This window comes from Colletotrichum tamarilloi, assembly GCF_030869305.1.
Source record: "Colletotrichum tamarilloi strain Tom-12 chromosome Unknown Scaffold_42.1, whole genome shotgun sequence".
Lineage (NCBI taxonomy): Eukaryota > Fungi > Ascomycota > Sordariomycetes > Glomerellales > Glomerellaceae > Colletotrichum > Colletotrichum tamarilloi.
The window spans coordinates 1-268,607 of record NW_026849425.1 but is presented as its reverse complement, the minus strand read 5'-3'; the positions used below and the strand labels follow the sequence as shown (position 1 = coordinate 268,607).

The 268,607-nt window shown below is 51.9% G+C and overlaps 89 protein-coding genes across 89 annotated transcripts in view; 44 read left to right on the top strand and 45 right to left on the bottom strand.

Moving 5' to 3' along the window:
- The window catches only part of CTAM01_09952 (fatty acid hydroxylase), a gene marked incomplete at both ends in the record, with an annotated part of 748 nt that extends 614 nt beyond the window's left edge, over positions 1 to 134 (bottom strand). Inside the window, one exon of the mRNA XM_060525968.1 lies at positions 1 to 134. This exon is cut by the window's left edge and continues 496 nt beyond it. Within this exon, the coding sequence (XP_060379477.1) occupies positions 1 to 134 (134 nt within the window).
- A 978-nt stretch (positions 135 to 1,112) lies between these two features.
- On the bottom strand, positions 1,113 to 2,015 carry CTAM01_09951 (coagulation factor 5/8 type domain-containing protein; the record flags this gene model as incomplete). Its single annotated transcript, XM_060525967.1, has 1 exon — positions 1,113 to 2,015. The coding sequence occupies one exon, from the start codon at positions 2,013 to 2,015 to the stop codon at positions 1,113 to 1,115; it is 903 nt and encodes a 300-aa protein (XP_060379476.1).
- A 1,154-nt stretch (positions 2,016 to 3,169) lies between these two features.
- Positions 3,170 to 4,147, bottom strand: CTAM01_09950 (uncharacterized protein; the record flags this gene model as incomplete). Its single annotated transcript, XM_060525966.1, has 1 exon — positions 3,170 to 4,147. The coding sequence occupies one exon, from the start codon at positions 4,145 to 4,147 to the stop codon at positions 3,170 to 3,172; it is 978 nt and encodes a 325-aa protein (XP_060379475.1).
- Positions 4,148 to 5,338: 1,191 nt separating this feature from the next.
- On the bottom strand, positions 5,339 to 6,173 carry CTAM01_09949 (uncharacterized protein; the record flags this gene model as incomplete). The annotated part of the gene is made up of 2 exons (XM_060525965.1): positions 5,339 to 5,931; positions 6,026 to 6,173. The coding sequence occupies 2 exons, from the start codon at positions 6,171 to 6,173 to the stop codon at positions 5,339 to 5,341; spliced, it is 741 nt and encodes a 246-aa protein (XP_060379474.1).
- Positions 6,174 to 6,612: 439 nt separating this feature from the next.
- Positions 6,613 to 7,737, bottom strand: CTAM01_09948 (uncharacterized protein; the record flags this gene model as incomplete). The annotated part of the gene is made up of 3 exons (XM_060525964.1): positions 6,613 to 7,253; positions 7,320 to 7,328; positions 7,395 to 7,737. 3 exons carry the CDS (start codon positions 7,735 to 7,737, stop codon positions 6,613 to 6,615), a joined length of 993 nt encoding a protein of 330 aa, XP_060379473.1.
- Positions 7,738 to 10,129: 2,392 nt separating this feature from the next.
- Positions 10,130 to 10,372, bottom strand: CTAM01_09947 (uncharacterized protein; the record flags this gene model as incomplete). Its single annotated transcript, XM_060525963.1, has 1 exon — positions 10,130 to 10,372. A coding segment is annotated over one exon (243 nt), but the record flags the coding sequence as incomplete, so codon positions are not given.
- Positions 10,373 to 10,497: 125 nt separating this feature from the next.
- CTAM01_09946 (uncharacterized protein) lies at positions 10,498 to 10,731 on the top strand (the record flags this gene model as incomplete). Its single annotated transcript, XM_060525962.1, has 1 exon — positions 10,498 to 10,731. One exon carries the CDS (start codon positions 10,498 to 10,500, stop codon positions 10,729 to 10,731), a length of 234 nt encoding a protein of 77 aa, XP_060379471.1.
- A 2,786-nt stretch (positions 10,732 to 13,517) lies between these two features.
- CTAM01_09945 (linker histone H1 and H5 family protein) lies at positions 13,518 to 14,616 on the top strand (the record flags this gene model as incomplete). The annotated part of the gene is made up of 5 exons (XM_060525961.1): positions 13,518 to 13,586; positions 13,646 to 13,672; positions 13,855 to 14,008; positions 14,067 to 14,344; positions 14,398 to 14,616. The coding sequence occupies 5 exons, from the start codon at positions 13,518 to 13,520 to the stop codon at positions 14,614 to 14,616; spliced, it is 747 nt and encodes a 248-aa protein (XP_060379470.1).
- A 2,261-nt stretch (positions 14,617 to 16,877) lies between these two features.
- CTAM01_09944 (uncharacterized protein) lies at positions 16,878 to 17,833 on the bottom strand (the record flags this gene model as incomplete). The annotated part of the gene is made up of 4 exons (XM_060525960.1): positions 16,878 to 17,185; positions 17,229 to 17,447; positions 17,570 to 17,725; positions 17,761 to 17,833. 4 exons carry the CDS (start codon positions 17,831 to 17,833, stop codon positions 16,878 to 16,880), a joined length of 756 nt encoding a protein of 251 aa, XP_060379469.1.
- Positions 17,834 to 18,043: 210 nt separating this feature from the next.
- Positions 18,044 to 21,326, top strand: CTAM01_09943 (uncharacterized protein; the record flags this gene model as incomplete). Its single annotated transcript, XM_060525959.1, has 4 exons — positions 18,044 to 18,085; positions 18,379 to 18,509; positions 19,002 to 19,206; positions 19,665 to 21,326. 4 exons carry the CDS (start codon positions 18,044 to 18,046, stop codon positions 21,324 to 21,326), a joined length of 2,040 nt encoding a protein of 679 aa, XP_060379468.1.
- Positions 21,327 to 23,143: 1,817 nt separating this feature from the next.
- Positions 23,144 to 24,303, top strand: CTAM01_09942 (uncharacterized protein; the record flags this gene model as incomplete). The annotated part of the gene is made up of 3 exons (XM_060525958.1): positions 23,144 to 23,626; positions 23,694 to 23,781; positions 23,840 to 24,303. The coding sequence occupies 3 exons, from the start codon at positions 23,144 to 23,146 to the stop codon at positions 24,301 to 24,303; spliced, it is 1,035 nt and encodes a 344-aa protein (XP_060379467.1).
- Positions 24,304 to 25,609: 1,306 nt separating this feature from the next.
- On the bottom strand, positions 25,610 to 26,018 carry CTAM01_09941 (uncharacterized protein; the record flags this gene model as incomplete). The annotated part of the gene is made up of 2 exons (XM_060525957.1): positions 25,610 to 25,908; positions 25,961 to 26,018. The coding sequence occupies 2 exons, from the start codon at positions 26,016 to 26,018 to the stop codon at positions 25,610 to 25,612; spliced, it is 357 nt and encodes a 118-aa protein (XP_060379466.1).
- Positions 26,019 to 26,851: 833 nt separating this feature from the next.
- CTAM01_09940 (POT family protein) lies at positions 26,852 to 28,842 on the bottom strand (the record flags this gene model as incomplete). Its single annotated transcript, XM_060525956.1, has 4 exons — positions 26,852 to 27,561; positions 27,634 to 28,299; positions 28,368 to 28,741; positions 28,811 to 28,842. The coding sequence occupies 4 exons, from the start codon at positions 28,840 to 28,842 to the stop codon at positions 26,852 to 26,854; spliced, it is 1,782 nt and encodes a 593-aa protein (XP_060379465.1).
- Positions 28,843 to 29,753: 911 nt separating this feature from the next.
- On the top strand, positions 29,754 to 30,237 carry CTAM01_09939 (uncharacterized protein; the record flags this gene model as incomplete). The annotated part of the gene is made up of 2 exons (XM_060525955.1): positions 29,754 to 29,846; positions 29,914 to 30,237. 2 exons carry the CDS (start codon positions 29,754 to 29,756, stop codon positions 30,235 to 30,237), a joined length of 417 nt encoding a protein of 138 aa, XP_060379464.1.
- Positions 30,238 to 33,831: 3,594 nt separating this feature from the next.
- On the bottom strand, positions 33,832 to 34,791 carry CTAM01_09938 (short chain dehydrogenase; the record flags this gene model as incomplete). Its single annotated transcript, XM_060525954.1, has 2 exons — positions 33,832 to 34,628; positions 34,734 to 34,791. The coding sequence occupies 2 exons, from the start codon at positions 34,789 to 34,791 to the stop codon at positions 33,832 to 33,834; spliced, it is 855 nt and encodes a 284-aa protein (XP_060379463.1).
- Positions 34,792 to 36,397: 1,606 nt separating this feature from the next.
- On the top strand, positions 36,398 to 37,744 carry CTAM01_09937 (uncharacterized protein; the record flags this gene model as incomplete). The annotated part of the gene is made up of 5 exons (XM_060525953.1): positions 36,398 to 36,541; positions 36,606 to 36,710; positions 36,776 to 36,966; positions 37,022 to 37,216; positions 37,267 to 37,744. The coding sequence occupies 5 exons, from the start codon at positions 36,398 to 36,400 to the stop codon at positions 37,742 to 37,744; spliced, it is 1,113 nt and encodes a 370-aa protein (XP_060379462.1).
- Positions 37,745 to 39,652: 1,908 nt separating this feature from the next.
- CTAM01_09936 (O-methyltransferase) lies at positions 39,653 to 40,324 on the top strand (the record flags this gene model as incomplete). Its single annotated transcript, XM_060525952.1, has 1 exon — positions 39,653 to 40,324. One exon carries the CDS (start codon positions 39,653 to 39,655, stop codon positions 40,322 to 40,324), a length of 672 nt encoding a protein of 223 aa, XP_060379461.1.
- A 193-nt stretch (positions 40,325 to 40,517) lies between these two features.
- CTAM01_09935 (uncharacterized protein) lies at positions 40,518 to 41,267 on the bottom strand (the record flags this gene model as incomplete). Its single annotated transcript, XM_060525951.1, has 1 exon — positions 40,518 to 41,267. The coding sequence occupies one exon, from the start codon at positions 41,265 to 41,267 to the stop codon at positions 40,518 to 40,520; it is 750 nt and encodes a 249-aa protein (XP_060379460.1).
- Positions 41,268 to 42,887: 1,620 nt separating this feature from the next.
- CTAM01_09934 (uncharacterized protein) lies at positions 42,888 to 46,584 on the top strand (the record flags this gene model as incomplete). The annotated part of the gene is made up of 5 exons (XM_060525950.1): positions 42,888 to 43,880; positions 44,481 to 44,593; positions 44,667 to 45,719; positions 45,782 to 46,310; positions 46,378 to 46,584. 5 exons carry the CDS (start codon positions 42,888 to 42,890, stop codon positions 46,582 to 46,584), a joined length of 2,895 nt encoding a protein of 964 aa, XP_060379459.1.
- Positions 46,585 to 46,997: 413 nt separating this feature from the next.
- On the bottom strand, positions 46,998 to 47,771 carry CTAM01_09933 (uncharacterized protein; the record flags this gene model as incomplete). Its single annotated transcript, XM_060525949.1, has 2 exons — positions 46,998 to 47,203; positions 47,294 to 47,771. The coding sequence occupies 2 exons, from the start codon at positions 47,769 to 47,771 to the stop codon at positions 46,998 to 47,000; spliced, it is 684 nt and encodes a 227-aa protein (XP_060379458.1).
- A 1,974-nt stretch (positions 47,772 to 49,745) lies between these two features.
- CTAM01_09932 (uncharacterized protein) lies at positions 49,746 to 50,474 on the top strand (the record flags this gene model as incomplete). The annotated part of the gene is made up of 1 exon (XM_060525948.1): positions 49,746 to 50,474. One exon carries the CDS (start codon positions 49,746 to 49,748, stop codon positions 50,472 to 50,474), a length of 729 nt encoding a protein of 242 aa, XP_060379457.1.
- A 233-nt stretch (positions 50,475 to 50,707) lies between these two features.
- Positions 50,708 to 52,608, bottom strand: CTAM01_09931 (uncharacterized protein; the record flags this gene model as incomplete). The annotated part of the gene is made up of 6 exons (XM_060525947.1): positions 50,708 to 50,854; positions 50,918 to 51,187; positions 51,252 to 51,520; positions 51,575 to 51,956; positions 52,025 to 52,378; positions 52,477 to 52,608. 6 exons carry the CDS (start codon positions 52,606 to 52,608, stop codon positions 50,708 to 50,710), a joined length of 1,554 nt encoding a protein of 517 aa, XP_060379456.1.
- Positions 52,609 to 53,243: 635 nt separating this feature from the next.
- CTAM01_09930 (uncharacterized protein) lies at positions 53,244 to 54,703 on the top strand (the record flags this gene model as incomplete). The annotated part of the gene is made up of 4 exons (XM_060525946.1): positions 53,244 to 53,720; positions 53,797 to 53,909; positions 53,970 to 54,452; positions 54,514 to 54,703. 4 exons carry the CDS (start codon positions 53,244 to 53,246, stop codon positions 54,701 to 54,703), a joined length of 1,263 nt encoding a protein of 420 aa, XP_060379455.1.
- Positions 54,704 to 56,068: 1,365 nt separating this feature from the next.
- CTAM01_09929 (archaeal flagellin N-terminal-like domain-containing protein) lies at positions 56,069 to 57,271 on the top strand (the record flags this gene model as incomplete). The annotated part of the gene is made up of 5 exons (XM_060525945.1): positions 56,069 to 56,098; positions 56,189 to 56,717; positions 56,773 to 56,928; positions 56,991 to 57,051; positions 57,151 to 57,271. 5 exons carry the CDS (start codon positions 56,069 to 56,071, stop codon positions 57,269 to 57,271), a joined length of 897 nt encoding a protein of 298 aa, XP_060379454.1.
- Positions 57,272 to 58,007: 736 nt separating this feature from the next.
- CTAM01_09928 (uncharacterized protein) lies at positions 58,008 to 59,113 on the top strand (the record flags this gene model as incomplete). Its single annotated transcript, XM_060525944.1, has 5 exons — positions 58,008 to 58,040; positions 58,112 to 58,321; positions 58,375 to 58,672; positions 58,760 to 58,912; positions 58,971 to 59,113. The coding sequence occupies 5 exons, from the start codon at positions 58,008 to 58,010 to the stop codon at positions 59,111 to 59,113; spliced, it is 837 nt and encodes a 278-aa protein (XP_060379453.1).
- Positions 59,114 to 60,208: 1,095 nt separating this feature from the next.
- CTAM01_09927 (uncharacterized protein) lies at positions 60,209 to 60,421 on the bottom strand (the record flags this gene model as incomplete). The annotated part of the gene is made up of 1 exon (XM_060525943.1): positions 60,209 to 60,421. The coding sequence occupies one exon, from the start codon at positions 60,419 to 60,421 to the stop codon at positions 60,209 to 60,211; it is 213 nt and encodes a 70-aa protein (XP_060379452.1).
- A 459-nt stretch (positions 60,422 to 60,880) lies between these two features.
- CTAM01_09926 (polysaccharide lyase family 3) lies at positions 60,881 to 61,767 on the top strand (the record flags this gene model as incomplete). The annotated part of the gene is made up of 4 exons (XM_060525942.1): positions 60,881 to 61,242; positions 61,313 to 61,412; positions 61,474 to 61,527; positions 61,591 to 61,767. The coding sequence occupies 4 exons, from the start codon at positions 60,881 to 60,883 to the stop codon at positions 61,765 to 61,767; spliced, it is 693 nt and encodes a 230-aa protein (XP_060379451.1).
- Positions 61,768 to 62,246: 479 nt separating this feature from the next.
- Positions 62,247 to 64,079, bottom strand: CTAM01_09925 (glycoside hydrolase family 79 protein; the record flags this gene model as incomplete). The annotated part of the gene is made up of 1 exon (XM_060525941.1): positions 62,247 to 64,079. One exon carries the CDS (start codon positions 64,077 to 64,079, stop codon positions 62,247 to 62,249), a length of 1,833 nt encoding a protein of 610 aa, XP_060379450.1.
- A 1,071-nt stretch (positions 64,080 to 65,150) lies between these two features.
- CTAM01_09924 (uncharacterized protein) lies at positions 65,151 to 65,330 on the top strand (the record flags this gene model as incomplete). Its single annotated transcript, XM_060525940.1, has 1 exon — positions 65,151 to 65,330. The coding sequence occupies one exon, from the start codon at positions 65,151 to 65,153 to the stop codon at positions 65,328 to 65,330; it is 180 nt and encodes a 59-aa protein (XP_060379449.1).
- A 712-nt stretch (positions 65,331 to 66,042) lies between these two features.
- CTAM01_09923 (cutinase) lies at positions 66,043 to 67,866 on the bottom strand (the record flags this gene model as incomplete). Its single annotated transcript, XM_060525939.1, has 3 exons — positions 66,043 to 66,372; positions 66,964 to 67,397; positions 67,458 to 67,866. The coding sequence occupies 3 exons, from the start codon at positions 67,864 to 67,866 to the stop codon at positions 66,043 to 66,045; spliced, it is 1,173 nt and encodes a 390-aa protein (XP_060379448.1).
- Positions 67,867 to 69,164: 1,298 nt separating this feature from the next.
- On the bottom strand, positions 69,165 to 70,384 carry CTAM01_09922 (PAP2 superfamily protein; the record flags this gene model as incomplete). The annotated part of the gene is made up of 2 exons (XM_060525938.1): positions 69,165 to 70,154; positions 70,211 to 70,384. The coding sequence occupies 2 exons, from the start codon at positions 70,382 to 70,384 to the stop codon at positions 69,165 to 69,167; spliced, it is 1,164 nt and encodes a 387-aa protein (XP_060379447.1).
- Positions 70,385 to 71,606: 1,222 nt separating this feature from the next.
- Positions 71,607 to 73,142, bottom strand: CTAM01_09921 (uncharacterized protein; the record flags this gene model as incomplete). The annotated part of the gene is made up of 6 exons (XM_060525937.1): positions 71,607 to 71,999; positions 72,078 to 72,273; positions 72,329 to 72,383; positions 72,437 to 72,573; positions 72,636 to 72,807; positions 72,989 to 73,142. 6 exons carry the CDS (start codon positions 73,140 to 73,142, stop codon positions 71,607 to 71,609), a joined length of 1,107 nt encoding a protein of 368 aa, XP_060379446.1.
- Positions 73,143 to 75,724: 2,582 nt separating this feature from the next.
- Positions 75,725 to 77,806, top strand: CTAM01_09920 (GMC oxidoreductase; the record flags this gene model as incomplete). The annotated part of the gene is made up of 6 exons (XM_060525936.1): positions 75,725 to 75,771; positions 75,838 to 75,957; positions 76,019 to 76,235; positions 76,347 to 76,880; positions 76,937 to 77,540; positions 77,598 to 77,806. 6 exons carry the CDS (start codon positions 75,725 to 75,727, stop codon positions 77,804 to 77,806), a joined length of 1,731 nt encoding a protein of 576 aa, XP_060379445.1.
- Positions 77,807 to 77,898: 92 nt separating this feature from the next.
- CTAM01_09919 (glycosyl hydrolase family 31) lies at positions 77,899 to 79,896 on the bottom strand (the record flags this gene model as incomplete). The annotated part of the gene is made up of 1 exon (XM_060525935.1): positions 77,899 to 79,896. The coding sequence occupies one exon, from the start codon at positions 79,894 to 79,896 to the stop codon at positions 77,899 to 77,901; it is 1,998 nt and encodes a 665-aa protein (XP_060379444.1).
- A 684-nt stretch (positions 79,897 to 80,580) lies between these two features.
- Positions 80,581 to 82,386, bottom strand: CTAM01_09918 (major facilitator superfamily transporter; the record flags this gene model as incomplete). The annotated part of the gene is made up of 1 exon (XM_060525934.1): positions 80,581 to 82,386. One exon carries the CDS (start codon positions 82,384 to 82,386, stop codon positions 80,581 to 80,583), a length of 1,806 nt encoding a protein of 601 aa, XP_060379443.1.
- Positions 82,387 to 84,264: 1,878 nt separating this feature from the next.
- Positions 84,265 to 85,074, bottom strand: CTAM01_09917 (uncharacterized protein; the record flags this gene model as incomplete). The annotated part of the gene is made up of 1 exon (XM_060525933.1): positions 84,265 to 85,074. The coding sequence occupies one exon, from the start codon at positions 85,072 to 85,074 to the stop codon at positions 84,265 to 84,267; it is 810 nt and encodes a 269-aa protein (XP_060379442.1).
- A 1,067-nt stretch (positions 85,075 to 86,141) lies between these two features.
- CTAM01_09916 (uncharacterized protein) lies at positions 86,142 to 87,842 on the bottom strand (the record flags this gene model as incomplete). Its single annotated transcript, XM_060525932.1, has 1 exon — positions 86,142 to 87,842. The coding sequence occupies one exon, from the start codon at positions 87,840 to 87,842 to the stop codon at positions 86,142 to 86,144; it is 1,701 nt and encodes a 566-aa protein (XP_060379441.1).
- Positions 87,843 to 88,726: 884 nt separating this feature from the next.
- CTAM01_09915 (amino acid permease) lies at positions 88,727 to 90,433 on the bottom strand (the record flags this gene model as incomplete). The annotated part of the gene is made up of 1 exon (XM_060525931.1): positions 88,727 to 90,433. One exon carries the CDS (start codon positions 90,431 to 90,433, stop codon positions 88,727 to 88,729), a length of 1,707 nt encoding a protein of 568 aa, XP_060379440.1.
- A 791-nt stretch (positions 90,434 to 91,224) lies between these two features.
- CTAM01_09914 (uncharacterized protein) lies at positions 91,225 to 93,528 on the top strand (the record flags this gene model as incomplete). The annotated part of the gene is made up of 2 exons (XM_060525930.1): positions 91,225 to 91,308; positions 91,393 to 93,528. 2 exons carry the CDS (start codon positions 91,225 to 91,227, stop codon positions 93,526 to 93,528), a joined length of 2,220 nt encoding a protein of 739 aa, XP_060379439.1.
- A 427-nt stretch (positions 93,529 to 93,955) lies between these two features.
- CTAM01_09913 (uncharacterized protein) lies at positions 93,956 to 94,961 on the top strand (the record flags this gene model as incomplete). Its single annotated transcript, XM_060525929.1, has 4 exons — positions 93,956 to 93,979; positions 94,038 to 94,418; positions 94,527 to 94,665; positions 94,774 to 94,961. The coding sequence occupies 4 exons, from the start codon at positions 93,956 to 93,958 to the stop codon at positions 94,959 to 94,961; spliced, it is 732 nt and encodes a 243-aa protein (XP_060379438.1).
- Positions 94,962 to 97,570: 2,609 nt separating this feature from the next.
- CTAM01_09912 (cutinase) lies at positions 97,571 to 98,453 on the top strand (the record flags this gene model as incomplete). The annotated part of the gene is made up of 4 exons (XM_060525928.1): positions 97,571 to 97,768; positions 97,843 to 98,060; positions 98,129 to 98,307; positions 98,365 to 98,453. The coding sequence occupies 4 exons, from the start codon at positions 97,571 to 97,573 to the stop codon at positions 98,451 to 98,453; spliced, it is 684 nt and encodes a 227-aa protein (XP_060379437.1).
- Positions 98,454 to 98,838: 385 nt separating this feature from the next.
- CTAM01_09911 (uncharacterized protein) lies at positions 98,839 to 101,281 on the bottom strand (the record flags this gene model as incomplete). Its single annotated transcript, XM_060525927.1, has 4 exons — positions 98,839 to 99,544; positions 99,596 to 99,640; positions 100,350 to 100,903; positions 100,961 to 101,281. 4 exons carry the CDS (start codon positions 101,279 to 101,281, stop codon positions 98,839 to 98,841), a joined length of 1,626 nt encoding a protein of 541 aa, XP_060379436.1.
- A 590-nt stretch (positions 101,282 to 101,871) lies between these two features.
- On the top strand, positions 101,872 to 103,303 carry CTAM01_09910 (hexaprenyl pyrophosphate synthase; the record flags this gene model as incomplete). The annotated part of the gene is made up of 2 exons (XM_060525926.1): positions 101,872 to 103,074; positions 103,142 to 103,303. The coding sequence occupies 2 exons, from the start codon at positions 101,872 to 101,874 to the stop codon at positions 103,301 to 103,303; spliced, it is 1,365 nt and encodes a 454-aa protein (XP_060379435.1).
- A 2,647-nt stretch (positions 103,304 to 105,950) lies between these two features.
- CTAM01_09909 (allantoinase) lies at positions 105,951 to 107,684 on the top strand (the record flags this gene model as incomplete). Its single annotated transcript, XM_060525925.1, has 2 exons — positions 105,951 to 106,469; positions 106,551 to 107,684. The coding sequence occupies 2 exons, from the start codon at positions 105,951 to 105,953 to the stop codon at positions 107,682 to 107,684; spliced, it is 1,653 nt and encodes a 550-aa protein (XP_060379434.1).
- Positions 107,685 to 108,609: 925 nt separating this feature from the next.
- On the top strand, positions 108,610 to 112,215 carry CTAM01_09908 (myb-like DNA-binding domain-containing protein; the record flags this gene model as incomplete). Its single annotated transcript, XM_060525924.1, has 1 exon — positions 108,610 to 112,215. The coding sequence occupies one exon, from the start codon at positions 108,610 to 108,612 to the stop codon at positions 112,213 to 112,215; it is 3,606 nt and encodes a 1,201-aa protein (XP_060379433.1).
- A 2,292-nt stretch (positions 112,216 to 114,507) lies between these two features.
- On the bottom strand, positions 114,508 to 115,171 carry CTAM01_09907 (uncharacterized protein; the record flags this gene model as incomplete). The annotated part of the gene is made up of 2 exons (XM_060525923.1): positions 114,508 to 114,642; positions 114,812 to 115,171. The coding sequence occupies 2 exons, from the start codon at positions 115,169 to 115,171 to the stop codon at positions 114,508 to 114,510; spliced, it is 495 nt and encodes a 164-aa protein (XP_060379432.1).
- Positions 115,172 to 118,717: 3,546 nt separating this feature from the next.
- CTAM01_09906 (uncharacterized protein) lies at positions 118,718 to 120,491 on the top strand (the record flags this gene model as incomplete). Its single annotated transcript, XM_060525922.1, has 3 exons — positions 118,718 to 118,890; positions 119,010 to 120,179; positions 120,233 to 120,491. 3 exons carry the CDS (start codon positions 118,718 to 118,720, stop codon positions 120,489 to 120,491), a joined length of 1,602 nt encoding a protein of 533 aa, XP_060379431.1.
- A 703-nt stretch (positions 120,492 to 121,194) lies between these two features.
- Positions 121,195 to 122,475, bottom strand: CTAM01_09905 (glycosyl hydrolase family 10; the record flags this gene model as incomplete). The annotated part of the gene is made up of 3 exons (XM_060525921.1): positions 121,195 to 121,493; positions 121,639 to 121,873; positions 121,963 to 122,475. 3 exons carry the CDS (start codon positions 122,473 to 122,475, stop codon positions 121,195 to 121,197), a joined length of 1,047 nt encoding a protein of 348 aa, XP_060379430.1.
- A 1,901-nt stretch (positions 122,476 to 124,376) lies between these two features.
- Positions 124,377 to 128,260, bottom strand: CTAM01_09904 (uncharacterized protein; the record flags this gene model as incomplete). Its single annotated transcript, XM_060525920.1, has 2 exons — positions 124,377 to 124,690; positions 124,744 to 128,260. 2 exons carry the CDS (start codon positions 128,258 to 128,260, stop codon positions 124,377 to 124,379), a joined length of 3,831 nt encoding a protein of 1,276 aa, XP_060379429.1.
- A 1,644-nt stretch (positions 128,261 to 129,904) lies between these two features.
- CTAM01_09903 (uncharacterized protein) lies at positions 129,905 to 132,526 on the top strand (the record flags this gene model as incomplete). Its single annotated transcript, XM_060525919.1, has 4 exons — positions 129,905 to 129,972; positions 130,266 to 130,487; positions 130,985 to 132,032; positions 132,116 to 132,526. 4 exons carry the CDS (start codon positions 129,905 to 129,907, stop codon positions 132,524 to 132,526), a joined length of 1,749 nt encoding a protein of 582 aa, XP_060379428.1.
- A 1,427-nt stretch (positions 132,527 to 133,953) lies between these two features.
- Positions 133,954 to 134,196, top strand: CTAM01_09902 (uncharacterized protein; the record flags this gene model as incomplete). The annotated part of the gene is made up of 1 exon (XM_060525918.1): positions 133,954 to 134,196. One exon carries the CDS (start codon positions 133,954 to 133,956, stop codon positions 134,194 to 134,196), a length of 243 nt encoding a protein of 80 aa, XP_060379427.1.
- Positions 134,197 to 136,399: 2,203 nt separating this feature from the next.
- On the bottom strand, positions 136,400 to 138,736 carry CTAM01_09901 (uncharacterized protein; the record flags this gene model as incomplete). Its single annotated transcript, XM_060525917.1, has 3 exons — positions 136,400 to 137,937; positions 137,993 to 138,079; positions 138,139 to 138,736. 3 exons carry the CDS (start codon positions 138,734 to 138,736, stop codon positions 136,400 to 136,402), a joined length of 2,223 nt encoding a protein of 740 aa, XP_060379426.1.
- Positions 138,737 to 141,226: 2,490 nt separating this feature from the next.
- CTAM01_09900 (uncharacterized protein) lies at positions 141,227 to 141,583 on the bottom strand (the record flags this gene model as incomplete). Its single annotated transcript, XM_060525916.1, has 1 exon — positions 141,227 to 141,583. The coding sequence occupies one exon, from the start codon at positions 141,581 to 141,583 to the stop codon at positions 141,227 to 141,229; it is 357 nt and encodes a 118-aa protein (XP_060379425.1).
- Positions 141,584 to 147,015: 5,432 nt separating this feature from the next.
- On the top strand, positions 147,016 to 147,147 carry CTAM01_09899 (uncharacterized protein; the record flags this gene model as incomplete). Its single annotated transcript, XM_060525915.1, has 1 exon — positions 147,016 to 147,147. One exon carries the CDS (start codon positions 147,016 to 147,018, stop codon positions 147,145 to 147,147), a length of 132 nt encoding a protein of 43 aa, XP_060379424.1.
- Positions 147,148 to 151,532: 4,385 nt separating this feature from the next.
- Positions 151,533 to 153,269, bottom strand: CTAM01_09898 (peptidase family M20/M25/M40; the record flags this gene model as incomplete). The annotated part of the gene is made up of 1 exon (XM_060525914.1): positions 151,533 to 153,269. One exon carries the CDS (start codon positions 153,267 to 153,269, stop codon positions 151,533 to 151,535), a length of 1,737 nt encoding a protein of 578 aa, XP_060379423.1.
- An 855-nt stretch (positions 153,270 to 154,124) lies between these two features.
- Positions 154,125 to 158,221, bottom strand: CTAM01_09897 (ABC transporter; the record flags this gene model as incomplete). The annotated part of the gene is made up of 2 exons (XM_060525913.1): positions 154,125 to 156,380; positions 156,431 to 158,221. The coding sequence occupies 2 exons, from the start codon at positions 158,219 to 158,221 to the stop codon at positions 154,125 to 154,127; spliced, it is 4,047 nt and encodes a 1,348-aa protein (XP_060379422.1).
- A 2,384-nt stretch (positions 158,222 to 160,605) lies between these two features.
- On the bottom strand, positions 160,606 to 161,562 carry CTAM01_09896 (glycosyl hydrolase family 43; the record flags this gene model as incomplete). Its single annotated transcript, XM_060525912.1, has 1 exon — positions 160,606 to 161,562. One exon carries the CDS (start codon positions 161,560 to 161,562, stop codon positions 160,606 to 160,608), a length of 957 nt encoding a protein of 318 aa, XP_060379421.1.
- Positions 161,563 to 164,446: 2,884 nt separating this feature from the next.
- CTAM01_09895 (uncharacterized protein) lies at positions 164,447 to 165,225 on the bottom strand (the record flags this gene model as incomplete). The annotated part of the gene is made up of 2 exons (XM_060525911.1): positions 164,447 to 164,877; positions 165,138 to 165,225. The coding sequence occupies 2 exons, from the start codon at positions 165,223 to 165,225 to the stop codon at positions 164,447 to 164,449; spliced, it is 519 nt and encodes a 172-aa protein (XP_060379420.1).
- Positions 165,226 to 165,586: 361 nt separating this feature from the next.
- On the top strand, positions 165,587 to 169,011 carry CTAM01_09894 (potassium/sodium efflux P-type ATPase; the record flags this gene model as incomplete). The annotated part of the gene is made up of 4 exons (XM_060525910.1): positions 165,587 to 165,841; positions 165,897 to 166,162; positions 166,222 to 167,905; positions 167,959 to 169,011. 4 exons carry the CDS (start codon positions 165,587 to 165,589, stop codon positions 169,009 to 169,011), a joined length of 3,258 nt encoding a protein of 1,085 aa, XP_060379419.1.
- Positions 169,012 to 169,580: 569 nt separating this feature from the next.
- Positions 169,581 to 171,131, top strand: CTAM01_09893 (endonuclease/exonuclease/phosphatase family; the record flags this gene model as incomplete). Its single annotated transcript, XM_060525909.1, has 1 exon — positions 169,581 to 171,131. One exon carries the CDS (start codon positions 169,581 to 169,583, stop codon positions 171,129 to 171,131), a length of 1,551 nt encoding a protein of 516 aa, XP_060379418.1.
- A 793-nt stretch (positions 171,132 to 171,924) lies between these two features.
- Positions 171,925 to 172,194, top strand: CTAM01_09892 (uncharacterized protein; the record flags this gene model as incomplete). The annotated part of the gene is made up of 1 exon (XM_060525908.1): positions 171,925 to 172,194. One exon carries the CDS (start codon positions 171,925 to 171,927, stop codon positions 172,192 to 172,194), a length of 270 nt encoding a protein of 89 aa, XP_060379417.1.
- A 309-nt stretch (positions 172,195 to 172,503) lies between these two features.
- CTAM01_09891 (zinc-binding dehydrogenase) lies at positions 172,504 to 173,670 on the bottom strand (the record flags this gene model as incomplete). The annotated part of the gene is made up of 2 exons (XM_060525907.1): positions 172,504 to 173,394; positions 173,497 to 173,670. 2 exons carry the CDS (start codon positions 173,668 to 173,670, stop codon positions 172,504 to 172,506), a joined length of 1,065 nt encoding a protein of 354 aa, XP_060379416.1.
- A 1,810-nt stretch (positions 173,671 to 175,480) lies between these two features.
- CTAM01_09890 (xyloglucan-specific endo-beta-1,4-glucanase A) lies at positions 175,481 to 176,331 on the top strand (the record flags this gene model as incomplete). The annotated part of the gene is made up of 2 exons (XM_060525906.1): positions 175,481 to 175,850; positions 175,922 to 176,331. 2 exons carry the CDS (start codon positions 175,481 to 175,483, stop codon positions 176,329 to 176,331), a joined length of 780 nt encoding a protein of 259 aa, XP_060379415.1.
- A 120-nt stretch (positions 176,332 to 176,451) lies between these two features.
- On the bottom strand, positions 176,452 to 177,372 carry CTAM01_09889 (phenazine biosynthesis-like protein; the record flags this gene model as incomplete). Its single annotated transcript, XM_060525905.1, has 1 exon — positions 176,452 to 177,372. The coding sequence occupies one exon, from the start codon at positions 177,370 to 177,372 to the stop codon at positions 176,452 to 176,454; it is 921 nt and encodes a 306-aa protein (XP_060379414.1).
- Positions 177,373 to 177,886: 514 nt separating this feature from the next.
- Positions 177,887 to 180,160, top strand: CTAM01_09888 (diaminopropionate ammonia-lyase; the record flags this gene model as incomplete). The annotated part of the gene is made up of 1 exon (XM_060525904.1): positions 177,887 to 180,160. The coding sequence occupies one exon, from the start codon at positions 177,887 to 177,889 to the stop codon at positions 180,158 to 180,160; it is 2,274 nt and encodes a 757-aa protein (XP_060379413.1).
- Positions 180,161 to 180,294: 134 nt separating this feature from the next.
- CTAM01_09887 (uncharacterized protein) lies at positions 180,295 to 181,620 on the bottom strand (the record flags this gene model as incomplete). The annotated part of the gene is made up of 4 exons (XM_060525903.1): positions 180,295 to 180,689; positions 180,746 to 180,931; positions 180,992 to 181,346; positions 181,405 to 181,620. The coding sequence occupies 4 exons, from the start codon at positions 181,618 to 181,620 to the stop codon at positions 180,295 to 180,297; spliced, it is 1,152 nt and encodes a 383-aa protein (XP_060379412.1).
- A 1,805-nt stretch (positions 181,621 to 183,425) lies between these two features.
- Positions 183,426 to 185,377, top strand: CTAM01_09886 (uncharacterized protein; the record flags this gene model as incomplete). Its single annotated transcript, XM_060525902.1, has 2 exons — positions 183,426 to 183,708; positions 183,774 to 185,377. 2 exons carry the CDS (start codon positions 183,426 to 183,428, stop codon positions 185,375 to 185,377), a joined length of 1,887 nt encoding a protein of 628 aa, XP_060379411.1.
- Positions 185,378 to 189,537: 4,160 nt separating this feature from the next.
- Positions 189,538 to 191,639, top strand: CTAM01_09885 (capsular associated protein; the record flags this gene model as incomplete). The annotated part of the gene is made up of 2 exons (XM_060525901.1): positions 189,538 to 190,447; positions 190,537 to 191,639. The coding sequence occupies 2 exons, from the start codon at positions 189,538 to 189,540 to the stop codon at positions 191,637 to 191,639; spliced, it is 2,013 nt and encodes a 670-aa protein (XP_060379410.1).
- A 1,586-nt stretch (positions 191,640 to 193,225) lies between these two features.
- Positions 193,226 to 193,387, top strand: CTAM01_09884 (uncharacterized protein; the record flags this gene model as incomplete). The annotated part of the gene is made up of 1 exon (XM_060525900.1): positions 193,226 to 193,387. The coding sequence occupies one exon, from the start codon at positions 193,226 to 193,228 to the stop codon at positions 193,385 to 193,387; it is 162 nt and encodes a 53-aa protein (XP_060379409.1).
- A 1,089-nt stretch (positions 193,388 to 194,476) lies between these two features.
- Positions 194,477 to 195,614, top strand: CTAM01_09883 (arginase; the record flags this gene model as incomplete). Its single annotated transcript, XM_060525899.1, has 3 exons — positions 194,477 to 194,566; positions 194,632 to 195,215; positions 195,302 to 195,614. The coding sequence occupies 3 exons, from the start codon at positions 194,477 to 194,479 to the stop codon at positions 195,612 to 195,614; spliced, it is 987 nt and encodes a 328-aa protein (XP_060379408.1).
- Positions 195,615 to 196,664: 1,050 nt separating this feature from the next.
- On the bottom strand, positions 196,665 to 196,790 carry CTAM01_09882 (uncharacterized protein; the record flags this gene model as incomplete). Its single annotated transcript, XM_060525898.1, has 1 exon — positions 196,665 to 196,790. One exon carries the CDS (start codon positions 196,788 to 196,790, stop codon positions 196,665 to 196,667), a length of 126 nt encoding a protein of 41 aa, XP_060379407.1.
- Positions 196,791 to 197,067: 277 nt separating this feature from the next.
- Positions 197,068 to 197,937, top strand: CTAM01_09881 (uncharacterized protein; the record flags this gene model as incomplete). Its single annotated transcript, XM_060525897.1, has 3 exons — positions 197,068 to 197,258; positions 197,443 to 197,717; positions 197,840 to 197,937. The coding sequence occupies 3 exons, from the start codon at positions 197,068 to 197,070 to the stop codon at positions 197,935 to 197,937; spliced, it is 564 nt and encodes a 187-aa protein (XP_060379406.1).
- A 1,856-nt stretch (positions 197,938 to 199,793) lies between these two features.
- On the top strand, positions 199,794 to 200,070 carry CTAM01_09880 (uncharacterized protein; the record flags this gene model as incomplete). The annotated part of the gene is made up of 2 exons (XM_060525896.1): positions 199,794 to 199,881; positions 199,940 to 200,070. The coding sequence occupies 2 exons, from the start codon at positions 199,794 to 199,796 to the stop codon at positions 200,068 to 200,070; spliced, it is 219 nt and encodes a 72-aa protein (XP_060379405.1).
- Positions 200,071 to 201,594: 1,524 nt separating this feature from the next.
- CTAM01_09879 (microtubule associated protein) lies at positions 201,595 to 206,162 on the top strand (the record flags this gene model as incomplete). The annotated part of the gene is made up of 2 exons (XM_060525895.1): positions 201,595 to 204,939; positions 204,990 to 206,162. 2 exons carry the CDS (start codon positions 201,595 to 201,597, stop codon positions 206,160 to 206,162), a joined length of 4,518 nt encoding a protein of 1,505 aa, XP_060379404.1.
- Positions 206,163 to 207,252: 1,090 nt separating this feature from the next.
- Positions 207,253 to 208,838, top strand: CTAM01_09878 (uncharacterized protein; the record flags this gene model as incomplete). The annotated part of the gene is made up of 2 exons (XM_060525894.1): positions 207,253 to 207,712; positions 207,784 to 208,838. The coding sequence occupies 2 exons, from the start codon at positions 207,253 to 207,255 to the stop codon at positions 208,836 to 208,838; spliced, it is 1,515 nt and encodes a 504-aa protein (XP_060379403.1).
- A 145-nt stretch (positions 208,839 to 208,983) lies between these two features.
- CTAM01_09877 (uncharacterized protein) lies at positions 208,984 to 209,811 on the bottom strand (the record flags this gene model as incomplete). Its single annotated transcript, XM_060525893.1, has 2 exons — positions 208,984 to 209,442; positions 209,611 to 209,811. The coding sequence occupies 2 exons, from the start codon at positions 209,809 to 209,811 to the stop codon at positions 208,984 to 208,986; spliced, it is 660 nt and encodes a 219-aa protein (XP_060379402.1).
- Positions 209,812 to 210,708: 897 nt separating this feature from the next.
- On the bottom strand, positions 210,709 to 211,245 carry CTAM01_09876 (uncharacterized protein; the record flags this gene model as incomplete). The annotated part of the gene is made up of 1 exon (XM_060525892.1): positions 210,709 to 211,245. The coding sequence occupies one exon, from the start codon at positions 211,243 to 211,245 to the stop codon at positions 210,709 to 210,711; it is 537 nt and encodes a 178-aa protein (XP_060379401.1).
- A 1,857-nt stretch (positions 211,246 to 213,102) lies between these two features.
- CTAM01_09875 (uncharacterized protein) lies at positions 213,103 to 215,161 on the bottom strand (the record flags this gene model as incomplete). The annotated part of the gene is made up of 3 exons (XM_060525891.1): positions 213,103 to 214,805; positions 214,865 to 214,879; positions 214,942 to 215,161. The coding sequence occupies 3 exons, from the start codon at positions 215,159 to 215,161 to the stop codon at positions 213,103 to 213,105; spliced, it is 1,938 nt and encodes a 645-aa protein (XP_060379400.1).
- A 1,921-nt stretch (positions 215,162 to 217,082) lies between these two features.
- CTAM01_09874 (linoleate diol synthase) lies at positions 217,083 to 225,408 on the top strand (the record flags this gene model as incomplete). The annotated part of the gene is made up of 7 exons (XM_060525890.1): positions 217,083 to 217,350; positions 217,410 to 217,648; positions 217,704 to 217,896; positions 217,954 to 220,019; positions 220,072 to 220,317; positions 220,379 to 220,666; positions 223,009 to 225,408. 7 exons carry the CDS (start codon positions 217,083 to 217,085, stop codon positions 225,406 to 225,408), a joined length of 5,700 nt encoding a protein of 1,899 aa, XP_060379399.1.
- A 2,587-nt stretch (positions 225,409 to 227,995) lies between these two features.
- On the top strand, positions 227,996 to 228,407 carry CTAM01_09873 (uncharacterized protein; the record flags this gene model as incomplete). Its single annotated transcript, XM_060525889.1, has 3 exons — positions 227,996 to 228,125; positions 228,179 to 228,248; positions 228,305 to 228,407. 3 exons carry the CDS (start codon positions 227,996 to 227,998, stop codon positions 228,405 to 228,407), a joined length of 303 nt encoding a protein of 100 aa, XP_060379398.1.
- Positions 228,408 to 229,517: 1,110 nt separating this feature from the next.
- Positions 229,518 to 230,528, bottom strand: CTAM01_09872 (uncharacterized protein; the record flags this gene model as incomplete). The annotated part of the gene is made up of 1 exon (XM_060525888.1): positions 229,518 to 230,528. The coding sequence occupies one exon, from the start codon at positions 230,526 to 230,528 to the stop codon at positions 229,518 to 229,520; it is 1,011 nt and encodes a 336-aa protein (XP_060379397.1).
- Positions 230,529 to 230,803: 275 nt separating this feature from the next.
- CTAM01_09871 (uncharacterized protein) lies at positions 230,804 to 232,540 on the top strand (the record flags this gene model as incomplete). The annotated part of the gene is made up of 5 exons (XM_060525887.1): positions 230,804 to 231,454; positions 231,537 to 232,012; positions 232,080 to 232,113; positions 232,190 to 232,311; positions 232,405 to 232,540. 5 exons carry the CDS (start codon positions 230,804 to 230,806, stop codon positions 232,538 to 232,540), a joined length of 1,419 nt encoding a protein of 472 aa, XP_060379396.1.
- Positions 232,541 to 233,088: 548 nt separating this feature from the next.
- On the bottom strand, positions 233,089 to 239,763 carry CTAM01_09870 (tyrocidine synthetase 1; the record flags this gene model as incomplete). The annotated part of the gene is made up of 1 exon (XM_060525886.1): positions 233,089 to 239,763. The coding sequence occupies one exon, from the start codon at positions 239,761 to 239,763 to the stop codon at positions 233,089 to 233,091; it is 6,675 nt and encodes a 2,224-aa protein (XP_060379395.1).
- Positions 239,764 to 241,024: 1,261 nt separating this feature from the next.
- Positions 241,025 to 242,827, top strand: CTAM01_09869 (p450 monooxygenase; the record flags this gene model as incomplete). The annotated part of the gene is made up of 5 exons (XM_060525885.1): positions 241,025 to 241,270; positions 241,336 to 241,452; positions 241,507 to 241,678; positions 241,738 to 242,340; positions 242,409 to 242,827. The coding sequence occupies 5 exons, from the start codon at positions 241,025 to 241,027 to the stop codon at positions 242,825 to 242,827; spliced, it is 1,557 nt and encodes a 518-aa protein (XP_060379394.1).
- Positions 242,828 to 245,392: 2,565 nt separating this feature from the next.
- On the top strand, positions 245,393 to 246,846 carry CTAM01_09868 (trichodiene synthase; the record flags this gene model as incomplete). Its single annotated transcript, XM_060525884.1, has 2 exons — positions 245,393 to 246,158; positions 246,356 to 246,846. 2 exons carry the CDS (start codon positions 245,393 to 245,395, stop codon positions 246,844 to 246,846), a joined length of 1,257 nt encoding a protein of 418 aa, XP_060379393.1.
- Positions 246,847 to 247,404: 558 nt separating this feature from the next.
- On the bottom strand, positions 247,405 to 249,352 carry CTAM01_09867 (trichodiene oxygenase; the record flags this gene model as incomplete). Its single annotated transcript, XM_060525883.1, has 4 exons — positions 247,405 to 247,597; positions 247,662 to 247,828; positions 247,887 to 247,997; positions 248,069 to 249,352. 4 exons carry the CDS (start codon positions 249,350 to 249,352, stop codon positions 247,405 to 247,407), a joined length of 1,755 nt encoding a protein of 584 aa, XP_060379392.1.
- Positions 249,353 to 251,414: 2,062 nt separating this feature from the next.
- CTAM01_09866 (multidrug resistance protein 3) lies at positions 251,415 to 255,532 on the top strand (the record flags this gene model as incomplete). The annotated part of the gene is made up of 3 exons (XM_060525882.1): positions 251,415 to 252,150; positions 252,208 to 254,553; positions 254,640 to 255,532. The coding sequence occupies 3 exons, from the start codon at positions 251,415 to 251,417 to the stop codon at positions 255,530 to 255,532; spliced, it is 3,975 nt and encodes a 1,324-aa protein (XP_060379391.1).
- Positions 255,533 to 255,777: 245 nt separating this feature from the next.
- CTAM01_09865 (uncharacterized protein) lies at positions 255,778 to 257,145 on the bottom strand (the record flags this gene model as incomplete). Its single annotated transcript, XM_060525881.1, has 1 exon — positions 255,778 to 257,145. The coding sequence occupies one exon, from the start codon at positions 257,143 to 257,145 to the stop codon at positions 255,778 to 255,780; it is 1,368 nt and encodes a 455-aa protein (XP_060379390.1).
- Positions 257,146 to 259,457: 2,312 nt separating this feature from the next.
- Positions 259,458 to 261,004, bottom strand: CTAM01_09864 (oxidoreductase; the record flags this gene model as incomplete). The annotated part of the gene is made up of 7 exons (XM_060525880.1): positions 259,458 to 259,539; positions 259,594 to 259,667; positions 259,741 to 260,149; positions 260,205 to 260,674; positions 260,732 to 260,779; positions 260,840 to 260,884; positions 260,951 to 261,004. The coding sequence occupies 7 exons, from the start codon at positions 261,002 to 261,004 to the stop codon at positions 259,458 to 259,460; spliced, it is 1,182 nt and encodes a 393-aa protein (XP_060379389.1).
- Between the last annotated feature and the right edge of the window lie 7,603 nt (positions 261,005 to 268,607).

The window sequence follows — 268,607 nt, the reverse complement described above, 5'->3', positions numbered from 1 at the left end:
CGAGATGTAGCGGTGACGTAGGCAGGCCGCGTCTTTTCCATGATCATCCCACAAGCGAAATATCCCGCTTGAACGCCGAGGCTGCCGAGAACCTCAACGTAACCAGGTGGACACCAGTCCAGAAAGTCGTTCATTGTCGCAGTGCAGTGGGTATATAGTTTCGAGTCGAGAAGGGTCGGGATTTCAGGAGCAAAGATATTCCACTAGCATAATTAATTAAAAAGTTTAGGAGGCAGGGCGACTTGAGCTTAAATATTTCTGGCTGGACAGGGTTCGATAGTCGAGCTCCCTCGACGAAGAACTTCGCTCCGCTTTTACCCCTCCAGACTAGCCCTATCATACCCAAAAGCTGGAATTGGTGTCCATCTCGTGGTGTTGACGTCTACAACGTCTCCCGTCCGCACTAACCCGATATGAGTGACAAGTCCGGTCTCCCGCGCACTAGTAACTTCGTGCGTTAATTTGTCAACGATGGTGTTTGCCGGAACAACGTAATCCATCTCATGGATCAAAGTCGTGGTGGTTGCCATATTTCCCCAATTCAACAACACCACTGGCTCAATATACGAGGTTGACTTGGTACGTCGTCCACTGTGAGCTTTTGAGTGGAATTCGAATTCGCCCTGGTCATGTTTGCTAGAGTGGCGTCGATGTTTGCCCAGTTTCGGGAATCCAACGAATCACCAGAGACGTGGCGCACTATAACAATTATCAATCAGTCAGATAGTTCATCATAGTGAAAGTCTTATCTCCTTTTGAGAACTGGTTGGTAGATGATTTTCTTGCGTTGAAACTGGGAGGTGGCGGGGAATCGTGAGGGGTAATCGGGTTGACTTACACTTCTGAACTTACAGTACTGGCATCAACCGACGGATCTACATCTCGAGCAGTTTGCTAATAACGATGTTTGCTTCCACCGTTCTTCAACCGAACTTCGTTTCAAGGCAACAAGAATCAGGGTGCAAACTTGTCAGGGTTTCTAGATGGCAAATGCCGAGACCAAAGCAACGACTAATTCTTGGCAACATGGGAGATTCGAATAACTCCTGCTGAGGGGAAATGACAAAGATATGATACCCGAAGAGATAAAAAGAGAAATTGCGCACTCTGCATTAGAAGACACTAGTAAGTGCAGCTCCGTAATCCGTGTAAGACGAGCCCATCTTCTCAATATCGTAATCGTTCCAGTACCCACCGCCCGCCACCACGTATTGCGAGAACCAGCTTGCAAATCGTTGCTGGGCTTGAGTCGCAGTCGTTCCTTGAGACGGCTTTGCGTCATTGACTACCCACACAAGAGGGATCACCTTCATGCCGAGGGTCGTCTGCCACGTTCCAGGATTGTTGCCAGCTCCGCCGTCGTAGACTTGGAGGTACACCCTATCGAACAGACCAGGGTTCGCGGATTCAACTTGTGTTCTGACGTTCGCCCAGAAGCCACTGTTGGTGTACGGCGCAATAGAATACTGGTAACCCATCTTTCCAAGCATCTGAGCAAAACTGACTGTGCTCGCCACGTCATAGACGCCCTCATCGTCGTTGTTGAATGCGTCAAGATCCCACTCGGCCTTCAGAACCTCAAAGTTCTTGTACAACTTTGTGTCAGATCCTGTCCCGTCTGCGTTGATCAAATCGCGGATGATCTGAAATGTCGTGTCATGTGACACCAGCGATATCTCCACCCTGTTGATGTTGGTTGTGCCCGTCTTGAAGGATTTAACCTTTTCCGCCAACGCGGTTCCACCAACATATGAGCCATTCGTCACCACGGGCGCGTCGACTGCCTCGCCCGCGTCTCCTGTTGAGTAGTAGACGAGATCGCCATTGCCGAGGAGACCGATACGGAAGATGAGGAGGGTGTCGAAGCCGGAGGTCTTGAGAGCTGTGGTGTTCGACTGGAGAACATCCTTGAAGAGGAAAATGCTCTTCACGCCGGCGGCTGCTGCGGCATTGGCAAAGAGTGACAATAGCACCCAAGTCAGAGTGAAAAGATCGGTTCTCTTGGAGACTCCCATCGTTGCGCGCAGGATGACCTCGTTTTCCTGAAGAAGCTATGCAAATGTCAGCTTCAAACCAGCCGCCCAGTTCTGAGACGACAGGCTGCAGTCTTTATGGACAGCGTCAGTCCATAGCAAGAACGCAAGCAATAGCTTCTTGAGTTGCGGACGTAACGTAACAAATGCAATGACAGACCGAACCAGGGCCAAAAGAGTTTATTGCGACTCTATGGATCGCCTTGATTGGCCAATGCCCCGCTGCCCATGCATATCACTTCGCTCGGACTTGCTGAGGTTATCGCGCCGAGGGGTTGTGATCCGGCCGAGATAACCTGATATTGATAATCCCAAGTCTCCTTTTAGGCTTTCTGCAACCCCGAATGCGACCTGATCCTTCGAAATGCTACGATCTGTAAGCGCTATTTGAATGCCTTTGGTAAATTGCTGTGAAATGAGGCAGATCGTCTTGGCTTCCCCGCTTAACATCTGCCACCTGCCTAGAACAGTTCCCGGTGCCGAAAGTCGGAATGGCTACCCCTCTCTGATGCGAGGTCTTATTTAGATCAAAACTGATCAATTAGTGGAAATATCGGAAATGCTGTAAATAATAGAGAAAGACACGCTCCTGAGCCTGTAATGGCACCAAGCTCGTGAAAAATTATAATGTCCCGTTTGGCCACGATATCGTCTGTATATTAACTACTATTTGAGATTTCTCGTTTTCTTTCTGCCAGGTCTACCACCCTTTCATACCCTCAACTCTTAGCACTGTAATCCGGTAGCGCGAAGTACGGAAGGGAGGCTATTCGAGAGATCACATGGTAGGCTAGTATTTCTATGCAGGGGAGAATCCTTGTGACAGATAGTAAGGCTCTTAATTCCCTTGAAAAGTAGAGGCTTTCTAGTTACGGTAGAGTTCTTTGGTGATATCAGTGCCTAGATGTCTTACAGAGGGACCTACCACTTTCTTACAGTTTGAACGTTGAGCAGTCCGTTGTTCCATCGTATCATTTTACATCTGGTGGTTTTTTCCCGGCTTTACAGGCGCAAAAGATCGGCCTTAATGGGATGAGGCTTTCGGGGAAATCACACGATACGATATTGTTATTTTACATACACCTAGACAAAAATCAGCAACAATGCATTTAGTAGGACACAGAGGACGCTTACTCTCATCTCCTTCCCTCACCGCCTGATTCTTCGGCCTGAGTTCTTCTCTCGGATCGGAGCACCGCAACCTTGGCTATGGAAGACGAGTAATGAACAAACGGCCGCGAAGTCAATAGATCATCAGGCGCCCACATCGGTAGGAAAAAGGGCCAGTACTTCAAACCTAGGATGGAGAGGTCGATAGTAAAATATCTCGCGGCACATATATCAGGCGCCGCAGTCGGTGTGGGCGTCCACTCGATTTCGCTGAGATCGTAACCTCCAGCGGAGAAGAGCACCGGCGACCCGACCTCGGCCCCCTTCGAGCCGTAATCCATGAGGTATAACTTGGCCGAAAGAAGCCCACACATAGTCCGTTCCAAGAGGCGGATAAAGCAAGCCCGGGGACCTGGTTGATTAATCATGGACTTGATGTCTTCGGTGGGCTGGATGCCCCAGTCGTCGGTGAATTCGAACGCGATGTGCAATAGTTGGGTTCCGTCGTTTTGGAAGAAGGGGCGGAGGGCGGATAATGCGTCTCCGACGGGGACGTATGCGTCGGGTGCAACTTGGAAGATGATGAGATCTTTGCCTGGAAGGATGCTTGATCCGGAAGCGCTTTGTACAGGTTGATTATGTCGTGTAGAAGAGCTGTGGCCGCTAGAAGGGTTCACCAGCGTTGCGTAATGCTTTTGAATCACGTCTCTGGACTCCTTACAGGCGGACCAAAGGCCGGCATCGACGCGGTATGTCGAAGGATCTGACTCGGACCACGGACACCGCTTTTTTGGTGTGTATGTAGGATTGGAAAGAATATAAGTCTCGTATTGGTGAACTTGCGTTGGTGTTTTGTGTGTAAGATCGGTTGACATAGTAGTCGTAGCTCGGCCTTTGATAGAGAAGACGTGAAAAGCTGGGTCTGCAGACCGAAGATTGCATTCCCACACTTGTAGTCGCACCTCGACAGGGAGTAAGCCAAATTGGTGGAATGTTGTAGCCATGATTAATCAAGAGTCGGGTTGGACGTTGGTGGTGTTTCCGGATTTCTGATGCAGGACTTTTCTCAGTATAAGATGCAAGAGACGAAATCAATCGAAGAATGGTCTTTGATATATCTTAGGTGTTGCCAGATGCTGGATATGTGCTGGAGAAAAGAAACTTGACAGCGATGCGGGAAATATTGCCACAGATTCCGTATACCTTTTGGTTCCATGGCTTCTGTGTGTCGGCCATCCATCACCTTGAAGTCCAAATGACTGAACCGCAGAATCCATGAACTTTGTTCTGAAAATAAACGGATGCCGTTGTTTGCTACAACTTGAATACTCAGGCTACCGTATGTAGGTATGCTGAAGTTGGAGTGCTCATTACTTGGAGCTGGTGTTGCGGGATCTTCACTCGAGGAGAGTCTCGTCTACGATTTAAGTCACCTCAACGGCTGATTAAGGCACAGCTCGAGGACCATAATGTTATCAGGGGAAGAATCTCCCCTTGATCCCTATGTTAAATAAACACAGCAAGCATAAGTGGTGCATCATCTTCGAGATTGAGCCTTTCAGCCATCGAAGAATGGAGTAAAACCTCGTATTGAAATGAGCGCCAGACAATCACCTTAGATGCCAGAGCCCAGCATTTGTCCGAAGCCTCTTTTTCTCAGGTGCGCAACTGATTCATCTGAACTGCCCATACGCCACGCTCCTAGGTTCGTGCGTTTCTAGGACCTCGCATCTGGACCTGATTGGCGAAACTCTCAACTTCAGCTGGCGTGAAACTCTTCCCCAAAAGACATGGATGCACCAGAACGGACTTGTTCGGAGCCGCCCTATCATGGATGTGTGTTAATGCTCACATGCAGATTTCACTTCTTAGTTTCTCTACCTCAACTCGTAGATATGGGTTTGGGGCATTCATGCAAGCTCAGTAGACGTCGGTTGTCAGCTGTTTTTAAAATATATACTGCCACCTAGTTTCTAAACTTAACTTCCTCTAAAGGGCAGCGGAAAGAGTCGAGACGAAGAATGAGAAAACAATCCATGAATTTGAACGTGCAATCTCTAGGGAATCTCCTCTAACCACAATGCTGCTCTTTCTACCCAACCGTGGCAATCTAGTCTCTAGAAACTCTCTAGGAGAATGACAGCCTAGACACCTCATTCTCATCTTCCTATTAAGATCACGAAAAGGCCACACAATCACCGACTCTCGAGCACATCCCAGACAACCTCCTCATGAACAACATGCGTCCCAACACTCAACGCCGCACCCGTCATCAACAACACCTCGCAAGGCAAAGCCCGATCCCCAATCCTCACAGTCCGCCTCCACCCCTCCCCTTCCTTCCACTCCCACCTCTCCGCCGCAACCTCCTCCCCGACCCTCGAAATCCCCTGACAGAACCGCCCCAACCACACAACCATACCCCGCGCCCCGCTCGTCTCGTCCTCGTGCTTGAGCACAACACACTCAACACCCTTCGGAGCCTCACCGCCCTCGGCCACGGCACCGACCGGAGGAACCGTAACGGGCTCGACGTCCCTCCACAGCTCTTCGTAATCCGTCTCCGCGCCGGTGGCAGGGTTCACCATCCGTCCCTTTTCGAGCGTCAGCCCGTCGGGCTGCTCGTACATGTCGCCCTCGTCGGCCGCGTTCTCGGGCTCCGTCGTGCGCGAGTCGATCCAGTGCTCCCAGCGCGAGTGGCGCACCTCGGCGCCCTGGTCGTCGGTGCGGGTGGACGACGACGAGGTTCCTGCGATGCCCCATTCCAGGCGCTCGATGGCGTGCGTATCTTTGTGGGTGTTAGCTCTGGAGTTGTCTGGTAGTCGCGGTGGCTTTTGGGGGTCCTGGGCCAGGTCGCGTGTGAAAAGGACGTTGGAATTTACCTTGCACGCCATCGACGGTTGGCGTTTGCTTCAGAATGCGGAGGTCCACGAAACGGCGCTGCGGGGACGTGAGCACTATGGTCGAGGTCGGCTCGCTCGCCTCATCGGGGATCCAGCGGATATGCTCGCGGAACGAGATACTACCCATGATGATGAACGAAACTTTAAAGGATCTAGAAATTGTGTCTATGCTGCAAATGACAACGGTTCACACTTGAGGTTGCGCGATATGCAACATTAAAAGGCAAGGCTATGTGGTGGTGGTGGTGATGGTGGGGGAACAAACAAGGTCACACGGGCAAGGCGTTGATTGAATCGTCGATGTCGCGCAGATCTCCACTTTCAGCCGATGAAAAGCCTCACGCCGTCATCGCCCGTCGATCCGGAGCCTCCCTCAGATCTGGGCGCTTCCAACGGCTTTTCAGCCCGTGAAAATACGTTACTTGGAAACCTTGATTCTCTATGTGAGGTCTATGATCTAAGTCTATGTATAATGTCTTGTGTTTTTACAATCGTCCCTTCTCTCACACACAATCGCGCTTCTTGCGGCGAAAAAGCAGTGACGCGCCATCCCCGATCATCACGCCTTACGCGGCCTTCTCGAGACGCTCGACAATGTCGACGAGACCCTTTACTTTTTCCTCGCAGCCAATCTTGCTCTGCTCTTGCGCCTCGTATGTCTCCCGTAGCCGGTCGACCATGAAGGGCTTCAGCGGCGCCCTCTTGGCGGTCTTGTAGTCGTAGACCACGATATCCTCGAAGCAGCGGGCGGCAGGGCGACGGTGGCCCTCGGAGATGAGAAGAGCTTCAAGTAGGATGAAATCTGATTCGTATGTCGGCTTGGAAACAAGCTTATGGAGGACCGTCACGTGGTCTGGGTAGGCCATTGGCTTCACATTGGTTGTCAGTGTGAGCGATTCAGGTGTTTTAGGCTCAACCGCCGCGGCGCCAAAAAATACAACGACTTTCGGTTCCTGGTGGTTCCTGTTGATGAGAGCGTCACTCACAAACTTGTAGTCCGTTTTGATGCTTCTCATGATGAGGCCAATGTCCTTTGGGCTCATGAGCTGGTCCCACTCATCCTTGTGCTCAGGATCCACCGTCGTCGCAAAGTTACGAAGCCAGTTGACCCGCGCCGACTCGGCGTACTTGTTGTAGACGACATTGTTTACATGACCTACAGATGTGAGATTGAGACTCATGGTGTATTCGGGGTGCGAGCCATACCCTGTAGTACCTTATGTCAGTTTATTGTCTCCCTTCCTTTGGGGAGTCAGGCTCCGGTTCAACTCACCATTGCATCCTGATTTCCATCACAATCAGCACCGAATTCATCTCATCCCTTGAAAACTCATGGTGTAACAGGAACTCACCTGGTCTCCCCAAGTCACTGTATGTCTGTCAAGGCCCCTCCACCCGGGACCGGTGAGGAACCCCTCCCGTCCGGCGAGCAACTCCAACCACTGCCCATCGACAGCCTTCCGCAGAGCCGTCAACTCCTCCTTCTGCTGCCCGCTGAGGTCGAGCCCGGCGCACCGCTTGATGCGCGACTGCAGCTCAGAAAGCCATCGTGGGTTCAGCGGTGGCGCAGACGCTGGAGATGAAGTAGCGGCGGCGACACTCTTTGCAGCGGTGGTCACGAACGATCGACGGGTTGTATGAAATGTCGAGGGGCGGGCCAGGCCGGGGCTGAGGACAATTGAGTTGCGCATTTTTGAGTTGCTTACTGCGGGTATCTATTGAAACGTAAAGCGAAGAAACGGAAAAGAGAATGCTAGCGAAGCACGAGATGAAGAATCTGATTACAAGTCCGGCGAAAGGTGGATGGCGGGAAAGTGAGGAAATTCGGCTTCCGTCGGCTACGCGTTGCGAGTCGGTGCAGAATAAGGGAAAGTATCCCGTAAGATAAGGTAGTCTGAGTGCACGCCGGGTGGAAGTGGATGTTGGAAGTTGAATTTGGCCTGAAGGCTGGCCCTTTCCAGCGGGTTCTTGTTGCAATTCCCGGCCTGCGTTATTGCCGCCCGTTGGCTTGGGTCGGTAGTTGGAGCGCGCCCTTTGTGCTGGTAAAGAGCCATAGGGCGTGGGGGGTTCCGGCTCGGACTTTCGGTACGAGGTATCTCGACGTAATCAAGCACCTTATTCAGGTAACTTGGAGGGTGTTCCCGTAGGGAAAGAAGATGCCTACGTATCTATTTGCATAAAGCAGGTGCAGAATCGCAACTTCTACGATGAAGTCAACATGAGAGTTCCATCAGATGCGGTATCTCTAGTAAGGTAGGGTGGCCTTGCGTTCTTACATTCTCGCTGTGCCTCTATTCGATACCGGGTCCATCTGGCAGGGTCAATGATTCACACCTCCAGGGCCCGGAGCCCAGGCTTAGTAGTGAAGTTTCTCCCCTAGTAGCACCGTGCGTCTGCCGCTTGATGAGAAGGGAACGATCATTCTTTTGCGGTCTTTAGCTCTTAATCTACTCATTTCGAATTACCCAGATCGAGATGATGGAATGGATGCGCCCAATAAGCCACATATCATCTTGTAGCAAGCTCTTGAGTTTCGCCAAGTGAGGTTGGAGTTTACCTTGGGTTTGTGGCGGTGCATGCGATGCAACATTGGCAAAACCCCTCCATCTCTCATGGAATCAACAATAATCATGTCAAGTATTCTCTGGTATCTCGTAGTGTTTGTATCGCAAACGCAGTCCTCGCTGAAGATTTGTCTTTGTTGAACCAAGGCAGTGATGAAAGCAGCTACTAAGAACCCCCCCGGCTGCATCCGTGAGACGCGCTGAAGGGTTTTGGCAAGGGGTCGAGTGCATGCCCATCTCTAGGACCCTGAGAACAGCTGAGGTAAGCACGCGTGCATTATATAATTAAAATATGGAGCTTCCTTGCTTACCTAAGTGAGTATCTTGGTGAAGTAAGGTAAGCTACATGAGGAAGCAGGAACCAACCAAGCTGCCTCCTACTGGCAGTTGCGTCCTGTGCGGCGGGGGGAACCTGGGCGGAAGGCAGCTCCGAGCTGCAACGGGAACGGTGGTCATAGCTTCCTCCTCCTCCTGCCTTGCCTGCCCCACCTTCCAGATCAGGGAGGACGCCGGACCGACCAACGACACTGCAGTTTGCCAGCGCGCAAAAAAGTGTCCAGTGCGTCTTCCTGGGCGGCGCATCCGGTTGACGCGTCTGTCCGGCTTGAACTCTTTGCAATGGTCTCGTCAGCATAGACGGCATGCAATTTGTAGACGGTTCATACTTTTGTTTTAGATCTACTCTACTCGGTTATTGGTGTTCTTATGACTCTTTCGACGTGATGATCATTCTGTAGGCGGCTGTGAAGAGGGAAAGGGGGACCCTTTGTGGTACACGCGTCAAAAGTCAAAACAATGAAGTCGCAGCCTCGTACGAGTATCTGGACCAACTGCAATGCAGTCAAACAGACGGTAGAATGCAAAGCTCCTGATCAAGAGTACTCGATTTGGGACCTTTGAAAGCAAGAGTCTCACCGCACCCCCTGTCATATCTTGTGAGTGAATCGCGCGCGAGAAGGCAGGAAGGCGATCGTTCAGCGAGGCTACCCGCCTGCCTCGCCCGCGAACATCCGGTCCCTGTCTATCAGACCGAGCGCCTACCAAGAAGAGTACAAAGTCGGTAGTTTCGCAGAAATACTCGAAAGGACTTCCTGCAGATTGAAATACTCACGGATTAATACCATTGACGATGTGTTTCGCGACGCAAGGTGCTTGCTGCTAGAAAGCAGCACCACGTGACACATGCTTTCCTCCCCCCTTTCTTTACTGCTAGGAAGGTCGCAAGACTTGCTATAGCTGCGTTGCCAATATTATCTCTAGATTGACATCGATATCTCTTTGACTCATTCTCTTAATCAGGCTCGACAACTGTTCGTAAGTTTCAGCCAAGTTGACGATGTGTTGGTCATGGTAGTTTATGAGGCGGTGACGGACACACGTGTTCTGCTCCTCCACCTTGGGCAGACATGCGTCAATCTGGAAGCGCCAGCCCGGACAAGAGCAATTTCGATGGAAAGAGAAAGAAAACAAAGTGACCAGATAAAAAATTAAATCTCAGAAGTTCACGGCGGAAATTTCATCATCTTTCACTAGTGTGCAGCGATGGTATCCCGCTTTTGGCTGGAAGCGCTGGCAAAATGCGAATAGCTTCCACCGCGTCTCTTGCACTGGATTGAATTATTGGCGCTGGTGGCACGAAACCAGCTCCAAATTGCCCATAACCCCATGCATCAATGGGAGTAGTCACTGTGATACCATAGAAGACGTGATTGACGAGTTTAGGCAACGGGATGGCCGTAGGCACGCGGATGAGGCGATGCACCTCATTTCACCGGTCGCGTGGCCCCATCACGATGGCATGAAACGATATACTCGGTGTAAGTCAAATCGGGCTAGGAAAATGATAGAAATTCAACAAAAATATCGCCGAGCAGAAGGTCGACCAAGATGATGGATTCCGGTGTTTCCTTGATAAATTTCGGGGTGCTGCTGATGATTGTAACGATGGTGGTGCAAGATGTGCGGATAGCTTCAATTTGGACGAAGCGCGACCGAATCACAACAGTCGGGGTCGGGGGTTGGGAATGTGCGCGCAATATCAGAGCCGCAACACGCGATAAACAGAGGGAAAAGTGCATCAAACGATGGAGAAAAATTCGAGCAACAAAACGAAACAGTTAGCGCGAGATGAAACCGAAAGACAGAGGCATCAGAGCGGATGCGACGGATGGCATTGACGGTCGGGGGTAAAAACGAAGATGGGCGATGATGCAAAATCGGGCTTCTCGGCGGGGGAAAGGCGTGAGAATGGGAGGGAAATTGGGGCCGGGTCGGAGGACGGTGGATCGGCGGACGCAAGACTTAAAACGTGACAACGGCGAGCCATGAGTCATTTTTTGTAATGGAGGGTGAGTAAATGGGAAGAAGAGGGAATCAAGAGGGAAGAGAAAGAGGAGAAGGGCGAGGAGAGCAGAGGGTGGTTGAGGTGGGCGATGAGAATGAGTTTGGTGGGAGAAGGGAGACCCGCGAACGTGTGCGGCATCAGAGAGCAGCAGGGACGACGGAGCATCAGGGGACTGAGTGAGCACTCGGGACGGGGAGGGGAAGGACCAACGGTCCACGGTCCACGGGGGAAGCAGGCACGCTGGCGGCAGGACCTCACGGCGAGGAATATTTGGACCAATCAGAAAAAAGGAAAGTAGACGAATTTTGGAAAATAAAAAGGTGACAGAAGGGAAAATGGAGGATGAGGTACAAGGGCGATGTACCTTTTTGTTTGCCTCTCCGTCCCGTCTGGTGCTTTCTGAATTCTGAGGCAATTGAGCGTGGCAGAAAACATGGCAGTTTGGATGGGAAAGAACGGGCGGGTGGTGCATGTGGCAGGTGCAGGTGCAGGAGCCAGGAGCCAGGCGGGGACCCGGAGGAAGGAGGGAAAGAACCATGCACCTCCTTCTTAAGATTCTGGGACCGGCTGGTCTTGGACTGCCCGGCGGGAGGAAGGCGCAGAGAAGGTGGATGATCGTACACCTTCCTCTGCCCTGTGTCCACCATCGAGGGCAGGAACTCGGGGCGTTGGGCTAATGGAAGGTAGGCACTGCGGCTATGGCTCTGTCCTACGTACCCTGCTTAGTAGGCATCTCACTCCATCGTTCTTAGGCAGTTCTCGTGAGGTGAGTCTCATCTCATAGACTCACACACCTCAAACTCACTAGGAACGGCAGTAGAAAAACACCAGAAGACTACCCCGGTCCTCTTAGGGCAGATGACTGGAGCACCCGTTGAGGGGTGCAGCGTGGCACCTGGCGAGGGGAGATGTGCTGGAACCTCCCACTATCCACACGACAGCACTCACTATCCGCAAGGAGGAGTGCGGCGTGCCTTACATGGACCCTGGGGCGGACAGGGAAGACCAGGGGCCCGTCCAGGGTATGACGGCGGAGACGACAGAAGCCTCAGAAGCTTCATGCATAGCCTGGAGCTTGGGGCTTGGGGAGCTCGAGTGCTTCCGGCGACGGAGGTGAACTGGGCTGATTGATCTGAGCTGAGCTTCCTTGGTTGAGATGAGAGGTGAGGGGCGCTGCTTGGCCGCCGTCCGCGTCTTCCACCAACTCAAAGGGCAGCCCGTTCGACTCGACTAACCGTTACCGTTTGTTTATCAGAACAATAAGAGATGGCACTTGACAATCTAAACGTCAAAATGGATACCAGAGAAAAAAGGACTGGTCCATTATCAAAGGGGCAGAAGAAAGAGGCCGTGGACCGAGGCGAGCGAGGCCGTGCTGGAATCTGTCACCGGCCGAGGATTTCTTAGAACACCCACCATACCATCGCGGCGGCTGTAGTCCTGGACACGTCCAAAATAGACACGCACGTCTCTCCCGCTCCCGCACTAATCGGCGATTTGAGTCGAACAAGATACTCCGCCGACGGATGAGGGCAATGAGGTTGATTTGGGAGTGACGCGGGAAGAGACGAGAGACACAATAAGATGTGGAAAGTCGAGACAAGCAGACGTCAAAGGGCATCATCTCAAAGCTGGGGCGCTATGGCATGCTGTTGTCTATCCGGACACATCACAACCAACTCGACGTACGCGTAGAGCTGTCAGGCTGTGGGAATACGCCGTTCATAGTCGTGGAGAGAAGCACCCTTGCGACTTGCCCGGGCCCTTGCCAGATCCAACGGGAGACAGCTTTTAAGTTTATTCTAGGCTACCGTGGTCATTTGATGGTATCATTGGCGTGTGAAGCAGATAAGTGAGTGAGATGCGAGGAGAAGAAAAGGGAACGAGGAAAAAAAAGGGTGCCATCTTCAAGGGGGGGGGGGGGGGAGGGGGGGGGGGGGGGGGGGGGAAGGGAGGGAAGGAGAAGAAAGAAGAAAAGAAAAAGGAAAAAAAAAAAAGGGGGGGGGGGGGGGGGGGGGGGGGGGGGGGGGACTCTGGAGTGAGTGAGACGCGAAGTGAGAGAGAGAGAAAGAAAGTGACTGAAGGTTGAGAGGGGGAAGGCCCAAGGCCCCCCAGTCCGCGTGATTTAGCGACCATCCCCCCCAAAATGGACGGGGGATTTGGAGGGCCCAAAAGGCACCCGCACCAAGCCAAGAGGGAGGAGAGGGGATTAAAAAAAAGAAGGCACCTCAAGGCTCACTCTCAAAAAAATCCAACGCCCGCGCCCGCGCCCTCAGGTCGTCTCCCCAAAAGTTACTGATTGCGCACCGCGCCCAACGGCCCCCGCCCATTTATAAAAACAAGCCCCATCCCCTCCACGCACGCGCTCCCCTCCACCCTCTCGTTCCGGACCTCTTCATCTCTCGCCTCTCTCAATCACCACAACGCGTCGATTTTAATTCTTGCAACTTTTCTCAAAGTACACCCGTCTTCAAACCGACTTCAATCGACATTTCGATTGAATCCTGCTTCTAAGCAACCCTTTACGCTTTACGCATCCACACAACCCCCCAAAACAGTCACAATGCCTCCCAAGAAGACCGAGGGCGCCGCTGCTGCCCCCAGCAAGAAGTCCACCCACGCCAGCTACCAGGTTTGTACCTCAACCAGTCCGGCTTTTTGCATGACGCGTTGGTTGCTAACTCTCTACAGGACATGATCACTGATGCTATCGTTGCTGTATGTTTTACCGCTCCTCCGTCTCCGGCGCAAAGGGTTACGCGATCGGAGGACCCACGAGATGGGTCAGCTGCCATTCGCGCCTAGCGCCCGTGACCTTCGATCGCGCTACCCTCCACCGCCTCGACGATGGTCCACCTATTCTTGTGTTGCCTTTAATTGACTCACCTTCCCTCCTACAGCTCAAGGACCGTAACGGATCTTCCCGCCAGTCCCTGAAGAAGTACGTCAAGGCCAACAACCAGATCAACACCGTCAGCGACAACATGTTCGACTCTCTCTTCAACAAGGCCCTCCGCGCCGGTGTTGAGAAGGGTGTCTTCGAGCAGCCCAAGGGTATGTCACCACATGTCTGCCTCTTTAAGTCTCTGAAACAATACTAACATCCCTCAAGGTCCCTCCGGTGGCACCAAGCTCGCCAAGAAGGCGTTCAAGCCCGCTGAGAAGAAGGCCCCCGCAAAGAAGGAGGCCAAGGAGCCTAAGGAGAAGAAGGCTGCTGCGAAGAAGGAGACCAAGGAGCCCAAGGAGAAGAAGGCTGCCGCTCCCAAGAAGGCCGCCGCCAAGAAGGAGACCAAGGAGGCGAAGGAGCCCAAGGAGAAGAAGGCCGCTGCCCCCAAGAAGGCTGCTGCCGAGAAGAAGGAGAAGAAGCCCGCCGCCAAGAAGGCTGCTGCCGTATGTTGATCCCTTACCTCTTTCTCGCTTGCCCAGCACTGACATATCTCAAGGCCAAGGAGGAGAAGCCCGCCGTCCTCAGCAAGACCAAGACTGGTCGCGTCACCAAGACTGAGAAGAAGGCACCGGCCGCCAAGAAGGAGGCCAAGGAGCCCAAGGAGAAGAAGGCCGCCGCTCCCAAGAAGGCTGCCGCTCCGAAGAAGGCAGCGCCCAAGAAGGCCGCCGCCGACAAGAAGGAGGCCAAGGCTGAGGCTCCCGCTGCCACGGCATAAGGGGTCACTCTTACCTTATTTCTCTTACCTTGAACGATGATGCAATGTCGAGTAACTCTACTCGGCTCTCCGCACAACTGTTTTTGTGTCACGAAATCTTGTCGAAAGGCGTTTACGGGAGTTGTTATTTAACTAACTGGGAAAGGGCAATGGGCCGGGAAGCGTTGGTGGGAAACCAACCTGGGGGGGAAAACGCAACTGCGTTGTCTTGTTGTCTTTGTTTTTGTCTTGATGGTCTTTTCTATATGTTGCGGTTGCTTTTGATCGAGCGCGACGCGTGGTTGGGGGGCTTGGGATTGTGTTGAATGCTTTGAGAGAGAAGATTCCCGCTTTGGCGACACGAGAACGGATTCCCCCTTCCGACTACTGTAACTATAGCTCGCGCGATATACCAACGATGGGAGCCTTTCACTGTTCATGCGATGTTCTCCTGATTTGTGCAATTCTCGTAATGTGAGCTGGCGCGTCTTCTTCGACGACCTGGAAAGACGGCAAGACCGAGTAAAGGTAGAAAGTTCGCTCAGGGGCACGGCAAATGCGGCGATTCGCTTGCAATTACCGGGTGGCACTGGAAGGAAATGACATTACAGGATACAAATTGTTTACCATCTTGTTTGATGCTCGCCTGGGTCTTGGCTGAGCTTCCGGGTACGGGAACGACAATCTCTGACCAAGTCGCGATAAGAACGGGCAGCAGCATGGAAAAGGGAGAAATTGGAACAGAACGAGCTGAGCTGCCGCCGCGCCGCTGTACTCTGAGGAGGACGAATGTCTGAGAAAACGAGGACGCGCCGTGAGAACCGGAGACTGGGACCCTGGGCAGGGTACCGTCACCGTGTTTCTCCCCCATGGCAGTTTCGGAGTGGAGCCGACGCGGTTCATCCTTCCCAGGGTCTTTTTTTTTTTCTTGTTTACATTTATGGACTTTTTTCAAGCCCGTCCCGTCCTCTGACCTTTTCTCTTCCTCCGGTTCCGTGTGTTGATGTAACCGCCGGACGGGCCACCGCGTCGCTGGAGAGGAAAGAAGTAGGAATAGATAAGGCTGCGAGGGAAGGCTAGCTTGGCTTGGATACGGGGGAACGTGAGAGGCTTGAGAGCTGAACAGAGTCCGTGCCGTTGGTGAAGTTGTCACGTGCGCGCTCTCTCATCTCTTATGGGCTGGCAGCGCGGAGGAAGATGCTTCTTCGTCTTTTCTGGATGGTTTGCTGTGGATTACAGATTTACAGATCGATCTATAGCTGGGTAAACATGTTTGGATATGTGGTATTATTCCAGCTGTAGCGATTTTGGGCGGCATTGTGGTTCCTGACTGATGTTCCGAGTTGACCCTGTACCTTACCCCTTCTCTGGCTTATAGTCACAATACAGTGGGTGAGACGTTTTCTTAGTGGTCTGACTCTGGGACCGGACGTGACTTGGTCTGAGACGAGGCGCGCCCGTCGCCGGTGATGGTCCTACAGTCTGGCATAGAATAGTCCCGTCGAGCTATGCGGTTCTCTACGAAAGGCATTCCAAGGAGATTTGTCTTGTATCGCTATCTGCGATTCTGAAGTGCGAAAGAGGTAAGAAGATGAGAAAGTATGAGTGACCGTAGTCCTCGGAGAAGAGATGTTTCGCCGCTGAGCTTTTCCCTCATGTAGATTGTCCATGGTTTGAGTCGTGAGTAAGGATTTGTTTGACCAGCTTTTCGGATTTGGGCCAGCCTACGTGCCCGTCTTACGTACCATGTAGGCGTGTCGGGCGGTCATTCAGCGTATTTTGAGTTAGGAGAGGATACGGGGATGGACGGCCTAGACGGGTTGACACGTGCGATGAGGAGGAGATGGTGCCACAGTATGTGCTGGTTGTTGATCCTGAGGTGAGGAGTGGTGCTCACTAAGGTAGGTATGCTGTGTAGGAGAGCACAGCTGGTCTTGGTGTTCGTTACTTGCTCTTCTTTGCAGATAGCTAGCCAAATAGTGAGTCCCATCGACGGTCAGTGATTCGTATAATCGAGTGTATAGCAGGACACTGTGGATAGATAAGTGAGTCCTGTGAAAAGGAGGCCCGGACGTGCTGGGTAGAGATTATCACGCGGGCAACGGTGAAGAGTGCCGGTGGAGTGTTTGACAGCGTCGTTCCCAGTGTCTACGCAGGAGTAGGATAGGCCAGAGGGATGGAGGAGTCTGAGAGGTGGCGGTGCGGGGAAACGCCTGGGGGAGAGAGGAGACTGAGAAGAAGAAGAGGTGGAAGGGACAGCGTCACGGGCAGTTGTAACGGCGTCAAATGTCGAGCTCGGAGCTTCCTCTGGGACGGCGAACAGAGGCGGAGAAGTTGGCCGCGGCTCTTCCGCTGGCCCCTCTCTGTGTCCATCTCCCGCTGTCTCTTCTGCTGTCTCTGTGTCTAGGAGTTGTCACCTTGCCGATGTTGGTGCAGGTACGAACACATGTTGCGTATCGTGCGGTGCAGTGAGGTGTGAGGGAAAGAACCTTGAGACAGGTGTACCGGAGATGTCGCTCGGCATGAGGTCCGGGCTGCCAGCGCGTGAGCAAGTGGTGCAGAGCAGTGCGGTGCGGTGCGGTGCGGTGCGGTGCACGTTGCAGGTGTCCAGTCATCAGTGGACCTACGGTGACTTCCCAGGTTGGATGGCAAGGAGTGACGTGGATAGCTAGCCCCGAGCTTGCTTTCCCATTGGTGTTCCTGAAACAAACCTAGATGTTTTGAGGGGGGAACGTTGGGCAACTTGGTGCTCAGCACGCAGTGAAGGTGTACGTACACCGTGGATGCGCATCGCGGTGAGGTAAGCAGGGAGGGGAGGGGCAGAGGCGAGGAGACAAGAGACAACCTGGGAGCTGTAAGTATGAGATTCGGACTATCCGTATAAGCATCTGGCTAAGCACTGCTAGAGTATCTCAGACAACTTGGGTGCCGGTGTGGTATATGCCCTCACCTGTTGATCCGTACACTTACACTCCGTGACTCTGTACTCCGCACACAGCAGTCTTGATCCATGTCCCAGGATCCCTGTTGTCAATCCGGAACGGCTTGAGCGACAGGTGCAGGGGGCAACCGTACAGTTGGGGGCGACGCGGCGACGCCCCGGCATGTCGAGGATTGAAGGGAATGTGATCTGAGCGTTGAAGGGTCCCGTCACGGCCGTCGTACGAGTGCAGTCACGTACGGGGACTATGGAGGAGGGTTGATGGTTGTCCTTGCCATGAAGAGTGAGGCGGCACATTCAGGTCTTTGCAAAGAGTGACCCTTGATACTGAGGGAAGGGTCTGAAGAACGGGGAGTGAGATGCGAACACAACCCAAGAAACACAGGTCACCGTGAGGCATAAGATCATGCGTCTGTGAGCTATGAAATGTGAGTGGTAAGTAAGCCTCTGTATGAGTGAGAGAGCATTGGTGAAGGAATGAGTGAGTTAGTGAAAGAGAGAGAGAGCATGATCTGGCTCGTGCGCATCCATCCTCCCGTCCGTTTCGGGGTATGTGGGGGAGAGTGTAAGGTGCTGAGGCCAGCTACCTACGGTGCCGGGTACGGAGTACTTGGCAGCATACATGTTGCTTGTACCTTTCTTTAACGATACCTTCCCTTGGGTACTAGTTGATGGCAGATGCTCTTTCCTCGATGGTGCTGACAGGAAGGAAGGGCAAGATATGAGGAGGAACATCGAACATCGCCTTCTCTCTTTCTGCCTGCCTCCTACTGCGAAGTACTTGCGTCAGCCTCAGTCATTCTCCTGATCCACCAGGCTCGACTCTCGAGGCAACACCTTAGGGGACAGAGCTTGCATCTGCAGTTGCCTTGGCTGGAACAGCAGAGCTGCACGTCTGGAACTTGTTCTCCCCCTCACCCTCTGCCTATGAGCAAGTACCTGTCACTCCCTATCAGCTTAGGTACCTGCACCTGTCATTACTGTGTAACAGAGGTACCGGGCTGAGGTGGAAACAACCAACCGGCCTTACCTGGACTCGGGCGATCTAAACGGGACAGGACGACACCAAACGGGCTCCTCTTCTTCATCATTTCCCCTGCCATTTGCGAATACTTATGTACAGTCTTATGGAGTACATACGTAGGCAATTAGGTACTTACCGCCCGCCGCCAGGTTCCATCGGCCTCCATCAAAAGTGTCGTCAATTACCACACACTGAACACAACCCACCTCACTCTTCGATAACTTCCATCGATAGCAAGGTACCTTACCTACTTTGCGATCATCGATAAGCAGATAAAGCCCCCCTGGCGCTTGTCTTATCCGCTCCCGCATTCTATCGAATCGCACCGTACCGTCCCCTCGGACTGACGTCTTGTTTCTGTCCAATCTCATCTCATCATCCACCAACTCCTCCGTTCCCCGACACGTCCAGTCCAGTTCAAACCCAACATCTATCCGCCAGCACCAGCACCAGCACTGCCACTACGGACAGACACCACTTCTCTCCCCACGCCGTGCCGTACTGCTACGTCTACCAATATTACCCTCGTACTTTAGCTTGTCTACTCTCATCGTATCTACCAGCACTTATCAGCACATCCTCATCCATAACTGCTGCTCATTCTCAACCCAACAGCATCCCTCGGCGACTTGGTAAGCACCAGAACGTGGACCCCTCGTTTTCCCCATTGGGCTGTCCGTCATCCCGAACCCGAACCCAATCAGTCCGCCCTTCCACCGTCCCTTGCGACTCAAGTGCTTGCCAACCGATTCTTCCGGTCAACGAAACTGACGCTCGCCCGCAGTACCCGTGGCCGCACCCCGTACCCCGTACCAGTAACAGTACCAACCAGTACCTGACCACCAATAACCCCTACCCCTCGATCTGCCCAGCGATCCATCCGAGACCCTCCGCCTGCCCAGCCTGTCTATCCTCAGTCGAAACTCAACGAATTCGAACCGCCTATCGAAACTTCGTCGTAGTTGTAGAGGTCGTCGTCGTCGTCGTCTTCTTCTTCGCCACACCACTATACATCGACAGCTTCCACCCGGCGATTACGACATTGTCCGCGTCTCGCTCTGCCGGGACCTGGCCATGGCGGCTGCCTAAACCCTCCCTCGACAGGATTGCACGTTACAAGATAAACCCGCCTATTCCGAGCCTTTGCCCGTCGCAAACATGGCCTCCGAACACAATCCCTTTCGAAGGAAGTCTGCTTCCACCTCGCTCTCCATCTCTACGCCCCAGCCAGTCTCTACATCGGCCTTTCTCGAGTCCATCACTTCCGGCATCTCGAGGCAGAATGGCCCCCCACCCCCCGAGGCCCGGCCGGCCAAGCCAAAGGTCGTGAAAAAGGTTAGGGTCCTTTCGCCGCCACCGTCGTCTCCCTCGTCCCCAGAATCCGTACACAGCAGGGGCTTCGGACGCCAGAACGACAGCAGCGACGAAGACTCCCACGACGAAGACGACCAATTCTCAAAGCGGTTTCCCGAGCTTCCCGGTGGCCTCCCCGAGGCTGCGCCGCTTCGCATTGCCAACGCGAGTAATACCCCCGACAATCCCTTTGGCAAGACGCTACAAGATCTGGAAGGCTTGACGGACGTGAAGCCTTCATCTGGCGGATCGACCAAAGCCATGGATGTCAACGCCTTCAAGATGCTGTTGCTCACTGGCCAGGCTGGTGCTGGAACACCGCCCCCGCAGACATCAGTGTCACAGGGAGACAAGGCGCCCGGTGCATCACACGCCGCACCTGAGCCTGAAATACCGCGGACGTCACAAGATATGGCGGATCGCGGCGTTGACGACCAACGTTCTCTTCTGGCACATTCTCCATCCGTGAAGAAGAAGCCTCCGCCGCCTAGCTCAAGGCATGGTAGGAAGATTAGCGTGCAGACTTCAGGTCGTCCGCACATCTCCTCCGAGACCGCGTCGCCCATCTCTCCGTCTGACGTGAACAAGCCCCTTCCGCCCGCCCCAAGCAGTCACGGCGGGGATGACACGGAAGATGTTTTTGCCCGTGAAGCTGCTGGCAAAGTCCCGGAGCAGGACTCCCCCACACCCAGCTCAATACCTACCCCGGCTCTTCCGGCGACAGGCAAGAGACCGACACCTGCCCCTCCACCACGGCGGGGTCACGCACGGAGCCAGTCCTTGACAGCCAATGCTGGGGTCAACGCTCCGAGTGTACCAAGTTACGAGGCCGACACGCCGCCTCGCTCTTCGTTGGAATCGCAGCGCTCCAGATCAGAAAGTTTCCGAAGCATCAATGCTCCGGCTCCGCCTCCACCTCGGCGCCCGCATGCATCCCATCGACAATCATTCCAACTAGCGTCGCCGTCAAGTGGTTCATTTTACGGTGCCAGCCCAGCACCATCTGATATCGACACTTCTATTCATGCTACGGAGCATACTCCTCCCAAAACTTCACCTCCGCCACCACCACCGGCACGGAATACTTCCATACGCCGGCCTCCCAGCGTAAGGAGCATTGAAGCCCCCAGCAGGAAGATCAGTGGAGGCAAGGAGAATGCTCCCCCCCCACCACCACCACCACCACGCCAGAGGGGCAGTAGTCGCGGAAGCATGGACGGATATGGTATGAGGAGGACGAGCATCGATAGCACTAGGGCCATGGGCAGCAACGTTCCAGAAGAGCCCACCGCCGAGGATGATGCACAGCAAGAGTACGACGCAGCTAAGTCAGGCAAGGGTGCGGATATTCTCGCCGACCTGGATGCTCTACAACGAGAAGTGGACGCCCTGAGGGCAGCACAGGGCAAATAGGGGCACGACCAAGGCGCTCTATAGATGATGGGAGTTGAAATAGACAGCAGTCCTGGACGGACTGACACGCCCTGGTGGGGCGGCTGAGTTATATCTTAAATGAGCATTGTACATTTACGCACGTACTGGGATACGATATGAAGTAATGGAATGTTTATGAGTTGACATTTGTGGTTCACTATGCAACGGGCCGTTCGACCTGCGTTCCAGTTGGCTGGATCCGCGAGAGTTTGGCCACAGCCCCTGAGCAACCAGTGGTCCTTGATTTCGAGTTTGATGAGAAGGATCCGGCGTAGGCCACACGAGTACGAGGAATTGAGTTAATGGAGATCCGAGAAGTCAAAGATGATAACAGAGCACAGGACACCACGTACGCCAGAATGGGACGGCATGCTATTTTCGGCGGCCGCGGCCGGTCCTCTAACACCCCGTCGGCGACCTAGGAGAAAACTCCGTCGGAGCCTGAGGCGGACTCTGAGCCGCCGTTGAGGCTGGTGGCATGCATGAGGGGCGGAGGAGAGCTACGGAGGTTCGTTTGAGAGACAACATGGACGAGGCTATCTGACGTGTTAAGGTGACATGAAGATTGTGGTGTCGTCGTGGAATCTCGTGTAGGTGTGTAGGATGTGGGATGTTGGGGGTTCGTGGTGGTGGTGTGTACGTGATTTTGCGTTTTACGTGGGCCTTTTTGTGGTTGCTTTGTCCGCTGCCCGCGGGACGGTATGGATATATAGAGTTCTTGGAGAGGTGCGGTCTAAGAGTTCTGAGAAAGCTTGGGTCTCTTGACTGGTGAGTTCTTGGGGGCTCCCGAGGTAAGTTGATGTTGAAGGTTTGGGTAGCTCTGTTGTAGAAGTATTGGGTTGTCAAGGTGGGGTGAAGTATTGGATGAGAAGACCAGTGATTTCCTTCTCTCGCCTGCTCTTGTGAGTTATTGGATTGCGATAGTAGGTCTATCGTTCCGTGTCGCTGTCGGTAGGTATAGTACGGTAGAAAAGAGATAAGTCGGTGTGATGGAGGCCAGTGAAACAGCACCTTTCAAACCGAGGAATATGCAGCGATGAGCCCAACCTACTAATACTCATCGATAGGATTAAACACCTATAAAGGAGGTGCATGAGTGGTGGTGTAGAGTATTCCCCAAGAGAGAGAGAAAACATGAAGCATCCGAGCGGTCGGTATAAACCTTGAAAGTGGCTGGCAACCACAAGCCTCTGAAGCTTTTCTTCAGAACTCGCCTAACAAAGAAACGTGACTCCCCTTTGTGCGTCTTTTTGACTTGATCTCAATACCGCCGCTTCCCCCTTCACACCTTTCTCGAACCTTGGCTGAGGGAGAGTTTTGATGACATCGCCGGCTGGACTGCACACCGCCCTAACCTACCGTTCGGCATGGGTATCCGGCACGGGATGTTACCAGGCGCCTCGCGGTGTTTGACTACCTTACCTTGTTTCCAGGAGGGCAATTTCAAGAATAGGATCGAAATTTAGGATTCCCCCAATTTGTTAGAATAGAGGGTTGTCTGTCAACTGAGCCTATCGCATGCTTCGGCATTTGCAGCAGGGGCCCCGAAGGAGTTGGTTCCGAAGCTCGAGGAGCTTAGCTTGAGAGCGGATAATTTTGTATAAAGAGCTGTGCGGTCTTCTTCTCTCGCTATTTACTGGGTAAGCTTGTTCCAAAATAAAAAGGCATAAAGACTTCCGTCTAGATCGCCGGACAGACCAGATACCTCCTAGCACGCGCATTCCCCCAACGTCACTCATCATCCAGCCTACCCTTCGCCAGCTCGAACTATTCTCGAGACAGTCAACAGAGCCAAGATGTCATCTCTCATCAGCAACCCGGCTCCCCTGCACCTGAGCCCCGAACTCACCAAGAAAAAGCCCATCATTGCCGGCCCAGGCACAACCGCCGCCGCCGCGTCCTCAAAGTCCCTAAACGACTCAGGCGACAAAGCCAACCTCGTCGAATTCTGGCGCAACCCAGAGGCCGGCAATATCTACCGCCACGCGGAGCACCTCACCTCCCCCGTGACCCCCTGCCTCGTCGACCACTCGCAGCTATGCCAGACCGTGTCCTCGGCGTCGGCCTGCACGAAGACGATCCAGGTCATGGATATGTGCTGCGGTACCGGGGTCGTGTCGTCGCATATACAAAAGATGATGCGGGAGTTGCCTGGGCAGCAGAGGGAGAGGGTGCGGTTAACGAGCGCGGACTCGAGTGAGGCGCAGTTGGGGGTTGTGAAGGAGAAGATTGGGAGGGAGGGGTGGGTTGGGTGTGAGGTTAGGCAGGTTGATATCATGGTAGGCGATGATTCTTGTCCCTGTCACCGGTGTGATGGTACGGGAAGAATGTGGCTGACGGGAGCAGAATATGTCGTTCCCCCCTGACCAGTTCGACGTCGTTATCGTCGCCATGGCGCTGATGCTCGTGGCCGATCCATACACCTCTCTCAATGGTAAACTCTCCCCGATCACGCGAACCGGCTCTAGTCGGCAGGCTAACGCGTCAAACAGAATGCTACCGCGTCACCAAACCCGGCGGCACACTCGCGACCTCAACCTGGGTAACAGAAGGCTGGATCTCCGACACCCGCGACGCAGTACGCAACCTCGCCCTGCCAGGCCAACCCCCCGTATCCTGGCCCCAATCCTCCATCGAGCTGACCTCGCTCTGGGGCCCCGGCGCGTGGGAGTCCCCCTCGTTTGTCAAGAGCATGTTCACCGCGGCCGGATTCGTGGACGTGGAGGTGGACGTCGTGACTAGATGGGTACCGTTCTCCGGGGTTGATGAGTGGTGTACGGTTTTCCAGGCGTTTATGCACGGGGTCATGGAGAGGTTCTGGACGAAGGCGCAGAGGGAGGGGTTGAAGGGGCGGTTGATGCCGACGTTGAGGGCGTTCATGGAGGAGAAGTATCAGGGGCGGCCGTTTGAGGTTGAGAGGACTGTTTTGTTGGCTAGGGGGAGGAAGCCCGAGTGAAGATGGGGGTTCGTTGTGTGGTGCGGTGTTGGCAGCTGAACATGGGCTCTGTTTTGTACATATGGGCATGATGGGTAGACATTGAATTCAGGTTGGAACAATTTTGAATGAGGACCATGTTGATTCCCCTGGGGTCCATCTAGCACAGCTTGGACTTGACCAACCTTTAAAGGTCAAAGAAGCTGGTGGTACATATTGTACGGTCTACCGTGGTCTTATTCTCTGATACGTACTCGGTATTCGTCCTTCTCATCAGGCATGATGCCGCTACGGGAGCGGGTGACAGAGGGCTCGATGGAAGCCCATGTCTCGGTAGAAGAAGAAGAATCCTACATACGAACGACTTTTTGGCACACCTTTCACGCCAAATAGTCAGCATAATAACAACTCGGTCTGAGCTGTCCTTCAAACTCAGAATGGTAGAGCCTGCAGATTCTACGAGGCCAAAAAGTGCCACCGTATCAGGTAATTGGTAATCGTCCAAAGCAAGGGAGCCGAATTGTAGCCTAAGCATGATAGGCCGATGGCACGGAACCACGCACTTATTTAGTCGTTAAGCCTTACCGAATTACAAGTCGTTCTGTATTTGAGAAGTGCGTCATGATCACCCGTACTCTCTCCACGTGGTTATTGTTGATATCAACCAATACAAGTACACAGAATTGCAGGCATATGATCGTAAGTGCATGTGTCTACTCTCGTAATGGATCTTGCTAGTCCAAACGTCTGATTTTAAAGCCGATCGACACTTGCTATTACTATGACCATGCATCTCAAACCCCCGCTGTCATGAATATGGCATGCCCGATGAAGCACTTATGTGCGGTCCATCATCAGCCCCACTACGGCGGGTGTCTCGAATCTGCAGACCCAATCTCCGAAGCCCTAACTCGTCAACCTCCATATTCCTAATTTCCTCAATCCTTCACATTCACCAAATCACGGAAGGGTGGCCGAGTTGGTTATGGCGCCAGGTTAAGGTCAGCTTAACATCTGTTTCCTGGTGGGGCAACCCGCGCGAGTTCGAGTCTCGTCCCTTTCATTTTGCCGTTTTGTAGTTGTTGGACAGCTCCGGATTTGCATCTTGGTAACGGAAGAGTGGGATTGTTTACTTTAGGTCTGTCCAAGATGGTTATATCCCGACACAACCGTGTCGTTGAGTCTAGTTCATCTTACCTACCTTACATATAGATAGTCTGTACTTGGTTGCGGGTGACCACCTGGAAGTAAGGCACAATGTATTGCGTCTTAATGTACTCGCCGGGTTCATCTACACAATGTGACAAATCGAAGACTCCTTGTTCCTTTACTCATCATCCTTCGACCGGCCCCCCTTTGTGTAAAACGCACCCGTTGCAGCCCTGACATCCTCAGAGCTTTGCGTCCCCCCTCGGCCTCCAGGCTTGCCCGTCACCGACTGAGGAATCTCGTGACCGGTAGCACTGATTCCCTCGCCCACTCCGGACGCTCTTCCCTCGTTGGTGTTCAATGCGTTGTCTGCGGCGCCGTGCAAAGTTGTAGACCCAAGCCCACCAGCAGCTGATTCCTGCTGGTGCGGGTTGGGAACAGACTTTATGATGTTTTGCTTGCCAGCATCTCCAGGAACTGCGACCAACAATTAGCGAGATTCCATGGCACTACATAAGATGCTGAAAACCTCTGGTTCCGTCCTTAGCCATATCGTAAAGATCGCCTCCTTGCTTTGCGTCTGCCATGATATAGAATGTGTCAGGGAGAATTTTTATGGTTTTAAATATGCTAGGAGTACGTGTGAGCGTGAATGTTTCCTGACAGAAGTAAAAACATACGAGGAACCAATATGTATTAGAATCGAGAGGCCATCCGAGACCTTTAAGATGGTGCTGGGCAAGCCACAGTTGAGGTAGTGAGGTGATTGATGTCATGATGTCATCAAAGTCAATTCATCACCATCATCTCCCTAACGTGACGTCAAACAAGACAGACGGTCAAAGGACCATTTCTTCAGATGATGAAACCTATCGAATTACCTAGCCATATTCGAGTAATGCTAGGACCGCGGAGATAGGCAGATTCTTCTGTTCAATGTATCCAACTTCTCACAGGACTCAGGTTGAGATAGGCATCCAACTAGTAAGTACTTAGCTTTTTTGTTGTAACAGCGTGAGGCTTCTATACTTTCATGTAATTTGCTTATTACATGACCTCGAACTCGCAGTCGGCTAAGCCCAACTCAGTCAGAGCTTCATGATTCCCAAAGGTAATTTTCGCAAGCCGAAGGCCCGAAGCCGAGCGACCCATTCCCTTCTCTTTGGTGCACAAAGCTTCAAGACATCGATCAGGTCTCCAAGTCTAATGCTTTGGACATAGGTACTCTGTAGGTATTGGGGTATTCTATTAAGCTTATATACTGTTCATGGTTGCTCAAACCATGCTCACCCATCATCATACATCTTGATTTTTCATAATATCAATACATGAGCAATCCACATGACCGTCTCTCACTGCTGAAAGAGTGACAACGTCACGCTTGTAACAATTACCGCCCGTTCTTCTTTGTATATAGACATTAATCGTCATGTTCGGCTTCCTTGACTCCCTGGTTGTTCAGAACCGGCTGATCGCGGTCCAACTCATACATCTTGTCCTCCTCAGCATCGTAGTGGCGGAAGGTGAAGTAGAAGATGCATCCCACCACGGCAGATGAGCATGCAGCACCGGTGTACATCCACAAGAACTTGGGGTCGACTGCGACGGACACTAGGGCCTCGGAGATGGCAGAGCCGAAGGCGTTGGTGAAGAGGTAGATACTCTGGACAAAGGACTTCATGTTGGGCGGGGCCTTGGTGTAAGCGTACTCGAGACCGGTGACGGAGATGAAGATCTCGGACAAGCCGATGAAGATATAGGCAGGCGTCTGAACAGCAATGTGGACGTGGTTAGGGAGCGATGAGCCTCCGCTCATTCCTTCGGGGCACTCGCCGGGAGACTCGTAGCAGGGGCCGGCGCTGTAGATGAGGTGTTGCACGATTGCTGCGTAGGCCAGGCAGATGGCGCCGAGCCAGAAACCGATGGTGATACGCATGATGGGCTTAAGCTCTATGCCAGCCTTGCGGAGGAGCGGGTAGACGATCTTCTCGAGGATCGGGGTGAAGATGAGAATCGAAATGGGGTCGAAGTTTTGCATGAAATCGTTCGGCATACCATGTCCCTCCATCTGTCCAGCTTGAGTGACGAAGTTGGTCGAGAACTGGCCATAACAAACCCAGAAGATAGGGTCTAGTAATCATGTCAGCGCGGCCTTAAATCATCTGGCTTGTACCAGACATGGCCAGGAATATATGGACTTACAGAAGACAAAGACCTTGCAGGCTCTCAGAGCACGCTTGAGCTCCTCGACGAAGTGGTCGTTCCAGGGGACAGGCTTCTCCTTGCCGTGCTCCGCACGCCATGATGGCTTCGCGGCATCCATGTTGCGGGCTGCAATCATCATGCCAAGGGCCTTGAACGCATCGGTAATGACGGATCCCTGCGGCGGGCGGTTGACGAAAGTCTTGCGACGAAGCACCAATGTTGCGATACCAATGTTGAAGACGCAGAAACACATCAGGTAGGCGGTCCAAAAACCCTTGTACTTCTCCATGAAGGGAGTTGCCATGAGAGACAGAGAACCCAGGTTGATGCACCAATAAAAGATCATGTAGATGCGCTGGTATGTGATGGCAGGATCGATGATGACTCTCTCGCCGTTTGACTCCGTCTTGATAGCCATAACGCGACGCTGGTACTGATCGGCGATCAAGGGAGCGATGTTACTCTTGATACCTCCCGTTCCGAGACCAATAACGATAATGGCAACAATGTAACCGGGGATGCCAGCGCCATTGGCCATGGCCGCTGGCAAGGAAGTCGTCCAAAGGATGACAAGACCAACCCCGTAGAAGGCACAGAAGACCAAGATGGTCTTGTACTTGCCCAAGTACTGGTCAGCAATGATGGCACCAAGAATTGGAGTCACTGAGCACTTGTGTTAGTGAAACCATACTGATCGATAGTAGAGAGTGAAGCGGATAGTGATGTCATACCATAGCAGAACCATTGGAAGAACAAGTTCAGACCAGTTGCGGCCTGGTGACCCATCCCAAGACCCTTGGGGCCGTCGGCTCCATTGGGGTCATTGTTGATGTAGTTTTGGAAGAGACCCTGGGCACCATAGTAGGTGAATCGCTCCGTGAGCTCGACAACAGCAATGAGGAAGGCTGAAGCGGGGAGGTTCTCTCCAACACGACGCAGGGATCCCTTCTCAAACTCATTGGGTTCAGCACCATCAGGCGTAGGTCCCGATTCTGAGTCGGCGGTGCTTGAGAACTTCTTCTCGGGGTCGGCTGGCGTGATGTAGCCTCCCGCAAGATCAGTCGTCTCCTTGTTGGGCAAGCGCTCACCCAACGTCTCATGGAGCCTGCGAATACGAGTTGTCAGTGCCAGATCCTCTTGATGTTAGACCGACGATATGCGCATTGTTACGTACTCTGCGGCCGTGTCCTCGTGGTTCTGGGCCATTTTTACGCAATCGATATCTCAAGACAGGCCCGATAGAGTAGCTGAACCAAGGGAAAAGGAAAAGAGAGGGAGAAGAGGAAGAAATTTTCGAGAAAAGTTCCAAAAGCCAGGCCTGGTGGGGAGCAATGGAGACACATTAGTATCACCACTAGATGCATGCCCTTACCCTCGGTGTCGGACGACTCCGAGGTGTTCGCCGCCCGCGGCCCATGTTTCGATGTCTTCTGTTTCCACTAGAAAAGTCTTGCCCGAGTCGGGAACGTCGCCCCAGGAACTTTTGCAACCACACGCCACAAGCCGATGGCCGAACCACCTGCCGGACTCCACTCGGCCGAGTGAGCCGATCTTTTTGATTGATAATAACGGACACATCGGTCGACATACGAGAAAATAAGTGGCCCTCTTGGCAAAAGGCCCGAACGGGTGGCGCCAAGCGAGGTTAAGGGGAATAAAGCGGTCATAAATATGGCTTTCCTATTGGCCTTTGACCTTATTGATGATATTAGTTCATGCTGCCCATACCGAGGTCCATCAACAAAAGGGCCTTGAATCTGGGGTTTGGGGGTTCTACAACGTTACTCCGCAAACGATAGTCTACGGATAAGACTGAATCATGCAGCTGCTGAGGAAGCTACCGCTAGCTGCAGGAACCGGATCGTTTGTCAACGGACATCTTCTGTAACCTTCCCTCGTTGGAAATGATTTGCAGCTGTGCGTTGTCTGTCTTGCTTTCTTGCCGTTGAGCCGGGCGTTAGTTCGACCGCATTTGGTAGATTGAGCCAACATGAGCATACACCAGTATCACCTTCCCACTATCTCTGCTGACATCACGCATACTTATCAGGCAACATTCGGGTGTGTCAAATGCACGGCTCTTTTGTGACACTCTGCGACGGGATGCGCATTCTTATATGCGAGGGACTTTCGAAGCTCTCACTCTCGCTTGCTTTGGCAGTTTCTGTCTTGTTTACCAGACCTTGCAAAATTTTCTCCAGTCTCCACGAGTGGGTCGAGGTTCAAATCTCATTGCATTGAGGCTCGAAGGCAACCTAATCAGAAACACGTGTCTAGTGGACCTTAGGAAAGCAAAGCCACGCGCGAAGAATGATAGGAAAATTGTGCTCCGTACTGAGCCAGACAGTTCAAAGCGAATTTAAGGTCTGGATGCTTGAGGAAATCTGCCCAGGCGGAAACGTCTTTGGGGCTAAGGAGGATCGCCCCTGGATCGCACGTGCGATGGGTCTGCTCACCTCTCAGGCCTATTTTGTGGCTTGCTTTCTCCGATTTCCGGCCATTTTTGTGGGAATTGAGTTATTCTTCGCTGTTGCTACATATCGCGATGAATCAGAAGTGTATAACGTTGCAAGAAGCGGCTCCCAAGTACAGTTCATCTAGGATTACTAACAAAATTCCGGAATTCTTGGAGACTCAAAGACCTCTTCGGCACCCTGGTCTCTCTGTCGGGTTTGCCGAAATTGTCTAGCTTTTATGGGAAGAGTTTACCATGTTTGACAATTATTTGATCGCAATGAACGTTACTTGAAGATCGGCTAGAACAATCTGCGCTTTACCAACTACCCAGATTGCTGATCCTCTATCAGCCGGAATATTCCCCGAGCCAAGAGATTGAGGCTGAGAGCGGGCGGCATGGGCCGCAGCCTCCGATGCGGGAGCAGGGAAGCGACTGGCGGGGCCTTGGCAGCACGCCATAGGAATCCGGCCGAATGCACGCCTAACCGAGTCACCGGACGTTTATGATCTCCCTCCACTTCAGAAAAGTTAAACTTGATACGGAGACAATCCGGGGAAGGTGCCGATCAGGGCGGCTTAAGAGCTCAATGTTCGTGAGAATGGTGGGTGGATACACCGTTTGTGGCCTTGAGCGAACTCGAGACCATTGCTACTGGACTTATTTGGCTTATAGGTCGTGAACGTTAAACTTGAGCCGCTAGCGAGCATGGGCCTGTACCTGGAACGGTTTCGAATTCTTTTACCCCTTTCGAGTAAGTTTAAGAAGTACTAGTTCTCTGACCGCCTGACTTCCGAGGCATAGAGTTGCTTCAATGCTTGCAGGAAAATACCCTACGACACTTGAAAAGTAGGAAGACCACCTTCTTCTAAACTATCAATCAGGAAAGAAATAGCAGATTCAGATTAAACGTCAAATATTACATATTACTAAAGCGAAACTGAGAGTAATTTGGAATTGGTTGTGATTCATGAATTGATTGTTGGGTACGATGGCTACTCAGTTGACTACCACGGCTGCGATTATATGCATACTTGAAGTATCAGGTATTTCATCAGTATCTGAGTTATTAGGCTAACATATGCACCAGGAATTCGTGCAATGTAATATCTTTATAGAGCCTGCTACCTTTCCGAAACATTAGATACGCCGTTACAAGAATCACTAGTATGAAGGTAATTTTCTCAAAGAGCTCCAACTCAGGATGAATCATACTCAGCACTTCAAATTTCACACATGTAATAATACTCCTCCTAGATTGGTCAATTAAATAAGTTCTCAGCATGTGGGCCAGATGTGAGGGATTCATTTTCTGAGTCCAAACGTGCTCCATAAGAGAGGCTATTACTTATGTGAACGTAGCAAACCTCAAGGACACAACATATGATTCAAAACCGAAACTGACTGCCTCAGGAAATCATCCATACAATGCAATATATCTACCATGTGCTTGTGCTATTGATCTTCCGAATCCCTGTTGATAAGCATTTGGGCACAGGTGTTTGGCAGTCCACTCTTTCGCTTCAGAGAATTGGAACAGACGCTGGCGTCGCTGTGCAAGGGCAAACTCAGCGCTTCATTTCACTCGTGGCGTTCAAATAAATTTGAGCCTTCATTTGGTTTTAAGAGTGATATAACTGTTGCATCAAGTTGTCGCGGTCACTTGACTGCCTTGGAATCTCTCGTTGCGTTAATATAATCGTTGTGCAGAGCAGTATGAGTACTTTCAAATCATCGCGTGAGATAGGTAGGTAAAACATTCAATTGAGCACCGTGTATGATAAAAACGACAGAAATAGTCTATATTCTATTTCAATGTGACATCATCAACACTAGAACCCCATCGCGGCATCGACCTTGCAACTAGTCAGACGTCTCATAAGCCTTGTACTAAAGGTGAACACCCTGCTGTAATTCATGTTTGACAAGACCTTTCTCAATTTGACCAAACGCTAGATACTCCCCTCGGCAATCCATACGCGTCGAGGAATTTGGCCATGATGCAATGAATCTCAACTTTTGGGCGGAGGCCTCCGAGCCTTCGGCGTCGGTAGGATTCAGAGGTTCTTTGCAATCGTGGCATGCATAATACTCATTCTCTGCCCACGCACTGTGAAAACAGTTGAAATCGGGTCACGAATGAGGCTCAATTGCATTCGAACCTATTGGAAAATGTGAGTTATCACAATGGTGAGATAAGTATCGGCGAAGAACGTGTTGATTGGGAGACTACTAAGTACCAAAAAGCCCTTCTTTTGACCTCTCAGATTCATGTTAGATCAATCTCATGATCTCGATCATGGCTTCGCAAATAATCAAGACTGATTGATGGTTGAAATACCCCTTGCATCTGGGAATGTGACTCTCCGAGTGTACTGTGATTGAGCTTCATGGGTATGGGCGGGGAATGACAACGCAACCCATAATACTGCTCAGCTGAGAGTTACTTCACAGACCTTATGCTCTGCCCGTACTACTCCCGAGCTCTAGCTTACTCTGGAAGCATTTTGTCGCGAAAACAAATTCGTAACGGTGACTATGAACGTCAAATTGTAACAAACTTTGCCATTTCACGCCTAGCCCCAAAGATATACTCATGACTCTAGCACGTAATGATGCGTAGATCAAGCAGTGGACCATGGGGAGTTCTATTCGGAAACATGTTGCGTTGACATTGAACTCCCAGAAAGAAAGAGGCCACCGAATGATCAAGACTCGCTGCCAGCTTTGGTTGCCTTCGTTTCCATTCCCTTCACGAGAGCCAAGTCCTTAAAAGGGACCATCAGACCTCGGGCTCCCGTGCTAGAGAGTAAGTAAGTTGCCTGGCGGTAATAACATCAACTCTATGTCATCGAGTCACACCATAAGCATATTTGTTAATTCACCATGTCGAGAAAATCATTGCCTTTCCAAAAATCCTTTTGTCTGTTGCAGGCCTTTTGAGCAGAAACAAGGGCTACCACAGCTGCCTAGACACAACTTGAGACATATTTAAAAGCCAGGGGGGCATGTACATACACGCAACCAGGGTCCATGAGGTCGTCGTGAGAAGCAGTGCTTTGCTGAAGCACATTTGTCCGCCTTTTTAGCGATCAAGTTGCGACAGCTATGCCTTCTCTATACCAAAGAAAAACGTTCCGACCCCCTATTGATTGCAAAGCTTCGAGGAGATATCCGTACTTCTGCTGCTTCATCCGGACATGCAAGATGATTATCAGACTGGGGGCCAAATCCTCCAATGGGGCTCCTGTAGGGTTCACGGACTCGCCTGATGATCCCCTGTCAACTTAAACATGACGGGTGGCGCCGAGACCGTAGCATCGTTGGTAGTTACTAGTGCACCCCCTGAGATCTTAGCAGGTGCCTGAAATGAGTTTCGATAACCCTGCGCTGCTATCTAAGCGATGTGTGAGGGAACCAAACGAAAGGACGGAATCCATCCGTCTAAGTCGGCGATCCAACAAACCAATACCATGCCCTTGATTGAACAAGCATAGCTTGCACCTGATCCGAAAACGACAGTTTCTCCGACAATTGTCTCCATTGCAACTCCACGCACTGTCGCATTGCCAACGTTATTCCCTCGTTCGTTGGCGCGCTTTTATATGAGGGATCTGCCGCTTCATCTGCGCCCATGTAATTGTTGATCTTCATCCATTCACCTGCCTGAGCTAAAACGAGAACATCATCGCTCCAAACACCAGTAATGCTTATCCGACATGCAAGGTAATTGGCATCGCTTAACGAACAAAAGCACCTCCTCCGCTGGCCCCCACAAGGTTACCAGTCATCCACCCACTCTCGGGCAAACAAACGACTCCCACAACTCCAGCAACTTCCTCCAAGTAACCGGGGCGACCTCCAATGCTTGCCGCCAAGTCGAGAACCTCCTGGCTATCAACACCAGGTCTAGCCTTGGCAAGAGGCGTCAGGTTGTTTAACGGGCGAAGAGCCTCACGGGGCTCGTCAGGCAGGCCAGAGTACAGTCCAGTGTCCATAGGTCCAGGAGCAACGGCGTTGACGGTCGCTCTTTCGGCCAACTCACGTGCCCAGACACGGGTCATCGCCTCGATAGCGCCCTTGGTGCCAGCGTATGATGTTTGCCACCAGACACCCCATGTGGTGGTTGCACTGGAGATATTGACGATACGACCAGAGCGGTCGGTAGGCAAGTAAGGGAAAGCGGCCTTGACGAGGAGGGCGGGTGCCTTGCAGTTCAAATTGAATGTTTCATCGAAAAGATCGAGGTCCAGCTGGTCAATGCCTTGAGCGTTTACCGTGGCAGCGTTATTGACAATGATGTCGATCTGGAAACGGCCGTTGGCATCGATGAAGTGAGCCTTGGCGGCGTCAACAAGCTGCTGAGGCGCCTCGGGCTTGCTCAAGTCAGCCCGGACGGGGAGAGCCTTGACGTTGTACTTGGATTCAAAGTCCTTGGCCAAGGCCTCAGCCTTTGACGTTGAGCCCTCGGTGGCATAGTTGATGACAACGTTGGCACCTCTGCTGGCAAAGTGCTCAGCAAGAACGGCGCCAAAGCCTTGATAAATAGTCAGTCCACTGTGATTTCAAGCCAAATGTTGAATCCTTGCTATGGAAAAGGATCCTATTTGAAGAGACCCGGAAAGTTTAAAAAACCACGTACTTCGCGATGCACCAGTGACAATGGCAAGCTTGCCCTCGAAAACCCTGAAAGGAGCCATTTTTCTCAGATGTCAGAAGAGCAGAATAAACAATGTGACGTGGAGGCGGGGAGAATATTATGCCTCTCTCCACGTGATAATTGTGTGCTTTATATATTGTGTCCTGTTGCTGCTGCTTCATCCCGATGCTTGCATGTCCACTTCGTGAACTAGCCAACTGGTCAGTGCCGCCGGGCCGCATGGTGGGTGGGATCCGAAGAGGAGTCTCGACTAGGGGCTGAGCAGGATCATGAATCTTGGCTCTCCACGCAGACACGTCAACTACCAAAGGCTTCTGCCGATCTCAATATGCATAAACCAGTCGTGAAACTCGGAAGTATGAACACCTTGGGGGAAAGTCCAGGGCCAGTTAAAAATTCCCTCAATTCCCAAAGTATGTTGGTTTAATCATTGATATTACTTGATCCTGTGTAACCAGGAGACAGTCTTCTGCTTCAACATCCACAACGACCAATGTAGCGCTCATCGCTTTCATGATGGCTTGCCAATCTAGCATTTCTTTACCTAGCCGACCAGGTCTTGCATTGATGCTGGCCATTGTATGCGCACTGTAGAGGGGCATTTATGGAAACTATGGACACTCCTGAGATTCCTGTCTCCACGAGTATGCATAGCGTGTTGAAGAAAATAATCCACTATTATGGGTCAGGCCAAGATTCTTCGCAGCTTGACACCGCCGGAAACTCTTGAAGAACTCCCCGATGCTCGGAAGGGATCTGCCGAATTTGGCATCGATCTACTTCAAGATGGGGGCCATACGTTTCGGGACAGTGGCATGAGTGCGACGATGCATGGATGGTGTATATTCGTTGTCGTTGGAAACCACCGATCTCGCGAAGCATCGACTGTAACGCTGGATAGAATGCCGGCCAATACTATCCACGTTTTTGACTTTGGCCGAGCGTCGATAGCTTCAAACGATAGCAGTGATCACATGTCACATAAAGAATCCTTGAAAGCTAGGAAGCTGGGAAGGCACGCCTAAACTTTGCGTACTGGGCAAACTTCAGGAGGAAGAACGCCAAAGAGACCGAACATAACCTCTCCATCATTCTCGATGGGAAGATATTCTGCTGAACCCATGGTACAATTGAGGGAATTCACAAGTAGAGTCCAATAACCATCTCGGAACCAACTCCGCCTCTGTTGTGTTCCTACATCTATTGTCAGGGCGAGGCAACTGACAAGCACATCATCGTTCCTGATTAGTGGACAGGAAACACGAGCATTTTGCCGACGGAATCATTTCGAAATTGGACAGTCTGAGCTTCGCAAGGGGGTTGAATTCACTTACCATGCTCATCCCAGCGCCCCTTTGTGGCAAGGAGGACCACAGTGCCGCAACGGCAGTGATCCCGGGGCTGGGTTCGGTGGATCCTATGCGAGCTTTGGTTGCCAGAAGAAGTTGGGCCGCTATTAAGTAATTGTCAGATCCGTGCTTGCTTTTTCTATGTTCTTTGCATTCCCTTATAAGTTTTCTGGGTCGTTCGAGTCTTTACTGTTCTTTTCGCTGTTCGATTTGTGGCACTCTTTCTCTCACCTCGAAACGAACCCGTGGAGCACGAAGCAGGTTCTTCAGTGATCACGAACCCGCAACTTCGACAAGATGGGCGCGGCTACGTCGAAGGATATGGCCGCTGCCGTCCTGGTGCCGCTGCCTTTCGACATCATCACCATGATCTTGCGGTTTTGGATTCGTGCGCAGAGGAAAGCATGGGGACCGGATGACTGGGCCATGGTTGCTACTATTGTACGTTCTGATTATGCGCGCAGTGCGGAGTGATTTTGAGTCGTTTTAGACTAACATATCGAAGCCGGTTTGGGCAGTGTCGCAAATCGGTTTAATAGGTATGGCCTGGAGCGGAGTTGGGCAACTGGATAGCACCCTTTCTGCAGAACAAGTTGCCAACTCATACTTCGTAAGTTATGCTCCACCTGAAGGGTGACACCATCCGATGTATGCAGTCAACTGACGGATCTATAGTGGTTTTATGTTTTCCAGGAGTTCTGGTGTTTTACCTTGGTTACCCTCAAGTGGTCCCTTGGTTTCACTCTGCTACGCATCGGTAATGGCCAACGTTGGGTCCAAATCGTCATCTACACCTGCCTCGCACTAGTCACAGTCTGCACAGGAGGTACTGGCATGTATTTGTTCTTCCAATGCTCGCCGGTTGAGTGAGTCTTTAGCCTGTCTAGGTGTGGTTCTGCACGGGCTGACAAGACGTACTAGGAAAAACTGGCATCAAAGCATGCCAGGCGAATGTAGACCTCGAGAAATTCAGACCGCCCTGTCCTTCTTGGTTGCCGCAGTATCAATCTCAACTGACTGGATATTCGCAATCATGCCTTTTGCTCTCATCTGGAGACTGCAGATGGCGAATAAGGTCAAGGCGTCTGTTATCGGTCTTCTAGGCTTGGGTTTCTTGTAAGTTTTGCTCGGCGCTTAAACGTCTTGTCCTCGCTAAAAGCTCCCAGTGCATCCGTGGCTCCGATTGTTCGACTCAACTACCTCCTCCTACTTAACGATGCCGAAAAGTTTCTGCAAGGCCTCAGCATTATCCTCGCTTGGGCACAGGCAGAAGTTGGCATCGGGATGCTTGTCGCCAACCTCCCCGCATGTCGACCCTTACTCGAACGCGCCCTCGCCCGCCTCACGTCCTTCACCGGCTCGAAAAACAAGTCATCTAAAGACCCAGCCGCCTCAGCCGCTGTCAAGAACAGTTATCTCGAGCTTGGGGAGAGGGACCCCACGAGAAAGAACATCAGCCAAGCTAGTCGATCTGGGGTTGAAACAAGGGTTTACGGCAGAGATCTGGGCGATATCAGCAGCGACAGCTTGCCAGACGATCACAGCCAAAAAAGGATCGTGACAAAGAGTGGGTTCGGGGCGATCAGAGTGCAGAAAGAGTTTGGAATGGAGGTTGAGACGAAGCGCGGGGACAATGTGGTCTAGGCAACGCGACCGGCACAGTAATTGTTGATGAGTGAATGAGAGGCAACGAGAGGCAATACAGGACCCGTACCTACATGTGGTAATCCACTGGTAATTTAATGGATTCAAAACGTCCGTCGAACTCGACCGAATTGTTAGCGAGTTTGGACAGACTGTCAATTGGCCCAGGCCATACCCATAACTTCTGGCGCAAATTTCCCTTCGGCCAGTGACATCGCCTAAGTAAATCATCGGCCCAAATGGAACAAAGCTAAGAATAGGTCGCACAACCACGCTCAGGGCTTTGAGAAGCTGAGAGGAGTAGTGTTGACCAAATCCAGCGAGGTGATTGGTGGCACTGCACGAATTTTGTGCCTGGTTTGCGATGAGGTTTCTGGTGGAGATAGATGCATTGAGTGACCCCCTTATTCTCATACGAAGTGGACCTTATGACTTCTAGCGCCGGACGCAATCCGCGGGCACCAAATGCGGCCCGCTAGCCTCATCGCTACATCTAAGATCTCTCGCAATTTTTTGCGAAATTATCCCCGTGTTGACATTAAGGCATAGTCTCTTTGTTGCTAGCTGAAGGTTGTTGACCATAACCCCAAAGGATCGAAGATGTCGCACTCGCGATCATCGACACGGATTCTACTAGGTCTCGGCACTACATGTGTTACTGGAGGCCTCTAGGACAAGATGTTTACACGATTGTATCGCAGAATCGATCTTGCCCACCTTTAGAAATACCTCATTGGACACCCCCGTAGGATGGAAGACCTTTGATATTGAGCCTTGAGAAAACTTTATCGTACCATGTGACAATATTGCTGACCCTACTCCGGGAAAAGGAATTCCAGTATCGTACCCAGTTTGGCCTCTGGGCAAAACGATTCTGTCTTTTCTCTTCTCCCCTTCAACTGATACTCTGGCGTAGTTGCGTGACAGCTCAACCTGTGTTTGGTGGTATACCTTGAAGCCAATAGACCCTTCTTCTACTCAGACTTTTTCAGTTGCAATCTAGCTAACTCTCTGAGACATCGAAGAAATTGTATAGATCTTGTTTCCCATCTATTTCGTGTGCGAAAGTACTGTGTAAAGACGGTAGGAGGTAACGACATGGAGGCATGAGCCGGGCCGGGCACGTGCATGTTGTCACCAGTCTTCAGCTCGTGCTGAGTTGGACAGACTCACCGAGAGCGAGGTAATATTTCAAAGACCGTCTTACATTGAGGTATTTGAGCATGAACTAGTTCCTTGTTCCATCGCTCCAGAAAGTCATCACCACACTTGTGTGCGATGCGGTGTTGCATCTTCAGGAAACCTTGGCTTGCCTAGCAAAACTCCTCCCCCACACCGTCTCGGCCCCGCTCGTCGCGTTTCGGTCTGAGCTACTTCTGCGGCCCCACGGTGGACGGACCGGAACCGGCTTTTATACTTGGTCCGGGCCGCTGTGTAATACTTGATAATTCCTTGCATCAGATGCATGAAATGTCCAATTGCGGTCTGTGATAAACTTCCTGATTCTTCGCAAGTCGGTGGCATATCTCGGCGGTTTCGCATGCATCGTTGAACGCGAGAGGGGGTTCTTCGTAGATTCGTATAGATCTCGGCGGCCGATCGGACCGAACCCGTTGGAAGCTGTGTTGTAGGTATGTACTCCAAACTCGATAGCGTGTGATGTAAGAGCAAAAGTTCCCAAGCAGTGCAATTCGCCGAAGCAATCCTGCTCGGTTTCCGAGCTCCAACTACAATACTTGACGTATCTTTAGTAAAGTGCTTCGTCTACCCCATCTGCTAGTAAAGGTAGGTCAAGCGTACCAACGTGGGCAAGTATTTAAGTCCGGTCCCGCCAGCGACGGTGATGGGGAGTCATTTTGGAGACACAACAAACAGTCATAACTGAAAACCATCACCTGAAACGCCACCATGATGTCCAATGAGGAGCAAAACACCGTCGCGGCTGTGGATGCCATCGAAAGCGTCGCTCGAACAAATCTTCTCCCACCAAACGGGAAATTGGACAGCGCGATCGCGAACTCTCAGAGGCACAACTTACCAGAGATCACTGTTGCCCCGCTCCAAGGCCAATTTCTCGCCATCCAGTGTAAGCTCATAGGCGCCAAGGAAGTTCTCGAGATTGGTACCCTCGGCGGGTATTCGACCATCTGGCTCGCCGAAGCGGGAGCGAAAGTCACTAGCATTGAGATCAACCCAAAGCATCGCGATGTAGCCCTTGATAATGTCTCGGGGCTCGACGTCGAGATCATACTCGGATCCGCTCTGGACGTCCTACCCAAGCTGGCCGCAGAGGGCCGCAAGTTTGACATGGTGTTTTGCGATGCATCATGGGGCGAGCAGGAGAAGTACTTTGACTGGGCAGTGAAATTGACCAGACCGAAGGGATGCATCTACGTCGATAATGTGGTGTGGAACATCTTGGGTCAAGATAAGGCGAAGGAGGGGAAAGAGTCCTTGTTGACCCACGTCGGAAAGGATAAGAGAGTCACGGCGACGGTTGTTCCCATGATATCAACCGCGCATACGGTCCATGAGGGTCACACGGTTTTGGACGGCTTCTTGTTAGCAGTAGTCGATTAGGAACATCTAGTACGACAGCTGGGAATGAGGAGAACGCAACGAGTCAGCGAATGGCCCTGTACAGGACTGGTTGAGTGTCGCTCTTGTGTACGTTGAGTGATATCTTATCAAGTCTCTTTCTACAGCTAAATCTAGTGCAGTGATTGAAGGATCGAATTGTTGTTAAACAATTATGTGGTATGTAGCTGGCGCATTATACGCTCTCGGCGTAGCCCGCCTCCTTGGCAGGCACTTCCTTAGCTTTCTTCTTCTCAAATAACTTCTGACCAATTTTGTCGGTCATTGCGTCCGTCTTGTCTCCCAAAAATGTCTTGATGCAGCCGTAAACACCAGAAACGAACCAAAAGATTGCATTGACCAAGTCGATCCAGACTGCAACCTTCATCAAGCTCGTCTTGCTGCCTTTGTATGAGTTGTCGCTCTCCCTGTGAAGGAAAATTGCTGCAAAAATGCCAAACACCACGATCCAAGAAACGAAAAGGACAAAGTCCCAAGCGAAAGCACGGTAGGTCTTGAAGATCTTGATTCTGCTGCCAACATAGGGAATAGCGCCGAGCGGTGTGGCAGCGACGAAGAGAACAGCCGTGATAGCTGAAGCTCCTGCCACGGTAATGGCAAAGATCCATTCCGGCGAGAAGCCATCGTTTGCCTTGCGGTCAGCGTCGACACGGTTGCCGTAGAAGCCGCAGGCGATGAGAGCGAAGAGAAATTGGAGACCGCGGCAGACTAGGCGGGGTACGACTTCGAATGTCTTGAGCCATGATTTCCCCATGGTCTTGCCCGTTGCAGCGCCCTCGTTGAAGACACCGCGTCCGGCTTGGCGACCCATTTCTGCCTTATCCGCGTTACGGAACTCGGAGGCGGCGCCGGCGAGGCCCTGCACGTTGCGGCCGAGCTCAACGGCACTCTGGCCGGCCTTAATAGCGTTTCCGAACTTTCCCATTGTCGTTGTGAGGTGAAAGAACGTGTATGTCGGAAATAGTTTGGAAGTATGCGATCGCGAAAAGCACACAAAAATGGAGAGGAAGACGCAAAGTTGGAAGATGGCCACGGGAAGCCTATCGAACGATGCTGTAACGAGAAAATAATGCAAAAAAGGCGAGACCGACCGGCAGTGCAAAGTACTTAAAAAACTCCGAGGAAACACAGGCGCCAAGTAGTGGAGAGAAGAATGAAATGTCGTAGTAAAGATGATTCAAGACAGCATCGAGGACACCAGGAAACCCATCTTTATAAGATGAAAATGGACAAAGGCCATTGCTCTTGAGCGGAAACAACATCCAATGAGTCCAACCTCACAATGTTGTTCAACGCAAATAGTAACACCAGTCCTTTGAGCTTTGGCGCTATTACTGTTGCAGCGCTGAACAGTCACATCCAATCATTCATTCTCCAAACCCTGGCGCGCATCTGGTAGGCTGTCCAACACTGGAGCCGACAGGCTTGGCTGTCTGAGTCGTAGCGAGTCAACCCCAACTGCCTTTGCTTTGTCCCCCCAGACAGGGCGCTTAGCGAAACGCGTCGCTTTGTAGGCGCCAATGGAGGCAGCTATCCTTTGACTGAATGAACAGCTGGACCTGTGAGACACGTGCTCGGTCTTGAGAGATGGCGACTCACCTTGCGGAGGACAACAAAAGACGAAGCGTCTATTAGCCGCGACGTGAATCTGCAGGCCCTCGAGTCACTGTATGATTGTGGTATGATTGTGGCGGTCCCGGGCTCCCAGCGAGGCCGACCCGGGCTCCTACAGTTGGAAGTGAGTAGGGGCAGCGCGCTCAATAACAGGCGTCAATGTTCTGGCCAGGTCAAGCGTAAGGACGCTGACACGAGACGCGCCGTGAGCGGGGTTTTAACGAATAACCCAATGAGTGCATGTCAGTCTATCATGCTCTGGTAGTTTCAATCAAAATATGAGACTTTCGATTGAGAGAACTTGACAACATCTGGCAAGTATCAAGACTGTTAAGGATAGAGGTGAGCGGAGAGCATAAAGGACTGTCCGATCTCAAAGACTTAAGTGGATGTCGCACTGGGAATGCCAAAGGATGTTATTGAAGCCCATAGCTGCGCCATCTCAGCATGAAACCTCCGCTAATAAGGCATACTGGGTCGGGGCGCCTTCAATTTTTCAAGCCTTCAGGTCTACCGTTGTTTCTGGACTTTGTCCATAATTGAGCAACCTTCGTGATTGAACATGGCAGCTCCCAGCGTGCCGATTGAAACCTAGAGCATCAGTATTGGAAGCTCCCAGTTGTTCTTGTGGTCGTCCGAAGGGCTGGAGCATCGGCGCTTGTGTGCCACTCTTGGTAGCATCAGCCTCGGTTCTTGTGAAACACAGATCCGAGCGACCGCGAACCTTCAGTAACTGAGCATTACCGACCATGCCGATGATGATCTATCGCTCACGTTGGACATGACCAGTCCCGATATTGAAAAATCCCCGGTGAGCCAAATTTATCCCCAGACTTAGCAGACCGTCATATTTGACTGCTTGACATAACATGGAAGCCAACAATCGCCAAATTTCATGCCCGCAATTTAGGCTTGATCGATTAGTAACAAGATGTCCACCAAAGCGACAAGCCTCTCAGCAGAGGAAATTCTTCGCCATCCCGCATACAAGACGACGCAATGGGGTCTTAAACCTAGGCTATCGGGATTCGCGACGGTGGCTGAGTCCCGTCCAGGTGGGCCATTCCCTATGTGGTACGAAATTCACGGCCGAGGACCAAAGAAAATTGTCTGGATCATGGGCCTCGGTGGTAGCCGGAACCTGTGGAAGCGTCAGAATCGACACTTTGGGCATCTGCGTGGCGAGGACTACAGCTCCCTTGTCTTTGATAATCGCGGGGTGAGCAAGTCGGCCAAGCCAAATTGCAGGTACAGCACCTTGGATATGGCAAAGGACCTCGTCGAACTGCTGAGGCACATTGGCTGGCTCGATACTGATTCTCATTACTACCCGCGAGACTTGAACATTGCAGGAATCAGCTTAGGTGGCATGATTGCGCAAGAACTTGCCCTTCTGATACCTCAACGATTGCAATCGCTGATCCTCATCTCTACGGCTCCCCGCCTGATTCGAACCGTTCACACATTCGAGCATATGAAACAACGAGTCGCCATGTTTCTTCCCACAGCAGTTGACGTAGAGCTCAAGAACAAGGCCAGTAGGCTGTTCACTAGGAGTTATCTCAATGCGCCGGACACCGGATCCCTGGACCCAGAAAAAACCTTTCCCACCAACCTTGACCGCTTTGTGGCAGAGGAACTCGCAGAGCGTTGCGAAGTTACCGACTTTTCTCGGAGAAAAGGCGTCGTGCTACAGGCTATTGCCGCTGGATGGCACCACAAGAGCGACGCAGATCTCGCAAGAATAGGGGACGAAGTAGGCAGGACCCGAATCTTGGTGATGCACGGGACTTTTGACGAAACCATTACCTTTCCGCATTTTGAGCTAATCAAGGCTGCGTTGGGAGACGGGCCGGAGTACATTGCTTGGAAAGACTGTGGCCATGTGCCGTTGTGGGAAAGAGAGGAGGAATTCAACGAGACCGTAAGACTGTTCATTGACAAGACAATTGCAGTTTCGGCCAGTCTCTAGATCTTCTAGCTCAAGCTTTTCATATTTAATAGCACTCTCACATGCTCATTAAAGTTTATTTGCTCCATCAGGGCGTGGGTTGCACCGCACATATGACGGAACTAATCCCATTCGTCTTTTGAGTGATTCGTCGTGGGACCTATGGAAATTGGGAACGGCAGCAGGGGCCGTAACCCCGCGTTCGGGGTAGACTTGAACCGAGTCACCCGTCTCTACCTCGCGATATCACGGATATATGTCTGCACGCTTATCCGTCGAATTCTCAGAAGTCTTCAAAGTGATGCCTATCCAGTCAATCATCACTGAAGTTCTAGCCAGTAATTGGCATCATGACCTTGTGAGATGTTCGTGCAATTCTTTTTGCTAGCGCCGGCCTTAGCAGCTGCAGCCATTGACAGGTATGAGGAAAGAAAGTTATTGGTCTAGGAAAAGACGTCATATTCTCATGTTTGGCATTACTGATATTTTCACAGAAAAGCTATTGTGGAGTCTTTCAATATATTGCGAACAGAGGTGCCTAAAGTCATAGACAATACCACAACACCTCTTCAGGTTGGAAATGGAGACTTTGCGTTCAATTTTGACATCACAGGTACGCAATCGTTGGTACCTTTCAACACACTTTCCAGCTGGGGATGGCATAAGGATGCGTTGCCACAAAACGGGTAAGACCTTGGCCCTTCAGTCAATTGCACACTCGCGTCCTTCGGAGACTAACATCGCGCTGTATTTCACTAGAGAAAAGCTGGAAGAATATGCGGGCGTCCCTGTAGTTACGCATGGAAGAGAAGTTATCTACGACCTTGAAGATCCGAAGCTGCCAGAAATATCGAAATGGTTGAGTGCTAACCCCAACCGCATCAATCTTGGCCGCATCAGCTTGAGTTACAAGAACGAGACGCTATCATCGATCACGGAACCCCGCCAAGTCCTTGACCTCTGGAACGGTGTTACTACTTCGTCGTTCAAGGTTGATGGTGAGGATGTGAAAGTGGTTACTCAAGGAGATTTTGACACCGACTCCGTTACTTTCGACATCGAGTCCGTATTGATCTTTGAAGGAACCCTTCGAGTCGAATTTGACTTTCCGTTTCCTCCGATCCACAAGGTTGAGAAGACATCAGACTTTGAGGTGTTCATGGGGAGCTACCAATTCCCGGACAATCACACTACTTCTATTGTTAAACCCGGAGTTGATTCTGATGACACAGCTCATATCCATCACACAATGCAAGAAACGTCATACTACCAGAACTTGCGGTGGCCCAAGGAAACACCATTGACTTTGAGGAGAATTGGGAAACAGAATTCTAACACGACTAATGCGCATCGCTATGGACTGTTCCCAGCCGCCTCCGGAAAGAATGTCGCCAGAGCGAATGGATTGTCCTTCACTGCCCAGTATAGTCTCAAGCTTCAAAGACCGTCACTGCCCTCCTCAATTCGCCGGCGGAACAGTCTCGATTGGCAGAGGTACTGGCAAGAAGGGGGGTTCGTAGATCTCACCCAGTCGTCAAACCCAAACGCGACGGAGCTCCAGCGACGCATCATACTCTCCCAATACGCGATGAGAATCAACAGCGCAGCCACTGGCCAGCCACCACAGGAAAGTGGTCTGGTGTATAACGGGTGGTGGGGCAAGTTTCACATGGAGATGGTCGTTTGGCATTGTGCTCATTGGGCGACTTGGGGAAGATCAAAATACTTTGATCGGATATTCCCTGCTGTCTATGAGGACCTTCTGCCTAGCGCTGAGGCAAGAGCCCGTCGCATGGGATGGGATGGCGCAAGGTAAGATTTACAGGTCCATCCAATTTTGAGATCTTCATCTGCTGATCAGAGTGGATAACCAGATGGCCCAAGATGACGGAGCTTGTCACCAAGGGCATCGCTCCTGGAGAGACCAGGGCGTATCTTCAATGGCAGCAACCACACCCCATCTATCTTGCCGAACTAGCCTACAAAGCCAACCAAAGCAGGGAGACTCTCCAACAATGGGACCGTACCATCACGTCAACTGCCCAGTACATGGCATCGTTCGCTTGGTTCAACAACGCGAGTGGCAAATATGATTTAGGACCACCTATTCAGGGTGTCACGGAGAATTCGTCCCCTACAGAGATTTCTAACTTGGCCTACGAGCTTGCTTACTGGCAATGGTCTCTCAATGCAGCGTGCAACTGGAAAAAGAGACTTGAACAAGATTGCCCCTCAGCGTGGTCTAGAGTGGCAGAGAATATGGCATCCCCTCCTGAGTATGATGGCCTGTTCGCTCCCTGGATCGGCGGCGGCGTAAATGCATCCTGGTGGGATAACCCTCAGCTCAACAAAGATCCTAGAAGCGTCATCATGTTGCAAGGCATGGTACCCGACACCCCACTGGTAAGTCTTACGGAGGTTTCGAGGTAGACTCCCAATTTGCTTCATTAGCTGACCATAGATGCATAAGGTGAACGCAGAAGTCGGTGTTAGAACTGCAGACAAGGTATGGGATGTGTGGGGTGACGCCCAAATCAGAGGCTGGGGCCGAAACGTATTGGCCATCAACTCGGCGCGTATCGGGAACCCAGAGCGAGCCATATATCACCTAACTAATTTCGGTTACTGGACGTTCGGTGATCAAGGTTTTGCTCATAGGTCTGGTCCAAGTGAGTAATGCAGCATGCTGAACGAGTGTACCTAGTTTGCGTACCACGAGGCTATACCTAGCGTCGGGTCCCAACACGATCGGCTAACGAGGTTGCTATAGGTCCATCTCCACCGCCCTATTTTCCTGGAAACGGGGGGTTCCTCTTAGCGATCGGATATATGGCAGCGGGATGGGAAGGCTCCGAAGGGCACGCACCTGGGTTTCCGAAAGACGGAACTTGGGTTGTCAAGCACGAGGGAATGGTCCAGGCTCTCTGAACATGACGCGAAACTTGGGATGTGAATGTCTAAAGAAGGCTGTCCTAATGTGCCCAGAAGCTCCGGGGAGCTCCTCTTGCTATTGATATTCTGGCGTATGTATAACCATATGGTTGCATTGCCCATCACCTCAATTGCCCTCTTTTACAAGTCTGAACTTATCTAATGACCCAGGTATACAGCTACTCGCAAACCACCATTATATGGAGCCGTAGTTGTCTTGAACCCATTCTTAGGATCGTCCAGATGCTCAATCAGATCCTTGTAACCAGCTTGACCAGAAATGATGTTGTCAATGACGATCAAAGCGCCGGGTTTGAGATGCGGCTTCACAAGAGCGAGTGTAGGCATCGCAAGCCGCGACCAGACTTGTCAAGTCTTCAGCGGGTTGATTCATGCCATACATGGCGTATGCTAGCAGCCCAGCATATAGCTTTCAGGGAGGGAAGCAAACTTACTGTCAAGTAATAAAAAGTCAATTTCCTCAGGCAGATCAGTCTTCAGCGTCTCTCGCAGGTCACCCTCTCTAAGTTGGATCCAGGATTCAACCTCAGGCCCCGCCCTGTTCCAGTGCTCTCGAGCTTTCCTGGCTTTGACAGGCTCGTTCTCTGTAGCGATAACTTTGCCATTGGCACCTTGTGCTGTTGCATTTTGTCCTACAGCGAGGGCAAGCCAGATAGTGCTGACGCCAAAAGAGGTCCCGGCCTCGACGACATGTCTTGCCCCCGTACCGCGCAGGAGGAGGTAAACCAGAGCGCACTTGTCCGGCTCAAGGGCCACGAATCTTTCCAGCGCCACTGAAGCAGGTTGACCATCTGTGCTGACGTACGGGGGCTCATTGAGAGCCTGGGTATGAAGGTTCTTGAGAACAGCCAGTGTTGCAGGACTTGCCTGTAGTGAGGCTAAGTGCCTGTCCAGGTCCTGAAGATCAGCCATAATAAAGAGTATAAATTGGTGATGATCTTCGGGTACTCGAGTTCGAGGATGAGAAGAGCAATGCCGCAGCTCAAAATTCGTGCGGAGAGTTGGTTCTCTTTTTGCTCGCGCCTAGTCTGTGAGATGCATCCGCAATTCGCTCCGTTTGCTGCTGAAAAATTCTCTACTTGACTCCTCAGGAACAGTGACAGATGGAGAATACACCGATCTATTACTGAGGAAGATTGTCAGGCGACTAAAGGATGCGGGGTCGTCAGAGCGGTAGCCTTGGCCGGAACCAACCGCGAGAGGAATCGGGTGCACATCGATTCGCCGTCTCTCCGCTATCGGACCGTGGATGGACCTCGGCCGCAGACGTGTACTATGGTCGACGACATCAACAACTGCCGACTGATCTTATCATACTACGCTAGCCTACATACCACATGGAATTGAAATCATGAAAATTGGTAAATGAATGAATTCCTTTTTCGACATAGTCACTTTGAAATGCGCCAGTCATCTTTCCGCTCATTTGATATATTCATGGGGTGGTTGTAGGCGCCAGTTGAGACACCACTGCCGATCACATTTTTGTCAGTGGCAAGTATGATACTAATGAAGCTTGACCAAATGTGTAAACCACGTTGTTCTTTTGAGCTTAGATCAGGCCAAATCCCGACGCTCGGGACTCGGGAATTAGGCAAGACAGTCGCCAAGACATTTGTTGCCCTGGCTGGAGACATCGGCTCGTAAATATCACATCATCCAGAGCAACCGCAAGTAAGACAGATAGGACATTTAGACTATTGAACGAGAAAATACCAGAGTCACTTTGTCTTTTGTAAGGTGGACCATTGTAAAGGCGAGATAGCGCTACCAATAAAATGGCCAAAATTGGCTAATCTGACAGAGCCTAGAAGTCATCGGCGAAGGCTGGTCTAGGTACTATGAACAAGTTGAGAGCTAAGGAGATGATTTATTTGGATCTTGGTCGAGGATTTTGAAAGAGAACCGCAATGCAGAGAACGAGATTCTGTTGTGAACGGGATACAAACTGCCCTGAAGCGGTGGCCCAAGACGAGGAATGGAATTACAGGGATTGTCAAATGCACTTCAATGCAGGTAGTTGAGCGTGGCTTCCAGCCAATGATTCATACACCGTAGCCCGAGAACGTCCTGAGACACTTTCGTGCTACACCGAAATCAGTTGCAGCCACGCAGCCATTAGACCGAATTCTACTGGGCGCCTTGCACAAGGGATGCCTTTGCCTATTTCCCACAGTTCTCTGTTCCATCCTTCATGAGACCTAAATCTGTGCCACTACATGACAGTGGAAACACCTCAAAACGTCAACTGGACTTGACCTTTCGCAGTCCTATGCGATGAAAGATTGTAACCAATACGTAAGGTCCTAGAAATGATGAATCTCACAAAAATTGGAAGTTGGACTGGCGCATTACAGTCCTGTCTCACCTCAAAGAAATCTCAGGTCATCGCCAAGAACGAGCAATGTGTCTGTGAGGTCTACAGGGCGAATTTGCAAGGTCCAAGACAGTATCTTTTTTCAGCAGCGAACGGCCCGATACCAGAAGGCAGAGACATTGCATGGCCGGGCAGCTGGGGCCAGGCAGATACCCGGCAAGGCAGACCTCGGCGCCTCAAAAGGAGGAAAGAGACAACTTCTTGACGTTTATTTGAGATATAAAATCCCCACTGGTATATGGTGATCAATGAATCAATTTCCAGCTCAGGACATAATAGTCTCGCCTCTTCATCACTCACTTTCTTCCACCATCCCTCGTCTTGTTGTATCACACGAACGCCTGCTTTCTGAGCCGATTTCTCCGGACGAGCCACTCAACTCATCGAAACAAGCAAGGTAATCTGCGGTCCTACTACTCTCGTCTTCTTGTATTTCCAGCATTTACCGCACTTCTTTCACGAGTCTCACGTGCGCCATGTTCTAGCAGCTGACACGAAGAGATAGCAACATGTCCGCAACATTGCAACCCCAGCGCGCCACCAACACTTTCTGTCATGAACACCACATCATCGATTGGAATGTCGAGCTCCGTAACATAAGTCTTCATAATAGCTGTGTTGTGGGAAGATTGTGCGCCCTGGCTGAGGAGCGATCCTGTCCGAAGGCAAGCTTGTTCGCAGCCTATGAAAGAAGCGGGCTGTGGAATGCTTGTGACCCTAAACACCGAGCTTGTCACATAGGCGAGCCCTGCTTGGTTACTGGCGAGAAATCTTGCGCCAGAATCCTCTACGTGGCTAAATATGATCACGCCAATGGCACCTGCTTCTCTCGCGGGCCAGATCATGTGTTCTGTCCAACAACAACAACATCCGATCTTGACCAACAATACTTGTTCCCGAAATGTTCAGCATGCCTCATTCTGACTGAAGCCAGGAGTCTTGTTCTCATACACCGACGGATGCTTGACGAGTGTGTGGAAGATGAAGGGCTGTCAAGCACGGACATTGATTGCATCCGCACAAGTCTCTCTGGGTATATACGAGCTTACAATGTCAGGAGGAAACTGCACCTGGAAGAACTTCAAGAAGGAAGCCAAATGAAGCATGAATTAGAAATGGATTATGTCTCTGGTAATGGGGAGATTTCGAGTGTCCAGAACCACGCTACGGAACGAAAAGGGTGGTGGAAGTCAGTTGTCAAAAGAGCCATGAAAGCCGTCATTCACATTCTGTCTTAAATCTAGACGAATCCTGACTCATCACTGTTAAAGATTCTAACTGGCTTACTTAGTCTTTCCTACATGTAATTATGAAAATCTTGGCATCACAACAGGTGTCTCCTAGAGCATATCATGCCAAAACACCTAGCTATGTCTACCACAGAACATAGTTATCTCAAGTATACTGTATCCTAAGGGCATTCGCACATGATAGGTTCTCGATCTGGAGTTTGATGAACTAGCTGAAAGCACTAGTGGCTGTGGAAACTTCGAGAACGATTGACCATTTCGATTTGAGCGACATCAATATCATCTTTCAAAGTGTCAACAGTCTTGGGCTGACTGGTTCCTGGAGCTTCGTAGCGCCGGAACTTCCTTGCCGACAGTTGTTCGATAAACTGAAACTATTAGTGAGATGATTGAAGTATACCAAGTGTCCCGGATGAGAATTTAGTTCTTACCATGGCATTGATTTCTTCGAGAGTCCGTCCCTTGAACTCGGGAAGGAAGAAGAAGGCCCACAAAGCTGCAATGATACAAGATGGAAACCAAATGTAGCCGTACCTCGGGCCCCAATTCAGGGCACTAGGGTTGATGAAGTAAGGCGTAGTAAAGGTTACAAGCCAGGCCAGCAGGTAACCACATGCCGAAGCAACCCCAAATGTGTAGCTCCGAAGTCTTTGTGATGGGGCTTCTCCGGCAACCATCCAGGAGTAAGGTGCTACCATTCCCTGGAGGGCTGTCAGTCATCTGAAGCGGAAAGGTAAGTATCCACTATAATTATCCAAAACCTACGTTGAAAGCAACCATGAAAATGCAAGACATTGCGACAAGAACCTTCCCCGCATTAATCGTATGTGGTTGCTTGTCGTATGTCACAGCCATGATGAGTTGCAAGCAGCCACAAATGACAAGACCGTTGATGAGCATAATTCGGCGACGGCCATAGCGAACTACGATGAAAGCGTTTGCAAGAATTGCCAAGAGACCAGCCGTAGACAGAACATTAGTCATAGCGAAGGGGTGTTCGACCTGAGCAACAGAGAAGAAGTATGCTTTATACGCTATATAACTTGAATGAGTTCATGAAATTGACGTGAAACGGATCCGGAACTTACCAATGATGAACATAGATCCCGATGCGGCTTGCAGAGATACGGCGCCGATAGAGATCATGGAGCGTCTTCGGTCTATTCGATCCTTGAACATGTCCCAAAAGGTGACGGTCTTTGTCAACTCGATATGTTCTTGGATGGATGTTTGAATTTCTTCCACTTCATCGTCAATGTTTGCATCAGTGGGTCTTAGCCATCCAAGAGCTTTGCGACCCTCATCTACACGGCCCTCTAGAATCAGCCAGCGCGGTGACTCGGGTATGAAGAAAAGACCGATGGCTAAGAGAACCGGTATCACGTAAATTGTAGCCAAAGGGATCAAGTAAGCTGATCTATCAGGGCGCTGGGCAGTTGCCCAGTCAATGATGGTGCCGAGGAGAGTGCCCTACGGTAGGTAACATTAGCCACTCCAGGCCTTCTAAATAGCATAGGTTCCAGCATTAGGGTACCCACAATCGTTACACAGAACTGAAAGATAGTAAGGAATAGGCCGCGGTATTTTGCTGGACTGCTCTCTTGTAAGTAAAGTTGAGAGAAGGTCATGAAACCTCCATTGCCTAGCCCGATGAGCAAGCGACCAAAGTAGAGTGGACCGATGTGTGATGTGGTCATCATGAGAATATTGGCTACAATGCATAGAAGGGAAGAGAGCCACAGGCACATCTTCCTTCCCAATTTAGTTGCGATTACTCCGGCAAGCACCGAGCTAAGGAATGCTCCAAGTGTCATTAAAGAAGATATGAGCTGTTGTCGGGTGGTGGAGATATTCCACCCGATGGCCGTGTTTCGGTCTTCGTAGCCATAGACCTTGGAGCAACAGGTCAGTTTCAATAGCATTTATTCAAGACAAAGGATATATTGAAGGAGGCCGTCGGATGATGAGAAATTGGGGGGAAGAAGCCAACCTCGAGAAAGCCAGGCATCGCCTGTAGACCGCCAATGATTCCAAAGTCTAGTCCGTACTGGAATGGAGACAATGCGATCATACCGCACGCCATAAAGCACCAAAAGTGAGCCCGAATACCATCAGCAGCCATTTTGGGCATGTTTCGCTTGGCTCAGCTTGAGTAGGAGACCACCGCTGCTTTGAATCTTGCATCTTCTATTCCAAAGTCTGAAAGAGGGGCTACCCAGAGTTTCTATAGGCTTCGCACATAGAGGTTCGTCTCGAACTTCTGAGATCGGCAGTTCTGAAAGCGAACTTGGCTCGGGTGATTATGAGAAGATGACATGAGGTTGTACGCATGTGGGGAGGGCGAACACTAGTTTGAATTTGGAGCTGTCAAATTCTTGGTGCAGCGAATGGGAAGCAGTTCGTAGTTCAAAGAGGAAAAGCCTGGTTGAATCGAAACGACTGGGATTGTTCTCAAGAGGCTTGAAGTCTGCGCAATGTCCCAATGATCGGCCGGGAGATCATAACCGTTGCCGCTGCACCTGGCGGATGTGGGGTAGTAAATACCTCGAAGACGTGGGGTATCTGATACCTGAGAATGGCAACCCCACGGCAGATGTGTCAGGATAAACTGTATCCTTCGGCAGATGTTGAGTCCTGTGTTTTCCTTCTTCTGCAAATTCCCGTTTCCTCTTTTGAGGTAGTCATACTTGTTTTCTTCAAAGGATATTCGAGCTAACACCACAAAATCCGGCTCCGCTGATTGGATTGGGAACCACCATGGCAAAGCCAGAAACGAAGACAGGAGTCAAAGTCATTGTTGTTGGCGCCGGCTTCGGGGGACTGACGACTGCAATTGAGTGCCATCGACAAGGTCACGACGTTAAGGTTTATGAATCATTCCCTGAGCTAAAACAATTGGGGGACATCATATCTTTTGGTGCGAATGCTGGCCGCATCTTTCACCGATGGTCCAATGGAGCGGTCGTCTCCAAGTTGAAACCGCTTTGCATCGATCTACATGAATACGGCTTTCGGATTCACAAGTGGGACACTGGTGAAGTTGTTCTCACTCAGAAAAGACCGCCTGCAGATCCCGAAGCACCTGTCCTCAATGGCCACAGAGGAGAACTGCACGAGGTCATCTACAATTATGCGAAGGATGAACTAGCGATTCCAATACATCTTGGCCAACCGGTCACTGACTACTTTGAGGACCAAGATGCTGCAGGTATCCAGCTTCAAGACGGAAGCAAGGTGAGCAATATCTCCGTTTCGTCAGATATTGATGCGGTAGCATCGCGACATCGTACTGATATGTGTACTTCTACAGGTTTCAGCTGACGTCGTCATTGCTGCGGATGGGGTCCGATCCAAAGCGAGGGAACTAGTTCTTGGCCACAAAGATAAGCCACAAAGCAGCGGATATGCGATATGGAGGGCATGGTAAGCTTGGTGTTTTATTTGCCGGGGTTTGAGGGTGTCTCTAATTCTGAGAGGTCGTAGGTTCTCCGCCGACGCCTTACTGGCAGATCCTCGGACCAGACAATTCTGTGAGAATGGCGATACCTTCAATGGCTGGATAGGCCCAGACGCCCATTTCCTGTTCTCTACTCTGAAGGGAGGTCGAGACTGCTCTTGGGTACTAACACACAAAGACGAATACGACATCGATGAATCATGGTCCTTTCCCGGTAAGATCGAGGATGTTTGCCGCGCACTCGAGGGTTGGGACCCCATGTGCCGAGTAATCGTCGAGAAAACTCCATCACTAGTGGATTGGAAGCTCATGTATCGCGATGCACTTCCTAATTGGGTCAGCGGAGGCGGACGAATTGCCTTACTAGGAGACGCCGTTCATCCATTCTTGCCAACAAGTACCCAAGGCGCGACTCAAGCCATGGAAGACGGCGTTACTATAGCAGTATGCCTGAAACGTGCGGGCAAGAAAGACATTCGTACAGCGCTCAATTCTTACCAAGGAATCCGGTAAGATAGAATCCTTTGCCCTTCAGCAATTATTGACCCGGTATTCTAATACCCAACATAGATACGATCGTGTGAGGGCGGTGCAGAAGACTGGAGTCTCCACTCGTGAGATGTGGCACAAGACAGACTGGGAAAAAGTGAAGGAGGATCCAACAACAATTGCTTTGCCAAGAGAAGACTGGATACTCGAGTTTGATGCGGAAAAGCATGCGGAAGAGACGTACGAGCGTGTCGCCACCCCTTCCCTTTAAGTATAGTTTGGCTTAGATAGGATGATAGGAACAAGTGAGTGCGATAAATGCGTTCTAGACCATGTCGAAGCCAGACTGCCTGATTTAGTGCTACTTGTTTTCAAAATTCTATCAAGCCACATCAGCCTCAAGTTCGCTGTTCATTGAATGCTTCACCTTGCTACAATGATCGGTGGGTTTCTTCTTGCAGCCAGTTCTCAGGTTCCAGAGTGAGATCATTTCTGTGCTGTTGTAAGTGGGTACATTGCAGTCCACCTCCAAGATTGAATCGTCGAAGACCTGATCGATGGCTCGGGTTAACGGAAACGCGGGAAGTAAGTTGTCCTCGAAGACGCCGCAGTCAGCAAGATGCATGCTACTTGAGTCACACAATGAGTGGATACAGTGGAACTTTGGTAGAGAGATTAACCAGTCGCTTTGCTCGCGGTAAAAGGTAAATAGCTGGTTGTCAAGTCCAACGGCTTTAGAGCAACAGGCTTGGCGAGGTGAAAGTAACAAGAAACGTAAGATTTCGGTTTCTTCGCTCTTTAGAATTTGGGGTGGGTTTACTCAGAGTGGATGAGCTACTGTTCCACATCGTGCCTGCAGACTCCAGTCGCCAGCGTCCAACACAGCACTTCCAACAGAGACCCGGATCCTTTGCCGAATCGGCTCCATCTGTGCGTAAACAAGGTTTAGATCCCAACAAGACAAGGTGTTCGCCTGCAAAGAATCGATTAGTGAATGCTATGTAAGATGGCAAGGGGGAGGTGCCCGTGGATCTTCTCCAGCATCGCTCTCTTCTCGATCATGTCTCGGCGCTAGTAAACTGCCCGTGTTGGACTACCCTTGTCACGAGAAACGGGGCATAGCGTGATCTTATCTTGCAGGCGGCTCGGTTTGGATAGTTATCCCCGGCTCTGAAACTCGAATATCTCAGCTTTTAGTTCTCCACGCTCCCACACTACTTCACCAAGAGGAAGCTCAGCAGGCCAGTAATGCAATAAAACATCAGGAAGGTGAGCGAGTAGTGGAACGACGGAGCGCCGCCCCCTTGCGTCGTCAGTACATAGTTTTGATTTGTGTGGCAGAATCCCACCGCATACCTAGACCCTTTCTTTACCCAATGTAAATGCTGCGTCTATGAAATTTCCGGTCAACCGCCATCCAGCCTAAAGAATCCATTGGCGCGGGTTCTCTCACAACACAGAGTTCCTGGTGATCCATAACAATGTTGATACCCATCCACTGATTGATCCAATTTTCAACATCCCGCTCTCATGTGCTCAAAGTCGTCCCCAAATTACGCAAGATTGTGTGCTCTTCGCATACATTAGAAAGGCAAGACAAATTACATTTCTTCGCTCCTCAAATATCCTACATATCATGGCAGGGGTAGCAAAGGAGGCCGTTGTGGTGAGTCAAGCTTCCATTTTTCTATTCAAGCACAGGTAGTCAAACACCGCTGGCATTCTCAGTCAATCATACCAAAGTGAAGCAACCTAGCCTATCGAGGCCGTTCTCCTGGGAATGGCCATTGTCCTTGTCTTCGCACGCTTATGGCTTCGTCTGGTGCGACAGCATCAGAAGCTGACTATAAGCGATTGGATTCTCATAATTTCATTGCTTGATGCTTCCGCGCTGTTCGCGACCGATACTATGGCGTACAACCTCGGCGGAATGGACGAATACGATACCGACGCCCCCGAGGCTCCCATTGACAAGCAGATCGTGTTGATGAAAGTCACATTTGCCGGAAACTACTTTTACGACACTGGAATATACTTCCCAAAAATTGCGTTGCTCGCCTTCTACTTCAGACTGATTCCGCCAACAATGCCGATTCTTCGGAAGGCGCTCTACGGCGTGAGCGCCCTGACGATTTCTTTCGCAGTGACGACTTTCTTTCTGGATACATTCTGGTGTGGTCCTGACGTCTCTATCAACTGGGATATAGAGGGAAACTGCAGTACTTATGACTCGAAAGATGTTTTCCGTATCGATTGGGCCATGAACTTTGTGACAGATGTGTTAAGTACGCTAGGTGTCTCATCCGCGCTATCAAAGCTTGCCGACTGACTAGGAAATAGTTTTCACCATTCCATTCCCGCTACTCTTCGGTCTACAACTCAGCGGCAGATACATCATTGGACTCGCCACCACATTTTCGACGGGCATCATTACGATAGGGGCCAGCATTGGAAGATTCGCTACTGTGGAAGCCATCAACGCATGGACGAACGTCTGTAAGTTCCCGAACTATGATATGCAACATCTAGATCATAGCATGATTTTGAACGAGTTCCAGATGTGCTCTCAATGACCGAAATCGCCGCTGCAATCATTGTCGTGTCTCTCCCTGCCTTGAAGTCACTTCTTCATCGCCGAGGGCGGGCTACCTCAAAGTATGGGACCGGGCAGACAGGGTCAGTAGGGCGGGCATTTGACAAACAACCAACGAATTTCAGTCGCAGTCACATCAAGCTGTCCTCGGGAAGGGAGCCGTATGTGGCAACAGCGAGAGCAGTTTCTGAGGAGGACTCAGTGAGCGAGGTGGAGCTGAACAATCTCGATCCCGATCGAATGTGATCTGCAAATCCGCTCGAGTGAGCGTGACATATCAACGTCGTGAGGATGTGAACAGGGATTCGAGTCGCCCGGTGTTCGGTTAGTAGAGACCGGGCAGAAGCAAGCACGGGGATAGAGAAAGGATTTAGATGGGCCCTTTTTGTGAATAACCAACTGGCGGGTCCGGGCCTGACGGAGGACGACCGAGAAGCCAATCATCTTTGGCAGGATTTAACCACATTTCTGCGCATTTGCGGCGTGGACGCACGAATAAATTGTAATGCCACACAGAAGAACCCGGGGACACGAGCCGAAAGAGAGCAGGCCAGCAGAGACAATAGACCGAGAAAGAAGGAAAAATAAAGGGTCCTGGGCTGTTTCACGCATCAAAATCTGCAGAATTTGCAACCTCGCTTAATCCCCTTGTCAATGCTACAGCATTGCTGCTTCCAACCGTCAGAGATGCAATTGAATCCACACGGGATGTTGCGCCCTTTACGACTGAGATCTTGGTGATCCTACGGTTAGAGCAATTCGGTTCATACCCGGACCAATAGACAGCCGATTCTTTATATGTGGCCCTCTTGGAGACTACCCTGGCTTGTAGCATGCGCGGACGTGTCGCTCCCGCAGGCCTCTTTATTAATGTCGATGTCTCACTCCAAATCGTACAACATGTTGATGCCAGAGCCTGCTTCTACCGATTCATCGTAGTTTTCTGTGCTTTGCAATTAGTTACCTTGAGCTATCCGACGAGATGGCATACTTCATAGACGGAAAGGATTGCATGGTAAGTCCCTATAGCTTTGATTCTTATTAGCGCTACCAATTTAGCAAGACCATTCTAATACTTGAATTCAGATATCCGAATGGATTCTACTAGCATTTTCCTATGTATTCGTCGGTCTCCGGATGTACGCTCGCCTCTTCAGGCTACGAGAGAAGCTGGCCTGGTCTGACATTCTCCTCGTCCTCTCTGCTATCAACGCTCTCGCATTAATCATATGTGACACTCTGACCTTCCAACTCGGCGTCATGGATCACTGGGAGTCTTCCGTCGCTCTTTCCAAGGTACGCTTCCAGCCATAAAGACTGTCCTGTCGTCGCTGACTTCTAGCAAAAAGATCTCCTTCGCATCAAACTACTTCTACGATGTCGGAATGGGCTTCCCCAAAATGAGCATGCTGGCATTCTACTGGGCCTACTTTCCCTCAACTACCAGCCCCGCAATGCGCAAGGCACTTTGGGGTATCACTGCTTTCGTCTGCCTTTCGTACATGGCTATACTTTGGGACGACACATTCTTTTGTGGAAAGGACGTTTCGGTGCAGTGGTCACAGGAAGATGGCGCATGCAGTGTCTTTTACGCTCCAGAGCCCTTCATCCTCAACTTCACCCTCAACCTCGCCTGCTACCTTTGCGGTATGATCAGCTCTCTAACGCTCTAACGCTTATTGCCAGACTCTTCAATGGCTTTTCAAAAACGCATACTAACAGTAATATCTCTAGTCTATGTTCTCCCTTTGACTCTGTTGATTCAAGGTGTCCTCGAGAGATCCACTGGCCTGACTCTTACTTTTGCTCTTGGTACTTTAACCATCATGACAACCATCGTACGCTTCATTACCCTGAAAGTTGGCACTGGCCAGGAGAACTTGGTTTGTAAGTATAGTACACCCGTGCCCATTGACAACATCGCGGTCTGACACGAGCTCCACAGATCCTCTGAGCATTCTGGAAATGACTCTTGCGATGACCGTTGTGGCCCTTCCGGGTTTGAAGCCTTTTCTCGACCGCCAATCTACGAAGTCTTCAATCGAAACAGTTCAGGTCGATCACGAGAGCAAGAACTTTTCGTCATGAGTGCATACGTCCACGGAAGGTTGTTAACATCTTGTGATGCCATTGACGCGGCGTGTACTGGCTACATGATGTCTGTGTATCATACAGGTAACCAAGGGAAAGGGAGGCCCCCATCTCCTAAAGATGAAGCCGTTTTGTAAACTGATGCGTATACTTTTAATTCACGTCGCAAGTAATTATGTCTTTCTGACTACTCATGTGACTGCATTTTGCCCAGACTTTGCGGGTCTGAAAGGCACTCGCGAGGATCGAATTCTCCAAGTTCGGATCTCCGGAGTCCGAAAATATCACATGGCCAGACTCCTAGTTCTGAAGTTCAACTGTTGAACTCAGGTCGCCGTACCCAAGCAATCCTACACTTTGACTGAATTCAATCAAATCATTACTCCCTAAATAGCAAGCCTACAGAGAATACCTTCGCAAAAGCGTTGTCATGTTTCGATGATGTCCACTCAGATTAATAGACCGACAAGCGAGGGCGAAGAATGATTGATTGAAACTATGTTTGCGCCTCAGATTAGAGCTCAGGGTGTCATACCGCCAGTATGCAAATTCAACAGCGTCGTACTTCCTTGATTGTGCCAAGACGTGCTCGTTTATATGGCGCGTCAACGCGTATGCTCCCCTTGTTTCAATCGCGAGGATTCCTGGCCTCATTCAATCAATCTGCTCTGCTGTGACCTCCATCAGAAGAGCTTAGGAATCAATAAGTAAACATGTGGTGAAAGATGGTTTGCTGAAAGTCATGTAGACTACGAGCTGTATCGCTCTGAGTGCGCATGTGTCCGATGACAAACTTTACGTGTACGGATGTCTTGTAACCTTCCCGGAACTCACGCACCAATAGAGTTGCCTGTCAATGGTTCAAATATGCTGTGGATATCATAACAAAAGGCTTATCTACTTCTATAATGCCCCGATCTGTTAGATGGGTTGTGGTCTGGGCTCTCGACTCCCATCCTAAGATGTTCAACAGGGGCAAATTTTGGATTGAGTCCTGGCGTTTCTAACAAGAAAGCTGAACTTACATTGACCTCACGAATGGAAGCTAAGAGTCGGTCCAAACACCACAAACTCCTTTCTCAATTTGAAGCTCTAGTTGTTCTGGGCAGTCGTGCCAAGCGTGGCAGTGCCCAGAGTCTTGGCAGCACGCTGGGTAACGATCGTCTCACCTCCCCGATGTCCGGCCCCGGGAACACCCCTCCGACAGGCGACCGGTGGTGATCTTGTCCGGTTCTTCTGTACGGCAACTGCATCTTGGCGCGTTTCGAAACGGGTCTCCTTGATTTTCCACGTGTGATGTGACATTTTAGATTAAGGTATTGATGAACGGGTTTCCAGATTAATTACGTTCAGGGTGTTTGGGGAGTGAGGAATGTTGTACAGGTTTCCATATTCTACCAATAGGTACTACGTAGTACACTATACTACAGTGCCGTCAGTCAGCTTTGACAGGTCAAGATCATGTATGCCAATTAGTGGGCCTACCCATTGCTATACTGCGCGGGCTGTGGAGGACATGCGGGATCCCCTCAATGGCCAAGACCTCCTTAATCCAGCTATCTGTGTTACTGTGAGAATTGACTTGGAATGATAATGGCTGTTTACTTCTCGGTCATCCCACTGGGTACCTCAAAGTCGAGTATAAAACTACCAAAAGTCGGCTTCGAGAATAGCCTAGAAGAGATTTCAGCACCAGCCTTCAGTAGCATCTCCTGTGTTATCCACACTCTTTGATCAACACTTCAACTTCTTACCTCAGTCACTATGCGCACCGAAGCAATCAAGTTCCTCGCGGCTCTGGCAGTCGTCTTGCCCACAGTCTCTGCCTGCGTGGGCAAGGACGCTCTCCCTACCGCGACAGAGACAATCAGCAATACTGAGCCTATCGAGGTGGCCGCTGGCGAGTCATACGATGGAAAGATGGCCCGCTTCGACAGAGGCTCAGGCGCTTGCAAGGCCCAGACTGAAGGTGGTCAGAAGGACACTGTCTTTCTCCTTCGTAAGGGTGCGACTCTGAAGAATGCCATCATCGGAAAGGACCAGATGGAGGGCGTCTATTGCATTGGTGGCGGTTGCACTATCGAGAACGTGTGGTTCGAGGACGTCTGCGAGGATGCCATCTCAATGTAAGTCAAACTATTGTCCCGTCAGAGTTCTATCAAGAAGTCTGTGTATCGAGACTAACCTCGACTTCAGTAAGGAGGATGAGGCCGGCACCGAGACTCGCATCATTGGCGGCGGTGCGTATAAGGCCGCAGATAAGGTGGTTCAACACAACGGCTGCGGAAGTGTCAGCGTAAGTATACGGCGCTCGAGGCGTGAGATTCATATGTGCCAGTTGCTCACGAGAATGATAGATTTCGAACTTTTACGCCTCTGACTACGGAAAGGTCTACAGAGCCTGCGGCACGGTGAGCTGTTTTTTAGAGCAAAGCCCCTTTACAACCTAACACAATCGACTTACAACTATATAGTGCGATGCTTGCAAGCGTACCGTCACCATCGAGGGAGTCTCTGCTTATGGCGGCGGCGAAGTTGCGGGCATCAACGAAGAGACTGGCGATGAAGCGACTCTCGTCAATGTCTGCACTGATGCTAAGACGCCATGCCAACTGTACAACGGCCCCGGCGAAAAGTCTGGCTCTTGTTGATTTCAGGTCTACTCAAAACCTAACCCAAGCTTGTGGGATTGGAGCAGAGCTATGATGATTGATCAGTTTTCATGATACGATGCATCCGCCGCCCTTCAAGATTGACCAGCCAAGGGAAATTCATGTATATACTTCTTCAAAGCACACTTATTGGGCTTCTCAAGTTTATATTGCTATCTTTTACAAGGGGTCATCACTCAGTCTTTCTAACTTACCTAGATAAGTATGGTAAGTGTCGAAGAAGATGGCAATCCGAGGGCCGAAAACTGCAATCCTTCGTGGTGCTAGCTTTGAACAACTGCTCACCGTTGAGCATTGCGAATTTGGACAGCCTCACGATGCACAAGCTAAGATTGATATGATAATAGTTTGATTAAGTTCTTCTGGTGACATGACAAAAGGAACTGTGTAGTCATTATATCCATCCTTCCAAGTACGCCAAAACGCAAGATCCTAGGTATCATATTCTATGCCCAAGTTTATAAGAAGAAAATTCCCGTGGTAAGCACCAAACTCCACGCTATGCAGTTGTAAATGTTCGTGCCAGAACCTAAGGCCGCCGCGCCCGAATCATCATTGCTCTTGCCTGAAGACGAATTGCTCGAGCCACCCGACGACGACCCAGGGGTGGAAGTAGTCGCCGTACCAACCCCCTGAGACGAAGTCGCGAGCCCGCCACACGCAGTGCTATCGGGCTCTGCGCTACCTACCTTGGCGCCCACGTTGGCGACCACGGCCTCCGTATCGCGGACGGGGATGCTTGCTTTACCGTCGCTACCAACCTTGACGGTGATCTCGTCGCTAGACACCTGGCTAAGCTTTCCGTCGTTGCCCTGCTCGAAGCTGAGGCCATTCCACGTTGTCCCGCTCGTCGCGTCGGCTCCGTCGCCGGTCAGATACGCCAGGTGGAGCGTCTCGCCGGCGAGGGAAGAGGGCAGGGTAACGTCGACGGTGATGCTGCCCTTATTGGCGTCAGAGACGTTGGCAACCTTGCCGTTAAGCAGGACGAGGGAGGCAAGAGAGTCGCCTTGGTACACCGACCAGGCTTTGATGTAGTCATTGTAGCCTGAGGGATAGTCCGTAATCTCAGCCTGGGCAACGCGAGCGGTGCAGGAGCGGCCAATAGTCTGGGCAAAGGCGGCCATGCCGTAGTAGAGCGGCCGGACAAAGCGGTCGCGTCCGAACATGGCTGTCGGTTGCCAGGCGCTAGCATTACTATCATACGTCATGTGGAACTGAACAGACGAGATGTTGATCGTTGTGGCGTAGAGGAGGAAGTTGAGAGTCCACAAAGCGGCGGCGAATGTGTTGCTGAGTCCCTCTACACCGAGCGGTCCGACGACGGACATCTCTCGCAGTGCAAAAGGATGCGTAGTCTTTTCGGCTTGTGTGATTTGAGCCTCAATCGCCGAGTCGAATTGCGCCTTTGTCGTTTCAAAACGCAGCATGTAATCGAGAGTCAAGGGATACGGGAAAGACCCGACGAAGTAGTAGTAGTTGTGCTGGTTCCAACTCGTGACGAAGCCAACATCAGAGTTATTAGCCTTATCGTCAATGCCGTTCTCAACAAGATCCTTGATCTCGAAGCCCGTGCCAGCTACCCAGGCGGTCGAAGCAGACGCCTCGAAGAAGTCACTGTGCAGTCCGCGAGGTTCGAGGACTTCTTCCCATACAGCATTGGCCCGCTCCCGCCATTCCTTCGTGTACTCCGTACCGGACCAAGTCGCCTTCTTGCGGAAACCGTTGTCGCCATAAAGGTCTGGCTCGTTGCCAAATTCGAAGGACATGATGTTGAGGTTGGTGCACCGGTCGATAATCTGAGACGCCATAGTTGTAAGCCTCTCGAGATAGTCGGACTCTGCGTAGCCCAGGTTGAGACCCCATGTAATGGGCGTGCCCTTGGGCAGACGGTTTGCGATCTCCATAAAGCGGGGGCCGACAATGAAGTTATCTGCAGGGACATTCCCCGGCGCGGTAGGGCGGGGATTTGGCTTGATAAGCCATTCATCTTGTGAGTCGTTGTAGACGAGGTAGTCTTGAGTGTTTCCTCCCAATCGCATGTGAGGTGGACGACCGGTGAAGTTCGCTAGGTTATCGAGGAGATTAAGGGTTAGGTCGTTTGGTGTTTCGTCGCCCATGAAGTAAAAGAGGTGGTCGAGCTCGATGCCGAAGCCGGCGAATGATGGGTCGATTGCTGCCGAGACATTACTGGGGACTGATTCGGAGAGCGTTAATGACAAGACGTTGTCAGCAGCGAGAGCGGCAGATATGAGGCCGCAGCCGACGAGCATGCGACTCTGTAACGGCGCCATATTAGAATAACGACCGGAGAGGGAAGTGGCCTGGATTAGGTTGCGGGTGGCTTGCTCGGTTGCTATGAAGGCCTAAACCATCGTGAGAACTCGACGACGTAGCGGGACACCCAAAAGACTTTAAAGACAATTAGAAACAAGACCGAGACAGGCGGTCTCTCCAACGTCGGTCGACCCCATCCATTTCATCATTGTAGTGGATCAAAGCCGGAGCTTTTGCGCCCTCGTGCGGCGTTGTCTGTTCAAACCCTTGCTGGTACCAAGAGTCGAAGAGACGTTTGCTCCAGTCTGACGCGTACCACCAGCTTGGAGTGCTTGGGAGCGGTGGGAGCTTGGTGAAAAAAACACACTAGAATTCTGAAGGATGGGCGGCCCAAAGTCACATAACCCAGTTTTCTCGAACCGCAGTAGCAGATCTGTTTGGGACGCTTCACCGAGGCCATTGGAGAGCCAGAGAAGCCTAGACCACGCGCCACAAGAAATGCCATGCCTCTTTAGGCGCCACGATGCCGTTGTACCGTGATTGCGACAGCCCGTTGGTGGGTTAATGACATCAGTCCGGGTTGCACACCTTGTAGCACCCTGTCCGGTTCGGTGGGCCAAGCGTTGGCAGATTTGGCTTCACTGTGGCACTTGGCCGATGTGTTGCGTTTCCCCCGCGCGAGAAACGTGCGTTTGGCCTGGGTCAACAGGGGTGGAGGTGAGAGACGGGTGATGTCAAACAGACGTTGGCCGTGCAGAGTCTGCGGAATTGTCAAGGAACCTGGAAGAGTCAAAGATAATACAGGGATAACAGCAGTTGTTTCGCATTCCCTCCAACCGGTTGCGGTTAGAAGACGTGACAACGCCGCAGCAAGCCACAGCTGCCACACCCTCTCACCACAGATCCAGCCATCCATCTCGACGTTACTCGGAGAGACTGGATGGAAATGAGGATAGCGTGAATGCAGCATAGAGTTCACGGAGAATTTGACCTTCCCATTGTCGCTTGCCATCCCGCTCAATTGCCACAGCCCGTCGGTTCGGTTTCTCAAGCTGACAATCTCACCTCTCCCGTTTCCTGCAGGAACAATGGAACGGAAAATGTCGATTACTGTCGATCGTTTTGTTCTCCAAAACGAAATTAGAAACACTTCGCTCCACCCACGTGTTGAAGCGGTACACTTCTTTCCACGGAGCTTTTCAATGGAACCGAATACCGATTTTCAGGGGAGCCAAAGCAGCTGCAGGACGGGAGTGCAAACAAACTGAGGAGCACACAGAAATGAGAGACTGTCTGCGAAGCACTTGGGAAGGAAGATGGAAGACCACGTCGAGTTGGCTGACGTCAATTCAGATGCAGGGCATTGGGTCTATTGTGGTCACATGGCAATCCCAGTCTTATTAGACGCCAAGTTGAATCCCTCGCATCTCCATCTCCCTTGCCGGGCGGTTCGTTGTTGTCAACAATGACGAACCAACAGTCATGATCGGAAATGAGATGGCCGGGTAAAAGGCCCAGGCGCATGCATGTCTGTCAACTAGAGTACCTTAGATAAAGCTTTGCTCTCAACTGACTTTATCTAGTTGATTGACCAAGGACAGATAGGAAGAGGCTTGTACTTCCAACAGACATGAAAGGACGCCAATACTGAATGGGATTGCTGTGAATACCCATCGCGTCAAATGCACTGAGGGATTTTGCTGTTGTCCAAGACGTAGCTAGGCCTAAAAGGACATCCCAGCCATCTCTTTGGGGGCCGAACGGGCGGACCGGGAACACGGCATGCTCAACGGATCTGATGTCCAGATCTGTGCGCAATACTCGCTCTTCTTCTTCTCCTTCTTCTCCCGGGGAACCTAGACACGTTATCCTCCGCATTCCAACCCCGGAAGCAAACTAGTTCTCATCACTTCGGATTTTGGAGTCTGTAAGTCCCTCTCCTCGATGAACTCGTCTCTGCTCGATCCGACATCGACACATTCAGCCCGTGGTCCACTCAGTGAACACCCATGCCTTGGCAGCCGGGCCGTGGTCCTTGCAGATCGAGTCCCGGGCGCCCCGTGCACTCGGAACTGCCATCATGACTTCTCTTCGTTTGGCTGCAGCAAGCCCAATCTGGCGAAGAGCGGCCGAATCGTCGGAAGTGCCGGTAGCGCGGTCAATCCGGCAAAGCATCACATCACGGCATCGGGTCCCGCACCCGAGCGTGGCCTGTGCAGGACTCTCACGATTTTGCACAGGTTCGAGATATGAGGAGTCGCATTCATCAAGGTGTGCTGTGCCATTCCTGCTCTTCGGTAAACGAAACATCTACAGATTTTTGTAGTCTTAGCCCCTGACACTGCTTCCTAACTTTACCCAGGGCATGTCTACTGTTCAGCCACATATAATTGCAGTATTTAGCAGGACACAGTGAAATGGTGATTCTGAAGTCTACATTGAGTCTTCACTCTTCTCGCAGTGTGCGAAGCAATTGTCGCATAGCTCTCATTTTCCATCGTATATCTTTGGACCTCGACTTAGCAGTCTAGTCAATTTGAAATTCTGGGACATGCAGGCTGTGGGCTGAGTTGCAGGAGCTGATCGTCTCGCAATCGGAGTTACCTCCAAAGAGCTCTTCGGTGGTTCTGATCACATATTGAGGGTCCAAGTAGTGACATTACGCGTAGTTGATGCCCCAAGGGCTGGTCTATTTCTGATGCTCTACAAAAACAGCATCTGCAGACAGCGCCTCGTAGTCGCTTAGCAGTAAACACAAGCACCAGTCGGGCAGTATCCATGGCTGCAGCTGAAGCTGCAAAGCCCCTTATAGCTTTCGTCCAAGCCAGTAGCAGGGCATCCATCACGACCGTCTCCGCCAGGGCTGGTCGTCTGCTGGCCGTACGCAGAGCACTCGCACACCTCATCAGGGCAGTATCCGTTGGAGCAAGAGAACTCGCAGAGACCGGTGTAGTTCTCGGACAGACCTGTCTTGACCTTGCCAGAGACGCAGAAGGATCCAGTGGAGGTGGGTGCGGGAAGGCTGGAGGTGGTGGTCGCCGTGGGAGGGGTCGTTCCTGAGGGCACGCACTTCTCCTTGATGTAGGCGGCTGCGTCGTTGGTGTAGAGCTGGAAGTAGTTGGTGTGGGCATCCTCGCCCATCGTTCGGCCCTCGCCGTAGGCGCAGACAATGTCCTCGCCGTTGCACCAGGAGCGCAGGACGCCGGAGAAGTTGTTGAGGTTGCTCAGGGAAGAGCTCGAGCGGGCCATCTGACCACTGAAGCTGGAGCCGGCCTCGACGTTGTAGCTTTGGTTGGCAATGTGAGTCGGGTCGCCGAAGAGGAGGGCGGCGCAGACTGTAGAATGCCATGTTAGATCTTAACCTGCAACTCGCGTAGTTGCCATGGAAAACGTACCCTGGGATCCGGGAGTGGCGGTGGCAGCCAACCCAGAATCAGCGAGGATATCTCCAACAACATTGGCACCTTCGCTGTAACCACTCAGAACGATTTTGGAGCTAGGGCATTTCTCGCTATATGCCTTGACTTGGGCGACTCCAGAAACACGACCCTCCTCAACAGCGGCAGGGTACCCAGAGGGGTTGGACGCATCGAATAAGATATCTTCATAGTCGCAGCTGGAGAGGCCATTGCAGGTGGCGTCAATAACGAGCTGCTGTCTGCCCGGGTAGCCCTCGTTCCATCCGCGGGCGAGGAAGATGTGCAGATCGGTGCAAGATCCTGTGCCGGTGGACTGGCGCTTTCCTGGGGCGGCAGAAGCCAGGAGGGCAAAGTTGAAGAGGACGGCGGCTTTCGGGGACAACATCGTAAAGCTGTTTTGATTATTATTAGGTCTATTAAATACAATTGCTGAGAAAATTGTACAAAAAACGAGTGACAAGGTCGCGACGAAGAAGCCGTGAAGAGACAGGAACTGCGCGCCAAGGGGGTCCGGGGAAAGCGGAGGTTTTAACTCAATCTTCCATTGCGGCTGAACTTGGTGGACTGGGGATTACCGCATGAGTTCATTGTCGCATCAAGTAAATGCATCTTTCCCCTTATTGCTGCTTCTCCGAGTCAGCCGATAACAAGTTATTGTGGGCTTCTTCGGACTTCATCCTCGTAAATAGCAAGATAATCGCGAACTGGTATCATTGCAGGGTTGTAAGTGGGACGTGCACACGCCTGTTGCTGGGCAATACGAGGACAACTGTAAGCACAGCAGTGGAGGTCGCAAGATGAGGCTTATGCAGCATGTGTGCAAAAAAGGGGCACGACATAGCAAGAGACTGGTTGGGAATTGATTCGAGTTGCTGAATCTTATGATGGCCGGAGGCGCGAACTTTGGGCTTTCTATCCGTACGGATATGTAGTACTAAGACTATGTAAATATGGCAGGAGAATGACTGCAGCAAACAAATAGCGCTTGCCGACTATCTCAAACGAGACTTGGCCAACATACTCCTACCCGAGTGCCGATAGAGTCATGTCACGCATTGTAGAAAGCAATAACAGACAAAATGATACAAGCTAACCGCATAGCTTGCACATGTGTGCGATGAAAGCCCGAGCCTTATCCTTGAAGCTGACCGATGCACAACATCATGGTCTTTTTATTCCGACTTTTGAGTTCCGCGGCTCGCGTGGGATAAGCGGCGAGCCCGCAATTAGGGAAAAGACTAGCAAGGATATGATGCGCCTGACTCCACAGACGCGAATCCAGCTCGCTTCGCTTCATAGAGGTTCAAACAATCTTGATAGACCAACGGTAGATGCGACTAAATCTATGATTGAGGCTTCAAGTCTAAGTCCTCATACGAGTTGTGGTCAATAGTGACGGTAACTTACAGCGGCCTTCATCCGCTTCTAGAAATCCTGATACCCAAGGAAGTTACCCTGATATTGAATAAATCCAAGATAGGATATAATTTGAGTCGCCCAGAAACAGATCGAGCAAGGGTTTCAAATACATGTCTTCTTTACGGGAAGTGGGAACATGCAATTCTCACATCGGATCAACTTCCTTTCCCACTATCCTACCAAGAGGCCAACACCAACTGACAGCGACTCTTGCCATTTTCGTTGCGTGTCGCTACCCTGAACGGCTTCGATACACAGTATCTATCAAACGGCTTCGTCCCCCCGAGGCTGGCCCCTCCGCTGTTTATAGCGTGTTCTCGGTAGCTGTGATGGCAAGGCATCCCTATCCGAAGCTCCGTGATACGCAGTCTGTTGATCAGCGTAGTAGGCACTGCTTCTCCTACTGGGCGGGCTCTTCTCTGCTGCCTTTTCCCGTATTGCTCCCCAGCCACCGGATCTCGTGAACACATCATTCCTGTATTCCATGCCATCTCCCGGGGAGTAGATAAAATGATCGCGCCTTTGCAGAGGAATGTGGTTGAACCGCCAATCCCAAATAGCAGCATAGCATCCGCGATAGGACCCAAACGCTACAGTAGTTCCGATTGTGCTTCCAGCAACGATGTCATACCAATTATGAGCCTGATCTATGGTGAGAGAACACGCGATAAGTAGGGCGCCCAGAAGTGGCGCAAAAGTCAATGCAATCTTCCAAAGAGCCGGGCGGTAGTCTGCCCAGACCTTGAGTTTAGCGTTCAGATACAAAAATAGGTAGATGTAACCTGCGAACGCGGCCGTTGAATGGCCAGAGGGGAAGGATGTCATCGCATTCTTCAGTTTGTCGCGGTCTGGTTGCGTGCAAACATCGACTGAGTACATGATTTGCTGGAAGCCAACAGCATTGAGTCCCGTTGCGTTATTGCTAGCTGCTCGCGTGACGTCGGGCATACAGACAGCCAGAAAATAGGGTCGGAATCCGCCAATGAGCTGTTTGACGATGACTTGAATTAGCGTGGCGAGCGAGATGGAGAATATCAGGCCGATGATGCCGTTGTTCACGTCCCAGATGTTTCTCACGCGGAACTGGGCGAGAAGAATGGCGGCGATTGGTATGGCGGCGGACAGCAATGCAGACAGCCAGGTATCGATGATCCAGCCGCGATCAGGATATGCCCACTGAGGGTATATGATGTCTCCAGAGCCGTTGAAGGTGATGGGAAAGTTGCGCGTCGCGGCTAGAGGCGCATTGTAAATCTGCGACAACGCGTCAGTATTCCCTGTCACCTAATTCCGGTTGATCTAAGACTTACTCCCAAAGCAGCGCCACCTATTGCCGACATGACAAATATGTCAAACCAGGTGATTTTCAGCCATGCTATGAAGAAGTCCCACGAAGCCTTTACCGAACGGAGGGTGTCGCTAGTGAACTCAGGCAAGGGATCATGATCGCCATGAACACGTTGCATACGATTGCGCTGACGCATGCTATAGAGTCTAGAAAACGATTGATCTTCAGCTTCTCAAAGGGAATCGTCAGGACAATGATTCGCGCTTGTCGTTCGAAGAAGAGCGGATGGTTGAGTTAAGCTAACGCAAAGTCGACGCAAGGCAAGTCCTAGTGCAGAAGAGACATTACTGGGAGTGCAGCATAAGAGCTTTTCCGTGAAATTCGGCGGGAATGTGAATCAGAAGTATAAAAAAAAGTTGCTAGCCATCCAATGTTTTGACTGCTTCCTGTTACAGCTGACCTCGGCGACGCGGCGCACGGTAGGCGCGCAGTCTCTTCTGATACTCCAACGGCCAAATTCGATCTCGCGTTGGTCTGTTTCGGCGTGTTCGATCCGATGGGCTCAGTCAGCCGCAGGACACTTGACTGGACAAGAAAATGCGACGGACGGCTGCCGGGAAACTTTACATTTGGCCAGCAGGTTCTTGACGCTCTAACGGGTTGACGGTGAGTAGAGCCGCCCGAGAGATTGCGGGCTTTTAATCTGCCTTGTCTGGCGCTTGTAGATTTTCCAAGCTCAATTCCAAGTTCGCGAGTCAGCCCTCCTGCTTTAAGAACAATGCCCCCATGACGAAAAGCCTCTTGATTCAGGACGCAATCCTGGACTTCAATCACTTAGTCCAGACGAACACAGTAGGAAGTCTTCTCGAAAGTGTGGAATGAAGGTCAAGCAACTTCGAATCAGGCGATGGTAATCTTGTCGAAAGCCTTGACGGATGGATGCCGAAGCCTTCGAATGATCAAGTCTCGGCAGGCGTGCTCCCTATCGCAGTACGTAATTACTTCAGGTTGCAACACTCGATCAACGTCCAGAAACCAGGAAGCAGGCTTACCTTTTGGGCTACTACATTGCACTAATGACATTCAGAGGACATAAACTTACATAAGGTAGTACGACTAACAAAATACATCAAGGTAGGAAGCCTGATGCTGATATCATTTAGCATGTATGCCTGACTACCTGGCTTGTGTCATAATCAATAGGGGAGTGATCCACAATAGACCATAGTTTCACAGTGATCAAATGAACTGAAAAGTTGCTTCCAGTGGATCGAAATGTCATGTTCACCAGGTCATGTATTCTCAAGAACTCAATATACAGCAACATGAGTAAAGGTACATAGAATCGGGCTTTTCTACCCCAACCTTGCCATCCTGACATTCATTGTCCAGCACACTCACGACCGTCGGTGCAAACATCAGACCTTGTTTTCGGGCTTCACCTCATACGTAGTTGTCACAACAATACCACCATGCCCGTGCTGCCCACTAGATTTGCTGTTTAAACTGCCGTCGCGACCTCCATTTTGAGGCCAGCTGGCTGAGTCGGACGATTTGACAATCTGCTCTTCGCTTGAGTTGTTGTCCAGCTCCGTCATGTTGTATTTGTTGTACCGTCTCTTTGAAGGCAATCCAGATCGATCGACACTTTGCCCTCCACCTCCTATTGTGACTAACTGATGGCCGTATCTGTCACCTGAGCCGGGGTACTTCTGGTTGGCTCCACTGCTGCCCTTAGTAGACCTCAACCAATGTGAGGAGGAAAACAGTGGTCTGATGCAGGCTGCGTTCACGGCGATGATTCCAACAAACTAAATAATGTAAACCTTGTTAGTCCTGTAACTTGTACCAATGTTTCCTTCCAGTCATAAACTTTGGGAAGCACATACAGTCTCTCTTATTGCCCAGATGGTGCTGACATTGATACCTTCAATGTCCTTGAGCGACAGGATGCAGCGAAGCAAAGCGGCGATCATGACGAAGATGCCCGAGCAGAGCAGGAGTCCAATAGCAAGCTTTCGTTTGATACTGAGCTTGACGGCCCACAAGAGTGGTAGTGGTATTGATACAATGAGGAAGTCTGTTCTGTTGTAAAGGCTTCGTCAGTCATAGGTATCGAATCGTCGATTGTTAGACTTACGAAATATTGAGTACCACAAGACTCAAGTAGTTCGCAACGGCCAAAGTACACTCGTCTGATTCATTATCAGTAACTTGATAGTTCTCCTCTGTCTTGGGAATAACGTACCTCCTGGATAAGGGACCACCTGCCAGTTCCTTTGAACAGGTGTACAGTGCCCCCAAATGACAGCTATGACACCAACATAGGCTAATCCTGTCGCTACGGCTGTCCATTTGACAATCTTCTGCTGTCTTGTAGCAAGCCTATATCATGTCGTCAGAGATGAGACCAATTTCGCTTTCCGAGGACGGGGGGAAACACGAACGTGATGCGACTGAAGAAGAACAAAATGCAAGCTTTGAGACACCAAATGAGGGTTACATAAAAGTTCCAGCCTGCTAGCAGGCACTTGGAACCAAAGTCAAATTTGGCTATCTCCTCCGATGTCAACGTTGCGCCGATATCATTTGTGATTCCGATGTTGGTTCCATTCTGGCCTGTCAGAGTTCAAGTGTCAGTGTGGAAGATACGTCGACGATGGCTCGAGGAGCATTGAGGAATGCCAACCTATAAGCTCCAACATGCAAAGCTCCAACTTGTATGTAAAAGTCAGCCGCAGAAGGTAGACTCCAGCCTGAAGTCCGGACTGTCAATAGCAGGTTCGGGTATGCGGCGTACTTACAGTCCAGAAGACCAGGCATAATATGGCAAAATAATCGTCGCCTTGCCAATTAAAACCCACAATTTTCCATCTAGCAAAGATGCGAAGGAGAATAACCAAGACACCAAGCCCATACTCCGTCCATGCCTCTGTTTGAAAAGGGGTCGCCATATTCCTGTATACTTTAGTGACTGAAAGAAGGGCAAACCTGGACGAGCAAGTGAAGAGACTTTTGATCAAGCCGACTGAAATCACGAATAAGACCTGGTCAATTTGACTCTGTCGGATCTGTCCAAGACCAATGCTGGTTTACGGGACTTCTCGGATTAAAAGCCGCGCCTCCTGGCATGATTTCGTATCTCCAGTTACGTACGGCATATCCCCTGTGTGTACGGAGTAGGCGAGGCCTGAATCCTCTCATCTTAGCGTATGATTGGCATCTGTATCACCAGAGAGCACAAAATTTTCTCGCAACGTCGGATTGAGGATTTGGGTCCTTGTCTAGTCCCGATGAAAGTTCAAACGGCCTCCTGAACACAACCTAACCAGCTTAACGCGATGATGGGGATCGGCAATTTGAAAGAGCTCGCGATTCTCGAACAAGCCCTGGTCAACGAATCCTAGCAAAACTGGTACGCTAGGTTGTAGAGCAGCATCTCGGAGTACCTTGAGGATCCCAGGATACAAGGCTGTTTCTTGGCAACCGTTGAATTTGGATTCAAGCCTTCCGGTGCCGAGAATGCGCGAGATAATTTTATGATCAATCTTCTAGAGACAGTCTCATGACATTTGCTCAGAGGAGCCGTGTTGATATCCTAATTTCTGACCAACCCTGATGCCTACTCTTTACTTTCTATGAGGCTCAAGTCTCATTCGGCGTCAAGTCCGAAAGCTGTCCTGGGTTTGCCGCTGCGGAATAGCCCGAAAGAGAAAAGCATTCACTGAACATCTCCCCTTTTGTTCCCTATCCGGTCTGGCTACTTGAGTGTTGGCACCCGTTTCGGCCCAATGATATTGGATCCTGTCCACATGCCCATGAATAAGTCCCATGACAGTGTGGTACTCGGAACTGCAAGCTCGAACCGGAATTACATGGAACATCAATTCCTCTGGATCAGCGGAAACAAATCATCTTACGAGGTGAACGCTGCCAAGCAAGCCCCCAAGAAAGAGGGGTAGGCTTGCAAGCCGATCAACCTTGCATGTGCGCCATGGATATCCCCCTCACACTAAGTGCTTAGTAGCCTCAATGTCTTAGAAACGCGCATTAACGTCGCAGAGAGTTAACAGAATGGGACGATACGACCATTTAATACTGGAACATAAGATAGCTTCTGAATGTCTGGTAGGCCACTTTCTTTGATAACGTCGTTGGGCCTACTCTCGGCGTAAACTCCTTGTGCATCCCTATCAACCGGGCCGATGAACATTGGCATTTCGTGATTTGATCCACACGTTTCTCGGCCAAATGGAGCTTGCAGTCAGGAATGGAAACCTGAGTAGCGCCTCTCCCGTCCGGCCCCATCTCCCGACGTCCTCAGGTTTGTCCCACTGTGATTTTCCCACGGGGGCCCCAGGATTTGGCGGGGGAACCTAAGCTCCAACTAGAGCCAACGCTTGTCATGCTCCCCAGAACTCAAAGCCTCAGCTAGTAGCTTTCCGTCCGGTCACCCAGTTCCGATTACAGCAGAACCGAATTTGGGGATGCAAAATTTCTTTTCCAACAGTTCGAGCTCTCCAAAGCCAAACGTTCCTCCTGATGATCAAGAGTCGGCTCATTGACGCTGATCTTTGACCAAGGCTCACCGGCTGCGCCCTGCACCGCTGAAGAGTCGGATGCAACTTTGATGGCAGCACGCCCAGCTGCTGTGCCGCACCCTTACTGTGTCGCTGGGGTGGAGACACTTGGAGGCGATGAACCGCTGCACCAACGCCGAGCAAGATCGTCAGGTTTGCAGGGTCCAAATTCTCTCCAACGGTCCAAATCAGGCCCGGGTATCAGGGCTCCCATGGAACCCAAGACCTTCAAGATGCTGTTTCCAATTTTTCAACCAGTCCAGCCTCAAGTGCTCCGCCAGGTTCTCATTGGTTGTACGTAAGAGAGTGATCTTCACTCGGTACTCGTCGGTGCCTTATGTAGCACACGGTAGTGCTGTAACTGGCACAAGTCCAGAATCCCAGTAGGACTTCCTCCTCAAAACGGTATCATTGCCACCAAAAAGACTCTACACTAGCATGGGGTCAAGTAAGAGCGTATGCGTATGCGTGTGCTCATGGATATCCACAAAAAATCATTTACTCTCCTTTCTCTTATCAAATGTTGAGCTGCGGATACAACTCCGCCACCGACAGGCTCAATATGGGCCTTTGGAAACTCGAAGTGATGTAGATGCATGGATCCTAATACCGGACCCTGCATACCGCTATAGAATGCCTCCTTTTTGGACGGTCGCGTTTCCTTCTTCGGCTTTAGAATGGCACTTGGCAGCGGCGCTGCCTTCCATAAGCTGTACTACTGATGTTGGGTGCGTTCCCCGCACGACGACTTCAGACGTAGCTCGAGGCGTGTGTGAGGGGTGTGTGGTGGTCGAGGAAGAAACCCCGGAATTGTTGTCGGAATTGTCAGTCAGTGTCCGAATACAAGAGCACCAGCCCAAGCTCCATGGACCATCCTGTGACTTGCCTTCCATTTCTCTCATACCATCAGACGCTTTTCCCCACGAGCTCAGACTTACAGCGTAGCCTTCATCAACATGGGATCTTTACCACAGGAGATTATTTACGACTTCATCGTATGCGGGTAAGTTAATCGTCATGAAGCATGTCTTTCTATACCTAAGCTGGCGGCTGACATCAAGTCCTCAAGCGGCGGTACCTCCGGCTGCGTCGTTGCGAGCCGCCTTGCTGAGAATTCTGGTGTGAATGTTCTAGTCATCGAGGCTGGTGAACACAATGAGAATCTTGAGAATGTTCACATGACAGGAGGGTAGGCAATTATTTCTACTAGTACAGTTGATTGTGAGCTAATTGTCTGACTTTGACCATAGTTGGTCACAACTGTTCGATAAGGATACCGATTGGAACGTCATCAGCGAGAAGAAACCTTCAGTCAACAATCGCCAGGTTAAACTAAGCCGTGGAAAGTTCCTTGGCGGCTGCTCTGGTTGCAACGGTACTCTATGCATCCGCGGTGCCAAGCAGGACTATGATGACTGGGGAGTCGAAGGCTGGACGGGTGACGAGGTTTTCAAATACATTCGAAAGGTCAGTAATAATCCCGTACCCTGGAGGCTTTCTGCTCTTGGCCACACTGTTCTCTCTTGAGCTTCCAATTCCGTGTCTCTTTGCAAGTCGCTAATCTCTTGTGAATATCAGGCAGAGAACTTTCACGGAAAACCTTGGTTCGAAGCCTCCAAAGATCATGGCACTAATGGCCACCTCAACATCGAACCACATGACCTCGCTCCTATTTCAAACCTCATAATGGACTCCATGGTATCCAAAGGACTGCCGCTAGACCACGACATGTTCTCACATGGAGAAAATCCTCATGGATGTGGACATGCACCCAGAACAGTCCACAAGGGCTTGCGAACCACTGCGGCAGACTTCGTCACAAAGGAAAACAAGAAGGATAACCTTCATCTACTTGTTGAGACCCATGTTGAAAAGGTTATCATCGAGGAGGTAGATGGCGGGCTCAGGGCAACAGGTGTCAGGGTGGTCAAGGCCGATGGCTCTATCGTCGACATCAAGGCCCGCAAGGAAGTCATTGTAAGTGGCGGCGCGTACTGCAGCCCCAACATCCTCAACCGATCTGGTGTCGGGGCCAAGGCCGAGCTCGACAGTTTTGGTATTCCGACACTGGTCGACTTGCCCGGTGTCGGCAAAAATCTCATGGACCATCTTGTAAGTGCCTCATAGCCTGCATACCGAGGGTTACCGCTAACCTAGCCTGTCTCAAGATTGTCTTCATGTTCTACGAAACCGAAAAAGCTGGTCTGACCAACGACCACCACGTCTACCACGGCGACAACTTTGCAAAGACGTACGCCCTCTGGAAGGACCAACAAGCAGGCTTCTTGTCTACATTCCCCTTCGGAGCATTCGCCTACGCCCGTCTGGACGAGCGCCTCGCTGACTCAGAGCTTTGGAATAACGCCCCAAGGCAACCCGGCCGCGACCCAATGGGCCTTACGCCCAAGCAGCCAAACATTGAGTTCTTCACCACTGAGTGCTACGGAGGTCCGAAGCAGTATGATCAGTTCCCGACTGACGGCAAGTACGCCTTCAGCATGATTGCGGAGCTCTTCGGGCCTCGGTCCCGCGGTACAGTTACGCTTCGCGACACCGGTGCCAAGTCTGTCCCAGTCGTGGACACGAATTACCTCTCTGATCCATTGGATGTAGAGGTTCTGGCTGAGGCGTGCCGCTTCGGTAACGAAATTATCATGGAAGGCGCAGGGACTAAGGATATTGTCAAAGGTTCTTGGCCCAGCGATTTGGTACATCACAAGCATACCAATCGCGAGGATTGGATACCCTATGTTCGGGACAACGCAACAACTTGTAAGTTTTCCTGATTCCACTCATCCACAACTTGCTGATCGTTGGTCTGTTCCTTAGGTTACCATGCTGCGGGAACCTGTGCCATGGGCAACGCATCTGACCGCAATGCGGTTGTCGATCCGACACTCACAGTGATGGGTGTCAAAGGCCTTCGAGTTGCTGACTGCAGCATTATGCCCGTTCTCAATGGCGGTCATACCCAGATGCCTGCGTATGGAATCGGAGAAAAGGCGGCTGACCTTATCAAGGCGTCATGGAAGCTTTGAGCGATCACTACCAGCATTGGTTGAAGAATTAGCAAGCAACATGTAGAGTTTATTGATGATTGTATCAACGGACGTCGTTCGCCGCCGGTGGCCTACTCCCTCTTGAACACTGGCATCCATTCTAGAGGAGCATCAATCTCGATCCACTTCCCGCCCTCATATGTGTCCGTCTTCCCTTCGAGGAGTGGCTTCCACTTGCCTCCTGCCTCCAGCTGGGGGAGATAGACCTTGATGTTCCTCTTCTCCGCCTCCAGCACCGGGCACACCAAGTACTTGCTGCCAAACATGTACTGCTGACCGATCTTCCAAGTCTCTTGATCCTTCGGAAACTCGTAGAACAGCGTCCGCATGACAGGCGTACCCTTTTCGTGCGCCTCCTTCATCAGAGAACGGGTGTAATCACGCAACTCCTCTCGGAGGAACATGTACTTCTTGCAAATCTCATAGACCTCAGGTCCATAAGACCAAACCTCATTTGGCGCGCCGCTATGGCATTCAGCGCCCCCCGTCGTCCCATGCTGGGGCTGCTCAGGCTCTCGGCATCCATGGAGGCGGAAAACCGGACAGAAAGCACCCCATTGGAACCACCGGACGAACAGCTCGCGGAACTTTTCGTCCCGCGGGTCTCCGCCGTGGAAGCCACCAATATCAGTCGTCCACCATGGAAGACCGGATAGGCCCATGTGTAAGCCAGCTGCGACCTGGTTGCGCAGACTTCCCCAGGATGAGGCAATGTCACCGCTCCAGACTAAGGCACCATACTTCTGACTTCCAGCCCATGCACATCGGATGAGGTTCACAATGTTCTTTTGCCCCTCAGCCTCCATTCCCTCGTAGAAGGCCTTTGCGTACTCGACGGGGTAAATGTTGCCGATCGAGACGTTGGATCCCAGGTGATACCGGTACGTGTCGAAATCGTACACCGTGTATTCGGGTTCGGCCTCATCCAGCCAAAAGACACGGATGCCCTTGTCATAGTAGTTTTTCTTGGCCTTCTTCCATACGTAGTCTCTTGCTCCGGGATTGGTGGCGTCAAAATGCGTCGTGTCGCCCTGGAAGTTCATGGCGATCCGGATGCCTCTATCAGACTGAATGAGGTACCCCTTCTCGACCATCTCATCCCAATTCTCAGACTTGTGGTCAACAGTGGGCCAGATGGAAACCATTAACTCGATCTTGAGCTCTTGCAACTCTTTGATCATAGCATCCGGGTCGGGCCAGTACGTGGGGTCGAATTTCCACTCTCCCTGCAGCGGCCAGTGGAAATAGTCAATGACAATAAGGTCAATGGGCAATTCGCGTTTCCTGTATTCGCGCGCAACTTCCAAGAGTTCTTCTTGTGTTTGGTATCGCAGCTTACATTGCCAAAACCCGAGACCGTACTCTGGCATCATCGGAACCTTGCCCGTGGCGTCAGCGTAAGCTTCAACGATTTCTGCCGGGGAATCGCCAGCAACGATCCAGTAGTCGAGGGCCCGAGTTGACTTGGCCTCGAAGCTCATGATGTTACGGCCCAGAATCGCTCTTCCGACTGACGGGTTATTCCACAAAAGGCCGTAACCCAGCGAGGATACCGCGAACGGGACGCTGGCCTGGGAGTTCCTGTGCGCGAGCTCGAGATCGTGGCCCTTGAGATCCAGGAATGGTTGTTGGTACTGTCCCATGCCGAAGATCTTTTCCTCCGCGTCAACACTTTCGAATCTCGCAGTGAGGTGGTAGTCGTTGCTGTTGACAATGGCCAGGAACTCGCGTGCCTCGACGTCGAGGGCGCTGCACTTGGGGTCCAGGACATCTCGTCGGTGGCGCGAGTATTCCTCGAGCAGCAGCTCGCCCTTTGAGTTCCACATCATGAGCTTACCGCCACTGGTTATGGAAGCCTTGATCTTGCCATTGGTGATTGTTCCGACCTTGTCGTCAATGATGATTTTGGCATCTGCTTTCTCGGGCTTGAGCAACGCCCAGTCTTCGGTAGGCATCTCACGAGCCTTGGTAGCCCGCACTCGAAAGGAATCTAGCCCCCATGGCTCGACCCAGACTTTCTCCGCGTCGTAGGTGTAGACAAGCTTCCCATCCTGCTCTTTGAGGCCCATGATGCTCTTATTCTTGCAAACAAGTCACGGCTTACAGGACAATAATATGGTGATCGGGGTGTTTAAGAAGTCTTGAGCAGTGCCGTGGTGTACAAGTACAGAGACAGGATGGTGAGGGGTAGCTTTCCATTCATCGGATGCAGCTTCTTCTTGTACATGTAGCATGCAGAGCAGAACTACTCATGACCCAGAAAAAGATGATCTCCGGCTGCGGAGTTGCTCCTGTTGCCATGAGACGATGGATGAAAAGCGCAGGTCGAAACGGTGCCACGACAAAAGGCAGATGACATGCCACGCCTCCAATTGACCACTCGGATGCCGTGAAAGCCGCCATGTCCACTGCGGCCATCGGGATGCCCCGCATCTGCCGGATTGAGGGGAAGTTGGGGGTCACGTCTGGGGTCTTTGATGCTGCGAAGGATCCGCACCCACGGACTCAAGGTTGAAGATAGTTTTAAAATGGTTATTAGGCTATTCGGGGGAGCAACAAGTGCAAACTCTAATATGGCTGGAGATCGATGTCCCAACTTCCACCTAGCTCTTGAGCTGGAGTAACCGACGACAATAGCTGTATGCATACATAGTACATGAGGCAGAATCGCCTCTCCATACTTCAACGGGTATCATTCCTTAATAGTTCTTCGACAACTGATCCATGGCTCAAACACACACCAGGCCGATCCATTACTTGTGCTTCGTAGCAAAAGACTCTCTCGTGTTGACTCTGTCAATATCGTACGGGTTTCCATCGTAGGACTTCCGGCGTGTCGAGGCCAGGCTCATCGTCCGTCGTGTGTGATGCGTGCTCTGGCGGCGCATGGATGAGCGATCGTCAGAAGATGACGCATCCGAGTCGACAGTATCGCTCGCCACAGTTTGTTGTCCACCGCTAACTTCCGGCTCCTTGTCTGAAGACGACGTATCCTCTTCCCGCAACCGCGCCATGAAAGCCTCTGATTGTGCGGCAAACTTGCAGCGTGCTCGGATTGCGGGACCATACTTGTAGAACAAGAACGGAAACGGAACGCAAGCGAGAGCTAGGAACGCGGGAATCGAAGACGCCCAGTTCGTGCCAAGATCTTTATACATATAGGTCGTGAACAGAGGGAACGCAGCGCCAAAGCAACTGCGGATAACGGAGTTGGCGGCGAGTACACTCGCCGCGAAGATGGTGTAAGCGTCGATGAGGTAGTTCATGACGCTCAAGAACAGCAAAACCATTCCGAATCCGAACGGTACGCCGGCGGCGATGCTGACCATCCAGTGGATGTCGGCATTGTTGGTCCAAGAAAACCAAAATAGACCGATGGGAATCGCCACACCTCCGACCATGGCTGATGGGAGACGGGTTTCCGGAGGAGCAAATCCGCCATTTCTCTCTTGTACTCGCTTGTACCGACCGTTCTCGGGTAGTGTGTAAATGATGGCGAAAACCATGCCGACCATGATGCCAAGGAAGGCAAGTCCTCCAATTCCCTGTGACCATCCTCGTTCTTGCTGATAGACAATAGGGAAGGCCGCAAACAGCATGTAGAGAGTTCCGTAAATGATGGCCATGTAAAGCGACAGGAGCAACACAATGGGCTCACGGAACAGCAGAATCCAGGGCCTCGATAGGGCCGTCTTGAACGACTCTGCCAGGCTGATCTTGCCCTGCTCGTGTTCAATCTTGCTGACGTAAACCTTGCCAGTCATTTTGGAAAGCTTCGCAGCTCGCTGACGAAGGAGATACGGCGCATAGGTCTCGGGGACGAGGGCCGCACCCAGAAGCCAAAGGGTCCCAGAGAACGCAGCCAAGAAACCCATGACCCATCGCCAGCCCGCCGCGGCTCCGAGGAATCCACCGATGATGGGTCCCAAAACAGGTCCGAGGAACGGCGCGGCAGCAAACAACGCCATCGCCAAGCCTCTGTCGGCGGCCGGGAACATGTCGGCGATGACACCGCCCGAGTTGGCGAGTGGAGATGAGCCAAAGGCACCGGCGAAGAAGCGGAGGACGATGAGGGTCGTGGCTGAGTTGGCGCCGGCGCAACCGGCGTTGAATGCCGTGAGGATAGCATAGGTGCCGAAGAAGAGCGACTGGCGTCCAAATAGTTCACTGAGCGGTGCCCAGAGTAAAGGTCCAATGGCGAATCCGAGAACGAATAGGGACACGCCCAAAGTCGCGACTTCCTGGGAGATGCCGAATTCAATTATGATTTGGCGTATGCCGCCCGTGTAGGCTGATGAGAGCAGCGCTACTGCTAATGTGGTCAATGACACCATGAATGTGATGAACCATTTTGTCGCTTTGCTAAATAGCATTGGGTTCCTGGGATCGTTGGGAATCCATTGCACTAAGAACGGATCTGCTTCTGTGCCGGACCCAGGATATCGATAGTCGGCTACTTCCTGTGTTATCCCTGCTTGATCGGTGACTATGCGCCAGTATGGTATTTTCGTGTGGACGGGAGGCTCGCCAATATCGTTGGCTGCCTTTTCTTGCGCCATCGCGAGGTCGAAATGGTGATAGACGCGTCCAAGAAACTTGTGGGTACACGCCAGAAGGAAGAGTCGAGAGAAGAGGAGCAAGGAAAGGTGAGCCAAGTGAGAGCGGAGGACGGATATGCCAATGGAACAGGTGCCAAGAGCAAACGGCGAGGGGGACAAGGGGGGAAATAAGCCGGGGACGAATTGTATTTGTAGAGTGACCGGGGAGGAAGAAAAACACACACATCCAACAGCAGCGGGAATGACGAAATATACAGGATCACAGGGTCCGAAATAAAACGGCTTACGGGCGGGAATGGGGACCGAATGGTGCTGAATCCCGTTTTACCGTGCCCACTACACGCGCCGCTCCGGGTGGCTTCGCCTGTCGGATCGATCTTTTGTCTGCATTGCATACGCATATACGGTGCACATCTACTCGATCTAGTGCTCACGATCCCGTAGTTGCCGAGACGAACACCCGGGTCGCCATGTTTTTGCTCTGGATAGCTTCAGCCCAGTGCACTGGATCAGTGAATAAAACCCCCGTACGTGCGTGGCACTGCAGGTATGGTGCTTTGAAATCGTGGTGACGACAGAGATGTTGTGTTGGTGCGCCCTTCTTTGAGTCTTTGCCGGTGCTGGTGGGACAGCCCGGCTCCGACTAGGCTTAACTCCGTCCTCTAGCGTATAGAGGTGTGGTCCGGCAACATAGCTTCCCGCCTTGTGTTCATAAAGTTATGCAAATTCGGCCCCCGAAAGACTCTTCAGGTTGTCAATCTCCCTCGTAAATACATGTAACCACCCCTGAACTTCTCATACTCATTCCGTTGAGGTGGTGATGGGAGCCTGATGTTTTATTGCCTCCTTCGTGTTTCGGAAGGACCCTGAAATAGATCAGATTGGGACCTTGAGATTTACGAGAGATACACGGTCACATGCATCCAGGTGGCAAGGTACCTTGGCGTTGGTGATCTTCATCCAAGTGTCGTCTATTGTTCTTAACTCTAACACCACAGACCACCAAAGCACAACATGAAATTATAAAGATGTGACAGTCTGGTGTTGATGGGAGGAAGTTCATCTGAGTAATTCACTCTGTCAGACTTGTCATTGAAATTGATGGACATTCCATTTTGGAGTTTTCCCCGCGGATGCTACGTATGCCAAACCCGCTGCGGTTTGCGGGGACAGCCCGGTTACCATAGTTCTGGAACATTGAACATGAACACCGTCTGTGTATGCATTCGGCTGTCGCAATCCTTTTTTTTCTTGCGTCTATATCTTATTATTTACTTCTCCGGTCCGCATCGCATCGGAGTGATCTCGTGGAAGAGAGAACTTTGGAATGTGCTGTCGAGATGGCGCTCATCCCAAAGTGATTACAGTAGGTAGGCTGTTTTGATGCACGAATAAGGCCAGACTGACCGGTGCGACTCAACGAGTCATGGACCAGCAGATTCATAAATGTGAATTAGACCCGCTTTTCCGGAACGGCCTGCCTCCGGCGCGTCTGCATAACTCACGGGGCTGTTATTCGGAGTCGGGGCGGGTTTAGGACATCCTAACGCCAGAAGGCTCCCACGAGGTGCAGTAGTGAGTCAACGCTAGGCAAGGATGTCATTACTTTCAAATTTCAAAGATTGCATTCCCTATGCATTGGATATTCTTTGATTTTCTAGTGCATGCGACACGTACTTACTTTTGTGAAATTGCAACTTCGCGTCTAGAAACCATGCCCACCTTGCTGAGAAGTCCCATACCTAAGGTAAGTAAGTATGTTTACGTGTACATTACCTATGCTCAGGTCACATTCAGCAAAGTTCAGTCAGTTTGTTGAATCCACTTTCAGCTTCATTCCAAACGTTTAAGTTTCATTTCAAAGCCGATGGCAGCAGACTATCTCGAAGTATAACCTCCATCAACCATCAACGCAGACCCAGTCACAAACGAACTCCTGCCGCCAGCCAAGTACAAAACACCATCGGCAATCTCCTTTGGACTTCCCATTCGTTGCATCGGCACCGCGGTCGAGACTCTCTCCTCCATCGCCTTCAACACCTCGGGGTTCTTGGTCGTCATTGGTGTCTCTGTGTACCCAGGGCAGATGGCATTGATGCGCAAGCCCTGGTTGGCATAATCCTCGGATGCAGTGCGCGTCAACCCGATGACGGCGTGCTTCGTCGTCGTGTATGCCGTAGAGAGTGTGATGCCCACAACACCCTGGATAGAGCCAAAGTTGACAATGGACCCCTTTTGCAAAGGTCTGCCGTCAATTGTTGACAAAATCGGCTCTTGCTTCAGCATGATCTGCGCTGCCGCCCTCAGCACGTAAAACGTTCCGTTGATGTTCACGTCGAGAACCCGCTGCCAGTCTTCCGTCTTGGCGAACGCGGCGCCGCCCTTGTGCTTGATGGCGATGCCGGCGGCGTTGACAACATAGTCCAGCCTGCCAAACTTGGCTGCTGCTTCATTGACGACCTTGATGACTTCCTCCTCGTTGGCGATGTTGATGGGGTAGGTGAGCAACTCAATCTTGCGGTCTTTTCCGAACTCGGCTTCGATTTCCTCTTTGACTGTCTTGAGCGCGTCTGCGTTAAGATCTAGTAATGCGATACCCGCGGAGCCTTCTTGGGCGAAACCGCGAGCACATGCTCTACCAATGCCAGAGGCTGCACCTGTAACTAGAGCAAAGCCGGGGACGTCCATGTTATGTGATTAAAGAGGTTTGGAGGAGGAAGTAATTGATCAAAAGTTTAGTAATTGTAGTTGAGAAAGCTCAAGGTGATTAATGTCATGCAAATTGTCTATGATGATGTGCTCACAGTTCGTTGATGGCATCCTCAATAAGTAGTCCATCATCGCGATGTTGCGCATTCGGTGTTCTTAGGTATCAGGCGTGGCTTTCCATTGACGCTCAGGTATGACTTTCCCCATTTGATTCGGGTGTCTTGACTCCACCTACAGCGACTAACTCCCCCACCCGGTGCGCGGCGTCTGAGGGGTCATCCCGAGAAGCCGCGCTGGCCGATCATCTTGTGCGTCAGCTGCTCTTATCAAAAGACTAAATGTGATACTTCTTTATGGGCCAAGCCTTTGGCTGCTGGCGGGGTTGAAGAAAGATAGAGACGTGTTTTACCCCGCGGCGATAGTCACATCAGCTTTTGGCCGCATGCGCCCTATCAACAGGTCCTTGGTGTTAGTGTAGGGACCCGATGTCGGACATCACGCATATTGTGTTCCGCGCCGATGTTAGTCAATGAATGCTCACATCTAATATTTCGATTAATCAAAGTCATGCTGCCTCTATGGCTAATGTTTGCTAAGTACGTTTGATAAGGTAGTTGATACAACGTGGGTGAGGTCATAGCCTTCGTCCTAGCGGCACCGCGTTGTGATGATAGGCTTCTCCTTGTTTGCAGATGACCAAAGGTTTTGGCATCCAACTGTGACATATTGTAGCAATCATTCTATTTCGATTAGGAATCTATGTCTAGACCATATGTTTCTTGGTGTTCCGTCTTGGTCAGGTCCTTCTAAGAACGACTGAGCTGTGCTATGCTTAACCTCGGCTCAATTAACGAGCATATTGCATCGTTTTCAGACTAGCATGCAAGCTTAATCGAGACTTCTCCAAAACAATAGAATCCACACGAGAGTGAGATACAAAAGATAAACTTGAGACTTGTAACTTGGGCGACGCATTACTTGCACTAGAGGATTTTGGTAAAGTTAATGCGAACCAAATTTTGTAATTGACATGGATAATCTAAAATCTACAACTTGACACCCTTAGCCTGCCTGGCAAACGTAAGCCCCTGGTAACCAGACTCTTTAACCTCCCTGCACCGTCTCTGGAACTCCTGCGCAGATCCACCATATCTGACAACGCTTCTAACCTGCTTGCCCTTAATGTTCGTGTTGACACCCGTCATCCAACTGTCAACCTCGTTAACAAGTGATCCCTTGCTGCACTCGAACACATGCTCTGTCCAGCCGTCCGCGGCCTCCTGTGTTGCCTCCGCATACGTGTATCCCCTATCACGGCAAAACTTCAACAAATCCACAACAACCTGTACGGCGTGCTCAATGTTTCTGGTCGCGTTGCCAAACGGCTGATGCGGGCCGAGAACCATAAACATGTTAGGCATAGAGGGTACCGTCATGCCGAGGAACGTGTAGGGTCTGTTATCGACCCAAACAGCTCGCTCGCCTTTGGGTGTTCCACTCGGCGCAATCAGTGGCCGTCCATCTTTGCCTTGCCACTCGATTGCGCTGAAGGAGCCTGTAATGGCATCGAAACCAGTGGCGTAGATCAGGATGTCGAGCTCGTGCTCCTTGCCGTCGGATGTGATTATGCGGTCAGATTTCACCTCAGAGACCGGGGCCTTCTTGAGGTCAACGAGGTGCACGTTGTCTTGGTTGAAGGCCTCGAAGTAGCCGCTCTCCAACGGCACACGACGGGTACCAAAACCGTGCGTCTTGGGGATCAGAGACTCGGCCACCTCCGGGTCGTGTACTCTTCCCCTAATCTTGTCTGCGATGAAGTTGGAATACAGCTCATTGGCTTGGCGATCCGTATATGTGTCGCTAAAGAGACCCTGCCACTTGCCGAAGCCCGGCTCGTTATATAGTTTCTCCCAAAGGGCGAGGCGCTCTTCTGCCGTAACCTCCATGGACTTGCGTGGGTCCGCCATGTGCATGAAACCTGAGGGTGTGGAGCGGCAGATGCCGAAAATGTTGTCATAGTCTTTCTTGAGCTCTTCCATTTTCTCTGGTGAAATCTCGTAGTTGCGCAAGGGGACGGTCCATGTTGCCGTTCTTTGGAATACGCTGATGGACTTGATGCTTGGCTCTTTTGACAGTGCGGTGATAGTCTGGATGCCGGTGGCACCGGTCCCGACAACGCCGATACGCTTGCCAGCAAAATCGCGGGCAAGGTTCAAGTCTGTCGGCCACCGCGATGTGTGGAAAGACGTGCCCTTGAAATTCTCAATGCCGGGGATAGCTGGTAGTGATGGTGTCGAAAGGAAGCCGATACAGCTGAGGAAGAAAGTGGTGATGTATTGGTTGCCGTCCTGGTCGACAAATGTCCAGTTATGGGCATCGTCGTTCCAGCGAGCTGATTTGACCGTGGTGTTGAACTGAATATGTTTGTAGAGGTCGTTCCTCTCTGCGAAGCGCTTGATATACTTGTGTGTCTCGGGCTGAGGGGAGAAAGCCTCCTTCCAGTGCCATTCCTCCAAGAGACCCTTGTCAAAGGAGTAGCTATAGGACACAGACTCGCAGTCGAACCGGCATCCGGGGTAGCGATTCCAGAACCACGTTCCACCGACGTCTGCACCGTTGTCGAGGACCTTTACCCTGCAATCGGGCATTTGCTCCCGAATGTGGTGCAGACTAGCAAGGCCGGATAGGCCTGAGCCAATGATGAGAACATCATACGTCTCTTTCACAGGGGTCGGAATAGAGCCCATGATTTTCGGGGTGGTTTCAAGGAACAGACTGAAAAGAATCAAGTTTGATTTTGAGATTTGTCTGTACTAATCAAGTCTTGATAGGAATGCTTGACAAAATGCTTCTTGTGCCACATTAAGATCTTATTCTTCGAAGTCTGTGAGATGTCTAAATAGCCAACGACTCGCCCTTGACATAAGACATTTCCCTTAGCAAACAGAATTCCGCTGAGAAAGTATCTGCACAACTTTCCCGTCCCATCTATCACAGCATTATCCGCCCAACTTGTTCACGTCAAACATCAGCCGATCCCATGTGGGGCTTATCTGAGGTGGCGGCCCCGAATCGGGGATGACTTGCCAACTCTGGATTTGGGTGGTGTTGACCAAAGTTCGCTTATCGGGCCCCTCCCCCGCATCGGCCAAGTCATAGGCTAGCTCCAAGGGGAACCCTTCCCTAAAGGAACCCTAGTCAGACTATACAGCATTCTCAAGCATGCAAAAGCGTCGAATCATCGAGATGTCAAGCTGTCAGTCTATCTAAAGGTCATATGGTGCAGCTGAGCGCTTTCCGAGCTGCCGCCGATAGGGCGTGTGAGTGCGGTACCGAGCAATCAATTTGTCACACTTCAACACTATGGAGTCGCAGCTGAGATTGGGGTTCATGATATCGTATGAACATCAAGAATACGATGTAAATTGACATCCCATACCAAGACTGCAGAAGGTTCCGGGAGGCACATAGTCCAGTCAATTCATATGGACGCAACTTCGAGCAAGCCCGTAGTCCATCATTAGAGCCCATTCATTGCGTTTCTAACCACAATGGTGCTTCAATTCGAATTGACGTATTCCCTACTGTGCCTAAGCTGTACCATATGTATATCAACACCTGCAATTGACAATCATTGCCAAATCAGAGAAATCTTGCGCCACCACGCGTTTGAATTGCCTTGCTTCTCCTTCTCAGCCTCATCCATGGCCGTCCACATTTCCGCCTCTGCTTCTACCTCCCGCAAATTGGTAGACAAGTCAACATCTTCAGGAGCATACAGCCAGGGATCCTTTCTTCCAACCGTGAGCTTGTGTCCAAAGTATGTAACCAGGAAAAGCGGAATGCCAATATACGCAGTCAAGAAGCTAGATGCAGAGAATCTTCCGGGGTAGAACACCGTGAACCCATTGGCGAAGAGGAGGAAGCCGAATGCAATCATGGAGATCCACGCTCCGTAGGGCTGACACCAGGACTGGTAAGGGACCTTGACGCCCTGCGCTTGGCAGGCCTTGCGGAAACGAAGGAAGATAAAGGCGCACAGCACCCAAGAGGTGTATCCAGCGGTGTTTGTCAGACTAACGAACCAGTTGAAGACCACGCCAGCATCTGAGGAGACGCTCAGATACGCGAGAAGAGTGAAGCAACTCGATGCAAGGACGGCGTAAATGGGAAGACCGTAGCTGTTGCAGCGTGTAAAGATTTTGGGTGCGTTGCCGGCAACTGCAAGAGAGTACAGGGATCTACTGGCCATGTAAAGGTATGAGTTTCCAGCACTCCAGGCGCTCGTGAGAATACCGGCGTTGACGACTGTGGGTAAACCATTGATCCCGGCGTTGCGGATTGCAATAACCCAAGGTGACGCATTAGCATTACCAGCACCGGACACAAGGCCCTCGGAGTTGGAGTTGCAGATGGCTCCAATCGCCAACGAGCCGAGGAGGTAGAAAATGATGAGTCTGTAGAAGAACCGTCGGCTGGCAATGGGCAGGTTCTTGCGCGGGTTTCGCATCTCGCCACCCATGACGATGATAAGCTCTGGGCTGAAGTAGAACGAGAAGCCGGAAAACACCCAACCATAAAGGAAGGCAGTAAAGCGACCACCAGAGCCTGTGATGATGTACTCCTTGGTCGCACCTGGGTCAACCCAGTAGTAGAAACCCAGCCGTTCTCCGCTCGGCCCTCCACCAAGAATCAGAACCACTGAGAGAAGCAGAAGACCGATGAAGAGAATGATCTTCAGACTTGCAAACCAGAATTCGGTCTCTGCGTAAACAGCAACTGGTGATAGGTTGAGTCCGACGACGACAACAAGGAGGATCGTCAGCCAGACAGCATTGTGGACGTTGTTTGGCCAGTAGTTGATGATGACTGAACCAACTGTGATTTCGTAGGCGAGAATGATGCCAAAAGAATACACATAGAGCCAACCAAGAGCGAATCCAAGGGATCGAGAAGTGTAGCGGTTGCAGTAGTACGACATGGAACTACCCGAGATGGGGAGGAATGTGCCTACTTCCATCACAGCCGTGACTATGCCGTAGACGAGGAGAGAAGTGAGGGCATAGGCTAGGAAGAGAAACGCCGGTCCGCCAGCAGCCAGGACCTGGCCGGATCCTACGAAGAGACCAGTTCCAATGCTGCCACCAATGGCAATCATCTGGGCATGTCGCGACTTGACATTTCGCTTCGTGCCACCCTGGGCGACGAGATGAGTCTCGCCGTAGGTATTGCTTTCGAGTCGGCCGAGGTCTGAGTCGTGCGTTTTGCCATCGTTGGCAGTGTCCGCGTAAATGCCCTCCTTCGAAAAGGGGGTTGCCGTGTCGTTGTCTAGAGCCATTGTAGACTGGGTCGACGATAGGGATTCGGTAAGGTTAATTCAATTATGCATTCGAGGCAACTGAAGGAGTTGTTTGGTTGTGAAACCAGTGTAGGTAAGGTAGTTGAGTACAGAGTTTCTTTCAACCTAAGTTGACTCTTGTATTGAATGAGGGCATTCTCTTGTCTTTTAAACTACACATTACGACCACGTACACCGAATCCTGTTCCGGGGGCCCTTAAGGTGAACCTTGTCTGGGCTGACAAGGGAGACCGGCACCGATACTACTTAGTGCCGACTCAGCTCGTTGTACTCTGGACGGAAGACATTGCAAGTCTTGGAAAAGCATGGATGGAGATAAGTTCCAGCCGTCCCTGTTCCTAACCCATCCGGGGCATTAGGTGACTTGGCGAAGATACCAAGTGTAGTGGTCTCCAGTCAGATAGGAAAGCTTTCCCAGCTATCAGACGCCAAAACATGTACCCCAGGTTTACTATGGGGTCACCGGGTCGTTCGCTATTCCCCCCGCTCTTATCAAAGGCCCCCGCTCCAACGGATGCGCTAGAGCCGCGTTATGCATTCTGTTGCGCACTATTCGTATCTCTCCGCGGACATCAATCCCGTCGTGTTGGTACAACCCTTGGCTAAATATGTTGCCCTCAGCCCCTTGATATAACTTTCCATATCCATTTGCGGAGTCCAGAGTATCAGCAGTTGATATCGCAAACGTTCAACGTGCGCCAAATCCTCCTGACGTCCTCCCAAAAACCAAACAGGAAGTGGAATCCCGAGCCAACTCTGGCTCACCCGGAATGGCCGATGCTAACAAACCCCGACTGTCTTTGTCCAAGGATGCGGACGCCCGGCGCAGTCGGTCCTTTGGCGGATGTGGAACTGTACGTCATCCCACCCATCACGCTGGTGAACCTGTGAAGTCTGGATAGACCGTAGACTAGAATCAAGGAGCTGACTTGCTTCAGTGTCGAAACCGCCGGATGAAGTGTGACGAGGGTCGGCCGACATGCTCCATGTGTAGGGCCTCCAACCTCACATGCAGCGGCTATGAGAAGAATATCTTTTTCGACTTTGAGGAGATTCCGAGCGTCGGAATGGCGCGCTTTCGGAGACCCTTGTTGACGGAATCCGAACGCGAGTCAATGAGTGACGAACTCGTCTCCAGCATTCCTCCGGCGTTGACTCTTTGGCATATTGCCCAAATTGAGGACGAATGCGAGAGGGCACCGCTATCCCAAAGCGTTCAAATCAGTCGAGGTCCCTTCGGGGCCTTTAGAGTACATCGACTGTCAATGGAATCTTCAAAGGCTGCGCCCGAATCGAGTCCAGAGTCAAATAATCCCACAGTCGGCAGCCCTCCAAAGGCTGCGAAAGAGATCGGGGAGGACAGTCCTGAGGAGGCAGACGAAGAGCTCATGAATCCACCAGACGGTTCTCCGGCTCAAGAAACGACGCCGTTACTTGGGCCTGCTCTTGCCTGCTTGGACCATCGTCCATTGAGCCCTCTTACTGAGTGGTGGAACACGAACGAATGGTGGAATATGGGTGATCTCCCAGACGCGAGCAATTGGTGGGACACGCCTGTGGAACTAGATCGCGTACGCGATATATCCGATAATGTCTCTTTCTCCGGCATGGAACAATATCCGAGGGTACCAATCCATGTCGCCTCTCAGGATGTTCAAGTATGCATACCGAGCATGTTTGCAGACACTCAGTCTCAGCAGCTTTCAACGCCAGAAAACTGCTCTATTGCCCCCACAATCGACTACGCCGTTCCTCACGATGCGGTCTTCCTTCTGAGACACTACTCTACAACAGTCCTCCGAGGCTTCACGCCCTTCCGCCACAGCAAAACGCCATGGCATATCCTATTCATACCATACGTCAAAAGTTGTCTAGCAGCACTAACACTCGGAGACGACATGGACCACGCCAGCCTAACGGCATTCTACGGCACGCTCGCCATCAGCGCCTCCAGCCTCGGTGGCATCTCCAACTCGCGCAAGTGGTCTGAACAGGCAAACAACTACAAGCAGCGCGCTCGCCACCACGTCCGACTCATGCTACAGACAGCCTACGATGTACCCAAAAAGGCAAAGTACAAGTCGATACTGATTGCTTTTCTGACAATGGTGCAAATCTCGAGCGTCTCCGGCAGCCGTGACCAAGTGGAGTGCTATCTTCTAGAGGCGGAAAAGTTCATACGCGTCAAGGGGCTCAACAGGAAAAAGTCGCGCAAGGTCCGATTACTGCATCACTGCTACGCATTCGAGCGGGTCTTGCACGAGACCACGTTCCCGGGGAGCACGCAGTCTCCTCACCGTCTCCACGTGCGCAAGGTAATTGAGACCAGCAATGCGAGTGCCTATAGCATAGACAGCCTGTCATTTCAGCTGGCGAGCTGGAGCAACCTCGACCAAGAAATGCTCAAAGTCAAGGGGCGGGAAGAAGGGGAGAACGATCTCCATCTCCAGATCCCGGGTGTCTGGCTCGCAACACTGTATCCCGAAATCTTTGGTATCCCAGAGATCTACATATTTCTCCTTTCGCTCGTTATCCGGCTGGCTCGGTCAAAAGAAGATCCAGAGTACTCGAGTCCCGCAGGTCTGAAGGAGTTCATGTTTCGCGCCAAGGCAGTCGAGAGACGTATCCACCAACTCAGACGGCAGCCCGGATACGTGATAGCAGACTTGCCCACCTCGGACCCAGAGATGCAGCACTGCCAGCAATTTCTAGATAATCTCTCCCAGGCCATGCTGCTTGCCTTGACCATATTCTTCTATCGGAGGGTGTACGACGTGGAGGCGGACATGTTACAGGATAAGGTTGTCGGTGTTCGGGATTGTTTGCTGCGGTTCGAGGCAACCGAGTCTGAGATGGGGTACGGGTCAGCCAGGCTGGTGTGGCCTGCAGTGATTGCGGCGAGCGAGGCAGATGACCCAGAGGTGCGGGAATCGTTTGCACAGTTTTTCAGGGACTGGGCGCGTCGGAGCGGTCTTCGTATCTTCAGCGATTCTCTCGCGGATGTCGAGAGACGGTGGGCCGAGAAGGAATGTGTAGATAGCGGCGGCGCCACCGAGGCCATTTTGATATCGTAAAACGCATACGACTGGCTGTCCTACATCTTCCGGTTTCAAATCTAGAGTGATACTGTGTGTAAGTAGGTTGCAGTCTTGCAGATGATGGAGGGTATGTGGCTGGATGTGCTGTCGAGCAGATAATATTCGACTTACCCCTTTTGGTGGGGTCTTTGCCACTCCTGCAAGGGGATAACTTTCCTATTCTGGGCCAACATATTCCGTGTAAGTTCTCCCCAAGATACCCCGCGCTTCTTCAACAGAAACGATTTCCGCTCGGTTACTTGCCTATGAGTTTGACTGTCACTACCTATGCCGCGGACCGGTACCTCTACTTAATCAGAGGCACAAAGGGAGGCGTCAAGCATACTTGTTCATAGAAACCAGCTTCTCATCATCGTACCCTGGCACAAGTTTACTTCACGCAAACACTAAGTCCGACCACACCATGTCTTCATTCCAAGGCAAAGTTGTAAGTCGGGCAAACTACCCACTTTCTTGGATATCATGCTCATGTAACCCTCGCGTAGATCGCTATCACCGGCGCCGGCTCCGGCATGGGCCTGTCAACGGCCCAGCTTCTAGCCTCCCGCGGCGCTAAGGTTTCATTGGCGGACATCAACGAGGACTCTCTCAAGGAGGCAATCTCGTCTCTCGAAGATAGTGCAAGCCACATGTACGAAGTAGTCGATGTAAGGAAAGGTGATGTCGTCAACACCTGGATTCAAAATACGGTGAAAAAGTTTGGCAAGCTAGACGGTGCTGTCAACATGGCTGGTGTAATTACCCATGCCACACCTGTTGCAGAGCTTACAGACAAGGACTGGGATTTTGTCTTTGAAGTCAATGCCAAAGGCGTCTTCAACTGCCTGAGGTCACAACTAGGAGCGATGTCTGACGGAGGCAGCATCGTAAGTCTCTTCTCTCTATTCGACTTCTAGACCGGCTGTCAGGCCGTTCGAGCTATATCCTTTGGCTACAAGTATTTCAGAAGCTGATATGATGCTTTTCCATCGCAGGTATCTGCAGCGAGTGTGTTTGGTCAATTCGGAGCTCCTGGCAACGCCGCATACTGCGCCAGCAAGGCAGCCGTAATTGGGTTGTCAAGAACAGCAGCCAAGGAAAATCAAAACATTCGCGTGAATTGCGTATCACCTGGTAAGTCGCTCCTTCCCTGCTGCCCCCCCCCCCCCTTTACGAAATCATCTGCTTCAAAAAAGTCGCAAACTGGCGACAGTACAGAACCAAGCTAATGATGTTCTACAGGCTCTGTCAACACGCCACTGTCTCGTGGAGAAAATCCAGAAGATGTGAAGCGTGGTTTACAGGTAACCGCACAGAAGAGAAGAGCAGAGCCCATCGAGATTGCACGCGTTATCGCGTTTCTTCTTAGCGATGAGGCTTCTTTTGTCACAGGAGCTGTATACAATGTTGATGGCGGTTGGGTATGCTAAGCATTGTGCTGTTGGATTTCTCAATGGGCCTTCTCTTCGGCTCGATCTCTGAATAAGACTTATGCTTTTTTTTAATGAATTCTGAACTTTCTGCATAATACAATGCGCAATCATACCACAGGAGAATATAACTTTGGAGTCACAGTTATACTTAAGTTCATGGCCGCCTCAATGCCTTCATCTGAACATGTGCGTTCTTGGCGAACAAGGACATCCGCGTAGCTCTTTTTTCCGCAGATCTGAAGAAGCATCAACCTGGCCAAAAGACTCTCTTATCATCGGAGCATGTGAAATCCGAGGTCTCTTGGACGCGCTTCACAAAGTTATCAGCGGAGGACTTTCTGGCTTCTCGTCAATATGGACGGAGATTCGTCAACGCTTGACGTCAGAAAACAGATTATTGGCTTGTGATACGGCTGGAAATCTGGCCTTTCGATGATGTATGTTGCAGGAAGGGGCAAAGCATCTTGCTAGAGACTGTACCTTGACAGATAGGTAATCAGGGATTGCCAATCCCATTTCACAGTGCTGTACTTGACGTTCGCTGCTGAACTTCGTCTTAAGTCCGATGTGGTAGTCATGCAATTCAAAGACTTGTCACGCAGTGGATTTAGTCGAAATCATAGCTGAATAGTAATCCTGCTTTTGAGAAGTCTTGAAGTTCTCTCGAACAAGCTGTCGAAAGAAACAAAAGCGCCTGTCTTTGTAACACTCGATTAATACATCATTTGTCTGGTGGAGTCAAGATAACACCTGAAACTGGAAGCACCGAACTCTCTCAAGAATACGAATCATTCTTACCCATTATTCCAGAGAGGAATGAACGAGTAAAGGCGGACTTCTATTACAACAGATTGAAGGGGGGAGACCGATCCACCTCGCATAAAGCCCCCTCTGTTGGACCTCGGTCAGACACAGGACCGTTGTCCAGACCATTCCAGTGCGAACAACGGCAATAGTCTAGCCTCCCAATTTCCCATCAGGGCGGATACTAAAGTTTCAGATCATGGTAAGACTATTAGAAAATACCACAAATCCCGTTGATGCGCCAACTCGGCCTGCATACGGATCGCCCGGCGCGGCTATCTCTGAACTCATCGATTGACACATCAGACAGTCTGACAAGTGATGGACAAACTTCAGATCGGCTAGCTCCGCTGTCAAGCCAGAACCCTTGGCATCACGTTTTTTGCCCGATGAGTCGCAAGACAGAAAAAAAAAGTTGAGACAGATTTCGCAAAGTTTACACAATAGGGGATAGCTCCAGTTCATCTGGTCATCCATGTCTACCCACTCGACTTGCATTGCAGAAACCTGGCGTGCGCCTCCCCTCCTCCACCCCCAGACAACCCACCTGTTGTGCTTACATACCCCCCCAAGTACCGGCCGGTTTGCGCATGCAGGCTGCACGACTCCAACGGTCGCTCAGCTTGGCTGTTTCTCTTGGCCCTCGATGGGCGAACCAATAAGAACCTACCATTGACCTGAGTCGTCGACTTTGCAACTCTGACTATGCTGCACTCAATCTGACTCCCCATGTATGCGTCGCCCGAAGCGACCTAGTCCGGCCTCTCAGAGCCGAGGCATCCAACGTTGTCACCAAGTGAGGCGTTGCGGGGTGCTGCGGGGGGCACTTCGAGATTGCAGCTCTCTACCGGCTTGGGTCAGTGTGTCTTGCTACTCCAGAACTTGGATCGTGCATAACCAAGAGAACCCTTTTGGAGAGAGTGGAGTAGATTCTGCGACAAACTGGTTGAAGTGGTAACCTCCTATCCATTGAGTCTCCAATAAGGCTCTCGGACTATACCAAGCGCGGAAACTTTTGGTAAAGGGGGACATGGCCGTTTCTTGTTGGACGAGACACATAGTCGAGTTGTGCTCACCAACAGACACATCCCTAGGACCATAGGACGATGGGGGCTAATTCGAGGGGCATCGTAAGCGGGCATATCCCCCCCTCCCCTCATTCCAACATCACCTCTATGGCCTCTCTACAAGTCATCCAAGTCTTGTCCCGAGGTTTCTCGCACTCTGCTGCAACCAAACAGACTCGCGGAGGTTCCTCCGAGCCATTCCCAATTCGATGTCCTGTCGCGAAATGGCAGCTCAGCCAGCTCTCACGTGGCATCGCTGTTCCTTGGAATTCTTGAACACATCTAGCTTCGCCGACTCCATGTCCTGAACTTCTCCGACGTGGGGAAAATGGCTTTGAGATTCAAGATGCGACTGGCGGATGAATCCAACGACCGTCACCGTCTCCACGATGTGATCATTCATCGAGCCCGGTTGGGGGAAAGGTAGCGCCGACTTCTGGATGTGCTTCACGAACAAGACCGGCCAGGCGTGTGAGTTGTGAGACATGGATTGGGCACATTCTCTTAGCATTGAGGATGTTCAAGCTGTAGATGATCCATCAGGGAACACCAACTTCGAAAACAAGATAAATAGTCGAGCAAGATCCCACCGGTAGACTCTTGATATCTTCGTTTCATCAGACTCAAGCTCTCGCTCAGAACCTGAATCCTCCTCTCCTTCGCTCAAAGCCTAGTGGCCAGCCCGCTCTCACTTGAAGACCGTTCCCAATTTCCGGACTCAAAACAACATCCAAAATGAAGTTCTTCAGCATCCTCTCCCTCGCCGTCACCCTCGCCGCCGCGGCACCAGTCGAAGTCGTCGACACCGGCGTCGCTGACCTCCAGGTCCGCCAGACGGGAGCGACCAGCAACGAGCTCGAGTCCGGCAGCAGCTCCGCCTGCCCCAAGGTCATCTTCATCTTTGCCCGCGCCTCCACCGAGCCCGGCAACATGGTAAGCCGACCAAAATTCTTACAAATGAGCGGGGAAAAGGCCTTTCCCAAGAGCTAACCTCGATCGATGAATAGGGAATCAGCGCTGGCCCCATTGTCGGCGATGCCCTCAAGAGCCGCTACGGCTCGAGCCAAGTCTGGGTTCAGGGCGTCGGCGGACCGTACAGCGCCGACCTGGCTTCCAACTTCCTCCCCGAGGGAACCAGCACCGTCGCCATTAATGAGGCCAAGAGGCTCTTCACTTTGGCCAACACCAAGTGCCCCAACTCCGCCGTTGTAGCCGGCGGATACAGGTTAGTCAGATCTTACAGACGGCTTCCCCTTTCCCCTTTGTCCTCTGCTAATGTGGCCCGATGAACAGCCAGGGAACCGCCGTCATGGCCTCGTCCATCTCAACTCTGAGCTCGACGATCCAAAACCAGATCAAGGGCGTCGTCTTGTTCGGCTACACCAAGAACCTCCAGAACCTCGGCCGCATCCCCAACTTCCCCTCGTCCAAGCTGTCCGTCTACTGCGATGTCGCGGATGCCGTCTGCTACGGTAAGCAAGCCTGCTTCCCATCCTCAAAGACGTCAGAGAAGCCACTAACACGTCCAGGCACGCTCTTCATCCTGCCCGCGCACTTCCTCTACCAGACTGACGCGGCTGTTGCCGCCCCTATCTTCTTGGCTGGTCGCATCGGTTAAGGAGCTCGAGAACGCAATTAGTTCCGGATCGACCGTGATTCGGATGCTGTTGGCTTTGGTCGAGAAGGATTGTGAAGAGAGACTGTTGGCGCATCGATTTCTGTGAAGGGCGGGACTCGCTTGCTGGAGTCGGAATCTGAAACTGGGCAGCAGAGTGGAATATGGAAGGCTCGGGTTGGATTGCTGGAGCATGATACTCACTCATTTGTTGTCGCTCATTTTGTTCCTATTATCTTTCTTGCCACTCACTTAGTTTAGCTATTTCATGCTTCATGAACACCCTGACGATGGACGAAATGCAAAGGATATTCTTATTGTTGCTAAATGGGTATCACTGAGTCATTATGTTAAAACAGATGCTATGCCAGAGACGTTGCGCCAAGTTTCATGCTTTCTTCGACCTGCCCCGAAGGAAGGCTGCGTGCCGTTGAGCGTGGTATTTTACGTCTGCCGGGTGCAGCGGGTTGTACACGATCCGGCATGTCTTACACTCCATAAAAGTAGGTTTCGACGAGAGATTGATGGTCGTCTGAACAGTCGGAACAGGCTTTGATCGGGAGGGAGGTTTCTTCGGCCTAGCCTGGTTTTCGATCTTTCCGAGGTCGGGAAGCTCGTTCAGTTTGTTTTCGTCGGCATCTTGCAGCTCTGGGGCGCCTCGTGCCCTCGTCCTGCGAGCGTGGCGTGGTTTCCGTCCGACAACAATACGACTTTCTTCAATCTCGTCCTTCTCACCCTCCAAAGGGTCCGACGAATGTGACAGTGGCGTGCTGTGTCGTAGCCTCAGACGACGGGGTTCCTTGATCTTTCTGAAAACGGGAGGTGATGAAGGCGGGGTGTTGACCAGCTTTTCCGAGTCGGACAAGGGGTCGGAGGCTTCAGTGGCCGAGCTTGATCGGCAGGGTTTGAAGTAGCTTAGGATCGAACTCTTGGGTATACTGCTTGGTGGCGGTGCAGATTGAGCGGGAGGAAGCCGTGGGAGGTCTGGCGTCCGCGTTGCTGGTTCGATCTCGGGTTTGCGCTTCTTGAACAAGAGAGAGCCGACTTCTTCATCAGCGGCGCGCGTGCGTTTGCTGTAAGTTTTGAGGGTTCGTCTGCAAGACGTCAGTTTGGGTTGATATCGACACTCGCAGCAGGTCTCATACCTCTTGTTGGCTGTTGTTCTTGTAGAATCGGGTCCAGACCGCTGGCTGTGTTGCTTGGTGATTAGCGACATTAATGGAGATACAATGTCCATGGAAACGCGAACCTGGTGTCTGCGATTTGATCCATGCCTTCAGCCAAGGCAGTGAAAGTACTTGTTGGACAGAGAGATGTGCCGAACGTCAGGCGCATGTAGATGGGTGTGGTGATACGCGACGCGCGCGCTCAGTGCTTCGCGCGGGAGAGAATTCGGCGTGATAAGAGAAGCTGATTACAGTCGAAACGAAGTGAGAGAGATAGCGGAGACGGACCAAAGGACTAGGAAACGATTAAAAATTACAGCATCCGAAAGACAGGTCAACAAGGCCGAGGCTGAAGAGAGATGCAGAGGCAGTGATCGGGCCCAGACCGGGGGGAACATCCAGGCCCCACCTGGAGCGCGTCGCGCTGATTGACGTGCGGCAACGCGTCCAGTCGCGCACACCAAAACTCTCCCCACGCCGTCACGTGTATTAGATTGCTTTCTTACCTATGACGGAGCTTCTCGACAGAGTACTACCCAATTTTGACAAACATGGTTCTAGAATCCTGGGCAATTGGTAATAACCTACAAAGGCCGTTTTAGGACATTCTCTGGCCTTACATGGGGATGTCGCAACAGCACGCCTTGCAGCGGTTTGTCGGCACCTCTTAACGTTGCAAATGATGCTGCCAATATCTTTTCATATCGCAAATTCTACTTCCTACGAGACCTACGAGAGCCCCTTTAGTCTTCGCCGTATGCCTTCGTCTGTATCTTGCGATTTCGTATCAAGAAGGATAGTCGATTCTCCGGCTGGCCCGCCCTTGCTCTCCTTACCCAGCACCCATGACTGCATCACCTCTCTGATTTCTTCCGGTTCTTTCGTCTTGGACTTGGCCTCCCCTATCCTCCAAACATAGCCCGAGTACACGGCGACCTCTGCTATTAAGACTAGAATGGCGCCTCCAAGCGTCAAGAATATTCGAGCAGTGACATTCCACCATCGAGCTGCTATCCAGATGGTGGCCGCGACACCAATGATGCTTATAAGAAAGTTGAGAATGACCATCATCTGCTTCTGCACGTCCCCGAGCGTCACTTCGTCATCGCCATTGTCTGCTTCGTTCATAGGGCGGTTTACTTCGGCAAAGGCGTGTGCTCGGGCAGCGGCGCTGGGAAACTGCTGGGAAAAGGCCTCCATTCGGGACGGTTGCTTCATCATTCGCTGGTATGTTCGTTCTTCTTCCTCGCGTCGCAGGCGGGCCATCAGGGCTTTGTACTCGGCGGACTGTGAAGGTATGGTCAGCGACTCGGAGCAGACTTAGAGTTGGCCGTCTTGACGTACTGGTTCAGGCTTCGGAGGTGGCGGGGGTGTGTAGACCCTGGCGCCTCGCAACAGTCCCTCCAAACCGAATCCCTCGATGCCTTCCGTCTTCAGACTTTTCCACAAATCTAATATCTGGCTGTGCGTGATGGGGTCTCCGATCACATAATCGCCAAGAGTCGGCTCTTCGGCTTTGGCTGTCGCCGCAGTCTTGCTGACAGTACCTACTGTGGTTTCCTGCTCTGTGTCCTCTGGTGTCGCCGCGATTCGCCGTCCGAATCTGACCTCAGCCAGCTTCTGTTGACCTTCGGCTACGGCGGGTGTTATCGTCAATCGTACCATGGCTGCTGATGTGATTGTGTCGCCTCTACGAGGTCATCTCGAAGCGATGTGCTCGTAACTTGGTGATACTTCAAGACATGCAGTGCCAACAACTAATTTGGTCAGACGCGGTCAAATCGGGGTAATAATGCGGGCGTCGGGTCGTGCCTGCCACACTCGATGCAACGACGACGACCGAGGCAGCCACAGCAGCTTACTGCGTATGATAGCTCCTGCTCCAATGGAAGCTCAAGTTATGGGCCATTGAACCAATCAAAAGACCAGGGCCCCACCATTCTTCTCCAAAGATACGTATCGCCTGGGTCCGCTTTTCCCCCTGCCTTAGGTAAGGGGAGCACAGGAGTATCCGTACTCCGTACCACCAAAGGGAAAGACCGGATCTGCTGCGCAGCTGCTGTGGCTTGAATTTCTCGCCGCGGGAGGGAAGGACAGGAAAAAAAAAGTCATCGCCTTGTACCATCTACCCGCCTTTGGCTGCCAATTGCCTCAACCACGAATCTTGAGCACGATCTACTTAATCCAGATGCTGTCGGACTCTTTCGCGATTCTTTTGACACTCTTTTGATTCCCTCCAGATCACTATAGGAGCCATGCAGCTCCATACGGGAGCAGCGGTGCTGCGCAGCACTTCGATAACGTCACGATCTATCCTCTCCTCCTCTTCCTCCCGATGTTCGCAATGCCGACGCATTACTCCCCTCGATGCCCGGATACCTCATACCACTGCCCTCTACCACTCATCCTCGAGACGGTCTTCAGCATGGGGCGCCGCTGTGTCTGTTGCGTCCAACATGGCTGCGAATGCCGTCAACCGCGTGATCCCCAAGGGTGACATGCACATCGACCCTCTGCGGACAGTGGCCAAGGAGATGAAGTTCTTGACGGGCAACATCCGGAAGCTTCTTGGTTCTGGTCACCCGTCTCTGGATCGCGCCGCCAAGTACTACACACAGGCAGAGGGCAAGCACATGCGTCCTCTCATCGTTCTGCTCATGTCGAGAGCCACCGCCTTATGTCCCAAGGGTCCCCGGCTCCAATCTGGTCAAGCCATTGGTAGCGTTGATACGGCGATATCTCCCCCGAACATCCTCGTCGACGTCAACCCGAGCTCGCCCTTGACAAGCGCCGCCCCCGAGCCTGTCGAGACCGAATCTGACATCCTCCCGTCCCAACGCCGTCTGGCCGAGATCACCGAGCTGATCCACACGGCATCCCTGCTCCACGACGATGTCATCGATCACTCCGTCGCGCGACGCGGATCCCCTTCGGCGAACCTCGAGTTCGGCAACAAAATGGCTGTCTTGGCCGGCGACTTCCTGCTAGGCCGCGCATCTGTCGCTCTGGCCCGTCTGAGAAACGCCGAGGTCGTTGAGCTTCTCGCCACGGTCATTGCCAACCTTGTCGAGGGCGAGTTCATGCAGCTCAAGAATACTGAGCGGGATGAGCGTAAGCCAGTATGGTCGGAGGAGGCGCTCACCTACTACTTGCAAAAGACCTACTTGAAGACGGCTAGCTTGATCTCAAAGTCATGCCGTGCCTCGGCAATTCTCGGCGGGTCAGACGCTGCTTCAGTCGAGGCAGCATACGCCTATGGTAAGAACCTAGGCCTCGCATTCCAGCTGGTCGACGACATGCTCGACTATACACGTAGCGAGAAGGAACTGGGTAAGCCGGCCGGCGCCGACCTTGAGCTTGGTCTCGCGACGGCCCCTCTACTATTTGCGTGGAAGACGAATCCGGAATTGGGTGCTTTGGTAGGCAGAAAGTTCGAGCAGGAGGGTGACGTCGCCAGGGTAAGGATGCGCGCACGCAGCAAAAGACTTTTGGATTTGGGGAACGATCTGACTAACACGGTTTCAGGCACGCGAGTTGGTCCTCAAGAGCGACGGTATTGAGCAGACGAGGGCACTGGCCCAGGATTATTCCGAGCGGGCCATTGCAGCCATCAGCGAATTCCCCGAGAGTGAGGCCAAGGATGGTCTCATCGAAATGGCCATGAAGGCATTGAAGAGGACAAAATAAGCGACTGACGCGCTGGCCGATCAGAAACCTGTACAAAAAAAACCAAAAATCCGGAGTGCACGCATTGTGGTAATGTGCGCTCAACACCACTGTACAACAGACCTTTGGGGCTCTTGACAGAGTACATGTAACGATATTATACATCTAGACGGCGCGGCGTGAGGCCAAGGGGGGAATATCATCGGGTTAGAGATGGCACAGGACTTGAGTGCAATACCACAGACAACTTCCCTTTTTTTCGATTACGCAAACGGGGTTCGGCATACGTGCGCAAGGGATGATCTGCTGAAGGGAAAGATGATGATCCTGTGCAGGACAGCCTGCTGAATGGAACGCCAACGACCTTCACCTGATTGGGGAAGATGGGAAACTCTTACTCGATCAGAATTCGGTGAGGTCTAGACGGCAGTCGTGACGGCAGGGTCCAGAAGAGAGAAACCGGCGAGCTCCGTGGAGAAGCGGTTTCCATTACGTTGCTGGATCGCTTCTAGATGCTCCCTTCTAGACGCAGCGTGGTAGAAGACGGCACTGTGATGAGACGCATGCATGGGTCGGTCAGGGACCTGCAAAGCTTATACGATAATAGTCAAGGCCCGATCCGATGCTCGCTGAACTCTGGCGCACCCTGCTTGTTCTGAGAAAGGCGGCAACCTAGCAATTCGTCTAGACTTCCATCCGGAAAACAAGATTTCATAATCGCAAAAACGTCAAAGCACGGTTCAAACAAACCATGCGTGGCTGCAATAGCCGCTGGACGTTCCGGAAACGAAGTATGGCTATAGGGATGGTTTCCCGGAGGTTGGTAAACGGATGAATGGTGTGATCGGAAGAAAGGGAGCCGGCTGTCGGGGCCGGGATCGCTCATCCCAACAAATGAGACATTCCTCGGTTGGAGATGACTCGGTCTTCTAGGAACTCCACGGGGGGCGGCGGCTGTGTCACGGCGGCGCCGGGTGTGTGGATCTTTTTTCTCTCATCTTTCATTCGTTGTCCAGTATCGGTAGCCAAGATTGGGACACAAAGCGGACTTTTTCTACTGCCTTTATCGCGATGTCATCGAGTAATACCAAACTGCTGGCCAATGGCAGATGAAGAAGATGGGTTGTCACCAAATTCAAATTGGTAGTAATACGCGCCATGGCCGGAAAATGTCTTCACGAAAGAGAAAAAAAATCAAGAAACTAGAGTTCCCGGGACTCGCGAGGCGCATAACATTGGCGGGCCAGATGCCCCAAATGAGCGGTGTTTTACTCGATCATTACTCGATCGAAACTCCCAAGTGAAGCTTAGACGACGCCTCGGGTGCAGCAGCGGCAGTGGAGCCCGAAGTAATAAGCACACCGACGCAGGACCAAGGCAGGGGGAGTCAAGGCTCTGGACCTGTCAGAAGGGCAAACCTGAGCCACGGAAAAACCAAAAACCAAAAACAAGCCTTCGATTTTCCCGAAAATGGCCGATGAAGAGTCAAGAACGGTGATGGGCCGCGTGGGCTTTGTTTGTACTTTTTGTGGTGGATTGTCAGTGTCAAAGACTCAAGGTACAGAGCAGAGGCATTTAAAGCAGCACATGCTTTTCCTCATTCGCTGAACCTGTGATGACTAAGGCGGTCTAGATCGGGAAACGGCTGTGTCCGACGACACATCCAGCCAATCAGCTGCGGCTGATAACGACAAGGGAAGACTTTCGACTTCTTTCAGGGTTCCCCGGGGTCGCGTCGAGATTGTTCGATGGGAGAAGGGTTTCGATAACGCACCCCACACGACGGACACGAACCCCAGTTGCAGAAAGCAGAGGCCGGCGGCACGGGGTTCAATGGTCACTATTGGAGCGCAGGTTGAGCCTTGAGAGGAGCGGGCTTTGAGTCGACTTGAAGAAGGTCGATGACGGGGTAGAAGACTCCCCGGCACCGGGGCCCGAAGGAGAAGGAGATGGCGGTGGGAGAGGGCTAAGCTACCTTACCTTACTATGTACCTTACTCTGAAGACTGCTTGAGGAGGGTCTTTTCCTCGTTGGGATTGGCTCAGTGGCTGGTCCCTTGAACTCCCGTGTTCCCCCTTTGTCACATATTCTTCCTGTCACCTCAGAGAACGTTATCTTATCGGAGAGAAGAACTGGAAATGGAAGCCCAGAAGAACGAATGGAAGGGGACCCGTCCTAATCAAGTTTGGACTTTCGGGGTGGGCCGTGGATCGAGCCACGAACGGCTTTCCTCTGAGTGAGATTCGGACGGGGGAAGCTGTTCTTCTTCTTTCTCCCCTTCTTCTTTTCTCTCTTCTTTTCTCTACTCAACTTCTCCTTGAACTATCACCACATTGCCTTTCTGTGGACTCATAGTAATTCAAAACCACTACACGAGACCATTCACTTTCTGCTTGAGTGTTTATCTAGGTAGTCCTCACTAAGACCACCCAAACATCTTACACACCTTCAAACCCTTGAAAGCCACACCGGCCATATCTTATCTCTCTCATCACCCCGCCACCCCGCGATCAAGATAAGCTTCGCTCTTCTCCAGACGCAACTGCAAGCTATCCAAGAACGTCTACCGCGGGGAGAGCTCTTCAGATACCGCGGTATTTCCCTTATCGGACCTCCCCAAGCTTCCAAGATAAGCTTATCATAAGCAACCCCTCCATCACTCTTCATCATGACGGCCTCTCAAGATACCACCACACCCCTCGTGGTCCTTGTCTCGACGCGGGCAGTCCTCACCTTTGAACAAGACAACCTCGTCCTCACACCCGCAACGATAACAGTCTCGCCCGCCACCGGAAAGATTCTCAACATCGTCCCGGCAGTCCTGCCAAAGACCTCCTTCCCGGCCTCCACTGAGTACATCAACTACGGCTCAAAGCTCCTGTTGCCTGGTCTCGTAGATGCTCATGTCCACCTCAACGAACCCGGCCGCACGGAATGGGAGGGTTTTTGGACGGGTACGCGGGCCGCTGCCTCTGGCGGTGTGACGACCGTCGTCGACATGCCTCTCAACGCTATCCCACCCACCACGACTGTAGCTGGCTTCAAGGAGAAGCTTGCTGCGAGCAAAGGACAGTGCTGGGTTGACGTTGGTTTCTATGGCGGTGTGATTCCCGGAAACGCTGATGATCTGCTGCCCCTTGTCGAGGCCGGTGTCAGAGGCTTCAAAGGGTTCTTGATCGAGTCTGGAGTGAGTAGTATCCTGCACCGTAACTGCGCCGGCGGATTCACCCTTTGAGAGACTGTAAGCTGACAATGCGTTCCCAACCAGGTTGATGAATTCCCAGCAGTCTCATCGCAAGACGTGGCCCTCGCCATGAAGAAGCTCAACGGCACACCCACGACGCTCATGTTCCACGCCGAGATGATCCCTCCCATCTCCGACTCGGTAGGCGACGCGGTCCAACAGTCCGAGCCGCCGCTGGCTCCCACTGGCGAGCTCAACTCATACAAGACCTTCCTCGAGTCCCGCCCGCCTTCGTTCGAGACATACGCTGTCGAGGAGATCCTGTCCCTGGCCCACCTCGCGCCGGACCTCCACCTCCACATTGTCCATCTCTCAGCCACACAGGCCATCCCCCTGCTCAAGGATGCCAGAGCCAAAGGCATCAACATCACGGCCGAGACGTGCTTCCACTATCTCGGCTTCGCATCGGAAGACATTGCCGACGGCGACACCCGCCACAAGTGCTGCCCTCCTATCCGTGAGCGATCCAACCGCGACGGGCTCTGGGAGGAACTCGTGGCAAAGGACTCGTGCATCAAGACCATCGTCTCGGACCACTCGCCGTGTACGCCGCAGCTGAAGCTCCTCCCGAGCCATCTCGAGACCCGCACCCCGCCCGAAAGCCACTCCCCCAACATGCACCACTCGGATTCCGGTATCGATATGACGATCCCCGGCGAGAGCATGGACAAGATCCTCGCGGAGAAGACGCTAGAGGATGCGGCGGTGGCCGTGGCGGACTCGAGCTCGCGGGGCGACTTCTTCGCCGCGTGGGGCGGTATTTCATCCGTGGGTCTGGGTCTACCTATCGTCTACTCCGAGGCGGTGGCGCGCATCGCTGCTGAGGGTGAGAGTGCGGCGCCGTCGATTGTTGATATTGTGCGGTTGTGCAGTCAGTCGACGGCTAAGCAGGTCGGTCTTGCGCACCGCAAGGGCGCGCTCAAGGTTGGTATGGATGCTGATATCTGCGTGTTTGACGACGCGGACGCGTGGACACTCAGGTCTGGGGATATGCGGTGGAAGAACCGCTGCTCGCCGTGGGAGGGTCATGAGTTTGCTGGTCGGGTAAAGGAGACGTGGGTCAGAGGCCGCAAGGTGTTTGAGTTTGGAGGAAAAAATCTTGGATTTGTTGGTGAGAGCCCGGTTGGTGAGGCTATTACGGAGAAGCGCACGGCGTAGTCGAGCCGGGCGCTGGATGAGGAGAGAGGATTCATATGAAGAGTTGGATGACAAAGTGAAAGAGACAAAGATAGATCGTGACGAGAGCATTAGCCGGGTGATGATTTAATGAGGTCTGAATTAGGACAAATTGATAATGTAAAACAAAACCACTTCATGAACGTCAACTCATCATCACTTATCGTGATGTGGAAAGGAATGAAATATGGAATATTGAACTGGGTCTCAACTGCGAGGGCTGGGATGAATGTCATGTGCGTGTAGTGAGACATGATCCCAACCCCAGTTGGAGATTGGGCAGGTCTGATAACATTGAGCAGTAGCGACTTGAATGATAAGAATGGGCAACTTCTAGAAGTAACTTCGCTGCACAAGGTAGATATAAGGTAGCTTGCGAATGAAGAAATGCCATGTGTACATCGCCATGCCTCTTCAGTTTGCATGCTGTGTTACACTCCAGTCTTTGTTTTCGAAGACAATGGAATGGAAGCCGAGTGAGAGCCGCGGGGTTGATGCTCCTCTAATGCGCCATGCCTTTGACTGGTGATGATGTAACTTGAGTACCTAACTAAGTACTGAGACCTGTGCCGGCCCTGAAGGTACGAGGGGCACCAAAGGTGGGAGAGACGGGGCGGCCCAAGCTCCTGGTCAGTGGACCGTGTATCCTTCCTTCATCGCCATCCTACCGCAATTGTGGGTCCCACCTTCCACTCGCGTTTTTTTTTACTTCGTCAACGGCACCTCGTACGCGACCTTATCTTGGCTGTGGAAGGCACCAACCTGGAAGGAGCAAGCACCTTCTCATAGAGGGCAGCTCCCCAGCGCACTTTTCTTGCGACGACCCTTCTCGGCCCCTCCTGCCAGTCGTCCCTTCCCAATTGTTCTGCGTCCCTGCGCCGCCGGTCGCCCTGGTGGAAATTTCACCATGTTCAACTCCATCTCGAGAATCTTCAACCGATACACGCCCACCAAGAACTCTTCGCCTGGACCTACTAGACCAACCCGCGACGAAAGCGAAGATAGGATATTCCCTTCAACTGCGCCGGCCGAGTACCCCGACGGAATTGACGACAGACTGTTGGGCAGAATGGCGGACGAGGACGAGACCGGTCTCGACACATTTAACGACTACGTCGACCCGTTTTCCTCCATGGTCCCTTTCTCGACCCAAGCGAACGATGGAGGAGGTGCTGCGGATGCCGCGTATCCTTCCGACGAGGACCATAGCGTGAAGAAACGAAAGTCCAAAAAGTCTAAGAAGGACAAGAAGGATCGCAGCAAGAAGGGCAAGAGCAAGGCGACAGACCCAGAACACTCGGATCCAGGCCCCTCATCTTCCATCTTCAGTGGCCAAATTGGACCTTCCAGTGACGCCATTGTGGCCGATGACGATATCACTTCTTCGCCTCAACTGAAAAAGAAGCGCAAGCGTGAATCGGATAATCCCAGTGCGCTGGGCGCGTCGCACTCGTCGGATCGGAAAAAGAGGAAGAAGAAGAAGAAGACGCGTCGTTCTCTCGAAGATGTCGACATGGAGGACGCCGAGCCCGAGGATGTTGTGCCTGAGTCGCCCGAGGACACCAGCATCGCCCAAGCTATCGTTCACAGCCCCGCCTCCGAGGCCGATCCCCTCGAGATCAAATACGAGTCACAGCAGTCGCAACTGCTCGGTGTCCCCAGGCCATTCTTTACTCAACCTTCCGGCACACCTGTGTTGCCAAGTCCAGATGACAACGAGTCCGATGATGGCCAGAACGGACCGGCGTCTTCACCCAGTGTTGCAGCGCAGAGGCGCAGGAGTATGTCACGGGGATCTCAGATCTCCCTCCTACGACAGAGCCTTGCCAAAGAGGCCGCAGCTCAACCGCACGATACGGCAAAAGCCGTGGAGTCTACGGACGATGCAATGGAGGAGGACGTGGCAACCGCCTCAGAGGAGGAGGATTCGGCGGAGGCCGCTCAACGAACCTCGCCAATCGTCGAACCACCTGAAGATGATACATTCGATCGGGTCAGTGTTGATAGTGACCAAGACGTGGATATGGACGTAACTGCGAACCAGCCCTCTTCGCCGGAATCTCTCGTCGAGGATGACGAGGACGCACAGTCTAGTCAGGGGTCCTTGGCCGATGGCCTTCCCCCGTCATCACAAGCCCCGAGAGAAAGCCCGTCAAGTACACGCAGCGAAGACATGGAGGAAGAGGAGGAGGTCGTCCCAACCCCTCAGCTGCCAATCAAAACTTTCCGCGATGCACTCCGGGGTTCAGCCAAAAAGCTCACTACTTATTCCAAGAAGGATGCAGCTGTTGAGAGGCCGGCCACGACGCCGCGAGCTACTCGACGTCGCAATGCCCAGCCAGACGAAGAACAGCCCTTTGATGTTGGCAACTTGCCTAGTTCGGCTCAGAAGTCTACCCGCTCCACGGCATCCAAGAAGCAGCGCTCTAAACCGGACTTCTTCGAAAAGTCAACATCAGTCCAAGAGACACCAGAGAATCTCGAGGTGGCAGGGAGTGCGGCTCGTGAGATCCAAGAGGACGGCGAGGATCAGGAGCCCGGAACTGAAGAGGCCCCAGTCAAGAAGCCAGCATCGACCAAGACCGCAAAGCCTCAGATGAAGCTCAAGAAACCCAAACAGACAGTTGCCTCTCGCACACCCGCAACCGCCACACCGAAGCCCGTAAAGGCGAAAACGCCAAAGAAGGCTCCCCAGCCCAAGGGAGCGCCTCAGGGACCACCCGAATATATCACCGGCCAATTCTCCCATGAAGAGATGCGCAAGCTCAGAGAAGTTGTCGAGAAGTATCGAGAAGAGAACGACCTGTCACAAGAGGAGATGAACAATCTTATCCAGATGAAGCAGCGCACAAAAGTGTCTAAGACGGCTATCCCATATGACGGCGAGAAATTCCTCCACCTGTGGAATTACATTTGTGCCGCTCTTCCTGACCGGCGCCGCCAGAAAACTATCGACGTTGCTCGCCAGAATTTCCACAACTTTAAGGCTCGCGGAGGAGGATGGACTGCCAAAGAAGATGTTAAGCTGGCGATGCTGTACGCCAAACATGGTAATTGCTGGATCAAAATTGCAGAAGAGCTGGGTCGCCACGAGAAGGATGTCCGCGACCGCTACAGGAACTATGTCATTTGTGGCCGCACGGAAGGCCGCAATTATTGGACTGAGGAGGAAGAAAAGGAATTGGTTCAGCATGTCATCACCTTGCTCAGACGGACGGACCGGTCACCTTCGAAGATTCAACAGCCTTACGAACCCATGATCAACTGGCAGACGGTCAGTGAGCTGATGGGCCGCAAGCGCACTCGTCTGCAGTGCATGAGAAAGTTCAAGACTCTCAACGTGGAACTTACCCCCAGCGAAGTTCTGAGGTCTTCGCGCCCCGCGTCAAAGGTCACCTGGACTTTGGAGAAGGCCCGCAAGCAGATCCAAGAAATGCCGCCCGAAGATAAACACAAAATGGTCCGGGCTATTCTGGCAGGAGGCGCCGGTCGCGACCGATTGATTCAATGGACGAAGCTCGCCGACTTGGAGTTCCGCAGGAAGTGGCCTAAGAAGACTCTCCAATTGCTATGGTATCGTCTAAGGCAGCGTGTCCCCGATCAAAAGGAAAAGTCAGTTAGGGACTGTGCCCGTTGGTTGCTGGAGGATGCCAAGGCGAGTGGCCCCCGAGGTGCCAAAATACTCGGCGGAGGGGATACCAACTATGATACCGAGACCGAGATGGCTGTCGTTGATCCTCCCAAGAAAACCAGCCGTCGAAAGAGCCTAAAAAATGAGCCACGCAGTGCTGAACTTGTGGTTGACAGCGACGACGCTTCCGACGACGAGAACAACAACAAAGACGATGACGACAACGTCTCTGAAGCCGATGAGGAAGATGAGACCAGGCTGACAGAAGGTGATTCTCCGTCTACACGGCAGTCATCGGCCCAATCGAATCGACTCCTGACTGATTCTATATCGAATGCTCTCTCTGCGTCTCCATCTCTTCAACCTGCTGGCATTTCCAGACTTCTCCCCGTCGAAGCGGAAGACGCTAGGCCCAGCCCTGCTAAGAAACGTGTCAGGCTTTCTGGAGGAACTTCATCCAGACAACGGTCTATGGAGAATGATGGCAGTTCACCAGAGCCAGTCGCCTCACAGTATGCGGCCGAGAAGATTCCCGACCGCCTCAAAGAGAAGAGAGAAAAGGCCAAGAGGCGTATCTCTTCCGGGATCAGACTTCGAACAGCGGCGTCACTGCAACCGGAGTCGGTGCAGAACAGCGATGTTGACGAAGACATGCCACCGATTCGCGTCCCACCTTCCACAGCACCCGCATCTGTCAGGAGCAGAAAAGCGGACAGGCGGGTGGGCGACTGGGCCAGAAAGACTGGAGGCCCCGAGCCGCCAGGCCTGCCGGCACCAGTCAGCGACGAAAACGATGAAGACATGTCGCCGGCTCCCGCCCCGCCCTCGACCGCTCCCTCAGGGTCTAAGGGTCGGAAGAGAGCAAACAGACTCAGGGACTGAACCAGCTAGTGGACAGCTTGAGTTGCGATTCCACGCTGCGATGGATGTGCAACTAGATTGTTGTGCAAGTTTCACATTTTTCAAGTCACTCGAGTAGTGTGGTAGTGTACATGATGATACCCCGCGAGGCTGAGGTACGATGTTGACTCGAGAGTCGTTATTGATGGATAAGGTTTAGTGGCCAGGGTGCCGCAGAGAATTCTATCAGAGCGGTCAACGTTCTGGGCCAAAAGCAATGGCAGGCCACAGCATGGGCAAAGCAGGTTCAGGCACGTCACACAGCATTTGTTATGAGGGTTGTTTTTCGGAGTGGATATCGATTGTTCAAGGATGGGAATTGTACATAGCTTAGTAGCTGCGAACCCCATCATTATCGAATGGTTCAAAACAAGTTGTGTTGAAGCTCTTTCTCAGATGTCAAATTCCCACGTTCCATTGTACTTTGTGGAATCGTCAGTTGAGTTGTTTGTCGTGAGGAATTTACGTCATTGGTCATGACTCGTCGGTGGCCAGTCGAACCACCCGAACGATAACGAGGTTTGAATTTTTTCACTCAGTGATTTTCCCTAAGCCTAGTGGAATGTCGTCATCGGACGACTACTTACTCATGAATCAGCTACCGCAGCTATCTCGCAACTGAGAATCTGTTTCGCGCCTAGTCGATAAGCGGCCATCAGGAGTAATCCAGCTTTATCTCCGACCGTCACGGATCCATCTGCCCACTTTTTGACATCCGTGCCGCCGTCGCCGCCATCGTAGGGCTGTGACGTTCCGTGGCGAGAGACGATGTGTGTGTGTATGATATCTACATTGTTACCTTGACAACGTCAGGCTCTCTCCCAGGTTGGGAAGCACAGTCGATAAGGTAAACCCGCGGGATGAAGTGGTGGGATGGATAATCGGCTCTCGCCCGAGAACGGGGGAACCCAGCGGAATGGGAAAGGAACTTGTTCCCCATGTACGGTACATGCGTGTCAACTGGGGGTTGACTGATGCGTGCTTTTGCAGCGCTGTACACGTGTACTGGAGAACCCGATAAAGCTGTGATGACAAAGTCGTGTACTTACCCAAATGGCGAGTCCCAGGGCAGTGGGAGAAGGAGTGACACGCAAAAAAAGAGTGTGACGGCCACGCACTCCGAGCCCAAGACGCGACGTCATCCGGGGGAGGTGATGTGTAGAATTTCTAGAATGATTCAACATGTGTGAATCTCCCGACATCTGGGGAAAGAATAACGGGGGGTTCCCGAAGACAGCACTGCATGCGTTTCTGTACCACGGCCATTCCGTGCGGGGTCTTCCTTCTTCTCCATCGCGCGTTGTCGGATGTCATTGTCACGATGGCTTCACGTAGACAGTACTCCGGAGCAAGTTCCGCGCGACGCGCGCGTGCGGAATTTTCTCTCCAGAATCAAAAGTTGTGGCGTCATTGTTCCGTCGCGGAGGGAGTCGGCGCGACACGGGGTGTCTGCAAACGGTCCTTGTCGGGATCAGTATCGAATTTTGGCCCGAGTCAGGACGACCTGAGCACCTTGACACTGGAAGTAGGTAGATCAGCAAACGCCGAGAGATCGGAGAAACATCTGGAGGCGATCATCCCGGGCGTTTCGGAGAGGCAAAAGTAGGGAAGCTGCAGTTGTTACGGGTAGCATTGGCAATTGCTGATGGGGAGGCACTGGTATTAGTATCGGCGTCGGCGATAGCAGCATCAAACATCGCGATTGTCACCGACCATTCAAATCCGTGGAAATGCGCGCGACGGACAGTCTCATTCGCAACAGACGGGAATCTAGAGTGAGTGGAGGGTACGAGATGCTTTCGAGGCAGAGAGCGGAAAGCACAAAAAGGGAAAAGACGAGCCTCAGCCTCCAGCAACCTCACCGTGTAAGAACCTGAAAAGTTGAACGTTGAGCTCACGGAAAACATCCGATCAGACCACCGGATGAAAAGCGGGGCACTCAGGGACCGACCGCAGCGGCGTGGCCGCACTTCGGGCCCTTATGGTGGTTTTACGGATAGTTGATGGGGCGGAGGGGCCCGCCGCGATGAAAGACACTCACAGTCTCACACGGTACACCCCTCTCCCCCCCCCCCTGGGCGGATCCGCATTCAAGGCGTACGGCCGAGGTGAGGCGAGAATTTGCGCGCGCAATGGGCCACCTTTTTTTCAGAAAAGATCCGAGTTAGTGCCTTGAGATCCAATTTGAGCCACAGTCTTTCATGGACTGTTTATCACCTACGTGGCAGTGTGGTGAAGTTTGAGCCTAGAGGCAGTTGTGTGAGCCACAGCTTCTCAAGTGAGGTGGCTTGACCTTACCACGGTAGATTGAGGCTCGAGATGTTTCACGATAGATTCGTCTATCGTGAGCTTCACCACCAGTGGTAAGTCATTTGCTGTCTTGATATTGACCACCTCTCGCTCAAATTTCTGTGCAATTCCCCCTTCCACCACTCCGTAGCTCCTCATGCCCACTTCTCATTCAACCGTGAAGCAAATTTTCATGGTCTCGTGTCGTTACGAGTTCCTCACTTGTCGGCCCTTTTCCTCTCGCGTGCAAAAGAGACGAGAAGACTCTTACCACAATACTCCATCATACTCCCCCTTTTCCCTCACTCTGGGCCTCTGGGACTGGGAGTTTCCACATATCGTGAATGACCAGGCCGTGTACGCAGTAGGTAGCGGTTGCCATTTGGCCGGCAGCACATTTCGTCGCTGTTTCGCATAGCTTCGTTACTCGTAGCTGGCGTAGGATGGGGCTCAATACTCGGCGTGCTCTCGCGGTAATCGTGGAGTCGTGGCCGAGTCTCGGTGCTTTTCTGGTTCTCTCATGTCTCTCGTTAGAAGGTAGACTCCACGACTCCCCATCGTGGACCAGACCAAGGGGATGCCGGCCGGTGAAGTGGGTTGTGTAATGATCTGGCTCAAGGGACGAGGATCGTCGAGCCGTGAGCCGCATCCATAGCCCTCAATAGCTCCTATAGCTCTCATGTTTCTCTAGCCTTTCATTCGACGAGTCACGAGTATCTCTCGCTACAACCCTCCCCTCTCACTCTCCGAGACTCTGCCTCCCGTTGAACGTTGGCCAACAGTAGCGCCAACGGTATGCATACCTAGTAGACGGTCGGCGGTTATCAGGAACCAGGCGCGCTAGAAGCAACGGGAGCAAGCCACAGAGCGAGGGACAGATACGGATGCAAGGTGTCCAGGCGTATCTGCGAGCTAAGGCAGCCTAGTAGGGGCGTGTCGCGGCGGCATCTGCTTGCCGGGCCGAAGAGGACCAACAGGGTTCAGGGGGTGGGGGTCCCGTCAGCGGACAGGGAAGGAGATAACATTTTTCTTTCTTTACAGTCAAGCAGTAAACGCCAGATGGAAAACAAGAAGAAGAGTGTGAACTGTGAAGAGAAAGGGCAAGGTGGATGGGGCAGGGGTGCAGGGGTCAGCGTCTAATCGGACCTTGCGTGGGCCAAGCTGCCATGCGATGCCATGCGGCTGCGTTGTGGACTTGTGGTTTTCTTTCGCAGTCATTGCAGCCTTTGCAGCCCTTTGTGGTGAAGGTTGTTATTCTCGTGATCTGACATGACCGTGGTGCATATGTCGGTCCGGGGAATGAGGTCTTGACCGGACGATGTGATGCGTAGCTCTGGTCATTTTGTTTTTTTTATTTCATGAGACGACGGTATGGTCAAAGTGTGCATGTCGTGGTAAACCCGGGTCTGCGATGTGTTGATACCTATTCGGAGTATGTGCGGTGCAACTATTCAAAAAACCACAAAATCCATGATATTCCCAGAATCCCAGTGACAGGCCATGGCATGCCAGATGGCAGATGCCGCCCGTGCGGTGGAGATCTACCTTACCGTAAAGTACGTACCCGGGAAGGAAGATGCGGCGACGGCACGGTACTTGGGCCCAAAATGTGGATGCCCTCTTATTTTATTTTTTCAAGTGGTTCTCTGCTGTTTTTCTTCCTCTTCATTACTTTGCATGTCCCTGGTTACCACGTCGGTTTCTTTCCGCATCTAAGCATACGTGGACGAACAAGTGCATCGTCTGATGTTATGACGTGAGCGAATGTGGTTCCAGGGCTCCAGCGATCTTTTCTCGAAGAAACGGAATGGTTCAATCGAAGGGCAGGGAACCTGACTCTCTCTCCCGTACTTGTGTATGACAGACCTGCACGTTAAGCTTTGAGTTTGTCAGTCCATCAGTCAGCCGTGCAGCATATCCTGTTCGCGATGCTAGCAATGCTACTGTGTACCTAGGTAGAGCGCAGGCCAAGCAAGGCCAGCCGCCAAGCCGTCGTCACTGTCACTCAATCAATCAAACTCCCGTCCCTCCATGGCATGGCGCGTACCAAGATGATCAAGGTTACGTGCCTCTTCACAATTCCGTGGTGCGGTGGCACGGTGGTATGGTGGCAGCATACGCGACGGGACCTGCATCGGTGCATCCTGACCCTGACGTCAATCGGAGGCTTCGGGATCTCCACCAACTACGAATGAAGTCCTGGACAGCAGGCGGATCATCTCGTGCTATTCCGCACTAGACAGATTCCAGCAGCACGCCAAGGATAAAGGGTCCGATTAGTGTAATTGTGGCCCGTCCAATCTGGGCCTTGACTGCTTTCTGGATTTGTCGCCCTGCCTCTGCCTGCAACCACGAAGACAGATCCTGGACAGGGAAGCCAGATCCATTCGGCGAGTTCCAGCTATCACCGCGAATAATTGTGGTCACCCTGCCGCATACGCCGTCGTCTCGGCCTCTTTTCGAAAGTCTGGTCTGCGGTCCCTGTCACCTTGCCTTTTGCTTGAACCACCACCACTCTCTGTATGTAGTGCTCACTGATCGCTCACACCGGGGAGCCTCATGTTTAGACCGACTCCTCTTAGTGGCCGAGCATTGGACCGAATAATTGCAATGAGACTCGACGTCAATCGTCAGCTCACGGGGCACGCCCCTTCCCTTGCCTACCGTACCCCCCAGTACACCGTGCACACCAGATCCAGTTCCTGGACGGTGTCGGGTGCTGGACGGTGCCACGGTGGTTGCTTGAAGCTCAGCTGCGTCGGCCGGAGGTACTCGGCGCAATGTACCACCAACGTCACTCGTGAGGCTCGCGACACGGCGAGAGCTATGGCCATCCGGCCCATCGGCGGCGGTCCCACCGTCCCAAGAGGTTCCAGAGGTTCCTCCCAAGGTACCTAGGTAGGCCCTCTCACTACAACCACAACCGTCAATTTTCAAAGTCACCCTGGTCCGACATGTCACCACGGTCACGGTATTCTCTCTCGCGACTCTCCGCCCGCGCCCGCGAGACGACTGGGCCAGAACCACCACTACCACCACGTCGTTCTTCACCCGGTCTTCACCCGCCATTATCCCACAGTCCAGCCCACACACGTACGTTGCTGCCCGCACTTTTCTTGGTTCGCCCACGGGCCCCCGACTTGTCCGTTTGATGCATGTTGTTGTGGACTGTGGGAGTGTGTGGGAGTGTGGGTTAGCCAGTACCAGCAATGTGGGTATCGTTTTCTTCCTTTCCTTTCGTTTTTTTTTTTTTTTTCGTTGTTTAGCAAGCAAACCAAGATGTCCATGCCCACCCCGGCTGCCCTGCTTGGTCAGAGACGTGATCATGAGGCATGAAAAGCACCTTTCCATCAGTCAAAGTGTGGAAACGCATGCGGAGGCATACGGGGATATACGGGGAGTGAAATGGGTTCCCAATGGGTGAGAACGGGGTGAGCATCTGCTCATTCCTTCCTTGCTTGCTTCCTTCCCTTCTTCGCGCCTTCCGTCGTGCTTTCCGCCATGCCATGCCATGCCGTGCAAGGCAAGGTACCTCTCCTTCCGTGCTTCCTTCCATACCTTGGCCAAGTACCGAAATAAGGTGAGCACCTACCTTATGGTACATACCTTACCTTAGTAAGTACTAGGTAAAGTAAGTAACTTGGGTAAGGTAGGAAGCAAAGTGAGGAAGGTACGAACCGGAAAGTAGGTACGTCCCAACCCGGAGCCGTGGTCGCGAGACCCAGTCCCCGGGCACTCCCCAGTCACGCCGTACCTTCCCAGTCAACCCAGACTACTCCGTACCTTACCTATGGAACTGTGGGAAGGACCTGCTCGTCTCCTGACCTCTTTCCTCTAATACAAAAAGAATCCTTTCCTTCCCCCATCGTTTACTCTTGGCCCCCTTTCCTCCTTCCCATCCCACACTTCTCCAGACTAATCAGAGTTTTATCTCAACTACCTTGTCCCTCTCCACACCTCAACAGCTCAAGGCAGGTATAATACCTTCCTTCCTCCCTCTCTTCCTTCTTCTTGAAGCAGACACCCAACAACCTCAACACCAAAAAGAACCTCGTTCTCACCCAGAGACATCATCACCCTCGGAACCAACAGACTTATCTCTCCCGCCTCTACATCCTCCCCTGGATCGAGAACACCAAACCCACCCCCACATCATCCATCCCCATATCGACGCACATCGTCAGCATCGCCCATCATGCAGTTCCCCAAGCTCGGTGGCAAGGGCGTAGAGCATAAGGACCGGACGGAAGCCGACGCTCCCACCTCGGATTCCAGCTCCGACATCACGGCTGAGCAGAAGATTACCTTCGCCGCCGCTTTCCTCGGCCTCGTTGCCAGTATCGGTGGTTTCATGTTCGGTTATGTCAGGTATGTCTTACTTCCCCGGAGAAACGGGGGGGGGGGGGACCTCTCCGCCCCGCCCTCCTCCATCTGAGACCTACATGTCTCGCCGGCCGTTCCGTTTGCTGACCCTTTGTTCCTCACAGTGGTCAGATTTCCGGTTTCTTCCTGATGGAAGACTTCATGCAGCGCTTCGGTGAGCCCCAGAATGGCACCTACGTCTTCAGCGCCGCTCGCCAGGGTACCATCGTCGGTCTCTTGTGTATCGGCTGTCTCGTTGGTGCTCTTACTGCCGGCAAGCTCGCCGACACTCTCGGCCGTCGCATGACCATCTCGCTCTTTGCCTTCTTCTCCTGCATTGGTATCGTCATCGAGATCTCCTCCACCACCAAGTGGTACCAGTTCGCCATTGGCCGCCTCGTCAACGGCGTCGGCATCGGTGCCCTCTCCGTCGTCGTTCCCATGTACCAGTCCGAGTCTTGCCCCGCCATTATCCGCGGTGTCATTGTCTCCACCTACCAGCTCTTCATCACGCTCGGCATCTGGCTCGCCGAAATTGTCAACTTCGCGACCCACAACAAGGCCGGCTCTGCCTCCTGGCGCATCCCCAACGGTCTCGGCTTCGCCTGGGCCCTCATTCTCGGTGCCGGTATCCTCCTCCTTCCCGAGTCCCCCCGTTACGCCTTCCGCCAAGGTCGTGAGGACGAGGCTCGCCGCAACATTGCCAAGCTTGCCGGAGTCGAGCCCAATGCCGCCTCTGTCAACCTCCAGATCGATGAGATCCGCGCCAAGGTCGCCGAGGAGTCTGCTGGCGCCGACACCAGCATCTGGGAGATCTTCACCGGCCCCCGCATGTTCTACCGTACCATTCTCGGAATTGTGCTTCAGGCCGGTCAGCAGCTCACTGGCGCCAACTTCTTCTTCTACTTTGGAACCACCGTCTTCTCCGCGACCGGTCTCAGCGACAGCTACGTCACTCAGCTCATTCTTGGATCCGTCAACGTCGCTTGCACCTTTGGCGGTCTGGTTGTTGTCAAGAAGTCTGGCCGCCGTATTGCTCTCATCGTCGGTGCTCTGTGGATGATGATGTGCTTCTTCGTCTACGCCTTTGTCGGTCACTTCGCTCTTGACACCGTCACCCCCTCCAACACCCCCCAGGCCGGCGCCGTTCTCGTTGCCTTCTCTTGCCTGTTCATCGCCGGTTTCGCCACGACCTGGGGTCCTCTCGTCTGGGCTGTCGTCGCTGAGCTGTACCCTGCTCGCTACCGTGCTCCCGCCATGGCCCTTGCCACTGCCTCAAACTGGCTCTGGAACTTGTATGTACCCCTGACTTTTAACTGCAAAAACTATTCAACTAACTCCTTATCAGCCTCATGTCCTTCTTCACCCGATACATCACCGATGCCATTGACTACCTCTACGGTCTCGTCTTCGCTGGCTGCTGTGCTGCCCTGGCTGTCATTGTCTTCCTCTTCGTCATCGAGTCCAAGGACCGCACCCTTGAGGAGATTGACACCATGTACGTCCAGCACGTCAACCCCATCACCTCTGCGAAGTGGCGCGGCGAGGTGCACAAGCACCACCACGAGTCCGCCAGTGAGGAGGAGAAGGTCAATGCCACTGCTTAAGCGCATTGATTGCTTTGGTGTTTGAATTGTCTTGTGCATTGGAAACACCTCAAACATACACATATTGCATTCTGTTCCCCTTGGCTTTCTAGGCCAGAGAGAAAAGACCTGTATCATACAAACTTCATTGCGACGGCGTTGGGTGGCATCTTGTATTCTTAAGAGAATTCGTTCATGAGGAATGAGAATTATTTAATTGATCAACATTCAAAAGACTTTGATGCATACAAGTGATACATGTCTATATTACGGATCCGACGCAAGAGGATTGATTCGCTTACTGGGTTGAATGGTCATAAGAAGGCTTAGGTATTATAGAGATGTACTTCACTTGTCCTTTTCAAGCTCATTAGACAATGTCAAGAAGTTGTTTATGTATTGGAGTTATGTCTCTGTGGCTTGCCCTCTTCTAAGTCTAAAGGACGAGGGCTGGGAGCCGATGTATGTCTGCCTCCTTTCTGTGTTACCGGCGCCCACCAACGATTACCAGATGATATGATACCATTGAAACTAGGCCACGTTGGTTCAACAATTGTGAGTAAGGCTGAGCGCAACGGAGCGCAGCTCCGCGACGCCTAGCAAGTATCTGACAAGCCAGATCTCGCCTTATGTATCAGGTTCAAAAAGGGGTCATTGTATGCGATGCCAAAGTCACACAGTTGAACTCAATCCCCATCCCTTCATCTTCTCCATCTCAGTTACCTCACTTGCGCAACTTGGCAACGATGGCGTTGTACGCAGGCTTGGGGTTCCAGTTCTCGTCAAAGAGCAGGGGCTTGGCGGTGGCCATCCACGACTGCTTGTCGCTGACGCCCCAGACGGTGACGCCCTTGCACTTGGGCACGTTGAGGCAGGCGCCGACGACGGTGGCGTAGTCGTTGGGGGGCGCGCCGGGGATGTCGAGCTCGGTGATGGCGATCTCCGAGGCGCGAGAGCGGGCGAGGGCTTCGAGGGCGGCTTGGATGTTGCCGGACATGTTTGCTGCCAGGTGGGCTTGGGAGCCTGTGGGGTGTTAGTCGTCCCTTGATTTTGTCTTGACTGTTTGGCCCCCGTCTCTCATGAATGACTCTCCGTCTTTGAGCATCTTCATCTACGGAGTACTTCTCCATGGGGCTGAGGGGGTGGAGGTAACCAGAGGTAAACTCACCAATACCGTCAATGGGGATGCCCTGCCCAATCCACTGGTTCACCTTGTTCACCATGGCCGTGACCTTGCCCCAGCCGGCGTTGTCGAGGTTGTAGTCGTTAATGTACAGCTTCGCCGCGGGATCCGCGAGGCGCGCGGCGCGGAAGGCGACGCCGATGTACGCTTCGCCCAGGACGTTGGAGAAGGCCGTGCTGCGGATCGTGCCGTTGTCGTTGAAGGCTTCGTTTACGACGTCCTGTGCATTGTCAGCTTACGGTGAACTCATACTCATACCAGATGTGTGAAAACTGAGAGGAACCATTTCAAGCAAGTCAAAAAACATACCCATGACCTGATCTTGCCCTTGTACTTGCCCACAATCGTCTTGACGTGCGTCTCAATCACCTTGGTCATGGTCGCCTTGTCCTTGATAGCAGACACCCACGCCGGCAAAGCCTGATGCCAGAGCAACGTATGGCCCCTGATGCTCTTCCCGTTCTGTTGCGCAAAGTTGACGAGGAAGTCCGAGTTTGTGAAATCAAAGTTGCCCCGCGTCGGCTCGGTGGCGTCCCACTTCATCGAGTACTCGGGCGTGACCTGGCCGAAATTCTGCTGGATGACGGCGGCGGTCTTGCCCTGCTGCATGATGCCGTTGTCGCCCGAGACGCCAATGTAGAGCTTGCCCTTTGCCTTGAAGAGCTTGTCGATGCTGGTGGGGGATTGGCGGGTGAGGAGGTGGGCGGCGGCGTGGTGGCCTCGGGCGGCGTGAGAGTGAGAGTGAGAGGCCGCGGTGTCGTCGGCGGTGGGGAGGCCGAGGACGGCGAGGGGGGCTAGGAGGAGGGGGAGAGAGAACTTCATTGTGTCTTGTTCGTTTTTGGTTATTGTTGCCTTATCCAAACTGGCGCGGATTGTGTGTATTTTTTACAATGAGTGTCTATGGGTTGAGTAGTTATGATCTAGAATGAGCGTCTGGCGAAAGGAATGAATGACTGAATGAACGAGAAGAAGCAAACACTTTGAAAGAGAAAAGCATTCAACCAAAGCGCCTAACTGTGTGTGACAAGCTCCGCCATGGGGGACATCTGCCCAACTTATTCAGTTCCCGTCCGGCACGGAGGCTTGCAGTCCGGGCCTCCCGTTTCTCGCTCTCCCCCCTTGGCAAACATTGGCGCATCTCCAATCGCCCGTGCGGTGGTGGGAAATTTCGCATCAAAGAAGTTTGTTTTTTGGAGACTTTTTTTTCTCTTCAATTTGGGGGGTCGCATTCGCCCGCAAGTCAGGTCAGCAAAGGAGGGAAACCTGCCGTCGGAGATTCAACGTAAGCTCCGGTGTAGAGAAAACAAACATGTCTGTCTGGGTCCTGCGTGCTGCGTAATTTGAGCCGCCACTCGATTGTCTTGGGTTGCGCGCGCATTCCAAAGAAAAAAGAGGCGCGATGCTGCAAAAACCCCCCATGAAGACCCTCCTGTGCCTGGTGTCGACGATTAAGTGGTTTTACTATAATAGCCTTTGCCGTGTTGAAAATAGCCTTTAATTGCAATGGCAGATCCCCAGTTCTTTCGGGTCGTCCAATCATACTAGCCACAGGGAGCTTTCCCTGCCTCTGTTTTCTCTCTTTCGGTTTCTCCAAATCCTCCCACCGGCTGGATAATAGCGAAATCGCCATATAGTAGGTAGCATTTTCACGGAGACTGCGTGCTGGGTTCAAATTTAGCACAGCACAGGAGACTGATGAAAAAGGAATTAGTGATGGCTCCGTTCCCGTTCCGGCGACCCGGGTCTGCACAATACCCGCAAGCAACATTCCATCAGCCTCTTTGCCCGCTTGTTTGGTGCCACAGGATGCATCAACAAAAAAACGAAAACAATGCGAACGGGTGGAATGCAACAATCTCGGGGACTGGGCTATATATACTCTAGCCGCGCAGCAAAAGTGTTCCAGCCGCGTCGATTTTGCGTGGTCCGCCACGTCGTCAGTCCACGCAACGTCGGTGGTGGCTTGTGAGAAGACGTTGGGTTGCGTCGCGGCCACGTGGGGTGGTCAACTCATCACCTCTTTCTTTTCGTTTTCGCCGTTAGCGACGATAAGACGTTGGCGACATGAGAGACAACTCTGAAAGAGTTCGACAGTGCAATGTGAAGTTTGAACCTTGATATCCGCACTCGCCCTAAGGCGTTACAACTTAGAGCAACCAAGGATCCCGGTCAGGGGATTCTCGTCTCCACCTACCGGCCCGGACAGAGCGATCGGAAGGATCCATCCCCATGACCTGGACGCCGGGCCCGGATGACATAATTCCCAGCCGAGACCAGTCGACTACTCAAAGAACTGATCCGGAATGGCTTGCCTCTTCCTCAACATAAAGGATGGTGATGTCGGCTCATTACCCGTACAGCGTATCCTGTTACGCAAACCCTCGTATCACATTCTAACACACGTTACTCTTCTATATCCTTCATTCTTTTACTGGCGGTATCGCAAGAGACTCTATTCTCCTGCACTTGTCTGCTTGAGAAATGGACCACAGTAGAGGAAAAACTAGGACGCCGAGTAACACATTGATGATTTCTGCCCTGCGTCAAGTCGCACTTCTCCTAGTGAGAACTGCACGTGCCATACCATTATACATAATCCCCAATCCCCAGGCCATCATTTCTCGTCATAATTGTACAGATATGTATCACACAGTTTCGTCTGTGAACATCCCTTTCCAGACCTTGTTCTCCCCTAATCCTCACACTCCTCCCATACCAAACACTTAGTTCTCGCCATCCTTGTGATTTCTTTTGAACAAGTTACTCAAGAACTTCCGCTTCGAGCCCGACGTGGCCTTGTCTCTGGTCGACGAGGACGCGGAAGAAGCAGCACTATCCTCGCTAAGGAAAGTTCTCATTCCCACGGCGTCGTCGCTGTCCGTCGAACGACTCGAGATTGTGTCTCTTCTACCATTCTTGAGCTCAGCCATCGACGCCATCTTACCCAAGAATCGGGAAGGGGCGTTGGCTGATCTTGGAGCATAAGCAGAGCTTGTCGGCTGATTGACACGCTGCTGGCGCTGATCGACCAAAGGTGCTGCGACTTCCTGTCAGTATTCAGTTCGACGTTGAGGCCGTGGATAAACTTACTGGGACGAGGAGACATCGCCGCCATGGACGCTGCGGGACGAACTGTGCGGTCTCTTTTGATAGAGAAGTCGGCTCGAGTGACGTAAGGGTCGAAAGTCGTGTCAAAAGCAGACGGCGAAGTGGTGTCAATCGGCTTCAGGACCGGGATGGGCGGCGGCGGTCGAGCGGGAACGTAAGACTTGGCAGGACCAGGACCAAAGTCCACGTCGATGAAGGCAGAGTCAGGAGCCTCACTCTTCGGCTGAGGCTTCGGCGTCTTTGGCTTCGGAATCGAAGGAAGCGGCTTGTTAGGCGCCGGAAGAGGAGGCGCGTTGAAAGGAATCGCCTTCATTGACTGAACTTGGCGAGGGCGACGAGTAGGCGTATCGACGTCGACTTCCTTCTTCGGCGTCAGCGGGCGGTGAGCCATGGCAGCGGAGCGAGGCGACAAGACCTCTTCCATCTCGCGGTTCAACTCGTTTCCGATATCCGTGATGAGTCTCGAAGTTGAACGAGCGACGGTTCCAGTGCTGGCAGCGGATGCTGCGCGGTCGGCGCTTGACGCCGTAGGAGCTGGACTGGGGCTCTTCATCGTGCTGAGCCTCAGCGGCTTCGGGTATGCCTGGGATGCCGAAATTTGAGGGAGGCTCGGGACAGCCCTGCGTCTTCTGACGTGGAGAGATGGAAGCTCCGAGTTGCGAGAGGACTTAATGGCCTCGGTAACAGGGTCTTTTTGAGCCGGCTCTGGTCGTTTGGGAAGGCGCTTCTGGCGGTAGTATGCGGCAGTGTCGGCTGAGGTTACTGAGGAAGGAATGTGAGGGGAAGACGATAGGTTCCTGGTGACAGAGCTTCGGGAGGGTGGGAGAGGATCTTGGGCCCGCATGCTGGAGATTCTCGAAGAAGCTTCCGGAGCCGAGATCTCGGTAGCCACATGGCGTGCATACTTGCTGCTGACCTTGGCATAGTCGCTTTCCAGGCTTGCAGGAGTGCCTTGAATGGGAAGTCGAAACGAGGCGGCTGTCGACACAGATGTGGCTGTACTCACATGAGATGCAGTCGAGTAGCGATCGTGACGGTCCACGGCAGATCCAGTCGCTTGCGATGAGAAGTTGCTGATTGAACTGGATGGAGCTTCGGAGTATCTGTGATCAGCAGTATCATCAGTTTCCTCATGAACGAGATGAGACTGGGTAGTCTCTGAGCTTGGAACGCATGAGGTAGCTTCGAGGCCAGGTGAGCGACGTAAAGCTCTTTCCTGAGAGTGAGCGACATGGGAAGGAAGGTTCTCTGGTTGGCGCGGGGTCAAACCCTCTCCATTCTCAAGCTCACTGGTCGTAGGCGCCAGCAACATCAAGTCCGTAGAAGAAGGGCGACATCCAGTCAAAGGATGGTGAACTGCAGTGACAGCACTATCCTGTGAGTAAATGGAAGAGGTGTCTGCAATATCAGCTGCATCATCTGAGATGCTTTGGTGAAATGTCTCATCTTCAACCACTGGTGTCAGAGCGTCGTCCAAAGTCTGTTGAGTCTCCTGTCTCCGCGTGACCATTGGCGCAAAGACCTCAGTCTGTGCAGATGCCGGAGAGTTGCTCAAAGGGGACACGTTTCCAGTAAAAGGTATTTCATGTAAATGCTCAAAACTGAGAGGCGATACATTGTTTTCGTCTCTGTAACCCGTGGCTGTCAATGTAAACTGCTGGCGATATCTTTCATAAGAAGTTGCAGAGCCATAGCAAAGCGGAGACGCTTCTGTCATTCTACTTTGTGCACGACGTGCAGGTAAGCTTCCTTCAACACTAGTTGTGGATAATGACATAGGTGCAGTGGTTCTTCGAAAAGAAGCATCGGGCGAAGCCACTTCATTCGATGCAGCCTGCGTGAAATCGCTGACCCGACGATGACTTTCAGCGGGCAGCTGTTCGGCATTGCAAGGGTGAGGAAGGGTAGCCGTGAGCGCATCTGTCGGCTGAGCTTCACTGGAAGCTCGGTGGGAAGCAAAGCGCAGGGGCAGTGGAGTGATAGAAGCTCTGTCCACAGGAGATGCCTGAATCATTCCGGGGCGAGATAAGGGCTTTGCCTCACTGGTGGTATCAAGGCAAACACCAACAAAGCAATCTTTCTCTTCTTCAGCCAGGGGGGTGGAAGGGTCACCGAGCAGCAACCTTGTTGACTGCACGAGACTCTCATATCTGACCGCTGCGGGACGATCAAGTAAGAATCCATCACTAGATGAACGATAATTGTGGTCAGAGCCGATGAAAGAGTATGAGTTGCTGTGGAAGTGAGCAGGCATGAGTGGAGTAGAAGGGCCTAGGTCCAAAGGAAGAGGAACGAAGGACCTTCTTTTGCCAACATCTTTGTTCTTTGATGACCGACCCATCTTGGAAAACTTGCAGTCTTTGCCATCGTCCGGCAAGAAGTTTCTCTGAAGGCCTGCGGGTAGTTGCGGGAGCAAAAGGAACTCCTTGAAGTCTTCTGTCCAAGCCCAGACCACAGCAGGCTTGCGAATTGTGCAATCGACTCCTTCCCTCTCTGCCTTGGCTTTGGCAATGTAATATTGACGAGTGTACTCCATGGGAGCTAGACGAGGCGGAGCATGTCGAAACTCGGGAGGGGCCTCGTTCTGCCCAAAGTAGACGGTAGGGTGTTGAGGCTGAAGTAGATACAGAGGGACACTCGTCGAAAGGGACGGGGATATCAAGTTTGATGGGCTTCGCAAGGATGATGCGTAGAGCGAATCTCGCTCGCCTCCGGAGATATTTCTGCCGCGTCGAGCCACCGCCTGGCTGAAATCAGATCCAACCCGTCTCATTTCCTCGGGAGCAATGGGGTTGGAGATCTGGGATCTTTCGATTCCTGCGCTTCGCTTGCTGCGTAGCTTGGTAGCACTAGGGACAACTCTAGTGGGAGTCTTTGGGCGCAGAGAGCTGCTGGACCGGGTCGTACGAAGAAAGCTCCGAGGCGCCGTGTCGGTTGGGGTTCCAGGGGGTAGGCCGAACTGGTCGAGTAGTTCTTTGAGCGTTGGGAGCTCGGGGACATCCCTCTCTGCATCAGATGTGGCAATGAAGTTTGCAAAAGACTTGACTTTGTGAAGGATGTTCGAGGGCGTTCTTGGTCGCTCCACTTGGGCGGAAGGCTTAACGGGTTGTCCTTTCTCCTTCGAAAGCACCAATGCCTTGTCCATATCCTCTTCGTCTTCAGAGTCGCTTTCCCAAGTATAGATAGGAGTGCCGTTCTGGACCTTGGCTGGCAGAATGAGGCCGTACATGGCAAGCTGGTGTTTCTCCCATCCCTTTTCCAGCTTGATATAATGGGCCAGTGGGTGTTCTTCAAAGTCAGTCTTGGACAGTTCTTCAGAGTAGCCCAAGACAGGAGGCTCATCCAAGTCGCAGGCCCATTCGCGGCCATTGGTCTTTGCGCCCGTAATCTCGCGGCCTGGGCATCCCGCCAGAAGGGGAGTGGAAAGAGGCGGAGGTGGAGCTGGGGCCGGAGTTGGTCCTAGTGAGCTGCCCTCGATTTTGGAAGTGGGGGCTTCCATGGGTAGCTGGTGAGCGGCGTTGAGTGAAGTGTTGGTTCGGTTACGTCGAAAGAGCCTCGAGAGCGGAGTGGATCGACCAGCTTCATTGATTCCTGGAGTTGATGGACGGGGCTGTGACTGAGTAGAAGGAGGAGTCTGGAGAGTAGTGTTCGCAGTATGTGCAAGTGAGTGAGCGGAATCTGATCGATAACGTGAAAGCTGCGAGCTCTTGCTTTTCTTTGGTTTTGGAGTCATTGTTGCGCTGGAGGATGGAGCACAGCTGGCAAATGGAGGAGCTTCGTGTAAGATAATCGATGGATTGGACAGAAGCAGCGAAGCAAGTCGGAAAGCTGATACAATAAAGCCGATAGAGGATAGTGTGATCCAAGCAGGATTCTCGTTGTTCAAGCCCCAAAACTTTGGTCGAGCAGGGAGAATCTGCGCCAAGATCAGTCAGTGTTCGAGAATATGGTAAAAGAAGGAACATTGGTGACATACTCTCTCGGTCTCAACAACAAAAGAAAGGCGGCTACACAAAGCCTTCCAATATGGCGAATCGCGGAGTAGTGCTGAAGCTCGTAGAAGGACAATATCTAATGCGAAGGGCGGAGGACCAAGAGATGAGGTTGTTAGTGTATGAGAGGATGAATGGGGGGAAGTGAGAAGCGTGGTGTTTGCGGTAGTTGGAGAAGCCAGAATGGAAATAATTCTGTGGGAGGGAAAATAAACAGTGAAGCGCGTGATGGGCAGGCGCGTCGGGCAGAGGGGAACTGAGAGGGAAGGGACGATGGTGAACTCAACGCACAGGCCTGCCTCAGGAATTGAAGATGATCGGTGAGAAAACCCGGTCTGTGGACATTGGCAACGTGAAAGCTGAGGTGGATTGGTCTGTATAAAAACAAACCTGCTCAACTGACCACGTAGTACAATGCAACATGTACGCTTTGAGCTCCTGAAGCGTAGATTTGTTTTGAGTGTGACATGATATTTATCTTGACTAGAAATAGTACTACTCCGTTGAAACTTTTAAGCCTGATCACTGAATACCAGGAATTGTCATATTGTGAAGAAGGACAGAGATTCCAAAATCTTTTTAGTAAAGAAATTGATCAGGCAATAAGTAACGATTGAACCTAGATGAGGAGGACATGCAGATCACAGTAATACCCTTAGTTCATTCGAGTTATGTAAACCTAACACCGATCTTCGTGTACCTGGTGGATAAGGTATATCACGACACCCCTGATATGTGACTAAGTATATATTCGTACATCAATCAGTCGAGCGAGATGAGGTAAGCCAATAGACCATAGGATGAAGAGAAAGGCATGATTAACATCTTGAATTCATGAGAAAACTGAGAAAACTGATGAGAAATATGATAGAATCTAAAGGTAAGGCCCGGCTTTGTGGAATAATTTGCTGATGTCTTGCTCCAGCAGGCAATGGTTTGATGAAGCTTCGCCAACGGTCTGTCGTTGTGATGGTTGGCTTCATAGCTACCTGAACTTCCTATCCGGAACTTGATTTGCTTACCTAAGGTGAGGTGAAGACAGCACCAGCCACACTTGGGAGTAGTACCATCACGTGATGTAATAGGGGCGCCACAGTTGGGTTCGTCTCAGCTGGGCAGGGGCCACTGCCAAGGAAAGAAGGTCAAGAACCATGCCAAGAAAGGCCAAAGATGTAGCAGGAGCTCTCGGAGTCCTCTCCTTTCGTAGCACCGACGTGTTGTGTTTCCTGTTTTTTCCCCTGTGGCTTGACCGACACTGACTCTTTGTCCTGTTCTCTTCTTTCTCTCTTTAATTTCCCTGTTGTCTGTTCCATAAACACAAAATCTCGCACTCTCCGCTGTGCCTTGCTTAATTCTCTACACCACATTTACTGCCCGCCAGAACCTGCCGGCCGGCCTTTCCCCCCCTCCGCTCCGAGACGCTCTCTCTCACTCGGCGAGGACTTCTCAGCGACCCGTCGCCATCGGAATCGAGCCGCAGCAGGCCCTGCAGATGCTCATCACATAATATAGCAATGACTTTGGCGAGCAAGGGTGGGCAGCGTATGCTGTCGCACTTGCGCCCCTCTCCGACCCGGTGGGTTGGAACGCGTGGCTGCCGCCTCGGCCGCAGTTCTTGGGGGCCGCTGTCAGCACCGGCAAGGACGGCACCGGCATTGGCACCACCACCTTCATCGGCCGTCAAGATCAAGACAGCCGCCGCCTGCTTCTCCACACACCCGCCAGCAAGATCCGGTGAGTTGGTGCGCGTACGTTCTCATTTCTTCGTGTGTACCCCATCCTTTCTTGTCGTCGCTGCGCGGTTCCACTCTCTGCGTGGCAGCTTCATCTTCTTCCTCCATGCAATGTTGGCGGGATGGATGTGATGCGGCACCTGCAAGAAGCCCAATGGGGCACGGCTGCGCGAGGCTGGGCGCCAGATATCCGCTTCCTCTGAATGTTTTGGACAGGGATGCTACATCTCTGTGTAGCCGAGGACCCGATCCTGCAAGCCAAGATGCTGCAAATCAGATCTCGACTGGTTCCCACAGCGAATCAGGCTGCGAACCGGTTGCTGTCACATCTTGCTTCTAATGTCCATCACCAATGCACTGTCTGGTAGAGCGGACTTTGCCTTTTGGGCCAATGAAGAGGAATCTCCAGTGAAAGATCCTCCTGTCGTTGCAACAAGAGCTGACCTTCAACCTAGATCAACCACAATCAAGCTCAAAGTCAGAACCTACCACTCCTAGAGCCCAAGATGGCGGCGATAGTCTTCCCAAGAAGATGCTCGAGTCCGCCGCGACGTCGTTCGCCTCCATTCTCGTCCTTGCTGTCGGCTTCGCAGTGGCAGGCTATGCTTACCACAAGACGTACAAGCGCATTGTCCTGAAGAAGATGACCCGCGCCTTCACGCCTGGTGACCCCGTTCTTGAGCTGGCCGCTATTGGGAAGGAAGTGCCGCAAACCTCCGCCGAGGCCGATGATCGGTGGGTGCAGCGGCCAGAGCAGGCACGCGTCGATAGAATTATCGACGGGTCAGAGGCTGGGCACTACTTTTTGCTCATGGGCGAGAAGGGGACTGGCAAGAGCAGCATGCTGATCGAGGCCATGCGTAAAATCGACGGCGAAGGCGTGGCCATGTTTGAGGCCCACGCAGACTTGGAAATTGTGCGCATACGCCTCGGCAAGGCCCTCGACTTTGAGTTCCATGAGGATTACATTGGCGGTTACTTCAGCGAACGCGGTCCTCGCGACACAACGGCTCTGTTGGATATCGAACGTGCCCTTAACAAGCTTGAAAAAGTTGCTCTAGTCAATCGTGAAACGCGAAAGAAGCCCCTGGTTGTCATCATCAACCAGATGCACCTGATCCGCGACGATGACGATGGCAAGGACTTGATCGAACTTCTTCAACAACGTGCCGAACAGTGGGCGGCGTCCAACCTCGTGACCATGGTCTTCAACACGGATGACTACTGGGTATACGAGCGATTCAAGCAACTGGCTACGCGTATGGAGATTATGTCGGTGCGCGACCTGCCCAAACGCCAAGCCATCGCAGCTCTCGCAAAGTACCGCATGAAATACTTCAACGAGAAATTGAGCCCAACGAGACTTGAGGAGGTATATGACCTCGTGGGCGGCCGACTCTCGTTCTTGAACCGCGTTGCCAAAAGCAGAGATATGATTGCTACGTGCAAATCCATCTGTGAGGTCGAGAAAACATGGTTCCTCAACCAGTGCTGGATTCTCGGCGCCGAGATGGACGACGATGTGATGGACCAGCAGAAGTGGGCTGTACGTAACGACCCCCCTTTCCGCATCGTCGCAAGCTGGCATGGGAACGCTAGTGGACGATCTGAACTGACAACAAATGATAGGCCGGCGCTATGGTTCTCGCTCAAGCCCTCGTAGATGAGGAAGAAGACATGGAGCTGTACGACGACGAAAAGGGTCACGTACTGCCCAGGTTCCCGATGCACAAGGCGCAGCAAATCATGACGCGTGCCGACTTCATACGTGACATGGACCGGCTCAACCTGTTTAGTATCGCCGCCAATGCTGAGGTCCGCGCCTCATCTGTACCGATGCACCGCGCGTTCCAAGAGATCTGCGCCGAGAAGGGCTTCCGGGATCATCTGGAGGCTACGATCCAGCGTATCGGTGACATTGAGTCCCTTGGCCGCACGCGCGAGCTTGTCGCCAAGGACCTTGTCCTCGGTGGCAAGTACCAGATTGCTCGTGACGGCAAAAACGGTGTTACCGTCAAGCTTGTTGAGGGTGAAGATTGAGGCATGTACGTCTGAGCCTGAGTCTGGTATGGCCAGGTCGTCAATAGCCCGATGGCGATGCGGAGTCCACCATCGAGGCTGCCACATTCAAGAGCCGAGCTACCTTACGAGACGAAACCGAGTGACTGTGATGGGACAGTGTGACGCGAGCTCAGATCTGATTGTCCGATCCTATGGCCCACCATGACCTATCAACTTCGAGGGCGACCCTTAGATCGGACAAAGATCTGGCGCTGATCGATTATGCGACTGGGTCGATGGACTCGGCCGATATGGGATGAAGCCTGAAGAGACGAACAGGATGACACCGGCTTGCCAGCTACGTGTCGTCCATCGAATGGAGTAGCTGAGAGTTGGATGTGTGGCCCATCCAGATTGCGACATGCGCGTTCGCAGGCATAATAATGCGTGGCTGGGAATGCGACGACCCCAACCTGTAAGATAGAGCACGTTTGCGATTAGATCCTGGGCTCTTTGGCTTGGGGAGAGGAGAGGGACATTGCGACAAGTTGCACCTGTCCCCCTGTACGATTGCCGATTGCACTATAGATTGCAGCCGCTCGAAAGATTTCTTTTGTATCCCATGACTTTTGTAGCCATCAATGTAAACCTACCCTTGCTGTAATGCACGCCCAAACTCTGCTATTCCGTGGATACCAATTGTTCGTTCGTTACCATCGTGGCTCGGCACCTCGGGGCCCTGTACGGTGTAGTATGCACCGCTGCTCCAGCTCAATCTCGCGACAATGTACTTTATGTAGCAATGAACAGCCCATCAGATAACGCCGCTTGGAGTGGAGACCTCCCCCCTCCCCATGTTCGACGACATCACGACTTTTGATGGTTCGACCAGGCCTGTCCCTTGTCGAATCTCAAGACACCACCTCGCCAGGCGATGTCACTGGGCGCGAATACCTACCTACTGCCTACCGTATCTCGTTGGTCCAAATTCTTTCTGCATGTCTCGGATTCGAGACGTTGGGATAGTACCCTCAGACTCTGCAGGTGTAAGGAAAAAAGAAAGGAGACTGGGTTGAGGTAGATGAGGCGATGCGGAGGAAAGAGAATGGAAAAAAGCAAAAAAAGCAAATCCTTGAAGATGAAAAGCACGTACCAATTTACCAACCAACCACCAACCACCATCCACCACCACCATCGCCCCCCCGCGCCATTTCTCTCCCGCAGCGCGCCGCCGACCTTCCCGAAGCGCCGTCCCGGGGGATACCCTTCAAACACCGGCCGACGGTTCTGTGCGACGTGGACGGTGGCACGGTAGATTGGTCCAACGTTGACAGCGACATACCCGGCCTTTTCTACGTAGTGTGTAGCGGCGTTTGCTCTCACTCCCTTTCCCTTTCCATGCTCCCACCAGATCCATCCTCCTTCTCTTCCTCGGGGACATCCCGGGGGCCCTGGAGGGGAGCAAAATGAAATGCGGAGAGCCTCTCCGCTTTCCCAACGGTCGCACCACTCTCTTTCGCTGTCTCCAGCGGACCGCCACCACCACCAGCAACACCACAAATCATCCGATATTCGACTGGATACACGCTGCAGCGGAAGGTGAGGATGAACTGGGACAAGCAACGCACCACGGCAGCCTTTCCCGCCCGAGTATCCGACGTCTACGAAATGGGTGTCCTCCGCGAGCACTTTGTCCACTCGGAGCATAACAGTTACCGGGCTGCCTGGATAGTACTGTAGCAGTGGGTAAGGTAGGTCAACCAAATGCATCAACGGCCGAGATCAATCTACTCCGGAGGGAGTATACCAAAACGCAAAAAAGCAATCAATGCTATCTCACATACTACGGTATCAGGCCAAAGTTTAACCCCCTTGTCAGGTATCTTCGCCCGTGCTTTTCGAGATTACATCAGCAGCATTACTTTCGAGATTCTTGTGCACGTCGAACACAAATCTGGCCATTGAGAGTCACTGCTCTACCCTGGCCAGACCCACGCTACCTGGTAGGGAGTTTAAACTTACCCCTATAGACCAAGTAGTACCAAAAAAAAAACCCCCGTCCATGCCTCAGACGTACAGATAAATACCCTGGGCCAAGAACAAACGGGAATTAGTGAAAGGGCCCCCAAATCTCTCCAACGTGACAACGCTCCTCTAGGCTCTCCAAGCTCCCCTGGCCTGGTCCCGTAGATTGCGCGCCATCGCGTCCCCTCCTCTCCCCATCCCTGGACCGCTCGCTCGTAGCTCCAACTGCACCGTGCCAGTGCCCCAGTGATGGCTATCAACAGGGGGGAGGAAGAATACCTAGTTGAGGAAGAGAGCTTGGAGGCCTGCCCGGAGGAAGAGGGGTCTCTGCAAGCTGTGGCGAGGTTGGCTCCTCACCCTCCTCCGTGCTGCGTATCCTCTTGACCAGTGTGAGACTGCCGACTCAGATTGAAGGCAAAGATTGAAACTTTTCTTGGTCCTCAGCTGTGCAGCAGCAGCTCCATTTCCCTGCAGCATCTCAAAGCAACTCCAAGTCAAAGTCTCCAACTATCCCGTATCCAGACGTACAGTAGTCGCGTACGCACCCCCCGGCGCCCCCACTACACACCTCGACCCTGACCCTGAACCTGACCCCGACACCCCGGTCCCTCTCGTCCATGATCCATCCACATCGACCGGCGGCGCCCATCCAACGGGAGAACAATGTCCGCCTTCAGAACCGCTGGAGAGAGAAAGTCGAGACTCGAGAGACGGGCCAGGCAGTGGCCGAGATGATTCCAGATGTGATGATCAGCGTCCGTTGTATCTGAACTCCCTCTTACTTCTAGTTATCATTCAAGGTACAATGAAAAGTAGAGAGTACATGAACCTAGCTGCAGAGCAAAGGGATGGGCCCCAGAGTGAGTGGGTGGGATAATTCGGCTCTCACGGCCGTGTCGGCAAATAGGGATCTTCACTGCACAACCCATCGTTTTTGTCCGAACATGCACCCACGGCCACGCTTCGGATGCGAATGTCGGATCATTCAAAGTCGTGCAAGGGAGGGGGGGGGGCGGCAGTGGATGACGCCGCTGCTCCATCCTATGCGTCTAATCAACGAAATACCATACCTCTGTACTGTAAGGCTGGCAACAGGCATGGGACACACAATGCGAGGCGAGAGGCAATTGTAAAAGAGTGAGGAGAGGCGCAACCAGCGCAGATTGTATTGTGTTGCGACCATACTCCTCCAGTGCCATGATAATACTGGCTCATATAGTACTTGCATGCATCGCCACCGACTTTCCCTGGAGCCAAATTCCGGGGGAAGCCGTGCAAACGAGCATAACAGTTGTTGCGATAAATTTCAAATCGGAACAGAGTCCGAGCCGCCCAGATCCAGACAGTTTCCTTGTCTGTCCCATTAACCCAAAAAGCCAATACGAAATCACAAGAGAGAAGAAGAAAATATAGGGGAAAAAAAAAGAGACTGGCAGCCGACCCTCAAAAATACAAGAAAGGGAAACGCCGCCGTGCGGAGAGTAGGGAGAAAGAAAAAAAAAGGATCAACGCGATGACAAGCTAGCAATTTCCCGACTGCCATCCCGTCTTGTTGTCTAGGATGCCAAGGTTCATCAATCGCTCCGCCCTCCCGTTGCCCATCCCAATCCCATGGCGTCGTGCGAAGCCGGAATGCAAGTGGCCCCTGTACATGATGTCGCCCCCCCATGACATGCTTCACCCAGTAACTCCGACCACAGTAGTGCCGACCCGAGGAGGAAAAGAGAAGAGTGTGAGTGAGAGAGAGAAAGGACGAGGGAAGAAAGAATACAACGCGCGGGTATACCGGGATGAAGGCAATAAAGAAGATAGTGAGAAGAGCATCTGGCGAGTACAAGAACAGCGCGGATGGATAGGCGCCATCCGCCGTGAACTGGCTAATGTAGTTCAGGTGCACAAGAAATCAAGTCCGAGGCGTCTGGCAACGCTCTGCCAGTCCCAGACAGCAATCCACTCGCCACACTCCATGAGGTGCCAGACTTCTTCCAGGACCTCGAGGACTCTATCGCAGTTGCGAAGACCAGTGTAGCCCCGGACCGACCGGATGATGCCTCGAAGTCGCTCTTGCTGTGTGGGGTCGAAGCATGTAGTACCAATGACCAGACTCGGCATCAGCAAAAGGGTAAGAGCTGGGTCCGATGGCTTGAATCCTTCCATGATCGATAGAGACTCGTCCACCGCAGCAGTGATGCGATTGTCATGCTGCTGCGGGCGGCGAACCGGCGGGGGAGAGGCTGGGCGTTGTTCATCAATCACAGCGCAGCTAGAGGACCCGGCATCGGACTCATGCATCGAGCTCGTCCTGGACGGCCCTCGAGAGTTTGGCTCCCGTTTGAGCTGCATCGAAGAGGGGAACCCAGAACCCATGCTGGGCCTCAGGCCGGGAGACGAGGCGCAGCTCGTGGCCGTAGACGGCCTAGAAATTTGCGAATGCCGGCGGGAGGAAGACGACGAGGTTGAGGTGGCGACAGATGTAGCTATAGAGTAGACGGAGGGCCGTCTCTCTGGAGAGGTAGGAGGGTAGATTGTGCGGAAGAGATGCAGGAACATCATGTGTTTGTAAACCAGCCCAACTCTGTGACGGCTATCACCTGGTGGCCAAAGAGGCATCCATTGCTCAATAGCCTCTTGAATCTCCTGCGCTCGGTACAGAACGTGATACGTCACGACAGTCTCGGCGCGTCTGTAAATGTTATCCCGGATGACGTTTCGGATTGTGGTGATTTGGCAGAGATGTTGAAACAGGCCATCAGCAACACCCAGAAGACGAGGCGAGTCCAACGGAACCAGGGGGCTCCAGTCCTCGGAAGCCAAGCGTGGACGGTTGGGCGCGGGATGCCAGAGGAGTTCGTCCGCGTAAATGTGGTACTGGAAGAATTCGCTGATGAAGGCCAGGAAAACAGGATCCTCTGGAGGGCTCTCTTGGATCAATTGCTTGTATCCGCTCAGGTGAACACGATGCGCTCCATGAGATTCACCTTCAATCAGCGTGGTGACCAGGAGGCAAAGGATTTGGGCGTAGCGAGCCGACAAGATTGTTTCGCGATCATCAATGTCCTCCTCCGCCGAACGGTTCATGTCGGCGTACAGAGTCTTCATCGCTTGTTCCTCGTGATATGCTGACCGGGCCTGTAGCGCTTCTAGGGTGGTTGTCGGATTTCTCTCGAGTAACTTGGCGCCGTACGGTGTATCAAAGTCGATGTGTTTGCTACTCATGGCCAGGATCGAGTGCATCACGCCCTGGTGAAGGTTTGCCAAAGGAAGAATAATGTCCTTAAAGGCATTCTTGGCTTCTCCCTCAACAGTCAGGACGTTGCTGAGGTGGACGCCGTAGTGTCTCCAGAATATCTTGTCCTCGATCGTGTCGACGCCGTTGAAAAGAGGTTGCATGGTGAAAACGAGCGACTCCTCATCCCCAACGTGATCTTCTTCCGAGTTAGACCATCAACATATTTGCTGGATTCATAAGCGAGCACTTACCAATTGTTGCCTTTTCTTTGCCGCTTCTCCATAGCTTCTTCTCATGATAGCCCTCGCAGACAACAGCATTCTTCTCGCAATTCATACCTGCTTACATGTCAGGGAAAAAAGTCCCAAGCAGTGAGTGATACGGCAGTGACACTTACATCTCGGCTTCGCCTCGTCACACTTCTTCTTCCGTCTCCGACAGGTAATGCAGCCCGTCTTGGATCGACCCTTGGTCACCTTACTCTGGTTGATGATGGATGCTACAGGATGTTTGCGTGGTCTTCCTCGGGGTCGCTTCTGCTTCAGTGAGTTTGTGGCCGAGACCAAGGTAGTTCCAGTTTGCGCTAATGGGGCCTCCTTAACATCGCCCAGCTTTAGATCGTCGTCGTCCGTGGGTTCTATTTTAGGTATGATGGCAAAAGTGTCGTCCGACTCCTGTTCCCATACAATGTCGTTATCAGCATCGTCTCCATCGCACGTATCGGCGTGGCCAGTGCTCCAGGAATCGGTGCAGGACGAGGATGCGGAGTGTACGATTGTCGGGTCGCCGGACGGCTCTAAATGGGGAATATCTACGGCGGCGCTGACGGGAGACAGCTGCCCGGAGAGAGAGTGAGGAATGCTGGTCGAGGCCATCCAAGCCGCTGCCGTTTGGGAGGTTGGTTGGTGTGGAAGCAGCATGTCGTCTTGCATGTTGTCGTCTGAAGAGTTACTGTGGTGGTCCGACCATGAGAGATCCCCGTCGTCCGAAACCATTGAGAGAGAGGTAGAATCCATGGCTCGTCACTAGCGAGACCATGCCAACACGAAATATTCAAAACCGGTGAGATTCTGGTGGCCAGTTGTTAAAGCGATGCGTCGAAGGTGGAATGCTGGTGCGGTGGCGACAGGATGGAATCTGGACGGCCTGAGTTGTCGATCAATCGTTGAGTCTGGTGAGAGCTACGGGATGTCGAACGGTGTGTGAGGTCGAGCAGGGAGGAAAAGAAAGGACGGCAGTCAAATGATATCTCTCTCAAGGACGAGTGACCAATGTCGAGATACATGAGACAGGGAAGCGGGCGAGGAGTCTTCTGAAGATCAAGACCGTTGCGGTCCGCTCAAGAAGAAGGCAAAGGCTGATCACTGGGAAAGCCGACGTGGAATGGAGGGGCTGAGATGGGGTGGAGAGATGATCGCTGGGTCTTATTTGGGAACCAGCTTGTCGTCGAGACGAAGTGGGAAAAGAAAGAGGGTCGTTGGACGACAGGATATGGGGCCAGCCGCTTCGAGGGGCGGGATATGCATATACATATCTGCAGATAGCTGCGCTCCTAGTGGGTGGGAAGTCGGGACGGCGACAGGGTCTCGAGGTGAATGAGGGAAGACATGCAGAGAATCGATGTTTCTCCCATACGCACTAAGGCCCCCTAGCACATTGGGTAGCTCCCCTCAAGCAAGGTGCGAGAATGAATGGTCCATGGGATGGGGGTACGGATACTTCATACGGAGCATGGGAAACAAGACTGTCTGCCTGCCAGTAGCCTCCGTACGAATACATAGTACCCACACGATGGATGGGCGAACATGGGTGAACACGGGCGGATAAGGACGGTGTGGGATGTGAGGTGAGCAGCGAAGTGGTGGTGAGGTCTCACATCGCACCGACTTGTGCCAAGACGACAGCCGGGGTTTTGATGCTCTCTGCTGCCAGCTTCCTTGCTCCTCCGCCCCCAGGGCAGTCCCTATCTGTGCCGTCAGTGCCGTAAGGAAGGCCATGCTAATTAAAGAGCCCAGTGGTCACCGTATAACGACGAGGGTACTCCGTATGGAGTTCTACTGTATGTACGGATAATCGTAGAAAAGACACGAACCGAATCGCTGTCAGCTTGGCTCTTGTCGACGGTGGATGACAAGTGGATTTCGGGGCATCCTTGACAGCATCTCTCTCCTCTATCTGCGATACATTTGTGCAGTACTCCGTACGGCGTACTAATTACAAGGACTGGTGCTCACCGTCGTCGAGAAGCAGAGAGGAGAGTAAGTACGCGTGAACAGACGACGTAAGACAGAGAGACGAGGAGAGAAAGAAAGAGTGAGAAAATGGGTGCCTTTCTCAGTCTCTCCCTCTTTCTCTCTCTCTCGCCAACGTCCTGTCCGCCGCTCCCACATCTCGCCGGGCCCCTCCTGACTCCTCCATCAGCCCCGGTCGTTGCTAGCGCAATATGGCCGACAACCCTTGCCAGTGACAGCAAGGTACCCTCAAGTACTGCAAGTCGCTACCCGCACGACACCACCCCACGATGGTGTCAAGAGCTGTGATTCGCCGTCGTAGATTTTCTTTTGGCTTTGACCAGAAGCTGGCTTGGCCAGAAAGCTGGACTGTGCGTCGACTCCTTGAGTCCTTGGGCTCAAGTCATGCGCGGCCATGTTGTATCGCGGAGACTCCACCTCGACTGCTTGAGACGAAGTGAGCAAGAAAACCATTCATTCCTACACTAACAAGAGTGAAAAGTGAGAGACGACAGCCCGTTTGTCTTTTCTGCAGGCTGGTCAGTATTGACCATGACGAGACCAAGAGGGGACCGGCGACCGACAGTCGATCGTCAATTCGCACGACTCATGAGTCGACAAGTTCAGGCCAGCTAAGTGGCCGGTTTTTTGAAATCGCAATGGATCTATCCGTATTGCTCCTGCGCCTTGGACTGGTTCCGTTGGCGGAACGAAGACATGGCAATCGGCCGACAGCCGCCATGAAGGTGAAGAAAATTGACCGGGACGATGCGAGACAAACCTGACAAGGAGGGTGCATCATTGCTTGGGATCGCGTCGCGTTGTGTCAAGAAGAGTGGGGAGATGGAGAGAAACTCGGAGATGGACATCGGGGGAGGGGAGGGGGGGCTCCAACAGTGAAGGACTCAAGAGTCCAGACTATTAGGTACTGTGCGAGAGGCTAAGAGGAATAAGGGCACCTTCAACCTTGTCCTATGGTAAGCCGTATGTATTAGTCGTGCAGGAGTCAGGACCCAGCGAGACGAGAGTCCAGGGCAGAGATGGGATCACGATGGTTTGCTCCATTTCGGGCACAAAGCGAATTGAGCCAGCGTTGGTCGGTACTTGTCCATGGGCGTTGGGGCAGCGAAGCGTAGGAGAAGTCTCTGTACCATGATATCATGGTGGACTGTGAGACCCAAGGTCATGCTTCTGAGGCCTGTCACTGCATATGCAGGCGGCTGGATTTGGAAAGACGACGGGCTCTGGTCAGAGTCAACTGTCAAGGTGAAGAGACGGGGCGGAGTAGTCTATCGTCGGTTGGCGAATCAGCAAAGAGCTGGTGAGCGATGTGCGGCGTGACTGGCCGGTGCTGTGCGCGGAGCCATTCGTGGGTGGGGGTGGGACGACCGTGGAACCGTGGGTGAGTGGCATCCATGGCATGGTGTGTCGGAGTCTGTGAGGATCATGATGGATGGCATGGAGTCTGGAGATCCAGTCAGGGTCACAGACACGAAGAGTCTGTGGTCCTGTCGGCCGAGATGGCGCGCCGTGAAGGAAGGCAAGGCGAGCCGCAAAGAGCCGGGGGAACACAGCGCCATCTCGACTGCCATGGCATGTACCTCGATCCATCGCGTGGTCGTGAGCCAACCACGGCAAGGTCTAAGAGATAATGTAGCCCAGACAGGGCGTCGAAAGCGCCTCAGCTTTGCAGGTCAGCTCTGGTAGGGGAAACCTTTAGGCAGAGACAAGTCGCCGCCCAAAGAGAACGAGTGTCAGGACTAGGGGCGCCGCGGGGTTCGCAGCAGTTTGGAAAACCAGTAATGAGCCATGAAAGCTTACGATGCATGGCGATGTGTCGGTTTGGCAATGTGAAGGAGAAGAGTATACCAATGTATGCAGGTATGGCTGGCTGAGATGTAGGAGCCGGGGGGGGAAGAGGGTTCGCCTCAGATTGAAACTTGTCGGGAGCGGCAGAAGTCTTGTTGCGTTGTTCTGGTTGGTGCCATGGCGCCCTGTCACTGCAAGCAAGCTGCAATGCAGATGCGGCGCGCTGGGCCGGGCTGCGTGGGAGGCTGGCTCTGGCTTAGTGGCCGGGGCTTCAACATGATCAGGTTGGTGCTGTTCTGATGTTGTTCGTCGTCTTGTTTCTTTTTCCGAGTACTGTGCGTTCGTGGTCGTCGTGGCCGTCGTCGTCGTCTTGAATGTGGCTGTTCGTCGGCATCGAGACTAGGGTGCAAGTTCAGGTTCGGGATATGGGTACCTTGTGGGAGGGCTTGCCAGGGAGGATTTGCTGCGTATTGTCTTGGGTATATTCGTGAGGATCGAGTGGTGACAGAGACATGGTATTGGCGAGCAGTCTTGGCCGGCGTCTCGCCTAGTTGGTGGTCTATTGCCGGCGGAAACGAATCGAGAACTTAGAAGGTCGGCACCTCATCGAATGACTGCGGGCCGCCAGGGTTCGGAGGTATGGGGGCGCTGGAGCACGGGGGCAGGCCGCACGGAGGCTGGAGTCTATCCGTACGAAATATGCGTAGAGTGATGAGAGCCTGGATATCGAAACATAGGGAAGACGTCGACATATCGGTGGAACGTGGAAGTATCCGTAGACTCCATGTTCAATCAGGGCGATGATCTAGGGCGATGTTAGCCTGTTGCATTCACTGTTAGTGGCTCCCCCGGTGTGTTCAAACCTCAGAGTCCAATCTTGCAGGGCCTAGCACGTAGTGGGCACGACCCTGACAGTTGATGGGGGGTCCCTGGGACCAATCCATGCGTCTCTCAGAAACCCTCTCGTCTAAAGATGGTGTAAGTGCCCGTGGGGGAATTGCAGCATAGTTTGGTGTCGATGCTGTAGCCTGTAAGTGCTTCGGATTGAAAAGAGAGTCAATGGAAGTTAAGGTAAAGTCTGTGGCACCACCGAGGTCAAACTGCAATTCCTCGGGCAATTGCTCAGACAAGTAAGAGTGAGCCTGAGGTTTGCCTGTGTTCTCTGCATGAGGTGAGGTGAGAGGTCGACCCGGACTTTCCCAGGCCCCAAAGTACCTCCTCCACCACTTGCCTTAGTACTCCGTACCTTGTGGTATACTATGTAGGTACCTTAAGGTAGGTAAGGAACACAATGCATGCATGGAAGGTATGGGGCAAAGGCAGGAAGGGACGATATCTGGTGCACTTACTAAAATGAGTACCCAAGGTATTATGGAAGGCACACCCGTACCTTACTTTTGCGAGGTGCCTTCCACTACATCCGTTGAGGTTAAAGTAAGAAAGGTAAGAGGTCCCTGGTATTCCGTGCGTCCCTTCCTCTTCCCATCTGCCATCCTGCCACCACTGGTCACCGGGCCCCTCTATTCGTAGTCGTTTCCCGGTCGTCTGTGCACCAAGGTGGGCGGTTCACGAAGCAGACATGGCTGTGCACCATCCTGTCTTCCTACGAATGGAAGGTCCATGCCTTTCTTCATAGTTCGAGGAAAGGGCTCTCTCCCAGGTTCCAAGGCAGGCCAAGCACTTACGGAATGGAAAGCAGAGAGATCTGTGCCTGCTTGCCAAGGGGCGTCGCGTAAGACAGCTTTATCCCTCCTCGTGATCCTGTGCTCTTGACCTTAGGTAGGTACACTGTCGGTATCTTAGGTGGATCTGCCTCGCCGGAGAAAACTCCGCATTTTGTGCTGGACACTCCCGAGCTCTCATGACCGGGCAAGAAGACGACATTACGGTCCTGTTGCCCAGCCCCATCCATCGGCGGTTGACCGAGACCCCTTCCATTGGTGCAACGGTCTACGGATACGCATGCGCAGAATGAACACCTATCCGTACAGAGGACCTGGTGCCTTTGTTGACCTGAGCCTGCACACGTTGACAATGGAGGTCACGGCACGACCTAAACTCTCACTTTCGTCAAACTCCCCACACGGTATCCACTGCCATCAACGTCAAATGCGAGAATGAGATACCAATTCCAAACTCAAACAGAGCGACCACATGGGTATCGCTTCTCCAAGGTTTGACCTTCTCTCGTGTCCCGTCCGTCACGGCCCTGATGCTGATGGAGTGTTAGCGACCATCTGCCGGTGCAACGCGAGCCTGCCCCCACGCCCGGCACATGGGACAGGGGACTTGGGGCCCCTCGAACCTTTGTCTTTCGTATTGGCCATGATCGGACAAGTCGGAATCCCATACGACTACTCCGTACTCTACATAGAGTCTGGACCGATGATCTATACTTCGTACCAAAGCACAGATATTCGAACTAGATTCGGCTCTGCTCTGTCGTCCGCTCTAGCTAGGAACGTGGTTCACCTGCCTGCCTAGACACTGCAAAGCGAGCCATCCGAGTCCACAACCTCTGCCTCCCTCATGTTCTACACCTCAACATCCGTATGCTGCTCTAGAGTCCATCATATCCCTAGCGACAGAGTACAAGAGCACGTAAACAACCACTGGATTACTTCAACGAACTAGCTTCAGGAGGGCCGTGACATTCCTAAGCGATGATGCTCATGCCCTGGCTGTCTCGCATCCGCTATCGATCAACTAAATATCCGTGCCAGGGTAAGGCAGCAGAAGGTTCGAAGCCATTGGTGCATCTCAATCCTCCCCACATACCCTGTTTGACGACTCAGGCATTGTGGTTGCATCTCATCGCAATGCGTCCCTTCGCTCTATTCTTCGGGGCTTGCGTCGGAAAAATCTCTAACAAAGTTGGCCGCTTTGCGATGCCATGGTTATTGGCCATTGAGAGGGCCACACGGCTCAACAGAATCAGCATCACCTGTGCTCCCATTACCTTTGGAAGGGCGGACTGGACAAACCACCCCCTTCCTGTCATCGCCGCTGTGGTCAAGACTCCAACTTTTTTTTTCGTTTTCGCACGCGTATCAAGTCGCGACACTACTCCAAGCAACCAGACGAATCCAGTAGTTCTGCCATCGCGGACAGGACGAGTGGCTAAGACATGCGTACGAATACAGTATGCACTTACACACGGTCTTAGCTCCGGCTAAACTCGCTCATGGAGGTCAACTTGGACTTTCTCCCGGCCGGTCATACTGGGTAATCTGATAGAGGCATGTCTCGGATTGCCTAATTCGGTACTCCAGAGCCATGGGATCCCTGGTTGGCCGAGGCTGACCCAGACGACCACCAGGCCAACCCAGTCAACAGTCTATTGTCTCGCCACTGGCGCGGCCCATGTCCTTTCCGAGCAAGGCTTTCATAGGATGCTCTCAATGATACTGCGCCTAGTTACGCTTCGACCCTCTGCTGCTTAACCAACCCCAGCTTATCGTCACATATCACATACATGTGAGTACGACAACCTCCGTGCCGTGCGGATGAGACCAAGTCAGACTAACAGCATTAACGGCGCTGCTCCTGGGCAATGGCAGCGGGCAGCCGATCACTATCCGAGCATCGCCGAGTTTCTTTCATCACTTGAACGTTGTGAGACTCTGCGACAACCGACCCCGTTTAACTTGAGACGACAATAGAGGAGCAAATAAAGTGACGACGACAAAGGCGGAGAAGGGTGCCGCCCGAGCGCAAGGCTTGGCCCGTTGTCGGATCTGGCTACCTCCCGTCGCCTTTTGACTTTCGAGACGGTGCGTGCCGTCGACGGCTGGTCTCCACCGACATTGGATCATCATCAGTGCGCAATCGATGCCAATCGACCTTCTCTACCCGCTTGTCCACCACCACCACCTTCGGGGCCTCGAGTCACCACCTTACCTACCGTGTCAGTGTGGATGGACACATGTATCCGTACGCTGGGTATGGACTATGGATCATGATTACTGGTTGCTCAAGGAATCTCGATACTGTGATCTGCCCCCTCTCCGGTGGTACCTGAGCAACGGTACGGATAATTCAAGGCCTTCCTGCAGGGCCTATGTGGGCGCAGATGATGCGGCGACTAGGCGAGGGGCTATTTATTTTGCAGCTAATCCACCCACATAGTTACCTACCTGCCTGTCATCTGCGTTCCCATGCTCCATGACCGGTGTCTTTTTCACTTACACAAAGCCCTTCGGCCTACGTACACGTACACGCTGAGCAAATGGCTGCACATAACTCAAGGACTGCTCTCTAATAATCGGCTTGCATTCCTCCCATGACCAGGCTCAGCCGAAGAACTCACTTCTCGACTTCTCATACACAGTACTCTGTCTCCGACGGGGCACTACTTTAACTCACGTCGACCCTAGATCCATGGCCAACAGCACCATTCCTTGTCCATGCCTGTCGAAATGGAGGGGAGAGGAAGTCGATCTAGCTAAAATTGTCAGTAGCGGAGGAAAAGGGAAAGCGAAAAAGATACATGACAGTACTTTCCACCACACCCTCCGAGAGACAGCCGCAACCCTCCACTCATTGGTGCGCATTCGACTCGTTTTGCGATTCACCTTCCTTGCCCTTGGCGGCTGTGGTTTTGGCACTAAGGCTGTGGGGGGGCTTGTTGCTTCTGTGTCCTCGATGCCCGGCAGGCATCTTGCTCTGGTTCGTCCGCTGGCCCTTCGTGCGTCTCCATCCTCAACCGAAAGGGGTCCTTGTTGGAGAGCAACCTGAGACCATCCATGCCGCTGCAGAGAGATGTCCGCTGCAGACTCGGGGATTTTCCCAAGGGGGCCCAACAAGTGGATGATTCATCAGAGACAGAAAGTCCTCTTGACGATTGCCTCACTTGCTCCCGTCGAGCTCATGCTTGCTGCGACTCAAGCCTGAAGCGATTGCTAGATCATTGATCAAGGCGCGTCACCTCTGAATATCAACTGAATACGCTGCAATGCAGGCTGATGCTGGCAGCAGTGACAGGATCAAGTCAATAAGTTGCGGGAGATTGACCACAGCCCCACGCTCGAAGCGTTTTGCAGCCAACAAGCTAGATGCCTGCGTGCCAGCATGTCCATGTCTCCGGGCCTCTCATGCACCGCGTCAGCTATGATGTTCTGCTGCTCGTCATCAACCCTCTCCCACGCATCCAGTGCCCGTACGGATACCTCCATCGGATACAGATGGCTTGCGTGCTCGAGCAGTGGTCCATTTTACCCATACAACTGGGGGCAATGCGCTTGCGGGAGCGAAAGGGATCTCAAGACGGCCAGTGCCTCAAAGTTCGGATGCGACATCACACCGCCAGATCGCGCGCACCACGTTCCTGGGCAAGCGTTCCGTCGGGGCGACAGATGCCAATCTAGCGGCAAGACCGTCCGATCTATCTTGTCAGGGCTCGCGAGCTGCCGTTAACACCGAGATTGAAACCAACATCGAGCCAGGCCCAAACACACAGAGTAGCAAACTTCTGTTTGGCGCGAACCAGCCTTCTTCTTCATCTGCCGCTGAATGACATCCTACAGGCAGCAAAAACTGCACATTCGCATCCCGACCGTCTAGACAAGTGCTCCAGCTCTTGCATGATCATTGCCGAGTATACAGCCATCCCTAGACAATGAACCTTGTTTCTTCCTATTTCCCACTCAGCCAGCATCCAGACCGCGTCAGAGGCGACTCACAGTCGCAAGGCGCAAGACGACAGGGATAGCTTTGAAGTCAGCTGGCCCCCCACAGAATGCAATCGATTGCCTGCTGGCCAACCACCTCCATTAACGCTTGACTGCTCGCATTCCAGTGTTCGACCTACATCGCACAGCCTTGTTAGATCGACAATTAGTGCCCTTTCCTCGGACATAAAGAAACAACGCAGGGCTCCTTGTTTGTCTAGATCTGAAGGGTGTTTCTGACGGCCGACATCTTTCACAGGACTGACCCAGCGGGAAAAGGCGGTGTCCAACGTCCAAGCAGCCTAGACCCGGAAACCCAAACACGTCGACGCATTGTAGGGAACATGCCGATTCCAAGTCTTCGGGGGAGGGGAGTTCCTTGCATTTGACATCGCCTCGACTACGTTTACCCCGCCAAAGCTCACCAACTGTCACGACATGAACGTCCGACTACGCTCCGAACCACCGTACTCTGGGCCGCAACACGGCTTTCGGCCATTATTTTGCCATTGAAACGTTCAGAGAAGTGCGGTGAGGGCCTCATATTTGTTTCTCCAGAGTTCCACCTTTGGGCAGAGACAGGCAAGCCCGAGCACGCCTCTTCGCCACTAACCTTGTCTAGGTCAGATCTAGCTCGTTCACGAGGGTGGTGTCTACGCAAACTAGTCATCCGCAAGTTCCCAGGTGCCTAAATCCGGTTCGGAACCTGGCCTCACCGCATCGCTGCCCGTCATCATTACCAGTCTATTTGTCTTTAGTGACATGCAGAAACATTCTTGGAGAGGAGTGGCTGGAAGTCCTCGTTTCCGAAGTGGATTTCTGCCCAGATATCTCACCTCGCCCCGTCTGAATCTCGCAGCATACGGAGATCTCCCGCAGTCTACAGGATCTAATCGGGATGACCGACATCTCGGTATCCACCAGCTTCTCGCTTCTCAAATCTTTGGTAGACTGACCTCACAGGACGATGAACGATGCCTAATACCAATGTATTGAATGGAACCGCCCAGTGCCACCCCTGCAGACGAACCAGTTCTTCAGCGCGCCATTCCAGGCGTTCCATTCACCATGCCACTCTCCACTAGCAATGTCTCTCCCATTAGCGGGACGAAACTAATTAACGGATCACAGACGATCAATCAGCGACGGAGAGCAAGATACACCACCCATTGGCTTTGCTAGACAACCACACGACCAAGCAGATGCCAGCCCATGATCAAGCGTTCCCTCCCCCTTCAGGTTCCCGGTTTTACAGGCTGCCAGCTAGTCCGAGGTTCGACATGTGAGACCCAAAGACTGGTGATCACTGGGGTTTATCTGTCCAGAACAGTGTATGGGATATCTTGCTTATCTTTGCCTAAACATAGTGGTGTGCTTGCTCAAAGATGTACTCCGTAGGCGTCGCTTGCTTCACAGAGTAAATCAGGGGGCGGTGCAGTACCGGCGTCTTTTCGAGTGCTTTGAGACACAAGGTTTATCAGAGTTCAATGGTTCGAGCTGAAGCGGTTCATTTCTTTGGCGCCTGATACGCAGTTCGGATGACTCGACGAGCTCTCAAAATATTGTTTCCTCTTTGGGAGAGGCGAATTATAGTGATTTGATATCTTAAGTATGCATCCATGATTCCTCGTTCTCGTGTAAGACCCGTAACGTTACTTTTGTTCCCGGGCACGCCTTGTTGCAGGCGCCAACAGAACTCGAGACAGTAATGTAGAAGGTTATTTCTGCTTGGATCTTGCCAAGTGTGGGTTTTGAATGCACAGACAAAAGTGTCCAGAGTGCGGGCTCGGCGTGTAATTTGCTTTTCGAGCAAAAAAATTGTGTGGTGCATTATTGTCTTGACTTTTTGAATGTATGGTGTTTCGAGACAACGCCTCAACAAATTCCCTTTCTCAAGCTATGCGGCTAGACCCAGACTCTGGCTGCGGTTCATTTGACGAAGGTGTGAAGCCTTTTTTTCTTCGAATATCATACCACTTGCCGTTCTTTGTTAGCCCGAGGTAGGGAGGGAGAGAGAATATGTCAAAGGAGCCAAGGGGCATGTGATTGATATGTTGCTTTCACTGCATGATGCGAAATCAACGGCCCGAGAGTACTCGCGTAGTACTGCAGCATCCTCTTCTCATGATTATCGATCTGCACTGCTGTCGTCGGCATTGTCAAAGGCTTGAATGCTGGGATTGAGTTCTATTGTACTAGCGGTTGTTGTTCTCAAAAGGGCAAATCAAAACGCTCGAAAACCTGCAAAGTCTTCCCGGAGCATTCTGTCTTGGACTGCAAATCTGCTAGTTTGATAGAGGTCTGTTATATCTTTCTGTTCGTTATAGATGCCAACATCCTGGGCAATGTGAATCTGAGTTTGTATAAAGTGGATTGCAGCCACCGAGAACTCACCCCCTATCGCACCACTACATACAGAAGACACTCCAATGGATGGCCAATAGACTGGTCCTTGATTTCTAAGTCTTGCCGGATGTTTGAGTCGCATCTTGTTTCCCTTAATGCATTTGAACTCCGTCTCGGACATTTTGTCGGTTGTAACACTACGCGCCCCAATGCGTGCAATGAACACCAAATTGACAAGACCTCCTTTTGGAGATCTCTTTGGAAATACTTTGCTAACCTGTAGTCAGCCATGAGCCTGTTAATATCTTGTGGAACCCGTTAGTCTGCCGTATGAAAAGCTGCAACTCATTCCCTAACGAACCAAAGGAGCAAGACACACGAGAATTTGCGAGCTAGACTTCGAGGTCCCAGAGGCGTATGTAAACAACAACTATTAGTTCAACTTGTAGAGAGCTCGGGAGTACTTTTGCAAAGATGTGCCTTCCAGGGAGCAGGCTGAATATGCAGCGAGCGTGTGGGCCACTTATGTCGTGTCTAATCCTACAGAGTCCTGGAAGAGCGAAGCGATCTGAAGTGTAGGTCAGACAGTTGAAAGTGCGTTTCCGAACACAGAGAAAGGGGTAGTCTTCCGACTAAGAAACGGAAAATGATGGCCAATCGTCAGAAATAGCGTCCTTACGCCCAGCTGCCTAGAGTAGAAGTGCATACTTTGCAGATTGAATAAACATGGTAATTGCTGTGGCATTTCTACTTTTTAGCACGCATGATGCAGTTTGGTGGGGGCTGGAGTTATGACAGGCGGTCCGGATGATAGAACTTCTAAGGTAATTAGGATTTGTCCAAGCCGAAGTGAATTATGCGTTTTGATGATAGATTGGACATCTGACAGTCCCATTGTGAGAGGAGAGATAGCCTGATCGCAATGATATAAAATAGGCAATCCATGAATCATGCTTTCTTACAAGTATTCTAGGAACCCTCTTTGGTAGCAAGGTTCTGTCGCCAATAATGCCAAAATACGAAGGGAGATGAAGGCATCTAGGAGTCAGAGAGATCTACCAAAAAACGCTATCAAGCCAAGCTCATACTCACTTCGACTACCTGGAGTAGATATACTGGAGAGAAGAGAGAGATCGAGGGGGAAACATCGGATACGAGGGTCGGCTCTCGAACTCGCGACTTCTCGACCTCAAGACTCAGATTGGTGAGATAGTAGATAGTAGCAGTTGGGACCTAGGGAGTGTCATGAGGATGATGGATCCTGAGAGTTGCATGATACCATCACCAAAAATTACTAGTAGACAAATATTCAAGAAGGGAAGCTGCCCGCTATGGAGTCACTTTGGGGACTGCTCGCCACTCAAGGCTGCCCATCTAGGCACTCTAAGGATAGAAATTTAGAGGCAAAATCATACCTTTCGACCGTCGTCTACAACGGGCGATGCTTCCTTGGAGGAATAATTGCACTCCTGGTCCGTCTAGGGGCTTCCCACCGCCCTATCGATCGCACCTGCTCTCAAATACGCAACGGGCCTATGGTCATCTATCCATACTCGGTGATTCATTCCGTCACGGAGAAGAAAATGCTATTGGTTCAGCATGCGAGGCATACTGTGATGTTATTGACAGTTTCAAATTCTTTATACATCTTTCAACACCTACAATTCTTATGCCTATCGGCTACGGATCACCTGCCAGATTCACCTTTGTCACTCCTCCCATCCGTACAACAAAGTTTAAGCAAACTCGGCCTCATCAATGTTTCTCAAAAAGATGGTGTACCACTTGACGAGGTTAACGTGGCCCTTGACGCTAGTCTTCTCATCAACGGTATGAACACCAGCCCACTCGTCGCTCTCAGGATCATATCCAGGAAGGAAGCGGAAAATGTGCTGCGTCAGGTCCCAGTAGTACCGGGTATCCGTGTTACCCGTCATGATACCCGGCGAAACAACAATCTCCTCGCCGTAAAGGGCGCGCGTGGTGCCCGACAGGATTCCATACGGCGTCACGCCCTCCACCGACGTCGGTGTCACGGGCGCGGGCTCGAGAACTTTATCATTGCCCTTGAGCGTGATGCTCGACGGCGTCTCGGCCTCGTCGTCGAAGGCGTGGAGTGTGAGATTGTACTTCTCCGCGACGGGGCGCACAATGGTCGCGAGCTTCTCCTGCACGCTAGACGTCTTGTCGCCGACGTTGACGCGGTGGTTGACGACGGCGCGGACGCGCTCCGGAAGGGCGTTGATCTTGACGCCGCCCTCGATGATGTCAGTCGCCACGGAGGTGGTGAAGAGGTACTTGACCTGCGGGCCGGCCTTGGCGGCCTCCTTTGCTAGGCGGTCCGTCTTCTTCTTGCACATCTGCTTGCTGGTGTCGGCGGGGAGAAGTCGGCGCAGGTTGTCGGGGAACTCTGGCGCGTACGAGGCGCCACACTGGAGCTTCTCGAGGTACGGGTTTCCGGAGATGAGCTCGGGGGCGTAGAGGTTCGCCTCGATGTGCGTGATGAGCTCGGAGAGGATGCCGATGCCGGTGTGCTCGGGCGGGATGGAGCTGTGGCCGCCGGGAGTGCGGACGATGACCTCGACGTCGATGTAGCCCTTCTCGGCCGTGCCGGGAATGGCAAAGGTCTGACCCCACTGAGAGTCGAAACCGGATCCTTCGTCGACGATGATGGCGGCGCCATCCTTGCCGTAGCGCTCTAGTAGGAAGGGTGCGAGATGTCCCGCGCCGCGCTCGCCGGAGACCTCCTCGTCGAAGCCAAAGGACAAGACTACGGTGCGCTTGGGGGAGAAGCCGGCGTCGATCAGCAGCTCGACAGACTCGAGGATGCCGATGAGGGAGTTCTTGCAGTCCATGGCGCCGCGGCCCCAGACGTAGGTTCCGTCGTAGGCACCGCTCCAGGGCGGGTGCGTCCAGCTGTCGATGGTGGTGGGCGCCACGGGGACGGTGTCCTGGTGGGCCATGAGGACGGTGGGCTTGAGGCTCTCATCGGAGCCCTTCCATGTGTAGAGCAGGCCGTGGGTGTTTACGCGCTCGAGGCGTAGGGTGTCGTGGACCTTGGGGAAGGTCTTTGCGAGGTAGGCGGAGAAGGGGAGAAGCTTGTCCCAGCGGTCGTCGGCGCCGACGGGGCCGTAGTTGTCAAAGGACTCTGTGGGGATCTGGACGGCCCCCGAGAGGCGGGCGACGGTCTCGTTGCGGAACTTGGGGCTGTCGAGGTATGAATCCAGCTGGGTGAGGCCAGACGAGTTCTGGGTCGGGAAGAGAGGGTCGACCTGGCGGCAGGCATTAGCGGCGGAAGAAGCGCCGCGGTGATGGCCGTGGCCGAGGAACGGGATGGCCGAGGCAGACGGCTTGTGAAGGTAGGCGAGAAGGAGGGCGGCGGGGATGAGGGACCACCACGCGGTCCGGCGGCGGCGTGGTTCCGGAGCTGTGAGCTCGGGCGCCGGGTGCGCGAGGGGGAGCTTCTCCGACATGGCGACTATCAACGGCAGTGTGAGCACTCAATTGAAACGACGCTGTGTGATGTGCCAATACTGTTTGCTGCTCACTTGTGTGCAGAACTTTGGGGGCGCGGGGTGGGAGGAGTTGATGTGAGTGAGTGAGAGTTGAGAGTGAAGATGAGAGTGAGGTTGAGAATGAAGAGATGAAGTCATGGAGGAAGACGCGACGGGGTCCATCGGTGGTGTGCTACCCCATGAGTATGACAAATGAGACGAATAAGTGCACGGCGTGTCAATCAATGGCCTCCCCCCGATTTCCCCGCCGTTTCATCCGAAATGGCACTCAAAAAGCATCTCGAAAGCTCCGATCCTTCGGCGCCGCTATCGCAACTGGCAATGGACGGCATGACGGTGCGGATACCTCACCTCAGGTTGATAACGATATCGGGATTTCTGCCCACTCATCTCCAAGTCATCGAATCTTCAACTCCTCATGCGGGGCTCAAAGGCGTTGTGCAGCTTCCGGATTGGGACCTCGTCGGCTTCAATCGGCTGGCCTCACATACCACCCGGCCGGGATGTTGCTGACCGGGCAGTGGGATCGCCTTCCTTGCAGCTTCTCCTCGGCTATTCGATAAAGCTGAAGTTTGAGCTCTGCTCGGCTCTTTGGCTGAATCCAGGATAGCTTCCATTCGTTGCGGCCCCCTGTATCGGAGCTTTATCATTCGGATTGGGATGTTATGTGGGACTCGAGCGTTGAGTTAAACCTCACCGAATTGTACGGCATCACGGGTAAGGATACAGCGACGGCATCACCAAGCCGAAGGTAACGTTCTTCAGCAAATCATCATTATGGACGTAAAGACTGGTGGTATCTATGCAATCCGCTCATTTGCTGTTCTTCAGCCCCTCCGTTCGCGTCCGCGCAGCTCTCAATAGAGCCCACGCAACCAGCCGGTACACAATCACACACCCAGCCAATGCCGCAATGTTGACGTTCGGATCCACGTTGAACTTGTACAATTTCAGCACGTCCTCCCCCGTCTCCACCGGACAACGTCCATCCGGCAGCCTCTGCCCGTCCTCGCACGTGAACGTGACCGACCTTAGGCTGTATGGCGCCAGAGCCCGCGTCCCGTACCTGATGGGCGAGAGGTAGTTGAAGATCTTGAACAGCTCCGGCATATCGATGGAGAGAACACCCGCCATCGTGTTGGCAACAGACAAGATCACCGACGTGAGGTTCACGGCGAACCCCGTGTGGTTGAAGAGCGTGTTGAACATGATGCCCACCGACTCACCGCACGAAACGATGCCAAAGCACGAAAACACGCATACGAAGTACATTGTCACCGTCCGCGGGAACCCCACCGCCAAATCCGCGAGCACGCCAAATATGAGGCAGCTGATAATCTCAAAGGGGAACTCGAGCACAGAGTACGCCGCCAGGAACGCCTCAACGCTGTACACCCCGTCGTCGTCCTCACGGTAGAACACGTCGCGCTCGGCGGGGTAGACGGCGACGTTTTGCAGCATGCCCACAAAGTAAAAGGCGCCAATCTCCTGCACGAAGCCCATGCGGTTCTGCACAGAGTAGTAGTCGTTCTTGAGCGGCGCGAAAAAGAGGGCGAGGACGATGCCTAGGCCCACGACCTGCATGATGCGTGCGAGGAGGAGCGGCGGTTGGCGACGGAAGTTGATGAGGCCGCGGTGGACGAGGAGGGGGAAGGCGACGAAGAAAGAGGCGCGTTTGCGGACGAGAGCGCCTAGCTCGGCTGGGGTCGCGAGGTTTGCCTTGTTGAAAGCCAAGGCTTTTCGAGGGTGTTCAACGTTGGCCAGCCCAGTTGATGAGCGAGTGATTGCTTCATGCTCCTGGCTCTCGTTGATGCTGGGCAGCTCTCCCGTCGTCTTGACTGCAGGCATCTTTGCATGTCTCTGCCATGCGCCAATCAGAGCCTCGACTTTTTCCCTGCTCTCGGCCTCTCGTGTTTCTTGTTGCAGATTGATCGTGACGAGATCAAGCGCAAAGTCGGCCGGGTTAGTGTGAGCAGGACAGGTGAATCCCTGGCGCTCAAAGTAGGGCAGCATCTCCGTCGCCGATCCGGCATACGCGGGCGATCCTCCACGGGCAAGCAGCAAGACGTTTCCAAAGTGCTTGAACAAATCAGATCGCGCCTGATGAATCGTCAGGATCAGCGTCCGGCCTTCATTGGCGAGACCCTGCAGGACCTCCATGATGGAACTAGCCGTGAAGGCGTCCAGCCCGCTCGTCGGCTCATCCAGTAGTAGCACGAGCGGGTCGCTGAGTAGCTGTACGGCAATGGTGACTCGTCGTTTTTCGCCCCCCGAGATGCCCTTGACGAGCTCGTTGCCCACGAGGTTGTCCGCGCAGTCCTTGAGACCCATCTTCAGCAAAACTTCCTCTGCACGCTTGGATTTCTCGTCGCTGCTCATGTGGGCTGGAAGACGTAGCCCCGCAGAGAACCGGAGCGTCTCTCGTACCGTGAGAGACGGCAGGAGAGCGTCGTCATCCTGGCAGACATACGAACACACCGAGCGAATGACCGAGTTGGACGGTTGTGCGTTGTTGAAGGTGAGCTTTCCCGACAGCCTATAGCGCGTGCTGAGGCTGCTGGGAAGTCGCAAAGACATGGCATTGAGAAGAGACGTCTTGCCACTTCCCGAGGGACCCATGATGACGTTGAGCTTTCCTGCCTCGAACGTCGTACTCACTGGATTAAGGATCGTCTTGGTTGGAAGCGTCTTGCCCGAAGCTGCCCTCTTGTCCAAGGCTAGAGCAAAGTCATCCAGCCCTACGTCGATAGTGCGAATCTCGGAGATGGAATGCGTCTTCATCTTCTCCTTGCCGGCTGATAAATCAGTGTCTGAGACTCTAGCACGAGCAATAGTCATCTCTTGCTTAATGTACTGGAGTCCGATGGCGGATAAGATGCAGAAGAAGACGATAAACGCAACAAGCACGACAATGGGCCTCCATATCCAATTCTGCGGAAACCCGAGGGACTCCATAATGAATCGACCAGTGTACTGCACGCATGCTGGGTTCGAGGCCCCGCCATCAACCGGGCAGTCGTAGAACGAACCCTCAAACTCGTTACCACAATAGGCGCCAAAAGTGTAGAACTGGACAATGTTAGCAAGGCCATGCCGGAAGCTTTGTTGTTTGGACCTACCGAGTATGTGATCCATTTGAGCCAGCGCACATACACTGGAATCGAGTTCGCTTGAATGAACATGCCGCAAGCCATGCTCTGCAGGGTAAACACCATGTTGGCAATCAGACTCGCACCAGGAAAGTTTCTTGACGCCGTGACACATGTAATTGCGCACGTCACGGCAATATAGTGATTCAGCACCGTGATGGCGAAGAAGATAAAGAACTGGCTGGCATCTCGTTCAAAGCCGCCCATGAAGTAGAAGATAATGGAGAACAGGAACGGGACGGGCAGATCTTCAGTGAACAGCCGCGCCAAGCGGCGAGAGAAAAGGAACGGGATCGCATCGACGCATGATTCGCTGTGCTCGCGATCGTAGGTTGGGATGTCGACTGTAAGTCGGTAGACCTCGAACATCAGAGTCAGGTATCCCTGCAGGCCTGCCGCAGTGTAGAGCGCGCCTTGGCGCGAGCGGATACCCGAGAGATCTCTGGGTAGGTTGTAGAAGATGTAACCCGTTACGAGGGCCATGAGAATCGCTTCTGTTGTTGATGCCAGCATTCCCATCGGGTCACGGTATGTGACTTTGAATGTTCTGTTGGTCAGGACTCGTAGTTGTCTGGTGTACGATGCGTGTTTGTTGGTCTTGGAGGTCAGATTTTTCCCACTCGTTGTGCTCTCAATAGCCTTGTCTGTTGGCGCAAAAATCGTTTTGCTTTCGTGAATCCATGCTTGCTTCAGCTGATTGACCCGTTCCGTTGTCTCCTGCTCTAGTTCGGGCGTGCGATTGTCTATGGCAGCGATGTCGATGACGAATTCCGCAGGGTTCACAAAAGGGGGCAGCTTGAAACCCAGACCCTCGAAGAATGGCACGCAGTTCTTTGCAGGGCCCGAGAAAACCGGACTCCCCTTGGTGAGAATGATGAGGTTGTCGAAGAGATCCCATATTTCCGACCGAGGTTGGTGGATGGTGGTGATAATGGTTCGCCCCTTGGTGGCCAGCTTCTTCAGCGTGCGCATCAATTGAAAGGCACTCGTCGCATCTAAGCCAGTTGTCGGTTCATCGAGAAAGAGAACCGACGGGTTGGCCAGCAATTGAACTCCAATGCTGACTCTCCGCTTCTCGCCTCCAGAGCATCCCCGGTGCTGTCTATCTCCTATCCTTGTATTGGAACATTCCTTGAGACCGAGTTCCAGAATGACCTCCTCCACGATGCGAGCGCGCTCTTCAGCAGTTGTCGGAGGCGGCAACCTCAGGTCGGCGGAGTACTGCAGCGTCTCGCGCACAGTCAGCGAGGGCAGGAGAATATCCTGCTGCATGACATAGGCGTGCCGCGCGTTGTGAATGCCCTCATTGCCGTTGAAGGTGATATGGCCACTTTGGGCGAGTCGCGCACTGATCATGCGCTCCGATAGCGTATTTAGTAGCGTTGTCTTACCGGAACCGCTACCGCCAATGATGGCTGTCAGTGTGCCCGGTTGCAGGGAAGCATTAACGTGATAAATCAGATTTTTGGAGCTTGGTTCAGGGTTGAATTTTGACTTTGCCAGCTCGGGGTAGGTTGCAGGGTCCCACCACGAAGGCGAGGTGTCGACGGTGACAGTTAAATCGCGTATCTGTACATCAACGGCTCCGACGTCGTCGAGGGAGATGTGACCGGCGCCAGAGAGCGAGAAGCGCCCGGCGTCAGGTTGCTCATGGACATGTGGAGTGGTCGATTTCTCGATGGAGCTTTGGCGGTCAAATTTGTCCATCTCGAGCCTGATTGCTCCGTCGTCGTTTGAGGTCGGATTCGATGTCGAAGACATGGTTGTGGGCGATTCAACCGCGGCGAGGCAAATGATGAGAAAAATACGGCCACTGCGGGCGCATGCCGGTTGGCACTGGCTGCGAAAGCGGACGACCGCTTCTGATCAGATTTGTTTCACTGCGACAAATCGATAATAGATCTCTCTTGAAGATGCAACCAAGTCGACAGCGGTGAGCCGGGCAGAGACGCTCTGACGTATTTGCCTCCAAAGACCGATGGGGTGGATATTAGAGGGACTAGATTGACCAGCGGGATCTAGATATCAAGCCGTGAGGCGAACGGAGTAGAGAGAAACGGTCTCGGGCGGGAAGTTGAACAAGACAAAAGCCAAACGAAGAAGAAACGCCATCGGATGGGTGAAGATGACAGACGCCACGAAGGGGATAGAGAGGATGACATGGACTTTTTCTTAGACGAGCGGTTCGGTGGACGTTGGGTCAAGTGCATGCATCCGCATGAGTGGCATGTAACCTCAAGCCGAGGGGTTCAAGGATCGCGCGTGCAGGACAACACCCACGCGGCCATGTCCATGCCCACCCTTCGTAGCGTAGCTTAAGCGTTCTCTCTTTGACATTCTGGCTAAGCGACCTTGGCCGGCGAAGCGAGGGCGGATACTCACGCAAGCGAGCCCAGGATGTGTGTTACTGCAGCTGCACGTTTTCACTAAACGTCCCCCACAACCCTCCCCCACCTGTCCCCGAGGGGTCAGACTGACAATTGTGTACAAAAACTTTCTGTACGAATACTCAAGCAAATATCTGTTCTCGCCTGATTTCGTGCTGATTCTTTGAAGGCTTGGAAGATTTGAAAGTTGTTTGTGAAGGATTAGTGTGATAAATCTGGAGGCTGTGATGCGAAGGGTACGTACATCCTTGACTGGGCAGAGTAACTTGAGGTCGTCGAATTAAACGAGGTCAGTTCTGGCTCTTATCGCCCCATATGTCAATGCTTGCTGGTATGCGATATTGATGATTGCCAGGCTTTCAAGCAACTTGTTACAAGTGCTTCGTATTGACTTGCCAATCGCCTGGATGCGCCAAGTGGGCGCAGGAACGAGCATCAGGACCTGGTGAGCTGGAGCAAAAGATTCGGTTATTGGTCAGTAGCATTCGTACTTGAGCGTTTAGCGACATTTGATGGTGGAAGCGGAAAGCAATGGCGCTAGCATGGATGATGGGCGAGGCGAGTAAGAGTATCCGCACGGATGGTTCCAATACCGGTACACATCACCTCGTAGAGTCGTAGCAGGCCCTCTGTGCCTCTTCACTTCTCAGCTCTTAATCTCACATAATACCAACCCCTGTTGTTGATGCTTACGCCCTGCATCCAGATAACTCAACCGGCATCGCAAGTGGCCTGCTCGAGCGACATCAACTCCGGGGAAGTGCGAAAATTGCAGTAGCAAGAATAATCCTGGGGTCAAATCATTGGATGTCAACATGGAGTCCTTTTTGAGAACTTTGATTCTCATCTCGAAGTAAGTTAAGTGTCAATTTGGGGACATGAGGGTCATCATAGGGGCGACCTTGGGGGGCCACGATGTCACTTGCTTGTCAGCCTTAAAGGCGGCAAATCACAGTCCCGATTGGTTCCCGAACCTTACTGCGTAGCTCGCCAGGTTTCTTGACAACGATGCCGTAGGGTAGTTTGTGATTTGTGAGGCAATATACATTGTTTGTTCATGGGTATCTGTAAGTCTGACGTTGTGGTGTTGTAAGAGACGCAAATTTCCACCTATATCCGATGACCAAAGTTTGTTACTGGATGTTGAAAGATGGAATTAAACTTTCGACATCAGTATCCGCTCAAGCTAAATCTTTAGAGTAAATCAGTAATATGTTTAAGTAAGCTAATCGAACAGTGTAGAGGTACCAGAGGTGTATTTCATTGTGTTCATCACTCGTGGTCATTCGTCTCTTCAGGGCGGGCTTTCCTTTTGAGCTCTCAATGATGAAGTACGTGCATTAGCGTTAAGAAGATCAGGCAACTGTGTGAAGTACTTGCATGTGGTCAACGCTTCCACAGATCCATATTAGACGGACGTATTGGCAAACTGATGCCATTGACATGTGGTTTGCCATCAATGCTATCATTCGGGTTGAGTGTTGCTTTTCGACACCTTTATTGACCTCGCGTCCTGCTGGGCTGTCTTCGAGTCACAAAATTATTCAGAGGATAAGTTCACAGGGCCTCTTCATAGGTTATTTCAACCAAGAATTGCGAGTCGGCGCTACCTGAAGCAATGGAGGAAACTTGGATAATTCAAACATCACTCCGAAAAAACATAACGACACCAGAGGACACATGAAATGATAAATGTACTAATTTGACAACAAGAGGTCATCATTGTGAGGAGCCTATACTGCCGGAAGGTAGTCTCAATCAGTAAATGACTGGCCAGTCCGACTCCCACCGAATAAGGTTGATACCCAACAGAGCAGCATTGGCGCTGTTGTAGTAATGGTACACAAACACATCAGCATCCGCGTCCGTAAACACAGATGGGTGACCAGGCCCATAGATGGAGCCGTGAGTAGCCATCACCTCAGTACCGCCGCCATTCAACATGCTCACTCCGTTACGATCGGTAAATGGGCCCGTCACGCTGGTAGACCGGCCGACCATGGTGCGGTAGGTGCTCGAGGCGCCCTTGCAGCAGAAGTCGAACGACACCCACAGGTAGTAGTAACTCCCGCGGCGCGTGATAAAGGGCGCCTCGATGGCGCCGTCGTTGACGGTGCGACGGGCAAGGGAGACGAGGTTAGTACCGGAGCGCTTGCCGGTGCTGGGGTTGATGGAGATCATCTTGATGCCCGTCCAGAAGGAGCCAAAGGACAGCCACCAGTTGCCACTGGCGTCGACGATGAGGTTGGGGTCGATGGCGTTGTAGTCGACGGAACTCGAGGATTCAATGACGAGTCCCTGGTTCGTCCACGAGCCGGAGGCGCCGGTGGAGCTCGTGGCGAGGAAGATGGCGGACTTTTGAGAGCCGAAGGTCGACGCTGAGTAGTACATGTAGTACTGACCGTTGCGGTAAGAGATGTCTGGGGCCCAGAGGTTGGTGTCTCCCCCCGTGTAGGCGGTTGTCCACGAGGCGCCATTGGGGAAGGCGGCGCCGGCGTCACGCCATACGGTGCGATCGGTGGACGTCTTGAGAGCGATGTTAGTTCCCGTGTGGGCCATGAGGTATGTGCCGCTTGACGTCTTAAGGACGGACGGGTCGTGGACATTGACGCTGCCGGAGACGGCACCCGGATTCGGGTACGCTGCGGAGACGCTCGGAATGGCGGATAGAACGGTTAGAAGACCACCGAGCAGACCCTTCCATGTTGGCGCCATTGTGAATTGTGAAGCTCTTCGAGAGTTTCTCAGCTGGTACAGTTGCTTGAGAGGTGGAACACCGGTTGCCAAGATGAATCTCAAAGGTAAAAGAGGCCGATTCCGTAGGTTGTCAATCTCAACAGAGACGAGCTACGGCCGCAGCTGGGCCCTATTTATTCTTCAATTCAAAGAGCGCGAACGAGGTCATCTTGGCTACCTGGGGTGTCTCTCTGCCCTACCTAGGTATGTTACCTCGAATCCCGGGTCCGGCAGACGGAGCTTTGATAGGTGCAAAGTACTTGGAAAATTTCCCATTGGTCCTGTTATAGACTGGAGCATGGGTGTCTGCCGGTAGTTGGTAAGATACGTGGATTTGGTCAACTTCTTATTTTCCGTGTGTTCTCAAGTTGCCAAGGAGCCCCATCCTTTGGACTCCAAGCGCACCACGGATTAATCTCCAACCCCCACGGAGAGTTTGGTCCCGTGATTGTTCTTGGTGTAATTGAGGGTCTTACCCCAAGAAGAAGAAAACCATCGCGTGGGGCGGTGGCTGATGGTACCAGACAAACAGTATTAATGACACAAATGTTCGTGAACTGATGTGATGTAATCACGATTGTCTGCCGCTCTTACACGCCTGTAAACTCGAAACTCTCCCTGCATAACTTGTCATTTGAAGACCTAATGCAGGTCTGTATGTTGCAGTTCATGTCTAAAAAGGCCAGATCTGGTCGCGTGCAAAGGGAGTCGAAGATATCACAGTATCGTGCTAACTGGAGGATATGCTGGTATTGCAGCAATGCTCGCTGCTCGTGTAAGCAACTGAACAGGGCGGCACACGCTCAAATGGCATAGCTGACTAGACCTGTCCTTTCCATGGTAAACACCTCGCTCATCTAGTTAACAATATATTCAAATCCTCAAAATCAAGTATTCTGGATAATGTGGAATAAATCAAAATGGATCTATCATGTGAAAGGGCGAGGAGTAGGGAACAGATAACAGGGTGTCTGAGCTATACCAAGAAAGCAGCGACACAATGGCACAACGAGTCATATGCTTGCATTTACAGGCAAAACAACATCATCTCATCAAAATGGAGGAAAGGGATTGTTTGAGGCACGAGTATTCAAAAATGGCGACGCTGCCACGATTCATCAAAAATTCCCTCCACTTCATCAACAAGGAGCATTATTTGAAAGTATTCCAAAGCGTGACAATACGACCTTGGAGTAGTCATCTGCCCAATAACAGAACGGAGAGAAATCTCCAATGGTAGAATCACCACGGCACTGTTGAAGCTATGCCTACATCACACCACTTCATATAGAAGTCATAGCGGTGTATTAACACGGGATCTTAGTTCTCACGCGCACCTTTTGTTCAAACTTCGAGACTTCCGGCTTGTTCAAGAACCTGCATGAAGTCCATATACTCCTCCCAAAGGCTACAGCTGAAACTGACACGTTCCCAGGTCATTTCAAAAAATATCAGGTCGGCGGCGATGTCATAATATTGTCTCTATTGTTGCCAACTCGATCGTCTTTAGAGTCATTCGAATTCCAAAACACACAGAAATCAAGAGAGTGGAGCGACGTTGACTTCTACCTGCCCTAGAGATATGATTCGGACTCCCGCATCGCTATAGCTGCCGAAAACAGACGCTGTGTGTTCCAACGCGTATTGTGTATATTTATTCAATTTCCCGAAAAAGGAACGTCCCTCAACTCAAGCGTTTTCTCGAATAGAAAACGACTTGCAGGATCTGGCTAATGGACGTAACTCTTAAACTTTTCTATCGTCTTCCAAATAATTCGGAGCACTTGCTCATCGACGCTGTCGATGCAGGCAGCACTATGGCCAGAAATACTTCATTACGAAACCCATCATAGAAGGTAGGCTTGACAGCAGATTGCGGGAGACTTTGCATAGCGATATCCTCCAGATGCTGACGAAGGGAGTTTGCACCTTGGTATTCGAGCAGCTTCATTAGCACATTGACCGTCTGTCGAGGAACCCAGGACCCTCTTGGCATTTGTCTGGTGGCTTACCCTTTGAGAGCCGTCACGTGAGTGTATCTCGAGACTTGTTGGGGTTGAGCGACTGATTGACAAGTCTAACGGCACGCAGCTCGGTTTCAATGATATCTCCGGAGCGGGGCACGGAGGGGCCGTGCCAATGACTGTAGAAGACGGGACCCACATCTCCGGACGCGCGGGGGCATCAATCTGGCATCACTGGACACGGAAGCTGATCACACGAGCTTGAAACCTATTTGGAAAACTGCTGTATGGACTGTGTGGAAGAAACGGTCGTCTTATGTCGTGCATCACTGAGGCTGGGAAGGTCATGGTGCAGCAGGTCTCCAGACAAGGTAGATTGGAGTGAGTATTGGTTGGGTCGCCAAGTCGGAATGACTCGGGCTTCTTTGCTGCTGGAGGATGGGCGGTCTGTCTGTGAAACTCTCGGAGTTGGCATGGAAGAATCTTGGCAATTCCCAACGTTACGATAAGGGTGATTTGATTTTGTCTCGGATGTGCCGTGATGATGGTTTGTACGTTGCCTGTGAGGTAAGGAATCAGAGGTAGGAGGGACCATGTTGATGCTGTGCGACGGGGAAGAAGATGGCTGGATGGGTTGATGAAACGAACTTGGCTGGGCGGCAATGTCCACTTAGAATCGGTGGCTGGCACACATGTCCTGGCAGCCAAGACTCCCAAGAGCCCCAGACTGTGGAACTGTGGAGGAATTCTGGGTATGGTGATGGACGTTGATAGTGTGGGATATCCGCCGCGGACACGACCTCGGTGGTATACCAGGGAGAAGGCCGTTTGAACCTTGGTTCATCGTGATTCCAAAGCGAGCCACTACCTTAGTATGGAATGGAAGGCTTCCAGAACCGTTAGTATCCGTACGGATATCTAAGGTGCCTAGTAGGTAGGCAGTAGTCTGTAGACCGATGCTGCCAAGGCTCGTGGAGGCCCTGGAGGGGTTTCCAAGACGCGCCACCGGCGCCATCGCCGTCATCGCCGGCTGCGCCCCAACCACGACGGGGGGAAAGGAAGGTCACCCCTCTCCCACAGTCGTTGCTTTCCGTGCTTTTCCCCGGGGGTCGCACTTGCTCCTCCCCACGCCCGCCCGCTTCCGCTCCTTTCCAACGTGTCTCTCTTCTTTCCTTTGCACCGTCACCAGCACCTGCCCATTCAATGCCCCGCACATGTGCAATGACCCCAAGTTCCCGCTGTGCTTTCCCTACAAATTCGAGCGGACTTGGCATCTGACGTAATCGTTCCAATCGTGCACTTTCCCATGTCTGGATGCGTGCGACCTTCCCTGCCAGAAAGAAAAAAAGACATAACACGAATAGTTATCCGGTATATCCCCAGATAATGCTGCACACAGCACGAGGACCCGCCTCCGCCAAGGTCAGCCAAGATGGCCAAGCGTGATCTAATGCTTGATGGATGGATACACTTGCCGACTTCTGCACCAGTAAGAAAATCTTCGCAGACACAATTCCTGTCACCGTCACCATCTGTACCTTCCAGTATGGAGTACTTGCCTTACATCCATGTTCTGTCCGCGTACCTTACTCTGCCGCCCCCCTCCCCCCTTCAGTCTTTCCTTGTTGTTCCTCAACTGCCACGATACCGGTACCGTTCTTGCCGTTGCCGCAATCATTGAATTCCAATTGTTCTTGGCGATGCTGCCTTTCGCCTTCCCTCCTGGCCCTCAAAAGGCAGACCGCTGCCCCCTTCCCAGCCTCCGCCTCCTGATGTCTCTTTCTCACCAACAACGAATGCTGCAAGCCGTCCAATGACGCCTCAATTGACGACCTGTCTCTGTGTTGCCACCTTGACCAGTCCTTGCTGAATTCGCCCAGTTTGTCCAACTCGACCCATTTCAGAAATCTTCAACAACCCCCTCGTCTTTCTATCGCTGTCACTTCCAAGAGCTCAACTCTCTCTGGTATCATCAACTCTACCCCCCTCACCCACATCACCTATTTTGAGCTCCCACACTCTGTCCCCCTTTGCCTGGCATGGGGAACCAAAAGGCCGCAAAGCCCGATGAGAATCACGTCTCGGGCCAATCCAACAAACCGCTCTCTCACCCAGCCCATGCCTTGTCATACCAGCAGCTGGCTGAGGAGCTCCGCGCCAACACCCTCAATGGTCTCTCTGCTCAAGACGCAAAGTCCCGTCTCGACGAGTTCGGCCATAATGACCTTGGCGAAGCCGAGGGCGTTCAGCCCATCAAGATCATCATCGCCCAGATTGCCAATGCCATGACCATGGTGAGTTGCTTTCCCACCTTTACTCCAAATCCGCCCTTTGCTAACTTGTGCCTAGGTCCTGATTCTTGCCATGGCCGTTAGTTTCGGCATTGGCTCATACATTGAGGGCGGTGTCATTACTTTTGTCATCTTGCTCAACGTCATCGTTGGTTTCTTCCAGGAGTACTCCGCTGAGAAGACAATGGATTCCCTCCGTTCCCTCAGCTCCCCCACCGCCAACATCGTTCGTGACGGTGAATCCATGGTTGTTCCCTCCGGCGAAATCGTCCCTGGTGACCTCGTTGAGATCAAGACGGGTGACACAATCCCCGCAGATGTCAGGTATCCTATGCCATCAACAGCAACGTCAAGACCAAGCAGAGCAACTGATGATGCTACAGGCTGATCGAGGCGGTCAACTTCGAGACCGACGAGGCTCTGTTGACCGGCGAATCCCTCCCCGTGCGAAAGAACGAAGACGCAACTTTCCCCGATAATACCGGCCCCGGAGACCGTCTCAACGTCGCATACAGTTCGTCCAATGTCACCAAGGGTCGCGCCAAGGGCATTGTCTTCGCAACAGGCGTTTACACGGAGATTGGAGCTATTGCGTCTGCCCTTCGCAAGAAGGATTCCAAGGTCCGCGAGGTCAAACGCAAGCCCAATGGCAAGGCAAAGCCTCATCGGTACCTCGAGGCTTATACCTTGACTCTGACCGATGCCATTGGACGTTTCCTTGGTGTCAACGTTGGCACCCCTTTGCAACAGAAACTCTCCAAGCTCGCCATGCTCTTGTTCGGCATCGCCATCGTCTGTGCCATCATTGTTCTTGGCGCCAACAAGTTCGAGGCTAGTCAGGAAGTTATCATCTACGCAGTTGCGACCGGTCTGTCCATGATCCCGGCCAGTCTCGTGGTCGTACTCACCATCACTATGGCGGCCGGAACCAAGCGCATGGTGAAGCGCAATGTCATTGTGCGCAATCTCAAGTCGCTCGAGGCTCTTGGTGCAGTTACGGATATTTGCTCCGACAAGACCGGCACCCTGACGCAGGGCAAAATGCTAGCCCGCGGTGCTTGGTTGCCTGCTATGGGAACGTACACCGTCGAAAACACATCGTCACCAATGGATCCCACCACTGGTGATGTTCGCTACGACGAGCGGTCTCCTAGACACCTCAACTTTAAAAAGGGAGGTGACGCTTGTGGCACCATCATGAAGACCGACCAGCTGTTGCAAAATAGCAAGTCGGCCCTATCCGCGTTCCTTTACGTGGCGTCCCTGGCCAATCTCGCCACCATCAACAAGAAAGATGATCAATGGCTTGCCCGCGGCGATCCCACCGAAATCGCCATCCAGGTGTTTGCTTCTCGGTTCGACATGAATCGCCTCAAGTTTGTCAGTGGCAGTGACAGCCCCGAGTGGAGCGAGATTGCCGAGCTTCCATTCGACTCGGATGTCAAGCGCATGTCCGTCATCATGAAGAACAACGCCACGAGCGAGTATTTCGCCTACACCAAGGGTGCTGTTGAGAGAGTGATTCAGATCTGCACAAAGTACGCTCCCAGAGATGATGGCGTACTGGTAGACATCACGCCTGAGTTCCGTGAGGAGATCCTTCGCAACATGGAGGCTTTGGCGGGACTCGGGTTGCGCGTTCTCGCACTTGCGAGCAAGCCTTATGAGGGCACACCCAGCAAGGGCGATGAGGTTGAGCGTGCTTCGGTCGAATGTGACCTTGTATTCCGCGGTCTCGTGGGACTCTACGATCCCCCGCGTCCCGAATCCGCTCCTGCTGTTCGACAGTGCCACGAGGCCGGTATCTCGGTCCACATGCTCACCGGTGACCACCCTGAGACCGCAAAGGCCATTGCCATTGAGGTTGGCATTTTGCCCACTCGCATGGAGCGCGTCGCGAGGAACGTTTCAGACGCCATGGTCATGACGGCTTCGTCGTTCGATGCATTGAGTGACGACGAGGTTGACAAGCTTCCTGTCCTGCCGCTCGTCATTGCGAGATGCGCCCCAAGCACCAAAGTCCGAATGATTGAGGCTCTTCACCGCCGCAAGAAATTCTGTGCCATGGTATGTGGATATTCCTTCGCCCCATCTGTGTAATGGTCTTCTAATTTGGATAGACCGGTGACGGCGTCAACGACTCCCCTTCCCTCCGCCGTGCCGATGTTGGCATTGCTATGGGTCAGTCGGGTTCAGACGTGGCCAAGGATGCATCCGATATCGTCCTGACCGACGACAACTTTGCCTCCATTGTCGCCGCTATTGAAGAGGGCCGTCGTATCTTTGACAACATTCAAAAGTTCGTGTTGCATGTCCTTGCTGAAAACATTGCCCAAGCTGGAACATTGCTGGTTGGTCTCACTTTCAAGGACGCACGCGGGCTGTCGGTCTTCCCGCTTGCTCCTGTTGAAATCGTCTGGATTATCATGGCCACATCTGGTATGCCCGACATGGGACTTGGCTTTGAGCGTGCTGTCCCAGACATCATGCGTCGCCCACCTCAGTCTCTCAAGACGGGCATTTTCACCATGGAGTTCCTCGTCGACATGGTCTTCTACGGCCTCTGGATCACCGCTCTCTGCCTTTCAAGCTTCTCGCTGGTTGTCTACGGATTCGGGGCTGGCGATCTTGGAGAGAGCTGCAACGAAAGATACAATGACTCTTGCGACACAGTCTTCCGCGCCCGTGCTACCACTTTTGCCTGCCTCACATGGTTTGCCTTGTTCTTGGCCTGGGAGATGGTCGATATGCGTCGGTCATTCTTCCGCATGCAACCAGGATCCAAGAAATATTTCACCCAGTGGATGATTGACGTTTGGCGAAACAGGTTCCTCTTCTGGGCCATTATTATCGGCTTCGTTACCCTGTTTCCCCTGCTGTATATCCCCGTCATCAATACTGTTGTGTTCAAGCACAAGGGCATCACGTGGGAATGGGGCATTGTGTTCATTGCTGCAGGACTTTTCTTCGCTGGTGTCGAATCCTGGAAATGGGGCAAACGCGTCTTCTTCAGGATTCGTAACAGCAAGAAGCTTGGTGTCGCGTGGAAAGACATGGACATTGAACAGAGAGTATTCGGGGAGTACCTCGGCTCGAGCGATGATGATCACCACACCGAAATCGGCGACGATGACATTGACCTGGAGAAGGAGAGGGCGGCCTCGGAGAAGTAGTAAGCGAGACACAAGTACCAGATTGTCAGCTCATGGAGAGAAGTGAGTGCGCACTTTGGAGCGGGTGAGCGAGACTAGTGCGCATGTTGTAGATGATGATGTTATGGTAACATCTATGATAGTAATGAATCAAAAATCATTTACAAAAAGGTCGCTGAGTCTCTCTCGGAAGTGTGTCTCAGTCTGCTGCTGCAAGTCACCAGGCACCGATTTAAACCCCTGTTACCATTACCAAACGCGAGCCTACCCGGGCGAGACTTTGCCCATTCCTTACGCAGATCAGCCCTGTATGTGGCCACAGTACCATGCCAAGGACACTGGACTTCCGAGGGTTGAGATCCTTCAGTGTGCAAACGAACGCAACGAAGTAGCTACTTCTCGTGGTGCGGTGCCACCAAAGGATTGGTCGCCCCGCCGAAGCTGACAAGTTTTGCATCACTGACTTGAAGGATTGACGTTGATGTATTGTTAAGACATTACTGTATAGAAGTGATGAATTCCCCTGGATTCCCACGTTGACTTACAACAATGAAATTGTTTTCGGGCCATCCATCTAGAAATCTGCCAAGATGCGCTTCACGGCACTGATTTCGTATATCCTCTCCGCGCTCTTTGTAGCGCAATTCCCAACACCAGCCCTCGCCATCCCGACAACCCGCCAATCCGGAAGCCTAGCCTTCCTACCCGACAACCCTCTCTTTACGTTTTCCTATTCCACGCCAAACGCCGACGCAAAGAACTGGATCGGCATCTACCGCGCCTCCGGCGGCGGACCCGAGAATCAGACGTTTGTAGAGCCGTCGCTGGCCTGGGGGTATGCGCCCCAGTCCAACGGGACGCTCAAGATTGAGAACGGGTCGGGGTCGGGTTTGGTCCCTGGCGAGTACCGCGCCTACTTCCTCGCCAAAGACGGGTACGCGTGGCTTGCGCCGCCGGTGGACGTGAGGGTGCCGTATGCTTCCGGGCCGGTTGAGTTCCTCCTTGACGAGGTTACGCTGAGGAACGCGCGGGTCGGGGACGGGTACGAGGCGCGGGTTGATGGGTTGAGGAGCGGTGGCGGGAGTGCGTCCGTGAGCTTTCGTAAAGTCGAGGGGAGCGAATGGGTCAAGGTCTCGAAGGCGGGCGTCGTATCTGGCACGCCTGACGTCGCGGGGCCCTCTCACGTCACGATCGAGGTAGCCGTCGCAGCAGCAGCGGCGGCAGCAGCGGATGGATCGTCTGCGCGGTTGGACGTCACCATCCCTGTCCGCCCCATCGGCGCACCGCTCGTGGACGAGGTATCCGTCATGTCTTTCAATTTGTGGCACGGCGGAACGCAGGTATCCGATTACCACGCCAAACAAGTGTGGTTCCTGGCCTCGAGCGGCGTAGATGTCGTCGGCGTACAGGAGAGCACGGGAGGTCATGCTACGCGGCTGGGGGATGCGTTGGGGTGGTATTCGTGGCAGGGCGGCGATGTTGGGTTCGTGAGCAAGTATCCGCTCAAGGACGCCGCTGCGCACGAGGGCGGGACGTATGCTGCGTCGGTGAGGGTTGTGCTCGATGGTGAAGGGGAGGAGGTTGTGTTGTGGAATGTGCACTTGGGATACGACCCGTACGGACCCTACGACTTCTGCTTCGACAACATGACGGTGGAGGAGGTGCTGGCGCGGGAGACGGAGTCCAAAAGGACGCCGCAGATCGAGTCTGTCGTCCGGGCCATGGCGGGGCAGTTGGCGGAGGCGGAGGCGGTGCCTGTGATGTTGGTGGGTGATTTCAACGCGCCTTCGCATCTGGATTGGATTGATGCCACGAGCGGGATGCACTGCGGTCAAGAGGACATGCCGTGGCCTACGTCAGTTGCGCCGACAGAGGCCGGGTTGGTTGACTCCTATCGGGTTGTGTGGCCAGACCCCGGGGCAAGGCCGGGGGTTACGTGGTCGCCTATCTTCTTGGAGAATGAGGGAAGGCCGGAGCCGATGGATAGGATTGATTTTGTGTATTTCCGGGGCGGGAAGTTGGAGGTTCTCGGGTCGGAGGAGGTTGTGGTGGGGGAGCCGGCGCCGGAGCCGGGGCACGGGGCAAATGAGTGGACTTCGGATCATGCTGCTGTTGTAACGAGGTTTAAGATGACGAGTTAGTTGCATCTATGAAAATGCGTCGTATTGAATACTATCTCTAGAGGTCAAGTCTGCGTGAGTGGACATGATGTATATACTGTAAGGCAAATGATGAAATCTGTGGCAGTCTGTTGGCCTCCGTGTCAAAGTCTTGGTCACTTGCTTAGAGCCCCGTCTTCTCCTCAGATCGCGATGTGCCCTCTACTACTGCTGATAAAAACAACATACTGTGGCCTGTGAGATAAAATTGGTGCGTACAGATAGAAATGGCCCAACAATTGCTATAGACTCTGTGCACTCGCTCCTTCGTCAATCAATGGAGAGTTTGCGGTGATATCGAGTTATGCAATGCTTAAGTAAGGCACGTTGGATTAATTCATTAGTTGAATTGTGCAATAACCATGCATAAGATGCACTGACTAAGCACGATGGGATGCATTGCGATGACGTCAGTGTGGCTTGTGCGGAGCCATGATGTAAGTGCCCAGTGAGGTGGAAGGAGGACCGAAGAAGGAAGGAGGCGCTGTGCAATGTGGTCGACATCAGGCCACTCACCACACACTCACGGCAGGCACTTTGACGTTTGAACTTGTTTTCAGATTTTGGTGTCAGGAAGGTGCACCTGCTGGTAAGGCCATGTACACAGTACTTACATAACCGCCTCCTCTCGAGCCTGGATACCCGGAACGTCCTTTCATCCCCATCCACCACAAGTCAGTTCTGAAAAGAAGAAAGAAAATCACAGCCAGACACCCAGTACTCGAACCGAATCGAGTTCCAGCAACCGAGTATCAAAAACCACAGACGAGCAAAGATGCCCTTCTCTTTCACATCCTCCATTTCCTTCTCCTCCTCAATCAGCCACAACGGCAAGACGGAGGAGAGGCGCTGGGCCCGCAAGACGGAGCGGAGTCCCTCGGGCACCACCGTCCGGACAGCTTCCTACAAGACAGGCGAGCCCGTCTACCTCGAGCGCCGCGAGTACGATTCCGCGGGACGCGCCCTACCAGAGGGACGCGCTGTCAAGAGCGATGGGACGGAAAAAATTGATCGTCGCATCGAGGACGTTTCTGAGCGGGAATGAGTGTGGGAGCTCCGGAATGGGATCATCAATATAATAGGCATGGAGTTTCGGGGTTTGTTTTGGGAGGTTATCCGTCAATGAGCAATCATTGTTCACTCTTATATGAAGAAGTGTCCTATAAATGCACTTGGTCTCGTGATGGCAGGTGTAATATGTTATTTTGAAAAACATCAACCACCTTGGTTAACCGTCGTACTGCATGACAACGACAGGGAGTTTTCACCATTTGATTTCACAAGCATCAAATATACGTGACGGTCATAACTGCATTACACTACGCTCTCTCGCGCATTCTACTGCGCGGCAACCTCAAATCTTGATGACAACCTTGCCAAAGTGCTTCTGGTCCCACTGGTACTGGTACGCCTCCTTGACCTCCTCGAAGCCGAAAATCTTCTGATCGACAACAGGCTTGATCTTGTTGGCGTCAATCGCCTGGTTCATCTCCTCAAACTGCTGCTTCGAGCCCACAAACAACCCGCGGATCGTGCAAATGTTGGCTAGCGCGTCCAGCAGTGTCGGCTGCTCCCCCTCGGGCTTGTCCCCGTGCGACAAGAACCCAATAATGGAAATCACGCCCTCCAGCTTGACCGCCTTGAGCGACTGCGCAACCGTACCAGGACCGCCGACCTCGATAATGTGGTCGACGCCCACGCTCTCCGGCGTCAGCGACTTGGCCACCTCGCCCCAGTTGGGCGTCTCCTTGTAATTGATGACATGGTGCGCTCCCAACTTCTTGAGCTGCTCGCCCTTGGCCGCCGACGACGTCGTCGCGATGACCGTCGCACCCGCTGCGACGGCGAACTGGATCGCCGAAAGGCTCACGCCGCCGGTGCCCTGCGTCAGCACGTAGTCGCCCGGCTTAAGGGCCTTGGACTGCAGACCGTACAACGCGTTCCACGCCGTCAGCGGCGCGCACGGGAGCGTGGCGGCCTCGACGGACGAGAGCGTCTTGGGGGACTTCACGACGCCGTGCTCAGGGAACACGGCGTATTGGCGGAGCGTGCCGTCGAGGGCACCGCCGAGGCCGGATTTGACGGCGAGAGGGGTGATGGGGTTGGATTGGTGGTGCTGGTTGAAGAGGGTCGCAATGTTGTCGCCCTCCTTGACCTGCGTGACCTTGGGGCCAACGGAGACGACGCGGCCGGCGCCGTCAGAGGCCGGGACGCGGGGGAAGCTGACGGGGAATGGGTAGAGGCCCTAGGTGCAAAGGAGCGAGGTTAGCGGGAGTGGCGGGCCGGCGTGTCTCGGTCGACCGGAGGTAATTCGGGCACCGGGCACAAGGGTTATAAGCGAACTTACCTTTGGGATAGCCAGATCGCGGAAGTTTAGGGAGACGGCCTCGATCTGCACGAGGACGTCGTAGTCGCCCAGCTGTGGCAGAGGCACATCCTTCTTGAGCTCGAGGGTATCCCAGTTGCTGCTGTCCTTGCCGATGCCGGTGATGGACCAGGCGTTGGTTGATGTTGGTGCCATGATGAGTATTTGTGTATGGGTGATGATCAGTTATCGTCCGATTAACCTTTGAGATTCTTCAGCAGAACCATGTAGGATCTTGCTTCGCAAACCTGGCCTTTATGTATCGAACTCCCCAAAAAAAGATTTCAAAGCAATCGTGGGGTTTTCGAAGCTCCGAAGCTTCGAAGAGCGTCGACATGACGCAATGTCCACTTATACCGTCATATTGGGTCCGGCAATGCGACCTTCTTTTGCACTCGATTCCACTGACTCGAATGTCTTGAACCGTAGACACCCCAGCTTGGAGCTCTGAACCCCCCTGCCCGTGTCCATTGACTTTCCGCCGCTATTCCGCTTTTTGCCCCGGAGCCGCTCGGCATCGACGCCAATTGCCAGATGCAAGCCAGTATCCCGGGTGCAACTTAACCAGTTGGCAGTGGCATACGGCGGCCATTTGATCTGTCCCCCGATGGCCAACCCATCAAAATGGCATTCAGGGTGTCATGAGAACTCAACGATCGGACCATGGATGCGTTGGACGGCGTCGTGCTGTTATTCCCGCATCCACTGATTTAGAAGCCCGCAGCTCTCAATACCTGGGCTTGGCTGGGTCTGTGCCCACTTGTAGCCATTCTCCAGAAGATTTTGTTTCTTTTAGCTTACTAATTCGATGATAACTCATGAGGTTGTCACTAACAAAGTGGAACAGTGAGGGGAGAGTAAGCAGTAACGAGATGGTGAGGAACGAGACAGCAGGTTCGGTGAGTGCACAAACAACTTGCGAATAGCTTCACTTTTCTCACTAGTCATGCTTGTCAGACACCGTTTAGACCTAACAAAACACCCTTCCTTTTGATCCTCCGACAGGCGTTGTTAGGATGCATATTGACACGATGCATGGATTTTTGCCGCCTCCACCACCCTAAGCTTCGCCCCTCGCAAATGTCCACCTTAGCCGGATTCTGCCCAGTTGCTATCGAGCTGAACCATGCCGTACATGAGTGCATCTCCTAGGTGCTCCAACACACTATGGCGGGTCGAATGCGAGGAAACCTACTTACTCACTCGAGGCGGTCGGTCAACATCATCGAAATGAGCACAACCACGGTCCTTCCAGCGACACTCGTCTCCCCCACCCAAGCAATCCGATGAATAGATTTGTTTCCCGGCGTTATTCCCATGCAAAAAGTCTAGAACCCGCAGCTGACGCCGCTCCACAATCAAGCTGACAACAAATGAACCCCTCCAAGGCCTACCGTGGCACAATCCGACGTCTTCGGGTTCGCGGGCTGGAATTGAGACTGCTCCAGATGGCGAGGTTATTAAGTAGCTGGACGGGGGTCACATCAAAGTGTACAGATGCGGGTATTGCTCTCAACATGAAGCTGCGTCCACTCTAGTTAGTTTACTAGGCGATGTAAACCGCTGTTCCGCCTTTCGACGGGGGCCCAGTTCGTGTAATTATTTCCCGTCCGGGCCGGGGTATTGCAATCGACGGGCGGTTTCAGATTGACCAAGTGCAATATGGTCCGGTATTTACAACCGCTTGATGGTCTGCTTTCTCTGCTTAATTAGATGCCCCTGCGTTCTCCACGAAATCTCATCAAAACTTCTCGGCAAGGGGGAGGAGGCAAGACTCCGTTTCGCCATTCAGAATAGAGTATGTCTGTACTTGATAGAGAGTAGCAAGATATACTCCGTGCGGCCCAAATGTAATCCTATTCCGACATTCATTCCAACTCCTACTGCCATTCTTTTTCGCACCACTGGCGGGTTGCTTTACACGGTCTTTACAGCGTCTCAATCCCAGCAAATCCAACTAGCAACGATGCATTTCACTCGCTACCTGGCCCCGGCCGTCTTCGCGTCCGCCGCGGTCGCCGAAAAGACCTTCTGCGGTGCCCCCAACGACTATGAGGTCCTCATGGGCACTCCGTGGATCGTCTACTCGATGAACTACGCCTACCAGGCCATCAAGGGATCGGCTTGCACCGGCTACTACGGCACGTCCGGGTCCGGCGACGCGCAACGAATCCAATGGAGCAGCATCTGGGACATTGATCCCACGTACCAAAAGGACGTCGTCAAGGGATACTCCTTCATCGGCCTGACCCAGAACCTCGAGACCAAGCTCAGTGACATTCAGAGCATCCCCAGCACCTACAGCTGGACTGTCTCCAACTCTTCGGCCTACAAGGGTAAGTAGGGGTTCTACTTTGCATCACGTTCAACCTAGCGGTACTCGCCTGTACTAACCCAACCAACAAAGGCAACGTCGTCTACGACTTCATGACCTCCGACACCAAAGGCGACAGCACGTCCAGCAACGCCCAGGAGCTCATGCTCTGGCTCCGCTGGGAAGGCGGACAGGTGCCCATTGGCTGGGCCGAGGGCCCGACGGCCACGATCGACGGGCTCTTTGGCAAGGACGGGTGGAAGCTGTACCAGGGCAAGAACACCGATACCGGCATCACCGTGTCTTCGCTGCTTGCTCCCACCCAGTATGGCGACCTGGAGAAGGGCTCCTTCGAGGGAGACATCAAGGACTGGCTCCTCGCGCTCTCCAAGCAAGGCGTCTTCTCCGAGAGCACCTACGTCAATGTCGGAAATGCTGGCCAGGAGCCCTACTGGGGTACCGTCACGTTCAACAACACTCTTGGCTTGAACATCAACCTTTGAGGTAAAGGAAACGTAGTCAGGGTATCTGCGTGAGACAACTACCGGCTTCACTTCATGTACAAATTCATCTACATTGTTCATAAACGCTGATGGCCGTCTTGTATATGTTACTCAGACTGTTCATGACTTCAAGAAGATGGTGCCGCTCATGACCTTTGTGGCCGTTCCTCCAAGATGCAGCGTCTCCAGCCTTCGTGTACCATCCGTGCCCCGTCCAAGCTTTGCGTCAACGTAAATGTCGCTTCTACGACCCATCTCGACTCCCTGAGTGATCTCAAAGCTGAGGGAATCTTCAGAAAACTCGTGCAAACTCAGGTAGCTCGAGAGAGCGCAGGCTGCGCTACCAGTGGCAGGATCCTCCAGATCGGGCTCGATCAAACGGGTTCTGATCTTGTGCACAACACGTCCATCGATTGTCTCGGCCCCAAGGCGCACAAAGTAGTATCGCGAAATGAACGTCTTGCGCCACCCTTCGTCCAGAAGCTCCTGCTGCCGAAACTCCATGGGCCCAATCTTTGCCGACGCCAACGATGCCAACGAGGGCAACTCAACAAGAGCAAATGTCATGCCGTTCACGATGCTAAAGACGGGCGCTTCGACCTCTGCGTTGGCGAGTTCTGCCGTCGCATTGCTGTAGGGTCCGGGCCCAAGGTCCCTCAGCCGCTTCTGGTGAAGATGGGTGTTGTGCGGGATAGCGGCCCGTACGGACTCGGACCCCGTCTCTTCGATCTCAATGGGTCCGGCCTTTGCAATCAGCTTCTTGACGCCGCGGGACTTGAGAAAGATGGCTGTGCCGACGGTGGGGTGGCCCGCAAAGGGAAGTTCCGCGGTCGGCGTAAAGATATCGAAGCGGCGCTCCGTGGATGCGGGGTCGTCGACTTCGTGCACAAAGGTTGTCTCCGAGTAGTTGAACTCTCTGGCAATGGTTTGTTTCTGCTCCTGCGTCAGGGATGTCGAGGCCGGGATCGTGACAATGGCTAGAGGGTTGCCCTCAAAGGGCTTGTCCGTGAAGACGTCGACCGTGGTGTAAGGGAGCTCCATCGATGTGTCGTTCAAGGGCGGATCGCTAAGACGGTAGACGCAAATGAAGTATGCCAACAGGGCTTGAATGACAGATAGAACGGGGCCACGTTCATACGGGCTCTCTAAATAGTTAAGCTGGTGGGCGATATATGAGTCACTTGCTGGTTCTAACACCTGGTCGAGACGGAACTGTTTATTAAGCAACAATTGCGAATCGATCGGTAAACACTTATTCGGCGTAGCCCGCGCCTTTTGCGCCCTTCCCCGACAGACGTCCCCACTCCCCGGCCCCTCATCTTGACGATTCACGGAGTCCACATTCGCGCTTCAACAATGCTCCTAACACCTCCTCAAGTTCGAGTATGGCTATCTAATAATGGTGATCAGTCTGCGTTGGTACCATATACATCTAACAAGCCCTCATATACAAAATGTCGTATAAGAAACGACAAGTTCCCTCCATCATTCTCGCCATTCTCCGCGTCAGTTCAAGTTAAATTGTAGCATCAAGACAGGATCATAGTACTCAACCATGACGACCACACGCAGAAACGTGTACATCAATGACAGCACGGGGCCGATAAAGCCTGTATCCGATGCATCTCTCGCACAGGCATTCCACCAGCAGCTGCCCGCCTTCGCCAGAACCCCTCTCGTTTCTCTCGAGGATATCGCCCAGGAACTAGGCGTGAAAGCAGTCTACATAAAAGATGAGAGCAATAGGCTAGGACTCCCATCCTTCAAGATTTTGGGCGCATCATGGGGAACATACCGCGCCATCACGACTCATCTACAGTTGTCCATCGACACGCCCCTCGCCGACGTCGCAAAGGCCGCACAAACGAACAACCTTTCCCTCTACGCAGCTACGGAGGGAAATCACGGTAGAGCCGTTGCGGCCATGGCCAAGATTCTAGGCATCCCTGCGCACATCTACGTTCCCAGCAGTGTTGCCGGTGAGGCGGTCACCAACATCGCTTCTGAGGGCGCCAAAGTCATCGTGAGCAACTCCCACTATGACGACGCTGTCTTGGAAGCCTGGCAAGCATCAAAGTCAGTCAAGGGCGGTCTCTTGATTCAAGACAATGCTTTCGTAGGGTACGAGCAGATTCCTGCTTGGATTGTCGAGGGCTACTCCACCCTCGTTCGCGAGGCCGAGCAGCAGGTGGCCGACCACGGGCTGAAACCGACTTTGATGGTGACTCCAGTCGGCGTTGGATCTCTGGCGCATGCCGTCGTGTCTCACTGCAAGTCTGATGGACGAGATTGCGCAGTCCTATCAGTCGAACCCGATACCGCTCCGTGTCTATGGACGAGCCTGACGGCCGGTAAACCAGTGACGGTTCATACCTCGAGAACCATCATGGAAGGGCTCAACTGCGGCACTGTCTCTCTGACGGCGTTCGATGATCTTCGTGCAGGCATTGATGCCAGTGCTACAGTCTCGGACTTCGAAGCCCATGAGGCCGTGAAGTATCTCCAGACGAAGGGGGTGGACAGCGGGCCGTGTGGAGGTGCCACTGTCGCAGCGCTCCGGCGGCTTGCCGGAGTAAGCCCACGCCCAACCTGTCTTTCCAAAGACGCTGTCGTGGTATTACTCAATACAGAGGGTCCACGGAACTACAAGATCCCGTTGGACGTGTCCACGGATGACCCGGTCACGTTGACGCAGATCCTCACGTCAATCGACTCTTCCAACCCAGACTTATCCAAGGCTTCAGGTGCCGGCGAATGCGAGATTGCGCACTACATTTCCGCGTGGTTGCAACATCGCAACTTTGAAGCGCACTGGCTGGAAGAGAGGCAAGGCCGACCTTCCGTGGTCGGTGTACTCCGCGGAACAGGAGGAGGAAAGTCCATCATGCTCAATGGGCATGTTGACACCGTCAGTCTTTCGAGTTACTCGCCAGACCTGGATCCTCTAAGTGGAGAACTGAAGGAGGAGGACGGAGGACGAATCTATGGTCGTGGAAGCGCGGACATGAAAGCTGGCTTAGCAGCTGCCATGGCGTCAATGGCTCGATGCAGCTCTACATCACACTCTCCTCTACGGGGGGATGTCATTCTCGCCGCAGTCGCGGACGAGGAGAACTTCTCCATAGGCACGGAAGAGGTCATCAGGGCTGGATGGAGGGCCGATGCTGCCATCATACCGGAACCTACCAACCAGGAGATGGCGATCGCTCATAAGGGATTCATTTGGGTTGAAATCGACATCCTCGGCGTTGCGGCTCATGGATCTAGGCCCGAGGATGGTGTAGATGCCATCTTGCTCGCAGGCGCCGTGCAGACGGCACTCCTTGAGTACTCAAAGTCACTTCCCTCCGATTCTCGACTGGGGAAGGCATCTTTGCATGCCGGCCTCATTCAGGGTGGCGAAGAGCCTTCCAGCTATCCGGAACGCTGCACTCTGACCGTTGAGTTCCGAACCATTCCGGCACAGACTACAGAGAGGATCCTCGAAGACATTGAGAGCATCTTGAGCAGTATCGCCAAGTCCAATCCGGATTTCAAATATGCTGCTCCTCGAAAGACCTTCTCGCGGCCTCCCCTTGGGCAGAGCCCTGACGATGAGTTCATCAAGACCTTCGTCTCTGCTACCTCGAAGTGTCTAGGTGAGGCGCAAGAGCCTGTTGCATGTTCTTTTTGGTGCGACGCTGCATTGTTGAACGAGGTCGGTATCTCATCGGTTGTCTATGGTCCCAAAAGCTTTGGGATCCATGGCAAGGAGGAATGGGTGAGCGTGGAGAGCATCCGGGAAGTGGCATCGGTGATGGAGACCGTGATTCAGGAATTTTGCGCTTAGACATCGACCCTGGATCATAGATACTTAGTAGGCTAAATGTCGACAAAAGAAGGCGAAATGAATACAACTGCATGTGCTACCCGAGTCTATTGCTCAATGGCTATTGCATATCTCGATCAACAAGCTTTTCCCTGTCACCTCAGGGCTCTCGCTAACTCAATTCCCTCGTAGCTTTCAGAGTTCCTCAACGTGTGCTTATGTGTTCCCTGCGTAATCTCGTCCATTGCATTGTATCCAATCTCAGTCTCGTGAGCTCTCATGGCGGAGTTGGTGGCCGTCGATGGACCCATGGCGAGCAGAACATTCCGGTTCGTCTCTTCTTCTATCTTCCTTCCCTCCTCTAGAGTATTCATGCCAATTTCTGTTGGAAAGGCACTCTGTCCATCCGACTTCAAGTATCCATTTCTCTCGTCCGATCTCGACGTTGCGTACATCTCCGTAAAAAGGACTCGCAGAACGGGGATAGATGACGCAACGATTGTGACGTTGATCTCGGCTTGTCCCCATATAAAGAGCAGAGATAGACGATCTGTAAAATGATTAGATAGATCCACGTGGGTACCGGGAAACCATTCCGATGCTCACATGGTATATCTGCGCCCTCGGCAATAGTCACGATTTTGATGACCTTGATCACCCCGACTAACCCTGCAATGACACCGAGGCTCATAGCTACAGCAACGCCAATCTTTTCATGGCGCTTCAAGCCTAGTCTCCATATCATTGGCCATGGAAGCAGCGACAAGATGAAGTCAACCAGTGCCGAGTATGCTGAAATCATGTGTCAACTTGCTATTTGCAAATATTCAGCTCAATTCATCTGTTACTCACCATTCGACACCATGTGCATAATGACCGAATCCTCCACTCGCCAACAGGATCCGGGTAGGACAGCTTCATAAGAATCTGACGGCCTGTCGCAGGCCGCCTTCCAAGCGACAACAGCGCTGGTTGCCAAGACTGCGTTCATGGATATGATCAGAAACCAAATGAAAACCTTCAGTTTTCCAGACGCAATGCGCAACATTGTGACTGCAAAGGACGTTTTGCTAAGGGCCAAGGCGACCTTATTCATGACGACGTTGACAGACGACAGAGTGAAAATGTGGGCTGAGAAATCTAGGGACTTTCCAAACCCGAGTCTCATAAGCTCTGTGGTGAGAGACGTCGAGACTAGCAGGAATATCTCCAGAGATGGATCGTCAGCAATGAAAGCTCCTCCAACGGTCCAACAAGTCTCTTACCCAAGACGCCACCAAGAGATAGTCATCTGTCCATAAGCCACGGGATCTGATCTTTTTGCAGTAAACACGACAGAACAGAAAGACTGTCGATACCGAAATCATAGCCCATATCGAAGCGACGACCCTAGGCGCCGGGTCTTTTGAAACGTCAATCACGAATGGCGCCGTAGAAGAGGCATTTCGCCCGGAAAGGCCTGCTTGACTCTTCGAGCTCATTGTGCGGAGATACGTGAGGACGCTGGAGAAAACAAAAATGGCAGACCGGAAACTTTTCACGCCAGTGATTTTCACTGTTGGGGCACATCTTAGATTAAAAAGGCAGATTTTCCGCTTCCGATGAAGATGTCAAGTCTTTTTGGGAAAAAGAAACATATTCGCTTCCACTACCCCATCACACGTCAGGGTCGAAGCTCAAACATAAAGAATACAGAAGACGCCATCCGGCAACATGTTCTGAGGCAACCGAGCGAACTCTTGGATCATGTTCGCGTAGGGGGCCAGGCCTCGGTGAATCAATGCAAGGATGCCATTCACATCAAAAAAAGAAATACCCTCCCAAAATCTGGGATAGTAATCCTCGGTCGCCCCGCACGATGTGAGTAATCATTGGCCACCACAATTATTTGAGTGACCAAGCCTCCCGACGGGGACTAGTCGATACTAGGGAAGCTGCGTGCATCACAAGCTTGACATCGAGTGTTTGATGCCATCTCGTCTCGGACTTCGGAGTGAAACAAGGTCTCGAGAAAACTAGAAGAAAATGACAGCAATTCCATGAAAGACAGACTTTGCTGACACGCTGGGCACGCTAATCATAAATCATAATACGCTTGGGCAGATTTTTGACTGAGCTGACAAGGTTTTCACCACGCAGTTCAGCTTAGAGGCTGTCATTGATTCCTGATGTGTCAGATCGTTGATTGGTGATGAGATTCTCGGCGAGACCACGATTTCGTAGAGATCCCGTAAGATCATCTGTCGTTGTTGCCTTGCACTTATTAGCGTGATGAAGACGTCTTTTGGAGGGTTGCATGTCGCACCATTGAATCCTTAAGCATCTTTGGCAATGCACTGAGGCGATGCAAGATCGCCCCAATGGTTCACAAATCATTGGGATAATCAGCTTCCGTACGTCTATACTAGGTAAGATCTTAGACTCCCGTCGCATCTCATTACATGGTCCCCGGATGCTCCGTCCCGGCAGATTGGTCTAGAATCTCTCTCTCCGCTGATGCCTTGCATCATGCTAGGTGCATTGCTAGTCTCAAGCTAGTCTTTTCTGGCCCTTCAGCTTTGAGAGGCTATTCGCTGGCTTTTCTGGAAGTTTTTGCAGGACTCAAAAAAGGAACTCCTCGAGAATTGACCAACCACTCTACTCAGTGACCCTTGCAAGTGGCGGCTGGAGTTAGACACACCACGCACGTTGGGCCGTTAAAAGTACACTAGAGAAACGTTGATAACCAATTTGCCCAGTTGCTCGTCAATTATCACAATGTTCTCTCTCCGTCATAGCAAACTTTCCCACGTGATAGGTTGCGCACGAATTGTCATTGAATGGATGTGAATGATTAATAACGTGCCAATTGTCCTTTTGCCAGTAGCAAGTTTCTGTTCAGAGGCTTCCTCAAACACTATGCTCTCCGGTTAAACTGAGGGGCAAGCGAGGTTGACCGGGTTTTCTTCGAGTAGCGTGACTTCCTTGCATAGTACTATGAAAGATCACGCAGAAATGCATGAAAGCTAGCCTTGAAGTCTGGCGTTTCGAGATCACACACAGCTTCTTCAAGAAAGGCCATTCCATATGTTCAGGTCTTTCATCCGAAGGTGCGGAGCCGAAAAACTTCCATTGAACTCTCGGCCCCACTACGGGACCGAGTGGAGAGCTTATCGATAAGCTCGGCGGACCCGAAGCTGGCGGTAATCGTCGGCAGAATATTTGCTGTCCGAATTGCGACACTTGGGTTTCTCTTGAAGCCCCCAAATGCACGTTTCGCACCACGGATTTCCGTTATCATACCCAAATGCTGCTTTGCTTGCGTCGCACGTGGGCGCGGCGTCCTCCCTTACAATGCCTAGCGCAGACACCCGGTAGACGTACTGCCGCAACGAAAGCCACGATCGCCCAGACCGTTCTGAAGGAGACAACCCCGACAGCGTCAAGGCTGGCTGAAACGGGACTTTGGTCGATGCCATCACGTTCCAAGAAGGCGGGAAAGGACAGTACTGATGCAAAGAAAGCCAAGCCGAAGAAAAAGGCAAAGGGCGACAAGTCGCGTGTCAATATCGTGGACGAGAAGCTATGCGGTGCGTCTGTAATGCCCGTACTCAGTCGCATTACCGACCAAGATGCTAATTGGGATCGCCACCAGATGATATCCTCAAATACATAGGTCCTACACTCGAAAGACATGTTGGCTGCGACTTGGTCGACATCAACCCGGGCGCCGGCGTCTGGAGTCGCAAGCTCTCAGAGGTCCTCCAGCCGCGCACCCACATCCTCATGGAACCCGACGAGGATGTTTATCGACCCTTCCTTGAGCCGCTACTCGAAAACCCAAATACACAACTGATACCTCAGTCCGGAATCCTCTGGAACGAGTTGAACGAGGTGCTCGGCCACATTCAGAATCAGGTCCCTCAGCCAAGGGGCCCTGGCATCGAGCCTACGCGTAACGACACCCTCCTCGTGACGGCGAACCTCTCCTTCTTCCCCAAGAAACGGTATCGCAACTTCGATAGCGTCGCCGCGATGGTGCTCTTTCAGCTCATCAGCAGCATCCGCACCGGCACACTTTTCCAAAAATATGGCCTCGTGCGCATGCTGGTGTGGGCCAACAACGACGATCAGCGCTCGTTCCTGGCAAGGAACATTCAAGGGCGGCGCAAGTCGGCGATTGAGGCCGAGTTCGCGTGCGAGTGGCTCGGCGTAGTGGCCGGCACGGAGGCGCATTCGAATTCGGACTCTAAGAGAGACGTCTGGCACGTTCGCGATCGATGGATTGATATCGACAGCACAAGGGACGCACTGGAAAGGATGAAAAAGAATGGGCTGGAGATGCCAGAGGGACGGAAGTTGGAGTCTACAACGCAGGCCGAACGAGGAGCTATCGGCCCTGGGCGCCACGCAGGCGTGCAAACGCCGCATCTCAGCCGGCCCTACGTGGCGGAGCTGAAGGAACTCGAAGACGAGTTGGCGGCCGGCACAATGGACACGTCGAATACATCAAAGTCTTTCAAGCGCCTGAAATTCCTGCGGCACACACTAAAAACACAAGAGGAAGACGCCGAGAGCAATACGGCTCTATTAGCGGAGATGTACGAGCTCAGCCGACTGCGTGCGACCAAAGCCATCCCGGACGCGGAGCTGAGAGAGCGCGAACAGGCGTGGGAGGCCAAGGTCTCGTCAATGGGGAAGAACTTCCTCATCGACTTCCGCGTCATCCGGGACAACTTGCACATCTTTCGGCAAGACCCGCCGGTGATGCTTTGGGACAGGCGACCCTACGAGCCGCTCGCCGTCAGCCCCAACGAATTCTTCCCCAACGTCGAGTGTTGTCTGTTAGATATCCAGCCCAAAGCGATGTATCCGCTCCTCCGGCAGTCCGGGCCGGGCACCTCGCGAGCGGGCGACATGTTTGAGCTGTTCCGGAGTTCTATGCTGGCACAGGGCCTGGAGCCCGTCAGCAAGTCTTTGGAGCGCATCTGGCCCGGGGCGGCGGAGGGCATCTTGCCGCACTGCCCCAGCCTGCGGGACCCAGACCAGGGCGGACTGACTGGAACGGGGCACGCGGAGCTCTGTTCTAGAGTCCTGAGCGAGAAGCAGTGGATGGAGCTGATGGAGGCCTTCATGGCATGGCCATTCCACCCAACGTACGAGGAGATGATTGGGCGATTGGCGGACGACGTTGAGCCCTCCGACGATGATCACAACGCTGGCGGTAGCAGCATGTCGACGGATGCGGCATTGGCGTAAGAGGCTCCATGAGAGAAAGCAGGCATCTCGTGTCGTAATGGCCTTGGGGGTCCTGCGGGGGCCGCGGGCAGCACTCATGATTCACTAAACCTGTATAATTATGTACTAAATCCGTCTGTATCTAGTATCATGTATATCGTAGGCTACATCCATCTGGTATATCAATGTACTATCATAATGTATGCAGTATAAATTCACAAGAAAGAAACATGGAGGTGATGCGGAGTAACCTGGTAGGCTGTTTCCCGATCATACATTGACGGTAGATGGAGAGAATTGTCAAATTTCGGGAAACTTTTCGTCAACGCTTAGCCCCTGACCCATGAATATGTTTGTGTAGTCAAAGACTCGTAGTTGGCCTAGGGCCGCATTCGTTCTGTGGCATGACCAAGGTGAAGACAAAATTCGTCCGTAGTGATCACTTGGGAACAGTATATATGAAGCGCATTGCACACCTGCCTTGATGCATCTAGAAACGGCCGAAGCATTCAAAATCAACAATGCTAGTCAATGTCAGGGGTCAAGGGTCGGGAAACACCCAGAACAGCTTTCGGGAAGAAGCGCAAGGGATGCATGATGAGCCGCGATGAGGGAGTGCGGGGGCTGCGTAAGCTGCGTCGCGGGTGAATAGAGGTTAAGGGCCAGATAGATGGACCATGACGACACTGAACAGCACTGGACGGGGATGAGCTTGTTCAAGCTTTGGAGAGTGAAAGCACGGCTCTGGGTCTCCTGAGAGCGATGTCTGGGATCGGGAATGACGAGCAGACGGCTTGATGAAGGCTTGCGCAAATATATGGGGAATCGTGTGCCCGTCTGCCAGAGTGTGATTGCAACGTGGACTGAGCAGGTTCTTCAAAAGTTGCGAGAGGCTGTGCTCACGACCTCCTGGGTATGTCTTATTATGAGTATACGCGTTCGCCGTGCATTTAATTACATGTTGGTTTGCTTTTGGTTCGTGATTCGCGGATAGACAGATGAGCAACATGGGATGAATGTGGTCACTGGTAGCACTGTAGCACAAACAGACTGACACGTGTGTCTTCTAAACGTTGCAAACTGATCCCACGTGGGGTTTCGAGGGGATGGAGAAGACCCGCACTCGGTTTCTCGTCATCTCATACGTTATACACATAACTGTGAGATGACAAAGACACTTCACTGACGAATATTCAGAATTTCTGATGATGAACTAATCAATCAATCAAGAGTCAGGACTGGGGATGAAAGGTGGAGTTTCGGCTCTTTGTCACACCTCAATCGGGGTGGCAGGGGTGGCAGTGGGACTAGATGCCCGTTCTCCATTTCCCGTTTCTCATCTCATCTTTCATTGCCATCCGTCTATCATGATCCAACGGCGCCCTCTCCTAGGGTTACGGTTGTCAATAACGACAGCCACAGCCAAAGACCCGTCTGTAATAAGATGACGTGAGATGGTGGACGTGTGATAGTATACAATCTCAATAGTGGATGAAGACTCAGATATATAAGTACATAGACTACTCCGTACCGATACGTGTCCTCAACATGTGTCCAGAGTTCAGACTCATAGGCATCCGCAATGAAGACAGATTCGTTAGGACAATGTATTGGAGAAAAGACATATATCCGTACCACTCACTGTACTGCGTGTATGTGAGGGCCGATGTGCTCAGGGGTTGAGTCGCACAGCAGGAGTGCATGCTGTGTAAATGCTGGATCGTCGGCCCCCCCTGCCTGTCAGTCTAAGCGCTAGAAGAATCGCTAGCTCAGGAGCTTAGCACCAATACCGAGCGCCGGGCAGCACGTTGCCCCTTGGGCTAGCAGAGGTTGGCGCGGGCGCCGAAGCTGGGAGAGGTCTCGTGGCTTCAGATACAGGCGCACTTGTTCTCGATTGAGATGAGACACGCTGTAGCTCTGACTTGGCGTTGATGGCGAGGAAGCCAAAGTACTTCTTTCTCTCTACTGCACAGTACAGTGGTAAAGTAAAGTAGTATAAATAGCGCGAATGTCCTTCCCGCAACCCCTTACCCCTGGACCCTGGCGACAGAGTGATGGCTCTTTGTCCAATTGTTTCATGTTTTCTCTGGAATGCACAGCAACGGTTTTTTCTGTGCTTCTTCAAGTGACGTGCGCCCGACATAGTCCTCGTGTAGAGTACGGATACTGATGCATCGTGGTAGAGAATTTGAAGGTGATTGCGATAGGTACGTATTTAGTAAGGTACTCGTGGTCAGCAAGTGAAAGTATTGCATACTTGAGGTACCTTAGTTAGTCATTTCCGTACACCAAGGTGAACTCGAACATGTAGCTATTCATGAGGGTGAAATGCCTAGACCCCTATTTATTTTTTCGCCAATTATGTTGTCGTGACACACAGAACGGTTCCTGGATGGCGCCCCCTTTTCGACGTTTTCACTTCCACTAAGGCCAAGGCTAAGGTAAGGTACCTGAGCCCGTCAATTTAGTCAGGTCGTGATAGTAGTACCGATACTCGTCGTTGCGACAACTAGGTACTTACCAAAGGGAAGTCAGAACTTCTGCTATTCGTACGAACCGAGTGTTATTTAACCTCTGAAACTGTCTACTACATAGTAGGGGAAAGCAAAGAAACCCACGTCAACTGCCGGAGAACCGAAAGACTAAAGTGGCTCAATCCGCTGCCTGCCACCATTCTCCTAAGGTACTACTATTGTCTACCACAGTAGAGGTAAGTACCAAAGACCACGACTCTGGAGTCTGGACTTCAGCGAGACACAGTACCTAGTGAAAGCAAGCCCATTCAAGAAAAAGAAATGAAAAGATAATACTCCGTCGAACCAAACCACACATACTGAATACATTACCTGCCTTCACTCCGTCCAGACTCCAGACTCCAGAGTACCTACCATCTGTCCAAACCTTGGGATCTCCCATGCTTACTTGAAACCTGTCTGGGCGTCACCTTCTTCCAAGTTCCCCCACCCGCACAGCCCACGGTCCACAGTCCCGCAGCCCAAGCGCTCGGCAGCATCTACGCAAGACACAGTACCTGTACATACATCATCACCACAATATTCCAGGTTCATCATCAGCATCAGCATCAGCATCTACATTCGGACCTGCATCAAGCCTCTGCAGCCCCCGTTCGAGCACATGTCTACCGCCCCCATCGGAATCTTCCAGTCTTCTCTCAACAACCATCAACTCCTCCAGCTTCCTCCGATTGACCTGGATCTCTCATCTTTCCCGTCCTCCCGTATCCCGACCGTCTCATCCCATCCCATCCCGTCCCATCCAACTTCACGGATATCCACACCTCCAATTGCGCAGTCCACAATCCACATGCGCAGAACGGATACTCCGTAACACCGCCCATCCATCCATCCATCCACCTGCCTCAGACATCATAGGTAGCTGCTACCTTGCCCCATACCTACCTCAGATCAGCATCTCCACGTTGTCGCCCATCTCACTTTGCTGTCACTGCGCCTTCCCATCTGCCGTACTCTGCGTACCGCGCACTCCCGCCTTCCTATCCGAACAAACACCCGCTGTCCCCGTCACTTTGGCCCAGTTTGCCTTCGAATACCTACAGCACCAACTTTCAGTCTTCGTTCTTTCGGCACTGAGGCCCCCACGAACCAGTTCTGTGCACGAAGCCGCCTCTTCCCTGTTCCGACGTCCAATCTCGACCTCCTCGTCCTTCAATCCCCCTTCAATGGCACTGTTCTAACCAGCCGCCCGTCTTCCTTCTTGAGCACTTCTTCTTTTACTTCTTCTTCCGTCATTCCTTACCTTTCTTCTTCCTCCAATTCATTCCGTTTCACTCGGTCGGCTTTCTTCTTCCTTGTAATCTCTCGTGTTCCAACTGTCCATAGAGCTTCGCACCGTTGGGCCCTTCGAATCCCCGACAACCACCTCGAATCGTTTCTCGCGATTTTCGACTGCAGCACCCGACCGACCAACAACCAAGCTCCTGCTCTCCGCGCCTCGAGCACCCCTTTACCCTCTTCTCGATCGCGGTCTTGCGCTGCCGCTCGCCTGTTGAATAGGCCTGGCTGAGCCGGCCGCCAGGCCTCCTTCATCCGATATCCGAACTACCCTTCCACTCGAGTCCATCGCCCATCCCCCCCGGGACCGACTTGCGACGATACCCTACCTCACTACTCCATCCCACGACCCCGCGACCACTCTACACCATGGTGAAGCTCATTCCACCATCATTTCCGCCCCGACGGCCTTCGAGCTTCCTCCGCTACGCCGCCGCCGTCATCTTTTTCGTGGCTCTCTTCTACTACTTCGACCCGCGATACCCAAGAGAACCTCTGACACAGCTTCAACCAGAGAAGCCGAAGCAACCCCCGCAAACACCAGACCCGGTGGCTCCGGCACAGGTCGAGGATGTCACAAAGCCGACGGCTCAGGCCGAGACGACACCGATACCTCCGAAAGCCGATCAAGCATCGTCGGGAGCTAAACCCCCCTCAGCGGGCAATACCAAGGTTGAAGGCGGTGTCGATCCGTCCAAAGGACATCCCATAGATGCCTTGATCAAAGAGGCCGACGAAACGTTTGATAAGTTGTTGGAGAAGGAGACCAAGACGCTGCCCGCCGCGGCCAAGGCCTACCGCGAGCGACGTGGTCGCCACCCTCCCCCGGGCTTTGACGCATGGTTTCAATTCGCCCAGGACCGCAAGGCTGTCATTGTGGAGGACTTTTTTGACCAGATCTACCACGATCTAAAACCGTTCTGGGGTCTCGAACCATCACGCATCCGAAAAGAGGCGGCTGAATGGGAGATGGTGATCAAGGTGCGCAAGGGACGAGCCACCCGTATCAGCGACTGGTTCTGGACCATCCACTGGACAAACATGCTCAAGACGATTGAGCATCTGCTACCCGACATGGACATCGCCCTGAATCCGATGGACGAGCCGCGCATGGTGGTGCCGTTTGAGGATATGGAGCAGCATTTGAGGGACGCTGCCCTGACGGAAGGGATGCCCGAACCGAAAAAGGTTATGAACACATTCCAGGCCCTGCCCAGTAGCAAAAAGGAGCTCGACCGCAACGTCAAGGTCAAGAGCAAGCACTGGGATAAAGTCACGAGTATGTGCCCTACCACCTTTTCTTCTACCCCACCTACCTACTCCTTTTCATGGGACGAACAACACCCCAATACTAACATCCGTCTGCAGAACAGTACTGGCTCATTGCCCGCCGTGGGTGCCCTCCCGACAGCCCTGCTCGACTGGCAAAGACGCAAAGGACCTTTAACCATGCCCCCGCCGTTTCGACAAAGTATGCCAAGCCGCATATGCGCGACGGTTTTGTTTCCAACTACACTCTCTCGACCCATATCTGTCACCAACCCGACCTGCAAGGCCTCAATGGCATCTTCATTGAGCCCCTAAGCACAGCTGCCACGCCTGTGCTGTTTCCAATGTTTGGCGGTTCCAAGCTGGCCGTCAACAATGAGATCCTGCTTCCTGCAGCCATGTACTGGACAGAGGAAGAACGGTTCAGTGGCGGTGGGTACCATGGGGGCCGCTGGAACAAGAAGAAGGACGCGGTGCTCTGGCGCGGCGTCGCAACGGGTGGGCGCAACCGCGTGGATAACTGGCAAGGGTTCCAGCGCCACCGGTTCGTGGCCATGAACAACGCGACCAAGGTCACGGGCGCCGAAGACGGCACGATGGACCCGATCAACTTTTCCCTGCCCGACAAGATGTACAACATTGCAGCGCAGGCGGTGGGCGGGCTGGGCGACTGGATCAAGTCGTGGGCCAATGTTGGGTTTACGGATCTCATGTGCGAGCCCGAGGGCAAGGCCGGAACGTGCAACTACACGAGCCCCTATTTCAACATCACCGAGGGGGTTATGCTCTCCGAGATGTACGACAACAAGTACCTCCCCGACGTTGACGGCAATAGCTTTTCAGGCCGGTACCTCGCGTTCCTGGGCAGCACGAGTCTCCCCATCAAGTCGACGCTTTGGCGGGAATGGCACGACAGCCGTCTCGTTGCATGGAAACACTTTGTGCCGATGGACACGCGGTATAATGAATATTACGGCATCATGGAATACTTTTTGGGATATGGTGACGAGAGGCCAGGCCATGACGCCGAAGCGGAGAAGATTGCCATGGCGGGCAAGGCGTGGGCCGAGAAGGCGCTGCGTAAGGAAGACATGCAGATTTACACTCTGCGGTTGCTTCTCGAGTACGCGCGCGTTACGGACGAGAGAAGAGAGAGGATGGGCTGGGTGCATGACTTGCTGGCGGAGCAGACATCCAGTTGAGAGAGCGCGAGGAGGCAGAAAGGATTGTTGTTTCGTCGCATGGATACCACACCGCGGAATACGGGAAATCAAAAAGGGCATGGCGTTATTTTATCTCTATTATAGTGTTCTGGTCCGTCTCTTTGGGGAGTTTTTGGTGTAACTCGCAAGGGCCCCTACTTGTCAGCCTTTTTATGGGTGTTTTGAGACTTTTGTCTACGGATCCTACCAGAACCGACTCCCTCGAACGGGAGAATGAGGAAGCATGAAATCGGCATCATTCTAGGTATTGATATATAACATAGGTCATGTATGCTGCATGGCAACTAGTACATACCACTGCCAGGTTTAGCGGCGCATCAAAGTGCCATGTGCATGTGAATGTGAGGGTGGTATTGCATGTTGTGAAAGTGTCGGACGTCGGTTCCGGATCTAAGTTCTACATGACGTGGAAAAGGAATAGCTCGGTCTTCGGAAGGCAATCCCGTAGACCGGAGACGACGTCTGCCGCCTGTTGCCGTTCGTAGGCGAGCTACACAAGGAGTCATGGAGTAATGATATCTTGAATCTTATCCTTCAGCCGTCGACAGCCCAACCAACTGGTCCGTGTACAGCAGAGTATAGTCATTTGATCACTTTCACGAGACACATGGCGGGAGGATTGGAGACGCGGCTACGAGTCATAATCAAGTCCAACTCGCCAATGTATTCGTTTAGGGTGCAGACGATTACGCGATGATAAGGCAATTTCGAGACGAGAGAATGCGCCTCTTTTACGTAAAGCCAGGGAGCGTCCTTGCTTCGAGGGCCTTGGGCAGGTGAGGGGTATAATCGGGAGAGACAATGGAAGGAAGCGGATGAGAGAGTTCTTGTGCTACCTACTCAAGCGCGGGAGCTAGCGGGTGACAGTGACAGCGTGCTTGCGTAGAGAGTTGAACCCATCTTCAGTCTTCCGATGGATGTAGCTATATCTGGGAATCGTGGAAGGGGTAGGTTGAACTGGCCGGCGGGCGGGCTAGGCCCCGGATAATGGAAGATGGGAAGGACGTCATGCGGCCACCCCTGGAACTGATTGATAACAAGAAATGTGAAAAAGACAAGGTAGTCAAATGGACGTCGAGAATCTGAGGTGAGAACATGGGAGTCGAGGGATGCCGGCCCGGGCACGAGTCGCTGAGGCTTTCAGTGTGAGATGAGAATCGAGATGCTGCAGCAGCGGTGCGGGTCCGTGATGGGCAGGGCCCTGCTGCCCTGATGGGTGACTCGTGGGAGGAGGGGAGGGCCTCAAACCGCAGTAGCACAGCTGTGACCTCGGGCCTAGCACACATTGTACGTAATTGAATGTACTCTGGGTGTATCAGACTCGGGAGGACACTTCATGGCTAGATAAGAGGAACGTCTGATAGGTAAGAGACAAGACCAATCGATAAGGCAAGAAAGGTGCGAACCTCGGAAAATCGACACCTGGCTCTCTTTTGGTTGTACTGAAGATAAGGTACCTTACCTCACTATACCTTTGTGAGGGAGGTAAGGCAGGTAAAGTCAGGTAGGAGAAAAGAGAACATAATGGAGGGAAAATGATTGCAGTCCGGATACCTTCGATTCCTATGCCTTGGAACGGGTGGTGGTGGTGGTGGTGGTGCGCATCACCCCCTCTTTCTCAACAAAAAAAGAGCAGAGAAGAAATGAGAAAAAAACTCTTTCTTCTCTTCTCTCTCCCGTATTCCGAAAAGGCCGAGCTTCCGTCCGTGGTTTTCTTGGTTGTGTGAGTGTCGGGTGTGAGATTGTCATGCGCCTTCGCGTCGCCCTGCCATTAGGGAACATCACCAAGTCCCGGAGGCGGTGATATTGGTGAAGTGGACAGCGGACGTGGGCGACGGGCCTCTTTAAATAATGCCTCGCGCGTTTTTCCGCCGGGTCACCTGCCGTTAAGTGGCACACCTCCGGGCGCGCCAGACCCCTAAGTGCAGGTGCTCCAGCGGTGGTCCAGCGGGCCCCAGCGATGTGCGGCGGGGGTCTGCCCCTTGCGGCCCTCTGGCTCCCTTCTCTTGCGGCGCTACGCCCGCCGACCGTGGGCCCCATAACTGTCCGGGGCTCCACTGATGTTCCCCTAAGTGCAGGTCTACCCGTGGTGGGGATGTTCGGGGGTGGACCGTCGACCTTCGTGGAGGGGCCCAAGGGGAGGTTCAGGGGTCCGCAGCCTGGAACACGCTGGTGTCATTGCCGTCCTGTCGCCGTCGCCGTCGCCGTCGCCGGGTCTTCACTCTTCAGTACCCAAGGTGCGAGGTGTCTTACATTCCTCACCTTTCCATTGTGTCCGGTAGCGTCACTTGCTTCGACACCACCCGTCTGTCCCACCTTCTACACAGCTACCTACGCAGTAGAAGTCTTCCGTCTTTTCCACAATCCACCCCGTCCTCGTCCTTGTTCCCCCCTTGGCCAGGAATGCGCGCGAATGCTTCCTTTCCCATCAGCCCTAGGCGCGCTAGCCATCCCATGACTGAGGCGGCCATGGTCATGGATGATGGCTGTACGGAGCCAGGTACTTCGTGGCCCGGAGCCCTTGGTGTCGCCGGTGACGGAAAGGCTTTAAACATACCTTGATCGCCCGTCTTCTGCTGATTCAAGACTCTCTACATATAATACTCCCCAACTTCTACCCTCCTCTTGACCTCTCCTCCTTCTCTTCCTCGTCTTCTTCTTCTTCACTTGAATCTCTTACCTCGATTACCCGCACATATCTTGTCACTGAACCAAGGTCAGCGCCACCACCATCGTCAACTTTCACCTACCACCACATTCCCCTCCTCCTCCACCATCCGTAATCACAAAGTTCGTACCCTCGGCGCATCGCAACCATGGTCCAGAACACATCAATGGTCACCTCCAAGTTCCTGAGCAACCCCGAGGACCTCGGCGTCGTTGCTGTTGGCTTCTCTGGCGGACAGGTAAGCATCGCCAATAGCCTACCCTCCCAAGGCAACGTAGAAATCTGACCCTCGCCCGCCTGCAGTGCAAGAAAGGCGTCGACGCCGCCCCCAAGGCCCTCATCGAGTCCGGCCTGCTCACCCAGCTCCGCGACGAGCTGGGCTACAAGCTCCACGGCGACGATGAGGTGCACCTCTACACCGACCTCGTACCCGCAGACGACCCCCCCTTCCGCAACATGAAGAACCCCAAGGCCGTGTCCTCCGTCACCGAGCGCATCGCCGACCAGGTCTACCAGCAGTCGCGCCTCGGCCGCTTGACCCTGACCCTCGGCGGTGACCACAGCATTGCCATTGGCACCATTGCCGGCTCTGCAAAGGCCACCCGCGAGAGACTCGGCCGCGAGATTGCCGTCATCTGGGTCGATGCGCACGCCGACATCAACACCCCTGAGACGAGCGACAGCGGCAACGTCCACGGCATGCCCGTGGCTTTCGTCACGGGCTTGGCCAAGGAGTCAAGACCCGAGTACTTTGGCTGGCTCAAGGATGAGCACATGCTAAGCATCAAGAAGCTGGTGTATATTGGTCTGCGCGACGTGGATGCAGGCGAGAAGAGGATTCTGCGCGAGAACGGCATCAAGGCGTTCAGCATGTTTGACATTGACAGGTAGGTCTCTCCTCTTCTCTTTCTTTCCGCATGGCATGGCCATGATAGACTTCTGACCGTTACGACTAACATCGTTTTCTTTTTAGATATGGCATCGGACGCGTCATGGAGATGGCGCTGGCGCACATTGGCAACGATACCCCCATTCACTTGTCGTTTGACGTTGACGCTCTGGACCCCATGTGGGCGCCGTCAACGGGTACCCCGGTCCGCGGCGGTCTCACATTGAGAGAAGGTGACTACATTTGCGAGTGTGTGCACGAGACTGGCAGCCTTGTCGCGCTGGACCTGGTCGAGGTGAACCCGTCACTCGCGGCCGAGCAGGAGGGCGCGGCGTCCGAGACGGTAAGAGCTGGCTGCTCGCTGGTGCGTTGCGCTCTGGGAGAGTCATTGCTCTAAGTTGGTAGCTTGAGCGCGCGGGGGACAGAAGGGAAAGGATGCGGCCACAAGGGATTCTCGACTTCTTGCAGAATCATGGCTGCTGACGGAGAACGGCGAGGGCTGCCTATCTATGGTTGCGGGAACACAGGGAAGATTAAACGGTACACGGAGGCAAAGTGAATTTGGCGTATAGCGCAATAGAAGACGGAACAAGTGAGGTGGCCAGGGAAACTTGGACGGAGTCAGACACGGGGTTGAGGTAGATATATACCAACGAATAGATTTATGAGCCGACCTTTCGTTGTCATGATTGATGCTAGGTAAGGTACTTTGGTACGAGGTCCCTTTGTTAACTCAGTAAACCAGCGATTATTCAAACGTGTCCGAACTTTACAGCGCACTCCCGTGGCTCAATTCCAAGGTCTCAACGACAACACAAAGTTCAATTGGGCATAAAGACATGTGAAATGGAAGGCTGAAGTCGTGAGGCGGTTCGGGTGCATATTGGAGTCTTTGAGCCTCGGAAACCGGGGCCGTGGGTGGCTGGCAGTGACAGCAGGTCCAATGTGGGCTCAGAGGACCCCACTTTCCTGCTCACCGATGGGATGTGTCGGTACCTTACCTGCTTACCTAAGGCAGAGGAAGGGACGGAGTCGGGATGCCTTCCATTCGCCCAGCCATCGCCATTTCCAGATGGAAAGAGAGATCAATTAATGTATGGTGTACTCCGTACCTTGACTAAGGCAAGGTACCTATTCCCTATTCGCAGATGAGAGAAGGAAGCTGGCGCCCCCAGTCACAATTTTCAAATCTACAACATACATACATTTCATAGACGATTTCTCGAATCGCAGTACATAATCTTCCCCGTCTAACCATAAGGTAACTACGGCGTAAATACGACATACTTTGGTTTGACGTGGCACCCTCCAAAACAGCCGCCGCGCCAACACCAGGGCAACCCACACCATCCATTCGATCCGTACGCCTACCTTACCTTGCCTTGGGTACTGTGCAGGCGTCAGGCCGACTTCTACCTGATTGCGAGGCGCTCGAAAACCGTTCCTGCTACCAACCCTGCCCTTCTAATAAGACGAACTCTTTGGCACCCGACGAGACGAACCGAGCCCACCTTTCCGCCCGACGCAGAGTAGCTAATCGACGCGATTGCCGCACGCGCATTGGCGATAGCATCCTACCCAGCCTCGCCGAACGAACAGAACCCGGAAATTCGGTACCCAACGTTGCCCATTGCGCTACTCGCCCCCGCCGCTCATCTCAGCGAAACCTCAAATCCATCGGGAGACCGAGAGCATTCAGCACGATCGATTAAATACCGATATTGGAGACACCTCCTCGTGCCCCATTCCGAATATCAGCGACAGTCGGAATACCTAGGCGACGCGATCCCACTCGACCAACACCAACTCATCGTCAACGAACCGAGCTGTAAATAGCAAATATAGGCACAATGGTGGCGTCAACACTGACGGGCAGCTCCCTCTACGAGAGGCGCGTTGTCGAGCGCGTCCACCGCTACCAATGGCCCGGCATTCAGCTCAACCTCTGGATCCTCGTCATGCTTGTGGCCGCCTGCCTCATCATCGGCGTTTTTGCGTCCTTTATCGAGACGCAGCAGCAACTGCTTCTGCCCATACCCTGGTGCGTGATTCACACTGCTATATCTGCCTCGCCCTCGCATTCCGTCATGTTGCCATATGCGCCTGGCCAAATGGCATGCCACGCTTCAACGACTACGCGGAAAGACGAGGGTTCCCGGCCAAGAGATGAACTCCGCGAGAAGATGCCAATGCTAACATGATGAACCATCTTCCTTCCGCGACAGGTACTTTCCCTACTACATCACCGTCGCATGCCTCGTAATCCTCTTCATCGGCCTCCTCCTCTGGCTAGTCTTCCAGCGTCGTCTCCTCCCAGCCATTGTTATGATCGGCGCCTTCATCCTCTTCATACTATGGTTCGTCGGTCTTGTTGTCGTGAGCATTCAGCTCTGGGGACCCGACGGGTCCGTCTCTAGCACGTGTAACCTCGCCGTGTTTAACCGGAGCCCGACGGGGCAGAGTCTAGACACCCTCGCTTGGCTGGAACAGAGGAGTATATGTGCGTTCTCTCCTTTCCCCTACTCGCTCTTTTCTTGGTGTGATGCCTATTTGTTTCTTCGTAGATTTCGAGAAGAGACGTTGTGAACGGGAGGAATGCTAATATTCGAGACCGTGATGTAGGCCAAGCGTGGCAGGCGGTGTTTTCATTTGCGCTGGTTGGTGCCATCTTCCTGCTTTGGATCATGGTCATGGCCTACCAAGTGTTTGCCAGCTCGTGATGAATTTGGGCTGAGACACGACTGTCCCGGGAATTATCATTCTCGTTTGGACGTGTGGTTGCGTAGTGTCGACGATGAAGCCTCAGGTTGCGCCTAGGCCGCAACGTTTATATTTTGACTGTATACCATTGCATGAGGAATATCCGACATACTCAACCATTTTCTGGAATAATCTTTTCGGCATAGTCCGACGCAACTCGACACATATACGGAGACATAAACGGTATCCAGCTTCGACAGTCTTATCGGCCGGCATGTACATACCGCCAGTTTTGCTACAAGAGACGAATTTACGAGTATGATCTGATGGATTTAATGGTTAGAGTCGCCGTCGGAGGAAGGTTGTCGTTCTCTTCCTTGGTTTCGGGCAATTGCACATATAGGCGTCTGGTGATTTTGGACGGAGGTTTCGCACGAGCTATTGTTTGGTGACCGGACTGCATGATTGCGTAGCGAAGGTGCACGAAGATGAGTAAAACGAATGCTGTCCAGAAATGACGAATTGGCAGTTATGGATAGTCAAATGAGGTAGCGCAAGCAAGCACAGCAAGGCAAGGTTGGATGGAATGACAAGAGTATATTCTGCATTGCGTTGTAACCGGACTATGCATGCATTCAAGTCGTTGTGTACTCTTAGACTGGATTCGACTCAGTTCACCCATGGAGCGATCTTGTATGGAGTACATGCTTCCCGTCTGCATTCGTCAACGGAAGCCAAGTATTCAGGTACATACTTGCTTGCATGTACCTGATCCGGTCCCCATAGTCTGAGACCAGCTTTGTTTAAGATCAACAGCATTTCGTCACTGAGATCGTCGTCACATGATGAATCTGTTGCAAGTGAACATGGGGAGGTACCTACCTCCCACAGTAGAGGGTTCGCATAGGTACACGCGTAGCTTTGACGGGAGCGGCTCTTGTTGGCGAATCGAGGCCTAGGCCCCCATGTTGATCTGACATGACGTAGCCAGCCGGCGGGGATACTGGTACACTACAGAGGTTCGGATTGAATCTCGAGACCTTTCACGCGCATTCATCTCGAGTGCCCTGAGCAAAGTGCGTGCGTTGGTTTGCCGTTCAGCCGGGCAGGCACCTTGGAAATGTCAGACAGACATGGGTGCCTTAGCTCGAGAGATAGACTCGATTTTCAGCCTGCCAAGCATCTTGGACTAGCATTCTCTCGGGAGGAAACAAGCCATGATGGCAGGAACAGCCAACGGGTGAGGACCCTGAACCTGCTTGGCATTCTGACTGGGTTGACATGACACGGGAAAGACAACTACAGATTGTGATAAGGTGCCTAGATGAGCAGACTCTCAACATCCGGTTTCTCTTGAACGACGGGTCGAGAGTGCATAAGGTCGCGGTACCTTACAGTCTTACCCTTGGAACTGCCGGCGAATGACGTAGGCAGGCAGTTAGCTATCTGACTTTGTTCAGATAGGTCAGAAATGGGAGTTGGAACTGGGAATCTGCGCTGTGTGGCTGCCAACTTGGGGGCGAGGGCATGGATTAGGTCATTGGACCCACGGGGACGCGGGTGAGAACTGGAAATGTCTGACGCTAATGGGGGAAAGCGGGGGAGGGGTCCTTCCTCTACCAAGTCCCTACCTCATGCCGCTCTGGTTGCCTCCCAAGCTCGAAGGCGAAGAACAGGATGGGAAAGGTAGGTTCCGTTGGCTGGGCTGATGGAAGGAGACTGGATGTATAAAGTGCCCAAGCATTCCTCTCACTCGTTCTCATTTTGATTCACTTTTACATACACCCACAAGTTACCCATACAAAACCGCTCTCAACAAGTACCACTATTCAACCACTTTCCACCACCACATAAGCTACAAACCGCAACTATCAACATGGACAAGCTCAAGAACCTCGCCTCCGGAAGCTCCGGCAACACTGCCGCTGCCCCAGGCCAGCAGAAGCAGGATCCTGTCGATAAGAGTAAGTTTAGACACTCGCCACTCCCACAATGGTTCGAATTCCTCTGACATACTCATAGTCTTCGACGCTGGCTCCAAGAAGGCTGGACACGACTTCTCTCCCAGCACGGACGAGAAGATCACCGATGCTGGTCGCGGAATCTACGAGAAGGTGACCGGAAAGAAGGTCAACCCTAAGATTTCCAACTAAATGTACAACATTTTTTGGTCACGACTCTTTCACGACAATGGGACGATTGCGGCTATGATATCTTGCCTCCCATATAGCTTTTAATGAACTACATTACCATTATGCCTTTGCTCTATTATGTGAGCTGGTGGAACTCACCATAGCCGCAAATTTCATGAATCCGCAAACGTACCCCCACTAGTATACGTTCTATTTGCATTCATTGTATGAACTTAGTGTTTGCTACCCTCACTGTAACAGCCTAACTGCAGTGGAAGCAGCGGACAAGGATGATAAATGGCTGTAGCTATTAGCTATGTAGGTAAATTTTGACCCAACGTAGGACATCAATTCCGATGGAGACCATTTTCAATGTCACAGTAACTACCTGAATGCCATAAAACCGCCCAAATCTAGTTTGATCTTGGTGCAGGGGAGCAATAACAGCAGCGACCTGACCAAATGGGAATGTGCATGCCGTGACTGGAAACAGCTATTGTTGACCTTCGAAGCTTTGGAGATGGTCTGGACCTTCTCGTCACCTTAGGTAAGCACTCGCTACCTAGCTGCCTTACGTGAGGTTGCCAGCGGGGCAGGTACGGCGGGATGTGAAGACCATAGGTACGCCGTGAGGTAGGTAGGTACCTAAGGTAGGGGGTCTGGACGGGAGCATTGGAGGCACCCGACCCCCATGTGAGGTGGACCGGGATTGTACCTAATCTGCTGGTGGGTGCCCTGCTGATAAGGTCTCTCTAAGCACCTAAGGTAAGGTAAGGTACGTGCCTACCAACCAGTCCGCCTATGTTTTTGTTTGTATTCATTTTCGCGGATCAACAGTCCGTTCTTCACACGTTTCTTAGCATCCCCTTTAGAGGTGCATATCTAGCTTCGATTGAGAAGCAACTCTAGGATTTTGTATCGTCCCGGCGTGCATCTAGGTACAGCCCATCACGCCTTGCAGCATCAGCCAACACGTTCATCACTGCAAAACTTCGTGTGTACGAGGAAGCACGTAGGGTAGAAATTTTTGCTGGTGCTTCCATTCCTTGTTGGTGGTTGCGGTACCTTGGGAAAAAGGGTGGAAGGAACACCACCAAATACCTAGGTACGTGCTTTCCTTCATGATAAGGTAAGGTACATCGGCGTCCTGCATGCGCGTGCGCGCCAGCATCCAATCCTCGACGCCCATCTCCTGCCAACGCACATGTTTTGTGCGACACGTTGACTTCGCCATTGTTGCTATCGCTCCGTCCCGATGCCACCACAGACTCGCGACTGACAAGGAGGGAGAAACTCTGACACTTCTTAGCTCAATCGGTTTATGTTACCTCCAGGTCGTTGCTTTTCTCATCCCTCACCGATCATTCATCACCAGCGCATCTTCTCCTTCGAAACGCCCTTTCAGCGCCCACCATTCCCCGGCTCGAGCCCCCCTCCCGAAACCGCCAATCATTCCCTCGAGGACCAACGACGGGCGAGACAAAGAAAAATCCACGTCCCCAGCCAGCCGAATGCATCCCCCCAATCGCCTAGCCAATTCCCACCATGGAACGTGATGAGACCCATCACGACGACTCCCGTCCTACTACTGCCCGTCGGGTTGACGACGACGGCGATGATGACACATCGCGGCTCAATCATTCAGGAAGCGCTACTGTTGACGAGTCGCAAAACACGCCGACCAAACCCCCTCCTGACGAACAACCTCACAACAACGAACTAGGTCGCCGTACCCCGTCCAGCTCCCGTACCAATATCGAACATCAAAACGAATCTATGCTCCCTCCACCGCGACCCCAGACCTCCGCCGTACCGGACACCAGCTTTGTCGAGGGCCCTACTTTTGACGACTCCTACCATGGCGATTCTTTGGCTGAATCTGCTGTTCGCGCACATCTCCAGGACGTTGAATCAAGCTTCGTCTCTCGTGTATCCCCGATCCCCACAATAACCCACGAGGGCACCGACGACACTTACCTCTTCGATGGCGCGGCCGCTTCTTCGAGATCCCCTGCCCCAGCCAGACAACCCCCTGCGAGTCCCAGCCCCAGTCCAAGGCCGAGATTCGAAGCGACCCCTGAGGAAGACTCGGCCATCCACAACCTTCCCGAACTGCGACCGCAAGACTCGGCCTCTGCCGACGTCTCCAATACAACTTCTGCCCTGGAAACTATGTCCTCCTCGCCCGCCGCCGCCGCCGCGGCGCGAACAATTTCCAGGGCCCTTTCCAGCGCCAGCAATCGGACCGACAAGCAATCGGGGGAACCCGCTCCGGCTGACGACACCGAGGATGAACAATCTCTATCTCGTGCGGAATCTGCTGCCGAATCTGTGTCAACGACTCTCCGAAGCAAGCGCTCCGACGGCAGCCTTCAAGGGGGCTCTGTGGATGCTGGCAGTACACCTGGTCATTCTCTCCGCTACGGCACGCGGCCGAAGTATCTGCGTAGCCGGGGCGCCAGCCAGCGATCCTCCGTCTCCTCTTTCATCACCAACCCCGATACCCACGATGAACTTGAGAGCGAAGGCACTGCGAATCTTGGCGCCGATTTCGCCCTGCAATCTGGAGGTGCAGCTGGCACGCTGAGCTTACCCCGCAGTCTCAGCAGCATCCTGTCGCGCTCCGTGAGCATCGGCAGCATGGCCTCGGGTTTGGACGAGCCCGAATCGCTACCTAGTCAGCTTGAGACACTTGAAGAGGACGACAACCGGTTCTCGCCACGCCGATCAGCCCGAAACGAAGATCTCCTGGCTACCCCGAAACCCTCCAAGGAAAATCTAACTGCGCCCACCGATACTGTCATCGCCCGGCATGTTAGAAATGTGCAGGTCCCTGAGTCGTTGGCCATGGAGTACAGGACTAAGAGCGGCTTTGTGACGCCCCGCAAGCCCTCAGACATGCCGCTTGGCGCCTCCACGAGGTCGGGTAAGAACCTGACACTCAAGGAGCAGAGCAGCACCATTGAGCGTCTGTCCAAAGAGAACTTTGACCTCAAGCTGAAGGTCATGTTCCTCAGCGATCGCCTTGACAAGCTATCCGAAGAGGGTGTTAAGGAGATGATCTCGGAAAACGTGGAACTCAAGACGAGCCTCGCCGTCATCCAGCGTGATAACAAGGCCTTGCGAAGGCGGGTCAAGGAGTTGGAGAAGCAGTTGAAAGACGACCAAGACCGCCCCGGAACAGCAAAGAGTAATGGATCGTCTAATGACACCGCCTCCAACTTGGATGCTCAGGAACGTGAGGAGGAGTTGACATACCTGCGCGAGCGCGTCGAAGAATACATCACTGAGATTGAGAGGCTTCGGAACGATAACATGTCAAAGGAGGCAGAAAAGCGTAAGCTCAGTGAGGTGGTCAGGTCGCTAGGCGAGAGAACCAGCGGCAATCTTGGCAGTCAGGAAGAGGCCGACGTATGGAAGGACCTTCTCGAGCAGGAGACGGCTCGACGCGAGCAGTCCGACGAGGACAACCGTAAGCTGCGTGACGAGATCTTCCGCATGAAACAGGAAGCCAGTGGCGGCCACGGTGGCATGCACCACACCACCAACATTTACAACATCACCAAGAAGCACAGACAAGTCTCTCCAAGTCGCCCCGTGTCTGGCCTATCCGGTGATCTTGAAACGAATGGTGGCTTTAGTGCGGCAAGTACGTTGGTAGATGAACTCAGGAGAGAAAGTGAGCAACTACGACACGAAAACGCCGAGCTGAGGCGCGAGGTAGGAGCGCAGACATCCATGCTCACGTCGAGGAACCGTGAAAAGGAGCGATTATATCAGGAGATTGAGGATCTGAAGATGGCGCAGCGGCGAGGAGGACCGGCACCATCCACGGTGGACTCCCTGCTTGAGCGTTCGGCATCTCGCGCCGGCGCCCACCACCGGTCGATGTCAAGAGTCAGCGCCAGTAGGACGCAAATGACAGAGATCGATGAGCTGGAGCGCGAAGAGTTGGAGAACAAACTCGCCGAAACGCGCGACAAGATTAGCGAGATCAAATTACAGAACCAAGAGCTTCAGCGGGAGCTCGAGGGATGCATGGCAGACTTTGAGACAGCAGTCGAAGGTAAGAGCCAAGCTGAGGAAATCGCTGCCACACTCCAGGAAGATCTCGACAATGCCATGAACGACCTCGTGGCTTTGCAGGCCGAGAGGGACGAAGCGCTCAGGGAGCAGGCGGATATGGAGACGGAATTCGAATCGTTGCGGAAAGAAGCCCAGGAAGAAATCGATGCTTTGGAGGGCGAGGCCGACCAACGAAACGACGAGATACAAAGGCTGCAGTTTGAGCTCAATGACCGCACAGAAAACTTCGATGCCCTGCAGGAGGAAATGCGCAAGATGAGCGAAGCGCTACTGGGATTGGAGGACGAGACAGCAGCCAAGATTGGCAGGATCAAGCAACTAGAGCAAGAACTCGCAGAAGCCAACAAGGAGTCAGAGGAGCTCGAATCCAAGCTGCTCGAGTCCAACGACAAGGCTCAGCGGCTCAGCGTACAGCAAGAATCCAGCCAGGGTGAAATTGCTTTCTTGCGTGAGGAGCAGGAAGGCGACAAGATCCGCATCGGCGATCTCGAGGCGGCTCTCGCTAATACCGAACAGAGCTTGCGCGACGAACGCGACAGGATCAAGGAGCTAGAGCAGCGTCTTGTTACTGAGCGTCGCCAACACGAGATGGTTTCCAATCAGGAGAAGGAAGAGGTGACGCAGTTCGTCAACGAGCTTAACCGCGAGATGTCGGCGGCCAAAGACGAAGCCCGGAGGTTGCGTAAGAGTCTCACCTCTCGCGAAGTTGAGGCGACCGAATGGAAGGAGCGGCTCATGGAGTTGGAGAACAATCTTAGAGAGGCACTGGGCGATCTTAACGGGACACGATCCAGCCTTCTCAAGGTAGGCTAGGCAACAAGCCCCATAAGAGACACAGGCACTAACAGACATAGTCGATTGCAAAACTTCAGCGCGAGTTGGAGAACACCGTTCGCGAGCTGGACACCACCAAGGCATCGCTCGTCGAGAAGGATCGTATCATCAAGCAGCGCGACGCTTTGCTTGAGTCTCACGGCCTGGAGTCTCGCAAACTTGGGGGAGAGCTCGAAAAGGAGAGACAGGCGCACCGGACGACGAAGAACCAGTTCGAGACATTTCAGAAGACACACTTGCATGTGTCGAGAACTGTTAGCACACAGGACCTACGCATCTCGGAGCTCGAATCCTCGCGGACCCAGGACAAGAAGAAGATTTCGCATCTCGAGGCGACGTTCCGAGACCAGCTCACTGAGCGCAACAACTTGCTGCTTGTACTGTGGACCCGACTCTCGGCCCTTTGTGGCACTGACTGGGCGCACGACAATAGTCTCATCAATGGACGCGCGCTGCCTTCTCTGGAGGCTGTGGCTACTATGCTGCCCGGCTTCAGCAAAAACTTGCTGGGCGCTATCAAGATGATCGAAACCATGGTTGGTGGGTTCTCGTCTCGCGTCAAGGGCGTGGAACGGGACTTATGGCGCGAGTATCAGAGCCTCGAGAACAACCTCGAGATCCGGACTAAGAAGCTGGAGCGGCTGGAGACGATTGTACGCAACAGCATAGCATCGGGATCCCTCGGGTCCTATGAGCAGGCTAGAATGGAGCGCCTCGAGGACGCCTACCGTCAACTCAAGGTTGAGAACGCAACACTACGAACCGCTCAGGACGTCAGGAGTCGGGCTGCCTATTCAGCAACCAACGACCCCAGCGCGGTTATCACTGAGCCCGGCAGTGGAAGCCCGTCGCCGTCCATTCCCACAGGACCGAGAGAGCGAGAGAGGAAGCCTCGCAAGGGCGAGAGAACGTCGACGATGACACGGAGCGTTTCCAGTCATACAGTGACGACGCCTGGGTCAACCAATCACAACCCTTTTGAAGCCACGTTGGCGGAGAGGGACCCAGCAGACAACCGGTGGATTTTCAAGCTCCGTGACCTCGAGAATAAGCTCAAGGCTGAGCGCGAAGGCCGCTCGCAGGACCGTAATGCGGCAAGACAGCGGCTGGGCGGACTCGAAACAGAAAACCGTGATTTAAGGACGGAGGTGAACCGCATACGCAGGGCCAACGGACAGTTGGGAGACAGCTGAAAAAGTAGACTTGGCTGGGATTGCGTTGCGGAGGTTTCATTTGTATTCGCTTAACCTCTTGTACCAACAGCAGAGCCGGAATGTGTGGCTCAACGTCTCTTTTGTTGTTGTATTTCCGTTCTTCTCAGCATTTGTAATTTCAGCGGCGAACGGCCTTTGCTAGGGATCTGGAGGAGTTTTGCGGACAGGCCGCCTTTTGGGTACAACAGTCTAATACCAAAGCCTCTCTGTCTGGCGTTGTTTGTCAGCCTTGCCTTACAGAACACCCTTATGTCATCCATATTACATCGCGCCTAGTTGTAAGGTGTTGTGTGGCTGACGGTTTGATTAACAAACTGCAAAAAGATAAAGGTCAACAGAGGCCAATGTTTGGCTTCTCGTGTGTGTCGGGGCTGCGGCTTCGGACTCGCCATGTAGCGTGGGGCTCCTCCGACTCTCCGCCCCAGTCCCGCACTGTTTGCGGGGTTCCCTCCGCCTTCACTTGCAAGTCTAGCCACCCACCTTAGCTTACTGGATGCGATTTCGAACTCCCGTTGGTCACGCGCAGAGAGCACAACGGGACGATGCATGTCATTCTGCACCTCCAAGACCGACTAGAGCGGGGCAGAGCGGGGCTCCGCATTGATCTTGCTCGTTATGGTTGCCCGCCTCAAACGCGGGGGATCCGGGGTGTGGTCGACGGATGGGAATGCAAGCTAATTACACGGTCTTTCTCTCGATTTCTTAACTTGGTCTTGCGGCGTTGCCAAGTTGAGAATGCCGACCACGTCGAGGTCGATGCCACAACATGAGTGATGGCATTGGGCCTTCTCATCTGGTATAAGAGGCCAATCGGACCTGCTTTTGCTGATGATTCTCAAAGGCATCATCATCATCGGCGAGGTTGACGGGATTAATGTTTGACGAACAACATATTGACCCAAGTTTTAAGTGAGAGCACTTCTAGTTTTCTATACTTACATCATCTCTCAAACTGGGCAACTTCACCATATGAGATTCGCTACCTTGGTTCTTGCAAACTCATAAAGACCCCAATTCGAGACTCGTCCGGAAGAAGCCACTACGTCTACATCGTCAACAGACCACCAAAATGTTCCGTCTCCACAGCCTGTCCCGGGGTCGGACACGCACCCTTCTCCGCCTTCCATCATCACAATACCGAACAGTCATGATGGGCGCCGCAGCGCCAAAAAAGGAAGGCGATATCTCTTCCGTCTTCGTCTCTCTTTCGGGCGCCGCCCGTGAACCACTCCCGGACCGCTTCCGTGTGCTTAAAGAGGACCTCATCGCGGGTCACGAGGATGCCGTCGCTGCGTCCTGGAACCGGCTTCTGCGTGCTTTGCGGGAGGAGAATCAAGTTATCCGGGAAAAGGGACCCGCCATCATCCCGAGCGTTGAATTCAAAGACTTGGAGGGCGACATTGAGAGGCTAAAGGGTGATATTCGCAAGCGTGGCGCCGCTGTCGTTCGTGGTGTCGTTGATGAGAAGGAGGCTAGAGGATACAAAGAGGAGGTTGAGGAATATGTCAGGAAGAACCCATCCACAAAAGGTAAGCTATCCACGGCCATGTCTACTTTCCTGCAAATGAATTCATAACTAACCAATTCCTCATAAAAAAAGCTTTCCCTGCAGACAACCCTCAAGTCTACGAGCTCTACTGGTCTCACCCACAAATCAAAGCCCGCTCGCATCCCAATATGCTCAAAGTCCAGTCGACCCTCATGAGCTCCCTCTGGAACAAGTCCCCCTCGGCCGCCATCTCTCTGCAACCCCTGACCTACGCCGATCGCCTTCGCATCCGTCAGCCCGGCGACGCAACGTTCGCCCTCGGCCCACACATTGACGGCGGGTCTGTGGAGAGATGGGAACGCGAAGGGTACGGCAAGGCCGGGACCTACGATGCCGTCTTCCGAGGCGAATGGGAGAAGTACGACCCGTGGGACGTCAGCGCCCGCGTCGAAGCTGTGCAAGACTTGTACAATGGTGCCGGCGCATGCAGCATGTTCCGCATGTTCCAGGGCTGGCTGAGCCTGAGCAACTGTGGACCGAGGGAGGGGACCTTGTTGGTGAACCCGTTGGTGCAGCTCTCGACCGCCTACTTTCTCCTCCGGCCGTTCTTCCAGCCGCGTAGGGAATTATTTGCGAGTGGCAGCGGGGTCGTCGCGGGAGAAGGCGAGGAGTTCTTGCGAGAGGAGAACTGGGCGTTTACGGGCGGCGAGGCAATGAGTAGCGAGCTACAAGGGGCAACACCGGGACACGGACAGGAGCTCAGTGAGGCGCTGCATCCGCATCTGCAACTTGATGGGACAATGGTTCATATCCCGCGCATCAAGCCTGGGGACTTTGTCGTTTGGCACGCGGACCAGATCCACGCCGTCGATAAGGTTCACCAGGGACAGGGAGACTCGAGTGTCATGTACATCCCTGTGTGTCCGGCGACGGATTTGAATGTCGGGTACTTGGCGAGGCAGAGGGAGGCGTTTCTTGAAGGGCTGCCAGGGCCGGATTTCCCCGGCGGAAAGGGGGAGAGCGAACACGTGGGGCGGCCTGGAGAGGATGCCATCGAGGGGGTGGAGGCGAGGCGGGCGATGGGATTGGAAAAATTGGTCGGCGCTGGAGATGGGCATGGAGAGAGGGATTTGATTCAGAGGGCGAACAAAGTCCTGGGGGTTTGAAAACCAAAAGAAAAGGGGTATCTGATTTGGTAGAGGTCTTGGCTCAAGTATCAAGCTAATGGGAAGAAGTGAGCATACATGTTTGACCTATCACTTGAGCCGCCGCACACGAAGATGATGCTTCCTGTCTTTTCCCTAGACCTACCTATATGTCGTTTTTCTTCTTTTTCCTCCTCAGTATGAAGCCATAGTAATCAAACGCACTCTCCCCGCCAGAGAGGACATCCATGTCCATGTCCCAAAGATTATCGGCATTTAACAGCGGCCGCATGAAGTGAGGCTGTCTGTAAGTGATGTACAGAAACACCCCGTCGTCCTTGAGGGCGCGGTGGACCTCGCCGAGGTACTTGGCCGTGTTCTCACGAACGTCGACTGGAGGCGACCACGGACTCCCATGGATCATGGCGTCGAGGGTGCTCTTATCAAAAGCGATGTCGACAGACGCAGTCGGCGCGGCATCGGGCATGTCGCGGACGTCGGCCCATTTCCACTCGATGCCGGCCAAGTCAGCGTGTCGTTGTCTCATGAGGTCGACGACGACGGTGGAAAAGTCTAGGCAGAGCTGGTTCTTGTAACCGCGTGCCGAAAGGTCGGCGGGGATCGTCTATGGTGGAAATGGTGAGTGGTGGATCTGGGCCAGAGGTCAAACGTGTGAGTGTTGAGTGTTGAGTGAAGGAGAAGTAAAGGTGGCAGCCAGGGTGAAACGTGAGCAAGTGATAAACAGGGCGAGAAAGCAAAGTGACTTTGGAGGCGAGGGGCACAAGATACATACACTATCCCCGGATCCGAGGTGCATAATACGCGGGGAGGTGTCAGGGCGACGCTGGGAAAAGAGATGCTTCTCAAAGAACGGCTCGAGGGCTTCGAATGTGCGGAACCATTCATGGGTCGGATGCGAGCCATCCGACTTGGTATAACGCTGATTCCAAAACTCGGGGGTGGCCAGAGCCTCAGCCTCCCTTAGTTCTGCCATACCTACGGTGCCAGATGTTACGGAAATCCGGAAGATGATAAGATTGTATCACAGTAATCGGTGATGTGAGTTGACGGCGGTGAAGGAGACATACCTTATACAGGGTGTCGGAACGAGATGAGATGGCAGGTGTACCGTAAAAACTCACGCCGTTAAAACTTGCGCTAGCCCGTGCACTTGACACGTTAAGCCTCTCTCAGTACAAAAACTCACTAATCTCCGCCACATTTTCAGATCTTAATTCTAAATAGAGGCACGTATTAGCCAGAAGGTGAGTAAGACAACGGGAGCACGGGCTAGCGCAAGTTTGAACGGCGTGAGTTTCTACGGTATGCGTATGCAAGATAGTAAGGGTGTCAATGAAAGTAAGAGCGACTGGTGGTGTAAGTGAGGCCTGGGTGAGATGAAACAAGACACCAGACGAGTGAGCGAGAAGATGAGAGCTGGTCGCGTCGTCGAGGGGCCGAAAAAGATTGCGGCCCCGCGACGAGATGAGCGATGGTGGGGGCGGGGCACTGGCAAGGTTCGAATTGAGGATTCTCATTGGTGAACGGCCACCTTAGCTAATCAGCACACATGTCCTTCGCCATGGAAATGGAAATGAGGGGTTCACTCGACTCAAGAAACATAACAAAGGTATGGTAGATGAAGCTCAAGCTCATCAATTTCATCAAATAATGATTGCACATGTGACGTACTAAAGTGAAATAAATGCTCATAAAGCTCGTTCAATTCATCAACTTTTTGTTTCCCCAAGACATGCCCATTCCCAGCCCGATTCCAGAGTACCTCGAACACCATCTTGTGGCAATTCAATCATGTTTCTCTCACCTCATCATTGCCGGATTCTTCTGACATCCAGCCCTCCGAACTCATCGAGTGGGACACCATTGCGCCTTACTGTTGCTGCGTGATAGGAGCCGAAAAGGGAGTGAGGTAGTCGCCCTTGCCGATCTGAACGCCCTTGGCGCGAAGGATGCCGTAGGCCGTGGAAATGTGGAAGAAGAAGTTGGGCATTCCGTAGGCGACGAGGTAGTCGCGGGCCTTGATCTGCACCTCGCCCTTGCCGAAGCCGAGTCCAAGGGGCACGAGGGCATCGGTGCGAGCCTCGAATGTCTTGGGGTCGGCGGCCTTGACGATGGTAATGGTGTGCTCGACGCGCTGGCGCAGGTCGTCGAGGCTGGCAAACTCCCTGCCCAGGGCCTCGGGCTCGGTGCCCTGAACGCGGGCGACGATCTTGATGGCGCAGTCGGCCGCGACGAAGAACTGGAAGCTGAAGGGCAGCATGTCATCCGCCAGCTTCCAGTCGAGAATCTCCTTGGCGTCAATGGACTTTTCCTTGGCGTACTCCTCGGCCTTGGTGATGATGTTAAGGAGCGAGTTGAGACCCGCAAGGAGGAGGGGGACGGAGGCGTCGTACAGAGTGTAGGCCATGTTTGCGGTTGTTGGTGGATGAATGTTGATGTTGACGATTGGTAAAGGGCTGCGTTTATGGTGCTTCAAGACTTGCAAGAATGCCAATAGATCTGTGAGGGGCCAGAAGCTTTATATGTCCTCAGCAAGCCATCCACTTGACAGCTGAAGACAGTCCCACGAAAGAGCGGTGGAAGCATGAAGCGTTTGGAGCTGATCCAAAGCCCCTGACCTGGTGCAGGTAGCTGGTGATCGGGCGTTTCTGTCCAGTTCGACGGGCGGGTCTGCTTGACTAATGCGTCGGTGCAGGTTGGAGTGTTGTAGTACCGGGGAACTCAACACAGCAACCGTCATGCTCACATACCAATCTCACTCTGCAGCCCTCGTATAATGCTATTGAAACTCTGGCCCATTTGCGGCCCCTTGCGTTTGTGCGTGGGCACTCGCGCGGCCCATGCCGGGGCTTGTTTCTCAGTCTTCCACCTGATAGGCAAAGTTAGCTGATGACCTGCCCCCCATCGTGAGTGGTGAACGACTTACAAGGCCGGTCTTTACCACAGTATACGGATACCCAGGCCGAGGGGTGCTACCTTGCTTCGGAACTCGGGCCAGAGAAGTGCCATAGCGAACAGCGCAGAAAGGGCGGCGGGGCCCAGAAACGGAGCGCCCGCTGACAAATGCCTCTTCCTCGTCTCACTTGGTCAGGCTTCCCTCACCCATCCTCCGCAGTACGAAGCCCGAGTCGCGGCAGCGGGCTGCGGGGGCCGAGTGGGAGAGCCACTGGCATTCCCGTCCTTGTGCATGTGCCTCGGGGCTAGTTGCATCCGAGCTGTTGCAGATCCTTGGTTCTAGTGGCACTGAGAGTCGATGCTTAGAAATCCAAACGGTCGCAGCCTGGTAGGACAGTATCCATCAAGGTGAAAGGATTCCAGTCGACTAGATATGTTCAGTAAAGGAATGAAAAGACCGATGTAGAGATACACTTCAAGATATGGGACATACAATTACTTCACGAGCCTCAGATGGCAGATCTGATATTAAATAAGACAAGAACCAATCGGGACTTGGATGTAGACAGCGGCCCCAGAAGCTTAAATGGACGAAGACACCTCGCACTCTGCAAATGAAGAGATGGGTTCGACATTCGTCATAAAGCTATGCTATGGCGTGCTTATCAAAGAGAAGCACTCAAATCTTGTAAAGCCATCATAAAATCATGCGCGTGTGTATGTGAGTGTGTCTGTGTGGATCAACCAGGCGGGAACTCTAAAGGTAGCCTATTCCCGGCAGAACCATGACACTCTTACGCTAGACCAGCAGTCAGATCCAGATTCAGCAGGGAAGACGACCGGCCGCTGAGCAGAATCACGCTGAACATATCTTCGAACTCGACCGAGTCGACTTGCCTTGCTTGCTAATCAGTTTCGAAAAGGCCTCACGCAAGCATTCCAAGCGGGCTCACTCTACCCCGCCAAGTCCGGCCCGGCCCGGCCCAAACGAAGCCAGGAACACAAACCAAAAGAGGTGTTGTGTCTTCTCTGCAATCCTGGCGAAACATAACGACGGGTTTTGCAAAGAAAGAACCAATCATTGACTTCACTTCATTGTCTCTCCTTACTTTGTCCGTCTCGCCCGGGCTTGAGGCACTTCATCGATGTGCGCCACGGCCTGAGGTCAAGTAGTCGATCTCATTGCAACGAGGCCGCCCTTGGGCCGAATAACTTTTCCAAATGTCTGGCGTGACTGTCAAACAGGTCGCCCCAAATGCGTTTCGAGCAGGAGTCCTGGGCGCTACAAGCGTTGATCCAGCGTGTATTTCTTTTCCTTTTTACTTCTTGTCGGCAAATTCCAACTTCAATCTGCATATAGCTCTAACTTTTAAAGATGTTTTTGCTCAGTGTCCCACTCCCGTTCCCAAATTTCGTCAATAATATCACCGCTGCCTTTGACACACTTCCAGTGCCCCATGCCGTACTCTTTCGGTGCCACACGGCAACCTCTCCCACCTCCACCCACAATCAAGTTTCCAGGTCGATACTTTTCGTCGCGCTCCATCCGTCGTATCACGCTTCCATGAATTCTGACTTTGTCCGGAACGTCCCGGACTTCTCCCCTTGGCAGTGGCCACCTGATTGGTTTCCAACTGCCATCTGGCCTAAGATCGAGTCTTCTAAAGGGGAGATACTCCATCACCCGCCACATGAAGACACTGGCACGATGCATGCCACATTTGAAGTCAAGCGAGTCGTGTATCTTGGCTTCGTGGGCTGTCTGCATCATCACGTTGAATGACAAGGCCGTGCAGGTGTGCGTTGATGTGCCCGAGTTTGCCGCGTTTTCTGTCGCGGAAGCGGTGGGTGATGAGGGCTGGAAGTCGATAGTAGGGGAAGGCGCATCGATGTGAATTTCCGGGACTGCGATGGCTCCGTTCGGCATAGTAGCCGTCGACTGTCTTGCAGTTCGCGTGTTTTCTCCGGCTACTGATTCAACACAGCCGAGGTACTCGAGCTGGTCGAGATCAAATGTCAACCCTGCTCGCATGGCTTCTCTCACCATCCACACGAGGGGTATGTGACTGGCATTCTTTTGGCCAGGAACGGCGTCCCATCCTCCGCCTATATCGCCATGCCCTCCGGAGAACCATACCTCATCAACGTCCTGGTCAGCTTCGTCGTCATCCGAGTCGTAGGTGAGATCTTCCATGGGTGGCTTGGAGTTGATAGACGAGGCATCGTGATCCGTATACGCGTTGCCTGTTCGTTCGGTTGCCCTAGATCTGGACCTGGAGCGACTACGGAAAGGAGCCGGATGGTCTGCATCTTCCTCTTGTGGATGCACTCGGCGCCTACCACGGTCTTCTTTCGCCACAGCGTCGTCAGGTGCAAGTGTTGATCGCCGACCTGGACGATACTTTTCTTGGAACTCTTGCACTTTTTCGTTCAAAGGGTGATGGTGCTCCATCAAGCGCTTGGCTGCAGTTCTCCTCCGAGACTTCTTGGGCTCTTGATAAATGAGATCTTGGCGAAATTTGGCACGTCGTTCATCAATACTGACAGCATGCCTGATGACTTTCGCAGAGCTTCGCGCAGTGTACGGGAACTTGCTCCGCTGCATCCATGCCGTTTCGAAGCGCGGCACGCTGTTCACGGTGTCGAACAATCCCAAAAAGCGGATTCGTCTTATCGGTCGCGAGAATGTTTCTCTGAAGCCTTTGAGAAACTGATACATCTTCTCTCTGTCTTCTTTGCCCTCCGGTGTTGAGTTCGTTCTTCTGCATTGCCATTGTGAGAATGAGTTCCACGCGAAAGCGACCATTTCCTCATTGCCATGGGCAAGTAGACCAACAAAGTCCAACATCTCAGCCAGGAACCTAGCAACATAGGCACCTCGAGAGAAGCCAAACATGTAAATGTCGTCTCCTGGCGAGTAGTACCTCATCAAGAATCTGTAGCCGCCCACAACGTGCTGGTCAAATGACGAGCCGACTGCAGAGTCCTTGGCCATCTGGTACCAGGACTTGCATTTGGCCCTGAAACCATTATGCGTTAAATTTTCTGAGACAACATATGTCCCTATGCCGGCTGTAGGAATACGTATCCTTAGTGACATGAAATGTAAATGCAAAGGTGGCAGCACTCACGTTGATAGTAGTGGTCTATAACCTCTGTCAGCCTCGCCATCCCGAGGACGATTAAATGAATGATGTTCAAATCTCACATTGATCATTTGCGTTGCTGTCGAGCATGCGGAAAATTTTGAGAATATTGCTGTCGCTGTCATCTCCACGAAACTTATTACCGGTGCCGTCGAAGCATAGGATCAACTTTCTACGGCCACCACCGTGCGAGCCTCCCCTACAAGTTCCGTTGGCACATTGGCCACTTATATCTGGTTGATGTCGACTGTTCCTTGAGGGATCGCGCAAGTAAGCCTGCATTGTTAGATAGGGAGAAAAAAACGCAAGATGAAGGAAGACTTTGTCCGAAACGTAACGAGAGTCTAATGCTCCTGGTAGGTGTTGGATCAAGGTTGTCCTTAGTGTTGGCGAATATCAAATGTCATATACAACCATCTATGCCACAGAAACCTTGGCACGACGACTAAGATTGAGACATTTTGTAGCCCGTTACGTATGGACTGAATGACAATGTTTACCCAGGAAATCTGTCTGTTTCTGACTAACGACCAGCGTGAGGTGCAAGCGGATGATTCGGACCTGATCTGCGTAACCAAGCCGAACTTGGAACTCTGTTCCACTCACGCGGCTAGACAACATGCCGACTTAGTAGATTGGTATGGCGATTCATATGCCCTACTTTGGTCAAAATTTCTCAACCTCGCAAGTCGGCAAATCAGCAAGAAAATTCAGCAGAGCAGGTCCGGCATCGGCTGCAGTCTCTAAGGGTCACCCAGCTTCTGCCTCATGAGATCAGCTTGAGACAGGTCTAACACTCGTGCTCAAAAGAGAAAAGACAATAATGAAATACGGCAAGCTCGGACAGATACTTGAGGCTTGCCAAGGGGGAGTTCCTGGAGTAGAGTGAGACATAGCCGATTTCCATATCTGGATAGAAAGGGAGATATGTTTCGACCTTGGCAGTCCTCGAGATATGACACCAGAAGCGGAAAGTGAAATCACGAATTACGCCCTTGTTTCGGACGCGGTTGTTCCGAGACCTGCTTAGACGCCCCATTGCCCAACTGCATATGCCTACGTGTTGCCGAATCCCTGGGGAAACATGTGGGTATGTGATAAGGCGCGAGACATGAGTGCGCCAAGTCTCACAAACTGTTCTGAAATCCCGTGCAAGACAGTCAAGACAGTCCATGTAAGTAGCTAAAGCACCTAAGGATAGGATCGACTCGATATTGATGACGCATAACAACTATTGCCTGATCCGCAAGTAAATCATTACTGAGACACAGCCGATCGTTCGTAAATCTCTTTTAAAGTTCACTTTCCCACCATCATTTTGCGCCAAGGAACTCAAGTTTACATATCTAGATAGGCAGCACGCCACTCACATGCCAATCCGTCCAACGATGCTCCCTCGAACGAGCGACTACTTGCAACTGCTTGCATACCAGCAAAGTTCGAAGTCACAATGCCTGTCGCACAGCATACACGAACACCATTCATGTCTGGTTGAGCACACGTGAAACGTTCTCAGGTGATGTGCGAGTTGCAGTTGCCCAGGCAGCTACCACAAAGCATCCAAACACCAGTAGCTTCCTCAAATGAGAAAGAGAGGTCGGACGCGGATTATCGTGGACGTTGTATTACATCACACCCGGTCGTTTCTCCGCCCCGCTTTCGTTGAAGGATTACCCACGTAGCAGCACACCGGTTCCCAAATGCACGTCTCACGATACTAAACTAGCGCATTGGAAAATGCCGTAAGGGAATGGGCGGCAGCCAGGTCGATCGCTTTTTCTAACGCTGACTATACCCTACTTAGCATTCTAGTACCTATGAAAGTCTCACGAACGGAGCTTTGGCGGACGGTTGCAGCTGCTTATTTCACTGATCTACCGTAGGTGTAACGCTACCAGCCCGGGGCCGTTCAAGTGGAACATGGTCTTAGACATTATCTGAGACTGTTCGAGACAATCCCAGGGTATCTATCACACCTGGTATTTGTGCTCATTATTCACTCTCCACCAAGACGGTGCTGAGAAAGTAACAATGCCCATTGGCTCGAGCAATGGATGTGAGATGTCAGTGTGGGCAGTCGCACTCTGTATGGTAGAAGCGCAAGGTATAATAATTGGGTGTGGTTTCCTTGGTTTTCTTACGGAAAGTTTTCCCGATTGTGATTATCCTTTCCCAACTATTGCTCTTGGTTGTCTACCTCATGATGAAGACCTCCAGGAACGGAAGCAATTCAAGTGCTGGCGGCGATACATACAAGCCTACCACTACTGGTACCAGCATGAAGAATCCTAAATCTGGCCCAAGTCGAGCAGACCCACGGTATGGTTCCCATGATGTCAAGAAAAAAGGGTTCTCGGATGTGCGCCAGGCGTCTAAGCGACCATTGCCCACGCAAAATGGCGACGGAACCTACCCCTCAGAACTTACTCGGCCTACCATGGTTCAGAATCTGAAGGCTCTACAGGCCGCAGGTGTGTGAAAAGCTTTGCCATAGACGAAGAATTTGAGCAGATACTGACGGCGAGAGAAGATCTCAAGACACTCGTTCAGATCATCAAATCCAAGATCAAGGGGGAGAAGATCCAAGATGACAAAACCATGATCATGGAACGGACAATTCAGATTGTTGCCAAGCTCCCACACAACTCTCGCCTACGAGAGCAACTGACAAACACTTTCATTGAGGAGCTCTGGGGGTCACTCGACCATCCTCCGATGCTTTACATGGGCGATGAATACAAATACCGTCAGGCCGATGGATCTTACAATGTTAGTCAACTGGCACTGAACACTTATGTACACATTCTAACGAGAGAGTTCACAGAATCCAATGCTTCCAAGGCTAGGAGCTGCCGGAGGACCATATGCCAGATCTGTTAAGCCTCGTATTGTCACCCTCGGCGCCATGCCGGATCCTGGCTTGATCTTCGATGCCGTGATGGGGCGCACGAGCTACAAGAAACACCCTAACAACGTTTCGAGTATTCTTTGGTATTGGGCAACCATTATTATTCATGGTTAGTAGACTTTCCCCGTGGGGACTCTGAGGACGTAAGTGTTCTGACGAATGGTAGACCTCTTCTGGACGGACTTCAAAGACGTGACGAAGTCCAAAACGTCCGCGTATCTTGATCTCTCGCCATTGTATGGAAGCAATCAGGAGATGCAAAATTCAATCAGAACATTTAAGGATGGCAAGCTCAAAGCCGATAGTTTCGCTGACAAGCGTCTGATCGGAATGCCACCCGGAGTCTGTGTCCTCTTGATCATGTTCAACCGATTCCATAACCATGTGGCGGAGAATTTGGCTGCTATCAACGAGGGAGAGAGATTCACACCGCCAAGCAAAGATCTCAACGAGGAGAAGACAGCTGCGGCTCTGAAGAAGTACGACGAAGACTTGTTCCAAACTGCGAGACTTGTGACATCTGGCCTCTACATCAACATCACATTGGTCGATTACGTACGAAACATCGTCAATCTGAACCGCACCAACACGACTTGGACACTCGACCCCCGACAGGAGGCTGGTATCGATGCCGGTACACCGGATGGAGCGGAGGCAGGCACTGGGAACGTCAACTCTGCTGAGTTCAACCTTTGTTACCGATGGCATTCGTGTATCTCAGACAAGGACGACAAGTGGATCCAGAAGTTCTACGGCAAGCTCCTAGGTAACAAGGGCCAGATGTCCCCCCAGGAAATGGCCTGCGTTTTCGGGCAATTCGAGAAGTCTATCCCAGACGACCCTGGTATGCGTACTTTTGCAGAGTACGAAAGGGGCGAGGACGGAAAGTTCGACGATGACGACCTTGTGGATTGCATCAGCTCTGCGATTGAAGACTGTGCTGGAGCGTTTGGAGCTCGAAACGTCCCTCAGGTTATGCGACCTGTTGAGATTATGGGCATCTTGCAAGGACGCAAGTGGAATGTCGCTGGTTTGAACGAGTTCCGAAAACACTTTGGCCTCAAACCCCATGAAAGTTTCGAAGAAATCAACTCAGACCCCGCTGTCGCGGATCAACTAAGGAACCTCTACCAACACCCAGACTACGTTGAACTATACCCTGGCCTCGTCGCCGAGGAGGCAAAGACTCCGCTGACACCTGGTGTTGGCATTGCCCCCACATACACCATCTCTCGTGTCGTTCTCTCGGACGCTGTCTGTCTGGTTCGCGGCGACAGATACTACACTACGGATTACAACCCCCGGCACCTGACTCAATGGGGCTACAAGGAGGTTGACTATGACTTGAACGTCAATCATGGTTGTGTTTTCTATAAGCTGTTTCTCAGAGCTTTCCCCAACCACTTCAAGGGCAATTCTGTTTATGCCCATTATCCCATGGTCATTCCGCCGGAAAACCAACAGATCCTCACGGATCTGGGAAGAGTCAATCAGTTTGATTTTGAACGCCCGAAACCCATTCCAACAAGGACCAACATCACGTCTTTTGGCGGTGCCAAGTACGTCTTGGACAGCCAAAGTCGGTTCAAGGTGACGTGGGACGACGGATTATCCTTCTTGATGGGCAAGGGTGGAAGCCGCTTCATGCTTTCCGGAGACACTGACTTTCACACGGGCCAGAAGAAGTGCATGAGTGCTCAACTCTACCAAGACGACTGGAATTCTCATGTTAAGAAATTCTATGCCGATATTACGGAACAGCTACTTCGCGAGAAGTCATACAAGCTTGCCGGTCAAACACACGTTGACATCGTTCGGGACGTAGGCAACATCGCCCACGTTCATTTCGCCGCCAGAGTGTTCAATCTCCCTCTGAAGACACACAAGAATCCCAAAGGCGTCTTCACTGAACAGGAGATGTATCAGATCTTGGCGGTAATCTTTGTCTGCATCTTCTTTGACATCGACCCAGCCAAGTCTTTCCCCCTTCGCCAAACCGCGAAAGAGGCAGCGCAGTCGCTGGGCAAGCTTATTGAGACGAACGTCAAGATCACTACGAAGACAGGGCTTCGTGGGATCTTCACTGGCTCAGCAGACAAGCAAGACCCTCTCGCATTGTACGGAACCAATATGATCAAGGGTCTCGGTAAGGCCGGCCTGAGCACCTACGATATCGCTTGGAGCCAGATTCTGCCTACTTCGGGAGCGATGGTGCCGAATCAAGCTCAAGTCGTAAGTGGCCCGTTGGTGAACTCTTCATGCTACTGTGCTAATCCATGCCCAGTTCGCTCAAGCGGTTGATTACTATCTTTCGTCTCCAGGGTCGAAACACCTAGATCAAATTCATGCCGTTGCCAAGGCACCCTCTACCAAGGAGTCTGATGCTGTGTTGCTTGGCTACGCCATGGAGGGCATTCGACTTGCTGGCACGTTCGGTTCTTACCGTGAGGCGGCCCAAGACGATGTCATCGTGGAGGATGATGGTCGAGAAGTGCCTGTGAGAAGGGGAGACAAGATCTTTGTTAGTTTTGTGAGTATTCGTACCGCCGACCGCGACTTGTGACTTCCCCTCTGATTGACATGACTTGCAGGTGTCCGCCGCCAAGGATGCGAACCACTTCCCTCACCCAGAGGAGGTCAACCCGCGGAGGCCGATTGATTCGTACATCCATTACGGCCTTGGCCCTCACTCTTGCCTGGGGCGCGATGTAAGCCAGGTGGCTCTCACAGAGATGTTCAGAGCGCTCTTCCGGAAGACGAATGTCAGGCGAGTGCCGGGGCCCCAGGGGCTCTTAAAGAAGGTGCCAAGGCCTGGCGGTTTCTTTGTGTACTTGAAGGAGGATTGGGGCCAGATTTGGCCATTCCCAGTCACCATGAAGGTGATGTGGGACGATGAATGAATTGCGTCGTCTACGGATACTCTACCGATACTATAGATCTGTGTTCCATGATATGACTCGGCGACGGATAGCTTGCCGACCGTGGAGAATGGAATCGAATTTTCCAATCAGGTTTCTTTTTACCTGAATCAGTCAGCAACATTGACTTTTGGGTGAATGGAATGAACTTCCCGCTGCTGTGAAAAATCGGGCTGCTTCAGCTGAGGCCGACCCTTCTCGGAAAGTATCCGTGGACCAGCGTCACAAGTATCGGCATCTCCACCTGGCACCCCTGCATCGCCCTGGGAATTGAAGGGGGATTGGCGAAGGCCAGTTATTAGTGGCATTCTCTGTTTCGCCAGCACGCAAGAATAGTATGGAATCGCCAGTGAGCACATCATCCCTTGACAGTACAGCCGCGGTGGGCAGGCGGTAAGACACAAATTTGGGCAAGTCTATCAGGGCCATCGTTGGAGTTAGGCATATCTTAGATAGCAGAGAGTGTCATTGTCTCATCCCTTAACAAGTATCCCTTTGCATGCGATCCTGAGGGAGGAGAGTGGATGCCCAGCGCCGAGACAACTGCCGCGCGGCTTTGAACTAGTCGTGGATTTTTGATCTAGGCTTCAGAATATTCTGACTTCTAACCTGGTACTGAATCTGTCAGTGATATTGGTGGTGTTCTTGCTATGCCTAGTGAGGAGGTGCAGTTCTATTGAAATGCACGTGTTCCTCTTTCGTTGTTCGTGCGCTTACGAACTTCAAGACTTTGCATGTAAGCTAAGACTTCAGATCTGCTGGGACCGGATTGGATCATTGGGCCAGGTAGCTGGAAATCCCAGTTTCTGGATATATCCGTTCGTGGCACCCAGCATATCCGCCGGGAGGGGTCAGCAATGAGGGGCCGACGCACGCAGCACGTAGCATCGGAAATTAAGGAGACACAAAGGCGGTGGCCCCAGCGTGCCTGGCGGTTGACAGTTTTAACAATCCAGGAACAACTTGACAGCCGGCGGCTTTGTGAATGAGCAGCCCGTGCTGTTGGGCTGAGCTGACCAAATCATGCGCGCGGCCCATGGCACCCACTCCCACGAACACACGTCTATTTCCAACCAGTTTCCTGGCCTCTCCCTTGGAATGCGTGGGTGCCTTTCGGTGAGGAAGAATCAAGAGCAAAAGAGCAAAAGTGAGACTGCGAGAGAATCCCTGATTTGGGCAGTGGGATGCCGGAGGTGGGTAAGTGTTTTCCCCCCATATCCCCCTTTCTGCTATCATCTCTTTGTAACAACCGCAGTCCAATTGGATAAGAGGAGTCGAGGACTGCTTTTGGATCATTCTTGGACCTCGGACGATGGAACCCCCACTTGCGGCCCTGATGTTGGCCAGTGATGTTTGGTTGCGTTTATTAACTTCGGACGGCGTTCGCGTTTTTTCTGTTTCGCATAGCCAAACAACCCTGCCGTTTTAATATATCTGGGGTACAGCAACCAACCGCGCTATCCACTCAAGCGCGTGGACCATCAAAGACCTTGCAGATGGAAGAGGACGAGAAAAAAATTAGAATGGAAAAAGTCTAGACGCCCCTAGCTGGCTGAGGGTCAGCCTCGCAGACCCATGTTCATCCCAGGGGGCCATGTGTTGCAAGCGCATCGCCCAGCCTGTCATGTCGTAGAAGGCACTTAATCCCGGGCCGTAGCACCGGCACTGCTTGCCTAGCTCGGCCGGGTCTGGATCGTGCTCCGGGATGGCCCTCCGAGCGGACGTCACCCGACGGGCCTCGCTCTTCTATCCGAATGACTCGTTTTACTATTGAACATTCCCCTATTCGCTCAAGAGCGTCAATGGCGGTGGCTCATCTTTCCATCGTCAGGCGATGATAACAACCTACATCACTATATCCACGCTGCCGGGTCCCGACAATTCCCACAATCTTGGCCGGAGCAGTGCGGATCTACTCCGTACAACATCAGATGCATTTTACTGACCCCCCTCCGAATGGGGCTGGAAACTGGGGGTAGCCATGGCACCTCGAAGCCGTCTGTCCCGATTTGGGTCTTGCATTGCCATGGGTTGTTGCTGAAGGCAAGACATATAATGGTTGGCACACCTCCTCCGACAAAGCCTATCTCTTTTTGGACCTTCTCTCCAACAACTTCATTTCTGTTCCCATTTGCGCTGGTTGCTATTCCACTTTCTTTTGCCCATCTGCGACGGGTGTACACTCTCTTTGACACTCTCGTGTTCCATTCATTTCCCACCAGACGCATTTTCCGCATACCGACGACAGATTCGCACATTCACTTCTAGGTCATCAAGCCTCACAATCATTCACCATGTTCAAGTCCCTTCTCACCACGGGGCTTTTGGCTGCGGCTGCCGTAGCCCAGCAGACAACCTCATATGTCGACTCCGCAACTGGCATCACCTTCCAGAGATACACCGAGACCTCTGGATTTTCGTTCGGTGTTGCTCTGCCTTCGACTGTTGGCAAGGACTTTATCGGCCAGATCTCTGCTCCCATCACCGCGGGATGGGCCTCCGTCTCTCTGGGCGGTCCCATGACCAACAAGCTTCTTGTTGTTGCGTGGCCCAACGGAGACTCTATCCAGACATCCATTCGCAAGGCGTCAGGATACTCGAACCCCGACGTTGTGACGGATTCCGGTATCACTCTCAAGCCTATTGAGTCTGGCACCTCCGTCAACGCCACTGCCTTCACTTACACCTTTGTATGCGAGGGATGCATCACCGGTGACACGACCACCTTCACTGGCACTTCTGATACCACTACCTTTGGCTGGGCTTACTCGACCACTGCCCTGTCCGACACCACGAGCGCTTCCGTCGCTCTCAACTACCACGGTGCTGGATTTGGTCTTTTCGGTGCAAACCTCGCCTCTGCCAAGTCCGCCGATTACGCAACTTGGGCCGCGAAGGCTTCCGATGCCGTCTCCACTCCCGGCACAGGCAACGGAACCTCCCCGTCCGTCCCCGCTAACATCACGACCACGATTTCCAACACTACCTACGATTACATCGTCGCCGGTGGCGGCGCCGCTGGTCTTATTGTTGCCGAGCGTCTGGCCGAGTCCGGAAAGAGCGTCCTTCTCCTTGAGCGTGGAGGACCTTCTTTGGCGTCCAGCGGTGGCAAGGCTACCGTCGACTGGAACAGCACTGTCACCCAGTACGACGTCCCTGCCATGGGCTACTACCTCTCGACCGCCAAGGAGACCAGCGAGTACTGCACGGACACCGCTTCCCAGGCTGGCTGCATTCTCGGCGGCTCTACCATGGTCAATGCCATGATGTGGGTTAAGCCTCCCGCTCACGACTTCGACGACAAGTGGCCCACGGGCTGGAAGTGGAGCAGCGTTGAGGAGTCTGCCAACAAGCTCTACGAGCGAACCCCGGGAACCATCCTCGCCAGCAAGGACGGAAAGCGTTACGACCAGGGCGCCTACGATATCATGTCCCAGTGGCTGGCCGGCAATGGCTTCAGCGAGGTTGACGCTCTTGCCGAGCCCGATAAGAAGGAGGCAGTCTTCACCCACCCTCCTTGGTTGATTGAGAACGGTATGCGTGGCGGTCCCGTCCGTGACTACCTGCCTCTTGCCCAGGCTTTGCCCAACTTCAAGCTGCAGCTTAACGCCAAGGTCATCCGTGCCATCCGCAACGGTACCACCATCTCTGGTGTCGAGATTGAGACTGCTACCAACGTTCGCCAGATCATCAACCTGAAGTCCGGCGGCGCCGCCATCCTGGCTGCTGGTGCTCTCTCTTCCCCTCGTATCTTGTTCAACAGCGGTATTGGCCCCAAGGAGCAGATCCAGACTGTTCAGAACGGAACCGCTCAGGTCACCCTCCCCGCTGAGGCCCAATGGATCGACCTCCCCGTCGGCCAGAACCTCAAGGACCACCCCATCTTCACAGTCAACTTCAAGACCAAGTCCACCCTTAACTCTCTGGCCAGCACTGCATTCACCGCCCCTAGCCAGACCGACGTTGACCAGTTCGCTCAGGGATCCGGACTTCTGAGCCAGGCTGGACAGCGCCTGAACTTCTGGACCAGTGTCGAGGGCTCTGATGGTGGCAAGAGATACGTCCAGGGCACTGTCAACTCTCCTGCCAACGACACTATCCGCGTCAAGGTCTACCTCACTCACGGTCTCACCTCCGTCGGCGCTCTCGGCATTTCTGCCGACGGCTCCACCAAGCTCACCACCGAACCCTACCTTACTACTACTGAGGATAAGGAGGCTATCACCAGCTTCATGAACCAGCTTATCCAGTACGCCTCCAAGTCCAACAGCACCCTGACTCTGTCCGGCAACGTCACCGCCGAGAGTCTCATCTCCGAGCATACCACCGGTAGCCACTTTGTCGGCAGCGCTGTCATGGGCTCCACCAACGACGGAAACAGTGTCGTCGATACCAAGACCAAGGTCTGGGGCACTGATAACCTCTATGTCGTCGATGCCTCCATTCACCCTGACTTGCCCACTGGTAACACCCAGGCTATTGTCATGGTTGCGGCCGAGCACGCTGCTGCCCAGATCCTTGGAGGAGCTGGTAGCGCTACCAACTCTGGCTCTGATTCTAGCTCCGGTTCCGGTTCTGGTTCCGGCTCCGGCTCTGGCTCCGGCTCTGGCTCCGGCTCTGGCTCTGGCTCGACTGGTTGCAAGCGTTCTGTCAAGCGCCTCGAACGCCTTCAGCGTTTCCGTCGCGCTCACCACAGCTTCTAAATATGTGGATATGCTCTTTTATGTGTATACTTCTAAGTGTGGAAACTTGCCATTTGTATATAAAAGTAAACAGTACCAAGACTTGATTTCAGCAAAGTACTCTTGCCATTGTTGATTCCTTTCCGCTTTGCATAGACAAATTATGTAGCTTGATGGGAAGATGATGTGTAGCTGCCAGATTGTAAACTTTGGTGAACACGACTGATGTTGATGACTAAACCCACATCCGTGGGAAAGAAGAAAGAAAATAAGAAAAGATGACACATACTTCTTAGATCAGTCGCTCCTTTCTGAGCAATAATCTTACATCACCAAACAGGGCTCTTAAACCAAACAAGGCTGATGTGAAATCAATTATACACCAGTGTGGTAAAGTTATACGTAAGGCGTGCTCAGAATAGTTGACGCTTCGACCTCTGCGATTATTGATAAAGCGAAAATACCTGTGGCACACGGTGACTCTTTGGGAATGTCGATTGGCAAATTTGCTTGTTTTGAAGGTGGCTACTTAGATTTACCAAGCTTACTTGTACCGGGCGGGCTGTGACTATGTATAAGTGTAGACCAGTTTATGAGAGAGAAGAGACGAGAAGACGGTGTGCCTTAAGTGAGAGGCTAGGAAAGTTAGAGGTCTCCGAGTCCACAATAACGAAACATCGCATGTATCTTGGCAGTGTTCGGAACAGGTGCTCCCTTTACTTATCTTTGTGATTTGCACGATTATTGATGATAGCATTGGTCGAGGCCTGCATATGTAGATAGGTTTTATGACAGTGATGAGTGATTTGAGCCGTCTATCTATTGCGCTCGTCTAAACTGAATAGCCGCAAAGAACATCTGTATTCCTGGGTTTCGACTAACTAATCTTGGTACTGTTTGCGGTTCTTTTGGGCACAAACACTGCTTCTAGCGTCTTTCCGGGATCTGGTGATTTGCTAAGGCTTCAGCTTCCGCTAAAGGCATGTTCGGGATGTTTGGCCGTAAGTCAAAGATCGACGGCAGAGATGGGTGAGCGGCCTGATAAGTGCGATGGCCTTCTTGAAAGTTGATTCAACCTACCAAGCGGATCCATTTACGCGAACGGTCATAGCATTGCTGAACTAAGTCTCCGGTGGTTGTGTGGGAGAAACGATCTCGTTCAGGAATGGCGAAACCTCTTTAGTTCAATAATGTAGTCCACGGGCTATACGAAACTTCTATGAACGATTTCCCCGAACCTGGGAAGAGAGAACCCATCCGGCAAGCCTACCTCCAGACGCTTCGAGATGCGTGCTCGTATCCGGGAGAAAATCAGTCATCTGGAAAAGGAGCAGCCGTTCCGCTGGAGACCATTTTCTACCAAACTGCGGACGAATGTCTCAAGGCGGCGTAGACACTATGGGGCCAATAGGTAACGTATTCGCGTTGGCCGTTGAGTCTCACATGATACCTGCGGGTTGCCGCGTCCCTGTGGAGCATTGTTTCGTATTTGGGGGCATGCAACATAGGTAGATGAATATAGTTTATTACGCCCGGAAAAGAATCTTCACAGCGGATTGCTACGTTAAATTGTCTACGTCTCTCTTACTGTCGTTCCGACCGGCTTAGTCCTGAAGAAGATCAAGCTTGGCGGGTGGGACATGCAAGGATGGGACCGAGCATACCAATCACGACAAAGGATCGATGATAAAACCAGTTAGACATGGCCTCAGAGTAGAGGTCCCACACGCTTCGCTTCCAGAAGGCAAACATGTAAGACTGAACTCACTCGTGTGTTACGAGCGACGGTGCCCAACGGAGGTGACAAGCATCCACGTACGGCCTACGGACTCGGAGGTCGGAAGTTTCCCAAGACCAATGCTGAGTACTTTGCTAGAGAGACTCCAGTACATGCTTCAAGCAACTGAAAACATCAAGATCCCTGCTGAAGCAGTGCGTCCCAAATCCCATCGGAAAGCCTAGGAAGCTCTCGGTACAACCATTCTCACACAAGTCGATATTATTCATGGATCCAAGTAGCATTAGGTATCAAGGTCCAGTCGTGTTTGGCATATTCTGCCTGTACCCTCTTTCTCTGAGCTTGATTATAAAGCCTGCTTCAACAATTCCAGTGTTCTGGGCATTAATTATAGTCTACCACAGTATTTCTCTGTGGTGTTCATCGGGTGCTAAATGACAATAAAACAACCATGCCTTCTTCTCTATATTTGGTCTCTATTGTTAAGTTATAACCATGGAACTGATACTTTATTCTATTCCTCGCTTACTCAGTTTAACAGGGTCTCGCTCGCTTACTAGCAGAGGCGCAGCTTGCGGCCTGCTGGCTTGCTTACATCTAGCGCTTACACGTGCTACCATTGAACCAAGCTTTGAAAAGAAACTAAAGCTTGGCGTGAAGGAACCTCTCCGTAGGATGTTACTCAACTTTTTCCGTAGGACACGGAGAAACTTCAGAAAGTTCATGATAATACAAGTCTAAGAGTATATAAAGGACATTCTGATCACTGTTTATAACTCCTAACAACTCCATCTCATCCCTCTTCATAAGTCTCTTGCCCCAGAACAACAACTTTGCCACTTTCACAAGGATTCTACTTCTTTACCCACAATGAAGATCACTCTATTCGCTGTCACTCTTCTTGCTTCGCTGGTATCCGCCAGAGAATTCGTTTTGTTTGATGATGCCAACTACAATGGTGCTTCTCATAGGGAGATACGCAATACCGATGGCGCCTGCTGTAAGTAGTGTCAATTATCAGATTCACCAACTCCATGCTCAAGAACAATATAGGGAATCTCAACGGCAAAGGCGATCGAGCAAGTTCCGTCGGAGGTGATGGAGGATGTACTACTTTCTTCCGGTGAGAAACCTCTTCGTCTCTCTACTCACATGGCTTACCTGTTGACATAATATCAGAGAGCGTGACTGCAGGGGATCCAGCTGGCAGCAGCGCGGTTCTGCACCCACTGTTCCAGGTTTCCTTAATGACCACATCTGGTCATTCCGCAACCAATGCTAATTGGTCGTCACGTCAATTCTGGAAACAGATCTGGGCTACTTGTCCTTGTTGATTCTTCCACGAGGATCACCAAGCATCTGGCATACGAACACAGAAATATCTCTGGTCATAAGAATGGAAGAGGGAAGGAAATGCATTTTCTGAGTCATTTCATGTCTCCAGCTTCGCACAAGTCTGTTGCGATTAGTGTTACCAACAAAGCCCGTTGTCAGCTGCCTGTAACGCAAGAACCACAGCTTATACTCCGTCCATCGGACTTTGAGCCAGCACTCATCACATGTCAATAAACAACTTTGAACCGGGAGAGATGCGTTGCAGCTTCAGCATTATAAGATTGTGATCCATCGCTTGTTTGAGACATTGATTCGTCAAAGTCCCTGTTTCTGAAGCTCGATAGATTCATTTAACTTATTCAAAACATTGAAGATGGCCTGGTTGGGCGAGTATGCGCGCTCACAGCCTGCCGAAAAATATCCTTCTTGACATAATCTGTTGTCAATTACTTGTGTATGTCTACCTGGAGGTTCCGAAGTGGCAATAGACATTTGCCTGCTTAGTTTCTTTATTCAAAGATCTGGACCTGAGAATCTCCATGGTTCTCTTCCCCAAGTTATACCACGGGTAGAAGCCGCCTGTGTGTTGATGCTCGTCGCGATGGGCGACTCGGAAACGTGTAAGAAAGTAGAGATGAGAATTCGTCGGTTGTACTGCTTGTCCCCAAGATTGGGTTCGAGGTATTCAGTGGACTTCTATTTACGGATTTATCTTTTCGTGGGCAAAGCTCAAGTCAGACGCAAAGACTAAATATCTCTAGCCCCCCTTAAACTTCCAGAAATTTCTCAATGAGGAGGATGTCGAACTGTTAGCCCGGTCGCGATGTATAATGGTAGAGGAATTGGTTTGAGATGTGTCAAGAATGTGTAAAGGCCCCCTTCTGTCTCTGCTGTGACAAACGACTTCTGCCTCGAGTCCTATACTTCTTCTATGCCCTCTTGAAACCGCACATGGCGACAATTTCTCTCAATCCGGCCACGGATATGGCTGGTCGCCAGATCGTGCGCCCATGGACGTAGCGCAGCTAAAACGTACCTACCCAATCGCTCAACAACATCACTCCGTCAACACCCGCCGCACCCACTCCAGCTTTGTCGCGATAGACCGGCGTCCCAACCACGAATCTGGTGCCATCTCGTCAAACCCGTGGAAGCCGCCCGCCCATACGTGTAACTCTGCCGAGACCCCGGCCGACCAGAGCCGCGACGCGAACTCCACTGCTTCATCACGGCAGAATTCGGCGGAGCCCGCCTCAATGTACGCGGGTGGTAACCCCACTAGTGTCTCGGCCCGCGCAGGCGCCCAGTATGAGCTTATAGTGTCGCCGGCCCGGGTCCGGGCCCCGGCGCGCTCGCCCAGCGCGATGGCCCACGCCGCCGCGTTCTTAGTCCGGTCCCATGGCTCTACGCCGTCATCGAACTGCGCGCAGCTGATGGAATTGCAGCGGTCGTCGAGCATTGGGCAAGGCAGCATCTGCGCGTGTACCGAAGGGTTAAGCCCCACGTCGCGCGCCCGCAGCGCGAGCCCGGCCGCCAGCCCGCTGCCTGCCGACTGCCCGGCCACCAGGATGCGCGCTGCGTTAATACCTAGTACGTCTGCTGACGCCTGCACCCATTTCAGTGCCGCGAAGCAGTCATCCGACGCTGCTGGCTGCGGGTGCTCCGGCGCGCGGCGGTACTCGACGCTTATGAGCACGGCGCCTGCGGCCACAGCCCAGTCCAGCGGCTGCGAGAGTCCGACGAGGCGGTGGAGGAAAATTAGGCCACCGCCATGCGCGTATAGGATGCAGGGCCACTGCTTCTTATCACTCACTGAGGCCGCATTGGGCGTGAAGATGGAGAGCGCGATGGGAGGGTCATTCAGGCCAAGGCCGGGGGCCGTGTGCTCGGCGTACGTGAGGGGCCGGTCGCCTATGGCTTCCGCGGCGGCAATGTGTGGGGCCTCTAAGGTACGGTCGGTGCGGGCATGGTGATTAATGACGAACTCTGGGGTAATGGGACCGAACGGCTCAAAGGCAGCTTGGATGGGCGCGAGCTCCGAGTCAAAAGGGGGTCGGGGGAGCCGCATGATAATGTGTATTTAATGGATGGGAGAGGGATGAGATAGGATGAAGAGGGAGTGTGTAAGTGAGCCGCGAGTATGCGTACCTTATAGATTGGTTCATAAGAGAGGAGAGACAGCGGGACAATTTAAGTGAGGAGCTTGGAGCCGCAGTGATCAAGGTAAATAACGAGAATGTTCCTGGACACTTGACGACCAAGCCTCGTCTGTATCTTGGCGGCTTTCGTAACAGATACTGTCTTTGCGAATCCTTCACAACAGGCGACTTGGAGTTGCCGGTGATGGTGACAGTGGTCGAGATCGATCTATACCTCAATACTACCCTCCGTATCGAAGCTGCCGGCCTTTCCTTGGCTGGCCTTGCGCGGCATCTCGCGGATGCCCTGGTTCATCTCCGGTTTTACCACCCCGAGGTCGCTTGCACCACCGCCTGGGCCTCCGAGTACGGACCCCCGCACATCATCTACACCCCTCCGACGTGCGAGGCCGAAGTCCTGCAATGGGCGCGGGCCGCCGTTGCCGTAAGATCCACGTCCCAGACCGGGCTGCAGGTTGCGGCCCAGATCGGCATGCAGCGCCAGATCGACCCCGCCAAGTCCCTCCCGCCCGTGACGCTCGTCGTCGTGGCTGACGTGCAAAACGAGGAGGGGTTGCTGGCAGCCGGTGCACGCGTGGACGTTCTCGGCGTCTTTAATCACATCCACTGGGATAGCATCAGCGCGCGTGTTTTCGTGGGGGACCTGCTGCGCCGCCTTGGAGAGCAGCTAGGTGCCAGTAAGTCAGAGACGGCGTCGTCGCAGTACGCGTGGGGTAGCGAGATCGCGAACCTGAACGTGCCCGTTCTCGATGCGTGCAAGGTTGATGTCGGCGCTTTAGGCGAGGACTACAAGAAGATGCGGGATGAGTTCATCGCCGCCCTCCTCAAAAGCGGAGTGAGTCTCTTCCTTCAAACCCCTTTTTTCCAAAACAACATCCATTTCTCTCCGCTGCATTACCATAGCTAATACCTCAAAGTCCAGCTGGGGCTTACCTGTTGCTGCTGATACCGGCGCACCTCGCACGATATGGCGCATATTCACCGTTGAGCAGAGCGCTGCTATCAAGGCCGCCATCAAGACGCAGCTTGGTCCAGATTACACCGTCACTCACCTCGGCCACGCCGCCATGGTCCTTGCCCTCCTCCGTGCTCGGCCTCTCCCCGCCGACGTCTCGGATGCCGTCGCCCTTGCCTCGCCGCTGCCCGTGAACGGCAGACGTTACCTTCGCGGCGACGCGGCGCAGCGCTATGGCTCGTGCCAGGCCGGCGCCTCAGTTGAGTTCGCACCGTTGCGCGAGTGGGCCGTAGACGAGAGCAGTGCCGACGCCGTGCGGACTACGCTGGGGGCGCTGGCAACGCACGTCAAGGACGGCTATGAGTATTGGCTACGGAATGGGTTCCAGCTCGCCATCGACCAGGCCAAGGGCAATTTTCTCGCAAGCGTGCTCGGGTCGTGCGTATTTTGTTATGTCAATGTTGATTACTGGGTGCACCGGCTGACGCGTCTTGTAACTAATCAGTGCACCGCCATCATTCCCGCCTACTAGCTTTCCGGTCTGTGTCTTGTCTTCCAGACCATTCTACTCAATATGGCGGATCTTTGTATACTGACATTACGCTTCTCTCGCAGGTCTTTGCTAGCGACGGCATCGTGGACAAGTACATCCCTAGAGAGGTATTCGGCGCGGGCGAAGAGAAGCTCCTCGCTGTGGAAAGCTGCTTGTTTCACCTGGATACTTATCTCTCCGACGTGTGAGTACATGTCTTCCTCATAGTCTTTGAAAGCCCCAATCATTTGACTTGCACTTGTTGCCAGCGATATGCTGACCACTACCCCTTGCATAGGCTCGTCAGGATGGACAGCTGGAAGGGCGCCACGGGGCTGTCCATCTGCTTCAATGACGGCCGCTTGAACGCGACGCTTGCAGATCAATTTCTTGGCTACATTGCGGAGTTCATGTTGAAGTTCGCGGAGCAGTGATTGGAGCTTATCTTACATGGAACATTGTCGAAAGAGGGTGATGGCGCTGGCCGGTGTAAGATGTCGGACCCCATCGTCCTAGACATGTAGAATAGACACGAGCATTGTATACCTAGTAAGCATATAAGTTTGGTTTACCTAAAATTGTCCATGGAGATGTGATGTCTAGATTGGAGGGCCCATCCCTAAGCAAATTGAAGAACGTCAATCAGAAAGTTGGCAGGATAAATTTTTCAAGCTAGCTTGAGGCGGTAGCAAAATATCATCGGCTTCTAAAGAAACGTGCATTATACCAATGTGAATTCTGAATTCAAGTGCACAGATTATCTCCTATTGTTTTTCTTTCAATTTTCTTCTTCAAGTAAGGTGATAAAATCTAGTTCGTTGCATTCAAGAACACGAATCAGTCAATATAACACGACAATTAACATCCAGTTCTAGCGCAAAATTCCACGAAAGACTCATAAATGCCCAAACTGCTGACGAAAAATATTATCCACACTTTTTATGAAAACAACCAAAACTTGTCACCTCTCCGAACCATCTCCTCATTTCGCCGCGTCTTTTATTACCCTTTGAACGACCACCTCCAGCTCCCGGGCAAGCTCCTCCAGCCTTTCTAGACTAAAGTTGACCGTGTTGGCGCTGTACCATAGGTTCCATGTCTCGGTCTCTGGGTCCGGCCGCGCGATGAGCCACACCTCCTCCGAGTGATCCCACACCTTGTCCGGTCCGAACCAGCCGAGCTCCTGACAGCACTCGCCATCGCCCATAAGATCCACCGTGAACGGCTCCGGGTTCTGGAATTGTAGAATGTACGTCGACCGACGTTCATCGGGCTGCCACGACGCTGCGGGAGTGCAGGCCTCGAACAGCGGCGTGACCGTGCTCGTCTCGAAACCGAGCACGTCGAGCTGCGCCTGCCGCGTTGCCTCGAGCGTGCCTTCAAATGTCTTTTGAGCATCGAGTCGCACGCGCAGAGGCACCATGTTAACGGTTGGGCCAACGACGTTGGCCAGCGCGGGCGGAAGTGTGGAACGGCCCGACACTGTCATGGTCGTCACCACGTCATCAGTATCGCGCAGCTGAGCGAGCGCCTGCACACACGCCGCGACATAAAGATTCGCCGCTGTGAAGCCATCGAACGCGGGCGGCGCCTGGATGGCGCGCTTGATAGACACAATCTCAGCGGGCTGCCCCGTAGGGGTCAGCGCGAGAGGCTTCGAACCACAAAGCACCTCGCGCCAGTGAGCTAGCATCATATTTTCCGCCTCGCGCACGCAGTCAATGAAGCCCGAGAAGCGCGCCATGGGTGCCAGAGCCTTGCCCTGGAGGCTGGCCGCGAAGCAGTCGAGGATTGGTGTCAAGCTGGTGCGGTCGAAATGGGCGTGAGAAAGCCGGAGGCCCCAGCGCGTGGACCGACCCGGACCGTGAAGCACGTAGAACCGCGTGTAAAGAGATCCCGGAACCATGGCAGGCTGGAGGGCGGCGTGGAAGACTTCCGTGGCGAAGCTATCCATGTCTTGGTGGTCACCAATCTGGTGTCGTTCCACCGGCGCCGCCGAGTTTCGTGGGATCACCTGCAACATCCTCTCGCCAGGCGTCACGAACACGGCGGCCAGGATGCTGAGGTGGTCCCAGACCTTTTGGCAACATTTCTCTATCGTGTCGAGGGAGACTCGCTCGGGTACGTCTACGTGGACCATGAAGCACCCCTGTGCCGGATTGTACATGGCCGCGTCGGCGCACATGGCTTGGGTGGCCGTCGTTGGCATGACATCCTGGATATCTTCGAGCGGGAATTCGACGGCCGGCGCAATCGTTTCTTTGATGAAAGTACCGAGTTCTTGCCCTGCCAAGTCATCATCAGAGAGCAGGATGAACGGGCGTGGCTCCGAGTACGCCGACTGTTTCTTCTGCACCATCTTGACCCGCTTCGCCATGTCGCTGAGACGCGGACTCTGGAAGATGTCAGCCACAGTCAGGCGCATGTCGTGCTCGTGGGCTAGGGCTACTATGCGCATGGCCTGGATAGAGTCGCCGCCGATGACAAAGAAGTTGCTCTCCGCGCTGATCTTTGATATCTCAGTCTGGTTAAGCACCCGCGCCCAGAGTTCCCTGAGTTGCATCTCCTCCGGAGTGGACGGTTCCCTCGAGGTGATGCCCGAGTGAGTCTCGTGTAGAGCGACCAGCTGATCCCGCGTCATCGCGGCTCCCATCTCGCGCAGGCGCTTGCGATCTGTCTTGCCCGTCATGGTGAGCGGCATTTGCTTGAGTGGAATGTAAGCCGTAGGCACGAGGTGTGCCGGAAGCGCGCTGGCCAGCTCCTTGCTAGGCTCCCCAACCACCAGGGAGGCAAGAATATCATCCAGGGACGCCTCGCCGGGGGATGAGAGGGCAACGTAGGCCACGAGGATGGGCTCCTGGCCTTCCGGCTTGATGACCTCGGCAACCAATGTGACGGTCTCGTACCGGCTGGTCATGGCGCGGTGGAGGTGATGCTCAATGTCTTCCAGCTCGACTCTCTGGCCACGGATCTTGACCTGTGTGTCTTTGCGCCCGACAAATACTAGAGGTCCGTCATCGAGTTGTCGCACAAGATCGCCAGTTCTGTAAAGACGTCCCCGACGGCCCGGGACACCGCCCCCTCCCCTTACAAGCCACGATGGGTCGTGGACGAAAGCAGCTGCCGTCTTTTCCTCTTCATTCAGGTACCCGGCGCCGACGATGGGGCCCTCAAGCCAGAGCTCTCCCGTGATTCCTGGTGGCATCAATCGTCCGGTGTCCGGGTCTACAACCCAGGTGAGGGAGCCCAGTCCGCTGCCTATGCCGACATTTGGTCGCTCACCGGTCTCCCCTCGCAGAGCCGTCGAGATGGGGGTGCACTCGGCGGGGCCATAAGCTTGCTTGATGACCCCAGGTGTCCAGATCTCGACATCTTCTTTGCGGATCGGCTCGCCCAAGGAAATGAGGTTGTTGACGGCCGGGAGTGACGCTGGGTTCAGGAGACGGTGGGTCGTGGCATTCAGATTGAGAATGTTGGCTCCCATGTGGTTGATCGAGGCAGACAGATCGTTCCGCCGATCTTCGTCCAGAGGAATGCAGACGCACCCACCGGCTTCGAGTGTATGAAGCATGTTGAACCAAGCGCCATCGAAGGAGTAGGACGCAAAGTCGTACACGCGAGATGTGGTCTGGTAGCCGAAGAATTCGCCCTGGTAGTGCAGCGCACTCGCGTAGTTGGAATGAGTGACTTGGGCCCCCTTGGGCAGTCCAGTGCTGCCGGAAGTAAACACGAGGTACAGCAAGCTAGAAGTTGGCACTACGGGAAGAGGCACTTCAACGTCAGTAGCCTCGAGCTCGTCCAGAGCCTGTCGATCCAAGACTATCACCTTCAGTCCGTCGGATGTGCAGAGCTTTGATGGCTCGTCCCTGCGCAGGGCCGAGGCAATCATGACGCTAGGTACGACTTGCTGCACAATGGTCTGCAACCGCTGCTCTGGTTGTCCCCCGTCCAGCAGGACAGAACATCCCCCGGCCTTCATGACGCCCATCACAGCCACGGGAGTCCACATGGACTTCTCGAAGCAGAGGGGCACAATCATGTTTGGGCCGACTCCGAGTTTGATAAGACGGCGAGCTAACGTTGATGATAGGGCATCTAATTGTGCGTACGTGAGGTCGCCGTCCCAAGCATGGATAGCTTCTGCCTCGGGCTGTTGATGGACGCGGTCGATTATCATGTCGTGGACACAGCGGTCCATGGTTGGGGGGACTTGAGCGTTCCAGCGCCACATGTCTTTCATATCTTGAGGAGAAGCTACCTCAAGATCAGAAACTTTCAGGGCAAGATTCTCTGCGTCGCTCAACTGCTTCAAGATGTGCTCAAACTGTCCCAGAATCCTGGAGACCCGCTCTTCCTTGATCACAGACGAGTCGAAGACGGCATAGATATGTACGCCATCGACCTCGAGGTAGCAGTACAGCGTGAGGGCATACGACTTGGTCTCGTGTACAAAGCCAGAGACGTGAGACATGAGCCGGTTCTGCCTCAGCGACAGATTTTGGCCAAGAGGTTGGATCAAGAGGAGCGTCTGTGCTTGGCAAGCATCCCGAGCAGCGCCGGAAACTCGTTTGATGTTCTGAATACCGAACTGCTCAAACGGAAGCATGTCCACCATCTGCTTCTGTATCGCGTGCAGCATATCCTCAACATTCTCATCATTGTGTAGCATCACTCGTACGGGGACCGGGGCGATGGTAGGCGCCGTCATGCGCTCTACGCCAGCGACATCGGCCTGCCGGCCCGTCAAGGTCGCACCAAAGACGATGTCCTTGGATCCGGAGATCTGAGATTGCAGAATCGCCCAGGCGGTGCGAACAGCCGTTGCGGGTGTGGTGCTGCTGCGAAGCCAGGCGAGGCTCACGAGACGGTCCACGACGGTATCGGCAAGGGGCACCTTCGAGGGGTCGGGTAGCGCAGGGAAGGAAACCGCGCCGTCGCCGCCATCGAATTGGGCTTGCCAGAAATTCTCTGCGGTTGTATTGTCCTGCTGGAGTACGTGTTTGACGAAACTCTGGAAGGGGGCAAAGACTGGTGACTGGCCGTCGTTGTACACCTGTTCGATCGCGTCCAAGATGAGTGGCGCAGACCAACCGTCATAGAGCGCGTGATGGATTGTCCACACGAAGTATGACGCTCCCTGACGAGCGCTTTCACCCAGAGCAAAGAAGGACAGCCCTGACCCGAGAGCCTGGCTGGGTTTGTGGCTCTCAAGAGAAGAGATAGAATCCATGTCCAGATCGGGACCCCATTGGAAGCATTCGTTGACAACAACCTGAACCAGCCCATCGTCGGGGAGACTCACCACTCGGGTGCGCAACGTCGGTGTCTTGGCTACTACTTCTTCGCACGCTCTCTTGAAGCGAGCTAGATCAGTCGAAGCGGGAAGGCGGTACACGCTGCGTGCAACGTAATCTCCCTCACGCTGAGCAGTCATGGCTAGCAGGCCCTCTTGCAGAGGTGTACACGGGAAGATATCTTCGATCTGGCTCGGCTCGACCTCAGCAAGCTTTGCAGCATACTCTAGCGCTGTACGGCGATCCGTCTCTGGCTTAAGCAGCGACAGTGGAGGGATGGTATCGCCTTCTGGCGCAATCTCCAAACGAGGCTTTAGCGAACGAGCTTGATCTCTCAATTTGGGACTTTGAAAAATCTGCTGAGCCGTCAAATCAAGACCTCGAGTGCGGGCGAGGCTGACGAGGCGAATGGCTTCAAGTGAACTGCCGCCAATGTAGAAGAAACTGTCGTCGAGACCTAGTTGGCCAGGCTTACGGTCCAGGAGGATGGCCCAAAGCTCTTGTAGTTTGAGTTCCATCTCCGTCAGGGGCTCTTGGCCGGTAGACGGAAGTGAAGGGGAAGGGCCCAGAAGAGTCAACACGCCCAGAGGGAGGTCTGCGGCCAAGTCTTGCAGGCGCCGTATGTCAGTCTTCCAAGATGCGTTTCTTGGCATTTGCGACACCGGGACGAACTGCGTCGGGACCATGTAAGAGGGGAGAGCCTTCGACAGTAGTTTATGTGCAGCCTTGACGCTGGCTTGCCATTCATCCGTTCCCAAGAGGTCCAATGCGACAATGTTGTCTTCCTGGGTCTGAACAAGGCCGGCACCGTCTCGTAATTGCACGAATGCTGCCAGACTCTTGGTAGCGCCCAGAACATGGGGTGCGATAACAACCGGGAGGACTGTTGAGGCCTTGGGGAAAGCCTCCTTGAGATGGTGCTGCACCTCGCTGAGTTTGAGACGTTGGCCGCGCAACTTGATCTGCGAGTCCTTGCGGCCGACGAAGCGCACCACGCCGTCGGAATCATACTGAACCAAGTCACCAGTCTTGTAAAATCGCCGAGGCTCGCCCTGGCTATTGTTCTTGTCGCTGCACCAGTCGGGGGCACCGACAAAGAACTGCTCCGTCATCTCAGGCTTGGCCAGATATCCCCGGCCAACATTCGGACCTTCGATCAGGAGTTCACCCACGGAGCCAATAGGCAAAATGACGTGGCGGCTATTGGGGTCCACGATCCACAATCGTGTGCCGAATCCTCTGCCGATGACACCAGCATCGGTCCCCTTCACGTAAACATGACTTGCCGAGGTCACGGCGCACTCCGCAGGACCATAACTGATGATTGTCTCAGCATGATTCGCCCAGCGGGTCAAAAGGTCCTTGGAGGCAACCTCGCCACCTAGTATAATGGTCTTGAGGCTAGGCATGTCGGTCGGGGTGAGCAGACTGGCTAGGGACGGGGTGATCTTGGCCGACTCGACCTGGAACCGCGCCACGAAGCCTGCAAGGTCGTTCATCCGCTCGTCCTCTGAAGGGACGCAGATGGTGCCGCCGTGGAACAGGGTGCAGAAGATGTCCGAGTTGGCCATGTCAAACGTGTAGGCAGCAAATTGCAGCACGCGAAGACCACGCCGAATCTTAAAGGCCCGGCCGTGCTGATGGGCGGTGGCACACATGTGCCTATGCTCTAAAACGATGCCTTTAGGGGTACCTGTGCTACCCGAAGTAAAGACGACGATGCAAGCATTTCTCGGGCTGGCTTTCTTGATATCAAGAGAAGGAAGCGAGTGGTAATCTGTGTCTTTGGGCAATGCGAGGAGGTGGTCCTGCGAGATGGGCACCACGTTTTGCACCAATCCCTCGAAACGGTCAACCAAATCAGGAGATACCACAGCGAATGTTGCTTGGGTCTGTTGCACAATCTCCTGGATCCTGGTATCAGGATATTCCGGATCGAGTGCAGTGTAAGCACCTCCGGCTCGAAGAATTGAGAGCATGGCAACGATGGCGAAGGCCGACTTGGGAAAGCAAACTGGCACAATGACTTCTGGCCCTACGCCACACTCTTGAGAGAGGTGCTTGGCGAGGCGCGCAGTCGTAGCCTCCAACTCCCCATAGGTGTAAGCCTGATGAGTACTTAGGATGGCTGGGGTGTTGGGTTGTGAGGTAGCTTGCTTCTCGAAATGCCAATGGAGGCACTCGTCATGAGAAGAGTGCTCTGCGCCATTCCATGCAAGGATTGTGTCGAAATCCTCAACGCTACATGCCGCATTCGCTGTCATCTCGATGGCTTTCGTGGATAAACTTGGCGTGTCTTGAAGTTCTTGGCTATGCGACAACGCCCAAGGGCGTGTCAAGACAGGTTCCGTTTCTACGCCCATGATGATGGTTGATAGCAGCTGAACTGCGAAGTATTGGTAGCAAAGAGCGAATGAAGGAGTTGGAGGCTAAAGGACAGATCCAGTTGATGGTGCACGTTGCTGAGAAGAGAAGATAGTTTGTGATGAAGTCAAGTCTTTTCTGGATGGCAGTCTGTGTCTACTATGTATCCAAAGTTTCCCGTCGTCGTCGTCGTCGTCGTCGTCGTTGTGGTGCTGGGGAGCACCGTATCTGGGGGCCAGGATTCCTTCAACACTGCCCATCGCAACTCAATGTCTATCATGCAGCTTGATTGACCCCTCCCGCATGTCAGCATCATCTCAATATTCGCCTGGCGAAGCGACATCTCTCCAGGGCATCGAGCTTCCGAGGTTTGCCTAGATGTCGAGACAGATCCGGCTACAGAAACATGATCAACACGGGGGGTGACAGTTCTCGCAAGACTCACGGCTGGCGTGGTTCGAGCACCCGCACTGTATACATTCGGGGAAAAAGATGCCGGTCTGAAGGAAGCTGACGCTGCTGTGCACAATCAGTCTAGAATCTCTAACCTTGCCACCTGCAACAGAGATTCGGTTCCATAGAATAGATAAGAGACCTGTCAATATGAGGTTCTAGATCTCCGAAGGCAGGGGTTTCATGCAGCTTACGATCACACACCCACTGGGATGCAACTAGGCATGCAGGGTCCTACAGCCCTGAACCCCTGACCCTGATCCCTGATTCCTTCGCCATACGGGCGTGAAAATCGGATGAATTTCTTGTCCCGCCGCGACAATTGAACCGCAAGATCAGGAAAGCATGGGTTTGCTGAGGCTCCAAAGTGACTGATATCTTGTGTTATCACGACATCTGAAGCAAGCAGCCATTTCGGGCGAACTTGAGATGTGGCCTGGAACACGTCTCACATGGGGTGTAAGATTCTGTCGTGAGATTGCGCAGCTCTGGCCGGGACCTCGAAGCAAAAGTTCCTCCGTGCATCAAGTGCATTCAGGCTACAGAGCTTCAGGTTCGTGATATGTGAAGTGGCGATGATAGTGAGCTCGTTTGTCAATGCCTTTGATTGGCAAACCGCGATTGCATAGCAAGATCACTCGTGTAATTTCACTCATCAATCTGGATGGCAAGCTCACCGCAAGGTGACTCGGTCCCGAACTAGAACATAATCATTTCCTTACTTCAATCTCCCAACCACCTTTGCCCTCTATGAGATCTCCGTCTCTGTAGATAATCTTTTTACACGTTTGAAGTCAAAGAAGCATCATGATAGAAGACGCGCTCCTTGCTGCTCTGCAGCAGTTTTTCTCGCCCGAGGGTCTTGGTGTTGTAATTGCACTGGCCTTGAGTGCAATCCTTGGAAGACTCACTATTTTCGCACGAAAGGACGAGAATGACATATCCAGTCTCCCTCTTGTCAACGGCAAGAAATGGTGGCAGTTGACGGCCAAGGAGCAGCGAAAAACGTTCTGCAACCATGCCAAGGAGATTCTTGATCATGCCCTTCTCAATGTAAGCTATCAATCCCCACTAACGAAAAACTAGGGTCGCACAGTATAACTTACAGATTTTGCTAGGTTGGCGACAAGTTCCGTGTGCAAACTGAGAATGGCGTTGAGCTTCTCCTCTCTGCCGACTATGCCAGTGGAATGAAGGACGACGAGGCGCTTGACTTTGGCAAGCACGTGGAGGAGGTGAGCAACTGTGGCCAAGACTGATGCTGTGACAAAAAGCTTATTTTGATGTAGGATATGCACACCAGTCTGGATGGTTTTGCTCCTTTTCGCCAAGGACAAACCCGTGACAGAATCTTTCATGATGCTGTCAAGATCAACCTCATCCAGGATATTGCCAGACTCAATACTCCCCTCTCCGAGGAGGCAAGCCATGCGCTGCAAAAGCACTTTACGAATAAAGCAGGTTAGTCGACTTGATGTGTGATGCAATCAGGATGAGAAAATGCTGATGTTCAACGACAGAATGGCACGAGATCCCGCTCAAGATTCTCGCTTTCAAGATCGTCTCCCAACTGTCTTCCCGAGTCTTCCTCGGCGAAGAGCTCTGTCGCAATGATGACTGGCTTCAGGTCACGGTCGACTACACCAGGGACTCAATGCAGGCCGCGCAAGACCTACGCTTATGGCCCAAGTTCCTGCGTCCGCTTGCCTACTGGTATCTGCCCCGGTGCCGAGCCATCAGACAAGAGCTACAGACGTCTTTCAACATTGTCGATCCGGTCCTCCAAAATCGCCGCCGCGAGAAAGAGAAGCGGGTGAAAAAGGGTCTCGAACCCGTTCGCCACCTCGATGCGATGCAGTGGATGGAGGACGCGGCCAACGGCCGTCCCTATGACGCCACCGTTGCCCAGATTATGATGGCCATCGCCGCCAACTTTTCGGGGTCAGACTCGTTGAGCACGCTCATGATTTATCTCTGCCAGGACCCCCAGCTGGTCGAGGACATGCGCAAGGAGGTCATTATCGTCTTGTCTGAGAACAAGTGGAGCAAGTCTACCCTTTACAAGCTGCGTCTTATGGACAGTGTGCTTAAAGAGAGTCAGCGCATGAAGCCCGCAGCCATTGGTAAGAGAACATATCTATGGGCATTTCTCCAATTTCAAAAATTGAGGCACTAACATAGTCCCCCACAGCTGTCATGCGTCGTATCGCGCTAAAGGACACAAAGTTACATGACGGTACCAAGATCCCCAAAGGCACTAAGCTCATGGTATCCACCTCGAAGTCTTGGGATGCAGACAAGTACCCCAACCCAGAGAAGTTTGACGGCTACCGCTTCCTGCGCATGCGTGAGGAGCAAGGGCTCGAGACGGCACAATTCGTGTCGACGACACCCGATGCCCTGGGCTTCGGCATGGGCAAGCATGCGTGCCCGGGCCGTTTCTTCGCCGCCAACGAGCTCAAGATCGCCCTCAGCCACATCCTTCTGAAGTACGACTTCAAGCTGGCTCCGGGCGCTCCCACGGATCCTACGTTCCAGGCTTTGTACTGGTCGGCTAACGACAATGCACGAATTGTGATTCGCCGCCGCAAGGAGGAGATTGAGCTGTAGATGATTTGCATGCTGCACTCGGTGCGACAGGCTCTACGTTTGCATGTAGTTCACATCCCACCATATTGTAGTCATGATGTAACAGGTTCAAGCAAATGAGCTGTGAGTCGGGTGGTGATTCACGCCAAATAATAGCCTTACTAGACAGGATAATAGGATGACCTCAGAAATTCAGAATGAATCCATGTTGTTGAGAACAATCATGCACACTTTGACCCAATGTTGTACGCTACTTCATCGCATTTGGAGAAGATGAACTTGAGGACAGCGATCAGCTTTCACAAAATCTTCACAGTTCGTTACTCTATGTCTATGTCCAAATTCGCTGGATTTATTGGTGTTGTCTTTCATTTCTACGAGTATTCTTCATTTTGATATGTAGAGAACGAGCTACGATGTCTAAGGGTACCATTTTACGTTTCAATCGCGAATATTTGTGAGAATCTCTGACTAAGCCTTTCAATCCATCGGATAACGCGTTAGAAGCAAGGCATTCGCACATTCAGACGATGGTTTACTGGACGTTCGACGGGGAAAATCAAAGAAATCGCGACAATTCAGTACGATACGAGATGCTGTGTTGTGGCACAGCCGTTAACATTGGCCGGGATTGCTCACAAACGGCCTGCGCTTATAGTACTTTTGGCAAGCACTGTTGCATTCCGTCGGCTAAAACAATACGCATCATGGTGGTCGCACTGATACGGCCAATCAGTGTTGTGGGAATAGCCCCATACTCCGGTCCAACTCGGTCTCCCAGATTAGGTCTCCCAAGGTCTAGAATCCTGTTTTCCGGTCCGGGTCTCTGTTCCCATTGCCCTCAAAGTACTTTGGTTGTGGGACGGACCCTGAAGCTTCGCACTTATTTCCTGAGTGTCTTCAACCCCAGACTCTTATCGGGCCCATACGGAAAGGACCCTGAGCATCAGGGTCCAGCCCCATCTGCGAACAGAGCCTCCGAGATACATGGGTGGAAACGTACGGTCCACGCCCCTTCTTATCACTACTCAGTAACACACTGACAAGTAAGGCAACAGAGAATGACGCCCGTAAACGGCCTGCCGTTTTGGAATGTCCCTGAAGATCCACCTCACGTAGTATCCATAATCAGTAGCAGGGGGTAATCACACATATGCGCACACCCACCCCGCACACAATCCGTACTATTCCCAGCGATTATATGGCGCAATACAGTGCAATCAGATTCGGCTGGGTCAGAAGCGGCTTTGTGGCAATTTTATTGGCAGATTCCTGGGCTACGTTGCATGAGTATCCATTTCACCTAGACTCCTCGGTATTAGACACCGATATGTTGCACACACAGAAAACAGTGCCTTGCGCCTACTAACCCTAATTCAATGTTATGCACTAGCAGCGGGTTCGGAAACTCACGGCGCCTATACTAGTTGCCGCCTCGGCTAGAGCGTTAGAGGATCTCTGCGGCTGATGCGGTGGACTTCCGCCGGCTGCGAGTCCACCTGTAAGTGTTCTTCGCTTTGATTACGGTGTGTACTGATAAAGTTGCATTGAATCAGAAGGATGACTTGAAGGAGCTGGTGCAGAAGTCCACGAGGAGTCTACAACATAAGTCCCCTGTATGCAGCGTAACTCTCCGGTGTCCTAGTATGGGGGAGGCCACAACACCAAGTGGTTTCCTGCATGTTCATATGCGGCAAATGAAAGAGAAAGTAGGCCCAGATTGCCCGTTAACTAGACACGTAGTATGAGCCCGAGTGCAAACATGGATAGCATGATGCAGTTTACGAGTCTCGCCCCCAGGCCTCTTGGCCTAGGTCTTGCTTCTCAAGCCCATATCGTATCTCATGTTTTGTGCCGCAAACAGACCGCAACAGCGGTGATTGAGGGGCTTGCAGGCTTACGAAGTGACCTTTAGGCCGAAATAGACGTAGCCATGTGTATGAGATCCGAAACCCTTGCAGAATTAGCAGGATTTGCCCTCTTCTTCGCGCAGTTGTAACTTGATGTATCTGTACATACATCAACGTATCGCTCCATCTCGTCGGGCCCTTTTGTGATTTGACCGGGGTATTTTCTTCACGCGCGCTCGCAATGTCCTCCAAATCCAGCTGATGATGTTGTCGTCTAGCCATCCATCTAAGACGTACAGATGTCAAACTTGACCAAATACGACAAAGTCTGACCCCCTTGTAGCTAAAGACACGGCCTAGAACCCGTGAGGGGGCAGAACAATCAGCTTCAACACGGCGAAATCCTTATGGACCTTTCCTGTTTGCGTACTTCAGCTTTATGCGAAGGAAAACGTTGTTATGCAGGTGTAAGAAAGATATTGGCGCTGCATGATACGTGTTGGGCATTTTCTTCACGGGGCCAGGCAATACCAGACGTGCGAGATTGTGAAGAGTAACAGTAGCATCTCATCTGACTGCAAGCCAAATAGGCAACTTCTCGATGCCATATTTGCCCTTTAAGTCTTCTCATTTCCTCATGTTCCAAGTTGTCTTGAAGCTTTAGCCTCTCTTCATCCATTCCCCCTCATTGAGTCATTTCCCATTTTGTCACAAAACGGAGGCAGCAGCAAACATCATGGACACCGCAAGCTTTCCCACAGACTGTTATCTTGATGCTGTCGTGAGCTTTCTGAGCATTATCAACTATAACGACACCAATTACACACACCAGGAGAGGGTCCGTAACCTACACTATGCTTACGCTAAGGCGGCGAAGCACTTTGCCCAGCCGACGCAGCAGCGTCTAATCAAAGCCAGCCCAAGACGTCTCCAGGCATCTCTTCAGACAATTGTGGCTATGGTAGTCTATGCCTGGGTGCGCGTCGATCCCGAGGTTATGGCAGATTTGAGCATCCACTACACTTATATGCTAGTGCTTGATGACAGCCAAGATGACCCCGACGCAACTATGCAGTCATTCTACCAGGATCTCCTTGCCGGGAAGCCTCAACGGCACCCTTGGTGGCAGATGGTGAACGCGCAGTTCCCAACTGTGCTTAGCCATTACGGTCCATACTGTGGTTTAAACCTGGTCCGGAGCACGACCGACTGTAAGGAGCCTTGGAATGCCCACAATTCTCATGTTCCTGCGCAGGAAGCTAAACGGTCCACAATTTTCCAGGGTTGCTGGATTGAGCAACATAACTTCCAGGGCTTTCCGGGCTCATACGACTTCCCCGGCTTTCTGCGTCGCATGAACGGCCTCGGCCACTGCGTCGGGGCATCCATCTTTCCCAAAGCCCAATTTGACGAAAAGGTGCTCTTTACTGAGATTACGTCTGTCATCTCTCAAATGGAGAACTGGATGGTGTTTGTGAACGACCTACTATCATTCTACAAAGGTACGCTCATTACCTTATCTCATCTCCAGTGCAAGCTTGGCATTGATGCAGAGCCGATTATCGTCGGCGGGGTAGAAGCGTGAAGCTTAAACTATAAGCTTGTTTCTTCCCCGTGCGATCCGATTCGTTGCCTGCGTGCTCGCCAAGGCACAAGCGGTTTGCCAAGATCACTCGCTAAATGAGTTGTAACCCTCTAGAATTCGATGAGCCGCGTGACCAGACGTCACTCGTCAACAACTACGCCAAGTGTGACCGCATCACGCTGGCCGAGGCGCTGAACAAGCTCACGCGCGACACAATCCGCTGCTCGGAGCAGATCGTCGAGGTCTTTGCCGACAAGGATCCAAGCATCGCTGACACCCTCCAGACTTTCTGCCAGGGCTATGTCACCTGGCACCTGAGCGATCCTCGCTACCGTCTCCGTGAACTCGTCACTAGCGCTGCTGGCGGTGATACTGCCACGGCGAAGGAGTTCCGTCGGTACCAGGCTGCCGGTGACCTCGTTGGGGCTGTTGACCCCAAGGAGTGGGCTTACCCTCCTGTTGCTGACCTTGTTGAGGATCATAGCGTTGAGGAGGTAGTCCAAGTCGCGACACCACTAGTTCCGAAGACGTCTATCAATGCCAGCAACACTGTGGGTGCTGTATCAAAGTGGGCAAAGAAGTTTTGGCCGCAGGAGTATATCTAGTCATTCCCATGGGGATCATGGTTACCTGATCTGGGGCTTTATAAATTTTTAAAATTCCGAGCGAATGTACTTGGGTCTCATTAGCTGTCACATATATGGTATTGTTTTCTCACAGAGGTTGACCCTGAAAATTCCCTTGGTGGTCTTGTGCAAGTTCAAGCTACTCGCGTACGGCTTTTGGGGACTCTATGCTTGGAGTATCACCACAAGTTTGGTTTTCCCTCTTTATTGCAGTTTAAGCTCAATTTACTATTATTTATTCGGTCAAATACTCTGACGGGGAGTCATGTTTAGCAATACATCATCAAATTACAACTTATTGGAAGTTCAATCCACCTCGAACCTACTTTGCAAGCCTAGGAGCACGAGGAAACAATATCGACGAAAGAAAGCGACCGGGACAACTAAATTGAGACAGCAATCTAAAAAATCAAAAACGCTGTACAGTTTCTGCGTTGTCATATCAGAGCTTCTGCCAGTTTTCCTGGTCCTCAGGGAGTGTCCCAAACATCGTTTGGAAAGATCAGACATCCACACCTCCGCGGAACCAACATTATCTTAGGGCCTTAGCTTGCGTGTAACCATCACCTCGACTTCACCCTGTCCTTCGCCCTTATCCTTCTCGAGCTTGGGTTGCCCAATGATCAAGACGTTATGGACCTGAACGTCTGCAATCGAAGTGTTCACCAAATCCATATCGAAGTTACGAAGAACGCGGGTAAATGTCAGATATAGCTCGGCGTGAGCTAAGCTGGATATCGGTGGTCATTAGAATTATGCGACGGAAGACAGGATTAATGGATGCTTTTACTAACCCGATGCCGAGGCACTGACGGGACCCCTTGGTGAAACTCGTGAGGTACCTCTCCAGAGGAAACCCTGCCTTGGCTGCCTCTACCCAGCGGTCTGGGTTGAAGGTGAAGGGGTCCACGAAGCACTTGGGATTCGTGTGCACAAAATACGTCGACTGACTTACAGGCGTCTGTAATTCATCTTAGAAAATGTGCTCGCAAGCCCAGAAAGGTAATATAAGCACTTACACCAGGAGGAATGGCATGGTCCTTGTACTGTAGCGTCTCGTGGGTGAAGACCCTTGGAAGACGGGTGATGGGTCCGTAAGAGAGGCGGATAGCTTCTTTCACAATGCCAGTCTAAGACTTCGGTTAGTTGACGGAAATTCTTCGGCTGCGTGCGCCATCAGTGAACAGGGAAGTAAATGTACCATGAAGGGCAGTGTCTCGAGATCCTTCATTGTGAGCTCTTCGTCGGGAATGTGGTCCACTCTGGAGAGCTCAGCGAGGGCTCTGTTGACAAGAGATTTGTTGGCGAGCAGGTAAAACATGCCAACAGCAAGCGATCTTGATGATGTCTCTGTTCCAGCGAATATAATGACCTGCCCTTCATCTACAAGACGCTCCATGGTGCGTTCCTGTGCAGGGACGTGCGAGTCGCCGAGGGCCTCAATTATGATTGACTTGGACTGAGGACTATTGTTCTCGCTAGCGAGCTTGTTCTTGATGTTGATTTTAATGTCTTCTTGTAGAACCAGGAGTTCCGCGACGGGTGGTAGAATGAGACGGATAACTGGGATGGGCAGCTTCTTGAGGTATCTAATGGCCCACGGCACGAAGCGAGTCCAGTGAAAGATTTCCGAAACACCCTTGAAGGCCTCACGAATGGGCGAAACCAGGCTGGGGATGCTGAGGTAGTCGTAGTGGTAGCCAAAGAAGCGTTGGGTGATAATGTCTGCCGTCATGGCGGAAAACGCGAGGTCCAGCGAGATTTTGGTGCCGTCCTTGCGAGCACCATCGAGGCGGTTGAGCATGGCCGTGATACGTTCATGAATCTGGGGCTCCATGGAAACGATGGACCGCTTTGCGAAGTAGGGGTTCATATAGCCGCGGCGTGAACGGTGCTGGGCGTGGTTCACGGTGGCTGCTACGGATGCAGGGACACCAAAACCGGCTACGGTAGACGAGTCCTTGTTGATGCGATGAGTGCCGCCGACATAAACGTTTTGATAGTATTCTGGGTCATCAATGTGAACTTCGTTGGGGTTGATGCGAACAATTGGGCCTATATCAATAACAATCAGCAATCTGTGCAAGAGACCGCCCGATGACGTCTGCTGGTAAGAGTAGTGAAATGGATCGGTCTTACCGTATTTCTCATGCATCTTCTGGATCTCCCAAAGGTAGTTGCCGTTCTTTACGGCATCGTACCAAAAGTCGCAGAGCGGCGTCATAGCAGCTAGCCATGGACCGGGGATCTTAGAAAGAGGATGGAAGTAGAGGTTGTAAATACATCGTACAACAACGTAGCCTGTCCAAATAAAAAACAGGCGACGAGCCAAGTCGCCACAATTAGTCTCGCCTAAATTGATCAATGACCAAAGAAAATCTGCCTTTGGGAAGATGCCTGCCACCGAGGAAATTGTGCCGTTAGGCTCCTCGATGACAGCAGCATCAGTGGCCAGAGTGTTGATCAAAACCTCTATGTTGGACATTTCGAGGAAGGCAGTGGGTCAAAAGAAATTTCTGTATGAACATAAGAAAGAAAGAATTCATGAAAGAAACCAATTCTTCAGGGCCAACGACTGGTTTTATTGCTAGGCACTTAGCTACATATGAGCCAAATCTCGGCGTCGAGGTAAAACCCGTAAACCTACCACTATGCTCGCCAATCAAGTTCGAATGACCACGCTTCACAGTGTTCGTTGTCATTCCCGGCTTGCTGTTTCCCATCACACGATCCCCCAGTACACCTGTTGTTCGGCACCCAGTCACCCTCATCTAGCGTAGGACTTCGTTTCCGAGCATACTGCAATACCGAGGCTTACCCCTCTCTTCCATCTGTTAAATCATGTTCCGGGGTGAAGCTTGGCTTCATCCTTCTCCACGTATCCTGTTCTTCTCATTGGATAACTAAGCATGGCGTTACCATTATTTTTGTCTGCCTGCGATAATGGGTCTGAAGGCATTCACGCGAAAGGCCGTTTTCCCGAAAGCTTGCCAGACAGGAGAGGAAATGATTGGAGGAACAACCATTTACGTTACAAGATCCGTGAAAACCCGATTCCGTCCGCCATCTCACAATGCCCGCTTCCTCGTTTGCAACAGGATGGCTTAGAGGCCGCGCTTCCAGATGCCTTGCGCCTATGATATCTTGCCCACCATCCTTCTCGATGCGTGTAAGCCGGGGAAGTGAGCTTTTGGGCCGAAACCGTAGACCCTGCATACAACTTTCCGCACATGTACACGTGTAGAAGAGCATGCGTCCTCATCCTTGCATCGCGAGGCTTTAGCCGCTGTATCTCCATCTGTCTTTAGGTCCAGGCTATTTCCGAAGCATATCAATGAAGCGAACGGGATCTGGGCCTGAAGATAGGCTTTCTTGCTTGCCTACATCTGAAGTATCTGTCCGGTAGTGATACTTGTGGAAGCAGAATCAGGCATGGCTGATGTAGATACTCGGAAAGTGAGATGCCTGCCCGTGTCGGAAGTCCCTGCATACCATGTCGCGGCTAAGAGGATTCACCCCCTCCCGCGTGGAAATAACGGTCCCTGCATACAAAGGTTCCTTCATGCATTGTAACCGCGGTCACAACACCGACATACCTTACCGATGGCTGGAACACTGCGATGTCGCCTGTCGAGGGACAGATAGCTGTACGCCCCCTCATATTGTAAGCCTGTAGGGTTTCACACACATCTTGTAAACCGAGCAATCGAATCTAGGCCCGCCGTACATGTGCATCTTTGAGCTGTCGCTAGCCCTGTATAGGCTAACAATACGGTCCTAACTGGTATAGTATGTGAGGGTGTGTCTACATGTAATTCTCACCGCGGCACCGCGGCACCTCTCCCCCTTGCTGCCCTTCCCCTGTCCTGGCAGACGATACGTACGGGACGACCCGCAATGGACAACCCCCCGGCGTTCTAGACTCTAGAGTCTAGACTACGAATACGGAGTACACATGTCCCAAGTCAGCTCCCATACACATATTATATTCCAACCCCGGAGTGTCTGTTACAGTGAACCACCGTTTATGGCGAACACAGTGCGGACAACGGGCCAAGTACACAACCAACAAGATAAGCACCAACCGTAGATCAAGCCTTTACCGAGCTAATAAAACGTGATGCTCAAAGATTGGACTTGATCTAGACTCCAGGACCCCTACATGCTGCAAAAGACCCACAAGTTTGCATCATCTGGATACGAAATGACCTTCCGCATCCGCGATGTCGTCTCCTGTATGAACATGAATCATCTTTATGTATCGTAAGCGAAGATACTGTGCCGTTACACATGCTACAGTGATGCATTTCGTCCAACTCTTCTTATCTAGGCTGTCTGGGCGCCTTTCAGTTGTCCACAAAACCCTTTTCCGATAGGCGTCACGCAGCTCCCTTTCCCACCTGTTTTCTCTACGGCCGTGGTTGGATTTCTTTTCTAACAACTGGGCTTCTACCGACCAACCTTATTCGGCAAAAGTCCTCTATTTTGTTCACAGGAAATTTTGGCGAGAACGGTCGCAAGCACTTGCGCGAACGTCAACGTCCTAGATGGCAGACCTCGGAGACAAGTCGGCCCCCCCTGCCACGCTCGCCAAGACAGACACCGCCGTCAACTCCAGAAACAGCGAACTAGGCCAAGTCGACAACGGGATAAGCGAAAAGGACCAAATTCACGATGGCAAAGCAAAAGACAGTAAAGGGAAGAAGCCCGGGTCGCTCCACTTCTTCTTCCGCGTGCACTGGTCTTACTCTACATCGCTGGATCACGCCCTCCGGCTCATCGGCCTAATTGCTGCTATCGCCTCCGGTATCCTACCTCCACTGATGACAGTGGTGTTTGGATCCTCTGTGAATCAGTTCAATGATTATGAAAATGGCAGTATTTCGGGACAGGACCTCTACCGCAACATGTCCAAGAACGCCCTTTGGCTGCTCTATCTCTTCATCGGCCGCTTCTTTCTCGTCTACGTGCACTCCACGTGCTTCGGTCTTGTGGGCATTCGTGTGACTAGAGCGTTTCGCGTCGACTTCATCCGGTCGATGATCCGACAGGATGTTTCCTTCATCGACTCCTGTGCGCCTGGCACCGTCGCGTCCACCATCTCAAACAGCGCTGACATGGTGGAAAACGGCAGCACCGAGAAGGTCGGCAGCCTAATCCAGAACATGTCCATGTTCGTTGCCGCTTTTGTAGTAGCCTTCACGCGGCAGTGGAAGCTTACCCTTGTCACGGCTACTTCGCTGCCCATTCTCTTCATCGGGTTCAAAATCACTTTTGGCCTCGGTAAATATGCTGTCCTCCTGCATTGATTGCTCAGCGCTAATCAGAATTCACCATCAGACGCCAAGATTGAGGCAAAGATCCTAGAGATATATAACCGCGCCGGTGGCCTGGTTGAGGAGGCTCTGGGTTCAACCCGCATCGTGACGGCTTACAATGCCAGTGCGAAGCTGAGCCGCAAGTACGACGACTACCTGGCAGGGGCGCAGAAGCTTGGCTTCCGCAAGGGTCCCGTCATCGGCGTCCAGTGGAGTGTGGAGTTCTTCACGATCTACTGTGCGTACTCCCTTGCCTGGTTCTATGGTGTAAAGCTGCTCAACAGCGGCGAGATCGGGGGCGGTGGGCAAATCATCTCAGTGCTGCTCGCGGTCCTTTTGGGTACAAACGCTGCCTCCAACGTGGCCCCAGGGTTCGGTGACTTTGCCAAGGCTTCAGCTGCCGCTCAGGGCATGTTTGAGGTGGTTGATCGCAAGTCCGAGATCAATCCCTTGGCCGACACCGGTGAGCGGCCTGACAAGTGTGAAGGCCTGGTCGAGCTACGCAACATCAGCTTTGCCTATCCGTCAAGGCCCTCTATTCAAGTCTTGCGTGACGCCAGCCTAATCTTTGAGGCTGGAAAGGTCACGGCATTGGTGGGTGCGTCTGGTTCTGGAAAGAGTACGATTGTTGCACTGGTCGAACGGTGGTTCAACCCAACTAGCGGATCTATCCACTTGGACGGCCATGACATTGCTGACCTTGACCTTCGATGGTTGCGTGGGAGGATCGGCCTTGTTCAGCAAGAACCAGTCCTTTTCAGCGACACGATCTACAACAATGTAGTCCATGGACTATACGGAACTCCCAAGAACGATCTCCCCGAGCCCGAGAAGAGAGAACTTGTCCGACAAGCGTGCATCCAGGCGTTTGCGGACGAGTTTATCCAGGAGCTGCCGCAAAAGTATGACACCAAGGTTGGAGAACGCGGCGCTTTGTTGAGTGGAGGGCAAAAGCAGCGTATTGCCATTGCCCGGAGTGTCATCTCCAACCCGCAGATCCTCCTGCTCGACGAAGCTACATCAGCCCTGGATCCTACGGCAGAGAGAAAAGTACAAGCTTCTCTTGACAATGTCTCTAAGCAGCGGACTACAATCATGATTGCGCACAAACTTTCAACGGTCCAGAAGGCCGAAAAGATCGTTGTACTGAGTCGGGGCGAGGTTGTTGAGCAGGGTACCCATCAGCAGCTACTTGATCTAAGGGGGGCGTACCACGAGCTTGTCAATGCTCAGACACTCCATACAGGCGAGGCGGCAGCTGCACAAGCGGGTATAGAGATATACGAGCCCTCGGAAGTTCCATACCGGGACGATAGCTCAGTCGACAGTGCAGATGACAAACCGGTGGTCTTGTCGAAGTCTGCAAGCAGGCAATCTTATTCTGCCGCAGAACCAGTCGAGATTGAACACGAAACCAAGGACGAAGACGCAGATGTTTCTCGCAAGCTTTCCATCGCGGAGTGCCTCAAAATTATCATCTGGAAGGAGCACTGGCACATCTGGCCAGTCTGGCTCTTTGGCATCCTATCCTCGGCAGCTGGTGGTGGCCTATTCCCCGCGCAGGCAGTCCTTTTCGGATCCAGTCTCCCGACTTTGCAGCTTCTTCCCGGCAACTACTTGGTAGAGCGCGGTAACTTTTGGGCATTGATGTACTTCGTTTTCAGCCTAGGTGTCTTTGTGTGCTACCTTGGCGTCGGGTTCTTCTGGACTATAGCATCGTTCCACACCACGCGCTTCTACCGCCGGGGATATTTCGACGCAATGTTGCGGCAGGATGTTTCTTTCTTTGACACCGCGGGCCACGGTGCGTCCGAGATGACTAGCCGACTCTCCCTGCATCCTCAGCGGCTTCAAAACTTGCTGTCCACCAACCTCGCTCTTATTATCGTCATATTTGTTGACATAGTCTCGTGTTTTGTTCTGGCAGTCGCCATGGGATGGCGTCTGGGTCTGGTCGTCATTGCGGGCGGCATGCCGACACTTTTCGGTGCCGGTTTCTTCCGCCTGCGACTCGAAATGGCCAACGAGGACCGCCTGACCCAGACGTACCTGGAAAGCGCTCGTTTTGCATCCGAGGCTGTCGGCGCCATTCGTACCATCTCTAGCTTGACATTGGAAGACAAGGTTCTGAACGGCTTCAAGTCTCGTCTTGATGAGTGTGCCAGTCGGGAACTACGTAGCAAGATGATTACGATGGTTGTTCACGCATTCGCTGAAAGTATCAACATGGCCGTGACGGGCCTGGCCTTCTGGTATGGCGGAAAGCTGTTGTCTGAGGGTCATTACGATATGCGAACATTCTTCATTGTCTTCATGGCGGTGCTTATGGGGTCGCAATCGGGCGGCGTTCTGTTCGGCTTTTCGTCGAGTAAGTTGCTTCATCAAGCCACACATCCCAAGTCGGATTCTTCAGGCAGTGAAAGACTAGAATACTAACGGGTACCTTTGTAACAGACGTTTCGAGAGCATATTCGGCGGCAAATCACATCATTGACTTGCGCATATCGCAGCCTCCCATCAATACCTCCTCCGGCGTCAAGGAATTGCCGGAGAGCGAGAACAACCGGGTAGCCATCGAATTCCGCGACGTGACCTTTGCATACCCCAGCCGGCCAAATCGCTCTGTACTACACGGTCTCAATCTCAAGATCCTAAGGGGCCAGTCCGTTGGCATCGTAGGCGCCTCGGGCTGCGGTAAAAGTACCATTGTTGCCCTTCTAGAGCGATTTTACGACATCAACTCTGGACAGCTCCTCGTTGAGGGCACAACTATCCGAGATTTGGACGTACAATTTCACCGCTCCCGCATCGGCCTTGTATCGCAGGATACCGCGCTCTTCCAGGGCAGCATCCGGGATAACATTCTCCTTGGTCTTCCAGACGATGAGGCGGCGGCGCCCGACGCAGATGATCGCGTGGAGCGCGCGTGCCGCTCGGCCAACATGCATGATTTTATTAGCAGCTTGCCCGACGGATACGCGACCGACGTCGGAAACCGCGGTGTCGCTCTCTCCGGGGGTCAGCGCCAACGTCTCGCAATCGCTCGAGCGCTAATCCGCGAGCCGGAGGTGTTACTCTTTGATGAAGACACTAGCGCCCTAGACACCGCCAACGAGGTGCTGGTACAAGCTGCCATCGAGGCGGTCGCGCGAGAGAAGCCTGGCCGGACCACTATTGCTGTGGCTCATCGCCTGTCGACTATACAGCGCTGCGACCGAATTTTTGTGCTGCACAGAGGCCAAGTCGCTGAGAACGGCACTCATGAGGAACTTTTCCAGAGGCGGGGAATGTACTATGAGATGGTCTTGGCTCAATCGCTGGACAGAGAGGTTGTCGCGATTGTCTAACAGAGGTAGCCCCAATATGATACATGAATAGACTGGCTTGTGTCATCGACTGAGTTGTAAATGATGTTGGCGTTATTGAAGACACAAGGGTAGGTTTGAAGAAGATATAATGCGGACTGGCATCTCCTATGTAATGGATTTTGGCTGGCTTCATAGGCGCAAAAGATCGACCTTGACGGGATCGGGCTTCAAGCTCCCATAATACATAGCTACCTACTTAAATAGGAGTCTTGACGACTCAAGCACTACGAAAATTGCCACCAATCGACGTTGAACAGATACTCAGTGCCGTTACCAATGTAATCGAAGAAAAGATCATGTTTGCCAATCGCATTTCTCACAGGGCATGTGATAGTTGACCATGTCTGCCAACCCCCAGTATTCCCAATGGTACACGTCCCAATCAATTGTCCGCTGCGACTGTCAAGACGCAACTCAATGCGGCCGCCATTGGTTGCAGATGAGACAGCGGCACGAAATTGGCTCGCGCCCCTAGTGCCAAAGTTAACACCCTTGACCTTGATATAATCACCACTGTTGATGAATGCAACGGCAATGCCACCAGAGGCAGTGATTTGAGCCTCAACGCCTTCCGAAAAGGCGATCGTCTCGGCTTCCTGGCGGACAAAAGGGTCCAAGGAGCCAATCTGTGCTGCACCTTCGGATGTCATCGGAATTTGCGGAATGGTTCCATTCGCTCCATAACTAAAACTCTCGACGCAGACAGATCGCTTGTAGGATTGACCACCGGGAAGGGCGTCGTTGTGGTAGAAAAAGTACTGCTTGCCCTTGAATTCTACAATTCCCACGTGATTAGTGTCGCTCGTTCCTCCAGTAGCCATAGCAATAGCGCCGTAGGTCCAAGGTCCAGTCGGGCTTGGACTAGTCGAGTACTGGATGTTCTCAGGGCAACATTTGGCTGCGTAGACCATGTAATAGAGGCCATTTTGCTTGTAGAACCAAGGCCCCTCCTGGTACATAGTTTGTCCGTTACCGCGATCGCCGAAGCCATCTGTTGTAAGGGGTACCTTGACGATGTCACCGCTGTAGGAAATCATGTCCTCATTCAGTTTGACGTAGTATAAGTCTGGATTGCCCCAATAAAGATACGCCTGGCCATCATCGTCGATGTAGACAGTAGGGTCGAATTGGCCATTAGCGAGAAGCGGACCGCCGATAGCGTCTTCATACGGCCCTTCGATCTTGTCGCTGACACCCACTCCGATGGCGAAGGTCGCCCAGGTAGGGCCGCGGTTGATGGGGACGTAGTAGTAGAATTTGCCGTTGCGTTCAACTACCTGCCCTGCCCACGCGTCTACGGTAGCCCAGGAGAAGGTTTCAAGGCTCATTGGTGAGCCATGATGTTGCCAATTGACCATATCTGCTGACGAGAATAGCAGCCAATCTTTCATGTTGTACCAAGTGGTTGCGGAATCCTGATCATGGCTGGTGAAGAGGTAGACGCGGTCATTGTAGACAACCGGCGCCGGATCTGCTGTGAAATCGGTCTGGATGATCGGATTGTCTGCTCTGACGATTCCTGAGCCAAAAGGAGAGAGACTTAGAGCCAGTAAAAAAGAAAGATTGACCCAGTACTTAGAAGAATACATCATGCTGGACGTGTCGATGTTTGTACTTAATCATGAAGATTCTAGATCTAGTCGCGTTGGTTACTTAATGGGATTCGTTTCCCACAGAAGTGGACGGCGAAATATAAATATCAGGATCACTCTATATGCACTTTTTCAAATGAAGCATGACTTTAGAAACATCATTCGTGCGGTTCAGTCATTCAACTTAAAGTAGCAGAGAATGATAGTATTGGCGCGCGTGAGCAACATGACCAAGGATAATAGAATTGTGTTTTAACTTCAACCAAACGACGGCAATGGTTCACACTAAAGCGGGTAAAAGGGAGATCTCCGTGAATTTTAGGATAGCCTACATGTAAAATGCATCTCAGTCCTCCCGCACGACAATACATAGATGTAAAAGTTGCGGGAGTACCTCGTATCCACGCAGATCAATCTATTTAGCCTAAAAGCCGATACGTAATGACACAAAACCTCTAAGTGACTAGGTAGCTCAACTTCCTAATACCCCACGTTTTTTCAAACAGCCTTACTCACTGTAGACGTGCCAAGTAAGGTAGTGATTAGGTCGTTTCCGTACCTGCAAAGTGAGAGTTTATAAGTCCGAATAGAATGCTAGCGCCTGTTCAGTACGGGGTAGTTTTACCACGACAGTAACCTGAAGGGGCAGGCAGCTTGACGACCACGTCCAGGATAGGTTTTCTTGTGGAGACGTGGCGAACTCTAATGTTCTTTAACTTCATTGGGGAAATTTACACCGAATGCACGGAAAGAGACACCCTCTCTGGGTAATGCAAAGCAAAACTTCATTAGCATCACTCAGTGTTGAGTTGATAAGCCGATCTACCAAAAGCCAAACCACCTACTTTTAGCCACACCGAAATTGCATCCTTGCCTCTTCATTATTATCCTACTGTTGTCAGGCAGCGGGCTTAGCATTCTACGCGCGATCGACTTGGGGTGGCCTGGAGTAATGGTCGGAGTTTCTAGAGTCCTCAAGTGCGCAGTTTCGAGCGGATTCGGCGTAGAGTTTATAGATAGTAACCGGCCGTATTGGCAATATGCTCATTTGTGCAGTTATTTTGCATTTTAACTTACTAAAAATGATGTCTGGATAATCTTATGCCATGAATAAGTAAGATGAGGCGTTATAATGGTAGATTTACTTGCTGGATTTGCTGACCTCTATTGTACTTGAGGATGGAAGAATGAAAGTCCATTCTCGGCGGTATAAATGTGACTTCAAGTTGAGGCCATTATGTCAAGCGAGAATTGCGAATGTCACGATGCTAGAATACGGCGAACAGGTGATAGAATTCGTTATTGGCACAGTACTTCGTCAACAAAGTCAAAGCCTTACTAGACTTGTGTAGATGTTTGATCAAATCCTGTGAGGAATTCGCGTATATTTGTAGGCGAATGTGTATGTCTGGGTGACTTACTGGTTAGGACTCGGGAACACCTTAAGCCCTTGATGCTTGCGTTTGAGAGTCAAAGCGAGGCAATGGTAAAGCTGTTGCTCGCTCATGGTGCGGATCTCTGGGGATATTGCTCCAATGACGGACCTCTCGCATGGGCTGCCGAGCTTGGGAGGTACAATATGGTACAAATCTTTCTACAACACGAGACTCAGGCATATGAGAACAGGCAAAGCCATATGTTTAGCGCTTTGATGCTAGCTGCTGAAAGTGGTCATGGTGGAATAGTCGAGCTGTTGTTGGAAGATGGCGCCCTAGAGGGATAAGGTGCTTACCAAATAGCCTGGGACTTGGTAGAATGCTTCGGACATGAAGAAGTTATGAACAGCCTAGACCCTTATCTTACAAATGAGGACGGCGATGGGAAGTAAGAGAAGACATTTAGCGGGGGGCTATGCGTAGTAACGATTTAATAAAGCAGGATTCGTATACACAACAGGCTTTGTCACCCCAAATTCGTTCGATTTGACACTTATCAGATTTCTAGCGATACATAGGAGAGTCAGGTATTTTGAGAGTATTTACGATGCTGACTAGCAGTCTTAGCCTGGACATCGACCAGGTTTGAGCTTGGGGCGTTATTCCGACACTTGTCGGAACCGTTCCCGGAACAGTGAATCTGTTGAACAACCCCCCTGTCTTTGTTACCGGCTCCGCTTGAAAACAGATCTGGAAGACGATTTCTCCTTTATTTGATTGGCCTTTCCTCTTTGGTCGACATATACTACTGGTTAGCGACAACTGTTTGATCGGCCTCTAAGCCTATCTATGGACCGTTGTGTTGTGCATCGGAATATTTCGCCATCTTTCTCTGCAGGTTCTCACAACAGTGATTGGCCTCCACTCTTTCTGTTATTACAGGTGGTACTCTCTAGGGTCGGTGACACGAATACCTCTTCGCTCCCACACGCCCTCAATGTTCATGTCCGCTGTTCCCCTGAATAAAAGTCAGTACACAATAACGGTTGGCCATGAAGCGGCAGTAACTTACTCTTCTCGCGGCACGACTGCTGGTTCAGTCTGTCCTGCTGCAACATCGGGGTTTCTGAACACAAAGTTCTTTTTCTACGTCGGGGGGAAGAGGAGATCTCGGTCAGCGCGACTTCCTCTTAACAGTTATCCGTGGGTGTGGCCTTACCAGTCCCAATGATAGATGAATTGCCGGTGGAGTAACTACAATGTGCTCTGTCGGCTCTTGGCCATTGATCATAGCCAGAATGTTCTGAGCGACTACCTTCGCTTGTCCGGCGCCAGGCCGAGCAGCCTTGTGCGCACCAGAGTCGGCAATATCACCAGCAGCAAACATGTGCGGGTATGCTGGGTCTTCAAATCGCAGTGTCGGTCGCACTTTGATGAAGCCGTTCGCCGGGTTTACAAGAGGGGTGTCGCCAGTCTGCTTGAGATCCTGAAGGAACTGGTTGTTAGGTATTTGCCCCGTTGCGGGGATGATCAGATCCGCTGAGAGTCCACGACCATCTTGCAGCTTGACTGAAGTCTGGGAGGCAAGACCGCCAGGAGGAATCACAGCACGGGAGCCGGTGATCAACCTAAAGTAAAATGTCAATAACTGTTGAGACAAGGATGTCACGCTGATGAGCATACTTGATTCCCAACTCATCGAATCGAGCCTTGATAATCTCATCCAACTTGGTGTGGTAAAGAGGCATGAGGTGCTCTCGTGAATGCACAAGAGTGACCTCCTTCTCAGGGTAAATTTCCTTAAGATCCGTAGCCATCTGAACGCCCACCGCGCCGCCTCCGATGAGAATGACAGAAGATGCCTTCTGAACCGCCTGCTGATGCGCTCTCAAGGTGTCGACCGACGATAGCTTATCATCACCGGGCATAGTTCCTGGGCTGGGCAATCTGGTGCCTGTTGTGACAACCAAATAATCGAATGGAATCTCTCCTGAACCATGCCATCCTCTATCCAGAATGACGGAGTTGGGGCGGAGAGATTTGGCACGGGCTTGAATCACCTGGTGCCGCGATGGGTCGGATGACTTTGAGAAAGCTGCTGTGTATGGAATGAAGGCTTTGTGCTCATGGTCTGGGAGGACTGCGAAGCGAGGCTGAATCACGGTTTAGTAATAAATTGCAACGACGCAGTGACTACACTGGCAACTCACAAATGCGAAAAGATGATGAAAGTGGCTGTGCGGTTCAACAAGCAAAATCTGCTCGCTACGAGTCAGTCGTCACTCGTTTCAAAGTTGTTTTTTTGGAAGTTCACTCACGCGGTGGGATGCTGGCAGAGCAGCGGCAAGCTCGCTCACAGCGGCCTGACTCACGGCGAGCTGTTAGCACTTATTCTATAGGCAACAGCCTAAGTACAAAGAGACACTTACAAGACCGACATACGATCCTCCGAGGACGACAACGTTCTTCAATGGTTGCAGCATCTTGATTAGTCGGGCAGTATTTGAGATATCCGAAGACGTGGGGTAGAAATGTGAATCTTGGCAGCTGGAACAATTGAGTGTGGAAGCTTCGGTTGCAGGACACTTCGGCTTTAACAGATTGTATTTCACTAAGAAATCGGAGCCTGGCTCGTATTACGAGACTTGCACTGTGGGTCAAGTGCGAGTTGACAGTGTGTCGCAGTCGCCCTACCGGCGATGGCTGCCACACCGATTTGTAATTGCAAATCTGATTAGATCTCTCTCAGCACTTTAGAGACAGCTTGGGTTAACCCCCACTTTACCCGACTCACGTTCGATTTGTTCGGAATTAGTGGCGGAACCAAAGAGTCGGAGCCGACTTGGCCGCCGTTGCCGATGGATACTATAAGGACGTGCTCGAATTGGCGGGGCCGAACCGGCAATCAGTTGCGGCAATTTGGCCAGACCCAGCCAGACCGGCTGTCCTTAGCTTAGTTAGATGTCTATATACGATCGGCTTCCTATTGCCTTAGAGCCCGGACCTCTGTTTCTAGAGACCGTTCTGGACGTCTACGCTAAAAAAGAGCTACTTAATAAGAACGCTTCTTATTTAATTAAGTACTAAAGAGGGAGTAGTTTCTTTATTAATTATATAGTGGTTTTTTAGGGCTTTACAAATATAAAATATCAAACTTAATTAGATTAAAATTTAATAAAATATTATATAATAAGAGAAACGTATAACGTATATAATAAATAAGTAAAATAAATAAGTATTTAGAATAAAAAGTTATAATTATAATACTTTAATACGATTAAGCACTTTTTTCTTTTAATATATTATAATATACTTAAATAAAGAGTTTTAAATTTAACTTACTTTTTCAGCTATTTAAAAAAGCCTTTTGACTAAGCGTTTAGACTATATTAAAAATCTATTTAATTAATTATATTATACTTATATATAAATAAAAAGATAATCATTATAATATAATACTATCCTTAATTTATAGAATTTAATATTATTAAACAAAGGAATAGAAATTAGTTAAGTATATTTTTAATTTGAAATTCTAAGTATACTTTCTTTATATGAATAATATAAAGAATATAATTAATTAATAAATTACTTATTAATTATATTATACTTATTATTAAAAGATTCAAAGGTTTTTATTTTATTTAGTACTAATTATAGCTTTAAACGCGTTTATTTTATAAATATTATTATTAAAAAGCTTAATATAAAGATTTAAATATAATTATTATATAATTTATTTTGTAATAAATATAGTTATAAAATATAATGTTATAAAGTCTGATATATATAACTTAGGTGAAATCGATTTTATAATAAATTAAGTTATATTTAATATAATTATTATAAATATAAAAAAAGCGTTTAAATATAAAAATAATATCCCCTTAATAAAGTAATCCGCCGGGGCCGTATTATATATTACATATTAAAGAAAACTAAGTATATTACGCTCTATACCTAATTATTAATTAAAATAATAATTAACTAACTTAATTATTATCTTCTTCTTATTAATAACTTTTAACCTTTTATTATATAAAGTCTTTTTAGGTTCTAGTTATTTATAAAGTAAGTTTTATTTATTTTAATATATATAAGACTTTTTAATACTAGCTTATATAAATAGCTAGGTTTAATATAATCTTTTTTTTATATAAGTGTTATTATTACTTAGGGGGTTTTATAAGAGCTATTTAAAGTATTAATTTATTATTTTAACTTTATATACCTCTAGCTCGCTTATTATAATTATTATAACTAAGCTAATATTAATATATTAAACCTTTATATCCATATTAACTTAATTATTTATAATATTTATAATACTACTTAGCTAAATTTTATATTATTAAAAAGTACTTTACTATTTTTTAAGTATATTTATATTAGTTATAATAATTATAGCGTCGACTTAGCTAAAAAGGGCGCCTGGGTTAAGAAAAATAGACTTCTTAAAAAGTATATTTAGAATAAGTTTTTATTAAATTAATAATTTATATATTAATAAGTTTATATAGCAAATTTATTTAATTTCAATAGAGAGTAGGTTTAAGTAATATTAAAAGTAATAAGGATAAAAAGAATTTTTACGAGCTTTAAATAATAAATATTACCCTATTTAGCCCTTTTTCAAAAACCTTTACGTCGTTATTAAAGTTTAGAACTTTTATAATTTAAAAAGGCTACTTCTAATTATTATGCCTAATTATTATAGCTAATTATTATAATTAATCTTTATTATTAACCTTTTTAACTAGCGCCGTTACGTAAAAAATAGCTTATCTATTCTAAATTAAATAGCGGTTTTTATATTAAAAATATTATATTATATTAAGTACGTACTTAAGATATATTACGTATATTATATAATTAAAAAGTACATTATATTATATAATGTTTTCAAAAGTATAATCTCGTTAAGGTCGATCTTTTATATTTATAAAGCTAGAAAAAACTACTATATATAAAAATAATATAAATTAGTAATTAAAAATTCTTTAAAATTATTTAAGTTATTAGTTTCTTAAACTATAATGTTTTTTTATATATTATTATAATAATCAAATATCACCTCTTTATTTAACATATAAAATTTAGTTTATTATACAATTAAGTTATTATAATACTTAAAGACGAATAAGTATAAAAAAGGCCTAGATTAAGTAAAATATTTTCAATAATATATAAAATTATATATAGAAATCAATATTCTTTTTATATTATAATAATATAAAACTTATTACTTTATAAATATAAATAATATTATGAAGAAATGATACTACTACTCTTTATATATTAAGTGATTTATTTGGTTTATTATAACTCTTGACTACTAAATATTTTAAAGAATAAGTACAGTTTTGTTATAATTTAATATCATATTATATTATTTTAATAAATATAACTATTTTAAATAAATTGTAAGCTTATTAAATACCTCTTTATATTATATATTTTAATTATACAAAAATATATAAAAATAGAACTATTAATAAAATTGAACTACATAATAAAGATAAATAACTATCCCAGTTAGTAATTAGATAAGGAGCGTAATTTATATTGTTTTATTTTAATATATAATATATATAAAAGCTTTAATAGTCTATTAAAATAATAGGAGTATTTACTAATACTATATAGTTATACTAAGAATTGCCTAAGTAGCTAGTAAAGATAGAATAATAAAATAAATAAAGGCCCTAATAAACTAATTAATTAGAGAGTATTAATTAGAGAGTATTAATTATATACTTTGTTTTTATTAAAAGTTATATTCTAAACCTATAAGTAGTTGAATAAAAATATAGTGATCACTTATTATTTTATATACCTACTTAGTACATTAGTATAAACCTACCAACTTTATTATACTAATACAAGTAATTGAAAAACTAATACCTAAACTTTTTGAAAACGTACTAATAAATATAGTATAAATATAGTATTATTCGCACTTTTAACGCCAAATAATTTATTATAAATAAAATTTATCTTATTATATCTTAAAAAAGATTCAATAATATAGCTTATTTAAAATTAAACTTAATAGAACTTTTTAAAATAATAAATTAATACTTAATATATTATATTACGTTTTTATTTTTATTTATTATTATACTTAATACTTATTTTTAGTATTAGAATTATTAATTTTGCGGGATCCTGTGCGCTATATAGATACTAATGGGTCCTTACTATACGTGTGTTAAGGTTTCTATGACCCCACTATAAAAATTTTTCGTATCCAAACCCGCACCTCTTTTATCTCGTAACTATCATGCACTCATTTCTTACATACCTTACTTCGACATATCTACTTATTATCAAAAACGTAAGAGTAAGCCTCCGTATATAGCCACGGCGAGACAGCTAAGAAGACGGACAAACTGCTTAAAGGATATACTCTCTAGGATAACGTTTTTACTTGCACGTTCCTGTCTGCCTTAAGAAGCAGCCAGACCCGCCCGAAGATAACACGCGCCGTCCCGTCCGCCAGTCGCCTCCTCGAAACCCCGATCCCACCCCATTCTCCCTCGTTTTTCCCGAGATGTCTCATGCAGAGAGTACCGAGACGCACGTCCCGCCTCCTCATATCCCGTCTCGATATAGCCTACAGCGGACCGGGACGGCCGTCTTAGACCGTCAACATCTACAAAGGAGTGAGACACATATCCCACTTCCGCCCATCCCGACGAGTCGTACACCACTAAGTACCGAGACGCACGTCCCGCCTCCTCATATCCCGTCTCGATATGTCCTACAGCGGACTGGGACGGCCGTATCAGACCGACAATTCGTGCAAAGGAGCGAGACTTACATCCCGCCTCCCAACATCCCGACACGTCGTCCATCACTGCAGACCAAAACGGCCGTCTCAGACCAACGACTTCAACTTCTACCAAGGAGCGAGACATACATCCCGCCTCCGCCCATCCCGGTTCCACCCCCTCAAGATACACCTCCCCGAGACACGCCTCCCCGAGACACGCCTCCTGAAGACCCACCATTGAGCTCTACTTTGTCTGACCTTTTGTCGATGTCTCCCGAAGAGGCCTTCAGGACGTGGCAGAAACGATTAGTTGAGGGATCTTCCTCTAATAGTGGGATTTCCTACGGACCAGCAATCAAAAAGCCAAATGGATGCCTGATTACTCAGAAAAGGCCTGCCACAAAAGTCTGTCTCTTTTATTATTTCTTAACTCTTAACTCTATATACTGATACTTAAACCTAGAGCGGGTATGTTAGTATTGAGCCAATGGTATTAAAGACTTCAAATAGAAGACTACGTACGCAATATGCTCATAGACTAGCTATTAAGGCATTTCGTCCAAAAGATGTACTTAAACTAGCTGAGGGTTGCGAAGTAAGCCACCTCTGCGGCCAAACTGGATGTATTAATCCCGAGCATTTAGTTGTCGAGACGGGTAAAAAGAACGTAGCAAGGAAGTCTTGTAGAGCTGCTGTGAGTATGCTCCTGTTCTTGATCTATATCTAAGCTATAAAGCTAATTAATATCTAGCTTACGTTCGTTGGGTTCTGGAAAGGCGAGAAGTTTTTTAAAATTATTTCGAAGAGTGTAGTAGACTCAGCTCCGGCTTGTAGGTGTAAACCTAAATGTATAGAATATATAGAACAGGGGTTAGTTACAAGAGTAGTATAATAAGATAATATAGCTACTATAACTATAGTAACGAGTTATTCTTATTATATACTAATACTAATTTCTTTTTTTTTAATAATAAAGTAGAGTAGTAGTACGATTAGTGTATCTTAATAAAAAAGACTATTATAAAAAGAAAAATAATATACGGTTTAAAAATACTAAGAGTAAGGAGGCTTAGGGAGACTTAAGATATAATAGTATATAAATATTAATATTTTAAAAGTTAATATAGTAAAAGACGCCTATTCTATTGATTATAAGATAACGTTAGTATATAAATACGTACTTTTTAAATAAAGAAATAATAAATTACGTATTATTCTATAATTACTTATATGAGATCTATTTTAATTCCGGCTAATATACTTAACTAAAGAATTCTATTATTAAAGAAAACTAAAGGTAATATGCTATTATTATCTTAGTTAATAAAATAGACTTATAATATAGATACTTCAGCATACGCTTTAAGGTTTTTTATATAATTAAAATATATTTTAATATCTTTAAAAAAGTACATATCGTTTTTAAAATATTACTATAAGTGTTTAATAAAGAATATTAATAGTTACTTATACTAAATAATAAATATAAAGCCTAAAAATAAAGCTTAATAATAGCTTTAGTATATTATATACGACTATTAGTATGTATTTTAAGAATTTAAAAGATAATTAGTAAATATTAGTTAACGTATAGAATAAGCGAGTAAAATAAATAAGTAAGTAAAATACGAAATCGTAACTATAATATAAATATAATTAAAAAGCCCCGCTAATAGTTTTATATTAATTTAAACTATTTAGTATTCTCTTTTTTAAATATCTTTTTAGTAATTTAATATATTTATATATTATAACTCGTATTTCTATAGACGCTATATTATTATTAACCTATTTTAGTCCTTAGTTATTAATTATAATTTTAGCATATTTCTTTTCTAATTTAAGTTATTATCTTTTTTAATAATTAAAAGCTTTTTTTATTAATTATTATAAAACTTCTTTTTTATTTTAAACGTATCTTTTTAGCCCTTTTACGTTAATCACGTAAGTTATTCTCTTTTTAAAAAGTCTAGGTTTTTAATTTTAATATAATAAGTTAGTATATAAATCTTTATACCCCTTTTAATAAATATTTAATAGTTTTAATAATTAAAGTTAAAGAGCAATTTTAATAACGAGAAATCTAATTTTTAATAAGTTTTCACTATAATAATACTTTTATTAAGTTATTTAGTATTTAAAAAGTCTAAGCTAAGGGTATTATTAAAAAGGATCTTATAAGTATTAGAGTATATAATTTTATATAATAGTTTTTTCTTAGCTTTATAAGTATATGAATTCGATCTTAACGAGATTATACTTTTAAAAAAAATTATATAATATAATATACTTTTTAATTATATAATACGCGTAATATATTTTAAGTATATACTAAACGTAATCCCCCTAACGGAGTAATTTACTAGGGCCGTATTATATATTATATATAAAAAAAGAACTAAGTATAATGCGCTCCATACTTAATTACTAACTAAAATAGTAATTAACTAACTTAACTATTATCTCCCTTTTATTAATAATTCTTAACCTTTTATTATAGTCCTCTTAAGTTCTAATTATTTATAGGGTAAGCTTTATTTATTTTAATATATATAAAACCTCTTAGTACTAGCCTACGTAAGTAGTTAGGTTTAATATAATCTTTTTTTTTATATAAGTATTATTATTACTTAAGGGGTATTATAAGAGCTATTTAAAATATTAATCTATTATTTTAACTTAATATATTTTTAAGTAATTAATATATAGGCCTTATAAACTAATATACGGGCGTTACTTTTATATAAGCGTTATTAATTTATTTTTTAATTAGTTTAAAAAAATAGTACCTCTTTATAAAAGTAGTAAACCCCCCGACGGAGTAATTCGCCGGGGCCGTACTATATATTACGTATTAAAGAAAACTAGGTATAATGCGCTCTATACTTAATTACTAACTAAAATAGTAGTTAACCGACTTAATTATTATCTCCCTTTTATTAATAGCTCCTAACCTTTTATTATATAAAGTTTTTTTAAGTTCTAGCTATTTATAAAGTAAGCTTTATTTATTTTAATACGTATAGGACCTTTTAATACTAGCCCGTATAAGTAATTAAGTCTAATATAATCTATTTTTTTTATATAAGTATTATTATTACTTAGGGGGTCCTATAAGAGCTATTTAAAGCGCTAGCTTATTATTTTAATTTTATATATTTTTAGCCCGTTTATTATAGCTATTATAACTAGGTTAATATTAATATATTAAATTTCAATATCTAGGGTTAGGGTTAGGGTTAGGGTTAGGGTTAGGGTTAGGGTTAGGGTTAGGGTTAGGGTTAGGGTTAGGGTTAGGGTTAGGGTTAGGG